This window comes from Oncorhynchus clarkii, chromosome 31, assembly GCF_045791955.1.
Source record: "Oncorhynchus clarkii lewisi isolate Uvic-CL-2024 chromosome 31, UVic_Ocla_1.0, whole genome shotgun sequence".
Lineage (NCBI taxonomy): Eukaryota > Metazoa > Chordata > Actinopteri > Salmoniformes > Salmonidae > Oncorhynchus > Oncorhynchus clarkii.
Window position 1 is genome coordinate 8,280,734 of NC_092177.1, and position 217,500 is coordinate 8,498,233.

Here is a 217,500-nt window from a genome sequence, read left to right on the forward strand (position 1 = left end):
CTAGACAACTGGGAACTCTAGGAATTTTTTTTGCTCCGACTGGGAAAATACGTTTTGAACGTTCACCCAACTGGGAACTCCAAGTCGGGAACTCCAAGTCGGGAACTCCAAGTCGGGAACTCCAGCCTCCTTCTAGAGTTCCGACCTAAAGATCACCGATGTCATGATTCAACCTTGTATCTTTCCGAGTTCCAAGTTGTCTTGAAAGCACCATAAATCCAAAGAATGCCAGACTTTGATGACAAAATTTGCCCACAAGAAGGACCGCAGGGCCACCTTCCTGTTCAAGTGAACACAACACAAGGTGAGTACAAAAATGACTAGTATGCTGCTGCATAAATGATGTAATATGCCAGGGAGATATGGATGCTGTAGCTAAGAAAGTAATACTAAGTGTCTGTTGTGTAGTAAGCGGTTAGTAGCCCAGGTGCCTCTAACCCTATTCGTTTGGTCCCTTTCCCCCTCAAAACTTAACCTACTCTTAACCTACTGCTCTGACTTGGTGGTGCACATGTAGTCTATAGCCTGTACATTTCCTAGCTCGCTCATTCATGTCTTCATCAAAATTATGGATTGCCTCTTATCCACTTGTCGTTCCCTTAAGCCATAGCTGGTACATCTCAATTGTCAGTGGAAACCACATTTGTTTAATAAGCAAGTCAGCCAGAGGTTGTAAACCAGCTTTGGCCTGGGCACGAGTGACACCTGAACATCAGACTGGCAAACTGACTGCTCATATAGCTGACCCCCCACACGTCCCAACAGATCAGAGAGTACAGGCACATCCCTCCCCACCATCATCTCAAAAGGTAGCTTCTCCATTACCCCAACTTTGAGGAGGTATTTCTGACCCTGAATCTCAACTGTGAGCTCAGCTGTGGGCTGCTGTGACTGGTCACCATGAACACATTGGATCAGTGTCTGATGACCGTAATCAATATCATTAACAGGTACATTACCTTTTCTGATCGATGACAGGGAACTGCCGGTGTCAATCATTGCAGTAAGACTTTTACCATTCACTTTAACAGGTACCAAGCCTGACCCTTCCCCAGTCTGTCTATTCTGAACACCATCCCCCTCTCTGGGCACATAACAGCAACCTGAGAGCTTGGATTTACGTAGCGGACACATTGAAGCTTTGTGCCCCTGGCCGCCATAAGCCCATCCTTGGGCTCGGGCTCTCGGACCCAGGTTCAAATGTTGTGTGGTAGAACTGGTAGAAGTTGCTCGAGGATGATGACCTCACCGATTTCATTCTGTGTCTTCTCCTCCGGTCGAACCCATCGTCGGTAGAGACCCTTAAGGCGGTGGTACGTCTCTATCGGCGACTCACCCGATGGCGGCGATGCAGCTCTGAAGCGTTGACGGTAGGTCTGTGGGGAGATGTCGAACTTCACCAGCAGCGCTTCCTTCAAGCCCGTGTAGATGTTGGACAGCCCCACATCCATTGCTGTGTAAGCCTCTAAGGCCTTGAGCAATGGGACAAGTGAGTAATGGGACAAGCCTGCAGGCCCACTCTACCTCCGGCCACTGCCACATCTTGGCCATGCGCTCAAACCTCAGCAGATAGTTTTCAATGTCCTCCCCCTGCTGGTATGAGGGCATCTTTGGCTCCTTCCTCAGGAATGCTGGAAGATGGAAGTTAACACTGCTGGACTGGTCTCCTGGTGCTGGGGCTGGCCTCAGTACTGCTTGGGGATGGCCTCAGTACTGCTTGGGGATCCTGCTGTGGAGTTGAAGTCCCTGCTGCGTTGAGCCTTTGTCGTCTTGGTGTTGGCAGACCTAATCCCAACTCGCTGACGAGTTCCGCTTGGTGAGGAGCTGTGAGGATAGATTGGCATAGACCCCGTAACTCCTGCTTGAGGTCTTCGTCCCTCCTCTCAAGGCAGGTGAACAGTTGCTGGAAAAGGACTACCATTGTTGGGTGTGGTTCTGGTCCCCCAACTGTTCCTTCAGTCAGCTGGTCTTTTTTTATGGCTGTATCTGCTGGTTCAACCGGTAGCTCAAACGCTTCTGGTTGTGTTTGGCCCCTTGGTCGGGCTCCTAGTTTCTCATACTTGACCTCTTCTTCACCAGACGATTCCATGGTATTCCACCCCGGTTCAACTTCAGGTACCTTTTCTAACAGTTGATGCTGCTGCTGAGAACGCAATCCTGTACGCATTCCTTTACCTCTGTTGGAATTCACTGATTTGCGGAGCGCCATAACCCCACTGCCACAATATGTCACATAGAGCAGGCCAGAAGGCTGTACTGGAACACCTGACCTCTATCACGTAGAGTAGGCCAGAAGGCTGTACTGGAACACCTAACCTCTATCACGTAGAGTAGGCCAGAAGGCTGTACTGGAACACCTAACCTCTATCACGTAGAGTAGGCCAGAAGGCTATACTGGAACACCTGACCTCGATCACGTAGAGTAGGCCAGAAGGCTATACTGGAACACCTGACCTCTATCACGTAGAGTAGGCTAGAAGGCTGTACTGGAACACCTAACCTCTATCACGTAGAGTAGGCTATACTGGAACACCTGACCTCTATCACGTAGAGTAGGCCAGAAGGCTGTACTGGAACACCTGACCTCTATCACATAGAGTAGGCCAGAAGTCTGTACTGGAACACCTAACCTCTATCACGTAGATTAGGCCAGAAGGCTGTACTGGAACACCTGACCTCTATCAAAATAAAAAAGATGTTGGAGCCGCAACAGTTCTTCTGTGCTTCAGGGTGTTTATTTACATAGTGATTCCGGAACAAAAACCACAGTACTGCCATCAAACCTTATGGGCCAGCTAAAAACAATGCTGCCCCATTCACAGCTCAATCCAAAATGGCCTCCATGAACTGAAAGAGAGGCTCCTTTTGTAGGGCTAGCCCCTCCCCTCAGAACAATCAACACTAATTAATTCATCAATGACCTAGTCAAACCTACATTTTCCATTAACTAAACATACTAAAGGATATACATTTCAACACGTTTTTTAAACAATATCACCACATAACATTTACAACATTACATCACTACTGACAGTGTCTTTTAATATGCCCATTTACATGAATGAACCATTCGGGACAGGCACTACAAAGTCAGCCCAATGCCCTTAGCTCGGGTCCTTATCCAGCATACCCGGAAGCTACAGAGATAGAGAGAGAGAGGAACAGAACAAACAAACGCGCTCATCCACAACATAGATAAGTATAATAAATATTGCTTATATTAAATATGAACACTGACAAGTGTGAAATGTATGTACTAAGACAGAAGTTCATTTGTGTGTCGACCCACATTGTTACGTTATCTGATAACGGAGCAGGGAGGAGTGATGAATGTGTGCGTGCGTTAAAGTACCACATGCTGCCCGCGGCCAGGGACGGACCTCTACGTTAAAAGGCAGTAAATGAGGCTGAAGTAACTGTTTCTCTGCCAGACAAGGCTCCACTGAAAGCCTGGTGTCGCGGTGGTAAGGATTCACTCCATGGTGCTGAAAAGAAAGGTCTGATGTCGGGACAGCTTTTCTGCAGGCCCTAACAGTTTATGGGAACCGCTTGTCACCGTTATAGTGCAATTCATGTATTATTTAGTGTTGTGTTGTGTAGTGGTTTTGCTGGCATGCACCTAAAATGGCGGCTTTTCCCCACCGAGATTTACATGCTAAAATCGCCACTGAGCTTTCTGTTGGCCCTAGCAGTTTGTGGACACCGTTTGTCACCATTAAAGTGAAATTAATGTATTGTTTAGAGTTGTGTTGCGGCTTTGCCGACATGCATCAAGTTAATTGGTGTTTTTTGTTTGCCCCACCAAGAGTCACATGCTAAAATCACTACTGATCCTTCAGTGAATGATCACTATCTCACAGGAACGATGCAATTTATCTGTGGTCAATTCAACGTTGAACATCGTGATAAGGAGAAACATATTTTGTACTTGTCAGATAAATGAAGAATATGCCAAATCATTTATTTAATTCTCAATGTTAATTTTGTTAGTTTTTTTGGGGCCCATCCACACATCCCCCCCCCCCCCCCCCCTCTCCCCAGAGGACAGAAATAAACTTTGTTCTTACATTCTACACACATTTTACATTCATACATGTTTTGTTTTTACAGTAGTTACATAGCAAGAATAAAGTAATTTGATATTTGTATATATAATGAACAAAAATATAAACGCAACATGCAACAATTTAAAAGATTTTACTGAGTTTCAGTTCATAGAAGGAAATCAGTCAATTGAAAAATTCCTTAGGCCCTAATTTATGAATTTCACATGACTGGGCAGGGGCGCAGCCATGGGTGGACCTGGGAGGGCATAGGCCCACCCACTTGGGAGCCAGGCCCACCCACCGGGGAGCCAGATCTGGCCAATCAGAATGAGTTTTTCCCTGCAAAATGGCTTTATTACAGACAGAAATCCTCTACCCACTCACCCCTCCTCAAACGATGTGGAGGTCCTGGGCTAGCATAGTTATACGTGGTTTGCGGTTGTGAGGCCGGTTGCTGTTTAATCAGCTTCTTGATATGCCACTCCTGTCAGGTGGGTGGATTATCTTCGCAAAGAAGAAATACTCACTAAACAGGGATGTAAACACATTTGTGCACAACTTTGGAGAGAAAGAAGCTTTTTGTGAGTTTGGAAAATGTCTTGGATCTTTTAATTCTACTCATGAAACATGGCACCAAGACTTTACAAGTTGAATTTATATTTTAGTTCAGGGTACATTACATCTAGATGTATTCATTTTTATTTAACTCGGCAAGTCAGTTAAGAACAAATTCTTATTTACAATGTCGGCCTGCCCCCGGCCAAACGACGCTGGGCCAATTGTGCGCAGCCCTACGGGACTCCCAATCATGGCCGGTTGTGATACAGCCTGGAATCAAACCTGACAGATAGATAGATAGATAGTACTTACGCATTATAAATCGTGTTTTTAGTCATAACTACTATACTACATGAGCTTTTAAACCCACCCTTCAGCTACTCTCAGTCCATCCCACCTATCTCCATAAACCCACCCCTCAGCTACTCTGTCCATCCCACCTATCTCCATAAACCCACCCCTCAGCTACTCAGTCCATCCCACCTATCTACATAAACCCACCCCTCAGCTACTCAGTCCATCCCGCCTATCTGCATAAACCCACCCCTCAGCTACTCAGTCCATCCCGCCTATCTACATAAACCCACCCCTCAGCTACTCAGTCCATCCCGCCTATCTCCATAAACCCACCCCTCAGCTACTCAGTCCATCCCACCTATCTACATAAACCCACCCCTCAGCTACTCAGTCCATCCCACCTATCTACATAAACCCACCCCTCAGCTACTCAGTCCATCCCACCTATCTACATAAACCCACCCCTCAGCTACTCAGTCCATCCCACCTATCTACATAAACCCACCCCTCAGCTACTCAGTCCATCCCACCTATCTACATAAACCCACCCCTCAGCTACTCAGTCCATCCCACCTATCTACATAAACCCACCCCTCAGCTACTCAGTCCATCCCACCTATCTACATAAACCCACCCCTCAGCTACTCAGTCTATCCCACCTATCTCCATAAACCCACCCCTCAGCTACTCAGTCCATCCCGCCTATCTCCATAAACCCACCCCTCAGCTACTCAGTCCATCCCGCCTATCTCCATAAACCCACCCCTCAGCTACTCAGTCCATCCCGCCTATCTGCATAAACCCACCCCTCAGTCTAATCAGTCTAATGATTTCCATGTGCCATATATTTTTCAGCCATTCCTGAACCTGTGACCTGAAACAAGGTCAACTAGATAGGAGCAATACCAAAATAAGTAATCTAATGATTCTGTCTCTATGGTAGCAAAATCTACAGAGCTAAGATTATGTTCCATATACACAACATTCTGTTTGTGGCAATCATTTTTTAAATAATAATTTAAATGGAAAAACTCGTAGTTTTGAATCAAGCGTTGTTTTGCGTATCAGTTCATAAACCATGTGACACGGAGTCTAACATCTCTTCCTAACATTTTGGTCTGTGTAAAGCTGATATATCATTTTTTGTATTACTTTTTTTGTTGTTGACAGTTTTGGTCTTTAATAATGGATAGATAAACAAGTTCCTCACCTTTTCCCCCTTCCACTTGCCTCCTCCCTTTTTTGTGGTAAATCTGCGATCAGTTTGTTGTAATTTTGGATAACTCCACCTTTCATATTAATAATATCATTAACAAAGATAATAATTTTTCTTCAAAACATTTTCCACAATGAATGATTTATTTATTCTGTTTTTTTTTCTTCTGGGGGATGCAAGTGATCTGTGGTCATTTCAACATCATGATAAAGGCGAAATTATTTAGTTCTAGTCAGAAGTATTTCTTTAATTCACATTCTTTATTCATTCCCAAAAAACATTGAGAATTGTTAACAATAATCTCATTGTATTCAACTGTTATTTCCTCCGTTTGTCTTGGAGCGAAGGGAGGACATTTCCCACTTGTGGAAGAAGGGGTGGTGCCTGTGGCTCAGCCTATGTGGAGGAGGCTCTACAGTTGTTCGGAGTTCCTGCCTCGCTGTACTGTCTGGCTGAAAGGGTAGAGATGGTAACAGGGTGCTGCAGTAACGAACTATAGGCTTCTCCTTTCCTCTGACTCTCATGGGACATTTCTTCGATTCTACAGAGAGGAAACTTTCAGCTTGTTCTGGTTTTTGACCAAATATGGAAATATGGCCATTTTGATCTTCTTTCTTTTCTGTTTTTAAGAGGATACATAAGATTCATTTCTCTGAAAAGTAAACTAAACTAGCCAGTTCCTGGCAAACCTATTCTTCTTCTGGGTTCATTGTGACAGGTTGTCCAGCTGGTTTTTACAAACACAATGCAATTCTATGGTTCAGTATTTTTCTCTTATGTCATTGCGTGCATGCCACAGAACCACACAGGACATTTTAACTGCATGAGGTTATTGGTCTTCGTAGGAAAGTTATTAGATATGGTAGTTTCAAGCCAATGCAAAGTGCTGGTTTGAACTTTCAATATAGACTCTTAAATAGAGGGTTAGAAAACTTTTGCTTTGTGGTATACCAATGTTTTGACAAAAAAAATCCTGGATTCATGGGCCAGAACTACATTCATCACAGGATGTTGAGACGTGTACTGAGCCTGTAACTCATAAGACAAAGGCGTAGCCTACAATGCAGTACAGAACATCATGCACTGCAACTGTATATGTGGCATTTCTTTCAATGAATTGATCCTTCATGATGATGTGCTTCATATCTGGGATATGGACGCTTTGGAGGTCTTTTTGTTTTGTTTTCAAAACTAATGTGTAAAAGACAACTAATTAAATGTCCCATGATATGTTCTAGGTCCGTGTTTTTATCCATTTGTTCCAGTTGATGTTGATCAACATTGTGAGGATACTGAATAAATGCAGATATGAAAGCATGCAGCAGTGTTGGACATTCCAGTAACTTGTATTTAAGGAAAGAGATCTATTGTTGGTCACACAATGTCACAAAGTAGAAGAATGTCAGTAAACATGCTAAAGCTTGAGAAGAACGCTCAACCCGCGAGACGCTTCCCTCGTAGAGTTGAAACACTATTTCCTTTTATTCTCAATCATTTTTTTCAGTACACTTATGCCCTTGTTGTGTGGCAGAATCTATGTAAGAAAACAAACCTGAGGATAGTCAGGCCTTCATTTAAGCAGTAGTCAAGAGTCAAACAAAACAACGAAGATGACAAAATGAGTGAGGACACCAAAACAACTAAAATATTTTTGGGGAAAAAAAAGCAAATGAAAGAAGCATTTATTTAGAAACTTTATTTTTTTAAAAAGATTTTTACAAAACTTGTATCCTCCAAAGAATGTTCTATTTGACGTTATTAAATCCAAGCCCTGATCACGTGAACACAATATACATGTTGTGAACAACCATTATCACAACCCATTCAACAACCATTTACATCTTTCTCCCACGTAAAAGCATCTTTCTGTTACCTCCTCTAATCTATCTGGTTAAAAAGGATTTTCTTTATTTGCAGAAAACAAGAAAAAAAAAGTTGTATCATGATCACGTTTTGTGATTTGTTAGTTCAGACTGTGCATATGTCTTTTTCAGCAATTTTAGTGGTGTCGGTTGGTCGTTAATTAGTTGTAGTTAGCACCGTTACTGTGTTCCTCTAATTTAGGGATCAGGTGAGCACCTCGTCCCGATAGAGACTCGTTTTCATACTGTAGGTCAGCTGATGAGCTTAGATGACAAGGTCCTGGTCGACGTCCTCTGAAAAACAAAAAAAAACAAGCCCACCATTAACAAGCAATAATGAAATGGCCTGCTATGAACCGTTTCAATCCAAAACCAGACAGTAAAGTAGAAGGACGGGAAGATATGTCTGAAATGGTAGCCTATGCCCTATACAGCCCATAGGACTCTGGTCAAAAGTAGTGCACTATATTGGGAATAGGATGCCATTGGCCATAGGACTCTGGTCAAAAGTAGTGCACTATATTGGGAATAGGATGCCATTGGCCATAGGACTCTGGTTAAAAGTAGTGCACTATATTGGGAATAGGATGCCATTGGCCATAGGACTCTGGTCAAAAGTAGCGCACTATATTGAGAATAGGATGCCATTGGCCATAGGACTCTGGTCAAAAGTAGTGCACTATATAGGGAAAAGGATGCCATTGGCCATAGGACTCTGGCCAAAAGTAGTGCACTATATAGGGAAAAGGATGCCATTGGCCATAGGACTCTGGTCAAAAGTAGTGCACTATATAGGGAAAAGGATGCCATTGGCCATAGGACTCTGGTCAAAAGTAGTGCACTATATAGGGAAAAGGATGCCATTGGCCATAGGACTCTGGTCAAAAGTAGTGCACTATATTGAGAATAGGATGCCATTGGCCATAGGACTCTGGTCAAAAGTAGTGCACTATATAGGGAGAAGGGTACCATTGGCCATAGGACTCTGGTCAAAAGTAGTGCACTATATAGGGAAAAGGGTACCATTGGCCATAGGACTCTGGTCAAAAGTAGTGCACTATATAGGGAAAAGGGTACCATTGGCCATAGGACTCTGGTCAAAAGTAGTGCACTATATAGGGAAAAGGGTACCATTGGCCATAGGACTCTGGTCAAAAGTAGTGCACTATATAGGGAAAAGGGTACCATTGGCCATAGGACTCTGGTCAAAAGTAGTGCACTATATAGGGAAAAGGGTACCATTGGCCATAGGACTCTGGTCAAAAGTAGTGCACTATATAGGGAAAAGGGTACCATTTCAGATACAGACAATGAAGGCATTTGAATAGTCCAAAGAGGGCCTTGGTCCTCCTGTGTTTTTATTTTTCAAGGCAGTAAAATAACGAGTGTAAAACTATGAACGAGGTGTTTTTAAAACTACTCACGCTCCTTGATGCTGAAGCAGTTGGCCCACTCCTCCAGGGCGATGTACTTGTCATTGTCAGCGTCACACTGCTCGAAGAAACGAGTGGTGCAGTGTTCCATGGGAATGAGAGGGGCGCGCAGGGGGGCCAGCTCTGTGTGGGACAGGAACCTACAACACCACAGAACACTTGTTACGAAGCATCTACGCAGGCCTTATAAAGGCTTTATAAAGGCTTTATGAAGGCTTTGTAAGCTATAGTGTTAGACCCTAGAAAAGTATGAAGAGCACCAATGTAGCAATGTCAGCTTTTTTTCGCTCATAAAACAATACATTCAGGCATGCTGCTGATATCCTTTCTGAAACATTTTAGAAATGTTTCAGTAGTGAAGTCCTGACTAGCACAGAGTTTAATCAAAGTTATAGCCCAAGCAAGCCTGTATTTATGTGATGTTGAAACAATCCAGCTGAAGCAGAAGACAGGAAACTCTTCTTCTTCTCCTCAACCTACCCATCGACGGGATGCTGGTCCAGCTGACCGAACTGCCAGTGGACGGGGAAAATGTACATGTTGTAGTTCTTCTCAAAGTCGTGGGCCAGCAGGTCCAGGGAGTGCTCTCCAGCCTGCAGTCTCTTCTCATTCTCATAGATCTTCCTCACCTGCAAGCCAAATAAAACATTTCTTTGCAAACAATCGTTTGCCTAATAATCTTTCGAATAGAATAAACTGATAAATAAATCCCAGTAGGATTGGAAGCACAAAAGGAGTCGACCTCATAGTGAGAGCAGAATGTAAAATCCTATAATCATATTTTGGTTTATTCATTATTTTCGACCCATCTGCAGAGTTCGGTAAATGAACGTAAGCAAAATTAATTGGTTCTGTGCTGTGTTTAATAATGATTTTGACCCAACCTCATGAGGCAAACGTGCAGTAAATGGGTTCTGTGCAGTAAATGGGTTCTGTGCAGTAAATGGGTTCTGTGCAGTAAATGGGTTCTGTGCAGTGCATATAGAGTGGCTATGTGGACTTACTCTGAGCTTCTGTTTCTCAGTCAGCAGGTTGTTCTCCTCATCGCGCTCGTACAGGGTGACCAGAACGTTCTTCAGCCAGTCCCTCATACGCAGGGGGAACTCATTCAGCTCAGCATCCATGCAGGCCTCGATGACTGGAGAATAAACAGGAAGGAGAATGAGTTATATGTCAGAGCTGTCCACACAGGGCTCAGTGACTGGAGAGACACACAGGGAGGAGAATGAGTTATATCAGAGCTATCCACACAGTGCTCAGTGACTGAAAAGACACACAGGAAGGAGAATGAGTTATATGTCAGAGCTGTCCACACAGGGCTCAGTGACTGGAGAGACACACAGGAAGGAGAATGAGTTATATGTCAGAGCTGTCCACACAGGGCTCAGTGACTGGAGAGACACACAGGAAGGAGAATGAGTTATATGTCAGAGCTGTCCACACAGGGCTCAGTGACTGGAGAGACACACAGGGAGGAGAATTAGTTATATGTCAGAGCAGAGGGCTCAGTGACTGGAGAGACACACAGGAAGGAGAATGTGTTAAATGTCAGAGCAGAGGGCTCAGTGACTGGAGAGACACACAGGAAGGAGAATTAGTTATATGTCAGAGCAGAGGGCTCAGTGACTGGAGAGACACACAGGAAGAAACATTAGGTACGGTCAGAGAGAGAGAAATAAACAGGGAATACCCAGGAACAGCTGAAGAAGGTCTTGTTTAATGACGTATGGTCCCCAAGGTGCCAAAGGCTTTCATTTAATTAAGTCAAGTAAGTCATAGTCAGAAAGTTGTTTTGCAAGTAGGACATTCAAGTCAAAATCTCCAGTCCTATTTTTAAAACAATTATGGTCAAGCCCTTTGTCATAGAACATAAAACCCACAACTCACACAAAATGTGGCATTTGTGTCCATTGAAATGAATGGTTGATGCGCACAGCCCCATAGGCAATGATTTTGTACCTTCTTGTTTTATCCCGTGGTTGAATACTGTACCTGACATTTAGAGGCCATTAGTTTAAAAAAAAAGTTTTCTTTAAAATGTTCTGCGCCCACAACGTGCAACAACATCATCTCCACCCGTGCCCTTCAGTCCTAAGGTACTCATCACCAACAGTGAGAGATGCATGGGTTTGATTCTGCTTAATGACAGACGTTTAGCTGCAGATTCAGCGGTAGTTTGAGAAGGGCGGCGGTGCAGTGAGCATGCTACAGCCTGCCCTCCACTCTAAGTGTTAGGTTCCTTAAGGCAAAATCATCCCTCTCTTTCAAGCCCATCAATCATTCCCCTGGAGAAGCTTTCAGCAGGGCTTCTTCTCTAAGACAACATAACCAGTCACACTGGGAACGGAGTCTCAGAGGAAAATGTGTCTCTGGGGGATTCTGAAAAAGGTGAAATTGTTTTTGCACTGAATTGAGTGGTTGTATTAAAACGTTTCCAATGGTCCCTGTGGGGATAAAATACGTTGAATTGAAATGAATTTAATACAATTCAATCCATGAATGTTTGTAACTATAAAGCATAGCTCACATTTGCATGGCCCGATGTAGTCTAGGTGCAGTTTGTGGCCCTTCTTGGTTCCCTCCAGACTGCACTTGTGGGCAAAGAAGTGGCAGGAAGAGTCGTAGGTTGTGTTGTCGGTGGCGCAGACCTGGAATACACAGATTATATTCATGATATAGTCAGAAATTACAGCATATCAAGAATTAGCCAATGATGCAAAACAGTAGGTTCTATTAGGTTCTATAAGGTTCTATTAGGAACAGTGTTAAATATGAAACATCTAGGCCTGCTTGATGTTGGTCTGAACAGATTAGAATATGATTTATATAATGATAACTCACATGCTCAAACTCTCCAACGGCACCAGGGCAGGTAGTTGGGTCCTGGCAGACACACATGGGGGTGTTCTCCTCATCCACCTCACACACCTTTCCCTTCTTGCAGTGGTGGTTCAAGCAGGGGCCTACGAAGGAATCAGAGAACATTGTTCAAACATTCTGGAACATATAAAAATGGAACATATCGAAGTGTTCTTTTGCCCTTGAATTGAATGCTAAGTTATTCAACAGACAGATATTCCTGGCAGTATTTAGCAGAGGAGTGTGGCGGCGCCCCTGTCAATTAAGAGAAGAGTTTCTTTTACGTTTCCAAGAAGCTTACTGGAACCATTGGGTGGAACACATGATGATAGGTCTCTCTTTTTGAGACAGAAGAACTCTGTCATTACCAACGTGTCGCCCCCCCTCTCGCTCTCTCTCTACCATCTAGCCAACATCTCAACGTGTCGCCCCCCTCTCGCTCTCTCTCTACCATCTAGCCAACATCTCAACGCGTCGCCTCCCTCTCGCTCTCTCTCTACCATCTAGCCAACATCTCAACGTGTCGCCCCCCTCTCGCTCTCTCTCTACCATCTAGCCAACATCTCAACGTGTCGCCTCCCTCTCGCTCTCTCTCTACCATCTAGCCAACATCTCAACGTGTCGCCCCCCTCTCGCTCTCTCTACCATCTAGCCAACATCTCAACGTGTCGCCCCCCTCTCGCTTTCTCTCTACCATCTAGCCAACATCTCAACGTGTCGCCCACCTCTCGCTCTCTCTACCATCTAGCCAACATCTCACAACACAGCTGCTGCAAAGGAGCACCGACACAGCTTCATTTGATTGATGTTTTCACACCTCTACTAAACCTAAGCAGCCTAGAATATATTTTAGCCCAAGGATCATCAACTAGATTCAGAGTTTTTCTTGAGTGGATGATCACTGGGGCCGGATATATATTTACAAAAAAAAATGTGTCGTTAGAAAATTGACCACAAGAAGCGCAAATAGATATAATATTTTACTAAAACATAATAATTTTAAACCTTGCTTACTTTTGAATAAGATCACATCTCTATTATGCGTGGGAATACCTTGGAGCAGATTTCTAAAGTTAAAATCAATTGGAGCTGATTTGCTGATTTTGTCTTTTATGTCCAACAATAAAAACAACATTTTTTTTCACTCAGATGACTTGGGGGGCCAAATAAAACCACCCTTGGGCCAAATTTGGCTTCCGGGCCACCAATTGGGGAACCCTGTAGTGGCTATTGTGTGTTTAACGTTACAATAATAGCTATACATTACTGTAGCCATGCAGACTGTTAGCTTGGTGAATGTTCCCAATTATCATTGTAATATGTGGTAAACTAGGACTTTTATATAAGCTTCCCTTCACAGAAGGCATTGGGGATTAGGTATTGTTTTCTCACAACGTCTGTTGAGCGACAGTAGTGATTAGTGATTACAATGACTATTGCTCACTCTCAGCGGTGACCTCCTCCTCCTCCTCCTCCTCAACATCGATGGCCTCGTCGAAGTCTCCAGTCTCTACCTGCACCGGGTTGACCCCCACCTCTGGCTGTGCCTGAGACAAGGGCAAGAGAACACAAAACAACACTTCCATATGTTCTATTTCTAATGTTCCAGAATGTTTGAACAATAGAGAGACAGTAGAGTTGGAATCAACACATTTCAAGTTAATGTATACCATATCAAAGATGACACTATTTTATATAAGCTCATAAATTGGTCGCACAATTTTAGTACCAGAAAAGGAAGCTGTAGCTAAATGTCTTTAGTTATCAAGCGGCACGGCAGAATGAAGTCTGTACTTCAGACAGGTCTAGACAGAGGTGTAGCAGCCTACAGCTGGATGGGGTGGATAGAGCCTTACCCACATGTGGTGAAGCCATTAAAACGTCATGGTTTCCTGTCCGTTGTATTTATAACCTGTGGGATTCTGCTCACTCTGTCTCAAGCTACATTACAGAAAAATAGTCAACATTCAAGGGAAAAATCCTCTGTCGCAAAAACGTTTGAGATTAAATTATTCGTACTGTCGTACTGTTGTTTTTGTTTGTTAACTTGTCAAAAGCGACACAGAGAGAGTAAAGAATACATCTACTGTCAATGTTTTTCATCTCTGTGTTTTGATTCGTATATTACTAAATGTTTTTAATCTCTCTGTGTTTTGATTCGTATATTACTAAATGTTTTTAATCTCTCTGTTTCGATTCGTATATTGCTAAATGTTTTTCATCTCTCTGTGTTTTTATTCGTATATTGCTAAATGTTTTTAATCTCTCTGTTTCGATTCGTATATTGCTAAATGTTTTTCATCTCTCTGTGTTTTGATTCGTATATTACTAAATGTTTTTCATCTCTGTGTTTTGATTCGTATATTACTAAATGTTTTTCATCTCTCTGTGTTTTGATTCGTATATTACTAAATGTTTTTCATCTCTCTGTGTTTTGATTCGTATATTACTAAATGTTTTTCATCTCTCTGTGTTTTGATTCGTATATTACTAAATGTTTTTCATCTCTGTGTTTTGATTCGTATATTACTAAATGTTTTTCATCTCTCTGTGTTTTGATTCGTATATTACTAAATGTTTTTAATCTCTCTGTGTTTTGATTCGTATATTACTAAATGTTTTTCATCTCTGTGTTTTGATTCGTATATTACTAAATGTTTTTCATCTCTGTGTTTTATTCGTATATTACTAAATGTTTTTCATCTCTGTGTTTTGATTAATACACGACACTATTGCTAATTTGCTCCCACCTGTGAAAGTGTCTACTCACTGGGCACAGACGTCAATTCCACGTCCATTCCATGTTGGTTCAACGTAATTTAATTGAAATGATGTGGAAACAACGTTGATTCAACCAGTGTGTGCCCAGTGGGTATGTTCACATTGTGTGATGTTGTTTCCCCCCCTAAGCACACCTGTCCATAGAAATCTGTAAACAAGTTAATGACCTTACCTCCTCACCGACGTCATCAATGATGGGCTCCTCCTCAGTCTGAAATGGTTAAGACGATGGTGTTATCATTGTTTGCCACACACACACACACACACACACACACACACACACACACACACACACACATCAAAGGGACACTTACAATGGAAGCGGTGAATGCCTGACCAGCTAGGCACAGGAGGAAGACAATCCACACCCTCATCGTTCAGTCTAGAGAAAGACACAAAGAGGAACATTTTAGTGCACATTACACACATTCAACTCAACTGATGTCGGGTTGATAACGAGGTGCAGTTGAGGTCATACCTCCGTTCCAGTTTACCGCCTGTCTAGAGCAGCGCTATGCACTGTATTCTTATACATGGTGTACAAAGTGTACAGTCCAGACATTTATTCAGGCGTGGTCAAACAAGTCATGCAGGGACAAAAACAAGATGTTACTCCAAGAATCACAAAAGGCTCATGGGTAGTGGTTTGGTTCCAGACAAACCGTCCACTGTCCTGTCTGATTATAGGGGGATAGATATGTTCACATTCTTTGTGGATAGCTCAAATTACTGTCTTAAATTCACTCACCGGAGCTGAATTCAGTCTCCTGTTCGACATTGTATTTCCAACTAGTAAATAGATACTTAGAAAAGTAATGTTGAATGTAGTCTAGTGCTAGTAGTCTACAGTATTACATATGAGGTCTACTTGAGATTTTTTAGTGTAGACTTGGATCACAATCCACCTTCTTTTAAGGACAGGCATTTCACATTTTTGAAAATGTGACTTTTCAACCTTTACTCACCCACTCCAAAATATTGATATTGATCAATGAGATTCCAACCTATTTTCACATTCTCAAAAAGACAGTCAGAAGTTTGTTGAATTCCCAATGTGTAATCCCTATGCTTTCTACCATTCCAATGCAATGGAAAAACAATGTAGGATTTTTGGTTTAGTTGACATCTACACTTGAAGTCAGAAGTTTATATACACCTTAGCCAAATACATTTCAACTCAGTTTTTCACAATTTCACAATAACCTGTCTAAGGTCAGTTAGGATCACCACTTTATTTTAAGAATGTGAAATGTTAGTGACGGTGAATCTATTTAGTTACTTAGAGCTCTCTGATCGTAGCACATTGGTAGTAGTCATTGACAACTATTCTAGCTAAGCTGGGCTTGGTTAAAAACCTGGATGGAAGACCAAAGGGTAGCTGTAGATAGATCAACTCTCCAGTAGGAGGTGCTGTAGATAGATCAACTCTCCAGTAGGAGGTGCTGTAGATAGATCAACTCTCCAGTAGGAGGTGCTGTAGAGAGATCAACTCTCCAGTAGGAGGTGCTGTAGAGAGATCAACTCTCCAGTAGGAGGTGCTGTAGATAGATCAACTCTCCAGTAGGAGGTGCTGTAGATAGATCAACTCTCCAGTACAAGGTGCTGTAGATAGATCAACTCTCCAGTAGGAGGTGCTGTAGATAGATCAACTCTCCAGTAGGAGGTGCTGTAGAGAGATCAACTCTCCAGTAGGAGGTGCTGTAGATAGATCAACTCTCCAGTAGGAGGTGCTGTAGATAGATCAACTCTCCAGTAGGAGGTGCTGTAGAGAGATCAACTCTCCAGTAGGAGGTGCTGTAGATAGATCAACTCTCCAGTAGGAGGTGCTATAGATAGATCAACTCTCCAGTAGGAGGTGCTGTAGATAGATCAACTCTCCAGTAGGAGGTGCTGTAGATAGATCAATGTATTCTCCACGTAGATTCCATGGCACATTATGCTGACAAATTACGTTGAAACAACGTTGATTCAACCAGTTTTTGCCGAGTGGGATGTTCCCTCTCCACGCTGGCTTATTTGTCTATGGTATTAAAGAGCAGCAGGACAATTTTTCTGTTCTATATGCTTCCCTTCCTGTCTAGTCCCTTATACCTGTTCTATATGCTTCCCTTCCTGTATAGTCCCTTACACCTGTTCTATATGCTTCCCTTCCTGTCTAGTCCCATTACACCTGTTCTATATGCTTCCCTTCCTGTATAGTCCCTTATACCTGTTCTATATGCTTCCCTTCCTGTCTAGTCCCATTACACCTGTTCTATATGCTTCCCTTCCTGTCTAGTCCCATTACACCTGTTCTATATGCTTCCCTTCCTGTCTAGTCCCATTACACCTGTTCTATATGCTTTCCTTCCTGTTTAGTCCCATTACATCTGTTCTATATGCTTCCCTTCCTGTCTAGTCCCATTACACCTGTTCTATATGCTTCCCTTCCTGTCTAGTCCCATTACACCTGTTCTATATGCTTCCCTTCCTGTCTAGTCCCATTACACCTGTTCTATATGCTTTCCTTCCTGTTTAGTCCCATTACATCTGTTCTATATGCTTCCCTTCCTGTTTAGTCCCATTACACCTGTTCTATATGCTTCCCTTCCTGTTTAGTCCCATTACACCTGTTCTATATACTTCCCTTCCTGTTTAGTCCCATTACATCTGTTCTATATGCTTCCCTTCCTGTTTAGTCCCATTACATCTGTTCTATATGCTTCCCTTCCTGTCTAGTCCCATTACATCTGTTCTATATGCTTCCCTTCCTGTCTAGTCCCATTACATCTGTTCTATATGCTTCCCTTCCTGTCTAGTCCCATTACATCTGTTCTATATGCTTCCCTTCCTGTCTAGTCCCATTACATCTGTTCTATATGCTTCCCTTCCTGTCTAGTCCCATTACATCTGTTCTATATGCTTCCCTTCCTGTCTAGTCCCATTACACCTGTTCTATATGCTTCCCTTCCTGTTTAGTCCCATTACACCTGTTCTATATGCTTCCCTTCCTGTCTAGTCCCATTACATCTGTTCTATATGCTTCCCTTCCTGTCTAGTCCCATTACATCTGTTCTATATGCTTCCCTTCCTGTCTAGTCCCATTACACCTGTTCTATATGCTTCCCTTCCTGTTTAGTCCCATTACACCTGTTCTATATGCTTCCCTTCCTGTCTAGTCCCATTACATCTGTTCTATATGCTTCCCTTCCTGTCTAGTCCCATTACATCTGTTCTATATGCTTCCCTTCCTGTCTAGTCCCATTACACCTGTTCTATATGCTTCCCTTCCTGTCTAGTCCCATTACACCTGTTCTATATGCTTCCTTTCCTGTATAGTCCCATTACACCTGTTCTATATGCTTCCCTTCCTGTTTAGTCCCATTACACCTGTTCTATATGCTTCCCTTCCTGTTTAGTCCCATTACACCTGTTCTATATGCTTCCCTTCCTGTCTAGTCCCATTACACCTGTTCTATATGCTTCCCTTCCTGTCTAGTCCCTTATACCTGTTCTATATGCCTCCCTTCCTGTTTAGTCCCATTACATCTGTTCTATATGCTTCCCTTCCTGTCTAGTCCCTTATACATGTTCTATATGCTTCCCTTCCTGTTTAGTCCCATTACATCTGTTCTATATGCTTCCCTTCCTGTTTAGTCCCATCACACCTGTTCTATATGCTTCCCTTCCTGTTTAGTCCCATTACATCTGTTCTATATGCTTCCCTTCCTGTTTAGTCCCATTACATCTGTTCTATATGCTTCCCTTCCTGTCTAGTCCCATTACACCTGTTCTAAATGCTTCCCTTCCTGTCTAGTCCCATTACATCTGTTCTATATGCTTCCCTTCCTGTTTAGTCCCATTACACCTGTTCTATATGCTTCCCTTCCTGTTTAGTCCCATTACATCTGTTCTATATGCTTCCCTTCCTGTTTAGTCCCATTACATCTGTTCTATATGCTTCCCTTCCTGTTTAGTCCCATTACACCTGTTCTATATGCTTCCCTTCCTGTTTAGTCCCATTACATCTGTTCTATATGCTTCCCTTCCTGTTTAGTCCCATTACATCTGTTCTATATGCTTCCCTTCCTGTTTAGTCCCATTACACCTGTTCTATATGCTTCCCTTCCTGTTTAGTCCCATTACATCTGTTCTAAATGCTTCCCTTCCTGTCTAGTCCCATTACATCTGTTCTATATGCTTCCCTTCCTGTCTAGTCTGACACGACTGCCAAGTGCTGAAGCGAGTAAAAATGGTCTGTCCTTGGTTACAAAACTCACTACCGAGTTCCAAACTGCCTCTGGAAGCAACGTCAGCACAATAACTGTTTGTCGGGAGCTTCATGGAATGGGTTTCCATGGCCGAGCAGCTGCACACAAGCCAAGCGTCGGCTGGAGTGATGTAATGCTAGCCGCATTTGGACTCTGGAGCAGTGGAAACGTGTTCTCTGGAGTGATAAATCAAGCTTCACCATTTGGCAGTCTGACGGACGAATCTGGGTGTGGTGGATGCCAGGAGAACGCTACCTGCCCCATTTCATAGCGCCAACTGTAAAGTTTGGTGGAGGAGGAATAATGGGCTGGGGCTGTTTTTCATTGTTCGGGCTAGGCCCCATAGAGCCAGTGAAGAGAAATCTTAACGCTACAGCATACAATGACATTCAGCACCACAATGTCGCAGTGCACAAAGCAAAGTCCATACAGAAATGTGGAAGAACTTGACTGGCCTGTACAGAGCCCTGACCTCAACCCCATAAAACACCTTTGAGATTAATTGGAACTTTGACTGCAAGCCAGCCCTAATCGCCCAACATCAGTGCCCATCCTCACTAATGCTCTTGTGACTGAACGGAAGCAAGTCCCGTCAGCAATGTTCCAACATGTAGTGGAAAGCTGACCAAAAGAGTGGAGGCTGTTATAGCAGCAAAAGGGGGGGACCAAGTCCATATTAGTGCCCATGATATTGGAATGAGATGTTCGACAAGCAGGTGTCCGCATACTTCTGGCAATTATATGAGTGACCTTTGCTTGGTCGGGAACTCTGGATGTGGAAAAATACAGTCACTCTGGCAGAAGTTACAAAGAATGACGTCTTCAAATACTGTGAACAAGGAAGGTTCTCTCTACTTTGAAAAATGAAAAAAATATGTTGTTGTTTTTTTCTCACTTAGAACTTGGACCTCCACCTCTAACAAACATATAGCTAGGTCGTATCTGAGAGGAAGCTAGCGATGTGAAAACAAAAACACTGCTACCAGCTTCAAGAAATGTCTACATTTAGCTTGGAGGTTGTACTGTGTTGCCAAACTTCCTATCTAATGATATTTTAACATATTTATACTTAGTCTTGTTTTCAGTTCAGTGGGAGGATGACTGACGTAACAGCAAAACAAATGATTTTATTTGGAAAGCGGTGCTCATAGTCAAACAGGGTAGAGGAAGAGGAAACGGCTGTGTAAAGAGGCCCCTTTTCAGCAGGTATTTCATTTAGAGGTTTGTTGGGTTGGGGCGTAAACTAAACTGGGAGGGAAACAGCAGATCTTAACGGTTTTCAAAGAGGCTTTGAAGGCTTCAGGATTAGGGAATTCTTTCTTCTTCTTCAGGGTGATATAACCGGTGGTTAAATGGTTTGGAAAATAAGCCTGGTGGCTAAAGGGGGACTAGTGGCTCAGTCTCTGTGCATGTCGGTCAGAGGAGGACCTCAGCATGGTAAATGGACAAACATTTACCGGCAGTAAATGTACATTTTGAAAAACACTGGAAAAGTCCCTCTCAAAGACTCAACGCACTTGAGAACTCATGCACTTACTTAGAGAAATAAAATATAAAACAATTCTAAGAAATAGATTAAATTAAATCTAGTCGTACGGCGTTAGTCTTGAGAATTATGCTAACAAAATATTTTCTGAATGAGTGGTATTTCTCTGGACAGCTAGGCCCAATGAGACACATGATGCGAACAGGTAACAGATGGTATGGAGCCTTTCACAAGACACACCTGTCCATTGCATTTAAGAACCTTTACTGCAATCCTCACAATATGTCAAATGTTTGAGAACCAATTCCAGAACCTTCGGGTATTTTCATAATGTATATCCCTATCGTTATGTTGTTGTTCTTTGAATAGCAAGCTAGGTGCATGTAAACCATCTTCTACCATGCTAGGTACATGTAAACCATCTTCTACCATGCTAGGTACATGTAAACCATCTTCTACCATGCTTGAAATGACACCTTTGACAACAAATCAAAGTACTTCATCTGAGGGGAAAAAAATCTCAGGAGGGGCAAATCTCAGGAGGAGCAAATCTCAGGAGGGGCAAATCTCAGGAGGGGCAAATCTCAGGAGGAGCAAATCTCAGGAGGGGCAAATCTCAGGAGGGGCAAATCTCAGGAGGGGGAAATCTCAGGAGGGGCAAATCTCAGGAGGGGCCAATCTCAGGAGGGGCCAACCTCAGGAGGGGCCAACCTCAGGAGGGGAAAATCTCAGGAGGGGCAAATCTCAGGAGGGACCAACCTCAGGAGGGGCTAATCTCAGGAGGGGCTAATCTCAGGTGGGGCTAATCTCAGGAGGGGCCAATCTCAGGAGGGGCCAATCTCAGGAGGGGCCAATCTCAGGAGGGGCCAATCTCAGGAGGGGCCAATCTCAGGAGGGGCAGGAGGGGCTAATCTCAGGAGGGGCCAGGAGGGGCTAATCTCAGGAGGGGCTAATCTCAGGAGGGGCTAATCTCAGGAGGGGCCAACCTCAGGAGGGGCCAACCTCCAATCTCAGGGGAGGAGGGGCTAATCTCAGGAGGGGCCAATCTCTCTCAGGAGGAGGGGCCAATCTCAGGAGGGGCCAATCTCAGGAGGGGCCAATCTCAATCTCAGGAGGGGCCAATCTCAGGAGGGGCTCAATCTCAGGGGCCAATCTCAGGAGGGGCCAATCTCAGGAGGGGCTAATCTCAGGAGGGGCTAATCTCAGGAGGGGCTAATCTCAGGAGGGGCCAACCTCAGGAGGGGCCAACCTCAGGAGGGGCCAATCTCAGGAGGGGCAAATCTCAGGAGGGGCAAATCTCAGGAGGGGCCAACCTCAGGAGGGGCCAACCTCAGGAGGGGCCAATCTCAGGAGGGGCTAATCTCAGGCAGGAATCTCAGGAGGGGCAGGAATCTCAGGAGGGGCTAATCTCAGGAGGGGCCAATCTCAGGAGGGGCCAATCTCAGGAGGGGCCAATCTCAGGAGGGGCCAATCTCAGGAGGGGCCAATCAGGAGGGGCTAATCTCAGGAGGGGCTCAGGAGGGGCCAATCTCAGGAGGGGCTAATCTCCTAATCTCAGGAGGGGCCAATCTCAGGAGGGGCCAATCTCAGGAGGGGCCAACCTCAGGAGGGGCTCAGGAGGGGCCAACCTCAGGAGGGGCTAATCTCAGGAGGGGCCAACCTCAGGAGGGGCTCAGAAATCTCAATCTCAGGAGGGGCTCAGGAGGGGCCAATCTCAGGAGGCTAATCTCAGGAGGGGGGCCAATCTCAGGCCAATCTCAGGAGGGGCCTCAGGAGGGGCCAATCTCAGGAGGGGCCAATCTCAGGAGGGGCCAATCTCAGGAGGGGGAGGAGGGCCAATCTCAGGAGGGGCCAATCTCAGGAGGGGCTAATCTCAGGAGGGGCCAATCTCAGGAGGGGCTAATCTCAGGAGGGGCCAATCTCAGGAGGGGCCAACCTCAGGAGGGGCTAATCTCAGGAGGGGCCAACCTCAGGAGGGGCCAACCTCAGGAGGGGCCAACCTCAGGGGCCAACCTCAGGAGGGGCCAACCTCAGGAGGGGCCAACCTCAGGAAATCTCAGGAGGGGGGGCCAATCTCAGGAGGGGCTAATCTCAGGAGGGGCCAATCTCAGGAGGGGCTAATCTCAGGAGGGGCTAATCTCAGGAGGGGCCAATCTCAGGAGGGGCCAATCTCAGGAGGGGCCAATCTCAGGAGGGGCCAATCTCAGGAGGGGCCAATCTCAGGAGGGGCCAATCTCAGGAGGGGCCAATCTCAGGAGGGGCCAATCTCAGGAGGGGCCAATCTCAGGAGGGGCCAATCTCAGGAGGGGCTCAGGAGGGGCCAATCTCAGGAGGGGCTAATCTCAGGAGGGGCTAATCTCAGGACCTCAGGAGGGGCCAACCTCAGGAGGCCAATCTCAGGAGGGGCTAATCTCTCAGGAGGGGCAAATCTCAGGAGGGGCCAACCTCAGGAGGGGCCAACCTCAGGAGGGGCCAACCTCAGGAGGGGCCAACCTCAGGAGGGGCTAATCTCAGGAGGGGCTAATCTCAGGAGGGGCCAATCTCAGGAGGGGCCAATCTCAGGAGGGGCTAATCTCAGGAGGGGCAGGAGGGGCAATCTCAAGGGGCCAATCTCAGGAGGGGCCAATCTCAGGAGGGGCCAATCTCAGGACCTCCTCAGGAGGGGCCAATCTCAGGAGGGGCCAATCTCAGGAGGGGCCAATCTCAGGAGGGGCCAATCTCAGGAGGGGCCAATCTCAGGAGGGGCCAATCTCAGGAGGGGCTAATCTCAGGAGGGGCCAACCTCAGGAGGGGCCAACCTCAGGAGGGGCCAACCTCAGGAGGGGCAAATCTCAGGAGGGGCAAATCTCAGGAGGGGCAAATCTCAGGAGGGGCCAACCTCAGGAGGGGCCAATCTCAGGAGGGGCCAATCTCAGGAGGGGCCAATCTCAGGAGGGGCCAATCTCAGGAGGGGCCAATCTCAGGAGGGGCTAATCTCAGGAGGGGCTAATCTCAGGAGGGGCAAACAAAAGAGGTTTTGAAAAGGTTTTCTTTTGACACCCATGGTCTATTCCTAACGCATGGGACCTATAAACTACACAACGGAGAGAGGGAGAAAAGTCAAGGACTGATATATGGAGTCTATGTAACCCAAGTTAAGACTTAGTTACCCGACCCGTTTAAATCATCCCTATCCCACCATCACATCTCTCTTTCTTTCTCTCTTTTCTCACAGGGTCAACCTTAAAGCAGTGGGTTGAAACATGTGACTAAGATATAAATCTGAATGGAATTCCTGAGTCCTATAATTGAAATGTGTGTTAAACCCCTTTCTCTGTCATTCTCTCTGGACTTAACTCCTCTCAGTTGGTCTACTGGCCCTAAACACACACCTGTCTCACATAAAAAACTACCAACAGTTTCCTAATTCTCCAGTTAAATAATTTAACAATTTACCACAAGCTCTGATTGGCACAAAATCTGTGCCAATCAGGTGTTTGAGTTCGTAAAGTTTGCTCTAAAATGTTTTTTATTTATTTTTTAAATATGTGCATCCAATATATTTCACACTAAAGTCTGACCTGATGTGGTAAACAGTATGTTAGTAATTTACTATGTAACACAAAACGCTCTTGTCATCTACAGTGGGCTAGTCAGTCTGCAACACTGTATACAGGCCTTCAGACCCTCATCTCGCTAGCTGTACTGGCACGGAGCCAGAGGAGTGTCGCTAGGCAATACACTCCGGCTTCCGTCTACCTCTCCTCCTCTGAGTCTCTCTCACACACCCATCCCCTTGTTTCCATCCCCTTGTGATTTTGTACATTTGCTTAGTGGTTGAAGAAGTGAAGGAGTGAGATCTGGCGTTCCTAGTCTAGCTAACACGCTATGGTTAATTCCGCTGTTTTTTTTTATTTTTATGCTGACTCAAGAGTTAACATGTTTTCCATTTCCTCGTCAGACTGTTGGTGAAGAGATGGCATGAGCACAATAAACTTCCTTCCTGTCCAGGATTAGAGCTTTCTTAGGGTTGCCATGCAGCCAATCCAAAATATCCACAGTCCTTTCTCTCTTTCTTGACCTAGTTTAAACTTTATACTCTGCACAACAATAGCTACCCTTCAGCACATCGAACCAAACAACACATTTTATTTTCAGAAATGCGACCTCCTCTCATACTAAGTGAAAGACAGTTTAAAAAAGTATTTGTATTCATCAATAGGCAAGAGGATATGTGAAGAAGAAAAACATTCCATAAACAGTTTGTCATTCTTTAGTCGTTAACTCAAACCTGAATACTTCACTCAGTTCACTGCTAAACTGAAAAAAGACAAATAGATCCTATAAGCCAGCTTTGATTTCTCAACGGGTGAAATGTGCTTTTCCTGAAAAGCTGACAACTTCAATACATGATGGAATTTTTTTTTAACATTGACTAATAACCTAATAGAGTTATATTCTTGTACAAAAAAAAGGCAATTGAGAATAAATGTTTTTCACTTTTCTTTGTTTTAAAGGTATTTATGTGTGTTCAAAGTTGCAGTAATTCTCAGGCAGAACAATGGACAGAGAGTGTGTTATGTCAGCCTTTCTGTATGAGTTTGTCAAACTCAGAGGCTATCAGAACAGACATCTGCAGGATCTCACAAAGAGCCTAAACAGCTGGTGGGGATTGTCATGGTAACACGCATTCCTGTTGATGGAAGTAATTGGGAGTGGAGGGGGAGGGAGGGATCTGTGTTGAGATTGCTCCTCTCTCTCTCTCTCTCTCTCTCTCTCTCTCTCTCTCTCTCTCTCTCTCTCTCTCTCTCTCTCTCTCTCTCTCTCTCTCTCTCTCTCTCTCTCTCTCTCTCTCTCTCTCTTTCTCAATTCAAGGGCTTTATTGGCATGGGAAACATATGTTAACATTGCCAAAGCAAGTGAAGTAGATAATAAACAAAAGTGAAATAAACAGTAAACATTACACTCACAGAAGTTACAAAAGAACAAAGACAAATGTCATATTATGTCTATATACAGTGTTGTAGTGATGTGCAAATAGTTCAAGTATAAAATGGAAAATAGATTAACATAAATATGGGTTGTACAGAATTTTGTTCTTCACTGGTTGCCCTTTTCTTGTGGCAACAGGTCACACATTGTGCTGCTGTGATGGTACACTGTGGTATGTCACCTAGTAGATATGGGAGTTTATCAAAATTGGGTTTAACATAGCCTGTCTTCTCTTGAGAGCCAGGTCTGCCTATGGCGGCCTTTCTCAATAGCAAGGCTATGCTTACTATTTCTGTACATAGTAAAAGTTTTCCTTAAGTTTGGGTCAGTCACCGTGGTCAAGTATTCTGCCACTGTGTACTCTCTGTTTAGGGACAAATAGCATTCTAGTTTGCTCTGTTTTTTTGTTAATTCTTTCCAATGTGTCAAGTAATTATCTTTTTGTTTTCTCATGATTTGGTTGGGTCTAATTGTTGCTGTCCTGGGGCTCTATGGGGTCTGTTTGTGTTTGTGAACAGAGACCCAGGACGAGCTTTCTTAGGGGGCTCTTCTCTAGGTTAATCTCTCTGTAGGTGATGTCTTTGTTATGGAAGGTTTGGGAATCGCTTCCTCTTAGGTGGTTGTAGAATTGTAGAATTGAATAATTAGCGGGTATCGGCCTAATTCTGCTCTGCATTATTTGATGTTTTATGTTGTGCACTGAGAATATTTTTGCAGAATTCTGCATGCAGAGTCTCAATTTGGTGTTTCTCCCCTTTAGTGAAATTTTTGTTGGTGAGCGGAACCCAGACCTCACAACCATAAAGGGCAATGGGTTCTATAACTGAGTCAAGTATTTTTAGCCAGATCCTAATAGGTATGCTGAATGTTATGTTCCATTTGATGGCATGGAATACCCTTCTAGCCTTGTCTCTCAGATCATTCACAGCTTTGTGGAAGTTACCTGTGGTGCTGATGTTTAGGCCGAGGTATGTGTAGTTGTTTGTGTGCTGTAGGGCAACGGTGTCTAGATGGAATTTGTATTTGTGGTCCTGGGAACTGGACATTTTTTTGGAACACCATTACTTTTGTCTTACTGAGATCTCTCTCTCTCTCTCTCTCTCTCCCCTTCTCTCTCTGTGTCTCAACTAAATTCGAAAGGATTAATTGCCATGGGAAACATATGTTTACATTGCCAAAGAAAGTGAAATAGATAATTAACAAAAGGGAAATAAAACAATCAAAAATGAAGAGGACACTCACGAAAGTTTAAAGGAGTAGATACATTTTGAATGTCACATTATGTCTACATACAATGTTATAACAATGTGCAACTAGTTAAAGTACAAAAGGAAAAGTAAATGAACATAAATATGGGTTGTATTTACAGTGGTGTTTGTCCCCCCCCCCCCCCCCACCTCTCTCAGGCTTTGTCGAGCCCCATCCCCCTCCACCACCCCTCCAAGTAACTATGTGGCAACAATACTTGTGTAACATTGTGCTGTTCCAATAGCGAATGTCAGAACTAGTTCCTCTGCCGTCTGTATACTTTTCACAGCTTTTCCATGAATGAAAAGGTCTGGGTAAATCATTTGATTACAACTTTTCTATATTCTGTTGAACTAAATATTCTATTGACAATATAGTTTCAGAAGAAATATTTACTCATTTCAAAGTTTGCACAAAAAAAATGGTTCAATTTTGCACCATGATATATTGTAACTATCAAGGTGTGGTCAAGAAAAAAAAACGATTCATTTCCTGCACAACTTGAATATAACCACAGGAAAGCCTCCAATCACTGTCGTTCAGGTTAACACTCTGAAATACTATCACATAGTTCAAGTATCACAGCAACTCAAAACAAGCACAACGTTTCCAATTTAATCATTAGTTGAGAATTCCTTACTGACTAAGTCACAGCAAGTCATTGAGGAGGATGCTCAGTCTTACCTTCAGAACACCAACAAGCAGAAAAGCCAAAGGAGAAGTCAGCTGTCAGAGAGGACTAAGACTATCTAACAGCTACACAAGTTCACACAGAAGACATTTGCTGTGGGCAGGCTCAGGCAGACCCCCTAACCCCGTCCCTTCCTCAGAGGGTGGGACGTCTGACAGACGCTCCTAAATTTAACTCTATGCTCCCTTCTAGACAGCAGGAACTCCCAAGGTTTATGGATTCTACAGGGGCCTATTTTGCTTTGTAGTTGTTGTTTTTTTGGTACATTGTTTAGAGACTGGGCGGATCATCCACATGCATTTCAGAAGTGACTCCAATTTTGTGACATTTTAGCATAGCAATAGAAAATGTATAGCCTTAATTAAAGACAGTCATATACGGCAGCTGTCGTTTTATAGTATTTGCACTGTTATATAATGTTTTAATGTATACAAGGACAGGGCCTACATGTTTAATCATGAATTGTTGTAGGAACATTAGCTTGCAGAACCTCTCTTGAGATTAAGCTATTCCTTATGGCAGATATTTTACTACATTTTACTTGGCAGTGAAAACATTTGAAACCATGAAATCACTCCTTGTTTCAGCTTCTATGTTGTCTGGAACAGCTGCGAAACCGGAGACTTCTACTGACTGTAATTGCTATGACGTAACTGACCAGGGTCATGTCATCTTGGTTCACCCCTAACTAATTAGGCCCTAGGGGTTTCCTTCCTCAGCATGATACACACATCTACTAGATGACATTTGACAGTGACTCCACAGGCCAAACAATATCACAACGAGGCTGCTGAAACTCACAACACAGCCATTGTCAAAGATATGTTTCACTCTCAATTCCAATGTCAGGTTAGATAAGATATTGATTCATATTACTGTTTCTATAAGGTTAAAAACATAGTTTAAAGATATTTTTTTTTTTATGTTTTAGAAAATAACATTATAATTTCTCAAAAATCTGAAAGGAACAAATTGAGAGCTGTAGAGATGAGTAATCCTATGGGCCCCTGCAACCATTTCTTTATCATTGGGGGAAGTCAGGGCTGGTGAAACGTGGAACCATCAGACAGAAATAATCAAACTCAAATCCACATTTTTTTTGTGAGGTTTTACAGATACATATATATATATATATCGGATTGTGCCTCTCTGTGGTGGATTACTAATGTCTGTTTCCAGTCAGACCAGTGTGAAGCTAGAACAACATCTGGATCAGACAAGGGGAGAAAAAATAGCTGCAATGCAACGTGGCATTTTCCATTCTGGCCGGGAACATTCTTAAACCCCAAGCCCAATGCATGCGATGGAGAGAGAGAAAGGGGGCGGAGTTAAACGGAGTCTCACGGTTCCCAGTAGACGTGGCAGCAGTGCTGTCTGTACAGGCTGCCGTGTCTGAAATGGCCCCCTATTCCCTATGCGGGCCCTGGTCAAAAGTAGTGCACTATAAGAAATAGGATGCCATTTCGCACACAGCCTATATCTGAGGCAACAAGTCCTCACAGAGTCAGTTATACAGAAGGGCTGTAATCTAGTGTATAAATGCCATTACAGTTTGAAAATTGAGATTCCCAGCTGCCTGCCTGCAGTGTGTGAGCCTCAGATTACTATACAGTATACACCTCAAAATGATTATCTGAGAAAGAAAGAATAAGTTGGCAAAAGTTGGCACCAATCACTTATAGACAGATATTTATAGCAAGGTTTCCATTCAATTGGCGACAGATTTGAACATGAATATTCGAGAATCCGTAGAAAGAAAAGATGTGATATGTTTCCACCAGCGATATGTTTCCACCAGCGATATGTTTCCGCCAGCGATATGTTTCCGCCAGCGATATGTTTCCGCCAGCGATATGTTTCCGCCAGCGATATGTTTCCGCCAGCGATATGTTTCCGCCAGCGATATGTTTCCGCCAGCGATATGTTTCCACCAGCGATATGTTTCCACCAGCGATATGTTTCCACCAGCGATATGTTTCCGCCAGCGATATGTTTCCGCCAGCGATATGTTTCCGCCAGCGATATGTTTCCGCCAGCGATATGTTTCCACCAGCGATATGTTTCCACCAGCGATATGTTTCCACCAGCGATATGTTTCCGCCAGCGATATGTTTCCGCCAGCGATATGTTTCCGCCAGCGATATGTTTCCACCAGCTGGACTTGTTGCAGATAAAAGTCAGTGAGTGACAACATAGTGCACACAAAATGTATTTTTTTTTGCTAAAGTTTTCATGTACCGAATAAAAATGGAATGTTCAATGTGTTTCCATGGCATTTTCACCTCTATCGATAGTTCCGTCACAAAAACGGTTGCATTAAATAGCAAATGTGGCAACTCTGGTCTTGGTGCCTGCGCTCTAGCCAACCGCTGGCAGATACAGTGCTGTGTGGGTAGACTAGTTCAGTTTATTATGATCCTAGTAGCTACTGCACATGCTGCAGCTGCTCTTCCTGGGGTCCACAAAACACACAAATACATGACAAAGTTACAGAATTATACACCGAACAAAAAATGTAAACACAACATGTAAAGTGTTGGTCCCATTATTCATGAGCTGAAATAAAAATACATTTTACATATGCACAAAATGCTTTATTTCTCTTAAATTTTATGCACAAATTTGTTTACATCCATGTTAGTGAGCATTTCTTCTGACAGGTGTGGCATAACAAGAAGCTGACTAAACAGCATGATCAATTCACAGGTGCACCTTGTGTTGGGGACAATAAAAAAGCCACTCTAAAATGTGCGGTTTTGACATATCACACAATGCCACAGATGTTTCACGTTTTGACGGCGCGTGCAATTGGCATGCTGACTCCAGGAATGTCCACCAGAGCTGTTGCCAGAGAATTTCATGTTAATTTCTTTACCATACACCGTCTCCGTTGTTTTAGAGAATTTGGCAGTACATCCAATCGGCCTCACAACCACGTACGTGTATGACGTTGTGTGGGCGTGCGGTCTGCTGATGTCAACGTTGTGAACAGAGTGTCCCATGGTGGTGGTGGGATATGGTTTGGACAGGCATAAGATATGGACAACGAACACAATTGCATTTTATCGATGGAAATTTGAATACACAGAGATACCATGACGAGATCCTGAGGCCCATTGTCGGACCATTCGTCCACCGCCATCACCTCATGATAACACACGGCCACATGTCTCAAGGATCTGTACACAATTCCTAGAAGCTGAAAATGTCCTAGTTGTTCCATGGCCTTCATACTCACCAGACATGTCACCCATTGAGCATGTTTGGGATGCTCTGGATCGACGTGTACGAACATTCCACAGGCCACAATCAACAACCTGATCAGCTCTATGAGAAGGAGATGTGTGACCACCATTTGCCTCCGCATGAGTGTGTAATGGTAATCAGTAGTGTAAGTGAGTGTTTTGCATGCATGAATGTGATAATGCAGGGTGTTGAAAGGTGCCAAAGCAAACAACCAAAAGGCCACCAAGATACACAACAAAATCTGTAAAGGTGTCTGCATGGAGAGAGTTTCTTCCATGAATGTGGAAGTGGTCTATTTATCCTGGGAGACACCGGGCCCAGGTGTTTCCCATGTAGCTGACGACCCTCTCAACTCCGCCCACCGGCATCTTAATAAGGAAACAAGAACAAAGAGAGAATACGGCAGACAGAGTGGGAGGGTCGTCACAAGACAACAACAAAGACAGGTGAAACAAATCTGGGTGTGACAGTACCACCCCCCCCCCCCCCCCCCACCCCACCCCTCTAGGGGAGCACTTGGCGTCCTACCTGGGAGCATACCTGGCTGACTGGGGTGTCGGCGGTGGAAGAAGGCGATGAGAGCTAGGTCCAGGATGTCTCTAGCGGGGACACAGCACCTCTCCTTCGGGCCATAACCCTCCCAGTCAACCAGGTACTGGACACCCCTGCGAAGACGAACCAGTTCAACATGTCTCGGAGAACATCATTCAGAGCCTGGAACACAGCAGGGGCGTTGGTGATGCCAAAGGGCATTACCAGATACTCGTAGTGACCACTGGCTGTGTTGAAGGCAGTCTTCATCTCGTACCTCTCTCGTATCCGCACCAGGTGTTCAGTAAATTCAGCTTGGAAAACACAGTGGTCCCTTGGAGCGGCTCGAAGGCTGAGGAGATGAGTGGTAGCGGGAAAAAGGTTCTTAACCGTAATGTCATTGAGTCCCCGGTAGCCAATGCACAGGCGCAGGGTCTTGTCCTTTTTCTCCACGAAGAAGAACCCTGCGCCGGTGGGAGAGGAAGAGGGACGGATAAATCTAGCAGCTAGGGAGTCCCCAATGTAGGTATCCATAGCCTTGTTCTCACGTCCCGACAGAGAGTACAGACTTCCCCATGGCAGCGTGGTGCTAGGGAGAAGGTCAATCCCGCAGTCATAGGGTGGGTGCGGTGTTAGCGACATGGCCCGGGCCTTGCTGAACACCTTCCGGAGGTCCTGGTACTCCGCAGGAATGGCACAGAGGTCCAGGGCACCTTCCGCGCACCCAGAAAGACATCCGGGGCAGGTTGTGCTGACTTCAGGCAATGGCATGGCAGAACGGGCTCCAGCCCATGATGGCACCAGTAGACCAGTTAATAGGGGGATTGTGTTGTTGGAGCCAGGAGAATCCCAATATCACAGGAATCAGAGGGGACTTGATGAGCAGGAACAGGAAAGCCTCGCTGTGGTTCCCTGACCACCTGTACGTTGATGGGAAGGGTGTCGTGGGTGACTCGGCCTATAGAGTGCCAGTCCAGCGCTCTAACGTCATAAGAATGGAGAGGGGGTGAGTGGGGATGTTCAGATCGGATGCCAGGGTAGCGTCCAAAAAGCTCTCGTCAGCCCCAGAGTCAATGAGAATCCGGAGAGATTTGGACTGGTCTCCCCACAGCAGAATGACATGAAAATGAGTGTGAACAGGGGAAGTAGGAACGTTCTCCAAATGACCCACCAGAGTTCTTGCTCCTACCAGTGAGAATGGTTTCTTTAAAGGACAAGAGGACACGAAATGACCAAGAGTCCGACAATACAGACAACTCTTGGTGTTGATCCTGTTTTGCCGTTCCGCTGGCGACAGCCCAGCTCTGCCTAGTGGCATAGGCTCAGGAAGCGGTGACTCGACCGTCTTCAGCAGCCCTCGGGGCAGGTTCTCTCAGCAACGAGACCGTCGAGAGCTTCCGGGCTGGTGGGATCCCTGGACGTGCGAGCGAAACCCAATTTCATCTCCCTCCATCGTTCCCGTAATCTCCCATCGATACGGATGGTCAAAGCGATGAGGAAATCGAGCTCCGTAGGTAACTCCTGGGTTGCAAGCTCGTCCTTGACCTCCTCCGAGACGCCGTGCAGGAACATATCGAACACTGCCTCTTGGTTCCAAACACTCTCCGCTGCCAACGATCGGAAATCCACAGCATTGTCATCTACACTGCGGGAGTCCTGCCGAAGCTGGATTAGCTTCCCGGTGGCCTCTCGCCTGGAGAACGAGGCATCGAAAAACCTTCCTCACTTCTCCTACGAACCCCTCCAGAATAGCGCATATGACCAGCTGTTGTTCCCACACTGCAGTAGACCAGGTGAGAGCCCCCCCGGACATCAGCGTGATGAGGTAGGTATCAGGTATCAAGGTAAGACCCAGATGCAGACCGTGTTGAAGTTACAATGTTTATTACAGCAACAGGGGCAAAGGTACAGGAAGGCAGGCATGCTCAGGGGCAGGCAGAGTGGTCAGGCGGGCGGGTACAGGGTCAGGACAGGCAAGGGTCAAAAACCAGGAGGACAAGAAAAGAGAGACTGGGCGGAAATCAGGCGCTGACAGAAAAACGCTGGTTGACTTGACAAACAAGACGAACTGGCAAGAGACAAACAGAGAACCGAGGTATAAATACACAGGGGATAATGGGGAAGATGGGCGACACCTGGAGGGGGGTGGAGACAATCACAAAGACAGGTGAAACAGATCAGGGTGTGACACTATGTAAATCCTTCAGCATAAGGGAATTAGTACAGTATATTAACTAAATCCTTCAGCATAAGTGCATTAGTAAAGTATATTAACTGAATCCTTCAGCATGAGTGCATTAGTAAAGTATATTAACTGAATCCTTCAGCATGAGTGCATTAGTAAAGTATATTAACTAAATCCTTCAGCATGAGGGAATTAGTAAAGTATATTAACTAAATCCTTCAGCATGAGTGCATTAGTAAAGTATATTAACTAAATCCTTCAGCATGAGTGCATTAGTAAAGTATATTAACTAAATCCTTCAGCATGAGTGCATTAGTAAAGTATATTAACTAAATCCTTCAGCATGAGTGAATTAGTAAAGTATATTAACTAAATCCTTCAGCATGAGTGCATTAGTAAAGTATATTAACTAAATCCTTCAGCGTGAGTGCATTAGTAAAGTATATTAACTAAATCCTTCAGCATGAGTGAATTAGTAAAGTATATTAACTAAATCCTTCAGCATGAGTGCATTAGTAAAGTATATTAACTAAATCCTTCAGCATGAGTGAATTAGTAAAGTATATTAACTAAATCCTTCAGCATGAGTGCATTAGTAAAGTATATTAACTAAATCCTTCAGCATGAGTGCATTAGTAAAGTATACCTCTTAAGTCTACCCCCTCCTTTTTCGAACATTCTGTTAAAAATCGCGCAACTTTTCAGCGTCCTGCTACTCATGCCAGGAATATAGTATATGCATATGATTAGTATGTGTGGATAGAAAACACTCTGAAGTTTCTAAAACTGGTTAAATCACGGCTGTGACTATAACAGATCGTGTGTTTCATCGAAAAGCGCAAGAAAAACTGCTCTCTGAAAGCTAAAAATAATTTCCATGCGTCACTTTCATGGGTTGTTTAAACGAAAAAAAGACCCAATAGTGATGTTTATGGGGCATATAGGAGTGCCAAGAAAGAAGCTCGTCAAAGGTAATGAATGTTTTATATTTTATTTCTGCGTTTTGTGCTGCGTCGGATAAGCAGAGTCTTTGTTTACGTCGCATTCAGGCATTTTGAGGTGTTGCATGCTATCAGATAATAGCTTCTCATGCTTTCGCCGAAAAGCATTTTAAAAATCTGACTTGTTGGCTAGGTTCACAACGAGTGTAGCTTTAATTCAATACCCTGCTTGTGAATTTTGATCAAGGTTTGAGTTTTAACGAGTACATTTAGCATTTAGCGTAGCGCATTTGCATTTCCAGGTGCCTACTTGAGACATATGCGTCTCAAGTAGAATCAAGAAGTTAACTGAATCCTTCAGCATGAGTGCATTAGTAAAGTATATTAACTAAATCTTTCAGCATGAGGGAATTAGTAAAGTATATTAACTAAATCCTTCAGCATGAGTGCATTAGTAAAGTATATTAACTAAATCCTTCCGCATGAGTGATTTAGTAAAGTATACCTCTTAAGTCTACCCTCTCCTTTTTCGAACATTCTGTTAAAAATCGCGCAACTTTTCAGCGTCCTGCTACTCATGCCAGGAATATAGTATATGCATATGATTAGTATGTGTGGATAGAAAACACTCTGAAGTTTCCAAAACTGGTTAAATCACGGCTGTGACTATAACAGATCGTGTGTTTCATCGAAAAGCGCAAGAAAAACTGCTCTCTGAAAGCTAAAAATAATTTCCATGCGTCACTTTCATGGGTTGTCAGTGCATTAGTAAAGTATATTAACTAAATCCTTCAGCATGAGTGAATTAGTAAAGTATATTAACTAAATCCTTCAGCATGAGTGCATTAGTAAAGTATATTAACTAAATCCTTCAGCATGAGTGCATTAGTAAAGTATATTAACTAAATCCTTCAGCATGAGTGCATTAGTAAAGTATATTAACTAAATCCTTCAGCATGAGTGAATTAGTAAAGTTTATTAACTAAATCCTTCAGCATGAGTGCATTAGTAAAGTATATTAACTAAATCCTTCAGCATGAGTGAATTAGTAAAGTATATTAACTAAATCCTTCAGCATGAGTGAATTAGTAAAGTATATTAACTAAATCCTTCAGCATGAGTGAATTAGTAAAGTATATTAACTAAATCCTTCAGCATGAGTGCGTGCCACGGGGGAACTCGACTGAACATGAAATGCTGCTAGGAGCATCAAACATTAAACGCCTCAGCTCCATTTCCTCTATAGAGTCACACTGAGTCTTAAAACGATGACTAGTGCACTGCTAGGGACAGAGGCCCTTTTTATATGATAGATGTAAGGCTTTATGCTAACCTTTGATCAAAACTACACCCTAAACGGCCCTGGTCAAAAGTAGTACACTACATGGGGAACAGTTGGCATTTGGGACGCAACTCCAACAACAGCATAAACATGGACTGGAATAAATCACAGCCTAGGGAGTTAGTTTAGGGTTTTACTCTTTAGTTAAAGTGTAAATGATAGGTTCTTGTGTGTCCTCTGTTTGTCCCTCTGTGGTACATAAGGTCAATAATCCATAAGGCTTTTGTGAACACCCACAAGGATGACCATGCAGGCTAATGGAGCCCTATGCACAATGTTTTCCCGCCCTTAATGCTTTCTTTGTTCATGCTCCGTGGCTCTAGCCTGGTCCCAGATCTGTTTGTGATGTCTTTGCCAACTCTTGTGGTCACAGTGACACCAAACACAGAACTGGCCAAAACAGCACAAGCAAATCTGGGACCAGGCTATCGTAACTGTCCGTCTGACCCCACAGTAACCCAGGAGATGCATACTGATTGGCAGTTGTACTCTGTAATTACACAGAGACACACAGATCGTGGGGATTGTGACACACACACACACAGACACACACACACACACACAGACACACACACACACACACAGACACACACACACACAGACACACACACACACACACACACACACACACACACACACACACACACACGATAACACACGTACACCTGGATTTTGTATTGTAGATATGCGGTGGTGCGGTAGTGGCCTGAGGGAACACACTGTTATGACATGTAATGTCATGTGATATTTGTTCTTGTTTATAACGGTCTTAATGTTGCTGTAGCCCAGCAGTAGCTAATCGGGATCCTTAATAAATCCAATAGAAATACAAAATACGAGCCTACAGATGTCAACTTGGTAATATTGAGAGGATCTGTTTTTGACTATCTTAAGAAAGGACCTCTTTTGGCAGTATGCAGGGAATAATACCTATTTTGGCAGTATGCAGGGAAGAATACCTATTTTGGCAGTATGCAGGGAAGAATACCTATTTTGGCAGTATGCAGGGAAGAATACCTATTTTGGCAGTATGCAGGGAATAATAGCTACTTTGGCAGTATGCAGGGAATGATAGCTACTTTGGCAGTATGCAGGGAAGAATAGCTACTTTGGCAGTATGCAGGGAAGTATAGCTACTTTGGCAGTATGCAGGGAAGACCTCTTTTGGCAGTTCTTTCATTCTCCAATTTAACTGACTTTAGGATAACAGCTAGGATGCATTGGTGACTTAAAATGACCTCTAAGAACAGTGAAGAACAGCCCTTGAGACTGTCTGACAGATCCACTAGCTACATTAATATGGTTAATACTAGACATTTTTCAGTCTTGAAATGTGACAGTATCTTTTACTACAGCCCAACAGATGAAGAGACCTTGCAATTGGCTATAAATGAGGGATAGTTGCCTGCATGGCAGTCGAATAGTCCCTCTGAGTAGTGAAATGCATTCAGACGTAGCCCACTGTTTAAAACTCTGATGACGTGGTGCACGGGAGTACTGAATCACAGCCTGTGCTTGGTGTTCTGGTCTGGCCAGACACTTTGACTCACGTCCTGCCCAGCTGAACCGAGGAGATGAAACAGGGTGTTCTGGGCCGTAAAAGAGGAGCACATTGTACATTATTTTGAATTTCTACAGTTTTTTTTTATTTTTTACTTTTGCTGAAACTTTTCACTACAACGTACAAATTTGAGCATAAAACCGGTCTGTTTGTTTTATGAACAAGTGAAAGAGTGCAGTCTTTTTATTGTTCTGTTGCCACGGAGAGTGCAGTGCATTGAGATATTGAACCAATCAGTTTTTATGTCTTTCCTCAGGGTCAACGCCAAGTGGGAAGGAAATTAATTTTACAAGACAGAGAGGAACAACCTTGAAACAAACTGGTTTGTGATATGCCCCTCTGACAGTGTATCATCAATCTGGAGGACGTGGGCAACATCAGAGGGAGATCGTTAGATGGTCGAGTGTGTGTGTGTGTGTGTGTGTGTGTGTGTGTGTGTGTGTGTGTTTGTGTGTGTGTGTGAGGGACACGCTGTGGATCTGTACGGCCACAGTTAATCTCCCTTTGCATTTAATTAGTGACAATGACAATGGATGAAGTGTTGTATTGTTTATGATCTCATCCCATAACAGATAGCACTGACTCCATTACTGTAGAATTATTACTGTAAAATTATTACCGTAGAATGATTTCTTTAAATCACTTATCTGCCAGAGAGCAGATAAAGCATTCCTTGATATGAAAATGTATGTTAGACAAACTGAAATCAGGACGTTATTTGAAATGACATTGTAACATTTTGCTTCAACTGTCTCTTCAACTGTCTCTTCAACTGTCTCTTCAACTGTCTCTTCAACTGTCTCTTCAACTGTCTCTTCAACTGTCTCTTCAACTGTCTCTTCAACTGTCTCTTCAACTGTCTCTTCAACTGTCTCTGCTGTATGTAATGTCCTCATGTCCATGTTCTCAGAAACAGATAGCTGAATGCATCTTGGATGCACCATTCAACGGATACACTATTATTTCTCTTGCCCCTTTCTGTATCTTTCTGCACGTTCAATAAACTTTAAATATAACATTTCCTCTCTGCTACAAAAAGCAGGAGCCTAATGAGTTGTTTCTCCTGGTTCGGCTTTGGGCCTGCCCTGCTTTAATGTCACACAGCCTAGTTCTATTGTCACACAGCCTAGTTCTATTGTCACACAGCCTAGTTCCAATGTCATACAGCCTAGTTCTAATATCACACAGCATAGTTCTAATATCACACAGCATAGTTCTAATATCACACAGCCTAGTTCTAATATCACACAGCCTAGTTCGGCTTTGGGCCTGCCCTGCTCTGATGTCACACAGCCTAGTTCGGCTTTTGGCCTGCCCTGCTCTGATGTCACACAGCCTTGTTCGGCTTTATCCCGCCCTGCTTTAATGCTAGACAGTTGAAGTCATTTCAAATCAAAATACATTTTATTTGTCACATACACATTGTTAGCAGATGTTAATGCGAGTGTAGCGAAATGCTTGTGCTTCTAGTTCCGACAATGCAGTAATAACCAACGAGTAATCTAACCTAATAATTTCACAACAACTACCTTATACACACAAGTGTAAAGGAATGAATAATATGTACTAATAATAAATAAGTAAATGAGTGATGGTACAGAACAGCATAGGCAAGATGCAGTAGATGGTATAGAGTACAGTATATACATATGAGATGAGTAATGTAGGGTATGTAAACATATAAAAGTGGCATTGTTTAAAGTGGCTAGTGATACATGTATTACATAAAGATGGCAAGATGCAGTAGATGGTATAGAGTACAGTATATACATATGAGATGAGTAATGTAGGGTATGTAAACATGATATTAAGTGGCATTGTTTAAAGTGGCTAGTGATACATCTTTTACATCAATTTTTCCATTATTGAAGTGGCTTGAGTTGAGTCAGTATGTTGGCAGCAGCCACTCAATGTTAGTGGTGGCTGTTTAACAGTCTGATGGCCTTGAGATAGAAGCTATTTTTCAGTCTCTCGGTCCCTGATTTGATGCACCTGTACTGACCTCGCCTTCTGGATGATAGCGGGGTGAACAGGCAGTGGCTCGGGTGGTTGTTGTCCTTGATGATCTTTATGGCCTTCCTGTGACATCGGGTGGTGTAGGTGTCTTGGAGGGCAGGTAGTTTGCCCCCGGTGATGCGTTGTGCAGACCTCACTACCCTCTGAAGAGCCTTACGGTTGTGGGGGGAGCAGTTGCTGTACCAGGCGGTGATACAGCCCGACAGGATGCTCTCGATTGTGCATCTGTAAAAGTTTGAGGGTCTTAGGTGACAAGCCAAATTTCTTCAGCCTCCTAAGGTTGAAGAGGACCAGCCAGCTGGTCTGCGCATGCTCTGAGGACGCGGCTGGGGATGCCGTCTGGGCCTGCAGCCTTGCGAGGGTTAACACGTTTAAATGTTTTACTCACGTTGGCTGCAGTGAAGGAGAGTCCGCAGGTTTTGGTAGCGGGCCGTGACAGTGGCACTGTATTGTCCTCAAAGCGAGCAAAGAAGTTGTTTAGTCTGTCTGGGAGCAAGACATCCTGGTCCGCGACAGGGCTGGTTATCTTTTTGTAATCCGTGATTGACTGTAGACCCTGCCACATACCTCTTGTGTCAGAGTCGTTGAATTGCAACTCTACTTTGTCTCTATACTGACATTTAGCAAAGGGAATAGCTACACTGTTTGTATTCGGTCATGTTTCCGGTTAAAAGCAATGGTTCGCGCTTTCAGTTTCTCGCAAATGCTGCCATCAATCCACGGTTTCTGGTTTGGGAATGTTTTAATAGTTGCTGTGGGTACGACATCGCCGATGCACTTGCTAATAAACTCGCTCACCGAATCAGCATATTTGTCAATGTTGTTGTTTGACGCAATGCGGAACATATCCCAATCCACGTGATTGAAGCAATCTTGAAGCGTGGAATCAGATTGGTCGGACCAGCGTTGAACAGACCTGAGCGCGGGAGTTTCCTGTTTTTGTCTCTGTCTATAGGCAGGGAGCAACAAAATGGAGCCGTGGTCAGCTTTTCCCGAAAGGAGGGCGGGGGAGGGCCTTATATGCGTCGCGGAAGTTAGAATAACAATGATCCAGGGTTTTACCAGCCCTGGTAGCAGAATCGATTTCATGGAAGAGTTGTGTCCACGTGGCTTTAAAAGTAGTGTTAACGTTCTATCTTTATGATTAAATCATGCAAAACTGTATTAAATTATTCAGTTTGCTTCAGTCCTGCTTGCAGTGTTCTTAAATCCCCTCAGGATGCTCTAATGTCTTTCAGTCTCAGAATATGTGTTTAGGCTTTGTTGGCTTCATGTCTCACAAATAAACACATCTTCCGTTTTGGGTTCTTCCTAGAGACTAGTCTTTTTTTATTTGAAGGTCTGATAGGGGTTATGTGTCTGTTATGTTATGTGTCTGCATGAGCATGTGATAAGTATCTATCTGTCTGTCTTGTGTCTGTGGTTCTCTAAATGTCTCTATGTCTCTAAATGTCTCTCTAAATGTCTCTATGTCTCTGTCTCTAAATGTCTCTGTCTCTCTAAATGTCTCTAAATGTCTCTATCTCTCTAAATGTCTCTATCTCTCTAAATGTCTCTGTCTGTCTCTAAATGTCTCTGTCTCTAAATGTCTCTGTCTCTCTAAATGTCTCTGTCTCTCTAAATGTCTCTATCTCTCTAAATGTCTCTGTATCTGTGCCTCTAAATGTCTGTCTCTAAATGTCTCCTTGTCTCTAAATGTCTGTATTTGTGTCTCTAAATGTCTCTGTGTCTCTAAATGTCTCTGTCTCTAAATGTCTCTGTCTCTTAATATCTCTAAATGTCTCTAAATGTCTCTGTGTCTCTAATTGTCTCTAAATGTCTCTGTCTCTAAATGTCTGTGTCTCTTAATATCTCTGTCTCTAAATGTCTGTGTCTCTAAATGTCTCTATGTCTCTGTCTCTAAATGTCTCTGTCTCTCTAAATGTCTCTGTATCTGTGCCTCTAAATGTCTGTCTCTAAATGTCTCCTTGTCTCTAAATGTCTGTCTTTGTGTCTCTAAATGTCTCTAAATGTCTCTGTCTCTTAATATCTCTGTCTCTAAATGTCTGTGTCTCTTAATATCTCTGTCTCTAAATGTCTGTGTCTCTAAATGTCTCTATGTCTCTGTCTCTTAATGTCTCTGTCTCTTAATGTCTCTGTCTCTAAATGTCTCTATGTCTCTAAACGTTACCCCCCCCCCCCCCTCCAATCTGGTCTGTGATCAGTCTCCCTGCTCCATGTTATCAGCAGTACTATCAGTACTGCTCAGAGGAGACATTCAACTTCGGAATGCAAAGAAAATCACTGCTGTGAGCACGCCAAAACAGTTTGATGTTCAACATTGCTGAAGCTCCACACAAGATTCGGTATGAGTCTTGATATTTGTTTAAAAAGACAGGCCTCACAGAATCCATCAGCAGCTGGGACTGGATTAATGTTTTGACAAATACATTGGATAAAGAAAATAAAGTAATTTACATTACAAAAATGTAGGGGCTAGATCAGCTTTAATATTGCAGATAGATTGTGGCTTCTATCAATGTAATTGTCTGCATCATATACAATCCCCCATATCTATATTTTTTGTAAAAAATATGTATTATTAATATATATATATATATATATATATATATATATATATATATATTGTTTTTATTATTTTCCCCTAACCTTACCACCCCTCCCCTTATTGGAGTAAACTAATGGACAACAACACTTAGGCTTCTACTTCCAGTTTATAAATACTGCATACATTTCACAGACAGTATATTTTACACAAGTTATCTTCTGTTTGTTTTTTTTGTCCCAGCCTTCAGCTACTCTCAACCCTTAGTGTTACTTTGCTTCATTTTGTGCACCTTTAATCATACTATGAAATTGTATTTACAGAGGCAAGGCTGTTGCTTGGCTGATTAACTAATTACAGATTGTGGCTTTAATATCCATCCGGGTCCGTTGTTTGGCTCTGTGAAATCAGAGATTAGACACCAAACATTTATTTGAATAACTTCCTTCAAAATGTAGTATAATCTAATGATGTGGGCAGTGCAGAAAGGAAATAATATTTCAGCAAGTCTAACCATGTCTGTATGTCCACGTTTGCATATTTACTCTCGGCACTCAATATGCACATTTATCTCATTTATCTGAATTCTGTTTCCTTTGGCAGGGACCACAGGATCTAACAGGAGCGTTTCCCTCCCCGCAGGAGGACGGTCTCGCTGGTCAACTCAGGAAAGAGGAAGACGGGGTAGTGAGAGGAGGGTTGCCCTGGTTCACAGTGGATTTCCTCTACCTTCCTAGGATTTCCTCTCTAAGTTAAAAAAAAAAAAAAAATCTTTGCATGCACATATATCACTGTATCATCTGCATACATTTGAACTTCAAACCCAGTAGAGACAGAAGGCAGATCATTAATGTACAGGCTGAACAGGAGGGGCCCCAGTATTGACCCTTGGGGCACGCCCACATCATAGCTAAGAGTGGGCGACAGCTCATTGCTCACTCCGACACACTGAGTTCTGCCTTCAAGGTATGATTTCATCCATCTTTTTTTTATTTTATGTTTACAGGGACAGTGCACATTAATCAACATTTCAGTAAAAGTGCCGGTTTTATAAAACCAGCCAGCTAATTTTCAACCGCAGTCCCTGGGCAGGTTATTAAAAACAATGACAATATAGACAATTGCAACATAGGACAAGCAAGACGTAGCATACAGACAGAGCAACATAGGACAAGCAAGACGTAGCATACAGACATAGCAACATAAAACAAAAAGCAGCAAGACAAAATTCATAAAAGCATCAAAGTGTTTCCACACCTCACAAGCTACAGACAACAGACAACATGGAAAGCGGCAACACACAGCTAGGGATTATGTTCACAAATCTGATTGACCTTTAACCATGTCTTCAAGCATTTTGTGAAAGTGTGATATGTGGTGCAGTTATGTGTGTCTGATGGCAGTGTATTCCAGACATGGGAAGCTCTCACAGAGAAAACAGATTTACTAAAGGTGCTTTTCCTTAAGGGAACTATACAGTCACCTCTCATGGCAGATCTTGTGGATCTGCTGCCATATATTTGAGTTTTCTGTTTAACAAAAGTACAGAGTGGAGGGGGAGCCAGGCCATTTAGGATCTTGAATACAAGACATGCGTCGGTGTATTGCACAAGATTTTCCCAACTCCGGAGCTCATGCTTTCTGAGGATGTAACAGTGATGATGGCTATTGGGCTTCCTATCAAGCACTTTGAGAGCCTGTTTGTAGACAGACTGAATAGGTCTTAATGTTGTACAGCAAGCTTGGGCTCAACTAGTCAAGCAGTATGTTAAGTGGTGGAGTATCATAGATTTGAAGTACAGTTTTGCTACCTCTTTAGTCAAACAATTTAGTATAAATCGGAAATTAGCTAGGTTGAATTCGGTTATTTGAATGACCTTTTTCACATGCTTTTTGAAAGAGAGGTTGGAATCAAGTATGATGCCAAGGTACTTAAAATCAGATATAACCTGGAGCTTCTCCCCTGACACATAGACATCTGGCTCAATAGCATCTGTTGCCCTCTTTGTGAAGAACATGCAAACAGTTTTTTTCACATTGAGATGCAAACACGATTCACTGAGCCACTTTGTAACCTGGACCATTACAGTAGTGAGTTCTTGTGCAGCTTGTTGTTTGCTCTTTGCATGCACATTTATCACTGTATCATCTGCATACATTTGAACTTCAGACCCAGTAGAGACAGAAGGCAGATCATTAATGTACAGGCTGAACAGGAGGGGCCCCAGTATTGACCCTTGGGGCACGCCCACATCATAGCTAAGAGTGGGCGACTGCTCATTGCTCACTTTGACACACTGAGTTCTGCCTTCAAGGTATGATTTCATCCATCTCAAGGCATCAGGGGAAAAGTTGAACTTGGACAATTTTGTGATGAGAATCTCATGGTTAACAGTATCAGAAGCCTTCCCTAGGTCCAGAAACACAGCCCCAACAACGCCCCCTTTGTCCATCTTGGACTTCACATTTTCCAGAAGAAAGCAGTTTGGTCATTTCTGTGGAGTGTTTCGCTCTGAAGCCAAACTGCATGGAGTGTAATGTGAAGGGGCTGTTGTTGAGGTGGGCAATCAGTTATTCTGCTACACACTTTTCAACAACCTTTGACACCACAGGTAGTATACTAATGGCCCTGTAGTTACTTACATCAGCAGGGTTGCCTGATTTAAAGATGGCCGTTATTATGGCCGACTTCCATACCCTTGGAAACACCCCGAGACCAATAGATGTGTTGGTGACCTTAGTAATGGGGCCAATGACTGACTCTTTGTAGTTTTTAAGAAAGGTAGAGTCCAGCCCAAACACATCTTTGAAAAAAAAGAAGTCTCCCTGTTTCCAATGATCTCCCTCTGTAATAAATAAGTTGAGAGGAGTGTTATCATTGTCCCTCAAGGATAGCCTTCCTTATGTTGAGGATGAAAGGAGTAAAGAATCATTTTACAATAACAATTGTAATGCATTCCCAGAGACATTACATGACCAAAAGTATGTGGACACCTGCTTGTCGAACATCTCATCTCATTCCAAAATCATGGGCATTAATATTGAGTTGGTCCCCCCTTTGCTGTTATGCTTCCTCCACTCTTCTGGGAAAGCTTTCCACTAGATGTTGGAACAGTGCTGCTATAACAGCCTCCACTCTTCTGGGAAGGCTTTCCACTAGATGTTCCACTCCCCCCCCCCCCCTGTCTCAGCCTCCAGTATTTATGCTGCAGTAGTTTATGTGTCGGGGGGATAGGGTCAGTTTGTTATATCTGGAGTACTTCTCCTGTCCTATTCGGTGTCCTGTGTGAATCTAAGTGTGCGTTCTCTAATTCTCTCCTTCACTCTTTCTTTCTCTCTCTCGGAGGACCTGAGCCCTAGGACCATGCCCCAGGACTACCTGACATGATGACTCCTTGCTGTCCCCAGTCCACCTGGCCGTGCTGCTGCTCCAGTTTCAACTGTTCTGCCTTATTATTATTCGACCATGCTGGTCATTTGAACATTTGAACATCTTGGCCATGTTCTGTTATAATCTCCACCCGGCACAGCCAGAAGAGGACTGGCCACCCCACATAGCCTGGTTCCTCTCTAGGTTTCTTCCTAGGTTTTGGCCTTTCTAGGGAGTTTTTCCTAGCCACCGTGCTTCTACACCTGCATTGCTTGCTGTTTGGGGTTTTAGGCTGGGTTTCTGTACAGCACTTTGAGATATCAGCTGATGTACGAAGGGCTATATAAATAAATTTGATTTGATGTTGGAACATTGCTGCGGTGACTTGCTTCCATTCAGCCACAAGTCCATTAGTGAGGTCACTGATGTTGGGTGATTAGGCCTCCTGGCTCACAGTCTGAACTCCAAATCTTCCCAAATATATTTGATGGGGTTGAAGTCAGGGATCTGTTCTGGCCATTATTATTCCTCATCCACCAAACTTTACAGTTGGCACTATATGCACTGGGGAGGGTAGCATTCATTAATCCGTTGGACTGCCAGATGGCGAAGCGTGATTCATCACTCCAGAAAACACGTTTTCCACTGCTCTAGAGAACAATGGCGGCGAGCTTTACACCACTCCAGCCGACGCTTGGCATTGCTTATGGTGATCTTAGGCTTGTGTGCTGCTGCTCGACCACAGTTATTGTACTGATATTGCTTCCAGATGCAGTTTGGAACTCTGTAGTGAGTGTTACAATTGAGGACAGACGATTTTCAATTGCTACGTGCTTCTGCAATCGGCGGTCCCGTTCTGTGAGTTTGTGTGGACTACCACTTCGTGGCTGAGCCGTTGTTAACATCACTTACATTTCACTGGGGCAGCTCTAGAAGGGCAGAAATTTGACGAACTGAGTTGTTGGAAAGTTGGCATCCAATGACCATGAGCCCTTCAGTAAGGCCATTTTACTGCCAATGTTTGTCTATGGAGATTGCATGGCTGTGTAATACTCTATTTTATACACCTGTCAGCAACGGGTGTGGCTGAAATAGCCAAATCCAATAATTTGAAGGGGTGTCCACATGTTTGACTGTCTAGGTAAGCCAGTTTCATTTGTGAATACACATGGTATCATTGATAGAACAGAACACACATGATATCACTGATAGAACAGAACACACATGATATCACTGATAGAACAGACCACACATATCATTGATAGAACAGAAAATACATCACATTCTGAAAGCAGGAACACGAAGAGCCAATGTCATTATCATTGGACACAACCAGTTATGAGCCAAAGAAGCCAGAAAACAAAACCATTTAAATCAGATACTGTATATTGGCTATAACTTATAAACTAAAAGGCTCTTTCCAATCTGTCCCCCCCAAAAAAATGTATTCATCTGACTAAGCTGCTTGAAAGAGGTCATTTTCAAGAACATCTGAAGAGCAGAGAAAGACAAAAACCGAGTGGCATGAGGAACCCAGTAACAGTGATGACAGCCATGGTGTCTGTGGAGTTTAGGCTGTACACAATGTGCCTGTGTGCCCCCATGGTGGCTGGTCCAACCGGAGGGGACCAGCGAGGGCCTGTTCGTCGTCTGTAACAGCTTCTCCAGTTGCACCATGTTTCCAGTATGGACAGGTGAGCAGAGTTACTGCTACCCGTCTTCCTTTTGTGGAGAGAGGGTGGCTAAATCCCAAAACACCATATTCCTTTTATATTGTTCGTTATTATATCCCTTTAAATTCCCACTACTTTTGACCAGGGCCCATAGGGCACTATATTATATGGGGGATAGGGTGCCATTTGGGATGCATTCAGTGCTATTCCAAACTACTGTACAGCACAACAATTGGGCCACTGTGTCTGAAATGACAGTGTGTTGGCAGTAGTGTGACGTGCTGTCATCAAACCGAAAGCTTTGTTACATCAGGCAGCGTTGTCCCACTCACAAGATGTCATGAATGTGGGCTATTCATTCAACTTTACTATGGTGACGTACCCGTTTCATCCAAGAGAACAACAGTTCAATGTAGCACTACAATTAAAAGTATATAGCATCAATTAAAGTATTATAACCACAATTAAAGTATATTATAACTTCAGTTTTTTTTTTAATGGTGGATGTTTCTCTCTAAATAACCCAACAAATGTCCCTGTAATGGCTGACTGACTGCCTACTACTGTGTGTACAAATGACAACATAGGCTAAGTTGATGGCATGAATGTGAGATACCCATGAGTACCTACTGTATTTGATTCATTATCAGGTACACATAGTTTGTCTTGGATCTTCATCTCTGGCTCCAGTGGTCTCTCTCCTTCCGTGCTCTCTTGACTATCAGACCAGATCTCAACAGAGGTAGGAGAGCCATTGCCGCACAACGCCTCAATATTCTCTCAGGTAGGCTATGAAATGTCTCAAGTAGCTGACGTGAACGCTAAAGGATTTATCACTGCATTAGAGCATTACAGATCAATCATTTATCTTTGATGAAAACGGTTGATGTTTGCATTTGCATGGTAAAAATGTACACGTCATTGTGCAAGACACCGAAGTCTAATTCCATGGAATTGCTGACAGGGACGACTCCTCCGGTCAAATTAAACCAAGAACTAACACTGCCACCCAGTGGCACAACGTGTCACATCAGAATCTGACAAGACTTTAAAAAAAATGAATTTCACTAGGCAAAAAACAAATTCTTATTTACAATGACGGCCAACTCCGGCCAAACCCGGAACGACGCTGGGCCAATTGTGCGCCACCCTATGGGACTCCCAATCACAGCGAGATGTGATACAGCCTAAAATCGAACCAGGGACTGTAGTGACGCCTCTTTCACTGAGATGCAATGACTTAAGACAGCTGCACCACTCGGGAGCACAAAACTAAAATAACATTCACGCAATATAGGAAGTTCTAAAACGTGTATGCTGGCCCTTTTTTTTTGTGGATTTGCATAGTTCCTAGTTGGGATAACAAGCAACTTTTTAGTCAAACCTTCTGTGGAGGGTGTCCTTTGTATTACAAATAAGAGAACAGGTGGCTAGAATCAACTTTTTAATTTTACATATGGGTGAGCATGAACAATATTCAGAGATGAAAGGAAACCTTAATACAGGATGATTCCCCCCCCCCCAAACTGTCCAAATCAACGTGAATTACAATAGCTGCTTCATTAAGACAAAACTGACTTCAATTTCACATAATCTAATTTACCTGCAGTAGGCCTAACATTTACCCATAGAGGTACATGATCTATTTAATTTAGTCAGCAATCGTACTGGATTTTCATAGTGGATGCGTCCCAAACAGTACTCTATTCCGTATACTAGTGCCTTACTTTGGACTGGGGTCCATAGGGTGCCATTTGGGATGCATAAATAATAGTGTTTAAATAACAAAAGTGGACAGCTTGGCAGCGTGAACTCTTTACAGTGATCCATGAAGACATAACAGAAAGACTGTTCTGCAGTCAGAGGGTTCTTTCTTCTCATAGTCATCCTTCAGATAATCACCAACCCAACAGCTAACACACAGAAACAAAACAGGTTGCAAATGGTGAGAAGAGGAACGACATGTTGGGATGGAGGGGGAAGTTGTCGATATTGAATTGATTGTCACTTCATATATATATTTAGACCGTGAGAGTTCACCTGTTCTATAAGAGGAAAGAGGAGGATTCTTCACTTGGGGCCGATGTAGTTAGCCGCCTTTCCAGTCTTCTTAAGGGTTTCCAGAAGCACGTCCGTGTCCTTGTCAGACTCAATGAAAACCTTCTTGTTGGGGAGGTCGATCTCAAATTGGACACCACCTTACGCCAACAAATAAGACAGAAAGAGAAAATAAAACAATTTCAACGAGCCAGTCAATATGACATCTATATTTGCTGAATTTAGCTAAACCAAAGTACACAATTCTCAACAAAGTGTGTGTGGATGTGAGTGCTGTTTAACAACCTTCTCCAAATATTCCAGAATTCTGGATTTGCTGTGACATTTAGCTATTAGAGACACTCACCCAGTTTATTGAGGACTCGGGTAACTGCACCAGAGCATCCCTCACATGTCATGTCCACAAAGAATTCCTGCTTCTGTGGGAATCATTCACAGTCCGGGAGTTATGCCTCATTCTCATGTTAGTATGGGACAGCTAATCAGTTAGCAAGCAATGACTAGCTCAGCTATTCGTCTGATTAAAATCAGACTGTAATACACAATGCATTGGAATATACAGCCTGAAACTAATCACTGCAAAATCGTGTAAATGTTTCTTACAAGCCAGAATGTGGAATAAAATGACATTTAAATGTACTCTACACCAGTTGTCTGTGTGGTTTATTTTGTTCTTCAGTTGCTTGGAATTTAAGACAAATTATTCACGGGAAAGTATTGTTTCCCTGACTTCTTAGAAAGCAGCTAGGTATATGTTCGGGTCAGCACCGATATTTTTTTGTTTGTTTGTTGTTGTATTGGATACTCGGTTTTCTCAATAACTTTTGAACCAAGCATGCCATGACAATGAAACACCATGTTTTTCTGTATCAGGGGAGGTTGGAGAACATGTGTTGTGTATTTTAACCGGATTAAAAAAAAACCCAATACTTTCATAGGAAAGTCGTTTATCTGATCTAAGTATTAGAGACCTCTCTAATACTCAGAAAGCGCAACTCCCATTTACCAGCTCTGAAAGCATTATAAAAAAGGTCAAAATACCTTTCGTTGATCACCAAATATAGAGTTCATACGACTATATAATTCTAGGAAACATCGAAATAAAAAAATAACATGTACAAGCAACCGAAAACCAAATCATTTTCGGCACCTCCAGTCCCTCATTACTGCCACGCACAGGTCGGAAATCTGCAACAGCTCAATACATTGGAGGTTCCAAATAGGCTTTTTTTTCCAGTTGCTTGTACATTTTTATTTAGACCTTTTTTCGAAGTACATACCGGCCATTTTAAAAGGGGAAAATGAAGATCGTTGATCACCAAATATGGAGTTTCGCTGAGCAACTAACGTATTTTGACATAACGCATAAAATGGTGAATGAGAGTTTAAAATCGGACCATTTCGGTCCCTAACGCCTAGATACTGATTCAAGTAAACTATACTTGCCTGTGGATATTTTGTCTCAAGGACAAGCCGCACAGACAATCGGTAGAGTACGTTTAAATATAAAATTGTATTAAACATTCTGGCTTGTAAGGAACAATTGCACGATTGTGCAGGCATTAGGCAGTAACGTTACACCAATTAAATTGTGCATTACAGCATGATTAATCAGACTAACTAGCTATGTATAAAGCACTGCAGTCCAATATCAGCACTATGTAACAATGTGCGAATTTATACAATAACTCACGGTCGTCATGTTGAGGTAGAGCGCAAGATCAATGGACTTTCTCCTCTTTCAAAGCTTGCACGACTAACTAGCTGCTGAATATGTTGCTGCCTTGTCTTGCTTGCTAGCTAAAGTACATCAATGTTAGGGACCATCGACATGTTGCTAGATATTGGTGAAAGTAACTGCATATTTGACTGAATATTCACATGTAGAAAGTTGGTGGGACGAGTGCACAATTATACTGACTAATATCAGATATAATTATTTTGCAGAACACTTTCAAATTACATTATTTTGGAAGAAGTAGTTTTTTTCTTCTCATAAAAATATTGCTGCAGGTAACTTTTCCAGGGCCCTTAAAACGTCACACCGGAATACGGAAGTTTGAAACATTTAGAAAAAAAAAACATTTTTTAACAAAACTGCTTCAAATGAACCAAATATGAGAGACCGCGAAAAAGTGACATATCACAATAACGATAGATTATGGTGCGCATTTTCTGATAAGAACAACTAGCCCAGTTTGCTCCATGGGACAACACGCAGGGCCCACGCTTGTAGCAACTTGACCAATTTAATGTTTGGGGTGATGTTTCATACCAGACAATCGGCATGATTTCACACTAACGATAATTGACTTAATTTGGATGGAAAGTTAGTTTGCTAACAAGCCAGCTAGCTATAGCTATAAAACCAAGCACCCAAAATGCAATCAGCTGATATGCAGCATCTTCCAGGTCATGTGACCAACCCCCCCCCCTGGGTTTCAGAAGGGGTCTCCAGATAGGTAGCACTAGCTGTTCACTTGTATGGAACCAGATATCGCCTCTTCCTATCACAACCAGTACAATATCGACGGTAGGAAAAAGACTGCTTTCCCAAGACAAGCCCCTCTAGCGAACCTCTTTGATGTAAATACTACCGAGCCAGGAATCACAGCTTTACAGGTGAATTAACATACAATAATCATGACTAGATAATTAGCCAGGATTGGAGCATGCAAAACAATGATGTGTTGTCAACTAACAGTATCCAGCTGGAGGTGGTGTAGCTGTAATATGTGATCAAACAATGCTGCTGTTACTTGATATATAGGCTAGTTTGGCTAACGAATACAGCCCCAACAGAACTGTTTCTGATAATTGGCTTTGAGACCATTCAAAACAATATTACAGTTTTGAAACTGCAGTAAAAAAGTGTACTACCTGCAGTCGACTGTGGTATTTTGGACGCAGTAATTGCAGAATAACTATGGCCTTGCTGATATCTAGTGCAGTACCTAGTTAACGTCATACCAATTGCTTTTTTGTTGTTGTCTGCTAGTAAAATAAGTGGATAGTTGTGGGTAAGTAGCTACAGTGGCTAACTGACAGCTACTGTGTCAAGCCCTTTTGTTGGTAATTCTGTTAATTGATTAATGTATCCTTATTATGTCCAGATACAGTGCATTCGGAAAGTATTCAGACCCCTTGACGTTTTTCCCCCCTCATCAATCTACCTACACACAATACCCCATAATGACATCACAATACCCCATAATGACATCACAATACCCCATAATGACAAAGCAAAAACAGGTCTTTAGAAATGTTTACAAATTCATAAAAAAAAAAATAAAAGTTTTAGGTGCATCCTGTTTCCATTGATCATCCTTGAGATGTTTCTATAACTTGATTGGAGTCCACCTGTTCTAAATTCAATTGATTAGACATGATTTGGAAAGGCACACACCTGTCTATATAAGGTCCCACAGTTAACAGTGCATGTCAGAGCAAAAACCAAGCCATGAAGTCGAAGGAATTATCCGTAGAGCTCCGAGATAGGATTGTGTCGAGGTACAGATCTGGGAATGGGTACCAAAAAATATCTGCAGCATTGAAGGTCCCCAAGAACACAGTCACAGAACAATGAGACGGATATATACATTCACTGAATGTATAAATGTTGAGCATCCGGTTGGCGTTTCCACTCACTACCAAATATGGTAATGAGAGGAAGCCCACTGGCAGGCAGTGGGAGAAGATGGAATGAGATGGATTTTGGCTGACATTCTGCAAATCTTCCCATCAATTAAACATTTGACCTCAACACAGTTCTCTGTTCCCAAAACTAAAATCTGTTATGCACAGAACAGACTAAGTTTTGTAGACTTTACCCTTTACAAAAGTTGTAAAAAATCGTGCTGTTTATAAGTGCAAATGTAAATTTAGTTATTGAACATGCACACTTCACAGATCAGGCTTTCCTTAATGGAAATATGTAGATGTTAACTAGAACGCACCAATAGGATATCGCTAGCGCATGCTTGGCTCTGCCCACCTCCTTGCTTGTTCTGCCCACTATGACTAATTTGTTTCCGTTGGAAACGACAAGCTGTGGTCAATCTTGGCTTATAAAAAATCTTTGACACAGTGGCCTCCATCATTCTTAAATGGAAGAAGTTTGGAACCACCTAGAGCTGGCCACCGGGCCAAACTGAGCAACCGGCGGAGAAGGGCGAACCCGATGGTCACTCTGAAAGAGCTCCAGAGTTCCTCTGTGGAGATGGAAGAACCTTCCAGAAGGACATCCATCTCTGCAGCACTCCACCAATCAGGCCTTTATGGTAGAGTGGCCAGGCGGAAGCCACTCCTCAGTAAAAGGCACATGACAGCCCGCTTGGAGTTTGTCAAAAGGCACCTAAAGACTCTCACACCATGAGAAACAGGATTCAGGCTATATACAGTGCCTTGCGAAGTATTCGGCCTCCTTGAACTTTGCAACCTTTTGCCACATTTCAGGAGTGAAAGGCTTCAAACATAAAGATATAAAACTGTATTTTTATATATATAGAATCAACAACAACAGGGACACAACATGAAATGCTTACTTAAGGGTCCTTTTCCCACAATGCAGAGAGATAAATATTAATAATAATAATAATAATAATATATATATATATATAATAAATGCAGCAAAATAAATAATAATACAAAGAATAAGAACGACATTTATTGGATATTTCAAACTTTTTTAACAAATCAAAAACTGAAAAATTGGGCGTGCAAAATTATTCAGCCCCTTTACTTTCAGTGCAGCAAACTCTCTCCAGAAGTTCAGTGAGGATCTCTGAATGATCCAATGTTGACCTAAATGACTAATGATGATAAATACAATCCACCTGTGTGTAATCAAGGCTCCGTATAAATGCACCTGCACTGTGATAGTCTCAGAGGTCCGTCAAAAGCGGTCCGTCAAAAGCGCAGAGAGCATCATGAAGAACAAGGAACACACCGGGCAGGTGACCAGAACATAAAGCCGGAGCAGTGGTGGGTAGTATGTGGGGCTTTGGAAACAGATGGCACTGTGATAGACTGCAAAATTTGTTGAGTAGAGCTTTAAACATCCCAAGGAGCACTGTGCAAGCGCATAATATTGAAATGGAAGGAGTATCAGACCACTGTAATTCTACCAAGACCTGGCCGTGGGTCTGGAAACTTTCAGCTCATACAAAAGGAGAAGACTGATCAGAGATGCAGCCAAGAGGCCCATGATCACTCTGGATGAACTGCAGAGATCTACAGCTGAGGTGGGAGTAGTTGGAGGCCATAGGACAACAAGAGTTGTATATTGCACAAATCTGGCCTTTAGTTGGAAGAGTGGCAAGAAGAAAGCCATTTCTTAAAGATATCCATAAAAAGTGTTGTTTAAAGTTTGCCACAAGCCACCAGCAGCAAGACACACCAAACAAGTGGAAGAAGGTGCTCTGGTCAGATGAAACCAAAATTGAACTTTTTGGCAACAATGCAAAACGTTATGTTTGGCGTAAAAGCAACACAGCTGAACACACCATCCCCACTGTCAAACATGGTGGTGCCAGCATCATGGTTTGGGCCTGCTTTTCTTCAGCAGGGACAGGGAAGATGGTTAAAATTGATAAGAAGTGGATGGAGCCAAATACATGACCATTTGATGAATACGGCTGCACAGGAGTCTGCAAAAGACCTGAGACTGGGACGGAGATTTATCTTCCAACAAGACAATGATCCAAAACATAAAGCAAAATCTACAATGGAATGGGTCAAAAATAAACATATCCAGGTTTTAGAATGGCCAAGTCAAAGTCCAGACCTGAATCCAATTGAGAATCTGTGGAAAGAACTGAAAACTGCTGTTCACAAATGCTCTCCATCCAACCTCACTGAGCTCGAGCTGTTTTGCAAGGAGGAATGGGAAAAAATTTCAGTCTCTCGATGTGCAAAACTGATAGAGACATACCCCAAGCGACTTACAGCTGTAATCGCAGCAAAAGGTGGCGCTACAAAGTATTAACTTAAGGGGGCTGAATAATTTTGCACGCCCAATTTTTCAGTTTTTGATTTGTTCAAAAAGTTTGAAATATCCAATAAATGTCGTTCCACTTCATGATTGTGTCCCACTTGTTGTTGATTCTTCACAAAAAATACAGTTTTATATCTTTATGTTTGAAGCCTGAAATGTGGCAAAAGGTCGCAAAGTTCAAGGGGGCCGAATACTTTCGCAAAGCACTGTATCTGGTAGACCATTTATGAACTCAGCAAAAAAAGAAACGTCCCTTATTCAGGACCCTGTCTTTCAAAGATAATTCGTAAAAAACAAAATAACTTTGCAGATCTTCATTGTAAAGGGTTTAAACACTGTTTCCCATGGTTCAATGAACCAAAAACAATTAATGAACATGCACCTGTGGAACAGTCGTTAAGACACTAACAGCTTACAGACGGTAGGCAATTTAGGTCACAGCTATGAAAACTTAGGACACTAAAGAGGCCTTTCTACTGACTCTGAAAAACACCAAAATATAGATGCCCAGGGTCCCTGCTTATCTGTGTGAACGTGCCTTATGCATGCTGCAAGGAGGCATGAGCACTGCAGATGTGGCCAGGGCAATTAATTGCAATGTCCGTACTGTGAGACGCCTAAGACAGTGCTACAGGAGACAGGACGGACAGCTGATCGTCCTCGCAGTGGCAGACCGTGTGTAACAACACCTGCACAGGATCGGTACATCTGAACATCACACCTGCGGGACAGGTGCAAGATGGCAACAACAACTGCACGAGTTACACCAGGAACACACAATCTCTCCATCAGTGCTCAGACTGTCCGCAATAGGCTGAGAGAGGCTGGACTGAAGGCTTGTAGGCCTGTTGTAAGGCAGGTCCTCACCAGACATCACCGGCTACAATGTTGTCTATGGGCACAAACCCACCATCGCTGGACCAGACAGGACTGGCAAAAAGTGCTCTTCACTGACGAGTCGCAGTTTTGTCTCACCAGGGGTGATGGTCGGATTCGCGTTTATCGTCGAAGGAATGAATGTTACACCGAGGCCTGTACTCTGGAGCGGGATCGATTTGGAGGTGGAAGGTCCGTCATGGTCTGGGGCGGTGTGTCACAGCATCATCGGACTGAGTTTGTTGTCATTGCCTGCAATCTCAACGCTGTGCGTTACAGGAAAGACAACATCCTCCGTCATGTGGTACCCTTCCTGCAGGCTCATCCTGACATGACTCTGCAGCATGACAATGCCACCAGCCATACTGCTTGTTCTGTGCATGATTTCCTGCAAGACAGAAGTGTCAGTGTTCTACCATGGCCAGCGAAGAGCCCGGATCTCAATCACATTGAGCACACCTGGGACCTGTTGGATCGGAGGATGAGGGCTAGGGCCATTCCCCCCCCAGAAATGTCCGGGAACTTGCAGGTGCCTTGGTGGAAGTGTGTGGAGTAACATCTCTTAGCAAGAACTGGTAAATCTGGTGTAGTCCATGCGGTTGAGGTGCACTGTAGTACTTAATGCAGCTGGTGGCCACACCAGATACTGACTGTTACTTTTGATTTTAACCCCCCCCTTTGTTCAGGGACACATTATTCAATTTCTGTTAGTCACATGTCTGTGGAACTTTTTCAGTTTATGCCTCAGTTGTTGCATCTTGTTATGTTCGTACAAATATATTTACACATGTTAAGTTTGTTGGAAAAAAAACGCAGTTGACAGTGAGAGGACGTTTCTTTTTTTGGTGAATTTAGCATGGAATGAACTACAATTACATTGTCCTTACCACAGTGTCTCTGGAGGAGGAATCGAAGAGGCAGCAGGAGGATCCACCCAGCACCAGCGGACCAACCATGACCTCTGACACTGACCATCGTCAAGACGGTATTGAATTTGAAACCCCATGGCTCTGTTTTAGTCAGAACAGACGCCTGTATTCATAGTGTCTCAGAGTAGGACAGCTCATCTACTACCAGTGTCTCCGTATGAGCAGGAGGCCGATATATTATTTTATGCGAGAAATAGTACTCCTACTCTTGAGTAGCTTCATGATTACAGGCCCTGGGCTGCATTCAGCAGGGATCAACGTTGTGCAAGGTGTTCATTTGCAATATATTATGTAGGACAAACGAGATTCTCTGACATGTAGAAGACGATAAATGTCTATTCATGACATTTGCCTCGTGAACATATGCAGGAAACTGACGTAACGAGTGATTGATTAGATAACACATTTTTCCACATGCAGACGCTATTTTCTTCTGATATAATGTATTTCATTACTTTCCATTCAAGTGTTTTTTTCTTTTGGATAAGAAGTAGCCTAAAGTGTCTTGTTTGTGGATGATCATTAGCTAACACTGCTTTGTTTGTGTCAACAAAGCAAGGCCCAGCCTAGCAGACTGATTATGGCTAGAACTCTGGTCCTTCTGTGGGGATTCTGTATAGTACAACCCTACTATCTACCGTACAAAATAATGTAGCAGTATCTGTCATCTCAGCAGTAGAATTAAGACATTATTCTGACTGGGGAATTTTTGTGATTTTGAATATAAAGTATTATTGAAGTTGCCGTTGTACCAATCCAACTGTAGGAACAACTGTGTGTCCCCGTATTTCAGGCCCAGGTCCAGTTCTCTCCAGGATATCAGCGAGCACCTCTGAGGAGGATGTTCTCTGTCCTATTCCACCTCTCCCCCCCAGACCTGATTCTCGGTACGAGAGAATTGGAGGCCGAACAGGGACTTCGTAAGTAATGGTTATGTTACATGTATATATATATTTATATTTATTTGTATTTTTTCATTCCAGCTCTTGGTCATACAAAATTAAAGAGCGTAACTTGTATTGTTGTATTGAAACGGTCACTTTTTATTTACAAAGTCAATCCCTAGCAACACAGTTTCCATCCTGAGACCTGAGGCCCCATACAAAGAGCTGATTATGTGAGAGCGTATGAGACCCTGTATTCATAATTGTTTGACGACATTATTGCGTTAAGGGATGTGATTTGACACGGATCATGTTTTATTTGTTATGTTGTAGTTTTTTACAGACCCTGATCCACCTCCTGAAGGGGAACATCGGCACAGGGCTGCTAGGTCTACCTCTGGCTGTCAGGAACGCAGGCCTTGTGGTAAGGGTTAGGGTTAGAAGAGGAACATCGGTACGGGGCTGCTAGGTCTACCTCTGGCTGTCAGGAACGCAGGCCTTGTGGTAAGGATTAGGGTTCGAAGGGGAACATCGGCACAGGGCTGCTAGGTCTACCTCTGGCTGTCAGGAACACAGGCCTTGTGGTTAGGGTTAGAAGGGGGACATCGGCACAGGGCTGCTAGGTCTACCTCTGGCTGTCAGGAACGCAGGCCTTGTGGTAAGGGTTAGGGTTCGAAGGGGGACATCGGTACAGGGCTGCTAGGTCTACCTCTGGCTGTCAGGAATGCAGGCCTTGTGGTAAGGGTTAGGGTTAGGGTTCGAAGGGGGGACATCGGTACAGGGCTGCTAGGTCTACCTCTGGCTGTCAGGAATGCAGGCCTTGTGGTAAGGGTTAGGGTTAGAAGGGGGACATCGGTACAGGGCTGCTAGGTCTACCTCTGGCTGTCAGGAACGCAGGCCTTGTGGTAAGGGTTAGGGTTAGGGTTAGAAGGGGAACATCGGCACAGGGCTGCTAGGTCTACCTCTGGCTGTCAGGAATGCAGGCCTTGTGGTAAGGGTTAGGGTTAGGGTTTGAAGGGGGACATCGGTACAGGGCTGCTTGGTCTACCTCTGGCTGTCAGGAACGCAGGCCTTGTGGTAAGGGTTAGGGTTAGGGTTCGAAGGGGAACATCGGTACAGGGCTGCTAGGTCTACCTCTGGCTGTCAGGAATGCAGGCCTTGTGGTAAGGGTTAGGGTTAGGGTTCGAAGGGGGACATCGGTACAGGGCTGCTAGGTCTACCTCTGGCTGTCAGGAACGCAGGCCTTGTGGTAAGGGTTAGGGTTCGAAGGGGGACATCGGTACAGGGCTGCTAGTTCTACCTCTGGCTGTCAGGAACGCAGGCCTTGTGGTAAGGGTTAGGGTTAGAAGAGGGACATCGGTACGGGGCTGCTAGGTCTACCTCTGGCTGTCAGGAACGCAGGCCTTGTGGTAAGGGTTAGGGTTAGAAGAGGGACATCGGTACGGGGCTGCTAGGTCTACCTCTGGCTGTCAGGAACGCAGGCCTTGTGGTAAGGGTTAGGGTTAGAAGAGGGACATCGGTACAGGGCTGCTAGTTCTACCTCTGGCTGTCAGGAATGCAGGCCTTGTGGTAAGGGTTAGGGTTAGAAGAGGGACATCGGTACGGGGCTGCTAGGTCTACCTCTGGCTGTCAGGAACGCAGGCCTTGTGGTAAGGGTTAGGGTTAGAAGAGGGACATCGGTATAGGGCTGCTAGGTCTACCTCTGGCTGTCAGGAACGCAGGCCTTGTGGTAAGGGTTAGGGTTAGAAGGGGGACATCATTGTTCTACCACCATTTTACTTTGATCTATTCTAGAGCTCCTTAGTAGATGTCCATGGCTAATACATTTATTCTGCAAGTGCAGTGTGAGGGAATGACACAATCCTAATGGGGACTATTAGGGTTGCAATAATTCCTGGAACGTTCAATATATTCCCTTGTTTTCCAGAAATCCTGGTTGGATGATTCCGGATTCTCTGCTTATTCTCTCCTGATTCTAGAAACCTCCAACTGGGATTTCGGGAAAACAAGGGATTATATTGAAAGTTCTAATGACGGAATCCCACTGTGACTACACCTAATGACGGAATCCCACTGTGACTATACCTGAATCCCACTGTGACTATACCTAATGACGGAATCCCACTGTGACTATACCTAATGACGGAATCCCACTGTGACTATTTTGCAACCTTACCTAATGACGGAATCCCAATGTGACTGACTATACCTAATGACGGAATCCCAATGTGACTATACCTAATGACGGAATCCCACTGTGACTACACCTAATGACGGAATCCCAATGTGACTATACCTAATGACGGAATCCCACTGTGACTATACCTAATGACGGAATCCCACTGTGACTATACCTAATGACGGAATCCCACTGTGACTATACCTAATGACGGAATCCCACTGTGACTAGAACTAATGACGGAATCCCAATGTGACTGTACCTAATTCCCACTGTGACAATAACCTAATGACGGAATCCCAGTGTGACTATACCTAATGACGGAATCCCACTGTGACTATACCTAATGACGGAATCCCAATGTGACTACACCTAATGACGGAATTCCACTGTGACTATAACTAATGACGGAATCCCAATGTGACTACACCTAATGACAGTCTTCTCTCTTCCTTTCCAGTTAGGACCGCTGAGTCTGTTTGCCATGGGGATAATAGCAGTCCACTGTATGAATCTGCTTGCAAAATGTTCCCACCACCTCAGTGCAAAGTAAGTGGAGCCTTTCTCACACCATTTGTCCGAAGCACTTCTCAGTTGTTCCATAATTATACATATTTTTCTTTTATTTAACTAGGCAAGTCAGTTAAGAACAAATTCTTATTTAAATTGACAGCCTACCCTGGCCAAACCCGGACTCCCAATCACGGCCGGTTGTGATACAGTCTGGATTTGAACCAGGGTGTCTGTAGTGACGCCTCAATCACAGTGCCTTAGACCGCTGTGCCACTCTGGAGACCCATAAACAGATCCAATTGTTGTGGATACTGTTGTACAGCTATACTGAACAAAAATACAGTGGGGCAAAACACATCTGGGCCCATATTCAGTTTTTCCATTCAGACCAAAATGAATAAGGTTACATGGACAAGGGTAGTCCTGATCCCAGATCTGAATCTGGGCCCTGAGTGATGTTCCCTCTGTTCTAGGTTGAACAAGCCCTTTCTGGACTATGGTGATGCTGTGCAGTATGGTATTGAGAATGTCTCGTGGCTGAGAAGGCACTCAATATGGGGGAGGTAAATATATGTAGAATATGTCTACAGTAGTTACTACTATAGTTACAGTAGAATGTCTACAGTAGTTACAGTAGAATGTCTACAGTAGTTACTACTGTAGTTACAGTAGAATGTGTCTACAGTAGTTACAGTGGAACGTGTCTACAGTAGTTACTACTGTAGTTACAGTAGAATGTGTCTACAGTAGTTACAGTAGAATGTGTCTACAGTAGTTACTACTGTAGTTACAGTAGAATGTCTACAGTAGTTACAGTAGAATGTGGCTACAGTAGTTACTACTGTAGTAACAGTAGAATGTGTCTACAGTAGTTACAGTGGAACGTGTCTACAGTAGTTACTACTGTAGTTACAGTAGTTACTACTGTAGTTACAGTAGAATGTGTCTACAGTAGTTACTACTGTAGTTACAGTAGAATGTGTCTACAGTAGTTACAGTAGAATGTGTACTACTGTAGTTACAGTAGAATGTGTCTACAGTAGTTACAGTAGAATGTGTCTACAGTAGTTACAGTAGTTACTACTGTAGTTACAGTAGTCTACAGTGGAATGTGTCTACAGTAGTTACTACTGTAGTTACAGTAGAATGTGTCTACAGTAGTTACAGTAGAATGTGTCTACAGTAGTTACTACTGTAGTTACAGTAGAATGTGTCTACAGTAGTTACAGTAGAATGTGTCTACAGTAGTTACAGTAGAATGTGTCTACAGTAGTTACAGTAGAATGTGTCTACAGTAGTTACAGTAGAATGTGTCTACAGTAGTTACAGTAGAATGTGTCTACAGTAGTTACAGTAGAATGTGTCTACAGTAGTTACTACTGTAGTTACAGTAGAATGTGTCTACAGTGGAACGTGTCTACAGTAGTTACTACTGTAGTTACAGTAGAATGTGTCTACAGTAGTTACAGTAGAATATGTCTACAGTAGAATGTGTCTACAGTAGTTACTACTATAGTTACAGTAGAATGTGTCTACAGTAGTTACAGTAGAATGTGTATACAGTAGTTACTACTATAGTTTCAGTAGAATGTGTCTACAGTAGTTACTACTATAGTTTCAGTAGAATGTGTCTACAGTAGTTTCAGTAGAATGTGTCTACAGTAGTTTCAGTTGAATGTGTCTACAGTAGTTTCAGTTGAATGTGTCTACAGTAGTTTCAGTTGAATGTGTCTACAGTAGTTTCAGTAGAATGTGTCTACAGTAGTTACAGTAGAATGTGTCTTCAGTAGTTACTACAGTAGTTACAGTAGAATGTGTCTACAGTAGTTACTACTATAGTTACAGTAGAATGTGTCTACAGTAGTTACTACTATAGTTACAGTAGAATGTGTCTACAGTAGTTACTACTGTAGTTACAGTAGAATGTGTCTACAGTAGTTACTACTGTAGTTACAGTAGAATGTGTCTACAGTAGAATGTCTACAGTAGTTACTACAGTAGTTACAGTAGAATGTGTCTACAGTAGTTACAGTAGAATGTGTCTACAGTAGAATGTGTCTACAGTAGTTACTACTATAGTTTCAGTAGAATGTGTCTACAGTAGTTACTACTGTAGTTACAGTAGAATGTGTCTACAGTGGAACGTGTCTACAGTAGTTACTACTGTAGTTACAGTAGAATGTGTCTACAGTAGTTACAGTAGAATATGTCTACAGTAGAATGTGTCTACAGTAGTTACTACTATAGTTACAGTAGAATGTGTCTACAGTAATTACAGTAGAATGTGTCTACAGTAGTTACTACTCTAGTTTCAGTAGAATGTGTCTACAGTAGTTACAGTAGAATGTGTCTACAGTAGTTACTACTATAGTTTCAGTAGAATGTGTCTACAGTAGTTTCAGTAGAATGTGTCTACAGTAGTTTCAGTAGACTGTTTCTACAGTAGTTACAGTAGAATGTGTCTACAGTAGTTACTACTATAGTTACAGTAGAATGTGTACTACTACTGTAGTTACAGTAGAATGTGTATACAGTAGTTACTACAGTAGTTACAGTAGAATGTGTCTACAGTAGTTACTACTGTAGTTACAGTAGAATGTGTCTACAGTAGTTACTACTGTAGTTACAGTAGAATGTGTCTACAGTAGTTACTACTGTAGTTACAGTAGAATGTGTCTACAGTAGAATGTGTCTACAGTAGTTACTACTGTAGTTACAGTAGAATGTGTCTACAGTAGTTACAGTAGAATGTGTCTACAGTAGTTACAGTAGAATGTGTCTACAGTAGTTACTATTGTGTCTACAGTAGTTACAGTAGAATGTGTCTACAGTAGTTACAGTAGAATGTAGTCTACAGTGGAATGTGTCTACAGTAGTGTGTCTACAGTGGTTACAGTAGAATGTCTACAGTGGTTACAGTAGAATGTGTCTACAGTAGTTACAGTAGAATGTGTCTACAGTAGTCTACAGTAGAATGTGTCTACAGTAGTGTGTCTACAGTATATACTGTAGAATGAGTCTACAGTAGAAGTCTACAGTAATTACTACTGTAGTTACAGTGGAATGTGTCTACAGTGTGTCTACAGTAGTTACTACTGTAGTTACAGTAGAATGTGTCTACAGTGGAAGTGTCTACAGTAGTTACTACTGTAGTTACAGTAGAATGTGTCTACAGTAGTTACAGTAGAATGTGTCTACAGTAGTTTCAGTAGAATGTGTCTACAGTAGTTTCAGTAGAATGTGTCTACAGTAGTTTCAGTAGAATGTTTCTACAGTAGTTACAGTAGAATGTGTCTACAGTAGTTTCAGTAGACTGTTTCTACAGTAGTTACAGTAGAATTTGTCTACAGTAGTTACTACTATAGTTACAGTAGAATGTGTCTACAGTAGTTACTACTGTAGTTACAGTAGAATGTGTATACAGTAGTTACAGTAGAATGTGTCTAAAGTAGTTACTACTATAGTTCCAGTAGAATGTGTCTACAGTAGTTACTACTGTAGTTACAGTAGAATGTGTCTACAGTAGTTACTACTGTAGTTACAGTAGAATGTGTCTACAGTAGAATGTGTTACAGTAGTTACTACTGTAGTTACAGTAGAATGTGTCTACAGTAGTTACAGTAGAATGTGTCTACAGTAGTTACAGTAGATTGTGTCTACAGTAGTTACAGTAGAATGTGTCTACAGTAGTTACAGTAGAATGTGTCTACAGTGGAATGTGTCTACAGTAGTGTGTCTACAGTGGTTACAGTAGAATGTGTCTACAGTAGTTACAGTAGAATGTGTCTACAGTAGAATGTGTCTACAGTAGAATGTGTCTACAGTAGTGTGTCTACAGTATATACTGTAGAATGAGTCTACAGTAGAATGTCTACAGTAATTACTACTGTAGTTACAGTGGAATGTGTCTACAGTGGAACGTGTCTACAGTAGTTACTACTGTAGTTACAGTAGAATGTGTCTACAGTGGAACGTGTCTACAGTAGTTACTACTGTAGTTACAGTAGAATGTGTCTACAGTGGAACGTGTCTACAGTAGTTACAGTAGAATGTGTCTACAGTAGTTTCAGTAGAATGTGTCTACAGTAGTTTCAGTAGAATGTTTCTACAGTAGTTACAGTAGAATGTGTCTACAGTAGTTACTACTATAGTTACAGTAGAATGTGTCTACAGTAGTTACTACTGTAGTTACAGTAGAATGTGTATACAGTAGTTACAGTAGAATGTGTCTAAAGTAGTTACTACTATAGTTCCAGTAGAATGTGTCTACAGTAGTTACTACTGTAGTTACAGTAGAATGTGTCTACAGTAGTTACTACTGTAGTTACAGTAGAATGTGTCTACAGTAGTTACTACTATAGTTACAGTAGAATGTGTCTACAGTAGTTACAGTAGAATGTGTATACAGTAGTTACTACTATAGTTTCAGTAGAATGTGTCTACAGTAGTTACTACTATAGTTTCAGTAGAATGTGTCTACAGTAGTTTCAGTAGAATGTGTCTACAGTAGTTTCAGTAGAATGTGTCTACAGTAGTTTCAGTAGAATGTGTCTACAGTAGTTACAGTAGAATGTGTCTACAGTAGTTACTACAGTAGTTACAGTAGAATGTGTCTACAGTAGTTACTACTATAGTTACAGTAGAATGTGTCTACAGTAGTTACTACTATAGTTACAGTAGAATGTGTCTATAGTAGTTACTACTGTAGTTACAGTAGAATGTCTACAGTAGTTACTACAGTAGTTACAGTAGAATGTGTCTACAGTAGTTACAGTAGAATGTGTCTACAGTAGAATGTGTCTACAGTAGTTACTACTGTAGTTACAGTAGAATGTGTCTACAGTGGAACGTGTCTACAGTAGTTACTACTGTAGTTACAGTAGAATGTGTCTACAGTAGTTACAGTAGAATATGTCTACAGTAGAATGTGTCTACAGTAGTTACTACTATAGTTACAGTAGAATGTGTCTACAGTAATTACAGTAGAATGTGTCTACAGTAGTTACTACTCTAGTTTCAGTAGAATGTGTCTACAGTAGTTACAGTAGAATGTGTCTACAGTAGTTACTACTATAGTTTCAGTAGAATGTGTCTACAGTAGTTTCAGTAGAATGTGTCTACAGTAGTTTCAGTAGACTGTTTCTACAGTAGTTACAGTAGAATGTGTCTACAGTAGTTACTACTATAGTTACAGTAGAATGTGTCTACAGTAGTTACTACTGTAGTTACAGTAGAATGTGTATACAGTAGTTACAGTAGAATGTGTCTAAAGTAGTTACTACTATAGTTCCAGTAGAATGTGTCTACAGTAGTTACTACTGTAGTTACAGTAGAATGTGTCTACAGTAGTTACTACTGTAGTTACAGTAGAATGTGTCTACAGTAGAATGTGTCTGCAGTAGTTAATACTGTAGTTACAGTAGAATGTGTCTACAGTAGAATGTGTCTGCAGTAGTTAATACTGTAGTTACAGTAGAATGTGTCTACAGTAGTTACAGTAGAATGTGTCTACAGTAGTTACAGTAGAATGTGTCTACAGTGGAACGTGTCTACAGTAGTTACTACTGTAGTTACAGTAGAATGTGTCTACAGTAGTTACAGTAGAATGTGTCTACAGTAGTTTCAGTAGAATGTGTCTACAGTAGTTTCAGTAGAATGTGTCTACAGTAGTTTCAGTAGAATGTTTCTACAGTAGTTACAGTAGAATGTGTCTACAGTAGTTTCAGTAGACTGTTTCTACAGTAGTTACAGTAGAATTTGTCTACAGTAGTTACTACTATAGTTACAGTAGAATGTGTCTACAGTAGTTACTACTGTAGTTACAGTAGAATGTGTATACAGTAGTTACAGTAGAATGTGTCTAAAGTAGTTACTACTATAGTTCCAGTAGAATGTGTCTACAGTAGTTACTACTGTAGTTACAGTAGAATGTGTCTACAGTAGTTACTACTGTAGTTACAGTAGAATGTGTCTACAGTAGAATGTGTCTGCAGTAGTTACTACTGTAGTTACAGTAGAATGTGTCTACAGTAGTTACAGTAGAATGTGTCTACAGTAGTTACAGTAGATTGTGTCTACAGTAGTTACAGTAGAATGTGTCTACAGTAGTTACAGTAGAATGTGTCTACAGTGGAATGTGTCTACAGTAGTGTGTCTACAGTGGTTACAGTAGAATGTGTCTACAGTAGTTACAGTAGAATGTGTCTACAGTAGAATGTGTCTACAGTAGAATGTGTCTACAGTAGTGTGTCTACAGTATATACTGTAGAATGAGTCTACAGTAGAATGTCTACAGTAATTACTACTGTAGTTACAGTGGAATGTGTCTACAGTGGAACGTGTCTACAGTAGTTACTACTGTAGTTACAGTAGAATGTGTCTACAGTGGAACGTGTCTACAGTAGTTACTACTGTAGTTACAGTAGAATGTGTCTACAGTGGAACGTGTCTACAGTAGTTACAGTAGAATGTGTCTACAGTAGTTTCAGTAGAATGTGTCTACAGTAGTTTCAGTAGAATGTTTCTACAGTAGTTACAGTAGAATGTGTCTACAGTAGTTACTACTATAGTTACAGTAGAATGTGTCTACAGTAGTTACTACTGTAGTTACAGTAGAATGTGTATACAGTAGTTACAGTAGAATGTGTCTAAAGTAGTTACTACTATAGTTCCAGTAGAATGTGTCTACAGTAGTTACTACTGTAGTTACAGTAGAATGTGTCTACAGTAGTTACTACTGTAGTTACAGTAGAATGTGTCTACAGTAGTTACTACTATAGTTACAGTAGAATGTGTCTACAGTAGTTACAGTAGAATGTGTCTACAGTAGTTACTACTATAGTTTCAGTAGAATGTGTCTACAGTAGTTACTACTATAGTTTCAGTAGAATGTGTCTACAGTAGTTTCAGTAGAATGTGTCTACAGTAGTTTCAGTAGAATGTGTCTACAGTAGTTTCAGTAGAATGTGTCTACAGTAGTTACAGTAGAATGTGTCTACAGTAGTTACTACAGTAGTTACAGTAGAATGTGTCTACAGTAGTTACTACTATAGTTACAGTAGAATGTGTCTACAGTAGTTACTACTATAGTTACAGTAGAATGTGTCTATAGTAGTTACTACTGTAGTTACAGTAGAATGTCTACAGTAGTTACTACAGTAGTTACAGTAGAATGTGTCTACAGTAGTTACAGTAGAATGTGTCTACAGTAGAATGTGTCTACAGTAGTTACTACTGTAGTTACAGTAGAATGTGTCTACAGTGGAACGTGTCTACAGTAGTTACTACTGTAGTTACAGTAGAATGTGTCTACAGTAGTTACAGTAGAATATGTCTACAGTAGAATGTGTCTACAGTAGTTACTACTATAGTTACAGTAGAATGTGTCTACAGTAATTACAGTAGAATGTGTCTACAGTAGTTACTACTCTAGTTTCAGTAGAATGTGTCTACAGTAGTTACAGTAGAATGTGTCTACAGTAGTTACTACTATAGTTTCAGTAGAATGTGTCTACAGTAGTTTCAGTAGAATGTGTCTACAGTAGTTTCAGTAGACTGTTTCTACAGTAGTTACAGTAGAATGTGTCTACAGTAGTTACTACTATAGTTACAGTAGAATGTGTCTACAGTAGTTACTACTGTAGTTACAGTAGAATGTGTATACAGTAGTTACAGTAGAATGTGTCTAAAGTAGTTACTACTATAGTTCCAGTAGAATGTGTCTACAGTAGTTACTACTGTAGTTACAGTAGAATGTGTCTACAGTAGTTACTACTGTAGTTACAGTAGAATGTGTCTACAGTAGAATGTGTCTGCAGTAGTTAATACTGTAGTTACAGTAGAATGTGTCTACAGTAGAATGTGTCTGCAGTAGTTAATACTGTAGTTACAGTAGAATGTGTCTACAGTAGTTACAGTAGAATGTGTCTACAGTAGTTACAGTAGAATGTGTCTACAGTAGTTACAGTAGAATGTGTCTACAGTGGAATGTGTCTACAGTAGTGTGTCTACAGTGGTTACAGTAGAATGTGTCTACAGTGGTTACAGTAGAATGTGTCTACAGTAGTTACAGTAGAATGTGTCTACAGTAGAATGTGTCTACAGTAGTGTGTCTACAGTATATACTGTAGAATGAGTCTACAGTAGAATGTCTACAGTAGTTACTACTGTAGTTACAGTGGAATGTGTCTACAGTGGAACGTGTCTACAGTAGTTACTACTGTAGTTACAGTAGAATGTGTCTACAGTGGAACGTGTCTACAGTAGTTACTACTGTAGTTACAGTAGAATGTGTCTACAGTAGTTACAGTAGAATGTGTCTACAGTAGTTTCAGTAGAATGTGTCTACAGTAGTTTCAGTAGAATGTTTCTACAGTAGTTACAGTAGAATGTGTCTACAGTAGTTACTACTATAGTTACAGTAGAATGTGTCTACAGTAGTTACTACTATAGTTACAGTAGAATGTGTCTACAGTAGTTACTACTGTAGTTACAGTAGAATGTGTATACAGTAGTTACAGTAGAATGTGTCTAAAGTAGTTACTACTATAGTTCCAGTAGAATGTGTCTACAGTAGTTACTACTGTAGTTACAGTAGAATGTGTCTACAGTAGTTACTACTGTAGTTACAGTAGAATGTGTCTACAGTAGTTACTACTGTAGTTACAGTAGAATGTGTCTACAGTAGAATGTGTCTGCAGTAGTTACTACTGTAGTTACAGTAGAATGTGTCTACAGTAGTTACAGTAGAATGTGTCTACAGTAGTTACAGTAGAATGTGTCTACAGTAGTTACATTTAAGTAAGTAGGTTTTAGCTGCCTACTAACTAAGGACTCCAGTACCTTTGACAGTACAGACAATTTTGATATGGGTCGATAGTTGTCAAGTAGCGAAGGATCTCCACCTTTCAGGAGAGGCAGTACACAAGCAGATTTCCATAACTTGGGGATTTCCTTAACATCAGGCGTGAGGTTAAAAATACATGTTAAGGGGGGAGCAATGATATCTGCGGCTAGGCGTAAGAGGCGGGGGTCTAGTTCATCAGGGCCAGAGGATTTTTTAAAATCAATTTCTTTCAGGGCTTTACACACTTCTGAAACAGAGAAGGATGAAAAGGAGAACTTGGTGGAGGAGTGCACAGGGGTGTCAGGTAAATTCATAGGGGGCTCAGTAGTTACTACTGTAGTTACAGTAGAATGTGTCTACAGTAGTTACAGTAGAATATGTCTACAGTAGAATGTGTCTACAGTAGTTACTACTATAGTTACAGTAGAATGTGTCTACAGTAATTACAGTAGAATGTGTCTACAGTAGTTACTACTCTAGTTTCAGTAGAATGTGTCTACAGTAGTTACAGTAGAATGTGTCTACAGTAGTTACTACTATAGTTTCAGTAGAATGTGTCTACAGTAGTTTCAGTAGAATGTGTCTACAGTAGTTTCAGTAGACTGTTTCTACAGTAGTTACAGTAGAATGTGTCTACAGTAGTTACTACTATAGTTACAGTAGAATGTGTCTACAGTAGTTACTACTGTAGTTACAGTAGAATGTGTATACAGTAGTTACAGTAGAATGTGTCTAAAGTAGTTACTACTATAGTTCCAGTAGAATGTGTCTACAGTAGTTACTACTATAGTTTCAGTAGAATGTGTCTACAGTAGTTTCAGTAGAATGTGTCTACAGTAGTTTCAGTAGACTGTTTCTACAGTAGTTACAGTAGAATGTGTCTACAGTAGTTACTACTATAGTTACAGTAGAATGTGTCTACAGTAGTTACTACTGTAGTTACAGTAGAATGTGTATACAGTAGTTACAGTAGAATGTGTCTAAAGTAGTTACTACTATAGTTCCAGTAGAATGTGTCTACTGTAGTTACTACTGTAGTTACAGTAGAATGTGTCTACAGTAGTTACTACTGTAGTTACAGTAGAATGTGTCTACAGTAGTTACTACTGTAGTTACAGTAGAATGTGTCTACAGTAGTTACAGTAGAATGTGTCTACAGTAGTTACAGTAGAATGTGTCTACAGTAGTTACAGTAGAATGTGTCTACAGTAGTTACAGTAGAATGTGTCTACAGTAGTTACAGTAGAATGTGTCTACAGTAGTTACAGTAGAATGTGTCTACAGTGGAATGTGTCTACAGTAGTGTGTCTACAGTGGTTACAGTAGAATGTGTCTACAGTGGTTACAGTAGAATGTGTCTACAGTAGTTACAGTAGAATGTGTCTACAGTAGAATGTGTCTACAGTAGAATGTGTCTACAGTAGTGTGTCTACAGTATATACTGTAGAATGAGTCTACAGTAGAATGTCTACAGTAGTTACTACTGTAGTTACAGTGGAATGTGTCTACAGTGGAACGTGTCTACAGTAGTTACTACTGTAGTTACAGTAGAATGTGTCTACAGTGGAACGTGTCTACAGTAGTTACTACTGTAGTTACAGTAGAATGTGTCTACAGTAGTTACAGTAGAATGTGTCTACAGTAGTTTCAGTAGAATGTGTCTACAGTAGTTTCAGTAGAATGTTTCTACAGTAGTTACAGTAGAATGTGTCTACAGTAGTTACTACTATAGTTACAGTAGAATGTGTCTACAGTAGTTACTACTATAGTTACAGTAGAATGTGTCTACAGTAGTTACTACTGTAGTTACAGTAGAATGTGTATACAGTAGTTACAGTAGAATGTGTCTAAAGTAGTTACTACTATAGTTCCAGTAGAATGTGTCTACAGTAGTTACTACTGTAGTTACAGTAGAATGTGTCTACAGTAGTTACTACTGTAGTTACAGTAGAATGTGTCTACAGTGGAACGTGTCTACAGTAGTTACTACTGTAGTTACAGTAGAATGTGTCTACAGTAGTTACAGTAGAATGTGTCTACAGTAGTTTCAGTAGAATGTGTCTACAGTAGTTTCAGTAGAATGTGTCTACAGTAGTTTCAGTAGAATGTTTCTACAGTAGTTACAGTAGAATGTGTCTACAGTAGTTTCAGTAGACTGTTTCTACAGTAGTTACAGTAGAATGTGTATACAGTAGTTACAGTAGAATGTGTCTAAAGTAGTTACTACTATAGTTCCAGTAGAATGTGTCTACAGTAGTTACTACTGTAGTTACAGTAGAATGTGTCTACAGTAGTTACTACTGTAGTTACAGTAGAATGTGTCTACAGTAGTTACTACTGTAGTTACAGTAGAATGTGTCTACAGTAGAATGTGTCTGCAGTAGTTACTACTGTAGTTACAGTAGAATGTGTCTACAGTAGTTACAGTAGAATGTGTCTACAGTAGTTACAGTAGATTGTGTCTACAGTAGTTACAGTAGTTACAGTAGAATGTGTCTACAGTAGTTACAGTAGAATGTGTCTACAGTGGAATGTGTCTACAGTAGTGTGTCTACAGTGGTTACAGTAGAATGTGTCTACAGTAGTTACAGTAGAATGTGTCTACAGTAGAATGTGTCTACAGTAGAATGTGTCTACAGTAGTGTGTCTACAGTATATACTGTAGAATGAGTCTACAGTAGAATGTCTACAGTAATTACTACTGTAGTTACAGTGGAATGTGTCTACAGTGGAACGTGTCTACAGTAGTTACTACTGTAGTTACAGTAGAATGTGTCTACAGTGGAACGTGTCTACAGTAGTTACTACTGTAGTTACAGTAGAATGTGTCTACAGTAGTTACAGTAGAATGTGTCTACAGTAGTTTCAGTAGAATGTGTCTACAGTAGTTTCAGTAGAATGTGTCTACAGTAGTTACTACTATAGTTACAGTAGAATGTGTCTACAGTAGTTACTACTGTAGTTACAGTAGAATGTGTATACAGTAGTTACAGTAGAATGTGTCTAAAGTAGTTACTACTATAGTTCCAGTAGAATGTGTCTACAGTAGTTACTACTGTAGTTACAGTAGAATGTGTCTACAGTAGTTACTACTGTAGTTACAGTAGAATGTGTCTACAGTAGTTACTACTATAGTTACAGTAGAATGTGTCTACAGTAGTTACAGTAGAATGTGTATACAGTAGTTACTACTATACTTTCAGTAGAATGTGTCTACAGTAGTTACTACTATAGTTTCAGTAGAATGTGTCTACAGTAGTTTCAGTAGAATGTGTCTACAGTAGTTTCAGTAGAATGTGTCTACAGTAGTTTCAGTAGAATGTGTCTACAGTAGTTTCAGTAGAATGTGTCTACAGTAGTTACAGTAGAATGTGTCTACAGTAGTTACTACAGTAGTTACAGTAGAATGTGTCTACAGTAGTTACTACTATAGTTACAGTAGAATGTGTCTACAGTAGTTACTACTATAGTTACAGTAGAATGTGTCTACAGTAGTTACTACTGTAGTTACAGTAGAATGTCTACAGTAGTTACTACAGTAGTTACAGTAGAATGTGTCTACAGTAGTTACAGTAGAATGTGTCTACAGTAGAATGTGTCTACAGTAGTTACTACTGTAGTTACAGTAGAATGTGTCTACAGTGGAACGTGTCTACAGTAGTTACTACTGTAGTTACAGTAGAATGTGTCTACAGTAGTTACAGTAGAATATGTCTACAGTAGAATGTGTCTACAGTAGTTACTACTATAGTTACAGTAGAATGTGTCTACAGTAATTACAGTAGAATGTGTCTACAGTAGTTACTACTCTAGTTTCAGTAGAATGTGTCTACAGTAGTTACAGTAGAATGTGTCTACAGTAGTTACTACTATAGTTTCAGTAGAATGTGTCTACAGTAGTTTCAGTAGAATGTGTCTACAGTAGTTTCAGTAGACTGTTTCTACAGTAGTTACAGTAGAATGTGTCTACAGTAGTTACTACTATAGTTACAGTAGAATGTGTCTACAGTAGTTACTACTGTAGTTACAGTAGAATGTGTATACAGTAGTTACAGTAGAATGTGTCTAAAGTAGTTACTACTATAGTTCCAGTAGAATGTGTCTACAGTAGTTACTACTGTAGTTACAGTAGAATGTGTCTACAGTAGTTACTACTGTAGTTACAGTAGAATGTGTCTACAGTAGTTACTACTGTAGTTACAGTAGAATGTGTCTACAGTAGAATGTGTCTGCAGTAGTTACTACTGTAGTTACAGTAGAATGTGTCTACAGTAGTTACAGTAGAATGTGTCTACAGTAGTTACATTTAAGTAAGTAGGTTTTAGCTGCCTACTAACTAAGGACTCCAGTACCTTTGACAGTACAGACAATTTTGATATGGGTCGATAGTTGTCAAGTAGCGAAGGATCTCCACCTTTCAGGAGAGGCAGTACACAAGCAGATTTCCATAACTTGGGGATTTCCTTAACATCAGGCGTGAGGTTAAAAATACATGTTAAGGGGGGAGCAATGATATCTGCGGCTAGGCGTAAGAGGCGGGGGTCTAGTTCATCAGGGCCAGAGGATTTTTTTAAATCAATTTCTTTCAGGGCTTTACACACTTCTGAAACAGAGAAGGATGAAAAGGAGAACTTGGTGGAGGAGTGCACAGGGGTGTCAGGTAAATTCATAGGGGGCTCAGTAGTTACTACTGTAGTTACAGTAGAATGTGTCTACAGTAGTTACAGTAGAATATGTCTACAGTAGAATGTGTCTACAGTAGTTACTACTATAGTTACAGTAGAATGTGTCTACAGTAATTACAGTAGAATGTGTCTACAGTAGTTACTACTCTAGTTTCAGTAGAATGTGTCTACAGTAGTTACAGTAGAATGTGTCTACAGTAGTTACTACTATAGTTTCAGTAGAATGTGTCTACAGTAGTTTCAGTAGAATGTGTCTACAGTAGTTTCAGTAGACTGTTTCTACAGTAGTTACAGTAGAATGTGTCTACAGTAGTTACTACTATAGTTACAGTAGAATGTGTCTACAGTAGTTACTACTGTAGTTACAGTAGAATGTGTATACAGTAGTTACAGTAGAATGTGTCTAAAGTAGTTACTACTATAGTTCCAGTAGAATGTGTCTACAGTAGTTACTACTATAGTTTCAGTAGAATGTGTCTACAGTAGTTTCAGTAGAATGTGTCTACAGTAGTTTCAGTAGACTGTTTCTACAGTAGTTACAGTAGAATGTGTCTACAGTAGTTACTACTATAGTTACAGTAGAATGTGTCTACAGTAGTTACTACTGTAGTTACAGTAGAATGTGTATACAGTAGTTACAGTAGAATGTGTCTAAAGTAGTTACTACTATAGTTCCAGTAGAATGTGTCTACAGTAGTTACTACTGTAGTTACAGTAGAATGTGTCTACAGTAGTTACTACTGTAGTTACAGTAGAATGTGTCTACAGTAGTTACTACTGTAGTTACAGTAGAATGTGTCTACAGTAGAATGTGTCTGCAGTAGTTACTACTGTAGTTACAGTAGAATGTGTCTACAGTAGTTACAGTAGAATGTGTCTACAGTAGTTACAGTAGAATGTGTCTACAGTAGTTACAGTAGAATGTGTCTACAGTAGTTACAGTAGAATGTGTCTACAGTGGAATGTGTCTACAGTAGTGTGTCTACAGTGGTTACAGTAGAATGTGTCTACAGTGGTTACAGTAGAATGTGTCTACAGTAGTTACAGTAGAATGTGTCTACAGTAGAATGTGTCTACAGTAGAATGTGTCTACAGTAGTGTGTCTACAGTATATACTGTAGAATGAGTCTACAGTAGAATGTCTACAGTAGTTACTACTGTAGTTACAGTGGAATGTGTCTACAGTGGAACGTGTCTACAGTAGTTACTACTGTAGTTACAGTAGAATGTGTCTACAGTGGAACGTGTCTACAGTAGTTACTACTGTAGTTACAGTAGAATGTGTCTACAGTAGTTACAGTAGAATGTGTCTACAGTAGTTTCAGTAGAATGTGTCTACAGTAGTTTCAGTAGAATGTTTCTACAGTAGTTACAGTAGAATGTGTCTACAGTAGTTACTACTATAGTTACAGTAGAATGTGTCTACAGTAGTTACTACTATAGTTACAGTAGAATGTGTCTACAGTAGTTACTACTGTAGTTACAGTAGAATGTGTATACAGTAGTTACAGTAGAATGTGTCTAAAGTAGTTACTACTATAGTTCCAGTAGAATGTGTCTACAGTAGTTACTACTGTAGTTACAGTAGAATGTGTCTACAGTAGTTACTACTGTAGTTACAGTAGAATGTGTCTACAGTAGAATGTGTCTGCAGTAGTCACTACTGTAGTTACAGTAGAATGTGTCTACAGTAGTTACAGTAGAATGTGTCTACAGTAGTTACAGTAGAATGTGTCTACAGTAGTTACAGTAGAATGTGTCTACAGTAGTTACAGTAGAATGTGTCTACAGTGGAATGTGTCTACAGTAGTGTGTCTACAGTATATACTGTAGAATGAGTCTACAGTAGAATGTCTACAGTAATTACTACTGTAGTTACAGTGGAATGTGTCTACAGTGGAACGTGTCTACAGTAGTTACTACTGTAGTTACAGTAGAATGTGTCTACAGTGGAACGTGTCTACAGTAGTTACTACTGTAGTTACAGTAGAATGTGTCTACAGTAGTTACAGTAGAATGTGTCTACAGTAGTTTCAGTAGAATGTGTCTACAGTAGTTTCAGTAGAATGTGTCTACAGTAGTTACTACTATAGTTACAGTAGAATCTGTCTACAGTAGTTACTACTGTAGTTACAGTAGAATGTGTATACAGTAGTTACAGTAGAATGTGTCTAAAGTAGTTACTACTATAGTTCCAGTAGAATGTGTCTACAGTAGTTACTACTGTAGTTACAGTAGAATGTGTCTACAGTAGTTACTACTGTAGTTACAGTAGAATGTGTCTACAGTAGTTACTACTATAGTTACAGTAGAATGTGTCTACAGTAGTTACAGTAGAATGTGTATACAGTAGTTACTACTATAGTTTCAGTAGAATGTGTCTACAGTAGTTACTACTATAGTTTCAGTAGAATGTGTCTACAGTAGTTTCAGTAGAATGTGTCTACAGTAGTTTCAGTAGAATGTGTCTACAGTAGTTTCAGTAGAATGTGTCTACAGTAGTTACAGTAGAATGTGTCTACAGTAGTTACTACAGTAGTTACAGTAGAATGTGTCTACAGTAGTTACTACTATAGTTACAGTAGAATGTGTCTACAGTAGTTACTACTATAGTTACAGTAGAATGTGTCTACAGTAGTTACTACTGTAGTTACAGTAGAATGTCTACAGTAGTTACTACAGTAGTTACAGTAGAATGTGTCTACAGTAGTTACAGTAGAATGTGTCTACAGTAGAATGTGTCTACAGTAGTTACTACTGTAGTTACAGTAGAATGTGTCTACAGTGGAACGTGTCTACAGTAGTTACTACTGTAGTTACAGTAGAATGTGTCTACAGTAGTTACAGTAGAATATGTCTACAGTAGAATGTGTCTACAGTAGTTACTACTATAGTTACAGTAGAATGTGTCTACAGTAATTACAGTAGAATGTGTCTACAGTAGTTACTACTCTAGTTTCAGTAGAATGTGTCTACAGTAGTTACAGTAGAATGTGTCTACAGTAGTTACTACTATAGTTTCAGTAGAATGTGTCTACAGTAGTTTCAGTAGAATGTGTCTACAGTAGTTTCAGTAGACTGTTTCTACAGTAGTTACAGTAGAATGTGTCTACAGTAGTTACTACTATAGTTACAGTAGAATGTGTCTACAGTAGTTACTACTGTAGTTACAGTAGAATGTGTATACAGTAGTTACAGTAGAATGTGTCTAAAGTAGTTACTACTATAGTTCCAGTAGAATGTGTCTACAGTAGTTACTACTGTAGTTACAGTAGAATGTGTCTACAGTAGTTACTACTGTAGTTACAGTAGAATGTGTCTACAGTAGAATGTGTCTGCAGTAGTTACTACTGTAGTTACAGTAGAATGTGTCTACAGTAGTTACAGTAGAATGTGTCTACAGTAGTTACAGTAGAATGTGTCTACAGTAGTTACAGTAGAATGTGTCTACAGTAGTTACAGTAGAATGTGTCTACAGTAGTTACAGTAGAATGTGTCTACAGTAGTTACAGTAGAATGTGTCTACAGTGGAATGTGTCTACAGTAGTGTGTCTACAGTGGTTACAGTAGAATGTGTCTACAGTGGTTACAGTAGAATGTGTCTACAGTAGTTACAGTAGAATGTGTCTACAGTAGAATGTGTCTACAGTAGAATGTGTCTACAGTAGTGTGTCTACAGTATATACTGTAGAATGAGTCTACAGTAGAATGTCTACAGTAGTTACTACTGTAGTTACAGTGGAATGTGTCTACAGTGGAACGTGTCTACAGTAGTTACTACTGTAGTTACAGTAGAATGTGTCTACAGTGGAACGTGTCTACAGTAGTTACTACTGTAGTTACAGTAGAATGTGTCTACAGTAGTTACAGTAGAATGTGTCTACAGTAGTTTCAGTAGAATGTGTCTACAGTAGTTTCAGTAGAATGTTTCTACAGTAGTTACAGTAGAATGTGTCTACAGTAGTTACTACTATAGTTACAGTAGAATGTGTCTACAGTAGTTACTACTATAGTTACAGTAGAATGTGTCTACAGTAGTTACTACTGTAGTTACAGTAGAATGTGTATACAGTAGTTACAGTAGAATGTGTCTAAAGTAGTTACTACTATAGTTCCAGTAGAATGTGTCTACAGTAGTTACTACTGTAGTTACAGTAGAATGTGTCTACAGTAGTTACTACTGTAGTTACAGTAGAATGTGTCTACAGTAGTTACTACTGTAGTTACAGTAGAATGTGTCTACAGTAGAATGTGTCTGCAGTAGTTACTACTGTAGTTACAGTAGAATGTGTCTACAGTAGTTACAGTAGAATGTGTCTACAGTAGTTACAGTAGAATGTGTCTACAGTAGTTACATTTAAGTAAGTAGGTTTTAGCTGCCTACTAACTAAGGACTCCAGTACCTTTGACAGTACAGACAATTTTGATATGGGTCGATAGTTGTCAAGTAGCGAAGGATCTCCACCTTTCAGGAGAGGCAGTACACAAGCAGATTTCCATAACTTGGGGATTTCCTTAACATCAGGCGTGAGGTTAAAAATACATGTTAAGGGGGGAGCAATGATATCTGCGGCTAGGCGTAAGAGGCGGGGGTCTAGTTCATCAGGGCCAGAGGATTTTTTTAAATCAATTTCTTTCAGGGCTTTACACACTTCTGAAACAGAGAAGGATGAAAAGGAGAACTTGGTGGAGGAGTGCACAGGGGTGTCAGGTAAATTCATAGGGGGCTCAGTAGTTACTACTGTAGTTACAGTAGAATGTGTCTACAGTAGTTACAGTAGAATATGTCTACAGTAGAATGTGTCTACAGTAGTTACTACTATAGTTACAGTAGAATGTGTCTACAGTAATTACAGTAGAATGTGTCTACAGTAGTTACTACTCTAGTTTCAGTAGAATGTGTCTACAGTAGTTACAGTAGAATGTGTCTACAGTAGTTACTACTATAGTTTCAGTAGAATGTGTCTACAGTAGTTTCAGTAGAATGTGTCTACAGTAGTTTCAGTAGACTGTTTCTACAGTAGTTACAGTAGAATGTGTCTACAGTAGTTACTACTATAGTTACAGTAGAATGTGTCTACAGTAGTTACTACTGTAGTTACAGTAGAATGTGTATACAGTAGTTACAGTAGAATGTGTCTAAAGTAGTTACTACTATAGTTCCAGTAGAATGTGTCTACAGTAGTTACTACTGTAGTTACAGTAGAATGTGTCTACAGTAGTTACTACTGTAGTTACAGTAGAATGTGTCTACAGTAGTTACTACTGTAGTTACAGTAGAATGTGTCTACAGTAGAATGTGTCTGCAGTAGTTACTACTGTAGTTACAGTAGAATGTGTCTACAGTAGTTACAGTAGAATGTGTCTACAGTAGTTACAGTAGAATGTGTCTACAGTAGTTACAGTAGAATGTGTCTACAGTAGTTACAGTAGATTGTGTCTACAGTAGTTACAGTAGAATGTGTCTACAGTAGTTACAGTAGAATGTGTCTACAGTGGAATGTGTCTACAGTAGTGTGTCTACAGTGGTTACAGTAGAATGTGTCTACAGTGGTTACAGTAGAATGTGTCTACAGTAGTTACAGTAGAATGTGTCTACAGTAGAATGTGTCTACAGTAGAATGTGTCTACAGTAGTGTGTCTACAGTATATACTGTAGAATGAGTCTACAGTAGAATGTCTACAGTAGTTACTACTGTAGTTACAGTGGAATGTGTCTACAGTGGAACGTGTCTACAGTAGTTACTACTGTAGTTACAGTAGAATGTGTCTACAGTGGAACGTGTCTACAGTAGTTACTACTGTAGTTACAGTAGAATGTGTCTACAGTAGTTACAGTAGAATGTGTCTACAGTAGTTTCAGTAGAATGTGTCTACAGTAGTTTCAGTAGAATGTTTCTACAGTAGTTACAGTAGAATGTGTCTACAGTAGTTACTACTATAGTTACAGTAGAATGTGTCTACAGTAGTTACTACTATAGTTACAGTAGAATGTGTCTACAGTAGTTACTACTGTAGTTACAGTAGAATGTGTATACAGTAGTTACAGTAGAATGTGTCTAAAGTAGTTACTACTATAGTTCCAGTAGAATGTGTCTACAGTAGTTACTACTGTAGTTACAGTAGAATGTGTCTACAGTAGTTACTACTGTAGTTACAGTAGAATGTGTCTACAGTAGTTACTACTGTAGTTACAGTAGAATGTGTCTACAGTAGAATGTGTCTGCAGTAGTTACTACTGTAGTTACAGTAGAATGTGTCTACAGTAGTTACAGTATAATGTGTCTACAGTAGTTACAGTAGAATGTGTCTACAGTAGTTACAGTAGAATGTGTCTACAGTAGTTACAGTAGATTGTGTCTACAGTAGTTACAGTAGAATGTGTCTACAGTAGTTACAGTAGAATGTGTCTACAGTAGTTACAGTAGAATGTGTCTACAGTAGTTACAGTAGAATGTGTCTACAGTAGTTACAGTAGAATGTGTCTACAGTAGTTACAGTAGAATGTGTCTACAGTAGTTACAGTAGATTGTGTCTACAGTAGTTACAGTAGAATGTGTCTACAGTAGTTACAGTAGAATGTGTCTACAGTAGTTACAGTAGAATGTGTCTACAGTAGTTACATTTAAGTAAGTAGGTTTTAGCTGCCTACTAACTAAGGACTCCAGTACCTTTGACAGTACAGACAATTTTGATATGGGTCGATAGTTGTCAAGTAGCGAAGGATCTCCACCTTTCAGGAGAGGCAGTACACAAGCAGATTTCCATAACTTGGGGATTTCCTTAGCATCAGGCGTGAGGTTAAAAATACATGTTAAGGGGGGAGCAATGATATCTGCGGCTAGGCGTAAGAGGCGGGGGTCTAGTTCATCAGGGCCAGAGGATTTTTTAAAATCAATTTCTTTCAGGGCTTTACACACTTCTGAAACAGAGAAGGATGAAAAGGAGAACTTGGTGGAGGAGTGCACAGGGGTGTCAGGTAAATTCATAGGGGGCTCAGTAGTTACTACTCTAGTTTCAGTAGAATGTGTCTACAGTAGTTACAGTAGAATGTGTCTACAGTAGTTACTACTATAGTTTCAGTAGAATGTGTCTACAGTAGTTTCAGTAGAATGTGTCTACAGTAGTTACAGTAGAATGTGTCTACAGTAGTTTCAGTAGAATGTGTCTACAGTAGTTTCAGTAGAATGTTTCTACAGTAGTTACAGTAGAATGTGTCTACAGTAGTTACTACTATAGTTACGGTAGAATGTGTCTACAGTAGTTACTACTGTAGTTACAGTAGAATGTGTATACAGTAGTTACAGTAGAATGTGTCTAAAGTAGTTACTACTATAGTTCCAGTAGAATGTGTCTACAGTAGTTACTACTGTAGTTACAGTAGAATGTGTCTACAGTAGTTACTACTGTAGTTACAGTAGAATGTGTCTACAGTAGTTACTACTGTAGTTACAGTAGAATGTGTCTACAGTAGAATGTGTCTGCAGTAGTTATTACTGTAGATACAGTAGAATGTGTCTACAGTAGTTACAGTAGAATGTGTCTACAGTAGTTACAGTAGAATGTGTCTACAGTAGTTACAGTAGATTGTGTCTACAGTAGTTACAGTAGATTGTGTCTACAGTAGTTACAGTAGATTGTGTCTACAGTAGTTACAGTAGATTGTGTCTACAGTAGTTACAGTAGATTGTGTCTACAGTAGTTACAGTAGATTGTGTCTACAGTAGTTACAGTAGAATGTGTCTACAGTAGTTACAGTAGAATGTGTCTACAGTAGTTACAGTAGATTGTGTCTACAGTAGAATGTGTCTACAGTAGTTACAGTAGAATGTGTCTACAGTAGTTACAGTAGACTGTGTCTACAGTAGTTACAGTAGACTGTGTCTACAGTAGTTACAGTAGACTGTGTCTACAGTAGAATGTGTCTACATTAGTTACAGTAGAATGTGTCTACAGTAGTTACTACTGTAGTTACAGTAGAATGTGTCTACAGTAGTGTGTCTACAGTGGTTACAGTAGAATGTGTCTACAGTGGTTACAGTAGAATGTGTCTACAGTGGTTACAGTAGAATGTGTCTACAGTAGTTACAGTAGAATGTGTCTACAGTAGTTACTGTAGAATGTGTCTACAGTAGAATGTGTCTACAGTAGTTACTTTAGAATGTGTCTACAGTAGAATGTGTCTACAGTAGAATGTGTCTACAGTAGAATGTGTACAGTAGTTACTGTATAATGAGTCTACAGTACAATGTGTCTACAGTAGAATGTGTCCACAGTAGAATGTGTCTACAGTAGAATGTGTCTACAGTGGAATGTGTCTACAGTAGTGTGTCTACAGTAGTTACTGTAGAATGAGTCTACAGTAGAATGTCTACAGTAGTTACTGTAGAATGTGTCTACAGGAAGGTTATGAATCACATTAAATGTATTCTGTAATAACAAGTTAAACTCCCTCTAGTCTTCTATATTATGGCTTGTGTTTTCACCTTATTCAGTAAGTGTTTGGTTTAATATCTGGTGTTTTCAGTCCCCTCTAATGTTTAGAAACAATGTTTATTTGTGTCCTTGTCCCTGTTTTCCTTCAGGCGGATAGTAAACGTGTTTCTGATCATCACCCAGCTGGGTTTCTGCTGTGTCTACTTCGTCTTCCTCAGTGACAACGTCAAACAGGTAGGGGGACATGTCATCAAGTTGACTAGTACTGTTTCACACCACCAGGTGGTGGTGTTTCCTTCTTCCTGAGCAGTACCAGCAGTTTGGATGTTATCATCACTGGAGTCAACAAGATACCAGCAGTTTGGATGTTATTTAAAAAATATATATATTTTACCTTTTATTTATACAGGTGTTTTCTCATTGAGATAATCTCTTTTCCAAGAGAGACCTGGTCCAATAGCAGCACAGGGAACAACGTTTCAGACAAAACCACTTACATACACGAACACAACATTAAACAAAACTATCAACACACATACAGTACAACAGATACATATTACAATTAAAAACACAAACATCTTGACTAAAAATAGCTGGCCTAAATACAATTACACTCTTCTATGATATATATACATCGATCAAGTGTTTAAACTCCACCCACGAAACTAGATCATCACATTTTAAAATGTTCAGGAGAGAATTCCAGGACCATGGAGCTGAGTAACTAAAACTATTTCTACCATAACCTGTTCTAATTTTTGGTACCGTTAGAAGCAAATCAGAATGGGACCGTAATTGATATTTATTTACTGACCTGACTTAAAAAGAACAGAGATAAAATGGCATTTTACCCAACATGGCCTTATAAATCAGTGTATACCAGTGTTTAAGCCTACGCAAGATCAATGATGACCAGCCAACAGCGCTGTAGAGATCACAATGATGTGTTAGACGTTTCTGATTTGTACTGAATCTGAGGGCTGCATGATACACTGAATCAAGTGCTCTCAGAGTAGTGGCTGAGGCCTGCATATATATATATATAACATCACTAAAATCTAAAACCGACAGTAATGTACATCGTACCAGCTCCTTCCTGGCATCAAAAGCAAAACCAGACTTATGCCGGTAATAAAATCCTATTTTCAGCTTGAGCTTCCTTATCAAGTTCTCTACATGCACAATGAAGCTCAGCTTATCATCAACCCACACACCCAAATATTTGTACACTTTAACTTTCTCTATAGTATGTCCAGCCAATGTAGCAATGACATGATTAGTAACATGCCTGGCATTTGAAAATACCATGCATTTTGTTTTACCCAAATTTAGAATCAGCTTTAAATCATACAGATTCTGTTGTATGATGTTAAATGCTCTTTGGGCATTTTCTAAAGATAAACTACTACCACTTGAATAAATAACAGTATCATCTGCATAAAAATTAACATCTACTGTTTCAATAAGATCCCCATGTTGTTGATATACAAAATGAACAACAGTGGGCCCAAAATAGAACCTTGCGGAACACCTGAGCAAACCTCTATGGACTCAGATTTACAACCATCCACCATTACACATTGTGTACGATTTGATAGGTAATTTATAAACCAATCTAGAGCATGACCAGCAATTCCACAACATTTCAACCTTTGCACTAACACAGCATGGTCCACGGTGGCAAAATCCTTCGACAAATCAACAAAAACAGACACACAATGTCACTTCTTATCAAGAGCACAGTGGATGTCATTTAAAACCTTCAATGTTACTGAAACAGTGCTGTGGCCAGGCCTAAAACCTGATTGCATTCCATTTAAGTAAGTAGGTTTTAGCTGCCTACTAACTAAGGACTCCAGTACCTTTGACAGTACAGACAATTTTGATATGGGTCGATAGTTGTCAAGTAGCGAAGGATCTCCACCTTTCAGGAGAGGCAGTACACAAGCAGATTTCCATAACTTGGGGATTTCCTTAACATCAGGCGTGAGGTTAAAAATACATGTTAAGGGGGGAGCAATGATATCTGCGGCTAGGCGTAAGAGGCGGGGGTCTAGTTCATCAGGGCCAGAGGATTTTTTAAAATCAATTTCTTTCAGGGCTTTACACACTTCTGAAACAGAGAAGGATGAAAAGGAGAACTTGGTGGAGGAGTGCACAGGGGTATCAGGTAAATTCATAGGGGGCTCAATTATACCTTTGACCATTTCAAATAAACTGCCTGCATCTAAAAAATGCTTGTTCAAGGCTTTCAGAATGGAGGTTCTCTCAGTTACAATCTGTGTGTCCACCAACAGGAAGCTGTGTATCTTTTCTGCACTCCAAACCTTTCACTACTTGTCAACATTTGGATGGATTATTTACATTTTGTGAAGTAGATTACAGGTAGTGGTCTGCTTTCAATTTACGTATCATAGCCACACCTATATTTCGAAGACGTTTAAAAGCCATCCAATCATCTGCCAAACCAGTCCCTCTTGCTTTAGCCCACGTAGCATGATTTTTGTAAGTTCCTTAGTAAACCAAGGGTTCTCTCTGCCCTTAATCCTGAATTAAAAGAAAGGGGTTATCATCACTGGAGTGGACAAGATTCCAGCAGTTTGGATGTTATCATCACTGGAGTGGACAAGATACCAGCAGTTTAGATGTTATCATCACTGGAGTGGACACGATTCCAGCAGTTTGGATGTTATCATCACTGGTGTGAGCAAGATTCCAGCAGTTTGGATGTTATCATCACTGGTGTGAACAAGATTCCAGCAGTTTAGATGTTATCATCACTGGTGTGGACAAGATTCCAGCAGTTTAGATGTTATCATCACTGGTGTGGACAAGATTCCAGCAGTTTAGATGTTATCATCACTGGTGTGGACAAGATTCCAGCAGTTTGGTTGTTATCATCACTGGAGTGGACAAGATTCCAGCCAAACTCTTTTGCTTGTTCTGTTACTCAGCTACAGTGCATTCGGAAAGTATTCAGACCTCTTGACTTTTTCCACATTTTGTTACATTACAGCCTTATTCTAAAATGGATTAAATCGTTCCCCCCCCCCCTCATCAACCTACACACAATACCCCATAATGACAAAGCGAAAACAGGTTTTTAGAAATTTTTACAAATGTATTAAAAACAAATACCTTATTTACATAAGTATTCAGACTCGGAATTGAGCTCCAGTGCTTTCTGTTTTCCATTGATCGTCCTTGAGACGGTTCTACTACTTGATTGGAGTCCATTGGACACTGTGAAAGCTTAAACCAAGTTTATTCTTCCCAAAGGATCGAACAGCTGAATCGACAAAAACATGTTTACAATAGTGGTGGTATTTGTACCCCACTTTGGGTGAAGTCTCCTCCTTCTCGCTAAACATTGTATCTTTATGACGGTTAAAGTAGCTTCCAGACCCAATCTGTATGTCTACAGTGGAATCTCTCATTAGCTCCGCTTCCTCTGTCATGGCGTCTTCAAGCTCACTCATTATGCAGCTAGACCTCACTTCACGTGACAGCTTTCACCCCTCCCGAGGAGAGACATGACGATCTTTACTGCTGCAGGTGCTGTACGGAGTACTGTGTGTGCACTCAATCTCCAGAATTCAGCCCGTGCCCTCGGTTATCTCTTGCTCAGCCCGTGCCCTCGGTTATCTCTTGCTCGTGCCACTTCCACTTGGGAATATACACACTGCAACGCATGGGTCATTTCCTGACGACGTAGATCCACTAGATCACTAATTTGTGACGTGACTAACAGCCCCCGGTTCTCCCATCGTTCTCCCAGTTACCCGCTACCAAGCCATGTGACATGAGTCCTCAAACTGATATCCCAACAATGCTACTAAAGTAATGCCCATGATGATGCATACCTCAAACTCCCTCATTTATACCGTAGTCCCATTCCAAGCTGTTTGCTATAGCCTTCTTCAATTACTGTCCCTACAGCGACTGCCGTGAGTAATTACTTCATGGAATCTGTCAAGTGTTCGCCTGTTGTTATGAATGGGGAAGAGATGAATGAAGTTGGAAGAATATCCAACCTAACAAAACTCTTGAGTCACAGGTTTCTTGAAAGTTGACAATAGTGATGGTATTTCAGACACTATCTCTTCTACTCTCACCATGATCTGGGTCTGTGTTAACGTTCAATTGAACTCCTAATAGACCCTATATTTTGCACAGTTAGCTTCGTAGAGAGACAGGAGGACAGTTATCTCCAGTACCAATATACAGTTGAGGTCAGAAGTTTACATCCACTTAGGTTGGAGTCATTAAAACTTGTTTTTCAACCACTCCACAAATGTATTGTTAACAAACTATAGTTTTGGCAAGTCGGTTAGGACATCTACTTTGTGCATGACACAAGTAATTTTTCCAACAATTGTTTACAGACAGATTATTTCACTTATAATTCACTATATCACAATTCCAGTGGGTCAGAAGTTTACATACACTAAGTTGACTGTGCCTTTAAACAGCTTGGAAAATTCCAGAAAATGATGTCATGGCTTTAGAAGCTTCTGATAGGCTAATTGACATCATTTGAGTCAATTGGAGGTGTACCTGTGGATGTATTTGAAGGCCTACCTTCAAACTCTCAAATGAAATCAGCCAAGACCTGAGGAAAATAAACACAAGGACCTTGTGAAGATGCTGGAGGAAACAGGTACAAAAGTATCTATATCCACAGTAAAACAAGTTCTATATTGACATAACCTGAAAGGCCGCTCAGCAAGGAAGAAGCCACTGCTCCAAAACTGCCATAAAAAAGCCAGACTACGGTTTGCGACTGCACGTGGGGACAAAGATCGTACTTTTTGGAGAAATGTCCTCTGGTCTGATGAAACAAAAATAGAACTGTTTGGCCACAATGACCATCGTTGTGTTTGGAGAAAAAAGGGGGACACTTGCAAGCCGAAGAACACCATTCCAACCGTGAAGCATGAGAGGGGGGGGGGGTCAGCATTATGTTGTAGAGGTGCTTTGCTGCAGGAGGGACTGGTGCACTTCACAAAATAGATGGCATCATAAGGGAGGAAAATTATGTGGAAATATTGAAGCAACATCTCAAGGCATCAGTTAAAGCAATGACCCTAAGCATACTTCCAAAGTTGTGGCAAAATGGCTTAAGGACAACAAAGTCAAGGTAATGGAGTGGCCATCACAAAGCCCTGACCTCAGTCCTATAGAACATTTGTGGGCAGAACTGAAAACGCGTGTGCGAGCAAGGAGGCCTACAAACCTGACTCAGTTACACCAGCTCTGTCAGGAGGAATGGGACAAAATTCACCCAATTTATTGTGGGAAGCTTGTGGAAGCCTACCTGAAACCTTTGACCTTTGTTAAACAATTTAAAGTCAATGCTACCAAATACTAATTGAGTGTATGTAAACTTCTCACCCACTGGGAATGTGATGAAAGAAATAAAAGCTTAAATAAATCATTCTCTCTACTATTATTCTGACATTTCACATTCTTAAAATAAGTTGGTGATCCTAACTCACCTAACACACTCACCTAACACCTAACACAGCACATTTTTACTCGGATTAAATGTCAGGAATTGTGAAAAACTGAGTTTAAATGTATTTGGCTAAGGTGTATGTAAACTTCCAACTTCAACTGTACATAGTCTCTGGGAATGATACCACTCTATCACCACGACCTTCCGTAATGAGCCTCCTCTGATCTCCACCCCAGTCACATTCCATCTCACTTAACAGCCTTCCTTAATGAGCCTACACTGATCTCCACCCCAGTCACATTCCATCTCCCTTAACAACCTTCCTTAATGAGCCTCCACTGATCTCCACCCCAGTCACATTCCATCTCCCTTAACAACCTTCCTTAATGAGCCTCCACTGATCTCCACCCCAGTCACATTCCATCTCACTTAACAACCTTCCTTAATGAGCCTCCACTGATCTCCACCCCAGTCACATTCCATCTCCCTTAACAGCCTTGTGCAAACCTTTTGTCTCAACCACAGGCCTCGTGTGAACCTTGCCTCCTGCTACAGATACATGTGCACATATAGCATTCCATCTAACCCATAACACACTAGTCACTACTCCTAATGCACTTCTACAGTTATAAACATACTAAAACATTCTTAAATCAATTAGTCAATATAAATCTGTCCTTCCTCTGGAACAATGATTCCACGAGACCTAAAAACAAGGAAGGAAAGAGGGAAAAAAAGTACATGTTTAATCATTTCACAGCACCTTTGATGCAACTTAAACTGGGGAAAGAACTGTCCATCTGTTATGTTCTATGCCCTTGTGATGCCCGGCTCCTTCCATTTTCATCCTTGGGTGTTAATAACGCAAGACACAGACTATGAGCCTTGTATGCAATTCATTGTACCGTATCATCCAGCAATCTATATGTATTGTTGCGGTTTTAACATTAAAATTCTGATGACCATGGTAAAAAAAAATTACAAAAAAATGATGTTTGAACCTAGCTATCATCCAGTGAGTTCTCTAATAACCTCCCTGTCTAAGGACACTTAAAGATAAGGTTTCTAGAGCCCTCCCTAGGCATAATACATTTGGGCAGTGCACCCACCCCTCACAGTTTGAGAGCAACTCTCTCTCGCTGTAGCTAAAGCATAACTAAATCATTTTATAAATGATCCAACTCAAATTTAGAATGACAGTTCTTTAGTGTTTTACTTTGAGTCTTATCACGTGAGTTTGAGCTTCTCAACCTGGCACACATCATCACGGTTAGAATGTACATTTATAAACGGGGCCTTTTAATTGCCGGTAATGACTATTCTCATTACAACCCCCCTTTTGTCCCTGTTTTCCTGTTGTGAGTGGCATGGCAATGAAAGATCGCTATCTCCAACGTATTCTTTGTCTAAATTGTTCGCAGTGTGTAGGCCTTCCTCAATCCCACCCCCTCTCCTCCCGGGCATTTCCTCCTTCGCAACAGCACATATGTAACTCTTGTCTGTCACTTTTGATGGCCCTTGGTAATGTCCCGAATTCAATATAAAGGAATACGTTTTTCCCCACATACACAAGCCTCTCACCTGAGCCGCTACCACCATTCTGTCTGGTCCATTTCTCTCAGCAGTACACCAGGAGCATGATAGAAGTTTGCATGTAATCTCTCTCCGTGCTCACTCCATATGTGCGGTCTCCGGACTCATGGCACACTCCTGCTGCCCGTACGTACCCAGGTTAATGGCTCGGACTCAGATTGGAGTGTTAAGTCACTGTCACATTGAACGCCTTCGTTGCTCTTTCTTCAGCCGGTTAGGGAGGGTTTTGAGTTTCACACACACTGTTTGTGGTCAAATTATTCCTACATGCATTAAGACACGATCGAACATCACCTTCCATGATAACCCTCGAGAGGACAGATCAGGAAAAACAGTTTAGTTCAATTAATTTCGGATTCAAGAAATCCAGACAAGCATTGAACTGTATGACAAATTATTACATTCCCAATTTTCTTAAATAACATTATCTCTACGACAAATGTCAAAGAGCATAACAACATACTTTTACTGTAGAAACAACCATTGTCAAAGTTAGTTCATACTCCCTTATTCTACTGCTGACCGCTATGAAGAGTTACCAGATCAGAGAATTAGCACCCTAACCCAACAATACAGTAGAGCCAATCTGGTGTCATTTGTATCGATACAAAGACACAAAAAAATGAAATCATCAATTCACACATCCACAGTCCATTTGGAGTAACTGTCAACCCATTATTATCATATAGTTTTCTATTTTACCCAAAGACCAGGGCCCCTGGGAACTATTTCCCCTTCGAACACATGATTCACATCGTGATTCAAAAACATGTTCCATCAAAAATAAACAAATTCGAATAACCAATCAACTCAGAATTACAACTCTTGATAACTCCATATGGAAATAATGGTATCTCATATAAAGTAAAGTAATTGCATACCCAAATTAAAACCAAGTTGATAAGACCCCACACAAAATAAATCCCACAGTATCAACACCACTAACGCATACTCATAACCGGTTGTGTGTGTGTGTGTGTGTGTGTGTGTGTGTGTGAAAAACACACACGAACAGGCCTTCTTATCTGGGAACTCCGTTTCTAATTCAGAACCTTTTTACACTTAAAACGGCTGAATATCACTAACTGCTCTCCCCAATACCACAGTCTCTGGGAACATTCCAACGAGAGATAATGAAACCGCCTCCTCTTCTGGAAAACGAAAGTGTACATTTCGTTAGCATTCACTATGCTACATCTTAATCAGCAATCCAGAAGTATTCATTCTAAACCAAAGAAGATATAGGTAAATCCACGGTCCATTACCCCAATCATGTTTTTAATCCACCCCATCCTTTTGTCTATTTTTTATTTAGCATGTACTACCCTTAGACACGGTGACTTATTCTCGCCATTAGTCCAACGATTCACTGGTCTCTTTCCCCCATGATTCTGCATGACCACCACACTACCATGTTCATGAACAAAAAAAAAATGTTACGTTCATTTTGGGTGTGGTACCCTTATGCTAATTCCTCGTGACCCCCTCCACCTTTTCGTCCATTCTAGAAATGTATTTCAGAGTAAGACAACATAAAATGTAAATATATTCGTAATAAAATGACAGAATGTCTCATGAGATTAAAAACCTCCCAAGGTTTTCTGAGTTTGCGAGGAGTGTTTGGTCAGATAATGTTAATGTGTTTCCTCTTTAGAACCAATCCCCCTGGTATTTCGACTTGATCCTTCAACCCAATATGCTCTTTCCTTTAGCCAATTTCTCACCATAAGGAATCCGCGATATTTGATCCTGGTATCTATTAAAAAGTTGTGTAAGACGTGATCACATAGAAACTGTAATCTCTATGACCTACTATTGATCGTACCGAGGCCATACACCGCTATGTGGAAGTTTCCTGTCCTGCTACTTTCAGGAGGATTTGTTGTTGCTCTTTTGAAAAAGAGGCGAACGCTTGCTTGGAAGCATGTTTTCCTGTATACAGCAGGCAGCATGTTTTCCTGTATACAGCAGGCAGCATGTTTTCCTGTATACAGCAGGCAGCATGTTTTCCTGTATACAGCAGGCAGCATGTTTTCCTGTATACAGCAGGCAGCATGTGTATACAGCAGGCAGCATGTACTGTATACAGCAGGCAGCATGTTTTCCTGTATACAGCAGGCAGCATGTTTTCCTGTATACAGCAGGCAGCATGTTTTCCTGTATACAGCAGGCAGCATGTTTTCCTACAGCAGGCAGCACTGTATATATACAGCAGGCAGCATGTTTTCCGTATACAGCAGGCAGCATGCCATACACCGCTATGTATACAGCAGGCAGCATGTTTTCCTGTCCTGCTACATTCAGGCAGGCATGTTTTCCTGTATACAGCAGGCAGCATGTCCTGTATACAGCAGGCAGCATGTATTCCTGTATACAGCAGGCAGCTTTCCTGTATACAGCAAGAGGCAGCAACGCTTACAGCAGGCAGCATGTTTTCCTGTATACAGCAGGCAGCATGTTTTCCTGTATACAGCAGGCAGCATGTTTTCCTGTATACAGCAGGCAGCATGTATTCCTGTATACAGCAGGCAGCATGTTTTCCTGTATACAGCAGGCAGCATGTTTTCCTGTATACAGCAGGCAGCATGTATTCCTGTATACAGCAGGCAGCATGTTTTCCTGTATACAGCAGGCAGCATGTTTTCCTGTATACAGCAGGCAGCATGTTTTCCTGTATACAGCAGGCAGCATGTTTTCCTGTATACAGCAGGCAGCATGTTTTCCTGTATACAGCAGGCTTCTTTCCTACTTTACACTCCTTTTTCCAATGACCAACACCCCCACACCTTTGTTTCTTCTCTACGTTTCGTTGCCTTACCTTGGCCATTGAAACTATAGTTAGTGACTTTCCCTGTGGTCATATTAACCCCTCGCACATCTGTTAAGTGAGCAGAGTTTTTTTTTTCTACTCATAAAGCATCCTGCTCTATTTTATCCACTACCCCCTCAATTTTTTGATCAAACCTGCCATCAAAACCGAAGTACAAATTATATCTATGTACTCACATTTTGAAGCTGAGTACATCTACAAATTAATTTTAATCAGCTATACTCTTCTGTTGATTAAACGCTGACATCAAAACACTTGTATATTGAGCTTGTGATTTCTCATTGACGTCATTCTGCACAACAGCATGTCTGAGTTCTTTGTTTGATTTGAGTTTTCCGTCAACAAGGAAGTGCTGGTCAATTTGACCCAGTTTGCTAAATTTTTCCCATATTCGAGCCAAATTGGTAGAATGCTCTTGCGCTTCTTTCAGCGGCCTCCGTGACTTTATTAAAATCCTCTAGTTCCGCTTCACAGGGAGAATCTGGTCCGTCTGTCACCATATCAATAGTTATTATTCCCAAACCTCTCCCGACCTTGTCCCGGGTGTTTTAGATTTCTTCACTCCCGTCTATAAAACCCACCTTCTATTAACTACTTTCTAAGGTTGCTCTACCCACTTCCCCCGGAGAATAGTTATGATATTGATACCCACTTCCCCAGAGAATAGTAATGGTATTGATACCCACTTCCCCAGAGAATAGTAATGGTATTGATATCCACTTCCCCAGAGAATTGTTATGGTATTGATACCCACTTCCCCAGAGAATAGTTATGATATTGATACCCACTTCCCCAGAGAATAGTAATGGTATTGATACCCACTTCCCCAGAGAATAGTAATGGTATTGATACCCACTTCCCCAGAGAATAGTTATGATATTGATACCCACTTCCCCCGGAGAATAGTTATGATATTGATACCCACTTCCCCAGAGAATAGTAATGGTATTGATACCCACTTCCCCAGAGAATAGTTATGGTATTGATACCCACTTTCCCAGAGAATAGTTATGGTATTGATACCCACTTCCCCAGAGAATAGTTATGGTATTTGTGCCTATTAATTGGTAACAGCACTTAATACCTTGTATTAGAACCAATACTACAGTGTCTGTTAATGTATTACTGGAGAATACGGATGACTTAATGTCTTATTCAAGTGTTGCGCATCAAATATCACTGTTGTTGATAACACACATTACCAGAATGATTCACACTTGTCTTCCTATTTCCACATAATCTGTCATGGTTCACCGGCCCAATAGGGCATAAACCAACCTCTCTCCTTATTGCTACTGTTCCTACACGAATCTCAAACAGTTTTCGAATATCTTATTGCTTTTCTTTTAACCATGCATGTGGCTTTTCTTCAGAGTTTTTATAGGTAACCTTCTTATCACTATCCACATACGCTCTATTGCCTCACTGTCACTGCAGCTGGGATTTTTCTGTCCCCTTTTACAGATCTCGCAGAGGAAAACCTCCACTTGGGACGTATCCTTAAAGGAACCCACCCTACACCATATATTTACGACCGGCCCTTTCTCAATGGGCCCTACTGAATAAACTCAGGCTTTCTAGATCCGTATCCTATAAGTGTTCAGCCTACGATTCTCATCTCCCCAAGATATCAAAATGAGTGGAAACAGGTGTAGGAACTGTGCCTACCTTGTTTGTTGCCAGCTCTGGACTCTCTGGTTTGACTATAAATCATGGTGAATCCTGCCGACAACGCCAACCATTAGGTTCTAATTACTAGAGTAAGAACTCAACGGACACTGTGAAAGCTTAAACCAAGTTTATTCTTCCCAAAGGATCGAACTTCTGAAGCGACAAAAACATGTTTAAAATAGTGGTGGTATTTGTACCCCACTTTGGGTGAAGTCTCCTCCTTCTCGCTAAACATTATCTTTATTGCTAGGCAGGAAACTAAGTGATACGGACAATAACATTGCCCCCTTAATGTGACCTGACCTCCACCCCCTTCATCACTAATCCATGACTCTCTCTCCCCTTATCAATGCCTGCCACATGTGATCGCTTTCCCTAAACTCAGTACATTCCAAGCTTAATTGCAACCACCATATACCTTCCTCCTACAGATAACCATTAGCCTCTGGTGTAGTCCCTCGGCTATGGCACCCCTCAGGTCTCTATTATAACTAATGATTCATAACATTTAAAGTTCAGACATCCCAAAGCCATCACTATCCATCAGTTGCTTGCACCTTGCTGGAAAGGGCAATAGGAAGAAAATACCAGATCCAGCAGAGTACAGTTTAGGATGGTATGACGTGACAGAAGGATACCCTACTATGTGTTCACTATACTTTGGCATTCTTCCTTCAGGTGGTGGAGGCTTCTAACGGGACAACCATGAACTGCCACAGAAACCAGACGGCTGTGACCGTCCCCAGCTTTGACTCCCGTCTCTACATGTTGTGTTTCCTGCCAGCCATTATACTCCTGGTGTTCACCCCAAACCTGAAGTATCTGGCACCACTCTCTCTGGCAGCCAACCTTGCCATGTGTACTAGTCTGGTCCTCATCTACTTCTTCTGCTTCACGGTAGGTACTGCAGGGCTGTCTTCTGCTTCACGGTAGATACTGCAGGGCTGTCTTCTGCTTCATGGTAGGTACTGCAGGACTGTCTTTTGCTTCATGGTAGGTACTGCAGGGCTGCATCTTCTGCTTCACGGTAGGTACTGCAGGACTGTCTTCTGCTTCACGGTAGGTACTGCAGGACTGTCTTCTGCTTCACGGTAGGTACTGCAGGACTGTCTTCTGCTTCACGGTAGGTACTGCAGGACTGTCTTCTGCTTCACGGTAGGTACTGCAGGACTGTCTTCTGCTTCACGGTAGGTACTGCAGGACTGTCTTCTGCTTGACGGTAGATACTGCAGGGCTGTCTTCTGCTTCATGGTAGGTACTGTAGGACTGTCTTCTGCTTCACTGCAGGACTGTCTTCTGCTTCACTGCAGGACTGTCTTCTGCTTCACTGCAGGACTGTCTTCTGCTTCATGGTAGGTACTGCAGGACTGTCTTCTGCTTGACGGTAGATACTGCAGGGCTGTCTTCTGCTTCATTGTAGGTACTCCAGGGCTGCATCTTCTGCTTCACGGTAGGTACTGCAGGGCTGTCTTCTGCTTCACGGTAGGTACTGCAGGGCTGCATCTTCTGCTTCATGGTAGGTACTGCAGGACTGTCTTCTGCTTCACGGTAGGTACTGCAGGACTGTCTTCTGCTTCACGGTAGGTACTGCAGGACTGTCTTCTGCTTCACGGTAGGTACTGCAGGACTGTCTTCTGCTTCACGGTAGGTACTGCAGGACTGTCTTCTGCTTCATGGTAGGTACTGCAGGACTGTCTTCTGCTTGACGGTAGATACTGCAGGGCTGTCTTCTGCTTCATGGTAGGTACTGTAGGACTGTCTTCTGCTTCACTGCAGGACTGTCTTCTGCTTCACTGCAGGACTGTCTTCTGCTTCACTGCAGGACTGTCTTCTGCTTCATGGTAGGTACTGCAGGACTGCATCTTCTGCTTCACGGTAGATACTGCAGGGCTGTCTTCTGCTTCATGGTAGGTACTGTAGGACTGTCTTCTGCTTCACTGCAGGACTGTCTTCTGCTTCACGGTAGGTACTGCAGGGCTGTCTTCTGCTTCATGGTAGGTACTGCAGGGCTGTCTTCTGCATCATGGTCGGTACTGCAGGACTGTCTTCTGCTTCATGGTAGGTACTGCAGGGCTGTCTTCTGGGGGAGGGACTAACATGAACTTGTCCAAATAAGAAACACAACTTTTCATTGCGAAACGTTTTCTGTTGCAAAACATTTTGGTACTGTTTGCTACAGTGTGCACTAATGAATACACCCCAGTCCCATGACGTGTTACATTCCCTAGCAAGAAACCCCCCCAAAATGTTGTCAAACAGAAGGGGGAACTAACAAAGAATCACTAACAACAACCAAAACGAAACTGGTGGGGTTTTAGGACTGAAAAACACTCATTAAGTTGTCTACTGAAAGTTGACTTGCAACAACTGGGACCTAAAAGACACCCACCATGAGCACCCACTAAAAATTTGACCAAGAAGAGGCAAACACAATTAAAACCAACACCAAACTTCGACAGGAAGGAGACCACAAAGTGGAGCAGAACAGGGGAAAATCAGATTTTGTTTTTGTTTGTTAGAAATCAAAATAGGGAGAGTAAAGGTGTTAACCCTCCACATCTCTCCAGACAACTGGAGCACTGGGTCAGCCACTATTAAATATCCCCTGGGCCAGCCACAATTAAATATCCCCTGGGCCAGCCACTATTAAATAAGCCACACCCAGCCCATGAGCCACCCACTAAAAATATCCCCTGGGCCAGCCCTATTAAATATCCCCTGGGCCAGCCACTATTAAATAAGAGGCAAACACAATTAATCCCCTGGGCCAACCATATCCCCTGGGCCACCAAACTTCGACAGGAAGCCAGAGCCACCACTATTAAAATCCCCTGGGCCAGTGGAGCAGAACAGGGGAAAATCAGATTTTGTTTTTGTTTGTTAGAAATCCCCTGGGCCAGACACTATTAAATATCCCCTGGGAGAGCCAACTATTAAATATCCCCTGGGGTGCCACTATTAATCCCCTGGGCCCACATCTCTCCAGACAACTGGAGCACTGGGCCAGCCACTATTAAATATCCCCTGGGCCAGCCACTATTAAATATCCCCTGGGCCAGCCACTATTAAATATCCCCTGGGCCAGCCACTATTAAATATCCCCTGGGCCAGCCACTATTGGGCCAGACACTCTTGCATATCCCCTGGGCCAGACACTCTTACATATCCCCTGGGCCAGACACTATTTACATATCCTCTGGGCCAGACACTATTTACATATCCCCTGGGCCAGACACTATTTACATATCCCCTGGGCCAGACACTATTTACATATCCCCTGGGCCAGACACTATTTACATATCCCCTGGGCCAGACACTATTTAAATATCCCCTTGTCCAGACACTATTTAAATATCCCCTGGGCCAGACACTATTTAAATATCCCCTGGGCCAGACACTATTTAAATATCCCCTGGGCCAGACACTCTTACTTATCCCCTGGGCCAGACACTCTTACATATCCCCTGGGCCAGACACTCTTACATATCCCCTGGGCCAGACACTATTTACATATCCCCTGGGCCAGACACTATTTACATATCCCCTGGGCTAACAAGTGTCTTCCAACAAGACAATGATCCAAAACACAAAGCAAAATCTACAATGGAATGGTTCAAAAATAAACATATCCAGGTGTTAGAATGGCCAAGTCAAAGTCCAGACCTGAATCCAATCGAGAATCTGTGGAAAGAACTGAAAACTGCTGTTCACAAATGCTCTCCATCCAACCTCACTGAGCTCGAGCTGTTTTGCAAGGAGGAATGGGAAAAAATTTCAGTCTCTCGATGTGCAAAACTGATAGAGACATACCCCAAGCGACTTACAGCTGTAATCGCAGCAAAAGGTGGCGCTTCAAAGTATTAACTTAAGGGGGCTGAATAATTTTGCACGCCCAATTTTTCAGTTTTTGATTTGTTAAAAAAGTTTGAAATATTCAATAAATGTCGTTCCACTTCATGATTGTGTCCCACTTGTTGTTGATTCTTCACAAAAAAATACAGTTTTATATCTTTATGTTTGAAGCCTGAAATGTGGCAAAAGGTCGCAAAGTTCAAGGGGGCCGAATACTTTCGCAAGGCACTGTATCCCCTGGGCCAGACACTATTTACATATCCCCTGGGCCAGACACTATTTAAATATCCCCTGGGCCAGACACTATTTACATATCCCCTGGGCCAGACACTATTTAAATATCCCCTGGGCCAGACACTATTTAAATATCCCCTGGGCCAGACACTATTTAAATATCCCCTGGGCCAGACACTATTTAAATATCCCCTGGGCCAGACACTATTTAAATATCCCCTGGGCCAGACACTATTTAAATATCCCCTGGGCCAGACACTATTTAAATATCCCCTGGGCTAGACACTATTTAAATATCCCCTGGGCCAGACACTATTTAAATATCCCCTGGGCCAGACACTATTTAAATATCCCCTGGGCCAGACACTATTTAAATATCCCCTGGGCCAGACACTATTTAAATATCCCCTGGGCCAGACACTATTAAATATTCCCTGGGCCAGACACTATTTAAATATCCCCTGGGCCAGACACTATTTAAATATCCCCTGGGCCAGACACTATTTAAATATCCCCTGGGCCAGACACTATTTAAATATCCCCTGGGCCAGGCACTATTTAAATATCCCCTGGGCCAGACACTATTTAAATATCCCCTGGGCCAGACACTATTTATATATCCCCTGGGCCAGACACTATTTAAATATCCCCTGGGCCAGACACTATTTAAATATCCCCTGGGCCAGACACTATTTAAATATCCCCTGGGCCAGACACTATTTAAATATCCCCTGGGCCAGCACAGGTAAAACACCTTCTGACTAACGAGGTGACACCAATGTGTTAACGTGATAACCTCTAACCTTGAAAAATAAATGTAAAAGCCTGTAACACACTGGGCCGTTCCCTCAGTCTCAGCTTTAGTTGGTTTATTCATGACGTTGGCACTTAAACGCTGAATTACAGTAAATACGTAACTTACTTGATGCAAAGCTCCAAAACATCCATTCTTAACAATGTTATCCATTCTTAACAAAACATCCATTCTTAACAAAACATCCATTCATAACAATGTTATCCATTCTTACCAGTGTTATCCATTCTTAACAAAACATCCATTCTTAACAATGTTATCTATTCCTAACAAAACATCCATTCTTAACAATGTTATCCATTCTTAACAAAACATTGATTCTTAACAATGTTATCCATTCTTAACAAAACATCCATTCTTAACAATGTTATCCATTCTTAACAAAACAGACATTCTTAACAATGTTATCCATTCTTACCAGTGTTATCCATTCTTACCAGTGTTATCCATTCTTACCAGTGTTATCCATTCTTAACGAAACATCCATTCTTAACAATGTTATCCATTCTTAACAAAACATCCATTCTTAACAAAACATCCATTCTTAAGTGTTATCCATTCTTAACAAAACATCCATTCTTAACAATGTTATCCATTCTTAACAATGTTAACAAAACATCCATTCTTAACAATGTTATCCATTCTTAACAATGTTATCCATTCTTAACAAAACATCCATTCTTAACAATGTTATCTATTCCTAACAAAACATCCATTCTTAACAATGTTATAACAAAACATCGATTCTTAACAATGTTATCCATTCTTAACAAAACATCCATTCTTAACAATGTTATCCATTCTTAACAAAACAGACATTCTTAACAAGTGTTATCCATTCTTAACAGTGTTATCCATTCTTAACAGTGTTATCCATTCTTAACAATGTTATCCATTCTTAACAATTCTTAACAATGTTATCCATTCTTAACAATGTTATCCATTCTTAACAAAACAATGTTAACAAAACATCCATTCTTAACAATGTTATCCATTCTTAACAATGTTAACAAAACATCCATTCTTAACAATGTTATCTATTCCTAACAAAACATCCATTCTTAACAATGTTATCCATTCTTAACAAAACATCGATTCTTAACAATGTTATCCATTCTTAACAAAACATCCATTCTTAACAATGTTATCCATTCTTAACAAAACAGACATTCTTAACAATGTTATCCATTCTTACCAGTGTTATCCATTCTTACCAGTGTTATCCATTCTTACCAGTGTTATCCATTCTTAACGAAACATCCATTCTTAACAATGTTATCCATTCTTAACAAAACATCCATTCTTAACAAAACATCCATTCTTAAGTGTTAACAAAACATCCATTCTTAACAATGTTATCCATTCTTAGCAATGTTATCCATTCTAAACAGTGTTATCCATTCTTAACAAAACATCCATTCTTAACAATGTTATCCATTCTTAACAATGTTATCCATTCTTAACAGTGTTATCCATTCTTAACAGTGTTATCCATTCTTAACAATGTTATCCATTCTTAACAAAACATCCATTCTTAACAGTGTTATCCATTCTTAACAATGTTATCCATTCTTAACAAAACATCCATTCTTAACAGTGTTATCCATTCTTAACAATGTTATCCATTCTTAGCAATGTTATCCATTCTTAACAATGTTATCCATTCTTAACAGTGTTATCCATTCTTAACAGTGTTATCCATTCTTAACAGTGTTATCCATTCTTAACAATGTTATCCATTCTTAACAAAACATCAATTCTTAACAGTGTTATCCATTCTTAACAGTGTTATCCATTCTTAACAGTGTTATCCATTCTTAACAATGTTATCCATTCTTAGCAATGTTATCCATTCTTAGCAATGTTATCCATTCTTAACAATGTTATCCATTCTTAACAATGTTACCCATTCTTAACAATGTTACCCATTCTTAACAAAACATCCATTCTTAACAAAACATCCATTCTTAACAATGTTATCCATTCATAACAAAACATCCATTCATAACAAAACATACATTCTTAACAAAACATCCATTCTTAACAAAACATCCATTCTTAACAATGTTATCCATTCTTAACAATGTTATCCATTCTTAATAAAACATCCATTCATAACAATGTTATCCATTCTTAATAAAACATCCATTCATAACAAAACATCCATTCATAACAGTAGTAGCCATCTAAATCCACTGCATGTTGTGTATATAATGAAATGTTCCAACAATATGATATAATTCTAATGTAGGCATTCTATAGCAACCAGCCCCGCCACCCCTATCTCTCCACTGATTGGGTTGTGGTTGTTATGGATGAAGAGGCAATGACTAGTGACAGGCAGTGTTGTGTTCGAGACCTATTCAAGACCTACGCAAATCGAGTCGAGACCAAGACCGGAGGGTGGGGTGGTGGTGGTGGGGGGTCCAATTCAATTTAGACCAGGGATGGGCAACTAGGAACTCTGTCGTGGTCGAAAATTTACTGTTGAGAGTTACAATAGTAGAATACCGAAGGTGCAAATTTCAAAATTTGGTTGTACATCAACAGTTGTTCTCTTTTTATGCCAGTCACTGACAGCTACTCAGTTAGCCAATGTCAGCTAACATTTTATAGCGAGTCTAGCTGCCAGCTATCTAAACTTTTAAAATAATCCTGGTCAAATTACTGACTGGGGGGCCCCCCATTGATCATCAGATATCGTGTTAAAAACTGTACATTGTTCTCTCTGCTCCATGGCTAAATGCTTTCTCTGCTCCATGGCTAAATGTTCTCTCTGCTCCATGGCTAAATGTTCTCTCTGCTCCATGGCTAAATGTTCTCTCTGCTCCATGGCTAAATGTTCTCTCTGCTCCATGGCTAAATGTTCTCTCTGCTCCATGGCTAAATGCTCTCTCTGTTCCATGGCTAAATGCTCTCTCTGCTCCATGGCTAAATGCTCTCTCTGCTCCATGGCTAAATGCTCTCTCTGCTCCATGGCTAAATGCTGTCTCTGCTCCATGGCTAAATGCTCCATGGCTAAATGTTGTCTCTGCTCCATGGCTAATGTTGTCTCTGCTCCATGGCTAAATGTTGTCTCTGCTCCATGGCTAAATGTTGTCTCTGCTCCATGGCTAAATGTTGTCTCTGCTCCATGGCTAAATGTTGTCTCTGCTCCATGGCTAAATGTTGTCTCTGCTCCATGGCTAAATGTTGTCTCTGCTCCATGGCTACATGTTGTCTCTGCTCCATGGCTAAATGTTGTCTCTGCTCCATGGCTAAATGTTGTCTCTGCTCCATGGCTACATGTTGTCTCTGCTCCATGGCTACATGTTGTCTCTGCTCCATGGCTAAATGTTCTCTCTGCTCCATGGCTGAATGCTCTCTCTGCTCCATGGCTAGATGTGTATAATTGCAGCAAACGTGTTTCTTTTAAACAAACAAATAGGCTAGAGCCAGCTCTGACTCTGTGGGCATCGATGTGGGTGCAGACCCATGAACCCCTGTGGCCCTTCATCATGAGTTCTGATTGGTTTTGTGGCCCCCACCTCCATCAAAGTTGCCCATCTCTACTTAAGACATTCAGAATGGTGGACAAATGCATTCTGGGGGCAAATGGAGCCACTTCAAATGATCACTCTCCCAAACAGATGTACAATAGATCAAAATACAGGTACCTGCGTCAATAAAAGCAACTGCTTGAGTAAATGAAGGACACAAAGTATACTGAACGTGGTGCTGCCACACAGATGTGGTTTCTGAGTTAATTATGCAGTTAACATCCCATCATGCTTAGCGTCGTGTATAAAAATGGCCTGTTAGCCCATTATCTTTGGCTACCATGGCTAGAAAAAGAGTCCTCCCTCCAGGGGGACCCTGACTGATGGGCTGTGTGTTTCCGCCAGTGTTTCTACCATCATCAAAACACCAAACGATGGAGTTTGTGGTGGAAGAACGATGTCGAGTTCCAGACACTAGTAGAATCTATGCGAAGTCTCAAACATCCTATAATGTTAACTGCTATGCATTGTTATTTAATGATCTTACTGGACTTAATTTGATATTCAACTAAATTTTTCTGTTTTTGATTTCCAGAACATCCCAAATCATATCAACCTGCCCAAGGTGGGTCATGCCAAAGACTACCCTCTCTTCTTTGGAACGGCTATCTTTGCTTTCGAGGGGATAGGAGTGGTAACGTATTACTGTTCATGTTGAACATATTGCCGCAAAAAAAACATTATTACCATGTTAATACTCACGTAATTTCATGGTATTACAACATCACTGCAGTTAGTAAGGTGTAGTTTCATTGGTATAATCGCAACTTAAGGTGAGGTGTCACCTAACGTTGTTCCTCTCCATGTCTCAGGTCCTGCCCCTGGAGAACAAGATGCAGAATCCTCAGAGTTTCAATATGGTTCTATATCTGGGAATGGGCATCGTCACCTTCCTCTATATCAGCTTGGGGACCATAGGGTACATCACCTTTGGAGAGGCCATAGGGGGAAGTGTCACCCTTAACTTACCCAACTGCTGGTGAGTTCTTCTTACATAGATACTGAAGAGATGGTGTTGTATAGAATCACATAGATACTGAAGAGATGGTGCTGTATAGAATCACATAGATACTGAAGAGATGGTGCTGTATGAATCACATAGATACTGAAGAGATGGTGCTGGAAAGAATCACATAGATACTGAAGTGATGGTGCTGTATGAATCACAAGAGAAGTGATGATGCTGTATAGAATCACATAGATACTGAAGAGATGGTGCTGTATAGAATCATCACATAGATGCTGAAGAGATGGTGCTGTATAGAATCACATAGATACTGAAGAGATGGTGCTGTATAGAATCACATAGATGTGATGGTGCTGTATAGAATCACATAGATACTGAAGTGATGGTGCTGTATAGAATCACATAGATACTGAAGTGATGGTGCTGTATAGAATCACATAGATACTGAAGTGATGGTGCTGTATAGAATCACATAGATACTGAAGTGATGGTGCTGTATAGAATCATCACATAGATACTGAAGTGATGGTGCTGTATAGAATCACATAGATACTGAAGAGATGGTGCTGTATAGAATCACATAGATACTGAAGTGATGGTGCTGTATAGAATCACATAGATACTGAAGAGATGGTGCTGTATAGAATCATCACATAGATACTGAAGTGATGGTGCTGTATAGAATCACAAAGCAGCTGTATTTTTTAACACTGGTCATAATTATTTTCATCGAAAGGCTTTTGGTCATTTTTGGATTGCCCGAAGTGTGCATCGTCTTGAAGATTTGACCAAAATATTATCCTCTCTCTCTCTCTCTCTCTCTCTCTTTACTGTGGCCCAAAATAGGATCCTCTCTCTCTCTCCCTCTCTCTCTTTACTGTGGCCCTCCTCTCTCTCTCTCCCTCTCTCTCTTTACTGTGGCCCAAAATAGGATCCTCTCTCTCTCTCCCTCTCTCTCTTTACTGTGGCCCAAAATAGGATCCTCTCTCTCTCTCCCTCTCTCTCTTTACTGTGGCCCTAAATATGATCCTCTCTCTCTTTACTGTGGCTATAAGAGACAAAGTATAGTCGCAATTCAACAGCTCAGACACAAGAGGTATGTGGCAGGGTCTGCAGTCAATCACGGACTACAAAAAGAAAACCAGCCCTGTCGCGGACCAGGATGTCTTGCTCCCAGACAGACTAAACAACTTCTTTGCTCGCTTTGAGGACAATACAGTGCCACTGACACGGCCCGCTACCAAAACCTGCGGACTCTCCTTCACTGCAGCCGACATGAGTAAAACATTTAAACGTGTTAACCCTCGCAAGGCTGCAGGCCCAGATGGCATCCCCAGCCGCATCCTCAGAGCAGGCGCAGACCAGCTGGCTGGTGTGTTTACAGACATATTCAATCAATCCTTATCCCAGTCTGCTGTCCCCACATGCTTCAAGAGGGCCACCATTGTTCCTGTTCCCAAGAAAGCTAAGGTAACTGAGCTAAATGACTATCATAGCACTCACTTCCGTCATCATGAAGTGCTTTGAGTGACTAGTCAAGGACCATATCACCTCCACCCTACCTGACACCCTAGACCCACTCCAATGTGCTTACCACCCCAATAGGTCCACAGACAATGCAACCACACTGCACACTGCCCTAACCCATCTAGACAAGGAATACCTATGTGAGAATGCTGTTCATCGACAACAGCTCAGCATTTAACACCATAGTACCCTCCAAACTCGTCATCAAGCTCGAGACCCTGGGTCTCGACCCCGCCCTGTGCGGACTGACGGGCCACCCCCAGGTGGTGAGGGTAGGTAACAACATCTCCACCCCGCTGATCCTCAACACTGGGGCCCCACAAGGGTGCGTTCTGAGCCCTCTCCTGTACTCCCTGTTCACCCATGACTGGGTGGCCATGCACGCCTCCAACTCAATAATCAAGTTTGCGGACGACACTACAGTGGTAGGTTTGATTACCAACAACGAAGAGACTGCCTACAGGGAGGAGGTGAGGGCCCTCGGAGTGTGATGTCAGGAAAATAACCTCGCACTTAACGTCAACAAAACAAAGGAGATGATCGTGGACTTCAGGAAACAGCAGAGGGAGCAGCCCCCTATCCACATCGACGGGACAGTAGTGGAGAGGGTAGTAAGTTTTAAGTTCCCCGGCATACACATCACGGACAAACTGAATTGGTCCACCCACACAGACGGCGTCGTGAAGAAGGCGCAGTAGCGCCTCTTCAACCTCAGGAGGCTGAAGAAATTCGGCGTGTCACCAAAAGCACTCACAAACTTTTACAGATGCACAATCGAGAGCATCCTGTCGGGCTGTATCACCGCCTGGTACGGCAACTGCTCCGCCCACAACAGTAAGGCTCTGCAGAGGGTAGAGAGGTCTGCACAATGCACCACTGGGGGCAACTACCTGCCCTCCAGGACACCTACACCACCCGATGTCACAGGAAGGCCATAAAGATCATTAAGGACAACAACCACCCGAGCCACTGCCTGTTCACCCCACTATCATCCAGAAGACGAAGTCAGTACAGATGCATCAAAGCTTGGACCGAGAGACAGAAGCTGTTTTTCAGTCTCAAGACCATCAGACTGTTAAACAGCCACCACTAACATTGAGTGGCTGTTGCCAACATTCTGACTCAACTCCAACCACTTTAATAATGGAAATTGATGTAAAACATGCATCACTAGCCACTTTAAACAATGCCACTTTATATAATGTTTACATGCCCTACATTACTCATCTCATATGTATATACTGTACCCTATACCATCTACTGCATCTTGCCTATGCCGTTCTGTCCCATCACTCATTCATATATCTTTATGTACATATTATTCATTCCTTTACACTTGTGTATAAGGTAGTAGTTGTGAAATTGTTAGGTTAGATTACTCGTTGGTTGGTTATTACTGCATTGTCGGAACTAGAAGCACAAGCATTTCGCTACACTTGCATTAACATCTGCTAACCATGCTAACCACAAATAAAATTTGATTTGATGTTCTGTAAATACCACTCCTGTATCTGTCTCTATGGAGACACTGACACAATGACTGGGAGGTGTTCTGTACATACCACTCCTGTATCTGTCTCTATGGAGACACTGACACAATGACTGGGAGGTGTTCTGTAAATACCACTCCTGTATCTGTCTCTATGGAGACACTGACACAATGACTGGGAGGTGTTCTGTAAATACCACTCCTGTATCTGTCTCTATGGAGACACTGACACAATGACTGGGAGGTGTTCTGTAAATACCACTCCTGTATCTGTCTCTATGGAGACACTGACACAATGACTGGGAGGTGTTCTGTAAATACCCCTCCTGTATCTGTCTCTATGGAGACACTGACACAATGACTGGGAGGTATTCTGTAAATACCACTCCTGTATCGGTCTCTATGGAGACACTGACACAATGACTGGGAGGTGTTCTGTAAATACCACTCCTGTATCTGTCTCTATGGAGACACTGACACAATGACTGGGAGGTGTTCTGTAAATACCACTCCTGTATCTGTCTCTATGGAGACACTGACACAATGATTGGGAGGTGTTCTGTAAATACCACTCCTGTATCTTTCTCTATGGAGACACTGACACAATGACTGGGAGGTGTTCTGTAAATACCACTCCTGTATCTGTCTCTATGGAGACAATGACTGGGAGGTGTTCTGTAAATACCACTCCTGTATCTGTCTCTATGGAGACACTGACACAATGACTGGGAGGTGTTCTGTAAATACCACTCCTGTATCTGTCTCTATGGAGACACTGACACAATGACTGGGAGGTGTTCTGTAAATACCACTCCTGTATCTGTCTCTATGGAGACACTGACACAATGACTGGGAGGTGTTCTGTAAATACCACTCCTGTATCTGTCTCTATGGAGACACTGACACAATGACTGGGAGGTGTTCTGTAAATACCACTCCTGTATCTTTCTCTATGGAGACACTGACACAATGACTGGGAGGTGTTCTGTAAATACCACTCCTGTATCTGTCTCTATGGAGACAATGACTGGGAGGTGTTCTGTAAATACCACTCCTGTATCTGTCTCTATGGAGACACTGACACGATGACTGGGAAGTGTTCTGTAAATACCACTCCTGTATCTGTCTCTATGGAGACACAGACACAATGACTGGGAGGTGTTCTGTAAATACCACGCCTGTATCTGTCTCTATGGAGACACTGACACAATGACTGGGAGGTGTTCTGTAAATACCACGCCTGTATCTGTCTCTATGGAGACACTGACACAATGACTGGGAGATGCAGCAGTCACGTTCATTCATGGTGGCAGGTTACAAGACACCATGAATCAGACATCATGAGCCAGGGAGAATTCAATTTAAGGCAGTAAAGCCGACTGATTCTTTGCTCAATCGTGCCTTAATCAAAGTAATCAGTCAGGTAGATCTAGAAGGAACAGATCAGTCAGGTAGATCTAGAAGGAACATATCAGTCAGGTAGATCTAGAAGGAACAGATCAGTCAGGTAGATATAGAAGGAACAGATTGAACAGGTCAGTCAGGTAGATATAGAAGGAACAGATTGAACAGGTCAGAGGGAGGCAGCATGAAAGAGAGTTGACCAGTGAAGCTGTGAGGAGGCGTGGCTCACAACCAAGTCCACTGTGCTCTCGGAGCTGCTCTCAGCTGTCAGTAGGCCCGGCATCGCAGGATAGGATAGTGGCCACGCACACACACACCTATAAATAAACACACACACACAAATCTACACACACACACACACACACCCCTAACCACCTGGCTCAAATGACAGGAAGCTGTGCCAATAGGTCACTCTGTTTCATCCACCTGGACATCTAAACCTGGATACCTTCTGTTCTGACTATCTATAGACTGATAGGAGACGCTCTTTAACTTTGTCACGATGGAAAACAACAACAGGCAGTTCCGTACATACATCTGAATGTTTGTCTGAGCTGGAGTATCAGTACCCTGTTTGTCTGAGCTGGAGTATCAGTACCCTGTTTGTCTGAGCTGGAGTATCAGTACCCTGTTTGTCTGAGCTGGATTATCAGTACCCTGTTTGTCTGAGCTGGAGTATCACTACCCTGTTTGTCTGAGCTGGAGTATCAGTACCCTGTTTGTCTGAGCTGGAGTATCAGTACCCTGTTTGTCTGAGCTGGAGTATCAGTACCCTGTTTGTCTGAGCTGGAGTATCAGTACCCTGTTTGTCTGAGCTGGAGTATCAGTACCCTGTTCCTCAATGAGCTGACTAATCAGTGGCATTGATTGGATGTTAACTGGATCTAGCCAGGTCACCAGGTCAGCAGGTCATGAACCTGTAGGAAAGGGTCAGACAATGATGAGCCATTTGTTACAGGGGCTCATTCATATCAGACTACTCTCTTACAGGGGCTCATTCATATCAGACTACTCTCTTACAGGGGTCCATTCATATCAGACTACTCTCATACAGGGGCTCATTCATATCAGACTACTCTCATACAGGGGCTCATTCATATCAGACTACTCTCATACAGGGGCTCATTCATATCAGACTACTCTCATACAGGGGCTCATTCATATCAGACTACTCTCATACAGGGGCTCATTCATATCAGACTACTCTCATACATGGGCTCATTCATATCAGACTACTCTCATACATGGGCTCATTCATATCAGACTACTCTCATACATACAGGGGCTCATTCATATCAGACTACTCTCATACATGGGCTCATTCATATCAGACTACTCTCATACAGGGGCTCATTCATATCAGACTACTCTCATACAGGGGCTCATTCATATCAGACTACTCTCATACACTGTCTTACAGGGGGCTCATTCATATCAGACTACTCTCATACATGGGCTCATTCATATCAGACTACTCTCATACATGGGCTCATTCATATCAGACTACTCTCATACATGGGCTCATTCATATCAGACTACTCTCATACATGGGCTCATTCATATCAGACTACTCTCATACATGGGCTCATTCATATCAGACTACTCTCTTACAGGGGCTCATTCATATCAGACTACTCTCTTACATGGGCTCATTCATATCAGACTACTCTCTTACAGGGGCTCATTCATATCAGACTACTCTCATACATGGGCTCATTCATATCAGACTACTCTCATACATGGGCTCATTCATATCAGACTACTCTCTTACAGGGGCTCATTCATATCAGACTACTACTGTCTTACAGGGGCTCATTCATATCAGACTACTCTCTTACAGGGGCTCATTCATATCAGACTACTCTCTTACAGGGGCTCATTCATATCAGACTACTCTCATACAGGGGCTCATTCATATCAGACTACTCTCATACATGGGCTCATTCATATCAGACTACTCTCTTACAGGGGCTCATTCATATCAGACTACTCTCATACATGGGCTCATTCATATCAGACTACTCTCATACATGGGCTCATTCATATCAGACTACTCTCTTACAGGGGCTCATTCATATCAGACTACTGTCTTACAGGGGCTCATTCATATCAGACTACTCTCATACAGGGGCTCATTCATATCAGACTACATATCAGACTACATTACTGTCATACATGGGCTCATTCATATCAGACTACTCTCATACAGGGGCTCATTCATATCAGACTACTCTCATACATGGGCTCATTCATATCAGACTACTCTCATACATGGGCTCATTCATATCAGACTACTCTCATACAGGGGCTCATTCATATCAGACTACTCTCATACAGGGGCTCATTCATATCAGACTACTCTCATACAGGGGCTCATTCATATCAGACTACTCTCATACAGGGGCTCATTCATATCAGACTACTCTCATACAGGGGCTCATTCATATCAGACTACTCTCATACATGGGCTCATTCATATCAGACTACTCTCATACATGGGCTCATTCATATCAGACTACTCTCATACAGGGGCTCATTCATATCAGACTACTCTCATACATGGGCTCATTCATATCAGACTACTCTCATACAGGGGCTCATTCATATCAGACTACTCTCATACAGGGGCTCACTCCCAACTTGAATTGCAGCCATCAAAAGGCATAAGATTGTAACTACCGTCTCGGTTTCTGTTTCTACATGATGTATTATTGTCAAAATGCTGTGCTGTTTGACTTTTACTTACTACTACTGATTACGTAATAATTAGCCCTACTCATTAATTAATATGATGTCTCCTCAGGAGCTTGAAATGCAGTCATCAATAAAACCATGGTGGTTGTGTGTGTCAGCCTTTGCTGTGACTTTAACCTCTCTCTCTCTGTCTCTCTCTGTCTCTCTCTGTCTCTCTCTCTCTGTCCCTGTCTCTCTCTCTCTCTCTCTCTGTCTCTGTCTCTGTCTCTCTCTCTGTGTCTGTGTCTCTCTCTCTCTCTCTCGCTCTCTCTCTCTCTCCAGGATGTATCAGATTGTAAAGCTTCTCTACTGTTTCGGTATCTACATCACCTTTGCCCTTCAGTTCTACGTGCCAGCTGCGATCCTGATTCCTCCTGTGTTGTCCCGCTTCTCAGAGAGATGGGAACTGACGGTTGATCTCCTGATCCGCACTGCGCTCGTAGTCTTCACCTGTGAGTATGACGTCTATCTTTCTGTCTGACGCCCCCAGGGCAGTCTACCATCCCCAATGCCTCAGTGTGTAGTATTGCATCTGGCTAGACTCTGAAAACATCACTTCACCTGTGAGTCTGACTGACGTCTCCTAGGCCGGGGGTAGGCAACTGGGCTCAGCCGCAGGCCACCTGTGAGTCTGACTAACGTCTCCTAGGCCGGGGGTAGGCAACTGGGCTCAGCCGCAGGCCACCTGTGAGTCTGACTAACGTCTCCTAGGCCGGGGGTAGGCAACTGGGCTCAGCCGCAGGCCACCTGTGAGTCTGACTGACGTCTCCTAGGCCGGGGGTAGGCAACTGGGCTCAGCCGCAGGCCACCTGTGAGTCTGACTAACGTCTCCTAGGCCGGGGGTAGGCAACTGGGCTCAGCCGCAGGCCACCTGTGAGTCTGACTGACGTCTCCTAGGCCGGGGGTAGGCAACTGGGCTCAGCCGCAGGCCACCTGTGAGTCTGACTGACGCCACCTGTGAGTCTGACTGACGTCTCCTAGGCCGGGGGTAGGCAACTGGGCTCAGCCGCAGGCCACCTGTGAGTCTGACTAACGTCTCCTAGGCCGGGGGTAGGCAACTGGGCTCAGCCGCAGGCCACCTGTGAGTCTGACTGACGTCTCCTAGGCCGGGGGTAGGCAACTCAGCCGCAGGCCACCTGTGAGTCTGACTGACGTCTCCTAGGCCGGGGGTAGGCAACTGGGCTCAGCCGCAGGCCACCTGTGAGTCTGACTGACGTCTCCTAGGCCGGGGGTAGGCAACTGGGCTCAGCCGCAGGCCACCTGTGAGTCTGACTGACGTCTCCTAGGCCGGGGGTAGGCAACTGGGCTCAGCCGCAGGCCACCTGTGAGTCTGACTGACGTCTCCTAGGCCGGGGGTAGGCAACTGGGCTCAGCCGCAGGCCACCTGTGAGTCTGACTGACGTCTCCTAGGCCGGGGGTAGGCAACTGGGCTCAGCCGCAGGCCACCTGTGAGTCTGACTGACGTCTCCTAGGCCGGGGGTAGGCAACTGGGCTCAGCCGCAGGCCACCTGTGAGTCTGACTAACGTCTCCTAGGCCGGGGGTAGGCAACTGGGCTCAGCCGCAGGCCACCTGTGAGTCTGACTGACGTCTCCTAGGCCGGGGGTAGGCAACTGGGCTCAGCCGCAGGCCACCTGTGAGTCTGACTGACGTCTCCTAGGCCGGGGGTAGGCAACTGGGCTCAGCCGCAGGCCACCTGTGAGTCTGACTAACGTCTCCTAGGCCGGGGGTAGGCAACTGGGCTCAGCCGCAGGCCACCTGTGAGTCTGACTAACGTCTCCTAGGCCGGGGGTAGGCAACTGGGCTCAGCCGCAGGCCACCTGTGAGTCTGACTGACGTCTCCTAGGCCGGGGGTAGGCAACTGGGCTCAGCCGCAGGCCACCTGTGAGTCTGACTGACGTCTCCTAGGCCGGGGGTAGGCAACTGGGCTCAGCCGCAGGCCACCTGTGAGTCTGACTGACGTCTCCTAGGCCGGGGGTAGGCAACTGGGCTCAGCCGCAGGCCACCTGTGAGTCTGACTAACGTCTCCTAGGCCGGGGGTAGGCAACTGGGCTCAGCCGCAGGCCACCTGTGAGTCTGACTGACGTCTCCTAGGCCGGGGGTAGGCAACTGGGCTCAGCCGCAGGCCACCTGTGAGTCTGACTGACGTCTCCTAGGCCGGTGGTAGGCAACTAGGCTCAGCCGCAGGCCACCTGTGAGTCTGACTGACGTCTCCTAGGCCGGGGGTAGGCAACTGGGCTCAGCCGCAGGCCACCTGTGAGTCTGACTGACGTCTCCTAGGCCGGGGGTAGGCAACTGGGCTCAGCCGCAGGCCACCTGTGAGTCTGACTAACGTCTCCTAGGCCGGGGGTAGGCAACTGGGCTCAGCCGCAGGCCACCTGTGAGTCTGACTGACGTCTCCTAGGCCGGGGGTAGGCAACTGGGCTCAGCCGCAGGCCACCTGTGAGTCTGACTGACGTCTCCTAGGCCGGGGGTAGGCAACTAGGCTCAGCCGCAGGCCACCTGTGAGTCTGACTGACGTCTCCTAGGCCGGGGGTAGGCAACTGGGCTCAGCCGCAGGCCACCTGTGAGTCTGACTGACGGCTCCGACTGACGTCTCCTAGGCCGGGGGTAGGCAACTGGGCTCAGCCGCAGGCCACCTGTGAGTCTGACTGACGTCTCCTAGGCCGGGGGTAGGCAACTGGGCTCAGCCGCAGGCCACCTGTGAGTCTGACTGACGTCTCCTAGGCCGGGGGTAGGCAACTGGGCTCAGCCGCAGGCCACCTGTGAGTCTGACTGACGTAGGCCGGGGGTAGGCAACTGGGCTCAGCCGCAGGCCACCTGTGAGTCTGACTGACGTCTCCTAGGCCGGGGGTAGGCAACTGGGCTCAGCCGCAGGCCACCTAGGCCGGGGGTAGGCAACTGGGCTCAGCCGCAGGCCACCTGTGAGTCTGACTGACGTCTCCTAGGCCGGGGGTAGGCAACTGGGCTCAGCCGCAGGCCACCTGTGAGTCTGACTGACGTCTCCTAGGCCGGGGGTAGGCAACTGGGCTCAGCCGCAGGCCACCTGTGAGTCTGACTGACGTCTCCTAGGCCGGGGGTAGGCAACTGGGCTAGGCCAGCCGCAGGCCACCTGTGAGTCTGACTGACGTCTCCTAGGCCGGGGGTAGGCAACTGGGCTCAGCCGCAGGCCACCTGTGAGTCTGACTGACGTCTCCTAGGCCGGGGGTAGGCAACTGGGCTCAGCCGCAGGCCAAATTTTGTTATATTATTTTGTACACTGCAAATTGACCACAAGTCTCAATTTGGTGTTTGTCCCATTTTGTGAATTATTGGTTGGTGAGCAGACCCCAGACCTCACAACCATACAGGGCAATGGGTTCTATAACTGATTCAAACTTTTTTTAGCCAGATGCTAATTGGTTGAATTTTATGTTCATCAAATTAGATTTGTCACTGTTAGCGCCGTGTGTATAGGTGGCAGGGAAGTCAGGGGGAGGAGAGTCAAAATGGAGTGTAAATGGAGTCTTTTAATGAATGTCCACAGAACATGCTCCATAACACTAAACAGTACAGACATGAAAAAACATGGGTACGAGGACCCATCGCGCACCAACACAACAAAATAACAACACTGACAATAAAACAATCTCTGACAAAGACATGAGGGGAAACAGAGGGTTAAATACACAACAGGTAATGAATGGGATTGAAAACAGGTGTGTGTGGGAAGACAAGACAAAACCAATGGAAAATGAAAAATGGATCAATGATGGCTAGAAGACCGGTGACGCCGAGCACCGCCCGAACAAGGAGAGGCAACGACTTCGGTAGAAGAAGTGACAGTCACATACACATGGTTAGCAGATGTTAATGGTTACATACACATGGTTAGCAGATGTTATTGGTCACATAAACATTGTTAGCAGGTGTTAATGGTCACATACACATGATTAGCAGATGTTATTGGTCACATACACATGGTTAGCAGGTGTTAATGGTCACATACACATGGTTAGCAGATGTTAATGGTCACATACACCTGGTTAGCAGATGTTAATGGTCACATACACCTGGTTAGCAGATGTTAATGCGAGTGTAGTGAAATGCTTGTGCTTCTTGTTCCGACCGTGCAGTAATATCTAAAAAGTAATCTAACAATTTCACAACAACTACCTAATACACACAAGTGTAAAGGAATGAATAAGACTATGTACATAAAGATATATGAATGAGCGATGGCCGAACGGCATAGGCAAGATGCAGTAGATGATATAGAGTACAGTATATACACATTGGGCGGCAGGGTAGCCTAGTGCTTAGAGTGTTGGACTAGTAACCGGAAGGTTGCAAGTTCAAACCCCCGAGCTGACAAGGTACAAATCTGTCGTTCTGCCCCTGAACAGGCAGTTAACCCACTGTTCCTATGCCGTCATTGAAAATAAGAATTTGTTCTTAACTGACTTGCCTTGTAAAATTAAAAAATATATATACATATGAGATAAGTAATGTATGGTATGTAAACATTATATAAAGTGGCATTGTTTAAAGTGGCTAGTGATACATTTATTACATACATTTTTCCATTATTAAAATGACTGGAGTTGAGTCAGTGTGTTGGCAGCAGCCACTCAATGGTAGTGGTGGCTGTTTAACAGTCTGATGGCCTTGAGATAGAAGCTGTTTTTCAGTCTCGGGTGGTTGTTGTCCTTGATGATCTTTATGGCTTTCCTGTGATATCGGGTGGTGTAGGTGTCCTGGAGGGCAGGTAGTTTGCCCCCTGTGATGCGTTGTGCAGACCTCACTACCCTCCGGTTGTGGGCGGAGCAGTTGCCGTACCAGGTGGTGATACGGCCCGACAGGATGCTCTCAATTGTGCATCTGTAAAAGTTTGAGTGTTTTTGGTGACACGCCAAATTTCTTCAGCCTCATGAGGTTGACGAGGCGCTGCTGCGTCTTCTTCACCACGCTGTCTGTGTGGGTGGACCATTTCAGTTTGTCTGTGATTTGTACGCCGAGGAACTTTCCACCTTCTCCACTACTGTCCCGTCGATGTGGATAGGGGGCTGCTCCCTCTGCTCTGTTTCCTGAAGTCCACGATCATCTCCTTTGTTTTGTTAACGTTGAGTGCGAGGTTGTTTTCCTGACACCACACTGCGAGGGCCCTCACCTCCTCCCTGTAGGCCGTCTCGTCGTTGTTGGTAATCAAGCCTACCACTGTAGTGTCGTCTGCTAACTTGATGATTGAGTTGGAGAAGTGCATGGCCACCCAATCATGGTGAACAGGGAGTACAGGAGAGGGCTCAGAACGCACCCTTGTGGGGACCCAGTGTTTAGGATCAGCGGGGTGGAGATGTTGATTCCTACCCTCACCACCTGGGGGCGGCAGGAAGTCCAGGACCCAGTTGCACAGGGCCGGGACGAGACCCAGGGTCTCGAGCTTGATAACGAGTTTGGAGGGTACTATGGTGTTAAATGCTGAGCTGTAGTCGATGAATAGCATTCTTACATAGGTATTCCTCTTGTCCAGATGGTTTAGGGGATAGTGTGTAGTGTGATTGCGTCGTCTGTGGACCTATTGGGGCGGTAAGCAAATTGGAATGGGTCTAGGGTGTCAGGTAGGGTTGAGGTGATATGTTCCTTGACAAGTCACTCAAAGCACTTCATGATGACGGAAGTGAGTGCTATGATAGTCATTTAGCTCAGTTACCTTAGCTTTCTTGGGAACAGGAACAATGGTGGCCCTCTTGAAGCATGTGGGAACAGCAGACTGGGATAAGGATCCTTTTGATGGCATAGAATGCCTTTCTTGCCTTGTCTCTCAGATCGTCCACAGCTTTGTGGAAGTTACCTGTGGTGTTGATATTTTGGCCGATGTATGTATAGTTTTTTGTGTGCTCAAGGGCAACGGTGTCTAGATGGAATTTGTATTTGTGGTCCTGGGAACTGGACCTTTTTTGGAACACCATTATTTTTTTGTCTTATTGAGATTTACCGTCAGTGCCCGGTTCTGACAGAATCTGTACAGAAGATCTAGGTGCTGCTGTAGGCCCTCCTTGGTTGGTGACAGAAGCACCAGATCATCAGCAAACAGTAGACATTTCATTTCAGATTCTAGTATTGTGAAGCCGGGTGCTGCAGACTGTTCTAGTGCCCGCGCCAATTTTGTTGACATATATGGTGAAGAGGGTGGGGCTTAAGCTGCATTCCTGCCCACACCCGCCTGCCCGACTACCATCACCATCCTGGACGGTTCCGACCTAGAATATGACCTAGAATATGTGGATAACTACAAATACCTAGGTGTCTGGCTAGACTGTAACCTCTTTTTCCAGACTCCAGATATTAAACATCTCCAATCCAAAATCATATCTAGAACCGGCTTTCTCTTTCGCAACAATGCCTCCTTCACTCACGCCGCCAAACTTACCCTAGTAAAACTGACTATCCAACCGATCCTCGACTTCGGCGATGTCATCTACAAAATAGCTTCCATCTCTCTACTCAGCAAACTGCGACCTGTATGCTCTAGTCGGCTGGCCCTCGCTACATATTCGTCGCCAGACCCACTGGCTCCAGGTCATCTATAAGTCTATGCTAGGTAAAGCTCTGCCTTATCTCAGTTCACTGGTCACGATAACAACACCCACCCGTAGCACACGTTCCAGCAGGTATATCTCACTGATCATCCCCAAAGCCAACACCTCATTTGGCCGCCTTTCCTTCCAGTTCTCTGCTGCCAGTGACTGGAACGAATTGCAAATATCGCTGAAGTTGGAGACTTTTATTTCCCTCACTAACTTTAAACATTAACTATTTGAGCAGCTAGCTGATCGCTGCAGCTGTACATAGTCCATTTGTAAATAGCCCACCCAATTTACCTACCTCATCCCCATACTGTTTTTATTTGATTTACTTTGCTGCTCTTTTGCACACAGTATCCCTACTTGCACATCATTAGCTGCTCATTTATCACTCCAATGTTAATCTACTAAATTGTAATTATTCGTTATTCCTATTTATTGCCTTACCTCCTCATGCCTTTTGCACACACTGTATAGACATGATTTTTTTCTAATATGTTATTGACTTGTTTATTGTTTAGACATTATTTTTTCTACTGTGTCATTGACTTGTTTATTGTTTACTCCATGTGTAACTCTGTGTTGTTTGTGTCGAACTGCTTTGCTTTATCTTGGCCAGGTTGCAGTTGTAAATTAGAACTCAACTAGCCTACCTGGTTAAATAAAGGTCAAATAAAAAATAAAATAAAAAACCCCACGGCCCTGTGGGAAGAAATGTGCATATTTTAACCACACACTTGTTGTTTGTGTACATGTTGTATGTTTTTCCCCCAACACCACTTCCCATCAATTTGTATAGCAGACCCTCATGCCAAATTGAGTTGAAGGCTTTTTTGAAATCAACAAAGCATGAGAAGACTTTGCCTTTGTTTTGATTTGTTTATTTGTCAATTAGGGTGTGCAGTGTGAATACGTGGTCTGTTGTACGGTAATTTGGTAAAAAGCCAATTTGACATTCGCTCAGTACATTGTTTTCACTGAGGAAATGTACGGGTCTGCTAATGATAATGCAGAGGTTGCTGTTGATGCATATCCCACGGTAGTTATTGGGGTCAAATGTGTCTCTTTCTCTCTGTCTCTTTCGCTCTCTCTGTGTGTGTGTGTGTGTCTCAATTTTAAATTAAATTTGCTTTATTGGCATGACGTAACAATGTACAGTGCCTTGCGAAAGTATTCGGCCCCCTTGAACTTTGCAACCTTTTGCCACATTTCAGGCTTCAAACATAAAGATATAAAACTGTATTTTTTTGTAAAGAATCAACAACAAGTGGGACACAATCATGAAGTGGAACGACATTTATTGGATATTTCAAACTTTTTTAACAAATCAAAAACTGAAAAATTGTGCGTGCAAAATTATTCAGCCCCTTTACTTTCATTGCAGCAAACTCTCTCCAGAAGTTCAGTGAGGATCTCTGAATGATCCAATGTTGACCTAAATGACTAATGATGATAAATACAATCCAACTGTGTGTAATCAAGTCTCCGTATAAATGCACCTGTACTGTGATAGTCTCAGAGGTCCGTTAAAAGCGCAGAGAGCATCATGAAGAACAAGGAACACACCAGGCAGGTCCGAGATACTGTTGTGAAGAAGTTTAAAGCCGGATTTGGATACAAAAAGATTTCCAAAGCTTTAAACATCCCAAGGAGCACTGTGCAAGCGATAATATTGAAATGGAAGGAGTATCAGACCACTGCAAATCTACCAAGACCTGGCCGTCCCTCTAAACTTTCAGCTCATACAAGGAGAAGACTGATCAGAGATGCAGCCAAGAGGCCCATGATCACTCTGGATGAACTGCAGAGATCTACAACTGAGGTGGGAGACTCTGTCCATAGGACAACAATCAGTCGTATATTGCACACATCTGGCCTTTATGGAAGAGTGCCAAGAAAAAAGCAATTTCTTAAAGATATCCATAAAAAGTGTTGTTTAAAGTTTGCCACAAGCCACCTGGGAGACACACCAAACATGTGGAAGAAGGTGCTCTGGTCAGATGAAACCAAAATTGAACTTTTTGGCAACAATGCAAAACGTTATGTTTGGCGTAAAAGCAACACAGCTCATCACCCTGAACACAACATCCCCACTGTCAAACATGGTGGTGGCAGCATCATGGTTTGGGCGTGCTTTTCTTCAGCAGGGACAGGGAAGATGGTTAAAATTGATGGGAAGATGGATGGAGCCAAATACAGGACCATTCTGGAAGAAAACATGACGGAGATTTGTCTTCCAACAAGACAATGATCCAAAACATAAAGCAAAATCTACAATGGAATGGTTCAAAAATAAACATATCCAGGTGTTAGAATGGCCAAGTCAAAGTCCAGACCTGAATCCAATCGAGAATCTGTGGAAAGAACTGAAAACTGCTGTTCACAAATGCTCTCCATCCAACCTCACTGAGCTTGAGCTGTTTTGCAAGGAGGAATGGGAAAAAATTTCAGTCTCTCGATGTGCAAAACTGATAGAGACATACCCCAAGCGACTTACAGCTGTAATCGCAGCAAAAGGTGGCGCTACAAAGTATTAACTTAAGGGGGCTGAATAATTTTGCACGCCCAATTTTTCAGTTTTTTATTTGTTAAAAAAGTTTGAAATATTCAATAAATGTCGTTCCACTTCATGATTGTGTCCCACTTGTTGTTGATTCTTCACAAAAAAATACCGTTTTATATATTTATGTTTGAAGCCTGAAATGTGGCAAAAGTTCGCAAAGTTCAAGGGGGCCGAATACTTTCGCAAGGCACTGTACATATTGGCAAAGCTTATTTGGATTTTTACAATATTAAGATAATCAACATTGTCAATGGGACAACAGTAACAACATTAACCAAGGGTCAAAATAACCACACATTCAACAATAAGCATACAGTAGAGTATATGTGCAGGTTGATTGGTCTGTCAGACACTGTCCCTCATATTATGACAGGCAGCAATGTAGTGTGCTGCCAACCCACAGCTCTCTGCGTCCTCCCCCAACAGGAGGGGTAGCCTATTCTCATCAGAGAGGTCTCTCTCTCTCTCTCTCTCTCTCTCTGTGTGTCTCTCTCTCTCTCTGTGGCTCTCTCTCTCTCTCTCTTTCTCTCTCTCTCTCTCTCTCTCTCTGCCTTACATTTCTCTCTCTCTGCCTTACATTTCTCTCTCTCTCTCTGCCTTACATTTCTCTGCCTTACATTTCTCTGTGAAACACTGACAATTTCTGTTTCGCTCTCTCTGTTGCTCTCTCTTTTCTCTCGGTGGCATCTCTTGTAAAATAGCCTTCAGATTCCTCTTGTTAAAAGCCATGCAATTGGTAGAATGGCAGAAGGTTATGTGAGGTAAAGTGGTGAAGGTAGAATGGCAGAAGGTTATGTGAGGTAAAGTGGTGGTGAAGGTAGAATGGCAGAAGGTTATGTGAGGTATAGTGGTGGTGAAGGTAGAATGGCAGAAGGTTATGTGAGGTATAGTGGTGGTGAAGGTAGAATGGCAGAAGGTTATGTGAGGTATAGTGGTGAAGGTAGAATGGCAGAAGGTTATGTGAGGTATAGTGGTGAAGGGAGAATGGCAGAAGGTTATGTGAGGTATAGTGGTGAAGGTAGAATGGCAGAAGGTTATTTGAGGTATAGTGGTGAAGGGAGAATGGCAGAAGGTTATGTGAGGTATAGTGGTGATGGTAGAATGGCAGAAGGTTATGTGAGGTATAGTGGTGAAGGGAGAATGGCAGAAGGTTATGTGAGGTATAGTGGTGAAGGGAGAATGGCAGAAGGTTATGTGAGGTATAGTGGTGAAGGGAGAATGGCAGAAGGTTATGTGAGGTATAGTGGTGAAGGGAGAATGGCAGAAGGTTATGTGGGGTATAGTGGTGGTGAAGGTAGAATGGCAGAAGGTTATGTGAGGTATGGTGAAGGTTATGGTGAATGTGGTGTAGTCCTAGACAATATGTAATTTCTTCCTTTCTTTTTGGCATGGACATGAACCTCCCAGTTCATTTGTTCTTAATGAGAGAGGACTTTTTCAAACAGCATTGTAACCATTGCAGCATGGCTCCTAGGAGCTGAGAGGCCACTTGTTGAATTTCCCAACCAATATCTGGGGGGGAAATGGTGTAATTTAAAAAATCTGGGAAATTGCGTAATTTAAAATGTCTTCGCTGCTATATATGTTGCTTCTCGTGATGTTTTGTTGTCTCTACCTTTCTGCCCTTTGTGCTGTTGTCTGTGCCTAACATGTTTGTACCATGTTGTGCTGCTACCACGTTGTGCTGCTACCATGTTGTGTTGCTACCGTGTTGTAGTCATGTTGTGTTGCTACCATGTTGTAGTCATGTTGTGTTGCTACCGTGTTGTAGTCATGTTGTGTTGCTACCGTGTTGTAGTCATGTTGATGTTGCTACCGTGTTGTAGTCATGTTGTGTTGCTACCATGTTGTGCTGCTACCATGTTGTGTTGCTACTGTGTTGTAGTCATGTTGTGTTGCTACCGTGTTGTAGTCATGTTGTGTTGCTACCGTGTTGTAGTCATGTTGATGTTGCTACCGTGTTGTAGTCATGTTGTGCTGCTACCATGTTGTGTTGCGTGTTGTAGTCATGTTGTGTTGCTACCGTGTTGTAGTCATGTTGTGTTGCTACCGTGTTGTAGTCATGTTGTGTTGCTACCGTGTTGTAGTCATGTTGATGTTGCTACCGTGTTGTAGTCATGTTGCGTTGCTACCGTGTTGTAGTCATGTTGCGTTGCTACCGTGTTGTAGTCATGTTGTGTTGCTACCGTGTTGTAGTCATGTTGTGTTGCTACCGTGTTGTAGTCATGTTGCGTTGCTACCGTGTTGTAGTCATGTTGCGTTGCTACCGTGTTGTAGTCATGTTGTGTTGCTACCGTGTTGTAGTCATGTTGTGTTGCTACCGTGTTGTAGTCATGTTGCGTTGCTACCGTGTTGTAGTCATGTTGCGTTGCTATCGTGTTGTAGTCATGTTGTGTTGCTACCGTGTTGTAGTCATGTTGTGTTGCTACCGTGTTGTAGTCATGTTGTGTTGCTACCGTGTTGTAGTCATGTTGTGTTGCTACCGTGTTGTAGTCATGTTGTGTTGCTACCGTGTTGTAGTCATGTTGATGTTGCTACCGTGTTGTAGTCATGTTGATGTTGCTACCGTTTTGTATTCATGTTGATGTTGCTACCATACTCTGTTGTTGTCTTTAGGTCTCTCTTTATGTAGTGTTGTGGTGGTGTCTCTCTTGTCGTGGTGTGTTTTTGTCCTATATTTTTTATTTTTCAGTCGCAGCAGGAGGACTTTTTCCTCTTTGGTAGGCCGTCATTGTAAATAAGAATTTTGTTCTTATTGACTCGCCTAGTTATATACAAAACAAAAATGAACACTGTCTGCATGTAATACTGTTGAGACTGAAAATCAGTTGCTTGGTGTGAGATCTGGGATTGATACTTCGTCAGCTGACCTACAATCTCTGACTCAGAGTAGTAATCTATAGAAGTAGGTGTTTAGTGAAGTGACCATCAGACTAACTTCAGACTCTTACTCCTTGTGTTGTATGTGGATCAGAGTTCCTCAAACGGTCACTGGTCCGTTCTTAGCATGATGCTTTGAAATATCCTTCATTCTGGCTCAAATCAAAATCAGAATCCAATTTTATTTGTCACATTGCGCTGAATACAACCTTACTGCTTAATGCTTACTTACAAGCCCTTAACTCTATTTCTTGAACTGCATTGTTGGTTAAGAAAATGTTTAGAAAATAAACTAAAGTTTAAAAAAATATAGAAAAAGTAACACAATAAAATTACATAACAATAACAAGGCCTATATGCAAGGGGGTACCAATACTGAGTCAATGTGCAGGGTTACAGGTTAGTTGAGGTCATTTGTACATGTAGGTAGGGGTAAAGTGAATAAGCATAGATAATAAACAGCGAGTAGCAGCAGTGTAAAAACAAAGGGGGGGTGTCAATGTAAATTATACAGGTGGCCAGGTGATTAATTGTTCAGCAGTCTTATGGCTTTGGGGGTAGAAGCTGTTAAGGAGCCTTTTGGTTCTAGACTTGGCGCTCCAGTACCGCTAGCCGTGCAGTAGCAGAGAGAACAGTCTATGGGTGACTGGAGTCTTTTACAATTTTTTGTGCCTTCCTCTTGACACCGCCTAGTATATAGGTCCTGGATGGCAGGAAGCTTGGCCCCAGGGATGTACTGGGCCGAACACACTACCCTCTGTAGCGCCTTACGGTCAGATACCAGGCAGTTGCCATACCAGTCGTTGATGCAACCAGTCAGGATGCTTTCGATGGTGCAGCTGTAGAACCTTTTGAGGATTTGGGGACCCATGCCAAATCTTTTCAGTATCCTGAGAGGGAAAAGGTGTTGTCGTGCCCTCTTCACAACTGTCTTGGTGTGTTTGGACCATGGTAGTTTGTTGGTGATGTGGACACCAAGGAATTTAAAACTCTTGACCCGCTCCACTTCAGCCCCATCGATGTTAATGGGGGGGTCTGTTTGGAGGCCGTTGGTGAACAGGATCCAGTTGCAGAGGGAGGTGTTTAGTCCCAGGGTCCTTAGCTTTGTGATGAGCTTTGTTGCACTATGGTGTTGAACGCTGAGCTGTAGTCAATGAACAGCATTCTAATCACTATGGTGTTGAACGCTGAGCTGTAATCAATGAACAGCATTCTAAAGGAACACATAGGTGTTCCTTTTGTCCAGGTGGGAAAGGGCAGTGTGGAGTGCGATTGAGATTGTTAAGGATCTGTTGGGGCGGTATGTGAATTTGAGTGGGTCTGGGAGGATGGTGTTGATGTGAGCCATGAACCAGCCTTTCAATGCATTTCTTGGATATAGATGTGAGTACTACAGGGCAATAGACATTTAGGCAGGTTACCTTGGCTTTCTTGGGCACAGGGACTATGGTGGTCTTCTTGAAACATGTAGGTATTACAGACTCGGGAAGGGAGAGTTTGAAAATATCAGTGAAGACACTTGCCAGTTGGTCCGTGCATGCTCCGAGTACACGCCCTGGCCCCACGGCCTTGTGACTGTTGACCTGTTTAAAGGTCTTGCTCACATCGGCTACGGAGAGCATGATCACACAGTCGTCCTCAACAACTGGTGCTCTCATGCATGCTTCAGTGTTGCTTGCCTTTCATCAAGCGTCAAGGGCATTTAGCTTGTCTGGTAGACTCGCGTCACTGGGCAGCTTGCGGCTCGGTTTCCCTTTGTAGAATGTACTGCTGACAAGAACTACAATTTACCAGCTCAACATTTAAATGACCTTTACAACATTGTATAGCTTGAAGAGCCACCACATCAGTTCTACCTTTAAGATTAGGGGACGTCAAACTCCAGACGAGGCTACTTGATCATTTTGAGTTAGTATTCTGAATGGGATAGTTTAAACCTCACCACCATATTCTAAACTCATTTAGGCATAGTATCCAACCCCATGTTTGAGGTAGAGTTAGCTACCTAACTCTAAACCTGTGGACATGATAAAGAACACGCTGTGATGTCTTGAAGTTTGAGGAGGCAGCAGATTTTCTTTCAATTTCCATTTTGAAATCCCTGAAGAATTGCTCAGTTCGTTTGAAGAGCTGTAACAGCTGTGCCGTTTGATTCAACACACTCATCATGTTTCAGATCATTCCATTCCTCTGGATCTTTCCATACCCCTGAAACATCCTGTCCTCTCTCTTTCCATACCCCTGAAACACCCCGTCCTCTGTCCTTCGATACCCCTGAAACACCCTGTCCTCTCTGTCCTTCCATACACCTGAAACACCCCGTCCTCTCTGTCCTTCCATACCCCTGAAACACCCCGTCCTCTGTCCTTCCATACCCCTGAAACACCCCGTCCTCTGTCCTTCCATACCACTGAAACACCCCGTCCTCTGTCCTTCCATACCCCTGAAACACCCCGTCGTCTGTCCTTCCATACCCCTGAAACACCCCGTCCTCTCTGTCCTTCCCCTTCTTCTTTTACTCCTCTGCTTTACTGCCAGGTCTTTCTCTCCTCTTGTTGGTGTGATTGTTATTGTATGAAACACGGTATGCAGATGAGCTCTGCCCTTAGCTGTCACAATGCATATTGATAAGGCACTACGATGGAGTACATGTACAGGATGTGCCACTTTATGTCTGCGGGACATTTTCTAGATTATTCAGTGTAGCTTCTCGGCTAATTTGAGTGAATGAGCCGATTTTGTACGATGTACGGCCAAAACACAAAGACACATCCTCTCCATTGGCTAGCAGTACTTTACATTCAATGGATGGAGTTATATATATATATATATATATATATATATATATATATATATATATGAAGGAAAGGCTTTTGTATAGATCCTTTCACATTGAAAACCAAAAGATCTGTATCCTGGATTCTCTGGAGATGGGCTTGTCTTTGTTGCGCTCTGCAGCTCTCTTTGTCTCATCCCAGAAGTTTGTCTGTATGTTCAATGGAGTTGAGTGGCTGGTTTGACGCGATATTTATTCGGTATAATCTACTTTTATGCTCCCAGTTCTTTTGAGCTTGTAGCCTGCTTCTAACTGGACGACGACGACGACAACAAAAGAACACGGTTTGTCTTTCTCTGTCGAAGAAGAAAAGTGCATACAATCAGAAATCTAGTTGCACTTTGAACTTTCTTGTAAAGGGGCTAAAAAACACTGTCAGAAACGTGTTGTAAACTTTCAGAGCAGCCACTGTCCGTTTCTGACTACAGTCCATGTAGCTTCTTTCAAACCTTACCAAGTTAATTACAGTGAATGAAATTCAAAACGTATAAAGTTTAGTTATATCCAAGGGTATCATTTAGGGCTGGAAATTGTCAGGTACCTCACCAATAGCATATTATCACCATAGTTATGTGCGGATATCATATGTATTGCGATTCTATACTGTGATTTTTATTGCCATTTCGTGGTCCAAATATATCTGCTGCAGAGGGACGAGTGAGAGCCATAAGAAAACGAGTTTTGATCAGTCATAGAAATAAAAGTGCTGAAAATCAATTGGCTCCCTATTTAATAAGAAGACGGAGAACAAGCTATTATGTAACAACAAAAAAAATAACATACTGGAGTTTTGGTGCAGCCAACTAGTGCAAAGATATTGTGATAAGTGATCTTTCAGATTAAAACAAAATGGTGGATGAGGAAGGCAATAATTCCCAGGGTACTAAACCTCTGTGCTGCAGGCCTCAGGATGACGAGGCTAGCGTGTCTGTTGCTGTGTCTCTTGATGGAAACAGGATGTTGCGTGAGCCTCCTTAGACCTCTAACTTGTCTGAGAGGACAGGGGCAGAGAGCCATGACACGCGACCAGAGGGGTGTCCTTGCATCCGGGACCTGGTCGACCAATCTGAGGAGGATAGTGTCCACACACACACACACACAGAGAGAGAGACACATGCACCCTGTCACCCCCCTACAGAGCTAGGAAAGGCAACAGACCCTCTGCACACAAACCTAATCCCTCCTCATTTGTCCTCTCTTCTTCCCTCACGAAGAGAAAGTACCCCAAGATCAAAGTGACACCTGGGTTAAAGAACACGGCGAGTCTCTGAAGGTTCAGAGAATGCAGGGAGGAAAGGGTAAAGGTCGCTCCAATGACCTATCTAGTGTGTGTTTTCAGTTCTACTGTGGATGGACATTCCTGTGTTGAGGTTTTTAGTAATAGCAGTGCATCTGATCTGATTAAAATTACATGTTGTGTTGGTTAGGTACTTCTTTAAAAGCATTTGCTGTCTGTGTGTCCATTGATGATAGTGTGATTAGTGGGTGGCGCTTGTTCGTCCATTTTAGAGAATGTGTCTGCATTTGAAAAACCAGCCTGAACTGATTTTCACCCCTGCGTGGGTGCTCTTCTTCTCTCACTCTCTCAGGTGATCTTTCTCTCTCAGCCATGGTAGCTTATCTCCTCTCTTCTCTCTCAACCATGGTAGCTCTTCTCCTCTCTTCTCTCTCAGCCATGGTAACTCTTCTCCTCTCTTCTCTCTCAGCCATGGTAGCTCTTCTCCTCTCTTCTCTCTCAGCCATGGTAGCTCTTCTCCTCTCTTCTCTCTCAGCCATGGTAGCTCTTCTCCTCTCTTCTCTCTCAGCCATGGTAGCTCTTCTCCTCTCTTCTCTCTCTACCATGGTAGCTCTTCTCCTCTCTTCTCTCTCAGCCATGGTAGCTCTTCTCCTCTGTCTCTCTCAGCCATGGTAGCTCTTCTCCTCTGTCTCTCTCAGCCATGGTAGTCTCTCTCAGCCATGGTAGCTCTTCTCCTCTCTTCTCTCTCAGCCATGGTAGCTCTTCTCCTCTCTCTCTCAGCCATGGTAGCTCTTCTCCTCTCTCTCTCAGCCATGGTAGCTCTTCTCCTCTGTCTCTCTCAGCCATGGTAGCTCTTCTCCTCTGTCTCTCTCAGCCATGGTAGCTCTTCTCCTCTCTTCTCTCTCAGCCATGGTAGCTCTTCTCCTCTGTCTCTCTCAGCCGTGGTAGCTCTTCTCCTCTTTCTCTCTCAGACCATGTTAGATTGAAAGTTAAGCTGTAACGAGTAGAGTAACTGTAGAAAAGGGATTTATCTGTGTTGTGAATAAACCTGACAAGAGCCCTGTGTTGAGAATAAAGAAACACAAACTAAAAATAGCAAATGAGCCTGTTTTTGAACCTCATTCACAATCTTGCTGCTTCTGCATGACTCTATTATACCCATAGTACCCAAAATGTATACATGCAATTATTTCAATCATGGTTTCACAATAAATGTACATGAACACTGAGCAGGGAACATTTTAATTTATTTATCCCTCCCTTTGAGAGATATAAACTGAACAAAAATATAAACACAACATGTAAAGTGTTGGTACCATGTTTCATGAGATTAAATAAAATAAAAGATCCCAGAAGTTTGCCAAACGCACAAAAAATGTATTTCTCTCAAATTTTGGGCACAAATGTGTTCACCTGTCCGGTGAAACATATCAAGAATCTAAATTTAAAAGGCATGAGCATTACACAGGTGCACCTTGTGCTGGGGATAATAAAAGGCCACTCTAAAATATGCAGTTTTGTCACACAACACAATGCCACAGATGTCTCAAGTTTTGAGGGATTGTGTAATTGGCATGCTGACTGCAGGAAATTCCACCAGAGCTGTTGCCAGAGAATTTCATGTTAATTTCTCTACCATAAGCCGCCTCCGTTGTTTAGAGAATTTGGCAGTACATCCAACCGGCCTCACAACCGCAGACCCACGTGTATGGCATGGTGTGGGTGAGCGGTTTGCTGATGTCAACATTGTGAACAGAGTGCCCCATGGTGGGGTTATGGTATGGGCAGGCATAAACTACGGACTTTGAAAATCATTTAAATGTAATGGCGCCGGTCCAACGCGAAGGATATACTGCTTCCCCGAGACCAAGCTCAAATCACCATCATTAGCATGAAGAAAAGACAGAAATAGGGGTGCCTTTTGAGAATTTGTCAGCGAGTGGGTAACCCGCCTCCACCATCCGTTCTATTGGCCAATCACTGGAGAATAAACTAGATTATCTCTGTTCGAGATTAGCCTTCCAACAGGAAATACATTTTTTAAATATCTTGTTTCACTGAGTCGTGGCTGAACGACGACACAAATAATATAGAGCTGGCTGGGTTTTCCGTGCATCTGCAGGACAGGACAGCTACGTCTGGTAAGACAAGGGGTTGGGATGTGTGTCTATTTGTCATTAACTGCTGGTGCGCGATGTCTAATATTAAAGAATCAGTCACCGGCTTCATTAATAAGTGCATCGACGGCGTCGTCCCACAGTGACCGTACGTACATATCCCAACCAGAAGCCATGGATTACAGGCAACATCTGCACCGAGCTAAAGGCTAGAGTTGCCGCTTTCAAGGAGCGGAACACTAATCCGGATGCTTATAAGAAATTCTGCAATGCCCTCAGATGAACCATCAAACAGGCAGAGCGTCAGTACAGGAGTAAGGATGTGGCAGGGCTTGCAAACTATTAGGAACTACAAAGGGAACCCCAGCTGTGTGCTGTCCAGTGACGTGAGCCTACCAGATGAGCTAAATGCCTTTTATACTGGCTTCAAGGCAAGCAACACTGAAGCATGCATGAGAGCACCAGCTGTTCAAGATGATTGTGTGATCACGCTCTCCGTAGCACATGTGAGCAAGACCTTTAAACAGGTCAACATTCACAAGGCCGGATTACCAGGACGTGTACTCAAAGCATGCGCGGACCAACTGGCAAGTGTCTTCACTGACATTTTCAACCTCTCCCTGACCGAGTCTGTAATGCCACCATAGTCCCTGTGCCGAAGAAAGGGAAGGTAACCTGCCTAAATGATTACCGCCCCGTAGCACTCACGTAGGTAGCCAGGAAGTGCTTTGAAAGGCTGGTCATGACTCACATCAACACCATCATCCTGGAAACCCTACACCCACTCCAATTCACGTACCGCCCCAACAGATCCATAGATGATGCAATCTCAGTCGCACTCCACACTGCCCTTTCCCACCTGAACAAAAGGAACACTTGTGTGAGAATGCTGTTCATTGACTACAGCGCAGCGTTCAACACCATAGTGCCCACAAAGCTAAGGACCCTGAGTCTAAACACCTCCCTATGCAACTGGATCCTGAACTTCCTGACCGCCCCCAGGTGGTAAGGGTAGGTAACAACACATCCACCATGCTGATCCTCCACACTGGGACCCCTCAGGGGTGCGTGCTTAGTCCCCTCCTGTACTCCCTGTTCACACACAACTGCGTGGCCAAGCATGACTCCAACACCATCATTACGTTTGCCATGACACAACAATGAGACAGCCTATAGGGATGAGGTCAGAGACCTGGCAGTGTGGTGCCAGGACAACAATCTCTCCCTCATTGTGAGCTAGACAAAGAAGCTGATCATGGACCTACAGGAAAAGACGAGCCAAACAGGCCCCCATTTAACATTGACGGGGCTGAAGTGGAGCGGGTCGAGAGTTTTTTTTTAAAGTTCCTTGGGGTCCACATTACCAACAAACTACCATGGTCCAAACACACCAAGACAGTCATGAAGAGGGTTAACTGCCTTGTTCAGGGGCAGAACGACAGATTTTTACCTTGTTGGCTCAGGGATTCGATCTTGCAACCTTTCGGTTACTAGTCCAACGCTCTAACCACGAGGCTACCTGCCGCAACAGTGAACGTGAAGGTTGTGTCCCTGTTTTGTCATATTATCCTTGTCTCAGATTCCAACAGAACCTGTACATGTATACAGTACCAGTCAAAAGTTTGGACACACCTACTCATTCAAGGGGTTTTCTTTATTGTTACCATTTTCTACATTGTATAATAATAGTCTAGACATCAAAACTGTGAAATAACACATATGGAATCATGTAGTAACCAAAAAAAGTGTTAAACAAATCAAAATATATTTTCTTCAAAGTAGCCACCCTTTGCCTTGATGACAATAAAATGATATGTTATTGGAAGAGAGGTTTGGAACTCTTTATTGTTTATTGTTCTCTTTCTTGTTTTCTATTAATTCATTTACCGCCTGGTGATGTCACCATGGAAGGCCAAAACTCCCAACCACCAAAACAGGCTGAACTTTCAGACATTATTTTCAATCAGCTCTTACACTAAAAGGGCATTATTATATTTTCACAATTGCACAGTATTATTCCAACCTCATAATGTTGAAAATATACTGAGTGTATAAAACATCAGGAACAGCTGCTCTTTCCATTACAGACTGACCAGGTGAAGCTATGATCCCTTATTGATGTCACTTGTTAAATCCATTTCAATCAGTGTAGATTTAAGGAGAGCCTTGAGACAACTGAGACATGGATTGTGAACGTCTGCCATTCAGAGAGTGAATGGGCAAAATATTGAAGTAGGTGTATGGTAGTAGGTGCCAGGCGCACTAGTTTGTGTCAAGGACTGCAACGCTGTTGGGTTTTTCACGCTCAACAGTTTCCAGTGTGTATCAAGAATGGTCCACTACCCAATGGGCATCCAGCCAACTTAACACAACTGTGGGAAGCATTGGAGTCAACATGGGCCAGCATCCCTGTGGAACACTTTCAACTCCTTGTAGAGTCCATGCACTGAGGAATTGAGGCTGTTCTGAGGGCAAGGGGGTGTAACTCAATATTAGGAAAGTGTTCACCGGGCTTTTAAGGGAACTGATTGGTTTCGCACGCTCTCCGAGCGTCTCGTTAGGTGGTTGGTTTGTGAGGGGATCAGAGAGGAGCTGGGTAGTGGAACAGCGTGACATTGGCACGGCAACTCAACTTATTTGGGCTGCCACAGCTGCCCCTCCCCTGTTCCTTTTCACATCACATCACATCAATCTCCTTAGCAACAGATGAAGATGGGTGATCCCCAGTTGTCTCCTAGCACCGGAAGGCCACCGACCAGCCCCACAGACATGGAAAAACACAGTCAATAACAATTATGCTTCTTTGGTCGTTGTTGTTTTTCAATGTACTTTTTTTATGCTACCGCCGTTCATTTCATTCCCCCTCGCCCCTTCCTACCTCCCCAGGTAAGAGAAAGAGGTGACCCTGTGTGTTCATTTGTGTCTCATCTCATCCTCGACCCCTCACCCTACCTGTATAGAGCAAGAGATGTGGTTCTGCCCCCCCCAGAGGATGTAATGGTTCTGCGTCCCCCCCAGGGGATGTAATGGTTCTGTCCCCCCTCCCCAGGGGATGTAATGGTCCCAGGGGATGTAATGGTTCTGCCCCCCCCCCCCCCCCAGAGGATGTAATGGATCTGTCCCCCCCAGGGGATGTAATGGTTCTGTCCCCCCTCCCCAGGGGATGAAATGGTTCTGTCCCCCCCAGGGGATGTAATGGTTCTGTCCCCCCCAGGGGATGTAATGGTTCTGTCCCCCCCAGGGGATGTAATGGTTCTGTCCCCCCCAGGGGATGTAATGGTTCTGCCCCCCCCCCTCCCCCCTCCCCAGAGGATGTAATGGTTCTGTCCCCCTTCCCCAGAGGATGTAATGGTTCTGTCCCCCCCAGGGGATGTAATGGTTCTGTCCCCCCCAGGGGATGTAATGGTTCTGTCTCCCCTCCCCAGGGGATGTAATGGTTCTGTCCCCCCCAGGGGATGTAATGGTTCTGTCCCCCCCCGAGGATGTAATGGTTCTGCCCCCCCTCCCCAGAGGATATAATGGTTCTGTCCCCCCTCCCCAGAGGATGTAATGGTTCTGTCCCCCCCAGGGGATGTAATGGTTCTGCCCCCCCCCCCCCCCCCCCCCCCCCCCAGAGGATGTAATGGTTCTGCCCCCCCCCCCCCCCCCCAGAGGATGTAATGGTTCTGTCCCCCCTCCCCAGGGGATGTAATGGATCTGTCCCCCCCAGGGGATGTAATGGTTCTGTCCCCCCCAGAGGATGTAATGGTTCTGTCCCCCCCAGGGGATGTAATGGTTCTGTCCCCCCCAGGGGATGTAATGGTTCTGCCCCCCCAGAGGATGTAATGGTTCTGTCCCCCCTCCCCAGAGGATGTAATGGTTCTGTCCTCCCTCCCCAGAGGATGTAATGGTTCTGTCCCCCCTCCCCAGAGGATGTAATGGTTCGGTCCCCCCCAGGGCATGTAATGGTTCTGTCCCCCCTCCCCAGGGGATGTAATGGTTCTTCCCCCCCCCCCCCCCCCCCCAGAGGATGTAATGGTTCTGCCTCCCCCCCAGAGGATGTAATGGTTCTGTCCTCCCCCCCCCCCAGAGGATGTAATGGTTCTGCCCCCCCCCCCCCCCCCCTCCCCAGAGGATGTAATTGTTCTGCCCCCCCTCCCCAGAGGATGTAATGGTTCTGTCTCTTTCTCCCCAGGTGTCCTGGCCATATTGATCCCCCAGCTGGACCTGGTCATCTCTTTAGTGGGGTCCGTCAGCAGCAGTTTCCTGGCTCTCATCTTCCCTCCACTCCTCCAGATCCTCACCTACCACAACGAAGGTCTGTCTCCCTGGGTCATCGTCAAGAACACCCTTATCTCTGTCATCGGCTTCCTTGGCTTCATCACCGGCACCTATATATCCATCACAGAGATCATCAAACGCAACGGCAGACATGACAATCTGGATGTGACCTTCTTCCAGGTCCAGTGAGAGATTTAGTGAGGAAGAGGAGGATATCTTGACAGTGGTTGGTCTGGCAAACAGTGGAGGCTGGTGGGTGGATAAAATCTGAAGGCAGGCTCATTTTTAGTATGTATGGTACCTTCCTTTGATTTAGTGACACCAGCCTCCACTGCTGTCAAACGATTGCAGTTAAAAGATGTCTTCACCCTGACTTCAGACATGTGTTTTTCTCACTTGCTCAATTGTCCATTGATTAAACATTTATTGATATTGTGAGTCTGCTTACTGTTGTGGTTATTGGTCGCTGTGGAGCAATTATTTAATGGAATATAAGTGTAAACCAACTAATTGTTACAGTAACCGTATAGCCAAGAAGATAACACATTTTATTTTATTTAACCTTTATTTAACCAGGCAAGTCAGTTAAGTAACAAATTCTTATTTACACTGACGGCCTACTCCGGCCAAACCCGGACGGCGCTGGTCCAATGGTTTCCGCCCTATGACACGAGCTTCATTCTCTCTGTGCCTTATGAGCTTCCATGTTTTTAACTTCTTATTTTTATGGTGTGCTTTTTATATATATTTTTTTAAACTTTTCCATGCCGCGAGAGCACCTATCTTACATGTTTTATTATTTTATGTTGAATAATTTAACCAAATCATTGAATATTGAGGAATCACATTCTCGTAACATTTATTATTGTTAAAACAAGGTACTAATAGAAATACTCATTCTTGTTAGACGTTCTGTTGAAATACATCCTGGAAGTTGTCCAAGTGATAAAATAGCATTTACATAACAGTTAAGTTCCATTTTGATTCGTATCATAATTCTATACAGGCCTTGTTTTAACTAGAGTATTTCCAGTAGAATGGTAAATGACTGACCGTGTTTAATATGACTATCAGAACACTACAACCTGTAGTCTGACAATCACCATCATCATTACTGCTGGCACATGTAGCTATGACATTGACATTGAATACAGTTTCCTGACTACAAATTGAATACAGTTTCCTGACTACAAATTGAATACAGTTTCCTGACTACAAATTGAATACAGTTTCCTGACTACAAATTTAATACAGTTTCCTGACTACAAATTGAATACAGTTTCCTGACTACAAATTGAATACAGTTTCCTGACTACAAATTGAATACAGTTTCCTGACTACAAATTGAATACAGTTTCCTGACTACAAATTGAGAGACAAAAAGATGTAATAGTTGAATGGAAACTTTTTGTTTTTAAAAGGAAAAGCATCGTTTACATGTTTCAAGTCAAGCTGTCCAGATCACCTACTGTAATACTGATTAACTTAAGGGACTGTAAAGAAATATGACAAAATGATGTGTATATTGTGGAGCTAATACCATGTGTTATTCCTCAGTTGAGGTCATTTATGTTGGTGCTTTCATTTATTACATTTGTCTCAAGTTGGGCACTGGATTTATTCATCATGCTCTATTATTTTATTTAGGCAGCATTTATTTTATCACTTGTCTCGGTTGTGCCAACTGTTTTCTTGAGTTTTTAGACTGAATGGGCCCAGTTTAGAGTGGGTTGGACTGAATGGGCCCAGTTTAGAGTGGGTTGGATGTCATGGTGATACCACATGGCATTGGAAGAACTGAACTGATTGCCACTTTTTTTCAACTAGCTTTGAACAATGGCAAGTTTTGATCTATTGTTGAGTTTGGACTTTATTGTAAATAAAAATCTAATATTCTGAATTGTCCATGAGAAAATACTGCTGAGCATTTAATAAGGGGTCTTTTTGTCGTGATCATGAACATGTAAAAAATAATATATATATACATACATATATATATATTGTTTTTATTTCATTACAGGCTTAATGAAAAGGTTCACACTTCTGGATATTATACAAATGCATTTATTTCTATTTGATTTGTTTTGATGCTTGTTGTAGTGTTGACGGGAATTCATCTGCGTCCCAAAAGGCACCCTAGTTCCTTCATAGTGCACTACTTCTGACCAGAGTCCAATGGGCCCTGGTTATACGTAGTGCACTACTTCTGACCAGAGTCCAATGGGCCTTGGTTATACGTAGTGCACTACTTCTGACCAGAGTCCAATGGGCCCTGGTTATACGTAGTGCACTACTTCTGACCAGAGTCCAATGGGCCCTGGTAATACGTAGTGCACTACTTCTGACCAAAGTCCAATGGGCCCTGGTTATACGTAGTGCACTACTTCTGACCAGAGTCCAATGGGCCTTGGTTATACGTAGTGCACTACTTCTGACCAGAGTCCAATGGGCCCTGGTTATACGTAGTGCACTACTTCTGACCAGAGTCCAATGGGCCTTGGTTATACGTAGTGCACTACTTCTGACCAGAGTCCAATGGGCCTTGGTTATACGTAGTGCACTACTTCTGACCAGAGTCCAATGGGCCCTGGTTATACGTAGTGCACTACTTCTGACCAGAGTCCAATGGGCCCTGGTTATACGTAGTGCACTACTTCTGACCAGAGTCCAATGGGCCCTGGTTATACGTAGTGCACTACTTCTGACCAGAGTCCAATGGGCCCTGCCCTATTTTGTCACTCAAATGGCGAGGGGCTGAAATTTAAATTGCTAGGGGGCCTGGCGCACGTGGGGATAAATATAGCGAAAATGGCACCGCACAGCTTCTAGAAAAGTTGCTTTCAAGCTAAGGATTTTATGGCTAATTTAGGTGAAACAGTGATTCTCCTCATAGATTATGTATGCATGAACACATCCAGCCCAAAAATACTTACTATTCGCCAGAAGTACCGGAGCATGTCTTTAATGGAAATAAATATATGCATATTCTGAATATCTCAACTATCATTACAGCTTGTCTCGGGGTTTTCACATGTATGTATGTTAAGCCAGTGCAATGTTGTTCCTTTGAGTCACCGAATGTCATTTCAGCAAAATAGAAACTCCTGTAGTGTGTGGCTATAGAAAATATGTGCATGTTTCCTCAATATCTAAAATGCTCTCCACTTAAGTTGTTGGGTCTTCTGTAAGTATGTTTGCAGTTTAATAATCCTCTTTTGACTGAACTGATGAGTGACAGAGAGGAGAGAGAGGGCTTTGGGGTGACTAATGTCAATAACTAGTCATTATGGGCACGTTGGACATTGCAGCTGACATGAAAGGCAAGTCGAGACTGACTGATCTACATAATCGGTCACAATTTACCCACAATGCATCATGGATTTGATGGTCTGCAGATCCTCTCAAGCTCTGTCAGGTTGGATGGGGAGCTTCGCTGTACAGATATTTTCAGGTCTCTCTAGACATGTTTGATCGGGTTCAAGTCCGAGCTCTGGCTGGGTCCCTCAAGGACATTCAGAGACCTTTCCCGAAGTCACTCCTGTGTTGTCTTGGCCATGTGCTTACGGTCATTGTCCTGTTGGAAGGTGACCCTTCTCCCCAGTCTGAGGTTATGAGCGCTCTGGATCAGGTTTTCATCAAGGATCTCTCTGTACTTTGCTCTGTTCATCTTTCCATTGACCCTGACTATTCTCCCAGTCCCTGCCGCTAAAAAACATCCCCACAGCATGATGCTGCCAAAAGCATGCTTCACTGTAGGGATGATGGCAGGTTTCCTCCAGACGTGATGCTTGGCATTTAGGCCAAAGAGTGCAATTTTATTTTCATCAGACCAGAGAATCTGGTTTCTCTTGGTCTGAGAGTCTTTAGGTGCCTTTTGCATGTGCCTTTTACTGAGGAGTGGCTTCTGTCTGGCCACTCTACCATAAAGACCTGATTGGTGGATTGCTGCAGAGATGGTTGACCTTCTGGAAGGTTCTCCCATCTCCACCGAGGAACTCTGGAACTCTGTCAGAGTTACCATCGGGTTCTTGGTCATCTCCCTGACCGAGGCTCTTCTCCCGATTGATCAGTTTGGCCGGGCGGCCTGCTCTGGGAAGAGTCTTGGTGGTTCAAACTTCTATCATTTAAGAAAGATGGAGGCAACTTTGTTCTTTGGGACCTTCAATGCTGCAGAACATTTTTGGGACCCTTCCCCAGATCTGTGCCTCGACACAATCCTGTTTCGGGGCTCTACGGACAATTCCTTCGACCTCATGGCTTGGTTTTTGCTCTGACATACACTGTCAACTGTGGGACCTTATATAGACAGGTGTGTGCCTTTCCAAATCATGTCCAATCAATTGAATGTACCACAGGTGGACTCCAATCAAGTTGTATAAATATCTCAAGGATGATCAACGGAAACAGGATGCACCTGAGCTCAATTTCGAGTCTCATAGCAAAGGGTCTGAATAATTATGTAAATAAGGTTTTTCTGTTATTATTTGTAATAAATTTGCCCCCAAACAATTCTAAAAACCGGTTTTCTCTTTGTTATTATGGGGTATTGTGATGTCATTATGGGGTACTGTGTGTAGATCGACGAGAAAAAAAAATATTTATACATTTTAGAATAAGGCTGTAACGTAACAAAATGTGGAAAAAGTCAAGAGGTCTGAACACTTTCCGAATGCATATAAAGCTAGAGAAGAAGAAAAACAACAACAGCACATCCACAAGACATCTTTATTAAAAACTGATTTGAATTATCTTAGACACAAAATGTTCTCATCAAACGTATTAAAGTCATAAATACCATTCTCCATCATCTTTATGATTTTTATGATCATTTGCGGAAAAAAAAATGGTACATTCTCATAATCATATTTTTCACCAAGCTACCCAGGACATTCAAATAACTCACAGGACAGACATATACACGTGATACGTCACAAAACAATTATATGTAAACAAATATATATGCCTGATACGTAAACAATAGATGTAAACATTCAATCATTTCGTATACTCACTTCTTAATCCCCACAATGCGTATAAAGTAGTGTAGTGGAGGTATACGCTCTTAATGAATAAAACTGATGGAACAAATCAGACAGTTTAGCTTAAAATGTTGATCAAGTATTATTTCGTCATATTTATGCGCAGCAATGTACACACGGCGGTAGGCCTGAGCGAGAATGTTTCAAAATGCAATTTGTTGGGAAAACACTGTTCTAACATGTGCACCTTACCTTTCGTTTAATGGACAGAGTCAAATATCCATTATAAATAACCATTATCACCTGGACTCCATTACATTGTTGATTACCCCCTCTATTTCTGTCTGCTCCTAAGTGTGTTCCCTGTGTCGGCATTGATGTCGTTATTTCTACCCCTGTCCAGACGCTGTCCCTGTTCTGTTTCATGTCCGTTGTTTCATTAAATGTTCCCTCCCTGTACCTGCTTCTCGTCTCCAGCATCGATCCTTACTCATTTCATCGTTGGCTATTTTTAACAACTATGAAAAAACTAAACATTTCCTTAATTGTGTCCTTATATTTTATTATTTGAATTAAACAAGTAAAACAAACTGTGTTGGACCTAGGATTGGGTAGTTGCAGCTAATTGGCCAATTGATATTCCCATCCCACGTTACCAGTCCCATTGGACCTTATAATGAAGTATTGTAACGCATCAAAGACAGTAGAAGTTGGAAGTTTACATACACCTTAGCCAAATACATTTAAACCCAGTTTTCGCAATTCTTGACATTTAATCCTAGTAAAAATTCCATGTTTTAGGTCAGTTAGGATCGCCACTTTATATTAAGAATGTGAAATGTCAGAATAATAGTAGAGAGAATGATTTATTTCAGCTTGTATTTCTTTCATCACATTCCCAGTGGGTCAGAAGTTTGCATACACTCAATTAGTATTTGGTAGCATTGCCTTTAAATTGTTGAACTTGGGTCAAACGTTTCAGGTAGCCTTCCACAAGCTTCCCACAATAAGTTGGGTGAAATCTGGCCCATTGCTCCTTACAGAGCTGGTGTAACTGAGTCAGGTTTGTAGGCCTCCAGGTTTGTAGGCCTCCTTGCTCGCATATGCTTTTTCAGTTCTGCCCTCAAATTTTTTATGGGATTGAGGTGAGGGCTTTGTGATGGCCACTCCAATACATTGACTTTGTGGTCCTTAAACCGTTTTCCTACAACTTGGGAATATTTAAATATATATATATATATATATTTCACCTTTATTTAACCAGGTAGGCTAGTTGAGAACATGTTCTCATTTGCAACTGCGACCTGGCCAAGATAAAGCATAGCAATTCGACACATACAACGACGCAGAGTTACACATGGAGTAAAACAAACATACAGTCAATAATACAAAGGAACAAAAGAAAACAAAAAAAGTCTGAGTGCAAATGAGGGGTAAGATAAGGGAGTTGAGGCAATAAATATAAATATGCTTGGGGTCATTGTCCATTTGGAAGACGCATTTGCGACCAAGCATTAACTTCCTGACTGAGGTCTTGAGATGTTGCTTCAATATATCCACATCATTTCCCTTCCTCATGATGCCATTCTATTTTATGAAGTGCACCAGTCCCTCCTGCAGCAAAACACCCCCAAAACATGATGCTGCCATCCTCGTGCTTCACGGTTGGGATGGTGTTTTTCGGCTTGCAAGCATCACCCTTTTTCCTCCAAGCATAACGGTGGTCATTATGGCAAAACAGTTATGTTTTTGTTTCATCAGACCAGAGGACATTTCTCCAAAAAGTATGATCTTTGTCCCCATGTGCAGTTGCAAACCGTAGTCTGGCTTTTTTATGGCGGTTTTGGAGCAGTGGCTTCTTCCTTGCTGAGCGGCCTTTCAGGTTATGTCGATATAAGACTTGTTTTACTGTGGATATACAGTGCCTTGCGAAAGTATTCGGCCCCCTTGAACTTTGCGAACTTTTGCCACATTTCAGGCTTCAAACATAAAGATATAAAACTGTATTTTTTTGTGAAGAATCAACAACAAGTGGGACACAATCATGAAGTGGAACGACATTTATTGGATATTTCAAACTTTTTTAACAAATCAAAAACTGAACAATTGGGCGTGCAAAATTATTCAGCCCCTTTACTTTCAGTGCAGCAAACTCTCTCCAGAAGTTCAGTGAGGATCTCTGAATGATCCAATGTTGACCTAAATGACTAATGATGATAAATACAATCCACCTGTGTGTAATCAAGTCTCCGTATAAATGCACCTGCACTGTGATAGTCTCAGAGGTCCGTTAAAAGCGCAGAGAGCATCATGAAGAACAAGGAACACACCAGGCAGGTCCGAGATACTGTTGTGAAGAAGTTTAAAGCCGGATTTGGATACAAAAAGATTTCCCAAGCTTTAAACATCCCAAGGAGCACTGTGCAAGCGATAATATTGAAATGGAAGGAGTATCAGACCACTGCAAATCTACCAAGACCTGGCCGTCCCTCTAAACTTTCAGCTCATACAAGGAGAAGACTGATCAGAGATGCAGCCAAGAGGCCCATGATCACTATGGATGAACTGCAGAGATCTACAGCTGAGGTGGGAGACTCTGTCCATAGGACAACAATCAGTCGTATATTGCACAAATCTGGCCTTTATGGAAGAGTGGCAAGAAGAAAGCCATTTCTTAAAGATATCCATAAAAAGTGTCATTTAAAGTTTGCCACAAGCCACCTGGGAGACACACCAAACATGTGGAAGAAGGTGCTCTGGTCAGATGAATCCAAAATGGAACTTTTTGGCAACAATGCAAAACGTTATGTTTGGCGTAAAAGCAACACAGCTCATCACCCTGAACACACCATCCCCACTGTCAAACATGGTGGTGGCAGCATCATGGTTTGGGCCTGCTTTTCTTCAGCAGGGACAGGGAAGATGGTTAAAATTGATGGGAAGATGGATGGAGCCAAATACAGGACCATTCTGGAAGAAAACCTGATGGAGTCTGCAAAAGACCTGAGACTGGGACGGAGATTTGTCTTCCAACAAGACAATGATCCAAAACATAAAGCAAAATCTACAATGGAATGGTTCAAAAATAAACATATCCAGGTGTTAGAATGGCCAAGTCAAAGTCCAGACCTGAATCCAATCGAGAATCTGTGGAAAGAACTGAAAACTGCTGTTCACAAATGCTCTCCATCCAACCTCACTGAGCTTGAGCTGTTTTGCAAGGAGGAATGGGAAAAAATTTCAGTCTCTCGATGTGCAAAACTGATAGAGACATACCCCAAGCGACTTACAGCTGTAATCGCAGCAAAAGGTGGCGCTACAAAGTATTAACTTAAGGGGGCTGAATAATTTTGCACGCCCAATTTTTCAGTTTTTGATTTGTTCAAAAAGTTTGAAATATCCAATAAATGTCGTTCCACTTCATGATTGTGTCCCACTTGTTGTTGATTCTTCACAAAAAAATACAGTTTTATATCTTTATGTTTGAAGCCTGAAATGTGGCAAAAGGTCGCAAAGTTCAAGGGGGCCGAATACTTTCGCAAGGCACTAGATTCTCTTGTACCTGTTTCCTCCAGCATCTTCACATGGTCCTTTGCTGTTGTTCTGGGATTGATTTGCACTTTTCTTGCTAAAGTACATTCATCTCTAGGAGACGGAACGCGTCTCCTTCCTGAGCGGTATGACGGCTGCGTGGTCCCATGGTGATTATACTTGCATACTATTGTTTGTACAGATGAACGTGGTACCTTCAGACATTTGGAAATTGCTCCCAAGGATGAACCAGACTTGTGGTGGTCTACAATTTATTTTCTGAGGTATAGGCTTATTTATTTTGATTTTCCCATGATGTCAAGCAAAGAAGCACTGAATTTGAAGGTAGGCCTTGAAATACATCCACAGGTACACCTCCAATTGACTCAAATCATGCCACTTAGCCGATCAGAAGCTTCTAAAGCCATGACATCATTTTCTGGAATTTTCCAGGCTGTTTAAAGGCACAGTCAACTTAGTGTATGTAAACTTCTAACCCACTGGAATTGTGATACAGTGAAATAATCTGTGTAAACAATTGTTGGACAAATTACTTGTGTCATGCACAAAGTAGATATCCTAACCGACTTGCCAAAACTATAGTTTGTTAACAAGAAATTTGTGGAGTGGTTGAAAAACAAGTCTTAATGACTCCAACCTAAGTGTATGTAAACTTCCGACTTCAACTGTATCTATAATTTTTTTTAAATTAATTAATTTATTCTTGTTTTCTGTTCCTCATTCTTTGTTTCGATTAAGTAAATGTGTGGAGTTTGAATTGGACATTGTTTAAAGGGATAGGTAGGATTGGGTATTTAATGGAAGTGCAGTTTATTGCTTATAAAATACATCTGAATATGTATTTGAATTGAGTTGTGCAGTAAAAAAAATTGTAACGTGTAACAATGTTGATTTACATCATGACCAAACAATGTACTTCAACAGATTGGCATTCAACTTTTCATTACACTCAGATCCATACTAAAACGCTTCCAGGGAAAATGCAAGATAGACAACCCATGGAAAAGGTGTGAGATCAAACCCAAAGTTTCAGAATTTGTAACTCAAAGCTTGCTGACAGATGATTGTGACATTGCCAACAGCTCTGACTTTGACCAATACATCATCATTTGACTCATCCCCCATTCTGGCACAGTGTTTTATTCTCAGTCTTACCTGTCACAGAACCCAATGGAACTCTCAACTGTGCTGTTCCAGAATCCTACGGAACCTTCCAGAACCCTCAGCAGTGCTGTTTCGGAACCCTACAGAACCCTCAGCAGTGCTGTTCCAGAACCCTACGGAACCCTCAGCAGTGCTGTTCCAGAACCCTACGGAACCCTCAGCAGTGCAGTTCCGAAGCCCTAGCGAACCCTCTGCAGTGAAACTTGAAAATGATTAGAACTATCCTTTTGTACTCCTTTCTGAAGTTATGGTTGAGCACTCCGTAGATGACTGCGTTGAGGCAGCTGTTGAAATAGGCCATGAAGTAGCTGGCTGTGAAGAGCCACTCAGGGATATTCACTCCCAGTCTGGGGTTGATAGCCACCGCCAGCCCAATGAAGTTCAGCGGAGCCCAGCAGACAGCGAACAACACAAACACCACAAACATAGTCAGGAAGATACGGAAGTCGTGTGGTTTGATCTTGGGCCTCGTGTCCGGTTTCACCCGTCTCCTCACCTGTAAGACCAGGATCCAGATCCTCAGGTAGCAGTATGTGACGATACTGATGGGGAGGATGAAGTGAACCACGACCACGGTGATGGTGTACAAGGAACTAACCGACTGGGCGAAGGTACACGAGTAGACCCTCGGGTCGTACTGCAGAGACTCCATAAACCAGTTGGGCACGATGGCCAACACAGTCAGCGCCCACACCAGGATGACGTAACACACGGTGTTCTGGTTGGAGAAGAGCTTGTCGTACTTCAGGTTGTGACATATGTAGCAGTAGCGGTTGATGGCGATGCCGGTGATGTTGAAGATGGAGCCGATGACGCTCAGGCCCATCAGGAAGCCGCTGATCTGGCAGTGGATGTACCCGGCGATCCAGCCGTTGTGAAAGATGGCTGTCAGAACCAGAGGGTAAGGGTAGATTGCCACCACCAGATCTGCCAGAGCCAAACTCACCACAAAGGCATTTCCTATGGGGCAGAGAGTGCATAAGATTGGAAGGATCTTCAGAGTGTTAGGACAGTTTTCAAGGGCTGCCATTTTTAATTTGTAAATATATTCATTTATAATCTAAAAAAACAGAATAAAAACAATTAAATATTGATACATTTCCACCCACAAGGTCTGTCAGAGCCAAACTCACCACACACAGGCATTTCCTATGGGTCAGAGGATACCTCAGATTAAATAGTCCGTTTTGTTCTGTTCTGTGACCGTTCATTAGTAGAAGTTCAAGGTCTCCCATCCTCTTTGTAAAACCATTCAATATCACCTAAACGTAATAAATCTAATAATTATTGGAAAATAATCCGACCCTATCTAATATGTACTGGTTGCTCCAAATTAACTATAGTTCTTTTTTTTTTTTCTTTTTTTTTTCTAAGGGTGTATCCTTAAAACCCTGTTATCATTCCTGTCTTGCCAAACCCTCCTAAAACGCCCATTAGTATGTACAGTACACAGGGAAAGACCAGGGGATTTGAGGATCCTTGTTAATTCTCATACTGACTTGTGTGTTAAAACTACATGATAATAATTGTAAATAGTTAATGAAGACCCCCAGGATTTCAGCATCAGCTAGTGCTTGCATGCTAGATTATTTCATTCATTAATTTAATTTACAGCATCCCATCCACGTGTGCAATAACATAAAACATAAACATGACATTTACACGTTGTGAGTTGAATAGCCCCTGGAGTCAGACACACGATCTGACTTGAACCGGAGTCTAATGAGTTGAATCATTGCTTCCAGTCAGATAGTAATATCAGTGTCCTGATAGATGGGGTTGGTATTCATACAAATCCACACATTCACTATTTCTCCTCTCTCTCTCGCTCTCTCTCTCTCTCTCTCCTCTCTCTTTCTTTCTCCTTTCTCTCTCTCTCTCTCTCTTTCTCTCTCTCTCTCTTTCTCCTCTCTCTCTCCTCTCTCTCTCTCTCTCCTCTCTCTTTCTCCTCTCTTTCTCTCTCTCTTTCTCCTCTCTCTCTTTCTCTCGCTCTCTTTCTCCTCTCTCTCTTTCTCCTCTCTCTCTTTCTTTCTCTCTCTCTTTCTCCTCTCTCTCTTTCTCTCTCTCTCTCTTTCTCCTCTCTCTCTCTTTCACCTCTTTCTTTCTCCTCTCTCTCTTTCTCCTCTCTCTCTCTTTCTCCTCTCTCTCTCTCTCTTTCTCCTCTCTCTCTTTATCCTCTGTCTTTCTCCTCTCTCCTTTTCTCTCTCTCTCTCTCCCTCTCTCTGCGAAGGCTGCCAGTGAATCTACCACGAGAGACGACGCACGATTGTCTTTACATGATTGTCTTTGACAGAACTTTACTAATAATCAAGTAATTACCTGTGACAAGGCCAAGCAGGAAAGTAGATGGGAGGAAGATGAGGATAAGGAGAGGGGAGGAAGAGGAAGATGAGAGTGTAGGAAGATGAGGATAAGGGGAGGAAGAGGAAGATGAAAGGGGAGGAAGATGAGGATAAGGAGAGGGGAGGAAGAGGAAGATGAGAGGGGAGGAAGATGAGGATAAGGAGAGGGGAGGAAGAGGAAGATAAGGAGAGGGGAGGGAGAGGAGAAAACAGTGAGGTGTATTTAATAAGGTTATCAAACAAGGGGGTAGAACTCCCTGAAATAGCCTCCCTCTCCACTACAACTTTTCAATTGATAGTGTGTCTAGGCAGTTTGTATCTTAGGCTATGTTTACACAGGCAGCCCAATTCTGTTTTTTTTTTTCGAAAGATCTGATTGGTCAAAAGGCCAATTAGTGGCTAAAGAACAGCATTGGGCTGCCTGTATGAACGCAGCCTTATTGTCTCGATAATTTAAAATGTCTCTCTAGAGCCGTGAGATATGCTTGCAGAAAACAGGACTTTCATTGAGGTGACACCTACATAGGAGCCTGAATTTTGAAATCCTATACCCTGAATTGAAAACTGAGTTAATTAACCCCCAACGTGGACATCTACAGTGTACTCAGAGCAGCTGAGGGCTACATAGATGTTTAGCTTGGTAGGTGGATTCATGTCCCCCGGTGCAAGAGAGCAGGATTTGTACAGAAGTAATGCATCATCATATCTCTGCCTCGCCATAGTTCACACTGAATAGCCAACTCATCTCATTGATGCATTCATTCACAGATGTGCTGTACAGTTAAACAGCGGTCTAAGGCACTGCATCTCAGTGCTAGTTGCGGCACTACAGACACTCTGGTTCGAGTCCAGGCTGTATCACAACCGGGCCGTGATCGGGAGTCCTATAGGGCGGAGCACAATTGGCCCAGTGTCGTACGGGTTTTGGCCGGTGTAGGACATCATTGTAAATAAGAATTTGTTCTTCACTCACTTGCCTAGTTAAATAAAGGTTAAATAAATCAGTAGTCATTAGGGATCGCTCACTTCAGGAAGTAAATTGAATTGTGACACGTCGTGACACGTCGTGATGGGTGACCTGCAGCTGATGATCTGGCACAGTTACGGAGTAGCACAACCAGGATGTCCTCTATGCCTGCAGTAACTGCACTGGTGAAAGGGGTCAAAACGTATCGACAACAGTGTTCCTGTCTGACAACTTGTGGCCGAAACCAGAACAAAATACTCTCTGCTTTTCAAATCAGTTGAAGAAAGGATATGTGTAACGGATGTGACACGGCTAGCTAGTTAGCGGTGGTGCTGATGTAACGGATGTGACACGGCTAGCTAGTTAGCGGTGGTGCTGATGTAACGGATGTGACACAGCTAGCTAGTTAGCGGTGGTGCTGATGTAACGGATGTGACACGGCTAGCTAGTTAGCGGTGATGCTGATGTAACGGATGTGACACGGCTAGCTAGTTAGCGGTGGTGCTGATGTAACGGATGTGACACGGCTAGCTAGTTAGCGGTGGTGCTGATGTAACGGATGTGACACGGCTAGCTTAGTTAGCGGTGGTGCTGATGTAACGGATGTGACACGGCTAGCTAGTTAGCGGTGGTGCTGATGTAACGGATGTGACACGGCTAGCTAGTTAGCGGTGGTGCTGATGTAACGGATGTGACACGGCTAGCTAGTTAGCGGTGGTGCTGATGTAACGGATGTGACACGGCTAGCTAGTTAGCGGTGGTGCTGATGTAACGGATGTGACACGGCTAGCTAGTTAGCGGTGGTGCTGATGTAACGGATGTGACACGGCTAGCTAGTTAGCGGTGGTGCTGATGTAACGGATGTGACACGGCTAGCTAGTTAGCGGTGGTGCTGATGTAACGGATGTGACACGGCTAGCTAGTTAGCGGTGGTGCTGATGTAACGGATGTGACACGGCTAGCTAGTTAGCGGTGGTGCGCGCTAATAGCGTTTCAATCATTGACGTCACTTGCTCTTAGACCTTGAAGTAGTGGTTCCCCTTGCTCTGCAAGGGCCGCGGCTTTTGTGGAGCGATGGGTAACGATGCTTCGTGGGTGACTGTTGTTGATGTGTGCAGAGGGTCCCTGGTTCGAGCCTGGGTATGGGCGAGGGGACGGTCTAAAGTTATACTGTTACATATGAACACCCCTGACTGAATCACTGGATACTGTATACATATAAATATAATCAACTATTCTACTGTATTTGTCTTCACTTTACAGTCCTCTCTGTGGGACATGATGCTCAGGAAAATATAACTGGATGAAGTTTCGCAGGAAGCTTCTGTAGTACTACTAACAACACAGATACCACAGTACTGCAGTACTACTAACAACAAATACCCCAGTACTGTAGTACTACTAACAACACATACCACAGTACTGTAGTACTACTAACAACAAATACCCCAGTACTGTAGTACTACTAACAACACATACCCCAGTACTGCAGTACTACTAACAACACAGATACCTCCGTAAAATAGTACTACTAACAACACAGAAACCTCAGTACTGTAGTACTACTAACAACACATACCCCAGTACTGCAGTACTACTAACAACACATATACCAGTACTGCAGTACTACTAACAACACAGATACCCCAGTACAGTAGTACTACTAACAACACATACCCCAGTACTGCAGTACTACTAACAACACAGATACCTCCGTAAAATAGTACTACTAACAACACAGAAACCTCAGTACTGTAGTACTACTAACAACACATACCCCAGTACTGCAGTACTACTAACAACACAGATACCTCAGTAAAATAGTACTACTAACAACACAGAAAATAACAGACTGGGTGGCTACTTGCAATAGGTTATTACCTGCTTTCCTGAGCTTCCTGTTCCTGAAGACAGACAAGATGACCAACAGGTTCCCCAGAATGTCTACCACAATAGTTAGGATCAGGACTGTTGCCAGTAGAGTGACCACCAGCGGGTAAGGATGCCCCTCTGTGTCCCTGCCATCCCCTTGTGAAGAAGAGTTTCTAGGGGCCACAGTATCTTCAACCATCCTCACTTCATCCTTTAACGTCAGGGACAGTATGTCCTGCATGGTCCTTGTCCGTTCAATGACGACTTGCATTGAGTTTAAGTTGTATGTCTTTCCAGTCAGTGAATGCACGAAAGTAATTTGTTATTTTTCCGATAACTAATCTTTTTAAAGAAGAATGTTGTCTTCTTCTACTTTGATTTGAAATGGAATCATAGCAGATTTAATTGTAACGTATGTTTTATAATGAGAAGAAAATATTAGAACAAAAAAATATATATTTTATTTTATATTATTATTATTAAAATCGGAACAACAGCTTATTCATGGGTAGGCAAATAGTAAATTCATGCAGAGGTAATTGAAATCTCTCACATTGGCAAAATTGTGTGACAGAACCAGTTAATCTCTACAAAGTATTCATAAACCTCTTCATTCATCTGGAGTCTTTAATCCTTCATTCATCAAATGATCTTGCTGCTGCGCGCACAGCGAACTTTCCCACACCCTTCCCACCTCGAGCGGTTTGTATCCCCACTTTCTCCCTATCAATCCGGTGGGGCGCAATAGTTATGCCTTCCGTTCCGTATCTCCGCTTTAGCGTCGGTGTTGTCTTTTCTCCTGTCACTCCTGTGCGTGAGAAAGTCTCTGCTTTCCTCGCCTTCGTTTTCAGATGATGATGATGATGCCGCTGATGTTGGGCTCTCCTCAGCACACGACACGTTCACCGTGCAAATTAAGGCTATTCCCCTGCCATAGAACCACTCCCGCGCTCAAAAAAGAAAAACCCAACAACTATGTGTGCTCAAAACCTGATTAATGACAGACTTAAAAGCTGCAGTCTAATAATATTTAATGTCAATAAAGTGAGTATTTTCAGAGATTATATTATGGTACCTTTCCAGATACATCTGGCTGGACAATAGACTTCATAAATGCATTAGTGTTCAATAGGCTACTTATGAGTCATCAGTGTAGACACTAAAAACCTTTGTTTTTACATTTTAATGACATGACTTTAAGGGCTGCACATATTATTTAGTATACAACACTAGTTTAGATAAAGTAAATTAATTCGGATTTTGATTTTGCATGAACGTAACTGTACTCCTCTCTTCCAGTCTCCGCATGACTTTGGTGTAATTGGTTTGAGTGACTCCGTTAGCTTGCCTATAACCCCTTAAAGATGCTGTGTTTGCAGTAGCTACAAGTCATCGGTTCTATTCGGTTGACTGACTAACTCTGTTTAATAACACACTCCTATCAGACATGCAGATCATGGATGGTTCACCCGGAACTTATTATCCTCGATCTGTTATCGATGACTTACAGATCTACTGCAATCATGTTTCTTAAAATACTGTACGCCATCCAAATGATTTTACATGCATGGGGTCAGTCAATGTAAAAGAGGTAGCAAGTAGCGGAATCCCAGAATGTCCATGTCTTTTCACATTCTATTCCCTACATAGAGCACTACTTTAGACTAGGATGACTCCTATATAGGGCACTTTGGAAGCAGCACAGAGGGGAGAAGGGGAGAAGAACTGAGGGCCCAGATAATTTTATATTACATTAATGCATCCAATGGTGGAAAAAGTACCCAACTGTCATACCTTGAGTAAAAGTCTATAGAACATGAAAAAGTACCCAACTGTCATACCCTGAGTAAAAGTCTTTAATAGAACATGAAAAAGTACCCAACTGTCATACCTTGATTAAAAGTCTTTGGTTTAAAATATGCTTAAGTATCTAAAGTAAAGGACCAAGTTCGGGAAACGCTGCTCTACCAGAGATATTGGATATAGTGATGAGATGCTTGTGTCTCTGCCCTAACAATGAGATTTGTTGTCCACAGAGAGGAACAGGGAGCTGTCAAGTTCCCACCTCTTCCTCTCTTTGGATTGGTGGATACTTATCTTGTTATTTAAATACTTTTTTGAATATTCGATGAGGGGCGTTGACATCAACCATCTGTATTCAATGGAGAGTGAGATGTTATGCTAGTCTCATGAATATACACAGACCATCTCGTATTCCAACAGGTACAACTCCGATATAAAGTGTTTTTTCTTAAAGTTGCCAGGATGTCACATGCACGTCACACTTATATCAGTACACTCTTAGCAACAACCTAAGCATTACAAAACTTATATTCGTTCAAAAAAAGCTCATGTAGCAAAAAAGCAATTCACTTTTATCTCTACTAAATTTGACAATTGCCATTATACAAAAACCGTCTTACTTGCTTAAAGAGTAAAAAACAACTTCTCATTTCGAAAACAGCCTGTGTGGCATCGAAGTGAGTCAAAATGCACTACGTGTAAATAGGATATGATATAATGGCGGTCCGTAAACCAACATTAAAGGTGCATGGCGCCCCCTACTGTGCTGGGGTGTGGTCAATCACGGTTTACAACATCTTTACAACGTCTAAATCCTACTACCTAACTCAATACTTCTGAGAAAATAAAAAAAGAGCCCTACTCCAGACACAAACCATTCACATGCTTGCCAACCAGATGTAATGACGAGTTCAATGTACAATGTCCTAAACACAACCAAGCAAACACCACCTCTTCCTTCCTAATCTGACCTTTGAATCTTGGTACAGCGACCTTTCTTTAGCTTCTTAGGAATCGGGGGCAGTATTCTGAAGTTTGGATGACTAAGTTGCCCAAAGTAAACTGCCTGTTACTCAGGCCCAGAAGCTAGGATATGCATGTAATTGACAGTATTGGATAGAAAAGACTCTGAAGTTTCTAAAACTGTTAAAATAATGTCTGTGAGTTTAACAGAACTGATATGGCAGGCAAAAACCCGAGGGGAATCCATCTGGAAATCTGTTTTCTTTGAGGTCACCACCCATTGAAATGGCTGTCTATGGGAAAATCAAAGGAAATCCTCCCAGATTGCAGTTCCTATATGTCAACAGTTTTCAGGCTTGTTTTTTGAAAAATGAGCTAGAATGTAGATTTTCTAGGGGGCTCTTATTTTGACTGTAGTCTTGTGGCGCGTGCACTTCGTTATTTATCTCTGGTAATGAACATACTATTCTCCGTCTTAAATTTGATAGTTTATTTACATATTAGGGTACCTGAGGATTGATTAGAAATGTTGTTTGACTTGTTTATTTATTGGTAACTTCTGGGATTCCTTTGTATGCATTTTGAACGAGGGGAACAGGTGGATTACTGAATCAAGCGCGCCAACTAATCTGACTTTTATGGGATATAAAGAAGGACTTTATCGAACAAAACAACCATTTGTTATGTTGCTGGAAACCTTGGGATTGTAAACAGAGGAAGATCTTCAAAGGTAAGTCATTTATTTTATCGCTATTTATGTTTTTGTTTTTTTGCTGGTTTGGAAAATGTTTTTGATGCTTTTGTACGCTGGGCGCTGTCCTTACATACAACATAGACCATAGACCGTACAACATAGACCATAGACCATACAACATAGACCATAGACCGTACAACATAGACCATACAACATAGACCATAGACCATACAACATAGACCATAGACCATACAACATACACCATAGACCATACAACATAGACCATAGACCGTACAACATAGACCATAGACCATAGACCATACAACGTAGACCATAGACAGTACAACATAGAACATAGACCATACAACATAGACCATACAACATAGACCATACAACATAGACCATACAACATAGACAATAGACCCTAGACCATAGACCATACAACATAGACCATACAATATAGACCATACAATATAGACCATACAACATAGACCATACAACATAGACCATACAACATAGACCGTACAACATAGACCATAGACCGTACAACATAGACCATAGACCATACAACATAGACCATACAACATAGACCATAGACCGTACAACATAGACCATAGACCATACAACATAGACCATACAACATAGACCATAGACCGTACAACATAGACCATATACCGTACAACATAGACCATACAACATAGACCATAGACCGTACAACATAGACCATAGACCGTACAACATAGACCATACAACGAAGACCATACAACATAGACCATAGACCGTACAACAAAGACCATAGACCATACAACATAGACCATAGACCGTACAACATAGACCATAGACCGTACAACATAGACCATAGACCATACAACATAGACCATAGAACATAGACCATACAACATAGACCATAGACCATACAACATAGACCATACAACATAGACCATAGACCATAGACCATACAACATAGACCATAGACCATACAACATAGGCCATAGACCGTACAACATAGACTATAGACCGTACAACATAGACCATACAACATAGACCATAGACCGTACAACATAGACCATAGACCGTACAACATAGACCATACAACATAGACCATAGACCGTACAACATAGACCATAGACCGTACAACATAGACCATAGACCATACAACATATACCATAGAACATAGACCATACAACATAGACCATAGACCATACAACATAGACCATACAACATAGACCATAGAACATAGACCATAGAACATAGACCGTACAACATAGACCATACAACATAGACCATAGACCGTACAACATAGACCATACAACATAGACCATAGACCATACAACATAGACCATAGACCATACAACATAGACCATACAACATAGACCGTACAACATAGACCATACAACATAGACCATAGACCATACAACATAGACCATAGACCATACAACATAGACCATAGAACATAGACCATACAACATAGCACATAGACCATAGACAATACAACATAGACCATAGACCATACAACATAGAACATAGAACATAGACCATACAACATAGACCATAGACCATACAACATAGAACATAGACCATATAACATAGACCATACAACATAGACCATAGAACATAGACCATACAACAGAGCATAGAACATAGACCATAGAACATAGACCATACAACATATACCATAGAACATAGACCATACAACATAGACCATAGACCATACAACATAGACCATACAACATAGACCATAGAACATAGACCGTACAACATAGACCGTACAACATAGACCATAGACCGTACAACATAGACCATAGACCATACAACATAGACCATAGACCATACAACATAGACCATAGACCATACAACATAGACCGTACAACATAGACCATACAACATAGACCATAGAACATAGACCATAGAACATAGACCGTACAACATAGACCATACAACATAGACCATAGACCGTACAACATAGGCCATAGACCATACAACATAGACCATAGACCATACAACATAGACCGTACAACATAGACCATACAACATAGACCATAGACCATACAACATAGACCATAGAACATAGAACATAGACCATACAACATAGACCATAGACCATACAACATAGACCATAGAACATAGACCATACAACATAGCACATAGACCATAGACAATACAACATAGACAGTAGACCATACAACAGACCCTAGACCATACAACATAGACCATACAACATAGAACATAGACCATATAACATAGACCATACAACATAGACCATAGAACATAGACCATACAACAGAGCATAGAACATAGACCATAGAACATAGATCATAGACCATAGAACATAGACCATAAACCATAGACCATAGACAATACAACATAGACTATACAACATAGACCATAGAACATAGACCATAGACACATAGAATATAGACCATAGACCATAGAACATAGACCATAGACCGTACAACATAGACCATAGACCATACAACATAGACCATAGACCATAGACCATACAACATAGACCATACAGCATAGACCATAGACCCTAGACCATAGACCATACAACATAGACCATACAATATAGACCATACATAATAGACCATACAACATAGACCATACAACATAGACCGTACAACATAGACCATAGACCGTACAACATAGACCATAGACCGTACAACATAGACCATAGACCATACAACATAGACCATACAACATAGACCATAGACCATAGACCATACAACATAGACCATACAACATAGACTATACAACATAGACCATAGAACATAGACCATAGAACATAGAATATAGACCATAGACCATAGAACATAGACCATAGACCGTACAACATAGACCATAGACCATACAACATAGACCATAGACCATACAACATAGACCATAGACAGTACAACATAGACCATAGACCATACAACATAGACAATACAGCATAGACAATAGACCCTAGACCATAGACCATACAACATAGACCATACAATATAGACCATACAATATAGACCATACAACATAGACCATACAACATAGACCATACAACATAGACCGTACAACATAGACCATAGACCGTACAACATAGACCATAGACCGTACAACATAGACCATAGACCATACAACATAGACCATACAACATAGACCATAGACCATACAACATAGACCATACAACATAGACCATACAACATAGACCATAGAACGTACAACATAGACCATAGACCATACAACATAGACCATAGACCATACAACATAGGCCATAGACCGTACAACATAGACCATACAACATAGACCATACAACATAGACCATAGACCGTACAACATAGACCATACAACATAGACCATACAACATAGACCATAGACCGTACAACAAAGACCATAGACCATACAACATAGACCATAGACCATACAACATAGACCATAGACCGTACAACATAGACCATAGACAATACAACATAGACCATAGACCATACAACATAGACCATAGAACATAGACCATACAGCATAGACCATACAACATAGACCATAGAACATAGACCGTACAACATAGACCATACAACATAGACCATAGACCGTACAACATAGACCATAGACCATACAACATAGGCCATAGACCGTACAACATAGACCATAGACCGTACAACATAGACCATAGACCGTACAACATAGACCATACAACATAGACCATAGACCGTACAACATAGACCATAGACCGTACAACATAGACCATACAACATAGACCATACAACATAGACCATTGACCGTACAACAAAGACCATAGACCATACAACATAGACCATAGACCGTACAACATAGACCATAGACCGTACAACATAGACCATAGACAATACAACATAGACCATAGACCATACAACATAGACCATAGAACATAGACCATACAACATAGACCATAGACCATACAACATAGACCATACAACATAGACCATATAACATAGACCATAGAACATAGACCGTACAACATAGACCATACAACATAGACCATAGACCATACAACATAGACCATACAACATAGACCATAGAACATAGACCATAGAACATAGACCGTACAACATAGACCATACAACATAGACCATAGACCGTACAACATAGACCATAGACCATACAACATAGACCATAGACCATACAACATAGACCATAGACCATACAACATAGACCATAGACCATACAACATAGACCATAGACCATACAACATAGACCGTACAACATACACCATACAACATAGACCATAGACCATACAACATAGACCATAGAACATAGACCATAGACCATACAACTTAGACCGTACAACATAGACCATACAACATAGACCATAGACCATACAACATAGACCATAGACCATACAACATAGACCATAGAACATAGACCATACAACATAGCACATAGACCATAGACAATACAACATAGACCATAGACCATACAACATAGAACATAGAACATAGACCATACAACATAGACCATAGACCATACAACATAGAACATAGACCATATAACATAGACCATACAACATAGACCATAGAACATAGACCATACAACATAGCATAGAACATAGACCATAGAACATAGACCATAGACCATACAACATATACCATAGAACATAGACCATACAACATAGACCATAGACCATACAACATAGACCATACAACATAGATCATAGAACATAGACCGTACAACATAGACCATACAACATAGACCATAGACCGTACAACATAGACCATAGACCGTACAACATAGACCATAGACCATACAACATAGACCATAGACCATACAACATAGACCATAGACCATACAACATAGACCGTACAACATAGACCATACAACATAGACCATAGAACATAGACCATAGAACATAGACCGTACAACATAGACCATACAACATAGACCATAGACCGTACAACATAGACCATAGACCATACAACATAGACCATAGACCATACAACATAGACCATAGACCATACAACATAGGCCATAGACCATACAACATAGACCATAGACCATACAACATAGACCGTACAACATAGACCATACAACATAGACCATAGACCATACAACATAGACCATACAACATAGAACATAGACCATACAACATAGACCATAGACCATACAACATAGACCATAGAACATAGACCATACAACATAGCACATAGACCATAGACAATACAACATAGACAGTAGACCATACAACATAGAACATAGAACATAGACCATACAACAGACCCTAGACCATACAACATAGACCATACAACATAGAACATAGACCATATAACATAGACCATACAACATAGACCATAGAACATAGACCATACAACAGAGCATAGAACATAGACCATAGAACATAGATCATAGACCATCGAACATAGACCATAAACCATAGACCATAGACAATACAACATAGACTATACAACATAGACCATAGAACATCGACCATAGACACATAGAATATAGACCATAGACCATAGAACATAGACCATAGACCGTACAACATAGACCATAGACCATACAACATAGACCATAGACCATACAACATAGACCATAGACAGTACAACATAGACCATAGACCATACAACATAGACCATACAACATAGACCATACAACATAGACCATACAGCATAGACCATAGACCCTAGACCATAGACCATACAACATAGACCATACAATATAGACCATACAATATAGACCATACAACATAGACCATACAACATAGACCGTACAACATAGACCATAGACCGTACAACATAGACCATAGACCGTACAACATAGACCATAGACCATACAACATAGACCATACAACATAGACCATAGGCCATAGACCATACAACATAGACCATACAACATAGACTATACAACATAGACCATAGAACATAGACCATAGAACATAGAATATAGACCATAGACCATAGAACATAGACCATAGACCGTACAACATAGACCATAGACCATACAACATAGACCATAGACCATACAACATAGACCATAGACAGTACAACATAGACCATAGACCATACAACATAGACCATACAACATAGACCATACAACATAGACCATACAGCATAGACCATAGACCCTAGACCATAGACCATACAACATAGACCATACAATATAGACCATACAATATAGACCATACAACATAGACCGTACAACATAGACCATACAACATAGACCGTACAACATAGACCATACACCGTACAACATAGACCATAGACCGTACAACATAGACCATAGACAATACAACATAGACGTACAACATAGACAACATAGACCATACAACATAGACCATACAACATAGACCATATAACATAGACCATACAACATACAACATAGACCATACAACCATACATAACATAGACATAGATCATACAACATAGACCATAAACCATAGACCGACAATACAACATAGACTATACAACATAGACCATAGACCATAGACACATAGAATATAACCATAGACCATACCATAGACCATACAACATAGACCATAGACCATACAACATAGACCATAGACCATACAACATAGACCATAGACAGTACAACATAGACCATAGACCATACAACATAGACCATACAACATAGACCATACAACATAGACCATACAGCATAGACCATAGACCCTAGACCATAGACCATACAACATAGACCATACAATATAGACCATACAATATAGACCATACAACATAGACCATACAACATAGACCGTACAACATAGACCATAGACCGTACAACATAGACCATAGACCGTACAACATAGACCATAGACCATACAACATAGACCATACAACATAGACCATAGGCCATAGACCATACAACATAGACCATACAACATAGACTATACAACATAGACCATAGAACATAGACCATAGAACATAGAATATAGACCATAGACCATAGAACATAGACCATAGACCGTACAACATAGACCATAGACCATACAACATAGACCATAGACCATACAACATAGACCATAGACAGTACAACATAGACCATAGACCGTACAACATAGACCATACAACATAGACCATACAACATAGACCATACAGCATAGACCATAGACCCTAGACCATAGACCATACAACATAGACCATACAATATAGACCATACAATATAGACCATACAACATAGACCGTACAACATAGACCATACAACATAGACCGTACAACATAGACCATACACCGTACAACATAGACCATAGACCGTACAACATAGACCATAGACCATACAACATAGACCATAGAACATAGACCATACAGCATAGACCATACAACATAGACCATAGAACATAGACCGTACAACATAGACCATACAACATAGACCATAGACCGTACAACATAGACCATAGACCATACAACATAGGCCATAGACCGTACAACATAGACCATAGACCGTACAACATAGACCATAGACCGTACAACATAGACCATACAACATAGACCATAGACCGTACAACAAAGACCATAGACCATACAACATAGACCATAGACCGTACAACATAGACCATAGACCGTACAACATAGACCATAGACAATACAACATAGACCATAGACCATACAACATAGACCATAGAACATAGACCATAGAACATAGACCATAGAACATAGACCGTACAACATAGACCATACAACATAGACCATAGACCATACAACATAGACCATACAACATAGACCATAGAACATAGACCATAGAACATAGACCGTACAACATAGACCATACAACATAGACCATAGACCGTACAACATAGACCATAGACCATACAACATAGACCATAGACCATACAACATAGACCATAGACCATACAACATAGACCATAGACCATACAACATAGACCATAGACCATACAACATAGACCGTACAACATAGACCATACTACATAGACCATAGACCATACAACATAGACCATAGAACATAGAACATAGACCATACAACATAGACCATAGACCATACAACATAGACCATAGAACATACACCATACAACATAGCACATAGACCATAGACAATACAACATAGACCATAGACCATACAACATAGAACATAGAACATAGACCATACAACATAGACCATAGACCATACAACATAGAACATAGACCATATAACATAGACCATAGAACATAGACCATACAACAGAGCATAGAACATAGACCATAGAACATAGATCATAGACCATAGAACATAGACCATAAACCATAGACCATAGACAATACAACATAGACTATACAACATAGACCATAGACCATAGAACATAGACCATAGAACATAGATCATAGACCATAGAATATAGACCATAGACCATAGAACATAGACCATAGAACATAGACCATAGAACATAGATCATAGACCACACATCCCCCGGCTCAGTACCCCTGCTTATTATAGAGTAGAACTAACTCCATGCATTTTTCTTGACAGATTGAATAACCCTTCGTACTTAAGCTCTCTTCATTAGGAAATCAACTAGATTCTCAGGAGTCATTTTCCTACGCATCACTTGGTAAACACTAGTTCTTTCTCCAATAGCCGCAGTGCACTCTTCAGTCCACCAAGGAACTACCTTCCTTTTTTTCTCACGCAGTTCACCCATTGGTACACTCAAAATCAGAGAGGTCACAGAGGCAACACATACATCAACCCGGCCTCTCTAAAGACAAACTGTCCAACAGACTTTTAAGCAATGATCACCAAACATTTCCCAGTCTGCTTCAAAACCGTGCACTCTCCTCAAACAATAGCATGGTATTCTTTCACTGTAATAGCCAATGTAAATTGGACAGTGCAGTTAGATTAATTAACAAGAATTTAAGCTTTCTGACAATATCAGATATGTTGGGAAATGTTCTTGTTACTTACAACCTCACGCTAATCGCGTTAGCCTACGTTAACTCAACCGTCCCGCAGAGGGACCCACCATATCCTGAAGAAGCGATTAGCATCATCTATGAAATCACCATCTTCTGAATGGTACCCCTATCTGGAATAGTAACGTTTAAAAGTTCATGCTACACCAAATCAGGAAGTGATCACTCCCAACAGTAGAATCATTCCATTCCATTCACACGCAGACGTATTAGAGTTAAAAGCCAGTTGTGAGGTCCAGGCAGGATGTAACCTCTCTAACAACGTCAACTCTTGTACCACGTCATTAAGACATACTAATGGTCTTGTTTCCATCACATCTTCCACAATAGTAACATTATCATTTTTTTTTAACCTTTATTTTTAACTAGGCAAGTCAGTTAAGAACAAATTCTTATTTTCAATGACGGCCTAGTTACAGTGGGTTGACTACCTTGTTCAGGGCCAGAACGACAGATTTTTTACCTTGTCAGCTCGGGGGTTCTATCTTGCAACCTTTCGGTTACTATAATCACTATGGACAGACAGTAGGATACCTCTCACTGTAATCACTATGGACAAACTAGACAGTATGATACCTCTCACTGTAATCACTATGGACAGACTGGACAGTATGATACCTCTCACTGTAATCACTATGGACAGACTGGACAGTATGATACCTCTCACTGTAATCAACAAGATGGCATAGCAGTTCAGACGTCTTTTGTCCTCGTCTTGTCCTGTATATATATATATATATATTTACAACTTTTTTCACATACATTTTATTTTTCATCAACTCATCTTCAAAACACTCTCCTGCAACCCGCCTCACCAATTTATATTTATAAAAAAGTATTATTTACCTCAAATCTGTAATCCTCCAAGAAGCTAGCCAGAAACTCCAAGAAGCTAGCCAGAAACTAGCCAGGAACTAGCCAGGAGCTAGCCAGAAGCTAGCCCAGAAGCTAATCCAGAAGCTAGTTAGCTTCTTTACTGGCAAATCGTTAGTATTCAGCTAACCACTGTTTGTGGTCATCAGCTATCCTTTAGCTCGAAAATCTATCGCCAGTTTTGTACGGCGCAGCGCGGCTCGGAACGGAATATACAGGACCAATTTTTCTCTCCATGTCCCTGGATTTCAACTGCTCTCTGGACATTCATACCTGGATCTCACAGCTAGCTAGCTGCTATCCGTGTGACTATCGGCTTTTGTCGATTCCGGAGCAAACATCAATTATTCCGGAGCTAGCCAGCTCCGTCAATCACTCCTGAGTTCCATCAATCACTCCTGGGCTGCAGTCACCTATCCGGACCCGTTTTACTGCCTACGCGGAGCCCCACCGGGCCTTCACAACTGGACTGCCGACGTTATCTACCCGAAGGAGATCCGGCTGGCTCCTCCGTCGCGACGTTACCTGAACGCCCATCTGCGGCCTGCTAACCGTTAGCTGTCTTACCGGCTGCTATCTGAATAGACAATCGGACAATTTATTTATTTTTATTATTGTTATGTTTTCTTCTTGGGCCTCTATAACTATATCTATTGTTCTTATTTTTGTTGTTGTTGTGTGATTTGGATTAATCCCCTCTACCACACGGAACCCCACTAATCTACTGACGGAACGCAAGAGGTGGCTAACAACAGCTTGCTACCGATGGCCTGGCTAGCTGTCTAAATCGCCGTGACCCCCAACCAACCTCTCCACTCACTGGACCCTTTTGATCACTCGACTAAGCATGCCTCTCCTTAATGTCAATATGTCTTGTCCATTGCTGTTCTGGTTAGTGTTTATTGGCTTATTTCACTGTAGAGCCTCTAGTCCTGCTCACTATACCTTATCCAACCTATTAGTTCCACCACCCACACGTGCAATGACATCTCCTGGTTTCAATGATGTTTCTAGAGACAATATCTCTCTCTTCATCACTCAATACCTAGGTTTACCTCCACTGTATTCACATCCTACCATACCTTTGTCTGTACATTATACCTTGATGCTATTTTATCGCCCCCAGAAACCTCATTTTACTCTCTGTTCCAGACGTTCTAGACAACCAATTCTTATTGCCTTTAGCCGCACCCTTATTCTACTCCTATGTTCCTCTGGCGATGAAGAGGTGAATCCAGGCCCTGCAGTGCCTAGCTCCACTCCTATTCCCCAGGCGCTCTCTTTTGACGACTTCTGTAACCGTAATAGCCTTGGTTTCATGCATGGTAACATTAGAAGCCCCCTCCCTAAGTTTGTTCTATTCACTGCTTTAGCACACTCTGCCAACCCGGATGTTCGAGCTGTGTCTGAATCCTGGCTTAGGAAGACCACCAACAATTCAGAAATTTTAATTCCAAACTACAACATTTTCAGACAAGATAGAACTGCCAAAGGGGGCGGTGTTGCAATCTACTGCAAAGATAGCCTGCAGAGTTCTGTCCTACTATCCAGGTCTGTACCCAAACAATTTGAACTTCTACTTTTAAAAATCCACCTCTCTAAAAACAAGTCTCTCACCGTTGCCGCCTGCTATAGACCACCCTCTGCCCCCAGCTGTGCTCTGGACACCATATGTGAATTGATTGCCCCCCATCTATCTTCAGAGCTCGTGCTGCTAGGCGACCTAAACTGGAACATGCTTAACACCCCAGCCATCCTACAATCTAAACTTGATGCCCTCAATCTCACACAAATTATCAATGAACCTACCAGGTACCTCCCCAAAGCCTTAAACACGGGCACCCTCATAGATATCATCCTAACCAACTTCCCCTCTAAATACACCTCTGCTGTCTTCAACCAAGATCTCAGCGATCACTGCCTCATTGCCTGCATCCGTAATGGGTCAGCGGTCAAACGACCTCCACTCATCACTGTAAAACACTCCCTGAAACAATTCAGCGAGCAGGCCTTTCTAATCGACCTGGCCGGGGTATCCTGGAAGGATATTGATCTCATCCCGTCAGTAGAGGATGCCTGGATATTTTTTTTAAATGCCTTCCTAACCCTTAAATAAACATGCCCCATTCAAGAAATGTAGAACCAGGAACAGATATAGCCCTTGGTTCTCCCCAGACCTGACTGCCCTTAACCAACACAAAAACATCCTATGGCGTTCTGCATTAGCATCGAACAGCCCCCATGATATGCAGCTGTTCAGGGAAGCTAGAAACCATTATACACAGGCAGTTAGAAAAGCCAAGGCTAGCTTTTTCAAGCAGAAATGTGCTTCCTTTAACACTAACTCAAAAAAGTTCTGGGACACTGTAAAGTCCATGGAGAATAAGAACACCTCCTCCCAGCTGCCCACTGCACTGAAGATAGGAAACACTGTCACCACTGATAAATCCACCATAATTGAGAATTTCAATAAGCATTTTTCTACGGCTGGCCATGCTTTCCACCTGGCTACTCCTACCCCGGTCAACAGCACTGCACCCCCAACAGCAACTCGCCCAAGACTTCCCCATTTCTCCTTCTCCCAAATCCATTCAGCTAATGTTCTGAAAGAGCTGCAAAATCTGGACCCCTACAAATCAGCCGGGCTAGACAATCTGGACCCTTTCTTTCTAAAATTATCTGCCGAAATTGTTGCCACCCCTATTACTAGCCTGTTCAACCTCTCTTTCGTGTCGTCTGAGATTCCCAAAGATTGGAAAGCAGCTGCGGTCATCCCCCTCTTCAAAGGGGGGGACACTCTTGACCCAAACTGCTACAGACCTATATCTATCCTACCATGCCTTTCTAAGGTCTTCGAAAGCCAAGTCAACAAACAGATTACCGACCATTTCGAATCTCACCATACCTTCTCTGCTATGCAATCTGGTTTCAGAGCTGGTCATGGGTGCACCTCAGCCACGCTCAAGGTCCTAAACAATATCTTAACCGCCATCGATAAGAAACATTACTGTGCAGCCGTATTCATTGATCTGGCCAAGGCTTTCGACTCTGTCAATCACCACATCCTCATCGGCAGACTCGACAGCCTTGGTTTCTCAAATGATTGCCTCGCCTGGTTCACCAACTACTTCTCTGATAGAGTTCAGTGTGTCAAATCGGAGGGTCTGCTGTTCGGACCTCTGGCAGTCTCTATGGGGGTGCCACAGGGTTCAATTCTTGGACCGACTCTCTTCTCTGTATACATCAATGAGGTCGCTCTTGCTGCTGGTGAGTCTCTGATCCACCTCTACGCAGACGACACCATTCTGTATACTTCCGGCCCTTCTTTGGACACTGTGTTAACAACCCTCCAGGCAAGCTTCAATGCCATACAACTCTCCTTCCGTGGCCTCCAATTGCTCTTAAATACAAGTAAAACTAAATGCATGCTCTTCAACCGATCGCTACCTGCACCTACCTGCCTGTCCAACATCACTACTCTGGACGGCTCTGACTTAGAATACGTGGACAACTACAAATACTTAGGTGTCTGGTTAGACTGTAAACTCTCCTTCCAGACCCATATCAAACATCTCCAATCCAAAGTTAAATCTAGAATTGGCTTCCTATTTCGCAACAAAGCATCCTTCACTCATGCTGCCAAACATACCCTTGTAAAACTGACCATCCTACCAATCCTCGACTTTGGCGATGTCATTTACAAAATAGCCTCCAATACCCTACTCAACAAATTGGATGCAGTCTATCACAGTGCAATCCGTTTTGTCACCAAAGCCCCATATACTACCCACCATTGCGACCTGTACGCTCTCGTTGGCTGGCCCTCGCTTCATACTCGTCGCCAAACCCACTGGCTCCATGTCATCTACAAGACCCTGCTAGGTAAAGTCCCCCCTTATCTCAGCTCGCTGGTCACCATAGCATCTCCCACCTGTAGCACACGCTCCAGCAGGCATATCTCTCTAGTCACCCCCAAAACCAATTCTTTCTTTGGCTGCCTCTCCTTCCAGTTCTCTGCTGCCAATGACTGGAACGAACTGCAAAAATCTCTGAAACTGGAAACACTTATCTCCCTCAATAGCTTTAAGCACCAACTGTCAGAGCAGCTCACAGATTACTGCACCTGTACATAGCCCACCTATAATTTAGCCCAAACAACTACCTCTTTCCCAACTGTATTTAATTAATTTATTTATTTTGCTCCTTTGCACCCCATTATTTTTATTTCTACTTTGCACATTCTTCCATTGCAAAACTACTATTCCAGTGTTTTACTTGCTATATTGTATTTACTTTGCCACCATAGCCTTTTTTGCCTTTACCTCCCTTCTCACCTCATTTGCTCACATTGTATATAGACTTGTTTATACTGTATTATTGACTGTATGTTTGTTTTACTCCATGTGTAACTCTGTGTCGTTGTATCTGTCGAACTGCTTTGCTTTATCTTGGGCAGGTCGCAATTGTAAATGAGAACTTGTTCTCAACTTGCCTACCTGGTTAAATAAAGGTAAAATAAATAAATATATAAAAATCACTATGGACAGACTAGACAGTATGATACCTCTCACTGTAATCACTATGGACAGACTATACAGTATGATACCTCTCACTGTAATCACTATGGACAGACTAGACAGTAGGATACCTCTCACTGTAATCACTATGGACAGAAAGTAGGATACCTCTCACTGTAATCACTATGGACAGACTAGACAGTAGGATACCTCTCACTGTAATCACTATGGACAGAAAGTAGGATACCTCTCACTGTAATCACTATGGACAGACTAGACAGTAGGATACCTCTCACTGTAATCACTATGGACAGACTAGACAGTATGATACCTCTCACTGTAATCACTATGGACAGACTAGACAGTATGATACCTCTCACTGTAATCACTATGGACAGACTGGACAGTATGATACCTCTCACTGTAATCACTATGGACAGACTGGACAGTATGATACCTCTCACTGTAATCACTATGGACAGACTAGACAGTAGAGATACCTCTCACTGTAATTACTATGGACAGACTGGACAGTATGATACCTCTCACTGTAATCACTATGGACAGACTAGACAGTATGATACCTCTCACTGTAATCATTATGGACAGACAGAATGTACCTCTCACTGTAATCACTATGGACAGACTAGACAGTATGATACCTCTCACTGTAATCATTATGGACAGACAGAAAGTACCTCTCACTGTAATCACTATGGACAGACTAGACAGTAGGATACCTCTCACTGTAATCACTATGGACAGACAGTAGGATACCTCTCACTGTAATCACTATGGACAGACAGTATGATACCTCTCACTGTAATCACTATGGACAGACTAGACAGTATGATACCTCTCACTGTAATCATTATGGACAGACAGAAAGTACCTCTCACTGTAATCACTATGGACAGACTAGACAGTATGATACCTCTCACTGTAATCACTATGGACAGACTGGACAGTATGATACCTCTCACTGTAATCACTATGGACAGACTAGACAGTATGATACTTCTCACTGTAATCACTATGGACAGACTAGACAGTATGATACCTCTCACTGTAATCACTATGGACAGACTAGACAGTATGATACCTCTCACTGTAATCACTATGGACAGACTGGACAGTATGATACCTCTCACTGTAATCACTATGGACAGACAGTATGATACCTCTCACTGCAATGGTTAAAAAGGCAGAAATGGTCAAGTTGTCCATGATAATGTTCAAACACAAATATATATTTTTTAAATGTAACCTTTATTTAAATAGGTAAGTCAGTTAAGAAGAAATTCTTTGGCTTGCTAGACGTTTGCATTATATACGCCCACCTGGTCCAAACACCCTTCTTTCATTTTTGCACACTAATTTGAGTGTCCCGAATATATATATATATATACTATGTTACGTCTAGTTCTTGAGACCAGGCTGGTATGCGTTGTTTGACTCTGGGTAACAGCTTCAATAGCTAACCACAATGTCTACAATTACCTTCAACTCCCATTTTAACACACACACACACACACACACACACACACACACACACACACACACACACACACACACACACACACACACACACACACACACACACACACACACACACACACACACACACACACACACACACACCTCTTCCTGTCTGAATGGTTTAATGTTTTTAGAGAGGCTAGTATTTCAATGGTGTTTTTAGAGAGAGGCTAGTATTTCAATGGTTTCATGTTTTTAGAGAGGCTAGTATTTCAATGGTGTTTTTAGAGAGAGGCTAGTATTTCAATGGTGTTTTTAGAGAGAGGCTAGTATTTCAATGGTTTCATGTTTTAGAGAGGCTAGTATTTCAATTGTGTTTTTAGAGAGAGGCAAGTATTTCAATGGTTTCTTGTTTTTAGAGAGGCTAGTGTAACAGTACTCGTCTTGCGTTGTGTACAATCAGTCATCGACACGGAACTCCAACATGTAGCACCAGTCATGTAGATTTATTCTGATAAGAACGACACAAAATTGCACGTCATGCAATGCACGTTTTACCATCCAACTCTGCACTCACGCACTGTACAAAATATATGAACCCCCCCACCAGACACAGTAAGTTGCTAGCTAATACTGGTGGGAATTCTCTACAACAAAATGCACAACAAATATTCTCCAAAAACCGCTGCATCTTATGTGTGATGTTCGAATAACATTTACAAACAATTTGATATAAATTGTACGTTTAAATCATCACTTGAGAGTATAAAAATCACTTTTGATGTACAGTGCTTTGCAACCAACAACTTACCGCTGGTTTGGTGCTTGTTCACTGGGACGATTCTAACTGGAACATCCCCCCTCCTAAGCAAGCTACGCAAACCAGCCAATAAGATGCCATGTTGAGTAGGTGAAGGCAAAACAAACTCAAACCAAAAACCCATTGGCTTAACAATAAAGTGGCAAGGGGAATCACCAATATAACCCTGTTACACTAGTATTTCAATGGTGTTTTTAGAGAGAGGTGAGTATTTCAATGGTTTCATGTTTTAGAGAGGCTAGTATTTCAATGGTTTCATGTTTTTAGAGAGGCTAGTATTTCAATGGTGTTTTTAGAGAGGCTAGTATTTAAATGGTTTCATGTTTTTAGAGAGAGGCTAGTATTTCAATTGTTTCATGTTTTTAGAGAGGCTAGTATTTCAATGGTGTTTTTAGAGAGAGGCTAGTAGTTCAATGGTGTTTTTAGAGAGAGGTGAGTATTTCAATGGTTTCATGTTTTAGAGAGGCTAGTATTTCAATGGTTTCATGTTTTTAGAGAGGCTAGTATTTCAATGGTGTTTTTAGAGAGGCTAGTATTTAAATGGTTTCATGTTTTTAGAGAGAGGCTAGTATTTCAATTGTTTCATGTTTTTAGAGAGGCTAGTATTTCAATGGTGTTTTTAGAGAGAGGCTAGTATTTCAATGGTGTTTTTAGAGAGAGGCTAGTATTTCAATGGTTTCATGTTTTTAGAGAGGCTAGTATTTCAATGGTGTTTTTAGAGAGAGGCTAGTATTTCAATGGTGTTTTTAGAGAGGCTAGTATTTCAATGGTGTTTTTAGAGAGAGGCTAGTATTTCAATGGTTTCATGTTTTTAGAGAGGCTAGTATTTCAATGGTGTTTTTAGAGAGAGGCTAGTATTTCAATGGTTTCATGTTTTTAGAGAGGCTAGTATTTCAATGGTGTTTTTAGAGAGGCTAGTATTTCAATGGTGTTTTTAGAGAGAGGCTAGTATTTCAATGGTTTCATGTTTTTAGAGAGGCTAGTATTTCAATGGTGTTTTTAGAGAGAGGCTAGTATTTCAATAGAGAGAGGCTAGTATTTCAATGGTTTTATGTTTTTAGAGAGGCTAGTATTTCAATGGTGTTTTTAGAGAGAGGCTAGTATTTCAATGGTTTCATGTTTTTAGAGAGGCTAGTATTTCAATGGTGAGGCTAGTATTTCAATGGTGTTTTTAGAGAGAGGCTAGTTTTATGGTGAGAGGCTAGTATTTCAATGGTGTTTTTAGAGAGAGGCTAGTATTTCAATGGTGTTTTTAGAGAGAGGCTAGTATTTCAATGGTGTTTTTAGAGAGAGGCTGTATTTCAATGGTGTTTTTAGAGAGAGGCTAGTATTTCAATGGTGTTTTTGACACGGAACTCCAACATGTAGGCTAGTATTTCAATGGTTTCATGTTTTTAGAGAGGCTAGTATTTCAATGGTGTTTTTAGAATAACATTTACAAACAATTTGATATAAATTGTAGTTTAAATCATCACTTGAGGCTTTTGAGTATTTCAATGGTGTTTTTAGAGATGCCATGTTGAGTAGGTGAAGGCTAGTATTTCAATGGTTTTAGAGAGGTTTTTAGTATTTCAATGGTGTTTTTAGAGAGAGGTGAGTATTTCAATGGTTTCATGTTTTAGAGAGGGCTAGTATTTCAAGTGTTTTTAGAGAGAGGCTAGTATTTCAATGGTGTTTTTAGAGAGAGGCTAGTATTTCAATGGTTTAATGTTTTTAGAGAGGCTAGTATTTCATGTTTTTAGAGTACAAAATATATGAACCACCCCACCAGACACAGTAAGTTGCTTTACTGGTGGGAATTCTCTACAACAAAATGCACAACAAATATTCTCCAAAAACCGCTGCATCTTATGTGTGATGTTCGAATAACATTTACAAACAATTTGATATAAATTGTACGTTTAAATCATCACTTGAGAGTATAAAAATCACTTTTGATGTACAGTGCTTTGCAACCAACAACTTACCGCTGGTTTGGTGCTTGTTCACTGGGACGTGGAACATTTCAAGCTACGCAAACCAGCCAATAAGATGCCATGTTGAGTAGGTGAAGGCAAAACAAACTCAAACCAAAAACCCATTGGCTTAACAATAAAGTGGCAAGGGGAATTTAACCCTGTTACACTAGTATTTCAATTGTGTTTTTAGTATTTCAAGAGAGGCTAGTATTTCAAATGTTTTTGCTAGTATTTCATGGTGTTTTTAGAGAGGCTAGTATTTCAATGGTGTTTTTAGAGAGAGGCTAGTATTTCAATGGTTTCATGTTTTTAGAGAGGCTAGTATTTCAATGGTGTTTTTAGAGAGGCTAGTATTTCAATGGTGTTTTTAGAGAGAGGCTAGTATTTCAATGGTTTCATGTTTTTAGAGAGGCTAGTATTTCAATGGTGTTTTTAGAGAGAGGCTAGTATTTCAATGGTGTTTTTAGAGAGAGGCTAGTATTTCAATGGTTTTATGTTTTTAGAGAGGCTAGTATTTCAATGGTGTTTTTAGAGAGAGGCTAGTATTTCAATGGTTTCATGTTTTTAGAGAGAGGCTAGTATTTCAATGGTGTTTTTAGAGAGAGGCTAGTATTTCAATGGTGTTTTTAGAGAGAGGCTAGTATTTCAATGGTTTAATGTTTTTAGAGAGGCTAATGTATTTCAATAGTGTTTTTAGAGAGAGGTTTTCAATGTTTTTAGAGAGGCTAGTATTTCAATGGTGTTTTTAGAGAGAGGCTAGTATTTCAATGATGTTTTTAGAGAGAGGCTAGTATTTCAATGCTAGTATTTCAATGTGTTTTTAGAGAGAGGCTAGTATTTCAATGGTGTAGAGAGAGGCTAGTTTTATGGTGAGAGAGGCTAGTATTTCAATGGTTTCATGTTTTAGAGAGGCTAGTATTTCAATTGTGTTTTTAGAGAGAGGCAAGTATTTCAATGGTGTTTTTAGAGAGAGGCTAGTATTTCAATGGTTTAATGTTTTTAGAGAGGCTAGTATTTCAATGATGTTTTTAGAGAGAGGCTAGTATTTCAATGATGTTTTTAGAGAGAGGCTAGTATTTCAATGGTGTTTTTAGAGAGAGGCTAGTATTTCAATGGTGTTTTTAGAGAGAGGCTAGTATTTCAATGGTTTCTTGTTTTTAGAGAGGCTAGTGTAACAATACTCGTCTTGCGTTGTGTACAATCAGTCATTGACACGGAACTCCAACATGTAGCACCAGTCATGTAGCTTTATTCTGATAAGAATGACACAAAATTGCACGTCATGCAATGCACGTCTCACCATCCAACTCTGCACTCACGCACTGTACAAAATATATGAACCACCCCACCAGACACAGTAAGTTGCTAGCTAATACTGGTGGGAATTCTCTACAACAAAATGCACAACAAATATTCTCCAAAAACCGCTGCATCTTATGTGTGATGTTCGAATAACATTTACAAACAATTTGATATAAATTGTACGTTTAAATCATCACTTGAGAGTATAAAAATCACTTTTGATGTACAGTGCTTTGCAACCAACAACTTACCGCTGGTTTGGTGCTTGTTCACTGGGACGATTCTAACTGGAACATCCCCCCTCGTAAGCAAGCTACGCAAACCAGCCAATAAGATGCCATGTTGAGTAGGTGAAGGCAAAACAAACTCAAACCAAAAACCCATTGGCTTAACAATAAAGTGGCAAGGGGAATCACCAATATAACCCTGTTACACTAGTATTTCAATTGTGTTTTTAGAGAGAGGTGAGATGGTTTCATGTTTTAGAGAGGAGTATTTCAATGGTTTCATGTTTTAGAGAGGCTAGTATTTCAATGGTTTCATGTTTTTAGAGAGGCTAGTATTTCAATGGTTTCATGTGTTTTTCAATTGTTTCATGAGAGGCTAGTATTTCAATGGTGTTTTTAGAGAGAGGCTAGTATTTCAATGGTGTTTTTAGAGAGAGGTGAGTATTTCAATGGTTTCATGTTTTAGAGAGGCTAGTATTTCAATGGTTTCATGTTTTAGAGAGGCTAGTATTTCAATGGTTTCATGTTTTTAGAGAGGCTAGTATTTCAATGGTGTTTTTAGAGAGGCTAGTATTTAAATGGTTTCATGTTTTTAGAGAGAGGCTAGTATTTCAATTGTTTCATGTTTTTAGAGAGGCTAGTATTTCAATGGTGTTTTTAGAGAGAGGCTAGTATTTCAATGGTTTCATGTTTTTAGAGAGGCTATTATTTCAATGGTGTTTTTAGAGAGAGGCTAGTATTTCAATGGTGTTTTTAGAGAGAGGCTAGTATTTCAATGGTGTTTTTAGAGAGAGGCTAGTATTTCAATGGTGTTTTTAGAGAGGCTAGTATTTAAATGGTTTCATGTTTTTAGAGAGAGGCTAGTATTTCAATTGTGTTTTTAGAGAGAGGCTAGTATTTCAATGGTGTTTTTAGAGAGGCTAGTATTTCAATGGTTTTATGTTTTTAGAAAGAGGGTAGTGTCTGAGAGCCTGATGGAGACTGACAGGCCTGGTGAGTGATTGGCAGCTGGGTGGATGTGATGACTTACTACACAGCGGATCTAAACACAGGGTTGTCAGTGAGGGGATGTTGCTGACTAACAACACCCTCACCAGGCGTGCGTGCTTGTTGGGAGTGATATAATTATGATTACTATAATTGCATTGCTGTGAATGTAGCAATATAATTTGGTAATTAGGGGAAAGTTCAGGCCCATGTCAAAGTCATTTTTATGGAGTTCAATTACCCACCAAAATGAGTGTGTTGTGTTCCAACTCAATGACCCTGGGTGAGTCCCAAAACATACCCTATTCCCTTTATAGAGCACTACTGTTGACCAGGGCCCATAGGGTAGTGCACTACTGTAGACCAGGGTATAGAACATTGAGCCTCTGAGATTTTTCAACCCTCAGTCACCCATCTCAATCAGTGGTCACCAGCCTAGTCGATCACCAAACATTTCTGTAGAAACGCCAACAACAAAGGCTTGCGCTCCTTTTTTGAAATTCAGAATCCCTGCGTACCGAGTAGTCAGTGTTCCCGTGTCGAACCATTTAATTTGTCTTTAAAGACAAACTCCACCTACCAGTCCGCCTACCAGATGGAGAGAAGACAAACTCCACCTACCAGTCCGCCTACCAGACGGAGAGAAGACAAACTCCACCTACCAGTCCGCCTACCAGACGGAGAGAAGACAAACTCCGCCTACCAGTCCGCCTACCAGATGGAGAGAAGACAAACTCCACCTACCAGTCCGCCTACCAGACGGAGAGAAGACAAACTCCACCTACCAGTCCGCCTACCAGACGGAGAGAAGACAAACTCCACCTACCAGTCCGCCTACCAGATGGAGAGAAGACAAACTCCGCCTACCAGTCCGCCTACCAGACGGAGAGAAGACAAACTCCACCTACCAGTCCGCCTACCAGACGGAGAGAAGACAAAATCCACCTACCAGTCCGCCTACCAGAAGGAGAGAAGACAAACTCCACCTACCAGTCAGCCTACCAGACGGAGAGAAGACAAACTCCGCCTACCAGTCCGCCTACCAAACTCCCGATTCCAGACGGAGAGAAGACAAACTCCATCTGCCAGACGGAGAGAAGACAAACTCCCCCTACCAAGCGGAGAGAAGACAAACTCCGCCTACCAGATGGAGAGAAGACAAACTCCGCCTACCAGACGGTGAGTAGACAAACTCCCCCTACCAGACGGAGAGAAGACAAACTCCCCCCACCAGACGGAGAGAAGACAAACTCCGCCTACCAGACGGAGAGAAGACACACTCCCCCTTCCAGACGGAGAGAAGACAAACTCCCCCTGCCAGACGGAGAGAAGACAAACTCCCCCTACCAGACGGAGAGAAGACAAACTCCGCCTACCAGACGGAGAGAAGACAAACTCCCCCTGCCAGACGGAGAGAAGACAAACTCCCCCTACCAGACGGAGAGAAGACAAACTCCGCCTACTAGATGGAGAGAAGACAAACTCCGCCTACCAGACAGAGAGAAGACAAACTCCCCCTACCAGACGGAGAGAAGACAAACTCACCCTACCAGACGGAGAGAAGACAAACTCCCCCTACCAGACGGAGAGAAGACAAATTTCGCCTACCAGACGGAGAGAAGACAAACTTTGCCTACCAGATGGAGAGAAGACAAACTCCCCCTACCAGACGGAGAGAAGACAAACTCCCCCTACCAGACGGAGAGAAGACAAACTCCGCCTACCAGATGGAGAGAAGACAAACTCCGCCTACCAGACAGATAGAGAGATCTGTGACTAAATCGAGTGTGACTACTGTGCTGGCCAATGGGATAGACTGGTTTACGTGCTGCTGTGCGTTTTGTTGCCAACCTTACTTTTCTACCTGACAACTTTACGGTTTTTACTTTTTAATTACCGTTTATATTTTTAGTTTTTCCTTCACTTAACTTTTTTTTCTTCAACTTTTTCACTCCGGACGTTTTATCTGGACACGGTTCGTCAGGACCTCCAACAGTCGAAGCTAAGTAGTAACGTTAACATTATGCCTTCTAATTGCAGTCGTTGTACTCATAATATACAGAAGAACGATCGCCTTATGGCGAGGATAGCTGTGTTGCAAGCCCAGCTTCAGACGTAAGCGTTAGGCAAGGGTAATTTCAGTGTAGGAAAGGATGAAACAGCGTCTGTGCCAGCAGTAAGTACAGATAGTAGTATAAATCCCCTCGCACAGTCCCCGCAGCCGGACAACTTTCTCATGGCTTCTGGAGGGAAATGCTGTAGGAATGCTCAACCGGTGTCGCTCATTCAGACGACAGAAACTTTCAACCGGTTTTCCCCATTAAGCAGCGAGTCGGAGTCAGAGACCGAGCCTTCTCTGGTCTCTACTCCTCCCGTTACGGGGTCTGAGACGCTGAAGCTTCCCACCATTAGCTCTGACAAATTGAAAACCCTAGTCATTGGCGACTCCATTACCCGCAGTATTAGACTTAAAACAAATCATCCAGTGATCATACACTGTTTACCAGAGGACAGGGCTACCGACGTTAAGGCTAATCTGAAGATGGTGCTGGCTAAAGCTAAAACTGGCGAGTGTAGAGTGTGTAGAGATATTGTTATCCACGTCGGCACCAATGATGTTAGGATGAAACAGTCAGAGGTCACCAAGCGCAACATAGCATCAGCGTGTAAATCAGCTAGAAAGATATGTCGGCATCGAGTAATTGAAAACTGTTTTCTGCCCCCCCTCCCCCCCACAAAAGACCAAAAGATAGAATTTATAGATAATTGGCCCTCTTTCTGGGACTCACCCACAAACAGGACCAAGCCTGGCCTGTTGAGGAGTGACAGACTCCATCCTAGCTGGAGGGGTGCTCTCATCTTATCTATGAACATAGACAGGGCTCTAACTCCTCTAGCTTCACAATGAAATAGGGTGCAGGTCAGGCAGCAGGCAGTTAGCCAGCCTGCCAGTTTAGTGGAGTCTGCCACTAGCACAGTCAGTGTAAGTCAGCTCAGCTATCCCCATTGAGACTGTGTCTGTGCCTCGACCTAGGTTGGGCAAAACTAAACATGGCGGTGTTCGCCTTAGCAATCTCACTAGAATAAAGACCTCCTCCATTCCTGTCATTATTGAAAGAGATTGGGATACCTCACATCTCAAAATAGGGCTACTTAATGTTAGATCCCTCACTTCAAAGGCAGTTATAGTCAATTAACTAATCACTGATCATAATCTTGATGTGATTGGCCTGACTGAAACATAGCTTAAGCCTGATGAATTTACTGTGTTAAATGAGGCCTCACCTCCTGGTTACACTAGTGACCATATCCCCTGCGCATCCCGCAAAGGCGGAGGTGTTGCTAACATTTACGATAGCAAATTTCAATTTACAAAAAGAAAAAGGACGTTTTAGTCTTTTGAGCTTCTAGTCATGAAATCTGTGCAGCCTACTCAATCACTTTTTATAGCTACTGTTTACAGGCCTCCTGGGCCATATACAGCGTTCCTCACTGAGTTCTCTGAATTCCTATCAGACCTTGTCGTCATAGCAGATAATATTCTAATTTTTGGTGACTTTAATATTCACATGGAAAAGTCCACAGACCCACTCCAAAAGGCTTTTGGAGCCATCATCGACTCAGTGGGTTTTGTCCAACATGTCTCCGGACCTACTCACTGCCACAGTCATAGTCTGGACCTAGTTTTGTCCCATTGTCATGACTTCCACCGAAGTTAGCTCCCTTGCCTGTTCGGGCGGGGCCCGGCGGTCGTCGTCACCGGCCTACTAGCCGCCACCGATCCCTTTTTCATTGTCTGTTTGTTTGGTGTTCGTGCTCTGGACCTGGTACCCTGTTGTGTTGGGTTGGTCCACATTTTCCGCGTCCTGTTTTGTTGGGCATTATTTTTCTGTGAGATATTAAAAGTGCACGTCTTTCTGTGGAACTATATGCGCCTGATTCTTCCCTCACGCACCAAGTTACCCGTGACACCCATGGAATAAATGTTGTGGATCTTAATGTTTTTCCTCATAACCCTGGACTATCGGACCACCATTTTATTACGTTTGCAATCGCAACAAATAATCTGCTTAGATCCCAACCAAGGAGCATCAAAAGTCGTGCTGTAAATTCTCAGACAACCCAAAGATTCCTTGATGCCCTTGCAGACTCCCTCTGCCTACCCAAGGATGTCAGAGGACAAAATCAGTTAACCACCTAACTGAGGAACTCATTTTAACCTTGCACAATACACTAGAATCAGTTGCACCCCTAAAAACTAAAAACATTTGTCATAAGAAACTAGCTCCCTGGTATACAGAAAATACACAAGCTCTGAAAGCAAGCTTCCAGAAAATTGGAACAGAAATGGCGCCACACCAAACTGGAAGTCTTCCGACTAGCTTGGAAAGACAGTACCGTGCAGTATCAAAGAGCCCTCACTGCTGCTCGATCATCCTATTTTTCCAACTTAATTGAGGATACTGTCGCAAAGCTAATTAAAAAGAAGCATTCCCCAAGAGAGGATGGCTTTCACTTCAGCAGTAATAAATTCATGAACTTCTTTGAGGAAAAGATCATGATTATTAGAAAGCAAATTACAGACTCCTCTTTAAGTCTCCACAACTCTGCCAGGACCTAGGATCAAGGGAGACACTCAAGTGTTTTAGTACTATATCTCTTGACACAATGATGAAAATAATCATAGCCTCTAAACCTTCAAGCTGCATACTGGACCCTATTCCAACTAAACTACTGAAAGAGCTGCTTCCTGTGCTTGGCCCTCCTATGTTGAACATAATAAACGGCTCTCTATCCACCGGATGTGTACCAAACTCACTAAAAATGGCAGTAATAAAGCCTCTCTTGAAAAAGCCAAACCTTGACCCAGAAAATATAAAAACTATCGGCCTATTTCGAATCTTCCATTCCTCTCTAAAATTTTTGAAAAAGCTGTTTCTCAACAACTCACTGCCTTCCTGAAGACAAACAATGTATATGAAATGCTTCAGTCTGGTTTTAGACCCCATCATAGCACTGAGACGGCACTTGTGAAGTAAATTACCTTTTAATGGCGTCAGACCGAGGCTCTGCATCGGTTCTCGTGCTCCTAGACCTTAGTGCTGCTTTTGATACCATCGATCACCACATTCTTTTGGAGAGATTTGAAACCCAAATTGGTCTACACGGACAAGTTCTGGCCTGGTTTAGATCTTATCTGTCGGAAAGATATTAATTTGTCTCTGTGAATGGTTTGTCCTCTGACAAATCAACTGTACATTTCGGTGATCCTCAAGGTTCCGTTTTAGAACCACTAACCACTAACCATGTTTTAGAACACACCTCTTGGGGATGTCATTCGAAAACATAATGTTAACGTTCACTGCTATGCGGATGACACACAGCTGTACATTTCAATGAAACATGGTGAAGCCCTAAAATTGCCCTTGCTAAAAGCCTGTGTTTCACACATAAGGAAGTGGATGGCTGCAAACTTTCTACTTTAAAACTCGGACAAAACAGATGTTTGTTCTAGGTCCCAAGAAACAAAGAGATCTTCTGTTGAATCTGACAATCTTGATGGTTGTACAGTCGTCTCAAATAAAATTGTGAAGGACCTCGGCGTTACTCTGGACCCTGATCTCTCTTTTGACAAACATATCAAGGCTGTTTCAAGGACAGCTTTTTTCCATCTACGTAACATTGCAAAAATCAGAAACTTTCTGTCCAAAAATTATGCAGAAAAATTATCCATGCTTTTGTTACTTCTAGGTTAGACTACTGCAATGCTCTACTTTCCGGCTACCCGGATAAAGCACTAAATAAACTTCAGTTAGTGCTAAATACGGCTGCTAGAATCCTGACTAGAACCCCCCCAAAAATGTCATATTACTCCAGTGCTAGCCTCCCTACACTGGCTTCCTGTTAAGACAAGGGCTGATTTCAAAGTTTTACTGCTAACCTACAAAGCATTACATGGGCTTTCTCCTACCTATCTTTCCGATTTGGTCCTGCCGTACATACCTACACGTACGCTACGGTCACAAGACGCAGGCCTCCTAATTGTCCCTAGAAATTCTAAGCAAACAGCTGGAGGCAGGGCTTTCTCCTATAGAGCTCCATTTTTATGGAATGGTCTGCCTACCCATGTGAGAGACGCAGACTCGGTCTCAACTTTTAAGTCTTTACTGAAGACTCATCTCTTAATCTCTTTCCACTGGGACTCTCTGCCTCTAACCCTATTACAGGGGCTGAGTCACTGGCTTACTGGTGCTCTTCCATGCCGTCCCTAGGAGGGGTGCGTCACTTGAGTGGGTTGAGTCGCTGACGTGGTCTTCCTGTATGGATTGGCCGTGGCGGAGAGCTTTGTGGGCTATACTCGGCCTTGTCTCAGGATGGTACGTTGGTGGTTGAAGATATCCCTCTAGTGGTGTGGGGGCTGTGCTTTGGCAAAGTGGGTGGGGTTATATCCTGCCTGTTTGGCCCTGTCCGGGGGTATCATCGGATGGGGCCACAGTGTCTCCTGACCCCTCCTGTCTCAGCCTCCAATATTTATGCTGCAGTAGTTTATGTGTCGGGGGGCTAGGGTCATTCTGTTATATCTGGAGTATTTCTCCTGTCTTATCCTGTGTCCTGTGTGAATGAATGTATAAAGTATGCTCTCTCTAATTCACTCATTCTTTCTTTCTCTCTCTCTCTCTGAGGACCTGAGCCCTAGGACCATGCCTCAGGACTACCTGGCATGATGACTCCTTGCTGTCCCCCGTCCACCTGGCCGTGCTGCTGCTCCAGTTTCAACTGTTCTGCCTGTGGCTATGGAACCCTGACCTGTTCACCGGACGTGCTACCTGTCCCAGACCTGCTGTTTTCAACTCTCTAGAGAGAGCAGGAGCGGTAGAGATACTCTCAATGATTGGCTATGAAAAGCCAACTGACATTTACTCCTGAGGTGCTGACTTGTTGCACCCTCGACAACTACTGTGATTATTATTATTTGACCATGCTGGTCATTTATGAATATTTGAACATCTTGGCCATGTTCTGTTATAATCTCCACCCGGCACAGCCAGAAGAGAACTGGTCCCCCCTCATAGCCTGGTTCCTCTCTAGGTTTCTTCCTAGGTGTTGGCCTTTCTAGGGAGTTTTTCCTAGCCACCGTGCTTCTACACCTGCATTGCTTTCTGTTTGGGGTTTTAGGCTGGGTTTCTGACCAGCACTTTGATATATCAGCTGATGTATGAAGGGCAAAATAAATACATTTAATTTGATATCTCAAATCACATTGGCTACAGTTTCCACATCCACAGCAATATTTCATACTAGCCTACAGTACGTGAGATTCATAACTTTTAAAACCTTGACCAAAGAGAGAGACTGTCAAAGAATACAGCGAAGAGCTGCTGTTTTGATGAGTGAGTTCACGTCTAAGTTTTTATTTATTAAGCACTGTCAACACTGTTTTTATTCAACACTATTACAAAACATAAAACCTGCTTTTCCCTACTTCCCCTGGTATTGCAATGAATGTGTAGCCAAGTGTATCGATAGCTCTGTGTTTTTGTTGTTATTAGCAGCTCGTCGTGTCTAACAATACAGAGGAATATTTAACTTTCTCTGGTCATATGATCAACGTGATTGTGTGCATGAGGCTGATGCGGTACGACTCGAGTTTCACCTTCAGATGGAAGACCATGTCCCCTCTCTCTAGTCAGTCTCACCAGAGGAAAGAAAGGAGAGAGCAGTGAGAGGCGGACCCTCTGTTGTTCTCTCCCTCCCTTCGCTGAGACTAATGCTGTGTTCAAACACCTGGGAACTCGTGAACTAGGAAATCTCCGACTTCAGTGCGTTCAAGACTACTAGAGCGATAAGTGACCGTGACGCTGTGTCTCCGAGTAGGCTTAATGTGGGGAAAAAAACATCTGGTCTTCACAAAGGGAAATTGTTTTGTAAAATGATACATGTTTTGAAGGAGAAGGGAGTTTTATTCTACCAATATGATAATGCATTGTTGAACATTACGTTGGTAACCAGGGAAGTTATTGTGACATCATCAGATTGTGTCTCCTTGTGGTCACTGCTGGCGTTGCATGTATATGTGGGGAGTGAGAACCTTGTGACAATGTTATTGACGTCAATTCAAAAGCATCAGCGCATTACACATACAAGTATTACAATAATTACTGACAAAGTATAATTATTAATATAAGATCATATTTTATTCATGGTGTCTTTACAGTGTTGAAAACAAAATGGGAATACAACATGACTTAAAATCTCTCACAGAGAAACAACTTACAAAACATGGGGTTCATGACACCTCACATTGATACAAAAATAATACACTTAAAAAATACATTCATGTGAACTCATTGGACTAGCACATACATACACAGCACACATAAACACATTGGGAAATCATGATAACCCCTCGGGTTGCACAATTCTGGTCATTTGTCCAAAATTCCCTGGTTTTCCAGAAATCCTGGTTGGATGATTCTCGGATTTCCTGCTTATTCCCTCCTGGTTGCAGGAAACTTCCAACCGGGTTTCTGGAACCCTTACAACAGACTGAAAAGGAACTGTGACCAACCACAGTCTCCATACCTATGAGCTGCCATTCTGTACATACAAACTTATCCAAACCCATGCGCACTAACGACTACAACAAAGCGATGGATATCCTTTCCACACAAAAATACTTAATTGGTCACCAATTACACAACACAAGCACACAATCAGGCCTAATGCATGCTTCCAATGTTGCACTCAGGCTTTTGAGGGCTCACATTACCAAGCGATAATGCTATCCCAGTTTTTTTTCTCTTTTCTTATAGAAATGTGTTAACAAATTGTTACAGTAATGTTGGTTTTGTACCTGGGTGTAGAAGCACACGATGTGTTGTTTTTCTGGGTAACCAACGGTCACGTTGCGTTACAGTATCAACCCTTTTCACCGTCAACCTGTTATTTCTGTTGGTCTAAAATGACAACAGTAGAATATGTTAAACCTTTAATTGTTATATGACTGACCAGTAGAATATGTTAAACCTTTAAATGTTCTATGACTGACCAGTAGAATATGTTAAACCTTTAAATGTTCTATATGTAAAAACAATTAATGTGGAATAATGCATTCTGTTCTGCACACAGTCCCAAACAACACACTTGCATTATAACAGGCCTGCATGTTCTGTACAAAACAGTATAATAGCTGCATAGACATTCTGTACTGTTGGGCTATAGACAGTTAGATTAGATACCATATTTATGTGTTGGGCTATAGACAGTTAGATTAGATACCATATTTATGTGTTGGGCTATATACAGTTAGATTAGATACCATATTTATGTGTTGGGCTATGACTGACCAGATTAGACACCATATTTATGTGTTGGGCTATATACAGTCAGATTAGATACCATATTTATGTGTTGGGCTATAGACAGTTAGATTAGATACCATATTTATGTGTTGGGCTATAGACAGTTAGATTAGATACCATATTCATGTGTTGGGCTATAGACAGTTAGATTAGATACCATATTTATGTGTTGGGCTATATACAGTCAGATTAGAATCCATATTTATGTGTTGGGCTATATACAGTCAGATTAGATACCACATTTATGTGTCGGGCTATATACAGTCAGATTAGATACCACATTTATGTGTTGGGCTATATACAGGCCTGCATGATGTACAAAACAGTATAATAGCTGCATAGACATTATGTACTGTTGGGCTATAGACAGTCAGATTAGATACCACATTTATGTGTTGGGCTATATACAGTCAGATTAGATACCACATTTATGTGTTGGGCTATATACAGTCAGATTAGATACCACATTTATGTGTTGGGCTATATACAGTCAGATTAGATACCACATTTATGTGTTGGGCTATATACAGTCAGATTAGATACCACATTTATGTGTTGGGCTATATACAGTCAGTTTAGATACCACATTTATGTGTTGGGCTATAGACAGTCAGATTAGATACCACATTTATGTGTTGGGCTATATACAGTCAGATTAGATACCACATTTATGTGTTGGGCTATATACAGTCAGATTAGATACCACATTTATGTGTTGGGCTATATACAGTCAGTTTAGATACCACATTTATGTGTTGGACTATATACAGTCAGTTTAGATACCACATTTATGTGTTGGGCTATATACAGTCAGATTAGATACCACATTTATGTGTTGGGCTATATACAGTCAGATTAGATACCACATTTATGTGTTGGGCTATATACAGTCAGTTTAGATACCACATTTATGTGTTGGGCTATAGACAGTCAGATTAGATACCACATTTATGTGTTGGGCTATATACAGTCAGATTAGATACCACATTTATGTGTTGGGCTATATACAGTCAGATTAGATACCACATTTATGTGTTGGGCTATATACAGTCAGTTTAGATACCACATTTATGTGTTGGGCTATATACAGTCAGATTAGATACCACATTTATGTGTTGGGCTATATACAGTCAGATTAGATACCACATTTATGTGTTGGGCTATATACAGTCAGATTAGATACCACATTTATGTGTTGGGCTATATACAGTCAGATTAGATACCACATTTATGTGTTGGGCTATATACAGTCAGTTTAGATACCACATTTATGTGTTGGACTATATACAGTCAGTTTAGATACCACATTTATGTGTTGGGCTATATACAGTCAGATTAGATACCACATTTATGTGTTGGGCTATATACAGTCAGATTAGATACCACATGTATGTGTTGGGCTATAGACAGTCAGATTAGATACCACATTTATGTGATGGGCTATATACAGTCAGATTAGATACCACATTTATGTGTTGGACTATATACAGTCAGATTAGATACCACATTTATGTGTTGGGCTATATACAGTCAGTTTAGATACCACATTTATGTGTTAGGCTATATACAGTCAGATTAGATACCACATTTATGTGTTGGGCTATAGACAGTCAGATTAGATACCACATTTATGTGTTGGGCTATAGACAGTCAGATTAGATACCACATTTATGTGATGGGCTATATACAGTCAGATTAGATACCACATTTATGTGTTGGACTATATACAGTCAGATTAGATACCACATTTATGTGTTGGGCTATATACAGTCAGTTTAGATACCACATTTATGTGTTGGGCTATAGACAGTCAGATTAGACACCACATTTATGTGTTGGGCTATACACAGTCAGATTAGATACCACATTTATGTGTTGGGTTATATACAGTCAGATTTTATACAACATTATGTGCTGTTGGGCTATATGCAGTCAGATTAGATACCACATTTATGTGTTGGGCTATATACAGTCAGATTAGATACAACATTCTGTACTGTTGGGCTATATACAGTCAGATTAGATACCACATTTATGTGTTGGGCTATATACAGTCAGATTAGATACCACATTTATGTGTTGGGCTATATACAGTCAGATTAGATACAACATTCTGTACTGTTGGGCTATAGACAGTCAGATTAGATACCACATTTATGTGTTGGGCTATATACAGTCAGATTAGATACCACATTTATGTGTTGGGCTATAGACAGTCAGAATAGATACCACATTTATGTGTTGGGCTATATACAGTAAGATTAGATACCACATTTATGTGTTGGGCTATATACAGTCAGATTAGATACAACATTCTGTACTGTTGGGCTATAGACAGTCAGATTAGATACCACATTTATGTGTTTGGACTCAAAACACTGTTTTCAACCAAATACCACCAACCGTTACAATTCCGAGAAATGTTTTTTGAGATCAAAGTCAGAAAACTTCCACACTATAGACTATTTACACAATTGGCAATATCAACACTTAAAGTTATATTGAAAAGACAACCTGTTTTACAACAAACACGTGTAATATTTGTGAATATTTATTATCTACTTATTCATAAAATGTATTATTAAAAATGTATTATGTATTCTTTTGTCACATATGCTCTTCGTCCCAAACGTAGTGCACTACTTTGGTCCAGGGTCCATAGGTATAGGGGGCTATTTGAGATGTACTCCCATATCACTGAATGGTGAGGTCACAAATAGGAACTGTATTACTCTATGTGACATGTTTATGGTTATTATGGGTTGTTATTATTGTATTATTGTGTTATTATGTTATTATTGTATTAAATGGAGCTATTATCTGCATGAAATGTAGGCATGTAGGCATTAATGTAAATCCACTCTCTTTATATGGTCAGTGGTGCGTGACCTTGTTGTTACATAGTTGTCTAGGCAGATTCATACTTATGGGAATCGGTTTCACCCAAAGCCAGTCTCTCTCCCCCTCGGATGGAGAGGGGTCCAGATGAGTGAGTTCGATATTGCTGCAGCATTTAGTACAGAATATCTTTGTGTTGCGTGGCCTTGTTGCCATAGTTTCAGATAAACATCCTGTAATACTGTTGAACCCTGTGGAACAAAAGGTGAGTGACACTTTCATTTACTCTACTGAATGTCAAGCCCACTTAGATGCCAATCAATCACATTTTATGGAGACATTCTAAGAATTGACTGTATAGAATAGTAGAATGTAGAATGTTCAAGAATCAACGTCATCATCGTTGAAACGTTGCAGTCTCTCCCTGAAAGAGACCTCTGATAGGGAGCACTGTATCTTTAACTCTAGAATAGAACACTTTTAAAACATTCTAGAACATGACCTCCTCACAGCTTCCATAGTCGCTCTCCACCATGTCAGACCCGTTGTAGCAGCGAGAGTTCCGTCCTGCATGCCTAGCCTGTTGTGTTGCAGGGGGAGGAGGAGGAGAGTTACACTCAGCGTAGGACGGCATGGCAACGCTGAGGCGCATGCTGAGGCGCCGGTAGCCTGACGACACATTGTCCATGCTTTGTGCATGTTGCGTCGGATAGTAACTGATGGCAGTGTACTCGTTGGGGCACTGGGAGCTGGGTAAGGGAAGACCGTCAGGCCCCAGGAAGTCATCCAGGTTCTGGTTACTATAACAGGGGGGTAAGGGAGCGCGGCGGTCAGAACGCTCCAGGGGAAATGGAAATCCGCCGAAGCGAGAGTTTCTACGTGAGTCTATTGATGCGGTCACAGAGCCGTATGTGTCTTCCACAATGTCGAACTGGGGAAACTCCTGGACCTGGGGGTACTCTTGGACCGCAGGGTTGGGTCGACCGTAGTAGTCAGGATCAGCAGGGTAGACTGAACGGCAGGGAGAAGAGAGAGAACACTCATTATCATTCACTATAGTCCTTCGGTATTATCGCCTTTCAGAGGATATTCATACCAATTTTCAAAGTGTCCTTGTCGGTTATAAAACTCCTTAAACTCATTATAGGTAAGGTATTATAACTTCTGAATGATGAAAAGACTATTAAAATTCAACACCTAGACACTTATCCTCTGCAGGAAATGCCTGCCTGACCAGACTATTGCTCAACACCACATGTTCTGTATGTATCAAAACTGATAGTGGATTACATTCATGTATGGATGAGTAACCTCCATTGTTTTGATCTAAAGGACAAAGTGAGAAGGAGTATAACATGAATAATGCTTTGTTATATCCTCCACATCTCCAGATCATTCACCTTCAGACACTTGTCCTTTTGGGTGTCTCATTGGTCATCTCAATGAAATGCTGTCACTTATTGTTGGATAAAGTGAAGACTGGCCCGGCAGGTTGAGTAAGCGACTACCACAGTTATTACCACAGTTATCAATAAAGACTCAATTAAAAACTCAGACAGTTAGCTTAAAGTATCCACTTCGATTTCCCCTCTGGGAGATTATTAAAGTTTATTCAATGAACTCACCTTCATAGTCCTGATCCCAGTGGTGTTTCCTGATGGACTCATTGTCAGAGATGGATGAAGGTGTAGGAGGGAGGTTGGGGGCCACACTACACACCACGGGCCCCTGTGGCTTCTGCTTCCCGGCCCTTAGGCTTACCTGGGACCCCAGCCCCAGGTCCATCTGGTTGTGAAGCCTCAGAGATCTGAAGGGACTGTGTATGTTATCCAGGTCGTTACCAGAGCCCATCAGCATGTTCATCTCTATTGGGCTGACTTTTGGAGTGTCGGCCATCATGGATTTGGCCAGACTGGGTTGGAAGTAACCGTTGGAGTCCTGAACACAGACAGGTTTCTTCTTCTGTTGGACATAACGTTTGCGGACACAGACGAAGACACCGACCAGGAAGAAAACCCCCATCAAGCTGGCACATATCTCCACTATCTCGATGTAGCCCAGTCCGGCGTACACCTGTATTGAGGATGAGACAGGACACCTTTTGGTTAGCTTCAAGCAGGGCCGTCTAAGGCTGATATTTGGTTGGGAACCCCGCCCCAACTCTCAACAAGAAGTTTGAGACTGAGTTCCCAAAAATAAAACTATGGGTTATGGGCCCCCTAGCGGAGCCAGTCCTGGCTTAACTAAAATTCTCCAGGGGTGAAGTTTCCTTTTGGTACAGGTCTAGGATCAGCCTCCCCTCCCCCAATCATAACCGTTACCAGTAGTGGGAAAAAAGGCTAAACTGACACAATATCAGCATCTAGGGCAATTTCACTCTATTCCTACTAAAACCAGATATGTTACACAGAGCATTATGTGTACCTTAGTTTAGAATGTTACAATACCTGTGGCAGAGGGTCGCAGTGGATGGAGCCCCCGGAGAAGGTACAGTTGTACCCTTCTAGACACGGGTTGGGGGAGCATCCGTCAATTAGGCTCTGACACCTAAAGAAGGGGGAGCAGAAAAATACTTTGTTGTCCATTAACTTGCAGAGAACGGAAATTAAGGGTTTTGCTTTCAGTTCAATCCAGGTGAGGAGGTCTTAACAATTGTACGATATGGCAGGTGAGGAGGTCTTAAAGAATCAGAACAACTGTACTATATGGCAGGTGAGGAGGTCTTAAAGAATCAGAACAACTGTACCATATGGCAGGTGAGGAGGTCTTAAAGAATCAGAACAACTGTACTATATGGCAGGTGAGGAGGTCTTAAAGAATCAGAACAACTGTACCATATGGCAGGTGAGGAGGTCTTAACAACAGTACTATATGGCAGGTGAGGAGGTCTTAACAACTGTACTATATGGGAGGTGAGGAGGTCTTAAAGAATCAGAACAACTGTACTATATGGCAGGTGAGGAGGTCTTAAAGAATCAGAACAACTGTACCATATGGCAGGTGAGGAGGTCTTAACAACTGTACCATATGGCAGGTGAGGAGGTCTTAAAGAATCAGAACAACTGTACCATCTGGATCATTGGTACTCTAACTTCCGCGATACATACAAAGCCCTCCCTTGCCCTCCTTTCGGCAAATCTGACCACAACTCCATTTTGTCCAGCCTATAGACAGAAACTAAAATAGGAAACGCCGGTGCTCAGGTCTGTTCAGCGCTGGTCCGACCAATCTGATTCAACACTTCAAGATTGTTTTGATCATGTGGACTGGGATATGTTCACGGATAGCCTCAGACAACAACATTGATAGATACGCTGATTAGGTGAGTGAGTTTATTAGCAAGTGCATCGGTGATGTTGAACCCACGGTGACTAATAAAAACCTTCCCCAACTAGAAACTGTGGATTGATGACAGCATTCGCGCAAAACTGAAAGCGCGAACCACAGCTTTTAATCACGGTAAGGCGACCGGAAAGATGACTGAATACAAGGCAATCAAACAAGCTGAGCGTCAGTATAGAGACAAAGTAGAGTCGCAATTCAACGGCTCAGACACGAGACGTATGTGGCAGGGTCTACAGTCATTCACGGATTATAAAAATAAAACTAGCCCTGTCGCAGACACGGACGTCTTGCTCCCAGACACACTAAACAACTTCTTTGCTCGCTTTGAAGATAGTACAGTGCCACTGACACGGCCCGCTACCAAGACCTGCAGGCTCTCCTTCACCGCACCCAACGTCAGTAAAACATTTAAACGTGTTAACCCTCGAAGGCTGCCGGCCCAGACGGCATCCTTAGCCGCATCCTCAGAGCATGCGCAGACCAGCTGGCTGATGTGTTTACGGACATATTCAATCAATCCCTATCCCAGTCTGCTATTCCCACATGCTTCAAGAGGGCCACCATTGTCCCTGTTCCCAAGAAAGCTAAGATAACTGAGATAAACGATTATGGCCCCGTAGCACACACTTCTGTCATCATGAAGTGCTTTGAGAGATTAGTCAAGAATCATATAACCTCCACCCTACCTGACACCCTAGACCCATTCCAATTTGCTTACCGCCCCAATAGGTCCACAGACGACGCAATCTCAATCACACTTCATACTGCCCTAACCCATCTGGACAAGAGGAATACCTATGTAAGAATGCTGTTCATCGATTACAGCTCAGCATTTAACACCATAGTGCCCTCCAAACTCGTCATTAAGCTCAAGACCCTAGGTCTCGACCCCGCCCTGTGCAACTGGGTCCTGGACTTTCTGACGGGCCACCCCCAGGTGGTGAGGTTAGGGAACAACATCTCCACCCCGCTGATCCTCAACACTGGGGCCCCACATGGGTGCGTTCTCAGCCCTCTCCTGTACTCCCTGCTCACCCATGACTGTGTGGCCATGCACGCCTCCAACTCAATCATCAAGTTTGAAGACAACACTACAGTGGTAGGCTTGATTGCAAACAACGTCAAGAGTTTTGTTATCACAGACTGGAACATGTTCCGGGATTCTTCAGATGGCATTGAGGAGTACACCACATCAGTCACTGGCATTATCAATAAGTGCATCGAGGACGTCGTCCCCACAGTGACTGTACGTACATACTCCAACCAGAAGCCATGGATTACAGGCAGCATTAGCACTGAGCTAAAGGGAAGAGCTGCCGCTTTCAAGGAAATCCTGCTATGCCTTGCGACGAACCATCAAACAGGCAAAGCGTCAATACAGGACTAAGATTGAATACTACATACTACATCGGCTCCGACACTCGTCTTATGTGGCAGGGCTTGCAAACTATTACAGACTACAAAGGGAAACACAGCCGCGAGCTGCCCAGTGACACGAGCCTACCAGACGAGCTAAATCACTTCTATGCTCACTTCGAGGCAAGCAACACTGAGGCAAGCATGAGAGCATCAGCTGTTCCGGAAGACTGTGTGATCACGTTCTCCGTAGCCGACGTGAGAATTCACAAGGCTGCAGGGCCAGACGGATTACCAGGACATGTGCTGACCACCTGGCAGATGTCTTCACTGACATTTTCAACCTGTCCCTGACTGAGTCTGTAATACCAACATGTTTCAAGCAGACCACCTTAGTGCCTGTGCCCAAGAACACGAAGGCAACCTGCCTAAATGACTACCGTGTACTCACATCCATGGCCATGAAGTGCTTTGAACGGCTGGTAATGGCTCACATCAACACCATTATCCCAGAAACCCAAGACCCACTCCAATTTGCATACTGCCCAAACAGATCCACAGATGATGCAATCTCTATTGCACTCCACACTGCCCTTTCCCACCTGGACAAAAGGAACAACTATGTGAGAATGTTATTCATTGACTACAGCTCAGCGTTCAACACCATAGTACCCTCAAAGCTCATCACTAAGCTAAGGACCCTGGGAATAAACACCTCCCTCTGCAACTGCATCCTGGACTTCCTGACGGGCCGCCCTAAGGTGGTGAGGGTAGGTAGCAACACATCTGCCACGCTGATCCTCAACACTGGAGCCCCCAGGGGTGCGTGCTTATTCTCCTCCTGTACTCCCTGTTCACCCACGACTGCATGGCCAGGCACGACTCCAACGCCATCATTAAGTTAGCAGATGACACAACAGTAGGCCTGATCACCGACAATGACCAGACAGCCTATAGGGAGGTGGTCAGAGACCTGGCCGGGTGGTGGCAGAATGACAACCTATCCCTCAACGTAACAAAGACTAAGGAGATGATTGTGGACTACAGGAAAAGGAGGACCGAGCACGCCTCCATTTCCAACTCAGGAAAGATTTAGCATGGGTCCTGACATCCTCAAAAGGTTCTACAGCTGCAACATCGAGAGCATGGTTGCATCACTGCCTGGTACGGCAATTGTTCGGCCTCCGGCCGGAAGGCACATGCGTATGGCCCAGTACATCACTGGGGCTATGCTGCCTGCCATCCAGGACCTCTACACCAGGTGGTGTCAGAGGAAGGCCCTAAAAATTGTCAAAGACCCCAGTCACCACAGTCATAGACTGTTCTCTCTACTACCGCATGGCAAGCGGTACCAGAGTGCCAAGTCTAGGACAAAAAGGCTTCTCAAAAGTTTTTACCCCCAAGCCATAAGACTCCCGAACAGGTAATCAAATAGCTACCTGGACTATTTGCACTGTGTGCCCCCTCTCATCCCTCTTTTTCGCTGCAGCTACTCTCTGTTTATCATATGTGCATTGTCACTTTAACTATACATTCATGTACATACTACCTCAATTGGCCCGACCAACCAGTGCTCCCGCACATTGGCTAACCGAGCTATCTGCAACCCCTCTTTTACGCTTCTGCTACTCTCTGTTCATCATATATGCATAGTCACTTTAGCGATACCTACATGTACATACTACCTCAATCAGCCCAACTAACTCGTGTCTGTATATAGCCTCTCTACTGTATATAACCTCTCTACTGTATATAGCCTCTACTGTATATAGCCTCGCTACTGTATATAGCCTCTCTACTGTATATAACCTCTCTACTGTATATAGCCTCTACTGTATATAACCTCTCTACTGTATATAGCCTCTACTGTATATAGCCTCTACTGTATATAGCCTCTACTGTATATAGCCTCTCTACTGTATATAACCTCTCTACTGTATATAGCCTCTACTGTATATAGCCTCTACTGTATATAGCCTCTACTGTATATAGCCTCTCTACTGTATATAACCTCTCTACTGTATATAGCCTCAACTGTATATAGCCTCTCTACTGTATATACCCTCACTACTGTATATAGCCTCCCTACTGTATATAGCCTCGCTACTGTATATAGCCTCTACTGTTATAGCCCCACTACTGTATATAGCCTCTCTACTGTATATAGCATCTATACTGTTATAGCCTCACTACTGTATATAGCTTCTCTACTGTATATAGCCTCTCTACTGTATATAACCTCTCTACTGTATATAGCCTCTCTACTGTTAGAGCCTTGCTACTGTATATAGCCTCTCTACTGTATATAGCCTCTCTACTGTATATAGCCTCTCTACTGTATATAGCCTCTCTACTGTATATAGCCTCGCTACTGTATATAGCCTCTCTACTGTTATAGCCTCGCTACTGTAAATCAAATCAAATCAAATGTAATTTGTCACATACACATGGTTAGCAGATGTTAATGGTCACATACACATGGTTAGCAGATGTTAATGGTCACATACACATGGTTAGCAGATGTTAATGCGAGTGTAGCGAAATGCTTGTGCTTCTAGTTCCGACAATGCAGTAATAACCAACAAGTAATCTAGCTAACAATTCCAAAACTACTACCTTATACACACAAGTGTAAAGGGATAAAGAATATGTACATAAAGATATATGAATGAGTGATGGTACAGAACGGCATAGGCAAGATGCAGTAGATGGTATCGAGTACAGGATAAACATATGAGATGAGTATGTAAACAAAGTGGCAAAGTTTAAAGTGGCTAGTGATACATGTATTACATAAAGATGCAGTAGATGATATAGAGTACAGTATATACGTATACATATGAGATAAATAATGTGGGGTATGTAAACATTATATTAAGTAGCATTGTTTAAAGTGGCTAGCGATATATTTGACATCAATTCCCATCAATTCCCATTATTAAAGTGGCTGGAGTTGAGTCAGTGTGTTGGCAGCAGCCACTCAATGTTAGTGGTGGCTGTTTAACAGTCTGATGGCCTTGAGATAGAAGCTGTTTTTCAGTCTCTCGGTCCCAGCTTTGATGCACCTGTACTGACCTCGCCTTCTGGATGATAGCGGGGTGAACAGGCAGTGGCTCGGGTGGTTGTTGTCCTTGATGATCTTTATGGCCTTCCTGTGACATCGGGTGGTGTAGGTGTCCTGGAGGGCAGGTAGTTTGCCCCCGGTGATGCGTTGTGCAGACCTCACTACCCTCTGGAGAGCCTTACGGTTGTGGGCGGAGCAGTTGCCGTACCAGGCGGTGATACAGCCCGACAGGATGCTCTCGATTGTGCATCTGTAGAAGTTTGTGAGTGCTTTTGGTGACAAGCCAAATTTCTTCAGCCTCCTGAGGTTGAAGAGGCGCTGCTGCGCCTTCTTCACGATGCTGTCTGTGTGGGTGGACCAATTCAGTTTGTCTGTGATGTGTGCGCCGATGAACTTAAAACTTACTATATAGCCTCTCTACTGTATATAGCCTCTCTACTGTATATAGTCTCTCTACTGTATATAGCCTCTCTACTGTTATAGCCTCGCTACTGTATATAGCCTCTCTACTGTATATAGCCTCTCTACTGTATATAGCCTCTACTGTTATAGCCTCGCTACTGTATATAGCCTCGCTACTGTATATAGCCTCTCTACTGTATATAGCCTCGCTACTGTATATAGTCTCTCTACTGTATATAGCCTCTCTACTGTATATAGCCTCGCTACTGTATATAGCCTTGCTACTGTATATAGCCTCTCTACTGTATATAGCCTCTCTACTGTATATAGCCACTCTACTGTATATAGCCACTCTACTGTATATAGCCTCTCTACTGTATATAGCCTCTCTACTGTATATAGCCTTGCTACTGTATATAGCCTCTCTACTGTATATAGCCTCTCTACTGTATATAGCCTCGCTACTGTATATAGCCTCGCTACTGTACATAGCCTCTCTACTGTATATAGCCTCTCTACTGTATATAGCCTCTCTACTGTTATAGCCTCTCTACTGTTATAACATCTCTACTGTATATAGCCTCTCTACTGTATATAGCCTCGCTACTGTATATAGTCTCTCTACTGTATATAGCCTCTCTACTGTATATAGCCTCGCTACTGTATATAGCCTTGCTACTGTATATAGCCTCTCTACTGTATATAGCCTCTCTACTGTATATAGCCACTCTACTGTATATAGCCACTCTACTGTATATAGCCTCTCTACTGTATATAGCCTCTCTACTGTATATAGCCTTGCTACTGTATATAGCCTCTCTACTGTATATAGCCTCTCTACTGTACATAGCCTCTCTACTGTATATAGCCTCTCTACTGTATATAGCCTCTCTACTGTATATAGCCTCTCTACCGTTATAGCCTCTCTACTGTATATAGCCTCTCTACTGTTATAACATCTCTACTGTATATAGCCTCGCTACTGTATATAGCCTTGCTACTGTATATAGCCTCTCTACTGTATATAGCCTCTCTACTGTATATAGCCACTCTACTGTATATAGCCACTCTACTGTATATAGCCCTCTACTGTATATAGCCTCTCTACTGTATATAGCCTTGCTACTGTATATAGCCTCTCTACTGTATATAGCCTCTCTACTGTATATAGCCTCGCTACTGTATATAGCCTCGCTACTGTACATAGCCTCTCTACTGTATATAGCCTCTCTACTGTATATAGCCTCTCTACTGTTATAGCCTCTCTACTGTTATAACATCTCTACTGTATATAGCCTCTCTACTGTACATAGCCTCTCTACTGTATATAGCCTCTACTGTATATAGCCTCTCTACTGTATATAGCCTCTCTACCGTTATAGCCTCTCTACTGTATATAGCCTCACCACTGGATAATACCTCTACTGTATATAGTCTCTCTACTGTATATAGCCTCTCTACTGTATATAGCCTCTCTACTGTATATAGCCTCCCTACTGTATATAGCCTCTCTACTGTTATAGCCTTGCTACTGTATATAGCCTTGCTACTGTATATAGCCTCTCTACTGTATATAGCCTCTCTACTGTATATAGCCTCTCTACTGTGTATAGCCTCTCTACTGTATATAGCCTCTCTACTGTTATAGCCTCTCTACTGTTATAGCCCCACTACTGTATATAGTCTCTCTACTGTATATAGCCTCTCTACTGTATATAGCCTCTCTACTGTTATAGCCTTGCTACTGTATATAGCCTTGCTACTGTATATAGCCTCTCTACTGTATATAGCCTCTCTACTGTATATAGCCTCCCTACTGTATATAGCCTCTCTACTGTATATAGCCTCGCTACTGTATATAATCTTTTTACTGTTGTTTTTATTTCTTTACTTACCTTTTGTTCACTTAATATATTTTTTTGCACTATTGGTTAGAGCCTGTAAGTAAGCATTTCACTGTAAGGTCTACCTGCTGTATTCAGCGCACATGATTTGATTTGATCGTGGATTTCAGGAAACAGCAGAGGGAACCCCACCCCCCCCCCCCCATCCACATCGACGGGACTGTAGTGGAGAAGGTGGAACGTTTTAAGTTCCTCGGCGTACACATCACGGACAAACTGAAATGGTCCACCCACACAGAAAGCGTGGTGAAGAAGGCACAGCAGCATCTCTTCAACCTCAGGAGGCTGAAGAAGTTTTCCTTGTCACTGAAAACAATCACAAACTTCTACAGATGCACAATCGAGAGCATCCTGTCGGGCTGTATCACCGCCTGGTACGGCAACTGCTCCGCCCACAACCGTAAGGCTCTCCAGAGGGTAGTGAGGTCTGCACAACGCATCACCGGGTGCAAACTACCTGCCCTCCAAGACACCTACACCACCCGATGTCACAGGAAGGCCAAAAAAGATCATCAAGGACAACAACCACCCGAGCCACTGCCTGTTCACCCCGCTATCATCCAGAAGGCGAGGTCGGTACAGGTGCATCAAAGCTGGGACCGAGAGACTGAAAAACAGCTTCTATCTCAAGGCCATCAGACTGTTAAACAGCCATCACTAACATTGAGTGGCTGCTGCCAACATACTGACTCAAATCTCTAGCCACTTTAATTATTAATGCTACTTTATATAATGTTTACATAACCTACATTACTCATCTCATATGTATTAACTGTACTCTATACCACCTACTGCATCTTTCCTATGCCGTTCGGCCATCGCTCATCCATATATTTATATGTACATATTCTTATTCATCCCATTACATTGTGTGTATAAGGTAGAAGCACAAGCATTTCGCTACACTCGCATCTGCTAACCATGTGTATATGTGTCAATTGTCGTTGATTACTTGTTAGCTGTTCCTTGTCTCCTCTAACTACCCATTCACCCCGTTTACTGATTAGGCTATATCTCTCTCTGTTTCTGTTCCTGTCCTTGTCGGATTCTTGTTTGTGTTTCATGCCTGAGCCAGACTATCGTCATGTTTGCTGTAACCTTGTCCTGTCCTGCATCTATCTGAGCCTACCTATGTTTGGTTATTAAAGAAGCTCTCGTCCTCATTCACTCACCATAACATCTGCTAACCATCCAGGGAGCGTGTAGGCAGACACGAGCAGGAAGTGTCTGCTGCTCGACATGCCGTTGAGACCCTGGCCACCCAAGTCTCCAACCTCACAGAACAGGTTCACCATCTCCGCCTCGATCCACCGGCCACTTCCAGGGCTTTCGAATCTCCGGAGCCCAGAATCAATAACCCGCCGTGTTACTCTGGGGAGCCCACTGAATGCCGCTCGTTCCTCACCCAGTGTGATATTGTGTTTTCTCTCCAGCCCAACACTTACTCCAGGAGCACTGCTCGTGTCGCCTACGTCATATCTCTCCTTATGGGACGGGCTCGTGAGTGGGGCACGGCAATCTGGGAGGCAAGGGCTGAGTGTACTAACCAGTATCAGGACTTTAAGGAGGAGATGATACGGGTTTTTGATCGATCTGTTTTTGGGGAGGAGGCTTCCAGGGCCCTGTCTTCCCTATGTCAAGGTAATCGATCCATAACAGACTACTCTATTGAGTTTCGCACTCTTGCTGCCTCCAGTGGCTGGAACGAGCCGGCTTTGCTCGCTCGTTTTCTGGAGGGTCTCCGCGCAGAGGTAAAGGATGAGATTCTCTCCCGGGAGGTCCCTTCCAGCGTGGATTCCCTGATTGAACTCGCTATTCGCATTGAGCGACGGGTTGATCTGCGTCACCGAGCTCGTGGAAAGGAGCTCGCGTTCTCCGTTGCCCCCCTCTCCGCATCACTACCATCTTCCTCTGCCGGCTCGGGAGCTGAGCCTATGCAGCTGGGAGGTATCCGCATCTCGACTAAGGAGAGGGAACGGAGAATCACCAACCGCCTCTGTCTCTATTGCGGTTCTGCTGGTCATTTTGTCACTTCATGTCCAGTAAAAGCCAGAGCTCATCAGTAAGCGGAGGGCTACTGGTGAGCGCTACTACTCCTGTCTCTCCTTCAAGATCCTGCACTACCTTGTCGGTCCATCTACGCTGGACCGGTTCGTCAGCTTCCTGCAGTGCCTTAATAGACTCTGGGGCGGAGGGCTGTTTTATGGACGAGACCTGGGCTCGGGAACATGACATTCCTCTCAGACAGTTAAGGGAGTCCACGGCCTTGTTCGCCCTGGATGGTAGTCCTCTCCCCAGGATTCAGCGTGAGACGCTACCTTTAACCCTCACTGTTTCTGGTAATCATAGCGAAACCATTTCTTTTTTGATTTTTCGTTCACCTTTTACACCTGTTGTTTTGGGCCATCCCTGGCTAGTTTGTCATAATCCTTCCATTAATTGGTCTAGTAATTCTATCCTCTCCTGGAACGTCTCTTGTCATGTGAAATGTTTAATGTCTGCTATCCCTCCTGTTTCCTCTGTCTCTTCTTCACAGGAGGAGCCTGGTGATTTGACAGGGGTGCCGGAGGAATATCACGATCTGCGCACGGTGTTCAGTCGGTCCAGGGCCACCTCTCTTCCTCCACACCGGTCGTATGATTGTAGTATTGATCTCCTTCCGGGAACCACTCCCCCCCGGGGTAGACTATACTCTCTGTCGGCTCCCGAACGTAAGGCTCTCGAGGATTATTTGTCTGTAGCTCTTGACGCCGGTACCATAGTCCCCTCCTCCTCTCCCGCCGGAGCGGGGTTTTTTTTTGTCAAGAAGAAGGACGGGTCTCTGCGCCCCTGCATAGATTATCGAGGGCTGAATGACATAACAGTTAAGAATCGTTATCCGCTTCCTCTTATGTCTTCAGCCTTCGAGATCCTGCAGGGAGCCAGGTTTTTCACTAAGTTGGACCTTCGTAACGCTTACCATCTCGTGCGCATCAGGGAGGGGGACGAGTGGAAGACGGCGTTTAACACTCCGTTAGGGCACTTTGAATACCGGGTTCTTCCTTTCGGCCTCGCTAACGCTCCAGCTGTCTTTCAGGCATTAGTCAATGATGTCCTGAGAGACATGCTGAACATCTTTGTTTTCGTTTACCTTGACGATATCCTGATTTTTTCACCGTCACTCCAGATTCATGTTCAGCACGTTCGACGTGTCCTCCAGCGCCTTTTAGAGAATTGTCTTTTTGTGAAGGCTGAGAAGTGCACTTTTCATGCCTCCTCCGTCACATTTCTCGGTTCTGTTATTTCCGCTGAAGGCATTAAGATGGATCCCGCTAAAGTCCAAGCTGTCATTGATTGGCCCGTCCCTAAGTCACGCGTCGAGCTGCAGCGCTTTCTCGGCTTCGCGAACTTCTATCGTCGTTTCATCCGTAATTTCGGTCAGGTGGCCGCTCCTCTCACAGCCCTTACTTCTGTCAAGACGTGCTTTAAGTGGTCCGTTTCCGCCCAGGGAGCTTTTGATCTCCTCAAGAATCGTTTTACATCCGCTCCTATCCTTGTTACACCTGACGTCTCTAGACAGTTCGTTGTCGAGGTTGACGCGTCAGAGGTGGGCGTGGGAGCCATTCTTTCTCAGCGCTCCCTCTCTGACGACAAGGTCCACCCATGCGCGTATTTTTCTCATCGCCTGTCGCCGTCGGAACGTAACTATGATGTGGGTAACCGCGAACTGCTCGCCATCCGGTTAGCCCTAGGCGAATGGCGACAGTGGTTGGAGGGGGCGACCGTTCCTTTTGTCGTTTGGACTGACCATAGGAACCTTGAGTACATCCGTTCTGCCAAACGACTTAATGCGCGTCAGGCGCGTTGGGCGCTGTTTTTCGCTCGTTTCGAGTTCGTGATTTCTTATCGTCCGGGCTCTAAGAACACCAAGCCTGATGCTTTGTCTCGTCTCTTCAGTTCTTCAGTAGCCTCCACTGACCCCGAGGGGATTCTCCCTGAGGGGCGTGTTGTCGGGTTGACTGTCTGGGGAATTGAGAGGCAGGTAAAACAAGCGCTCACTCACACTCCGTCGCCGCGCGCTTGTCCTAGGAACCTTCTTTTCGTTCCCGTTCCTACTCGTCTGGCCGTTCTTCAGTGGGCTCACTCTGCCAAGTTAGCCGGCCACCCTGGCGTTCGGGGTACGCTTGCTTCCATTCGCCAGCGTTTTTGGTGGCCCACCCGGGAGCATGACACGCGTCGTTTCGTGGCTGCTTGTTCGGTCTGCGCGCAGACTAAGTCCGGTAACTCTCCTCCTGCCGGCCGTCTCAGGCCGCTTCCTATTCCCTCTCGACCGTGGTCTCACATCGCCTTAGATTTTGTCACCGGACTGCCTTCGTCAGCGGGGAAGACTGTTATTCTTACGGTTGTCGATAGGTTCTCTAAGGCGGCCCATTTCATTCCCCTTGCTAAGCTTCCTTCTGCTAAAGAGACGGCACAAATCATCATCGAGAATGTTTTCAGAATTCATGGCCTTCCGTCAGACGTCGTTTCGGACAGAGGTCCGCAATTCACGTCTCAATTTTGGAGGGAGTTTTGCCGTTTGATTGGGGCTTCCGTCAGTCTCTCTTCCGGCTTTCACCCCCAGTCTAACGGTCAAGCAGAACGGGCCAATCAGACTATTGGTCGCATCTTACGCAGTCTTTCTTTTCGCAACCCTGCGTCTTGGTCAGAACAGCTCCCCTGGGCAGAATACGCCCACAACTCGCTTCCTTCGTCTGCGACCGGGCTATCTCCTTTTCAGAGTAGCCTCGGGTACCAGCCTCCGCTGTTCTCATCTCAGTTCGCCGAGTCCAGCGTCCCCTCCGCTCAGGCTTTTGTCCAACGTTGCGAGCGCACCTGGAAGAGGGTCAGGTCTGCACTTTGCCGTTATAGGACGCAGACTGTGAGGGCTGCTAATAAGCGTAGAACTAAGAGTCCTAGATATTGTCGCGGTCAGAGAGTTTGGCTCTCCACTCAGAACCTTCCCCTTAAGACGGCTTCTCGCAAGTTGACCCCGCGGTTCATTGGTCCGTTCCGTATTTCTCGGGTCATTAATCCTGTCGCAGTTCGACTTCTTCTTCCGCGATACCTTCGTCGCGTCCACCCGGTCTTCCATGTCTCCTGTATTAAGCCCGTTCTTCGCGCCCCCGCTCGTCTTCCCCCCCCCCCCCCCATCCTTGTCGAGGGCGCACCCATCTACAGGGTCCGCAGGATTTTGGACATGCGTCCTCGGGGCCGTGGTCACCAGTACCTTGTCGATTGGGAGGGGTACGGTCCTGAGGAGAGGAGTTGGGTTCCCTCTCGGGACGTGCTGGACCGTGCGCTGATCGAGGATTTCCTCCGTTGCCGCCAGGTTTCCTCCTCGAGTGCGCCAGGAGGCGCTCGGATATGACCAATACAATGTAATTTGATTTGATATGGCAGGTGAGGAAGTCTTAAAGAATCAGAAAAACAGTACTATATGGCAGGTGAGGAGGTCTTAAAGATGAGAGAAACGTGAACACTATCATTAATAAAAGGTGATATTAGGAACTGAATACTGTGTGGGCCTTTTTGTTCTAAACATTTGAACACTAATCGTCATCGGAGCAGTGCGTGGGGGGGAGGGGGGAGACTAACAGCGTGGTAATACAGAGGGTGCAGGGATGAGAGGGATAGCTATGTGAGAGATATAATACCTGATTCCAGCCATATTCAGTTGGCAGTTACAGATGTAACCTTGACTCTTTGGCACGCACACCCCACCGTGGGCACAGGGCTGGGAGGAACAGGGGTTGTTGTCCAGCTCACAGCGGGGGCCATAGAAGGGAACTGGACAGCTGCAGCGGAACCCTGGAGGGTAAACAGGAAGCGAGATCAGCCTTCCAGAAGATGGTCAAAGTTCTAGAACACCTGTAAAGTTCTCTCACTCTCTTAGGAACATCCGAGGGATTCTAAGGAAGGATAGGATACAAACTATTTTAAAAAGTGGAATACAGGGTAGACAGTTCGGTTCCATCCCGTTGTCGTGAGGTCTGGTTATTCAGTTTGCACTTCACTACTCTAGTTTCAACTTCCCTGTAGAACATTTATAATAATACTCTATAGACAATAGGACACCTCCAATCTGTTCAAACATTGTAGTTTGTTCAACATTGTATTCTCATATTGGTGACTGAATTTCCACCCTCGCAGAGTTTTACCTGATCTGATGTTGTTGAAGGGATGATAGATAATGTACCTTAAGTATACTGTAGGTACATCTCAGAACAAATATCAATTAACTACATCTCAAAACCTGTAGCCTGCTACGTGTTGTTCCCATTACACAGCATTTTATTAATGTGTTACGTGTTGTTCCCATTACACAGCATTTTATTAATGTGTTACGTGTTGTTCCCATTACACAGCATTTTATTAATGTGTTACGTGTTGTTCCCATTACACAGCATTTTATTAATGTGTTACGTGTTGTTCCCATTACACAGCATTTTATTAATGTGTTACGTGTTGTTCCCATTACACAGCATTTTATTAATCCACAGCCAAGGAATAGGTTAAGTATTGTTCCCATTACACAGCATTTTATTAATGTGTTACGTGTTGTTCCCATTACACAGCATTTTATTAATGTGTTACGTGTTGTTCCCATTACACAGCATTTTATTAATGTGTTACGTGTTGTTCCCATTACACAGCATTTTATTAATGTGTTACGTGTTGTTCCCATTACACAGCATTTTATTAATGTGTTACGTGTTGTTCCCATTACACAGCATTTTATTAATGTGTTACGTGTTGTTCCCATTACACAGCATTTTATTAATGTGTTACGTGTTGTTCCCATTACACAGCATTTTATTAATGTGTTACGTGTTGTTCCCATTACACAGCATTTTATTAATGTGTTACGTGTTGTTCCCATTCTACAGCATTTTATTAATGTGTTATGTGTTGTTCCCATTACACAGCATTTTATTAATGTGTTACGTGTTGTTCCCATTACACAGCATTTTATTAATGTGTTACGTGTTGTTCCCATTACACAGCATTTTATTAATGTGTTACGTGTTGTTCCCATTACACAGCATTTTATTAATGTGTTATGTGTTGTTCCCATTACACAGCATTTTATTAATGTGTTACGTGTTGTTCCCAATACACAGCATATTATTCACAGCCCGTTGTTTGCCTTCATAGCCACCTCACCAATCGGAGAGAATAGATTATGGTTTCACAGAGCCACAACATATCACAATGACAAATATCACAATAACATTTTAAAACATTTGAGAAAATTTTCTCTACAAATGTCCTCTCTCTCACCCTCACCCTATACTATATGATTACATGCCTATATCACGTGATGCCTTCATTACCGCACATATCATGAGTTGCTAACACGGTTAACTTAACCCTGAACCTGACCTTGAATGAGGTGGGTAGAGGCTGACAGTGTGCTATGTGTGTTGTTTTTAGAGGTTGACACTATTGGGGAGTGATATAGTATGTCAAGGTTAAGAAACTGACCTCCATTTGATTCCTCCTCACAGGTTCCTGCATTCAGACAGGGGTTACTGTTACAGCTGTTGATCCTGACCTGGTTGACACAGCACTGGTAGACCCCAAACACCCTCCTCCTCCCAGGCCCATTCCACTCCTTATTCTCTTCTGTCCTGATGGGCTCCCCATTCAGCTCCATAGCCTCCAGGCAGCCCACCAAGCCATGTGCTTGGGTCTGGGCACTGGCCTGGGTCTCTGTAGAGGTGGTGGTGGTGGTGGGAGAAGAACCAGGACCAGGGGGACGAGCGAGGATCAGAGCCCCATGGGGCTGCATCAGATGGCAGGGTTCAGAGAGGACGACCTGGGATGAGTGAATATGGTCCAGGGTGAGTCTGAGGATGGTGCCGTTGACCTCCAGAAGGACGTGGTGCCACCGCCCGTCTGACACCACTGGGGCTGTGTGGATACGCAGGGAACCCGGGAGCGTGTTGCCACAGAGGTACATGAACCTCAACTCTCCACCCAACAGCTGTAGAAGATAATAGAACACTGTTCATAGACAGGCTGGTACAACTATCCATCATCTGCAGATAATATAGCAGTGCTCACTGTTCGTAAATGTTTATTCCTCAGAGTTCCCACCAGTCTGAAGTAGAGACAGTGGACTAGAACACAACACATCAATGTAGTTTTTTTTCTTCTTCAATTTAAAGTTTTATTAAGTTTTCTTGTTTTTCAATCAACCAACAAAATACATTCCACATTCACAGATGTGACAGGTTTAAACAAATAAAACATGTAAATATATAATAATAATTATAATAATAAAAATAAAATTTTAAAAATAAATAATAATAATGTTTTTATTTTGTGTATATACATACATACACATATCTATATACACACATACATTCACATACGTACACATATACATACATACATTCACACGCATACACACACACATATGCTACATAGCTACACGTACTCACAAAGAACAATAAAAAATAAATAATAAATAATAAACATATAAAACTTACAGCAGCACTATCAAGGTTCTTATTGGCTATTTCTAGCCTTCGCTGAGACCACGAGCCAATCATTCGTTTTTAGATTTTACAGCACCTTACGCAACATTTATCTGCTCATTTCCCTAATCACCCCGTTCACTCTGTCCAGTATGAAATACAGTTGAATAGTGGAGACCAGAGTCTATCAAACTTGGGCTGTCTCTTGTGGAGGTTATAACTGAGCTTTTCCTGAGGGAGAAAGTCAACAACCTGGTCAATCCACATGTTAAATGTAGGAGAGGTATTAGAGGCCCACAATAGAACAATACATTTCTTAGCAAAGTATGTAATAGTCATAAGCAAATTTTCTCTGTCAGGATCAAGAACAAAGTCCTGCTGGGCATTAAGAAGATAGATACATGGGGTCATATCAAACTGTACATCTAGTATTTTCTGTAGCAGCAGTATCTATAGATTGACAGAATCTGGCAATCTCCCTACAGCTCCAAAATACATGCATATAGGTTCCACTTTCAGAGGTAGATCTTTTACAGTTAGGAGACATATCTGTTTTCATTCTATGGAGTCTCAAAGGAGTGTAATAATATTTGTACAAAAATGAGTAATTAGATTCTTTCATTTTTACATTAGTAGAGGTGCAGTATACCCTGTTGCAAACCTCCGCCCATAGCTCATCACTGGTTAGAGCGTTGGACTAGTAGCCGGAAGGTTGCAAGTTCAAATCCCCGAGCTGACAAGGTACAAATCTGTTGTTCTGCCCCTGAACAGGCAGTTAACCCACTGTTCCTAGGCCGTCATTGAAAATAAGAATTTGTTCTTAACTGACTTGCCTAGTTAAATAAAGGTAAAATAAAATTTAAAGAAATAAATAGTCAGACCAGGTCCTTTTCCCAGATTATTTTCAAAGGAGTAAAGGAGGAGCCTCCTTTCTCAGAAAGGAGTCTATAGATATAAGATATTTTGCCTTTAATGGACTGTGCTGTGACAAGAAGGGTTTCAACTTCATTCAACTGAGTTCTACACCTCCTCTTGGAAGTAAATTAAGATATTTGAAGATATAAAAAAAATAATAATGGGATCTTGGCACATTGAATTCACTGCAGAGCTCTTGAAAGGATTTCAGTGTAGTGGTTTTCTGATGAAATAGGTCTGAAAAGGTCCTGATTCCTAGAGTATGCCAAAGATTAAAGTTGGCATCCCTCAGAGCTTTTGGCAAGTCTGGGTTGTCTACTATAGGCAAGTGAGAACATATTTGGGAGGAAATGCCCAGGTATTTCTTACAGTCCCTCCACGCTAGTAGGGTGCTGTAAATCACAAAGGTTTTGGCTATGTTGCCCACTTCACTAAAGTTATTAATGAATATAATTGAGCTTAAGGGCAAGGAACCACAGGATTGGGCTTCTATCTGAATCCACGTTGACTCTTGTCTGTTTGTGATCCATGTTAGCATGTTGCGGATTTGGGCAGACGAGTAGTACAATTGAAGGGAGGGTAGGGAAAGACCACCCTTAGATTCAGGTTTCGATAGAGTGGAGAACTTGATCCTAGGTTTTTTATTGCCCCATATAAATTTGGTGATTCTTTGGTTAGTTGTTTTGAAAAAGGAAACTGGGAGATAGCATGGGAGCATCTGAAATAAATAGTTCAGTCTAGGGAGGATGTTCATACGGGTGACATTCATTCTTCCTACTAAGCTAATTGGGAAGGAGATCCAGGTTTGGAGATCGTTCTTGATTCGATCCATGAGTGGAAGATAATTTTCCTTGAAAAGGCTATTCAGATCTGGTGCTACGAAGATCCCGAGGTATTGAAACCCCTGTGTTTTCCATTGGAAAGGACATGGTGTCTTCATAGAGCTGGTGAGTGTAATATTGAGATGGGCAGACAATGGATTTGTTAAAATTGATCTTATAACCTGAAAACTTGCCATACTGAGCAATTGTGTCTAAAATGGGAGGGATTTCTCAGGGTTGGATATGTAGAGCAAGACATCATCCGCGTAAAGCGAAATCTTGTGCTGCAGGCCGCCTGCCGAAATACCCATAATACTTGGATTGCTCCTTAATCAATGTAGTTTTGGCAGATCATTAGTTTAAACTGGAAATAATAGAGGTTCCGTTCCAACCTGACATTATTGCCATCTCAGCCATTCCAACCTGACATTATTGCCATCTCAGCCATTCCAACCCGACATTATTGCCATCTCAGCCATTCCAACCCGACATTATTGCCATCTCAGCCATTCCAACCCGACATTATTGCCATCTCAGCCGTTCCAACCTGACATTATCGCCATCTCAGCCGTTCCAACCTGACATTATTGCCATCTCAGCCATTCCAACCCGACATTATTGCCATCTCAGCCATTCCAACCCGACATTATTGCCATCTCAGCCATTCCAACCCGACATTATTGCCATCTCAGCCATTCCAACCTGACATTATCGCCATCTCAGCCGTTCCAACCTGACATTATTGCCATCTCAGCCGTTCCAACCTGACATTATCGCCATCTCAGCCATTCCAACCTGACATTATTGCCATCTCAGCCATTCCAACCTGACATTATTGCCATCTCAGCCGTTCCAACCTGACATTATCGCCATCTCAGCCGTTCCAACCTGACATTATTGCCATCTCAGCCATTCCAACCTGACATTATTGCCATCTCAGCCGTTCCAACCTGACATTATTGCCATCTCAGCCATTCCAACCCGACATTATTGCCATCTCAGCCATTCCAACCTGACATTATTGCCATCTCAGCCGTTCCAACCTGACATTATTGCCATCTCAGCCATTCCAACCTGACATTATTGCCATCTCAGCCGTTCCAACCTGACATTATCGCCATCTCAGCCGTTCCAACCTGACATTATTGCCATCTCAGCCATTCCAACCTGACATTATTGCCATCTCAGCCGTTCCAACCTGACATTATCGCCATCTCAGCCGTTCCAACCTGACATTATCGCCATCTCAGCCATTCCAACCTGACATTATTGCCATCTCAGCCATTCCAACCTGACATTATTGCCATCTCAGCCATTCCAACCCGACATTATCGCCATCTCCAACCCAACATTATCAGGTCAATTTTGCTCCAGAGAAGTAGCTAATTTTTCCCTCATTGGTGCAAATTCTAGCTTAGTTTCTAACTCTCGTTAGCTAGCTATCAAGCTAGCCAGGTTTCCTTAGCAGGTTGTACTCAGCCCACAGCCCTTGAGGCTTGTACCACAGATTGTCCCAGGAGTGTGACTGTTTGAATCCCTGCTGTTTGTTGCTGTTTCCATCTGCCCTGCGACCTGCTGTGTCTGGAAATGCAGAGGTGACAGCACTGCCTACATTGCTACCATAACAAAGACCAAAGCTGGTGGGAGTACTGTTGAGGACAGTCGTATCTCTCTATCACAGGTGAAGGATCTTTAAATCAAACAAAAAAGTTCTACAAGCAGTTGTTACAACAACAAGAATATAGCTTCAAGTGTTTTGTCCAAATACTGGTGGATTTACAGTTTCCTAGGGTCAGATGACTTTAATCAGGAGAACAGCAAGATGACAGCAAAACTACTTGAGAGAGGACATCATTTCTGTATGTGAATCCATGATAACCATGACGGAGAAATCAGATTACCTCAAGGGACAATCAAGGTGGAACACAACATTGTTGTGGACGGTATATCAGATGAGACCTGGATTGAGTCTGAAGACAAAGTGAAAAATCCCACCACCGGTCCAGGTGACAGGCCCCAGATCAATAGTGGACAAGTTCCTGAGGTTCAAGTACAAGGTAACTGTTCTGGAAAGACCCAAGAATTTTAGAATTAGTCAAAGAGGGCTATACTGAAGCTGTGCACCAGAAGAGGAAAGAACTGATCCCAGTCATGAAAGCTGCCAGAGAGTGTGGGGACATTGATTACATCCGCTATGACAGGCTCATTGTCCACCCTCCCTCCCAAAACCCTGGAGGGATGAGAGAGCCAAGCCTAGCTTCAACATCGTAGCACACACTTACACACACCAACTGATTGATGGACTGCTGAATAATGGGGTTTTTCTTGCTTTGTTTGTTCTTTTCCTAATGGGGTAGTGCACTACTTTTTACCAGGGCCCTATGGGGTAGTGCACTACTAGCTCCCCTAATGGGGTAGTAGACTACTTTTTACCAGGGCCCAATGGGGTAGTGCAGTACTAGCTCCCCTAATGGGGTAGTGCACTACTTTTTACCAGTGCCCTAATGGGGTAGTGCACTACTAGCTCCCCTAATGGGGTAGTGCAGTACTAGCTCCCCTAATGGAGTAGTGCACTACTTTTTACCAGGGCCCAATGGGGTAGTGCACTACTAGCTCCCCTAATGGGGTTGTACACAACTAGCTCTCCTAATGGGGTAGTACACTACTAGCTCCCCCAATGGGGTAGTGCACTACTTTTTACCAGAGCCCTAATGGGGTAGTGCACTACTTTTTACCAGAGCCCTAATGGGGTAGTGGACTACTTTTTACCAGAGCCCTAATGGGGTAGTGGACTACTTTTTACCAGAGCCCTAATGGGGTAGTACACTACTAGCTCCCCCAATGGGGTAGTGCACTACTTTTTACCAGAGCCCTAATGGGGTAGTGCACTACTTTTTACCAGAGCCCTAATGGGGTAGTGCACTACTTTTTACCAGAGCCCTAATGGGGTAGTGCACTACTTTTTACCAGAGCCCTAATGGGGTAGTGGACTACTTTTTACCAGAGCCCTAATGGGGTAGTGCACTACTTTTTACCAGAGCCCTAATGGGGTAGTACACTACTAGCTCCCCTATTGGGGTAGTAGACTACTTTTTACCAGAGCCCTAATGGGTTAGTGCACTACTTTTTACCAGAGCCCTAATGGGGTAGTGGACTACTTTTTACCAGAGCCCTAATGGGGTAGTGCACTACTTTTTACCAGAGCCCTAATGGGGTAGTGCACTACTAGCTCCCCTAATGGGGTAGTGCACTACTAGCTCCCCTAATGGGGTAGTGCACTACTAGCTCCCCTAATGGGTAGTACACTACTAGCTCCCCGCGTGAGATGAGGGTGTCCTGTACAGCCACTGTGACTAGTAGCATTAAGACCATCTGCTTCTCTATCATGCTTCTCCTTCTCCTTCTCTAGCATGCTTCTCCTTCTCTAGCATGCTTCTCCTTCTCCTTCTCTAGCATGCTTCTCTTCTATAGCATGCTTCTACTTCTCCTTCTCTAGTATGCTTCTCCTTCTCTAGCATGCTTCTCCTTCTCTAGCATGCTTCTCCTTCTCTAGCATGCTTCTGCTTCTCCTTCTCTAGCATTCTTCTCTTCTCTAGCATGCTTCTCCTTCTCCTTCTCTAGTATGCTTCTCCTTCTCCTTCTCTAGCATGCTTCTCCTTCTCTAGCATGCTTCTGCTTCTCCTTCTCTAGCATGCTTCTCCTTCTCTAGCATTCTTCTCTTCTCTTCTCTTCTCCTTCTCCTTCTCTAGCATGCTTCTCCTTCTCCTTCTTTAGCATGCTTCTCCTCCTTCTCTAGCATGCTTCTCCAGCATGCTTCACCTTCTCCTTCTCTAGCATGCTTCTGCTTCTCCTTCTCTAGCATGCTTCTCCTTCTCCTGCATGCTTCTCCTTCTCTAGCATGCTTCTCCTTCTCCTTCTCCTTCTCTAGCATGCTTCACCTTCTCCTTCTCTAGCATGCTTCTGCTTCTCCTTCTCTAGCATGCTTCTCCTTCTCTAGCATGCTTCTCCTTCTCCTGCATGCTTCTCCTTCTCTAGCATGCTTCTCCTTCTCCTTCTCCTTCTCTAGTATGCTTCTCCTTCTCCTTCTCTAGCATGCTTCTCCTTCTCCTTCTCTAGCATGCTTCTCCTTCTCCTTCTCCTGCATGCTTCTCCTTCTCTAGCGTGCTTCTCCTTCTCCTTCTCTAGCATGCTTCTCCTTCTCCTTCTCTAGCATGCTTCTCCTTCTCCTTCTCTAGCATGCTTCTCCTTCTCCTTCTCTAGCATGCTTCTCCTTCTCCTTCTCCTTCTCTAGCATGCTTCACCTTCTCCTTCTCTAGCATGCTTCTGCTTCTCCTTCTCTAGCATGCTTCTCCTTCTCCTGCATGCTTCTCTTTCTCTAGCATGCTTCTCCTTCTCCTTCTCCTTCTCTAGTATGCTTCTCCTTCTCCTTCTCTAGCATGCTTCTCCTTCTCCTTCTCTAGCATGCTTCTCCTTCTCCTTCTCCTTCTCCTTGATAATAATAGATCTAATATCTCACTATTGTTAAAGGCTATAGTGGTTTTATGTGACAAGTCACCCTTTCTTCTTTCTCCACAGGCTTGTCACAGGCACTTTTGTTCAAATGGGAAAAATCTATTCCATTTCAAAGGTAATTTACTTGAAAGATGTGGAATACATGAAAAAGATTTAGCCGGTGATCGGTGAGTAGGTCCTAAACTTAATTTCCATTTCAGAAGTTTCTGAAGGATGTATGTGCCTGCTGCTCCCATTTTCCTTTAGGTCAGAATATTGATGAGATTTGGGAATTGATAAGAATTTGTACAAGGTGCTGTGAAGCCTAACTCTCAAGGGAAACACATGAATCGTGTCGTATCTTCTGATGAAGTCGGTGTGAAGTAAAAGGGGAGGAAAGAAACTGAAAATAAATTCTTGACAAACCATGTTTAGCAATTCCTTTTGAAGCAATTTTCTTAGAATTAAAAGGATGTTCCAGGAATGTAAAACCCAGAAATAGGCCTAAGCATGGAAAAAAAGTGAATGCTACTTTAGATGTTTCAAGAGTGAACAAATGTAATATTCTATCTATATGTATTCAATGCCACACAAATGAAGAGAAATCCATTGGGAGATGTGTTGCATGCGTGTCAAGAAGTTTTATCTGAGCACTGAGAATTCTTTATCCCTCTCTTCAAAATATACAATCATTTAATATTCCCTTTAAACTTTGTGGCTAACCTACATCAGCACAAAACTGACTCTAGCTCAACATTCCAAACCCCAGCAAGAATTAGCCGATGTACTGGAGCTTTTTTTTAATGTCTTGCCAACACTTAAATTTAAATTCCAGAAGTGTCTGAAGAATGTGTTGGTCCTTTTAAATTTTTTTTTTTTTTTAAACTCAGAGTATTGAGTTTGTCAATACTGAAAACAGATCTGGGACCAGGCTATGAAAGAAATTGATGGAAACGGGGACATGAAGATAGAGACAGTCTTTACCACAACATGGTTGGATCAGTTAAAAAGTCCCATTGATCAACTGACACAGACAAAGCCAGCAGAGGGACTAATATGATAAGAGATCAGTATGGTTTGACCCTGGAATCCACTCGGAAATGTTTTGTTCAGCCCTCTGATATGCAATCAGGCATTTTTAGATTAGGGCATATGCAAACTGCTACAGGACGGGGGGGGGGGGGGGCTGCCAAGGAAAAGGAACATGTTGCTTTTATGATCTCTGATAACAATGCAGTGTATTATCATAGTACAGTGCCTTGCGAAAGTATTCGGCCCCCTTGAACTTTGCGACCTTTTGCCACATTTCAGGCTTCAAACATAAAGATATAAAACTGTATTTTTTTTGTGAAGAATCAACAACAAGTGGGACACAATCATGAAGTGGAATGACATTTATTGGATATTTCAAACTTTTTTAACAAATCAAAAACTGAAAAATTGGGCGTGCAAAATTATTCAGCCCCTTTACTTTCAGTGCAGCAAACTCTCTCCAGAAGTTCAGTGAGGATCTCTGAATGATCCAATGTTGACCTAAATGACTAATGATGATAAATATAATCCACCTGTGTGTAATCAAGTCTCCGTATAAATGCACCTGCACTGTGATAGTCTCAGAGGTCCGTTAAAAGCGCAGAGAGCATCATGAAGAACAAGGAACACACCAGGCAGGTCCGAGATACTGTTGTGAAGAAGTTTAAAGCCGGATTTGGATACAAAAATATTTCCCAAGCTTTAAACATCCCAAGGAGCACTGTGCAAGCGATAATATTGAAATGGAAGGAGTATCAGACCACTGCAAATCTACCAAGACCTGGCCGTCCCTCTAAACTTTCAGCTCATACAAGGAGAAGACTGATCAGAGATGCAGCCAAGAGGCCCATGATCACTCTGGATGAACTGCAGAGATCTACAGCTGAGGTGGGAGACTCTGTCCATAGGACAACAATCAGTCGTATATTGCACAAATCTGGCCTTTATGGAAGAGTGGCAAGAAGAAAGCAATTTCTTAAAGATATCCATAAAAAGTGTTGTTTAAAGTTTGCCACAAGCCACCTGGGAGACACACCAAACATGTGGAAGAAGGTGCTCTGGTCAGATGAAACCAAAATTGAACTTTTTGGCAACAATGCAAAACGTTATGTTTGGCGTAAAAGCAACACAGCTGAACACACCATCCCCACTGTCAAACATGGTGGTGGCAGCATCATGGTTTGGGCCTGCTTTTCTTCAGCAGGGACAGGGAAGATGGTTAAAATTGATGGGAAGATGGATGGAGCCAAATACAGGACCATTCTGGAAGAAAACCTGATGGAGTCTGCAAAAGACCTGAGACTGGGACGGAGATTTGTCTTCCAACAAGACAATGATCCAAAACATAAAGCAAAATCTACAATGGAATGGTTCAAAATAAACATATCCAGGTGTTAGAATGGCCAAGTCAAAGTCCAGACCTGAATCCAATCGAGAATCTGTGGAAAGAAGTGAAAACTGCTGTTCACAAATGCTCTCCATCCAACCTCACTGAGCTCGAGCTGTTTTGCAAGGAGGAATGGGAAAGAATTTCAGTCTCTCGATGTGCAAAACTGATAGAGACATACCCCAAGCGACTTACAGCTGTAATCACAGCAAAAGGTGGCGCTACAAAGTATTAACTTAAGGGGGCTGAATAATTTTGCACGCCCAATTTTTCAGTTTTTGATTTGTTAAAAAAGTTTGAAATATCTAATAAATGTCGTTCCACTTCATGATTGTGTCCCACTTGTTGTTGATTCTTCACAAAAAAATACAGTTTTATATCTTTATGTTTGAAGCCTGAAATGTGGCAAAAGGTCGCAAAGTTCAAGGGGGCCGAATACTTTCGCAAGGCACTGTATGTTTGATACTGTGATGCAATGATGTAAAATGGGCTATAGATCAAATGGACCTGATTGGATGAGATACGAGAGATTATAAAAAAAAGCAAATAACGACGTGTTTTTTCATCTCCAATAATAATGAATGCATGTGAGCTTTACATTACCTTCAAGCTCCCCCAGTTGGTTGCATTGGTATTCATGACAACGCCTTGTTGCTGGAAGGTCTTGATGCGCAGAGAGAGACGGAAGTTCTGACTGTCCTCCTCCTCCTCCTCAGTCTGATACAGGTATTTCAGATAGCCCGTCCCGTCAAAACTCACAGCAGACTCTGAAGTTGAAAAAAAAAACGGTGCAAATGTTAAATATGATTTGTAGAACATGTCTAACTAACATGTAGGCCTAATATTCAAAGCACTTATTTTGGATGACGATCCGGCCGTCAAATAAGGAATAGTCACCCAAATTTGTTCTCATAATCAAATCTCCTTGATTGAAACAGACAAAACCCCCCAAATTCCCCTCATGTATTATATTTCAGTCTCAGATCTTCCATGTCGCTTTCCTAGAGACATTTGGTTTGTTGAGGCTCTGGGTTTAGCTAAAATAGTCTAAATAAAGAGACGATAACCTCAATGGAAATACGTCTGCCAGACAGACAACAGTAACTAAGAAGACCCACGACAACAAGATAATCACTAGTACTATGCTGGTGGCTCCTAGCTGCCATCTGCACCCAGATAATCCCCATAGGAATGTGAAGTGAGTTAGATCATGAAGGGGGTGACTTCAGGCTCCTACTGTGATCACAGAGAATGTAGGAGACTATTTGACTGATAGGGTTCAAACCCAGGATCTACTGTGTGTTAAAAGTACCCGTTAGCCCACTAAACCAAAGCCTAGGCATTGACTTGTAGAGCTAATGCAATTGTTCACGTCTCAGGCACATCTCACACAAGTTACACCTACCGTTGCAAAGCCAGACATGATCCCAGTACACCTACCGTTGCAGGGGCAGACACTCTCCCAGGTGTGTTGTGGGGTGATGAAGCCGGCCCTGGCTGTGGCGTAGTGGCTCAGCCTCTCCCCTCTCATCTGGACTGAGTTCCTGCATCCTCTAGGAGGGCATTCTGTCCCTAGACACCCATTGTGATGCACCCTGAGAACACTCAGGCCCAACGAGTCTTCTATGTCAGCGATGATCCCTGCCAGCCGGTTGGTTGGTAACGGTTCTACAGTTCCACCATGCGGCCTCCATAGCAGCAGAACCTCCAGGACCAGGGAGTTGGGTTGCTGCTGTAGGCTCACCAGGTGGAGGTCTTGCCTGGTTATACCCAGGGCCGTGCTGAGGCTCCTCTGGAGGCCTCTCCAGAGGTCCCCCAGGAACTCCTCCGGGGAAAGCCCAGCCAGCTGCAGAGTGAGCCCAGCGTCCAGGGCCTGTTGTGTGGGTTTCCATACATGGACCTTCACCCCGGCCCACACGCTGAACTTCCCATCGGAGACGCTGACATTGAGGGAGTAGAGACCAGGTTTCAAGTCTTCGTCGGCCCAAATCTTCCCATCCACCAGGTCCACAGAGAACCTGGAGAGGCCTCCAGAGGGGTCTGAGCTCGGACCTGGGTCTCCCCCATCGGGAGACTCCGAGATCAGCTTGTAGTTTAGGATGTCGTGCAGGTCCTGGTCGGAGGCATGGAGCTTGCCTATGACTCGGTTGGAGAAAGTGTCTCCTGTGGTGGTGATGAAGACTTCCAGGGGCATCACAGAAGGAGGGTACTTGCTCTGCTCAGTGACGTTGATCTTCACCACGCAGATGGAGGAGAGAGGAGGGTGTCCGCTGTCTGTCACCTGAGGCAAGGACATGAATAGAAACATGCATTATGAAATGTTCGTATCTGCTAGTACTGTGTAGGTATAAAGTTTGACTCCATTTTAACATCCCAAATAACCAGTGGGCATTGGATAGACGTCAGATAAGCAGATTACAACCAGGTAAATATGTTTTGCTTGCAACGTTTCAGCATCACTGTGTCTTCTTCACCCATAACAAGGAACAGTGATGACGAAATGTTTTTTACCCAATAAATGACTGGGATGTTTTCCATATGGAATGTGCAACTATAGTTCCAAAGTTTATTCACCGTTAGTCAGCACCTCTACACTAAATAATGATTTCTGGGTGGTGTGCCAGCTTGTGCTTTTTTTTTTTTTACGAGGAAAAATCATTACCTGTATTTTCAGAAGGTGCTGTGGCTTGGACTTCTTCTTCAGAGGGACAGAGATGGACAACAGACCTCCCTGGTCTACGTGGAAGCGGCGGTCCTCGTTCCCAGACGCGATGTGGAATGTGAAGGGAGGTCCATTCTGAGGGGTGTCTCTGTCTGTGACCACCAGCTGGAGGATGCTGCTACCGATGGCCTCGCCCTCCTGACAAGGAACATACGGTACCATCGTTAGTTAAGTAGTCATAGAAACTAGGTCAAGCCTTCCATAGCACCTTGTTCCATAAGGGTCTAAAACAAGACAGCGCCTAATGATTTTACTACAACAACAAAAAACGTGCTGATTGCGATCTTATCTCGAAGAGGGGAAAAATGTCAAAAGTTTCCAGTGACTTGCCGGAAGTTTCCACCTGCCCCGAATGCTACAGTACTTGGCTGAGGTGCTTGAAAGCAGACAAGCTCATACCACAGTGTGTACTGTGTGATGTGCTACAATTTGGCACAACAAGCCACACACACCTAGCCTTCTCCTCAGGCCGCTCCATTTCAGCTGGAACGGGTCCTTGAAACAGAGTGCCGTGTTTTGGTAGAGATATGGGAAGGAGGATGAAGGCCAGCGATGAAGATACATCTAGGCGATGTCTTGTTGACGCCAGCCTGGCGTGTTGATTAAATACGGCATTGTCCGGATGGATAGACTTATATTTGCGTCTCACACCGTTGCCGTGGCAATCTCTGGGAAAGAGACGTTACCACGGAAGTGTTGGGGTCACCGACGACAGGAAATGAACGTTACTGTGTCAATAACATTTTCATGTTTGGATTATTTCAGGAGTTCATAAAGAACTATGACATACTGTATGTTTCATTGTTACTGTTAGGTGCTATGGAGTTACTGTTACAAAGACACTGTGTTATTCTGTTTTGTCGGGAAGTCGGTCCGTTCATAAAGGAGCGACGCAGATGTGGACTCCTACTATTTAAATAGAAGTTGATTAGAATCTGAATGTGTTGTTCCTGCCTATTGTTTTTACTGGCAAAGTGCTACGAAATGTTACTTCAGGTTGGTGGTGACTTCCTGCTTGAATTTGGTTAAAAGGCAAATGAATTTGCTCATATTTTCACACCTGTGTGTATCAGACGATGTGTAACCACGATATCTTATTTAGTAGTTGAGGGTCACTTACTCTGAGTTATTCTGTAATGTATCATGTATTTCATGTACACTGTAATCGTTTGAGTGTTAATTCTTTCATAACTCATTTTTATTTGACCTTTATTTAACTAGGCAAGTCAGTTAAGAACAACTTCGTATTTTCAATGACGGCCTAGGAACAGTGGGTTAACTGCCTGTTCAGGGGCAGAACGACAGATTTGTACCTTGTCAGCTCAGGGGTTTGAACTTGCAAACCTTTCGGTTCCTAGTCCAACGCTCTAACCACTAGGCTACACTGCCACCCATCCTATTAGTCGAATTGAGTAAATGTATTCCTTGTTTTACAGAGTAATTCTTTGATTGCCCATTGTGCTCACAATTTTGTAGGTATATTGATAGTCGTTATTCACACTGTACACACAGCATATGCTTGGGTTCCAACTTGAAATCTCTGATCTGCTTGCCTCAATAAATGTAACGCTAGTACATTGGGTCGCCAGGGTTAGCTATTTGTATCTCAAATCAAATAACATTTTATTTGTCACCGTGTGCCGAATACAACAGGTGTAGACTTTTACCGTGAAATGCTTAGTTACGAGCGTTTTAACCAGCAACACAGAGTTTTTAAAAAAGTATGAAAAAACAAGTCTCTTAATAATGGCATAACCGTACAAGAAAGGCACATGTTCAATAGAGTCACACTACTAGGTGGTGATGGAAGAAAGGCACATGTTCAATAGAGTCACACTACTAGGTGGTGATGGAAGAAAGGCTTTGAATAGAACCACAGGGCCTGTTGAGTTTAGTCACATAATAATGGAGTCAGATTGATGAAAATAGTTGATTATATTCAACATAATTTCTACATAATGGTACATTTTCACCAAATACAGGTTCAAATAATATTTAAAATCTGAAATAGGTTGAACTTTGCTCTAGTCTGCCTGGAGTGCAAGATAATGCGTGTTTCCAGTTGAATCCATTAAGCCAGGTAAACTCAATCAATCCCAGATGAAGTATTTTAAAGGATTTTGAACCCTGGTCTGAAAGAGTCTGAAAGAGGATGGACACACAGAGTGGAGGTAGATGGTGAGTATAGTCAGCCTCCGTAGACACACAGAGTGGAGGTAGATGGTGTGTATAGTCAGCCTCCGTAGACACACAGAGTGGAGGTAGATGGTGTGTATAGTCAGTCTCTGTAGACACACAGAGTGGAGGTAGATGGTGTGTATAGTCAGTCTCTGTAGACACACTAAGTGGAGGTAGATGGTGTGTATAGTCAGCCTCCGTAGACACACAGAGTGGAGGTAGATGGTGTGTATAGTCAGCCTCCACAGACACACAGAGTGGAGGTAGATGGTGAGTATAGTCAGCCTCCACAGACACACAGAGTGGAGGTAAATGGTGAGTATAGTCAGCCTCCGTAGACACACAGAGTGGAGGTAAATGGTGTGTATAGTCAGCCTCCGTAGACACACAGAGTGGAGGTAAATGGTGTGTATAGTCAGCCTCCGTAGACACACAGAGTGGAGGTAGATGGTGTGTATAGTCAGCCTCCGTAGACACACAGAGTGGAGGTAAATGGTGTGTATAGTCTGCCTCCGTAGACACACAGAGTGGAGGTAGATGGTGTGTATAGTCAGCCTCCGTAGACACACAGAGTGGAGGTAGATGGTGTGTATAGTCAGCCTCCGTAGACACACAGAGTGGAGGTAGATGGTGTGTATAGTCAGCCTCCGTAGACACACAGAGTGGAGGTAGATGGTGTGTATAGTCAGTCTCTGTAGACACACAGAGTGGAGGTAGATGGTGTGTATAGTCAGTCTCTGTAGACACACTAAGTGGAG

The 217,500-nt window shown here is 42.7% G+C and overlaps 5 protein-coding genes across 7 annotated transcripts in view; 1 reads left to right on the forward strand and 4 right to left on the reverse strand.

The window, feature by feature from the left end:
• Nucleotides 1–7,798: 7,798 nt before the first annotated feature.
• Nucleotides 7,799–27,860, reverse strand: LOC139390631 (SPARC-like). Its single transcript, XM_071137884.1, has 10 exons — nucleotides 27,692–27,860; nucleotides 15,367–15,434; nucleotides 15,225–15,263; nucleotides 13,716–13,818; nucleotides 12,254–12,375; nucleotides 11,940–12,060; nucleotides 10,417–10,550; nucleotides 9,893–10,041; nucleotides 9,404–9,552; nucleotides 7,799–8,273 (listed from the first exon to the last, which is right to left on the reverse strand). Exons 2-10 carry the CDS (start codon nucleotides 15,424–15,426, stop codon nucleotides 8,245–8,247), a joined length of 906 nt encoding a protein of 301 aa, XP_070993985.1. The 5' UTR covers nucleotides 15,427–15,434; nucleotides 27,692–27,860; the 3' UTR covers nucleotides 7,799–8,244.
• Nucleotides 27,861–48,539: 20,679 nt separating this feature from the next.
• On the reverse strand, nucleotides 48,540–50,972 carry LOC139390766 (copper transport protein ATOX1-like). The gene is made up of 4 exons (XM_071138125.1): nucleotides 50,860–50,972; nucleotides 49,513–49,585; nucleotides 49,149–49,306; nucleotides 48,540–49,021 (listed from the first exon to the last, which is right to left on the reverse strand). The coding sequence occupies exons 1-3, from the start codon at nucleotides 50,866–50,868 to the stop codon at nucleotides 49,179–49,181; spliced, it is 210 nt and encodes a 69-aa protein (XP_070994226.1). The 5' UTR covers nucleotides 50,869–50,972; the 3' UTR covers nucleotides 48,540–49,021; nucleotides 49,149–49,178.
• Nucleotides 50,965–134,978, forward strand: LOC139390765 (proton-coupled amino acid transporter 1-like). Of its 3 annotated transcripts, XM_071138122.1 has the most exons (12): nucleotides 50,965–51,788; nucleotides 56,930–57,022; nucleotides 57,760–57,886; nucleotides 58,184–58,274; nucleotides 60,490–60,578; nucleotides 61,016–61,105; nucleotides 82,658–82,742; nucleotides 94,739–94,957; nucleotides 103,035–103,133; nucleotides 103,312–103,478; nucleotides 110,902–111,071; nucleotides 132,988–134,978. In XM_071138122.1, the coding sequence occupies exons 2-12, from the start codon at nucleotides 56,992–56,994 to the stop codon at nucleotides 133,260–133,262; spliced, it is 1,443 nt and encodes a 480-aa protein (XP_070994223.1). In that variant the 5' UTR covers nucleotides 50,965–51,788; nucleotides 56,930–56,991; the 3' UTR covers nucleotides 133,263–134,978. The 3 variants fall into 3 exon arrangements, with proteins under 3 accessions (XP_070994223.1, XP_070994225.1, XP_070994224.1); XM_071138124.1 differs by lacking the exons at nucleotides 50,965–51,788; nucleotides 56,930–57,022; nucleotides 57,760–57,886; nucleotides 58,184–58,274 and adding an exon at nucleotides 58,460–58,508; XM_071138123.1 differs by lacking the exons at nucleotides 50,965–51,788; nucleotides 56,930–57,022; nucleotides 57,760–57,886; nucleotides 58,184–58,274 and adding an exon at nucleotides 59,542–59,579.
• A 7,947-nt stretch (nucleotides 134,979–142,925) lies between these two features.
• LOC139390487 (melatonin receptor type 1A like) lies at nucleotides 142,926–148,148 on the reverse strand. The gene is made up of 2 exons (XM_071137620.1): nucleotides 147,959–148,148; nucleotides 142,926–143,728 (listed from the first exon to the last, which is right to left on the reverse strand). Exons 1-2 carry the CDS (start codon nucleotides 148,146–148,148, stop codon nucleotides 142,926–142,928), a joined length of 993 nt encoding a protein of 330 aa, XP_070993721.1.
• A 36,879-nt stretch (nucleotides 148,149–185,027) lies between these two features.
• LOC139390656 (protocadherin Fat 2-like) overlaps nucleotides 185,028–217,500 on the reverse strand; it is an 80,752-nt gene continuing 48,279 nt past the window's right edge. The window contains exons 21-28 of the mRNA XM_071137926.1: nucleotides 214,505–214,702; nucleotides 213,283–214,123; nucleotides 212,446–212,609; nucleotides 202,199–202,700; nucleotides 200,368–200,521; nucleotides 187,069–187,168; nucleotides 186,247–186,694; nucleotides 185,028–185,632 (exon numbers count right to left, since the gene is read on the reverse strand). Of these exons, the coding sequence (XP_070994027.1) occupies nucleotides 185,112–185,632; nucleotides 186,247–186,694; nucleotides 187,069–187,168; nucleotides 200,368–200,521; nucleotides 202,199–202,700; nucleotides 212,446–212,609; nucleotides 213,283–214,123; nucleotides 214,505–214,702 (2,928 nt within the window). The 3' untranslated portion in view covers nucleotides 185,028–185,111. The remainder of the gene's footprint in view (nucleotides 185,633–186,246; nucleotides 186,695–187,068; nucleotides 187,169–200,367; nucleotides 200,522–202,198; nucleotides 202,701–212,445; nucleotides 212,610–213,282; nucleotides 214,124–214,504; nucleotides 214,703–217,500) is intronic.

Coding starts and splice junctions, on each gene's coding strand:
- LOC139390631 (XM_071137884.1), bottom strand. CDS start 15,426: ATGAGGGTGTGGATTGTCTTCCTCCTGTGCCTAGCTGGTCAGGCATTC. Junction 15,264..15,366: donor AGGCATTCACCGCTTCCATT/GTAAGTGTCCCT, acceptor TAACCATTTCAG/ACTGAGGAGGAGCCCATCAT. Junction 12,061..12,253: donor CCGTTGGAGAGTTTGAGCAT/GTGAGTTATCAT, acceptor TGTGTATTCCAG/GTCTGCGCCACCGACAACAC.
- LOC139390766 (XM_071138125.1), bottom strand. Junction 49,307..49,512: donor CCGAGTCCTCAATAAACTGG/GTGAGTGTCTCT, acceptor TGTTGGCGTAAG/GTGGTGTCCAATTTGAGATC.
- LOC139390765 (XM_071138122.1), top strand. CDS start 56,992: ATGACCTCTGACACTGACCATCGTCAAGACG. Junction 57,023..57,759: donor CACTGACCATCGTCAAGACG/GTATTGAATTTG, acceptor CCCGTATTTCAG/GCCCAGGTCCAGTTCTCTCC. Junction 103,479..110,901: donor CTTAACTTACCCAACTGCTG/GTGAGTTCTTCT, acceptor CTCTCTCTCCAG/GATGTATCAGATTGTAAAGC.
- LOC139390487 (XM_071137620.1), bottom strand. CDS start 148,148: ATGGTTGAAGATACTGTGGCCCCTAGAAACTCTTCTTCACAAGGGGAT. Junction 143,729..147,958: donor CAGGAAGCTCAGGAAAGCAG/GTAATAACCTAT, acceptor TCTGCCCCATAG/GAAATGCCTTTGTGGTGAGT.